Source organism: Onthophagus taurus, chromosome 6 (assembly GCF_036711975.1).
Source record: "Onthophagus taurus isolate NC chromosome 6, IU_Otau_3.0, whole genome shotgun sequence".
Classification (NCBI taxonomy): domain Eukaryota; kingdom Metazoa; phylum Arthropoda; class Insecta; order Coleoptera; family Scarabaeidae; genus Onthophagus; species Onthophagus taurus.
The window spans coordinates 6,753,304-6,984,922 of record NC_091971.1 but is presented as its reverse complement, the minus strand read 5'-3'; the positions used below and the strand labels follow the sequence as shown (position 1 = coordinate 6,984,922).

General features: G+C 32.3%; 40 protein-coding genes, 2 long non-coding RNA genes and 1 other non-coding gene across 67 annotated transcripts; 22 read left to right on the top strand and 21 right to left on the bottom strand.

Moving 5' to 3' along the window:
- Nucleotides 1-1,042: 1,042 nt before the first annotated feature.
- Nucleotides 1,043-20,107, top strand: LOC111428004 (zinc finger protein 629-like). Its single transcript, XM_023063387.2, has 6 exons — nucleotides 1,043-1,388; nucleotides 5,575-5,795; nucleotides 5,852-6,031; nucleotides 6,085-6,320; nucleotides 8,136-8,286; nucleotides 18,123-20,107. Exons 2-6 carry the CDS (start codon nucleotides 5,576-5,578, stop codon nucleotides 18,383-18,385), a joined length of 1,050 nt encoding a protein of 349 aa, XP_022919155.1. The 5' UTR covers nucleotides 1,043-1,388; nucleotide 5,575; the 3' UTR covers nucleotides 18,386-20,107.
- A 24,559-nt stretch (nucleotides 20,108-44,666) lies between these two features.
- On the top strand, nucleotides 44,667-45,683 carry LOC139429967 (histone-lysine N-methyltransferase SETMAR-like). The gene has a single exon (XM_071196472.1). It carries the CDS (start codon nucleotides 44,667-44,669, stop codon nucleotides 45,681-45,683), a length of 1,017 nt encoding a protein of 338 aa, XP_071052573.1.
- A 5,784-nt stretch (nucleotides 45,684-51,467) lies between these two features.
- Nucleotides 51,468-54,766, top strand: LOC111427978 (eEF1A lysine and N-terminal methyltransferase homolog). The gene is made up of 8 exons (XM_023063361.2): nucleotides 51,468-51,610; nucleotides 51,664-51,786; nucleotides 51,842-52,277; nucleotides 52,673-52,935; nucleotides 52,984-53,164; nucleotides 53,745-53,922; nucleotides 53,976-54,284; nucleotides 54,344-54,766. Exons 1-8 carry the CDS (start codon nucleotides 51,519-51,521, stop codon nucleotides 54,748-54,750), a joined length of 1,989 nt encoding a protein of 662 aa, XP_022919129.2. The 5' UTR covers nucleotides 51,468-51,518; the 3' UTR covers nucleotides 54,751-54,766.
- Nucleotides 54,767-55,172: 406 nt separating this feature from the next.
- Nucleotides 55,173-58,071, top strand: LOC111428065 (lethal (3) malignant blood neoplasm). Its single transcript, XM_023063475.2, has 4 exons — nucleotides 55,173-55,549; nucleotides 55,966-56,089; nucleotides 56,143-56,274; nucleotides 56,326-58,071. The coding sequence occupies exons 1-4, from the start codon at nucleotides 55,526-55,528 to the stop codon at nucleotides 57,981-57,983; spliced, it is 1,938 nt and encodes a 645-aa protein (XP_022919243.2). The 5' UTR covers nucleotides 55,173-55,525; the 3' UTR covers nucleotides 57,984-58,071.
- A 2,424-nt stretch (nucleotides 58,072-60,495) lies between these two features.
- Nucleotides 60,496-67,850, top strand: LOC111428003 (uncharacterized). Its single transcript, XM_023063385.2, has 3 exons — nucleotides 60,496-60,657; nucleotides 66,095-66,900; nucleotides 67,095-67,850. The coding sequence occupies exons 1-3, from the start codon at nucleotides 60,592-60,594 to the stop codon at nucleotides 67,291-67,293; spliced, it is 1,071 nt and encodes a 356-aa protein (XP_022919153.1). The 5' UTR covers nucleotides 60,496-60,591; the 3' UTR covers nucleotides 67,294-67,850.
- Nucleotides 67,851-67,930: 80 nt separating this feature from the next.
- Nucleotides 67,931-72,545, top strand: LOC111428002 (uncharacterized). Of its 2 annotated transcripts, none has more exons than XM_071196915.1 (6): nucleotides 67,931-68,279; nucleotides 70,907-71,025; nucleotides 71,078-71,953; nucleotides 72,006-72,107; nucleotides 72,165-72,222; nucleotides 72,292-72,545. In XM_071196915.1, the coding sequence occupies exons 1-6, from the start codon at nucleotides 68,255-68,257 to the stop codon at nucleotides 72,369-72,371; spliced, it is 1,260 nt and encodes a 419-aa protein (XP_071053016.1). In that variant the 5' UTR covers nucleotides 67,931-68,254; the 3' UTR covers nucleotides 72,372-72,545. The 2 variants fall into 2 exon arrangements, with proteins under 2 accessions (XP_071053016.1, XP_071053017.1); XM_071196916.1 differs by having other exon boundaries at nucleotides 72,272-72,347.
- A 38-nt stretch (nucleotides 72,546-72,583) lies between these two features.
- Nucleotides 72,584-73,598, bottom strand: LOC139430229 (uncharacterized). Of its 2 annotated transcripts, none has more exons than XR_011640691.1 (4): nucleotides 73,508-73,598; nucleotides 73,410-73,442; nucleotides 73,222-73,352; nucleotides 72,584-73,174 (listed from the first exon to the last, which is right to left on the bottom strand). It is a non-coding gene; the product is annotated as an uncharacterized lncRNA (long non-coding RNA). The 2 variants fall into 2 exon arrangements; XR_011640690.1 differs by having other exon boundaries at nucleotides 72,584-73,164.
- Nucleotides 73,019-75,046, top strand: LOC111427687 (actin nucleation-promoting factor WASL-like). The gene is made up of 6 exons (XM_071196917.1): nucleotides 73,019-73,152; nucleotides 73,208-73,456; nucleotides 73,519-73,831; nucleotides 73,890-74,117; nucleotides 74,172-74,657; nucleotides 74,716-75,046. Exons 3-6 carry the CDS (start codon nucleotides 73,736-73,738, stop codon nucleotides 74,860-74,862), a joined length of 957 nt encoding a protein of 318 aa, XP_071053018.1. The 5' UTR covers nucleotides 73,019-73,152; nucleotides 73,208-73,456; nucleotides 73,519-73,735; the 3' UTR covers nucleotides 74,863-75,046.
- Nucleotides 75,047-75,150: 104 nt separating this feature from the next.
- LOC111427686 (actin nucleation-promoting factor WASL-like) lies at nucleotides 75,151-77,364 on the top strand. The gene is made up of 6 exons (XM_023062918.2): nucleotides 75,151-75,633; nucleotides 75,683-76,021; nucleotides 76,073-76,264; nucleotides 76,319-76,388; nucleotides 76,442-76,644; nucleotides 76,701-77,364. The coding sequence occupies exons 1-6, from the start codon at nucleotides 75,304-75,306 to the stop codon at nucleotides 76,947-76,949; spliced, it is 1,383 nt and encodes a 460-aa protein (XP_022918686.2). The 5' UTR covers nucleotides 75,151-75,303; the 3' UTR covers nucleotides 76,950-77,364.
- Nucleotides 77,365-77,956: 592 nt separating this feature from the next.
- On the bottom strand, nucleotides 77,957-79,197 carry LOC111427685 (queuosine 5'-phosphate N-glycosylase/hydrolase). The gene is made up of 2 exons (XM_023062917.2): nucleotides 78,936-79,197; nucleotides 77,957-78,883 (listed from the first exon to the last, which is right to left on the bottom strand). The coding sequence occupies exons 1-2, from the start codon at nucleotides 79,029-79,031 to the stop codon at nucleotides 77,978-77,980; spliced, it is 1,002 nt and encodes a 333-aa protein (XP_022918685.2). The 5' UTR covers nucleotides 79,032-79,197; the 3' UTR covers nucleotides 77,957-77,977.
- A 210-nt stretch (nucleotides 79,198-79,407) lies between these two features.
- On the top strand, nucleotides 79,408-81,169 carry LOC111427683 (phosphatidylinositol glycan anchor biosynthesis class V). Its single transcript, XM_023062916.2, has 2 exons — nucleotides 79,408-79,664; nucleotides 79,715-81,169. Exons 1-2 carry the CDS (start codon nucleotides 79,646-79,648, stop codon nucleotides 81,142-81,144), a joined length of 1,449 nt encoding a protein of 482 aa, XP_022918684.2. The 5' UTR covers nucleotides 79,408-79,645; the 3' UTR covers nucleotides 81,145-81,169.
- A 503-nt stretch (nucleotides 81,170-81,672) lies between these two features.
- LOC139430230 (uncharacterized) lies at nucleotides 81,673-83,395 on the bottom strand. The gene is made up of 2 exons (XR_011640692.1): nucleotides 83,277-83,395; nucleotides 81,673-83,197 (listed from the first exon to the last, which is right to left on the bottom strand). It is a non-coding gene; the product is annotated as an uncharacterized lncRNA (long non-coding RNA).
- A 309-nt stretch (nucleotides 83,396-83,704) lies between these two features.
- On the top strand, nucleotides 83,705-86,813 carry LOC111427871 (Cytochrome P450 302a1, mitochondrial). Its single transcript, XM_023063220.2, has 9 exons — nucleotides 83,705-83,974; nucleotides 84,027-84,168; nucleotides 84,222-84,459; nucleotides 84,510-84,694; nucleotides 84,752-84,956; nucleotides 85,010-85,166; nucleotides 85,996-86,244; nucleotides 86,303-86,509; nucleotides 86,571-86,813. Exons 2-9 carry the CDS (start codon nucleotides 84,054-84,056, stop codon nucleotides 86,694-86,696), a joined length of 1,482 nt encoding a protein of 493 aa, XP_022918988.2. The 5' UTR covers nucleotides 83,705-83,974; nucleotides 84,027-84,053; the 3' UTR covers nucleotides 86,697-86,813.
- A 231-nt stretch (nucleotides 86,814-87,044) lies between these two features.
- Nucleotides 87,045-88,390, top strand: LOC111427736 (vesicle trafficking 1). The gene is made up of 3 exons (XM_023062995.2): nucleotides 87,045-87,209; nucleotides 87,259-87,487; nucleotides 87,544-88,390. The coding sequence occupies exons 1-3, from the start codon at nucleotides 87,110-87,112 to the stop codon at nucleotides 88,163-88,165; spliced, it is 951 nt and encodes a 316-aa protein (XP_022918763.1). The 5' UTR covers nucleotides 87,045-87,109; the 3' UTR covers nucleotides 88,166-88,390.
- Nucleotides 88,391-88,544: 154 nt separating this feature from the next.
- On the bottom strand, nucleotides 88,545-91,243 carry LOC111427734 (Painting of fourth). Of its 3 annotated transcripts, none has more exons than XM_023062990.2 (6): nucleotides 91,108-91,232; nucleotides 90,776-91,033; nucleotides 90,647-90,688; nucleotides 88,887-89,992; nucleotides 88,780-88,829; nucleotides 88,545-88,728 (listed from the first exon to the last, which is right to left on the bottom strand). In XM_023062990.2, exons 2-6 carry the CDS (start codon nucleotides 90,979-90,981, stop codon nucleotides 88,657-88,659), a joined length of 1,476 nt encoding a protein of 491 aa, XP_022918758.1. In that variant the 5' UTR covers nucleotides 90,982-91,033; nucleotides 91,108-91,232; the 3' UTR covers nucleotides 88,545-88,656. The 3 variants fall into 3 exon arrangements, with proteins under 3 accessions (XP_022918758.1, XP_022918759.1, XP_022918761.1); XM_023062991.2 differs by having other exon boundaries at nucleotides 91,089-91,219; XM_023062993.2 differs by lacking the exon at nucleotides 90,647-90,688 and having other exon boundaries at nucleotides 91,108-91,243.
- LOC111427895 (uncharacterized) lies at nucleotides 91,108-99,377 on the bottom strand. The gene is made up of 4 exons (XM_023063252.2): nucleotides 95,293-99,377; nucleotides 93,876-95,074; nucleotides 93,505-93,826; nucleotides 91,108-93,456 (listed from the first exon to the last, which is right to left on the bottom strand). The coding sequence occupies exons 1-4, from the start codon at nucleotides 99,292-99,294 to the stop codon at nucleotides 92,890-92,892; spliced, it is 6,090 nt and encodes a 2,029-aa protein (XP_022919020.2). The 5' UTR covers nucleotides 99,295-99,377; the 3' UTR covers nucleotides 91,108-92,889.
- Nucleotides 91,328-92,699, top strand: LOC111427735 (SET and MYND domain containing, class 5). Its single transcript, XM_023062994.2, has one exon. It carries the CDS (start codon nucleotides 91,399-91,401, stop codon nucleotides 92,527-92,529), a length of 1,131 nt encoding a protein of 376 aa, XP_022918762.1. The 5' UTR covers nucleotides 91,328-91,398; the 3' UTR covers nucleotides 92,530-92,699.
- A 201-nt stretch (nucleotides 99,378-99,578) lies between the features above and the next one.
- Nucleotides 99,579-117,527, bottom strand: LOC111427777 (liver carboxylesterase-like). Of its 2 annotated transcripts, XM_071196960.1 has the most exons (12): nucleotides 117,238-117,527; nucleotides 117,087-117,182; nucleotides 113,775-113,915; nucleotides 101,585-101,724; nucleotides 101,397-101,537; nucleotides 101,194-101,347; nucleotides 100,767-101,137; nucleotides 100,434-100,614; nucleotides 100,226-100,380; nucleotides 100,071-100,167; nucleotides 99,895-100,018; nucleotides 99,579-99,845 (listed from the first exon to the last, which is right to left on the bottom strand). In XM_071196960.1, the coding sequence occupies exons 5-12, from the start codon at nucleotides 101,439-101,441 to the stop codon at nucleotides 99,647-99,649; spliced, it is 1,326 nt and encodes a 441-aa protein (XP_071053061.1). In that variant the 5' UTR covers nucleotides 101,442-101,537; nucleotides 101,585-101,724; nucleotides 113,775-113,915; nucleotides 117,087-117,182; nucleotides 117,238-117,527; the 3' UTR covers nucleotides 99,579-99,646. The 2 variants fall into 2 exon arrangements, with proteins under 2 accessions (XP_071053061.1, XP_071053062.1); XM_071196961.1 differs by lacking the exons at nucleotides 101,397-101,537; nucleotides 101,585-101,724; nucleotides 113,775-113,915; nucleotides 117,087-117,182; nucleotides 117,238-117,527 and having other exon boundaries at nucleotides 100,767-101,124; nucleotides 101,194-101,275.
- On the bottom strand, nucleotides 101,731-105,859 carry LOC111427776 (liver carboxylesterase-like). Its single transcript, XM_023063077.2, has 9 exons — nucleotides 104,437-105,859; nucleotides 104,249-104,389; nucleotides 104,046-104,199; nucleotides 103,612-103,985; nucleotides 103,305-103,485; nucleotides 103,093-103,247; nucleotides 102,938-103,034; nucleotides 102,762-102,885; nucleotides 101,731-102,712 (listed from the first exon to the last, which is right to left on the bottom strand). The coding sequence occupies exons 1-9, from the start codon at nucleotides 104,620-104,622 to the stop codon at nucleotides 102,514-102,516; spliced, it is 1,611 nt and encodes a 536-aa protein (XP_022918845.2). The 5' UTR covers nucleotides 104,623-105,859; the 3' UTR covers nucleotides 101,731-102,513.
- On the top strand, nucleotides 105,936-107,975 carry LOC111427898 (juvenile hormone esterase-like). Its single transcript, XM_023063256.2, has 6 exons — nucleotides 105,936-106,072; nucleotides 106,126-107,107; nucleotides 107,159-107,334; nucleotides 107,385-107,502; nucleotides 107,554-107,689; nucleotides 107,746-107,975. Exons 1-6 carry the CDS (start codon nucleotides 105,974-105,976, stop codon nucleotides 107,930-107,932), a joined length of 1,698 nt encoding a protein of 565 aa, XP_022919024.2. The 5' UTR covers nucleotides 105,936-105,973; the 3' UTR covers nucleotides 107,933-107,975.
- On the top strand, nucleotides 108,417-110,669 carry LOC111427897 (venom carboxylesterase-6-like). Its single transcript, XM_071196959.1, has 8 exons — nucleotides 108,417-108,638; nucleotides 108,693-108,833; nucleotides 108,892-109,560; nucleotides 109,612-109,783; nucleotides 109,836-110,005; nucleotides 110,068-110,182; nucleotides 110,234-110,348; nucleotides 110,404-110,669. The coding sequence occupies exons 1-8, from the start codon at nucleotides 108,441-108,443 to the stop codon at nucleotides 110,588-110,590; spliced, it is 1,767 nt and encodes a 588-aa protein (XP_071053060.1). The 5' UTR covers nucleotides 108,417-108,440; the 3' UTR covers nucleotides 110,591-110,669.
- Nucleotides 110,774-113,659, top strand: LOC111427775 (para-nitrobenzyl esterase-like). 2 transcript variants are annotated; one of them, XM_071196958.1, is made up of 9 exons: nucleotides 110,774-111,181; nucleotides 111,238-111,493; nucleotides 111,548-111,688; nucleotides 111,804-112,472; nucleotides 112,525-112,696; nucleotides 112,749-112,894; nucleotides 112,981-113,095; nucleotides 113,146-113,260; nucleotides 113,316-113,659. In XM_071196958.1, the coding sequence occupies exons 1-9, from the start codon at nucleotides 111,105-111,107 to the stop codon at nucleotides 113,500-113,502; spliced, it is 1,878 nt and encodes a 625-aa protein (XP_071053059.1). In that variant the 5' UTR covers nucleotides 110,774-111,104; the 3' UTR covers nucleotides 113,503-113,659. The 2 variants fall into 2 exon arrangements, with proteins under 2 accessions (XP_071053059.1, XP_022918844.2); XM_023063076.2 differs by having other exon boundaries at nucleotides 112,749-112,900.
- On the bottom strand, nucleotides 114,330-116,959 carry LOC111427896 (short transient receptor potential channel 4-like). Its single transcript, XM_023063254.2, has one exon. The coding sequence runs from the start codon at nucleotides 116,872-116,874 to the stop codon at nucleotides 114,391-114,393; it is 2,484 nt and encodes an 827-aa protein (XP_022919022.2). The 5' UTR covers nucleotides 116,875-116,959; the 3' UTR covers nucleotides 114,330-114,390.
- A 475-nt stretch (nucleotides 117,528-118,002) lies between the features above and the next one.
- On the bottom strand, nucleotides 118,003-120,641 carry LOC111427901 (short transient receptor potential channel 4-like). The gene has a single exon (XM_023063258.2). The coding sequence runs from the start codon at nucleotides 120,579-120,581 to the stop codon at nucleotides 118,134-118,136; it is 2,448 nt and encodes an 815-aa protein (XP_022919026.1). The 5' UTR covers nucleotides 120,582-120,641; the 3' UTR covers nucleotides 118,003-118,133.
- An 18-nt stretch (nucleotides 120,642-120,659) lies between these two features.
- LOC111427902 (eukaryotic translation initiation factor 4E-1A-like) lies at nucleotides 120,660-122,670 on the top strand. Of its 2 annotated transcripts, XM_023063259.2 has the most exons (5): nucleotides 120,671-120,745; nucleotides 121,395-121,442; nucleotides 121,555-121,908; nucleotides 121,999-122,086; nucleotides 122,146-122,670. In XM_023063259.2, exons 1-5 carry the CDS (start codon nucleotides 120,740-120,742, stop codon nucleotides 122,307-122,309), a joined length of 660 nt encoding a protein of 219 aa, XP_022919027.1. In that variant the 5' UTR covers nucleotides 120,671-120,739; the 3' UTR covers nucleotides 122,310-122,670. The 2 variants fall into 2 exon arrangements, with proteins under 2 accessions (XP_022919028.1, XP_022919027.1); XM_023063260.2 differs by lacking the exon at nucleotides 121,395-121,442 and having other exon boundaries at nucleotides 120,660-120,745.
- A 1,197-nt stretch (nucleotides 122,671-123,867) lies between these two features.
- LOC111427930 (fas-associated death domain protein) lies at nucleotides 123,868-127,272 on the bottom strand. Its single transcript, XM_071196736.1, has 2 exons — nucleotides 126,618-127,272; nucleotides 123,868-124,296 (listed from the first exon to the last, which is right to left on the bottom strand). The coding sequence occupies exons 1-2, from the start codon at nucleotides 126,892-126,894 to the stop codon at nucleotides 123,998-124,000; spliced, it is 576 nt and encodes a 191-aa protein (XP_071052837.1). The 5' UTR covers nucleotides 126,895-127,272; the 3' UTR covers nucleotides 123,868-123,997.
- A 599-nt stretch (nucleotides 127,273-127,871) lies between these two features.
- On the top strand, nucleotides 127,872-130,175 carry LOC111427673 (myb-like protein X). Its single transcript, XM_023062897.2, has 5 exons — nucleotides 127,872-128,363; nucleotides 128,418-128,596; nucleotides 128,655-128,804; nucleotides 128,854-129,664; nucleotides 129,713-130,175. The coding sequence occupies exons 1-5, from the start codon at nucleotides 128,183-128,185 to the stop codon at nucleotides 129,766-129,768; spliced, it is 1,377 nt and encodes a 458-aa protein (XP_022918665.1). The 5' UTR covers nucleotides 127,872-128,182; the 3' UTR covers nucleotides 129,769-130,175.
- LOC111427672 (Ribosomal RNA Processing 5) lies at nucleotides 130,161-137,649 on the bottom strand. Its single transcript, XM_023062896.2, has 12 exons — nucleotides 137,458-137,649; nucleotides 137,131-137,400; nucleotides 136,553-136,826; nucleotides 135,461-136,497; nucleotides 135,181-135,412; nucleotides 134,762-135,126; nucleotides 133,420-133,615; nucleotides 133,055-133,364; nucleotides 132,386-132,998; nucleotides 132,206-132,334; nucleotides 130,576-130,834; nucleotides 130,161-130,520 (listed from the first exon to the last, which is right to left on the bottom strand). Exons 1-12 carry the CDS (start codon nucleotides 137,542-137,544, stop codon nucleotides 130,192-130,194), a joined length of 4,101 nt encoding a protein of 1,366 aa, XP_022918664.2. The 5' UTR covers nucleotides 137,545-137,649; the 3' UTR covers nucleotides 130,161-130,191.
- A 162-nt stretch (nucleotides 137,650-137,811) lies between these two features.
- LOC111427964 (uncharacterized) lies at nucleotides 137,812-139,188 on the top strand. Its single transcript, XM_023063340.2, has 5 exons — nucleotides 137,812-138,041; nucleotides 138,100-138,217; nucleotides 138,271-138,432; nucleotides 138,485-138,718; nucleotides 138,768-139,188. The coding sequence occupies exons 1-5, from the start codon at nucleotides 137,902-137,904 to the stop codon at nucleotides 139,149-139,151; spliced, it is 1,038 nt and encodes a 345-aa protein (XP_022919108.2). The 5' UTR covers nucleotides 137,812-137,901; the 3' UTR covers nucleotides 139,152-139,188.
- LOC111427962 (nuclear transcription factor, X-box binding stc) lies at nucleotides 139,174-146,205 on the bottom strand. Its single transcript, XM_023063336.2, has 5 exons — nucleotides 145,270-146,205; nucleotides 142,818-143,818; nucleotides 142,360-142,765; nucleotides 139,947-140,298; nucleotides 139,174-139,886 (listed from the first exon to the last, which is right to left on the bottom strand). Exons 1-5 carry the CDS (start codon nucleotides 145,961-145,963, stop codon nucleotides 139,331-139,333), a joined length of 3,009 nt encoding a protein of 1,002 aa, XP_022919104.2. The 5' UTR covers nucleotides 145,964-146,205; the 3' UTR covers nucleotides 139,174-139,330.
- A 342-nt stretch (nucleotides 146,206-146,547) lies between these two features.
- On the top strand, nucleotides 146,548-149,748 carry LOC111427963 (F-box protein 42). Of its 2 annotated transcripts, none has more exons than XM_023063337.2 (5): nucleotides 146,548-146,809; nucleotides 146,911-147,016; nucleotides 147,072-147,262; nucleotides 147,320-148,050; nucleotides 149,004-149,748. In XM_023063337.2, exons 1-5 carry the CDS (start codon nucleotides 146,674-146,676, stop codon nucleotides 149,439-149,441), a joined length of 1,602 nt encoding a protein of 533 aa, XP_022919105.1. In that variant the 5' UTR covers nucleotides 146,548-146,673; the 3' UTR covers nucleotides 149,442-149,748. The 2 variants fall into 2 exon arrangements, with proteins under 2 accessions (XP_022919105.1, XP_022919106.2); XM_023063338.2 differs by having other exon boundaries at nucleotides 146,735-146,809; nucleotides 146,895-147,016.
- LOC111427676 (RNA-binding protein 39-like protein Caper) lies at nucleotides 149,673-155,893 on the bottom strand. Of its 3 annotated transcripts, XM_023062901.2 has the most exons (6): nucleotides 153,439-154,795; nucleotides 152,820-152,881; nucleotides 150,992-151,613; nucleotides 150,666-150,932; nucleotides 149,956-150,599; nucleotides 149,673-149,900 (listed from the first exon to the last, which is right to left on the bottom strand). In XM_023062901.2, the coding sequence occupies exons 1-5, from the start codon at nucleotides 153,520-153,522 to the stop codon at nucleotides 149,958-149,960; spliced, it is 1,677 nt and encodes a 558-aa protein (XP_022918669.1). In that variant the 5' UTR covers nucleotides 153,523-154,795; the 3' UTR covers nucleotides 149,673-149,900; nucleotides 149,956-149,957. The 3 variants fall into 3 exon arrangements, with proteins under 3 accessions (XP_022918669.1, XP_022918671.1, XP_022918668.1); XM_023062903.2 differs by lacking the exon at nucleotides 153,439-154,795 and adding an exon at nucleotides 155,636-155,893 and having other exon boundaries at nucleotides 149,673-150,599; XM_023062900.2 differs by having other exon boundaries at nucleotides 149,673-150,599.
- A 237-nt stretch (nucleotides 155,894-156,130) lies between these two features.
- LOC111428038 (uncharacterized) lies at nucleotides 156,131-157,239 on the top strand. The gene is made up of 4 exons (XM_023063437.2): nucleotides 156,131-156,240; nucleotides 156,290-156,588; nucleotides 156,637-156,748; nucleotides 156,801-157,239. The coding sequence occupies exons 1-4, from the start codon at nucleotides 156,208-156,210 to the stop codon at nucleotides 157,032-157,034; spliced, it is 678 nt and encodes a 225-aa protein (XP_022919205.1). The 5' UTR covers nucleotides 156,131-156,207; the 3' UTR covers nucleotides 157,035-157,239.
- Nucleotides 157,036-160,285, bottom strand: LOC111427910 (neuroguidin). The gene is made up of 2 exons (XM_023063273.2): nucleotides 160,166-160,285; nucleotides 157,036-159,734 (listed from the first exon to the last, which is right to left on the bottom strand). The coding sequence occupies exons 1-2, from the start codon at nucleotides 160,172-160,174 to the stop codon at nucleotides 158,844-158,846; spliced, it is 900 nt and encodes a 299-aa protein (XP_022919041.1). The 5' UTR covers nucleotides 160,175-160,285; the 3' UTR covers nucleotides 157,036-158,843.
- A 168-nt stretch (nucleotides 160,286-160,453) lies between these two features.
- On the bottom strand, nucleotides 160,454-165,579 carry LOC111427751 (CDK5 and ABL1 enzyme substrate 2). 2 transcript variants are annotated; one of them, XM_023063017.2, is made up of 8 exons: nucleotides 164,838-165,579; nucleotides 164,655-164,782; nucleotides 162,877-163,060; nucleotides 162,693-162,816; nucleotides 162,509-162,636; nucleotides 162,364-162,399; nucleotides 161,744-162,037; nucleotides 160,454-161,688 (listed from the first exon to the last, which is right to left on the bottom strand). In XM_023063017.2, exons 1-8 carry the CDS (start codon nucleotides 165,191-165,193, stop codon nucleotides 161,343-161,345), a joined length of 1,596 nt encoding a protein of 531 aa, XP_022918785.1. In that variant the 5' UTR covers nucleotides 165,194-165,579; the 3' UTR covers nucleotides 160,454-161,342. The 2 variants fall into 2 exon arrangements, with proteins under 2 accessions (XP_022918785.1, XP_022918786.1); XM_023063018.2 differs by lacking the exon at nucleotides 162,364-162,399 and having other exon boundaries at nucleotides 164,838-165,578.
- Nucleotides 165,580-165,919: 340 nt separating this feature from the next.
- On the top strand, nucleotides 165,920-187,415 carry LOC111428005 (mitoguardin). Its single transcript, XM_023063388.2, has 5 exons — nucleotides 165,920-166,253; nucleotides 166,321-166,477; nucleotides 167,464-167,670; nucleotides 185,679-185,968; nucleotides 186,355-187,415. Exons 1-5 carry the CDS (start codon nucleotides 166,158-166,160, stop codon nucleotides 187,180-187,182), a joined length of 1,578 nt encoding a protein of 525 aa, XP_022919156.2. The 5' UTR covers nucleotides 165,920-166,157; the 3' UTR covers nucleotides 187,183-187,415.
- Nucleotides 168,088-168,159, bottom strand: TRNAP-AGG (transfer RNA proline (anticodon AGG)). The gene has a single exon. It is a non-coding gene; the product is annotated as a tRNA-Pro (tRNA).
- LOC111428006 (beta-pore-forming protein unzipped) lies at nucleotides 170,829-174,586 on the bottom strand. Its single transcript, XM_023063389.2, has 3 exons — nucleotides 174,197-174,586; nucleotides 172,767-172,966; nucleotides 170,829-172,715 (listed from the first exon to the last, which is right to left on the bottom strand). The coding sequence occupies exons 2-3, from the start codon at nucleotides 172,954-172,956 to the stop codon at nucleotides 171,520-171,522; spliced, it is 1,386 nt and encodes a 461-aa protein (XP_022919157.1). The 5' UTR covers nucleotides 172,957-172,966; nucleotides 174,197-174,586; the 3' UTR covers nucleotides 170,829-171,519.
- A 105-nt stretch (nucleotides 187,416-187,520) lies between the features above and the next one.
- LOC111428007 (ferrochelatase, mitochondrial) lies at nucleotides 187,521-189,153 on the top strand. Its single transcript, XM_023063390.2, has 6 exons — nucleotides 187,521-187,633; nucleotides 187,685-187,856; nucleotides 187,907-188,128; nucleotides 188,182-188,449; nucleotides 188,508-188,780; nucleotides 188,830-189,153. Exons 1-6 carry the CDS (start codon nucleotides 187,615-187,617, stop codon nucleotides 189,022-189,024), a joined length of 1,149 nt encoding a protein of 382 aa, XP_022919158.2. The 5' UTR covers nucleotides 187,521-187,614; the 3' UTR covers nucleotides 189,025-189,153.
- An 859-nt stretch (nucleotides 189,154-190,012) lies between these two features.
- LOC111428008 (alpha-tocopherol transfer protein-like) lies at nucleotides 190,013-194,761 on the bottom strand. 2 transcript variants are annotated; one of them, XM_023063391.2, is made up of 8 exons: nucleotides 194,655-194,761; nucleotides 194,334-194,408; nucleotides 191,728-191,907; nucleotides 191,329-191,423; nucleotides 190,895-191,048; nucleotides 190,649-190,842; nucleotides 190,331-190,592; nucleotides 190,013-190,271 (listed from the first exon to the last, which is right to left on the bottom strand). In XM_023063391.2, exons 2-8 carry the CDS (start codon nucleotides 194,374-194,376, stop codon nucleotides 190,243-190,245), a joined length of 957 nt encoding a protein of 318 aa, XP_022919159.1. In that variant the 5' UTR covers nucleotides 194,377-194,408; nucleotides 194,655-194,761; the 3' UTR covers nucleotides 190,013-190,242. The 2 variants fall into 2 exon arrangements, with proteins under 2 accessions (XP_022919159.1, XP_022919160.1); XM_023063392.2 differs by lacking the exons at nucleotides 194,334-194,408; nucleotides 194,655-194,761 and adding an exon at nucleotides 192,043-192,151.
- Nucleotides 194,762-196,822: 2,061 nt separating this feature from the next.
- On the bottom strand, nucleotides 196,823-219,821 carry LOC111427679 (Rab3 interacting molecule). Of its 11 annotated transcripts, XR_011640796.1 has the most exons (18): nucleotides 219,269-219,820; nucleotides 216,190-216,394; nucleotides 215,350-215,684; nucleotides 214,862-215,073; nucleotides 214,592-214,645; nucleotides 212,299-212,426; nucleotides 207,633-207,849; nucleotides 207,400-207,573; nucleotides 206,640-206,930; nucleotides 206,159-206,586; nucleotides 205,508-206,100; nucleotides 204,288-204,505; nucleotides 204,050-204,214; nucleotides 203,228-203,375; nucleotides 199,959-200,173; nucleotides 199,743-199,882; nucleotides 199,265-199,687; nucleotides 196,823-199,078 (listed from the first exon to the last, which is right to left on the bottom strand). XR_011640796.1 is itself a non-coding variant. In XM_071197128.1 (17 exons), exons 1-17 carry the CDS (start codon nucleotides 219,394-219,396, stop codon nucleotides 199,076-199,078), a joined length of 3,849 nt encoding a protein of 1,282 aa, XP_071053229.1. In that variant the 5' UTR covers nucleotides 219,397-219,801; the 3' UTR covers nucleotides 196,823-199,075. The 11 variants fall into 11 exon arrangements, 3 of the variants coding, with proteins under 3 accessions (XP_071053229.1, XP_022918680.2, XP_022918679.2); XR_011640797.1 differs by lacking the exon at nucleotides 214,592-214,645 and having other exon boundaries at nucleotides 219,269-219,817; XR_002707971.2 differs by lacking the exons at nucleotides 212,299-212,426; nucleotides 214,592-214,645 and adding an exon at nucleotides 211,476-211,717 and having other exon boundaries at nucleotides 219,269-219,813.
- Nucleotides 219,822-220,925: 1,104 nt separating this feature from the next.
- Nucleotides 220,926-224,021, bottom strand: LOC111427986 (sulfiredoxin). 3 transcript variants are annotated; one of them, XM_023063369.2, is made up of 2 exons: nucleotides 221,808-224,021; nucleotides 220,926-221,381 (listed from the first exon to the last, which is right to left on the bottom strand). In XM_023063369.2, the coding sequence occupies exons 1-2, from the start codon at nucleotides 221,851-221,853 to the stop codon at nucleotides 221,044-221,046; spliced, it is 384 nt and encodes a 127-aa protein (XP_022919137.1). In that variant the 5' UTR covers nucleotides 221,854-224,021; the 3' UTR covers nucleotides 220,926-221,043. The 3 variants fall into 3 exon arrangements, with proteins under 3 accessions (XP_022919137.1, XP_071053230.1, XP_071053231.1); XM_071197129.1 differs by having other exon boundaries at nucleotides 222,078-224,021; XM_071197130.1 differs by lacking the exon at nucleotides 221,808-224,021 and adding an exon at nucleotides 221,488-221,801.
- A 79-nt stretch (nucleotides 224,022-224,100) lies between these two features.
- LOC111427682 (karyopherin alpha3) lies at nucleotides 224,101-231,389 on the bottom strand. Its single transcript, XM_023062915.2, has 6 exons — nucleotides 230,947-231,389; nucleotides 229,661-230,359; nucleotides 229,355-229,543; nucleotides 226,265-226,406; nucleotides 225,847-226,208; nucleotides 224,101-225,789 (listed from the first exon to the last, which is right to left on the bottom strand). Exons 1-6 carry the CDS (start codon nucleotides 231,010-231,012, stop codon nucleotides 225,694-225,696), a joined length of 1,554 nt encoding a protein of 517 aa, XP_022918683.1. The 5' UTR covers nucleotides 231,013-231,389; the 3' UTR covers nucleotides 224,101-225,693.
- Between the last annotated feature and the right edge of the window lie 230 nt (nucleotides 231,390-231,619).

The window sequence follows — 231,619 nt, the reverse complement described above, 5'->3', positions numbered from 1 at the left end:
TGGATGGTTTTCACCAGAAACTTATTTCCAGGACTAATGCAAAACTGTTTATCGCCATGGGTTCACCTTTGTCACTGGTAATCACCAATTTCTACATGGAGATATTTGACGAAGAAGCGTTAAGGAAGAGTCCATGTAAACCAAAAATATGGAGATCTGGTAGCATAGAAAAGAGCGTCTCCAGGATCTATATACTCCAGAAGATCGCCTAGTCTATACTATGACGGATATTCATGGAGCCATCAAACGATACAAGGAGAAGAAAGACATGGTAAGTATCATTTTTTGAGGACCGTCATTCGATGCCTCCAAAGTAACATCAAAAGAGCTACTATCTCGCATCTTGAAAGGCATACATTGGTGATTTCCTAATATAACTATATTTTAAAAGGTAATGTATCGATTAAAATATTTCCAAGTAAAATAAATTTTAATAAAATGCAATCCACGTAGAAAGAATTAAAACCAACCCTGTTTAGAGATTCTACAAAAAGTAGCAGAACAAAACCGCCATTCTGTCGATATCTACAAAAAGAGCCTATAAAACGAGTAAAGTAAACGTTCGCAGTTTAATCAAACGAGTAACTACTACAAAACGGAAAAGACGTGCCGTTTAAAAAAACGAACAAATACCGCGGAATTCGATTAAACTCGGGACGAAGAACCAATAAACAAGAGCTTTTAATCGTTCGTTGGTGATCTTATAAAGATCTGGGCGGGAGATAGGAGTTGAAACTCGAGCGGTACTTTACCGACAAATTACGTGAAAGCTCTCCCGGTAAAGCTGCGTCGTAAACCGCCTTCGATGTAGTGCAGCGGTAGCGGTAAAGCTTTAGGTAGCGAAACCAATCCGGACGTTTTACTCTCGAAAAGTACGTCCCTAAGGAAGGAGAACGACCAATCGAGTTGGCTTGCAGGTGAAAAGTAGGTGGACGTCGGATTCACAACCGCGCACGTGCCACGCGTTTACCTGTGTGTGTGTGTGTGTGTGTCTACCTGGGCTACCTGTACTGTGTGCTCTCCAAACTTTAACTTTCCTTGGTGGGGTTTCAGAACCAGCTATGCATATACCTGAACGCGTGTTCTTGCATGGACTCAGTCAGGTGCGACTGCCCTACGTGCTTACATGACTCTGTGGTTGGCCGCGTCCCTACATTTCTTAACGTCTATGAAACTTGATAACTTTCTTTTTGAAGAAAAATAAAATTCTGATATCTTACAATTATTCGCTGTGATGAACTGTGCCTGAAACAAAAACCTATCGCGTTATGTTGTGACCTGTAATTATTTTATAAAGAAGCAAGAAGGACCGCATCGTTATTTTTTTCTTGAGTGCCTTTACCAGTGTTGTGGAAGATCAACTTTGAAGAAGTTCGCCTCCGTAGAAGGTAAGCTATCCCATTGTTTCTCATTTATAGAAATAAAGGAAGGAATGTACTCGGTTTCCGAAAGCACTTTTCGATCAAGGTTGTTACGCGACCATTATTCTCTATTTTCGGGTAATCGGAACGGGACGTGTTATCATATTTGCGTAACTCAGTCAAAAAGTAGGATCGATTTCCATAATATAATGTAGTAGGTATTTATAAAGTATCATTGTATTCATTCACACTCGGTCAAATTGAGGGAGAAGACCGGTAAAATGCTAAATAAACATTGTTTGCATACATGCGGGACCCAGTAAGGTCAATGTTGAAATTTACTTAATTTTGAAGGATTTTTCAGCGTAGACAAGTTATTTTCTATTGTGTGTCTAAGCATTTCATTTGCATACAACACTTTCGATTTCATTCCCACAACATTCTTTTTATAATTTAAACATTAAAGATTAATTATTTATTTTAAATCAACTCAAAGAATCAAAATTTTATTCATTCTGAGATATGCTTCATCATGTTAAGTTTTTGAGATATATCGTTTATAAAAGTGTTATTATCAAATGCAAAATTCTTAAAAATTTTTATACGTTGATATTCTAATTGAAATTTGTGTGATTGAACAAAATCAAATTGGGTTGTGTTTTTCTCTTGTACTTTACTATTACAAGATAATTAATAGCCAGTGCAAAAACGGAAGTAGTTTTCGGGTTATATCTAGATCCAAGTGATGAAAAAATTGTTAAAATACTCTGGAATATATAAATTATGTAAACTTGACTCATAAGCAACTTTTTAAGCACATTTGTTTAATCTACATCGATTATTTTTAAAAAGCACCACCTATAACAAAATTATAATCATAAAATATTTCAATATTTATATTCTAAAGAAAAATACCTTTAATTTAAGTCCAAACTCGATGTGTTTATTTTAAAAACGAACAAAGTGACCGATAAATGTCATTATTGTTAGGCGCCATTTTGAATTTTTATAATATTTATTATAACCTAACTGAGTGAAGTGTCAAATTAAAGGATTTTTAATGGATGTTAAGAAAATATTTAGTGTCATAATATTTATAAATTTCACATCACATACCCTAAATCAATTATTTTTAAGAAACGATATTTTTAATTGAAATGCTATCAAAAAATGACTTTTTATATATATTATGTAAAAAGAGATCTTTAATTTAAGTCCAAACTCGCCGTATTTATCTCAAAAACGAATAAAACAATTGATAAATGTCATTATTGTCAGACGCCATCTTGAATTTTTCCTAAAATCATTATAACCTAACCGAGTGACGTATCAAATTAAAGGATTTTTTATGAATATTATGAAAACAATAACCATTATTTCGAAAAGGGCATACAACAAAACCTAAATCCTTGTAGTTCAAACACATTTTGGAATTTTACCTTTGTTGTTACCGAACCTAATTGCCTAGCAACACCTAGCAACGATAATTTAGAATTTTATCAAATACCATTGGAAAACTTAAATGTAATAAATCAATCAAAATGTCTCAATAAATCTTAAAAAATCGTTATGAACACAATGACTAATAAAATGACTGTGTTAAAAAGCATCACAATGAATTCATTTAAATTGTTAAATAGGTGCGAATAAAATTTGCAATCAAAACTAGAAAAGTAAATGTAATGATTAAGCCACACATAAAGATGTCCACCTTGATTATAATTCTCTAAGGAGAAGGGAAAAAAAGATTTTCTCAACGAGATCTTCATTACCTCAATTAACATGGTGGTGTTCACAAATCTTGTGCCAAAAAGGAATCTGACCGCACTCGTTTTCGCACATGACATTCTTTCTAATAGTCTTTGCTCACCTTGATTTACATTGAATCGCTTTGGCAAGCTCATTGCCGTGCGCGAAAAAGGCAGGATAATCACTTCGCAGCATCTCAGATTGGCCTGATTGCTTCATAACGGTACATTTTATCACCTGCCGTATTCAAATATAGCATAACCATACATTCCACCGTCGCACACGTTTTTTTTTCTTCATTATGGCGCGGTGTTCCATTGAAAAGGTCCAACATCGTTAATCTCGTATTTAAACCGTCGCCGAGGATACATTGAAAAGTCGGATATAGTCGTTTCTTTTTATTTTAACGTCTTTGACATAAATTTATACCAACAAGTAAATTTTTTTATTTTTTTCATTTATTTCGTTTTGTTTGATATCCCGAAAATACTTACAATATTAATGTAATGCATTACCACCCTTAATGGACGTAAAATGATTTCGTCTGCTCGGTTTTGATCGTATACACAGAAAACCACAAAACGTCGCGATCGTTATCGTTTGTGTGGAGACAATCACGGGAATCGATTCACGAAATTGTCGCATGTCCTGAAACCTTTTAGAGGTGGACGTAAACAGCATTAAAAGTCCATCCCGATGGACTGACCATTGATTTCTAATGTACCCTAATGTACCCTACATGTGTACATTAAGATTTTCGTGTACACGAAGTGGGATCTATTGCATTTAAATATAATATTGATACAGAAAAGTACAACAATAACATTTCTTGTTTATGATAACACAATTAAAAAACGTACTTTGTTGGGTTGGATTAAGAAGAGTTCAATTAGGTTGCGTTGGGGTTCTAAAACATGTGTTTTCTACAAATTTTATCATTAACACAATTGTTTTTATATCATATCTTAAAATACCGTCTTTTACCTACAATTTGTGATATAAACTCGTTTCTGAACGCCAAGAAATAAAGTCAAGGCGATTTTTTTAAATATTGACTTTACGAACATAACCTAATTCAACTTAATTCCTTTTGAACAACTTTTCTCTACAAACTTTTATTATTAACACATCAATTTTTGAATCATATCATGAAATATCATCCTTTATCTTCAATTTGTGATATAAATCACTTCTTAATTCCAACAAATCAAGTCAAGGAGATTTTTTTAATTTTAGCATATTCGAGTGTGACTTAACCCAAGTTATTTTAAGAACTTTTTCTATAAATTTTTATTATTAACACAACGATTTTAATACCACATCTTAAAATGTAACGTTTTAACTTCAATTTGTGATATAAATCATTTCTTAACTCCAAAAAATAAAGTTAATACGATTTTTTTTAATTTTGACGTTTTCCAACATAACCTAATTCAAGTTAATTCATTTTGAAGAAGTTTTCTCTACAAACTTTTATTATTAACATATCAATTTTTAAATCATACCATGAAATATCATCCTTTATCTTCAATTTGTGATATAAATCACTTCTTAACTCCAAGAAATAAAGTCAAGGCGATTTTTTTAATTTTGACATGTTCAAGTGTGACTTAACTCAACTTTTTTTTTTAAGTACTTTTTCTATAAATTTTTATTATTAACACAACGATTTTAATACCACATCTTAAAATATAACATTTTAGCTTCAATTTGTGATATAAATCGTTTCTTAAGTCGAAAAAATAAAGTTTATTTTAATGTTTTCGAACATAACCTAAATCAATTCCTTCCTTTTGTGGAAGTTTTTTCCAAAAAATTTTAATATTAACACATCATTTTTTAAATCATATCAAGAAATATCATCTTTTGTGTTCAATTTACGGTGTAATGGATCAATTGCATTTCAATACAATCATACAGAAAAGGTTACATAAAAGTTAAATAACATTTCCTATTTGTGAACAAAAGATTTATTCAAAATCGAGTTTAATAGAGTGTTTCTTTTGAGATATTCGCATTGAGTAATGATGACTTTCACTTAAGTTGAATAAAAATAATGATGAATTATGATGTATAAAGCTTTAGAGTTAAAATCAAACTGACCTAAATGTGGGTTATGATAATTTTTTTTCAATTGAATTTAAATAAGGAAAAAACTGAATATTGAGGTGTAATTTAAAATTCAATAGATCAGCTCTATTGAATTTTAAAAGGAACAAATGAATATAATTAAAAAATTATTTAAAACATTTTTAGTTGTTACAAAGTAGATAAGAGAAACACCATCAAACCATATAAACTGATGTAAAAGCAAATAGTTAAGCAATTAGAAAGACGTTTAATTATTCTCTCTAAAGGCAGTGTAGAATCTTGATGAAAGGTGAAAAGTTTCCGATTAGATTCCCTAAGCAAATAAAATGTTAATTCGTTAGCATAGAAGGCAATGAATTGCTTCCTATTTCAGGATGCCTCGTGTCGCTTTGTTGCCATATTACCGAACTAGAATGGATTCGCCTTCTAGATCGCCCGTTTGCTCGCCGGCTAGCAGTCCAAGAGCTGGAAATTCTTCACGAAGTGCTAGTCCTTTATCGCCAAGATCGCCTATACCGCCTTCGAATAGACACAGCGCGTTCTCACTAGTCTGTCCGAGAGATTTTCATCCCAAGAATTACTGGTCAATGAGAGGTAACAAAATTTAAAATTTAAAATCATTATTTTATCCCCTTTTTTTAACATTTTAGAAATGGGAGCTTTCATGTACGCAAATCCTTTATTACCCCAAACATATCCCCCGTATTTATGGCCCCACATCCCAGGAATATTTCTACCTTACTCCCCAATTCAACGCCCCCCAGAAGCAGCTAGCCCCGAAAGAGTAACTTCAGTGGATCCTGGAGTAACCCCGGAAAAAGCAAAAACAGGTTCATATCTCAACTGAATCAAAATTCAAAATATTAATAATAAATTTTATTAGATGATGAAGGCCCGCTAAATCTCTCGATGAAAGGAAGATCTCGCGCCCACAGCATATGGTCACCAGGTAGTCTTTGCGAGCAAGAAATGAAAATGGAAATAAAACCGGATTCAAGCATAGAGACCGCGGTAAAAATGACCAACTTAATAGAAAATAGATGGAGGTGGGAAAATCAAGAAAAAGACGTCCAAACCAAAGCACCGACGATAGGGCCAAGTGGAGAAAAGACATTTACGGTAAGCTAGTAGTTAATTGTGTGTTGATCTTAAAAAAATAATGCCGTAACGAGTATGTAAAGTAGATAATAACGAGTGCCACGCAATAAAATCATAAAACAAACGTCATTCGGTAAACAAAAAGGCAAGAAATGAAGTTCGATAATTATATGTATTTACCAATTATGATATCGTGTGCCGCAACAGTACGGAAACGACCAAATGTTGACATCTCGTGTTTCCGGCGGCGCAGGAAAAACAGGATAACGAGGCGCGGTGTGGAAAGCAACCAAAGTATGTTTTCCATTAATATTTCAAAAATGATGGCGTGACACTAGGCCTTCTTCTTTAAGTGGGGCTCGGCGAACGTCGTTGTCGCGAAGAAAAACGGAAACGCAAATGAGGCTTTCGTAATTATGGAATAATTAAGCCGCCCTTCTTCCGCCGTACGGAGCACTATCGTCAATAATTCCCTAAAGTAATTAGTTTAAGGCTGGCTTTTCCGATTCGGCGGAAAAACCGAACGCACCGTTAAAGAGTTTTCCTAGTTTCTCCGACGTAAAATATTCAGTTATTAATTAAAAATAACCGCGGCGAACCGATTGTGCGATTTCACACGGGCCAGTTTTCTGTTTTCCACTTCGAACTCAGATCTAAAATTGATTTCGTCAAAACGACCCCTCGTCAAATATTTATTCGTTGAACGTGTACTTACATTAAAAATTTATTATCCGTCTGCTGGTTTCATTGGATTCATTTTGCTGTTTTTCAAATCAGATTTGCAAATTATACTGAAAATTACTTATACATATTTTACGAATCTTTTGTCATATGAATTATGTAGTAGTGTATTAAAACATTTTAGTCACTAGATGTAGAACACAAAAAAAATTATTTATCTCATTTATTTATCAAAAATTGTTTGTGTCGTATAATACAACGTTTTTACTTAGTTCTCATCGTTTTCTGCTTTTCGAAGATATATATCGTCCTTTATCTTCAATTTGTGATATAAATCACTTTTTAATTACAACAAATAAAGTCAAGGCGATTTTTTAAATTTTTGCATGTTCGAATGTGAGTTAACCTAACTTATTTTTTTGGCAATCTTTTTCTACAAATTTTTATTGTTAACACAACTATTTTTATATGAAATCTTAAAATATAATATTTTAGCTTCAATTTGCAATATAAATCGTTCTTTAACTCCAAAAAATAAAGTCAAGGCGATTTTTTAAATTTTTGCATGTTCGAATGTGAGTTAACCTAACTTATTTTTTTGACAATCTTTTTCTACAAATTTTTATTATTAACACAACTATTTTTATATCAAATCTTAAAATATAATATTTTAGCTTCAATTTGTGATATAAATCGTTCTTTAACTCCAAAAAATAAAGTCAAGGCGATTTTTTGAAATTTTGACGTTTTCGAACATAACCTAAATCAACTTAATTCCTTTTTGAAGAACTTTTCTCTGCAAAATTTTATTATTAACGCATCAATTTTTAAATCACATCATGAAATATCGTTCTTTATCTTCAATTTGTGATATAAATCATGTCTTAATTCCAACAAATAAAGTTATGGCGATTTTTTGAATTTTGACATGTTCGAATGTGATTTAACCCAACTTATTCCTTTAAGAACCTTTTTCTACAAATTTTTATTATTAACACAACTATTTTAATATCATATCTTAAAATACCATCTTTTAGCTGCAATTTGTGATATAAACCACTCCTTAACTCTAACTTTTTGTTAAGAAATTGTATTATACTTTAATATTTTGATTCAATGAAAGATTTAAGTTATATTGTGTTATAATAATTTCAGTGTCAACAATGTGGAAAATCATTCAAGCGTTCATCGACATTGTCAACACATCTGCTCATCCATTCGGACACGCGACCATACCCATGCCAGTTTTGCGGTAAAAGGTTCCACCAAAAATCCGATATGAAGAAGCACACGTACATTCACACCGGTAAGTGCCTTTCACACGATCAATATTTAATGCACCCCCAATTCGAGGGGATAGAAACATGCAAACCAAATCAACAACATAAAAAACTTTACGAATTAAAAAAAGAATTAAAATTAAAAAATGATTAAAAGAAAATAAATGTTACAAACAAGTTATGACATTGTACACTACTTCTTAATACAGTACATGATCGGTACGAATCTGGAAGTATGATGTTTTTGAAATAATTAATAATTCATAAGTGTCGTTGCGTGGATCGGACAAACAAGAAAATAATAAAAAAAAGGTACAACTCGGATAAAGTGAACTCGTTAAAATATTTAGAAGTCGGGCGTGAATATTTGATCGGGAGTCAATCAGTATCCTAGGTAAAGTTTCGGATTCAATAATTTATACGTCCAAGACATCATTACCGTAATTTTAACGTGCTTTTTGTTCGTAGGACACGAATTATTGGGCAAAAGTCATTTTGTCAAATCTTTAAAACCTGTACTAAGTACATGAAAACTTTTGTGTAAAGTTGTGTAGCAAAAATAGATTCCTAACGGATATTAGAGTTCCTATAAAGTTTTATTTTCATTAAATATGAACTGGTACAGTACCGCTATAATCATGTTTAAATGTAGGACACTCTGTTGCTTTCTGAATTATATATGGACCAGGGTCATACAAATGTGACCGATACTTGAAAGTCATTGATATCACGCTGTGATATTCAAATCGCTTCCATTAACATTAATAATAATAAATTATTTAATAATTATAGCAATACTAATCATTTTTGAAATTTTCTTTCGTTTAAAATTTTTATTAGAATGAATTAATAAAAAGTTTGTAATAAAAAATGAAATTTATCTTGCGGTCGAGTACAAGGTAGTGGTTAAACCATGGAAAAGTAATGCGTCAAGGGTTTATTATCCCTTGACAAAAAGTGGAAAACGAAATCGAGTAATGGTCGAAACGCGAGATTGAGTATTCGTCAGTTGCGATCGAGTACACGACGCGACTTTGGTCTCTTCGGACAACTTACACGCGATCCCTTATTAGCGAGTTCACCCTTCCTCTATGAAATATTAACCGGACAACCGTGCCTGGTCTACCATTACGTTTGACGCTGATCGACGTTGCTCCCTCAGATTTATGATTCATCGACAATTAGCTCGATTGAGTACCACTTATCCACTACCACTCAGCAATTTTCAACGTTTCTACTCTCTTCCTTACGTACCAAATAAATAAAAACAAGTACCAAGAAACATTTCTTTTCTTACAAAAAAGACTCATTAGAATAATTATTCATCACTACATATTTGTTAATGACCAAATGATTGTCCACGGTTCGCTGAGCAGGAAATATGTTAAACAGTGGGTTGTTGGGAACCGACGGCTTCACCTTCCGGTTTTAGCACGTGCCGAGCACGCCCTTTATACGCGATAAAATACAAGCATTTCCTTACTTTATCATATTAGATAAATATGAGGGATGCCACTACTTTTGATAGGTTGATAGACTAATATTTCCGGTTATTACTATAATTAATATTCTTTCATTAATTTATTTAAGTTGAATTTATTATAAAACAAAAGCATCTTTAAAAAAGTCGTTTATTGGATATTGATGTTGATGTCGATTCTTTCTTTAATAGTTATTTCTTGGAAATTTCAATAATATTATCTTCTAATTTTTATATCAAATCATAAAACAGAATCTATAAGCTTCAATTTAACATAGACATCATACTATAATTCTTAAAAACATAGGTGATATGATTTTTTGAAAATTTCCTTACATTTTTGATTCATAAATTTGGCAATTTCTTTAATAATTTTTTCCTAGAAATTTCAATAATGTTATCATATAATTTTTATATCATATCATAAGCTAGAATCTTTAAGCTTCAATTTAACACATATATCATATCATAATTCTTAAAAATATAGGTAATATGATTTTTTGAAAATGTTGTTACATTTTTGATTCATAAATTTGGTAATTTCTTCTTTAATATTTTTTTCCTCGAAATTTCAATAATATTATCAAATAATTTTTATATCATATCATAAACTAGAAACTTTAAGCTTCAATTTAATACAGACATCATATCATAATTCTAAAAAATACAGACGATATCATTTTTTGAAAATTTCGTTATATTTTTGATTCATAAATTTGGCAATTTCTTTAATAATTTTTTCTTGGAAATTTCAATAATATTGTCATATAATTTTTATACTATATCATAAATTAGAATCTTTAAGCTTCAATTTAACATACATATCATATCATAATTCTTAAAAACACAGTTTTGATTCATAAATTTGGCAATTTCTGAAATCATTTTTTCCTGGAAATTTCAATAATGTTATCTTATAATTTTTATATCATGTCATAAACTAGAATCTTTAAGCTTCAATTTGAGATATATATCATATCATCCCTATTAACAATACAGATGATATGATTTTTTGAAAATTTTAAATTAAATCTTTCCAAGTTAAAATAATAATTTAATATTAAATCTTACTCATTATTAAAATATGCTATCACAAAAAAAGGAATCTTGTTTGTTTATAAAAATACGTTGCTTTGATTAATAATAGTGTACAATTCTTTTTCTAAGAATTTCTTCAATGTCACCGTAAAAGATAATAAGATACAAAAATGATATTTTTTTACCAATAACCTTCAATTCGAATGGTTTTTATAAAACATCTGAGAAGTTTTTGCGTAATATTTTACTGTCAGATACAAAAGACTTCACCTGATATTTAAATGTTTAAAGCAAAAAATATCAACTTCCTCCACAACAATCTCTCACTTAAATTTATTACGAAAAAACGCGTAATTGTACCTTAATTATACGCCACAAGTATCATATGTTAATAAACCTAAACGTGCATACACGGATTCATTTTTACATAAAAAAAGTATATTAAGTATATTAAAAAGCCATTTTCAGCTGTCTGGTAAATGATAAAAAAAACTTGGGAGTGGAAAAAAGAATACGCGGAGCTTTCAAACCAAGTAGTATATGTCCGGCCGCAAAAAGCCTTATGACCGGTATATATCATATCAGGCCATTACAATCTCGCCAGCCGAGTGTTAATAATTGTTTATCCGTCCAGTCGTTTTTTATCTCACGAAATCTGTGGCCAGTCCGAACGGGTTCGATGTTTTGATTTAAATCGCACCAATTAGTACTCAAGAGCAGATGGTTGTGACATCGATTGAGATGTCTCGCCGCTTTCAGTTTAATTGAGACTAGCAACGCGGACGAGAAACTCTCGATTTATTAGAATCGACTTAATTGCCTTTTTAATTTCGGGTTAAAATCAAATTTTTGTTAAATATTTCCAAGTGAACGTCACCAGGAGGTTTCACCTTTAGTGAATGTCCAACGTGCGTTAGAAGTGATTAATAGAGGTCCAAGTTAACTCAAGTTAACTTTCTCCGCTTCCTGTATGCGATAAGAAGAAGGACTAATAAAGATAGACATTTAGAAAAATCACGTTTAATAAACTGCTTTAACTTTCGAATGTGACATTCTAATTTTATAAACATTTTTGTAACATGTAGATAAAGTTTATTTCGATTATACAATGCATTATATGAATTGAAATTTTTATGAGTAATTACTTGAAAACTGGAGACCTGAAGTCGTTTTAATGTTTGCACAGTTATTTTCGTAATCAGTCAGCATTAACAAAAAAAATGATAAAAAAAGAAATCCTTCTTATTGATTCGAGAAATTCTCCTAATGGAACTAGCTGAATAATTGATTATAGTCGGTTGTCTTCGCCGAGCGCGTTGTTTGTTTTACGTCTCTTCGGCTTCTTATTGCCCCGTGTGCAACTCCTAATGAATTAAGACTTGTTATAACCGTATACCACGCGTCCTTACAATCGGAGAAATCGAAATAGCGATTCCGTTAAGTTATTGTCGCTTAACCACAATACTTATCCATCTCTAAACATCATAGGGTATTGAAGTTTCTTTAAACAAAAAAATTTCCCTCGACGTACCCGGAGGCCTCCTCCTCTTCTTTCTTCGTATTGAAATTAATAATGCGTACGTAAAAGCCTTTCAATTGAGCCATAACGTGGGCTCTCGTCATTTGTACCTGTCACGGTCGATGTATAAATTGCCTTCGACTTTTTTTCCGGACGGCGGCGATCCTCTTTTGCGCACATACGAACCGACGTCGTATTAAAAAAATATTCGCCAGTTTCCTGCCGACTACTCGCTGAATTTTCAGCTGGGGATTCAGAGGCGGACATCATCGGCAGCTGCCCGGGGTAGTAGCGCAATTATTGGCAATCATCGAACGGCGGAATTACGAATGGCACGGTAAACATGGCTTATTACCGAAGTGATTTATCGACACTTGTAATGAATGCGCACAGCGAGATGCACACACCGTGTCCAATATGGTTATGGAACGTAAGACCACATTATTTCTTTGGTGACTTTCATCTCTTTGATGATCATGTAAAATTTCACACAATTACCTAAACAAATAGGTACAGTTAAAGTTTTTATTATAAAAAAATATTTTTATACACTATACGCAAACAGAGTTAGCCCTGAAAATAACACGAAATTTTCAAAAAATCTTATTGATGGTATTTTTAAGAATTCTGATATGATATATATCTTAAACTGAAGCTTAAAGATTCTAGTTTGAGAAATAATATAAAAACTATCAGATAATATTATTGAAATTTCCAGGAAAAAATTATTAAAGAAGAAATTGCCAAATTTATCAATCAAAACTAACACATCGACTGTATTTTTAAGAATCATGATGAGATTTGTATGGTGAATTGAAGCTTAAAGATTCTAGTTTATGATATGATATAAAAATTATATGATGATATTATTGAAATTTTCAGGTAAAAATTATTGAAGAAATTGCCAAATTTATAAATCAAAAATTTGAAGCAATTTTCAAAAAATCATATCAGCTGTATTGTTAAGTATTATGATATGATGTTTATGTTAAATTGAAGCTTAAAGATTCTAGTTTATGATATGATATAAAAATTATATGATAATATTAATGAAATTTCCAGGAAAAAAATTATTAAAGAAATTGCCAAATTTATGAATCAAAAATATAATGAAATTTTCAAAAAATCATATCACCCGTATTTTTAAGAATTATGTTATGTTATATATGTTAAATTGAAGCTTGAAGATTCTAGTTTATGATATGATATAAAAATTATAAGATGATATTATTGATATTTCCAGGAAAAAATTATTTAAGAAGAAATTACCAAATTGACTAATTAAAAATGAAACAAAATTTTCAAAAAATCATATCACCTGTATTTTTAAGAATTATGATATGTTATATATGTTAAATTGAAGCTTGAAGACTTTAGTTTATGATATGATATCAAAATTATATGATAATATTATTGAAATTTAAAGGAAAAAATTATTAAAGAAATTGTCAAATTTATGAATCAAAAATATAACGAAATTTTCAAAAAATCATATCACCTGTACTTTTAAGAATTCTGATATGATATATATGTTAAACTGAAGCTTAAAGATTCTAGTTTGTGAAATAATATAAAAACTATAAGATAATATTGTTGAAATTTCCATGAAAAAAATTATTAAATTCTTTAACTTCCTTATTAAATTCCAGTGTGTTGCTTACTTTTTGGGGAACATCGTATATAAATCCATGAATTATTACAACCTTATTATTCACATCTCTTTTAATTGGCATAAAGCAAATGTATTTATAAATTATACAGTCCTACTTAATTCAGGCAATGATTAATGTTAAAGATCTCTAAGATAGTATAAAACAAACTTACTGATTTACATGTAACTAATTCGACAGGTTAGTTTATACGTATAATAAATAATTCGATGATTACTTCATTCGTAATCTCCCCTTATAAGCAATTAAACGTTGTATAACATGGTGTTTATCTTTACACGAACACTAAAATAAACCGAAAAGGATTTAAAAGTTAATAACGTTTCTTTCGGTCTTGTTCGTTAATTTCGTTGCGTTCCAATGTGGAGTGAACGAAAGCAGGTTTTAACTCAGCGTGTGTACAGTTAACCCGACAATTTTCCCATTGCACTTCTAATCTCTTCGCGATTAACGTTAAGGAGTTTAACGATCAAGCCATATAAAAAACCGCCTCGGGGTCCGTTACCTTATTAATTAGACCTTGTTTGGGACGTAATGCGATTAGGTGTTACGTGCAAGGACCGCTTCAAGGTGGGGTGGCGTTTGAAAATTGCATTTCCTGCCTTCCTGTAGCCATCAACACCGTTTTGACGACCGGTGCGAAGACTTAAAAGTTTTCAGAGCCTAGAGCGAAAGGACGATGGTTGGACGACGGATGGGAGGAAACCTGAATACGGACTTAACTCGAATTTAATTGGACTAGGCGTCTATTTATTTAGCCCGGTAGCCGTATAAAAGAGGATAAATAACGTTCTAAACATGGACGACTCATATTTACATAAGATAAAACAACTTTCGGATTACATGTACCATTAAAATGTAAAACGGTTTCATATTGGCGATTATGTAAATAATCCTCGTGAAATTTTCCACATAAATTATAAGGAATTTATTATTATTTGAATCCCACTTTTGACGTCATTGTAATATATCTTTGAATAAAAAATTATTGAGAAACTGGTTGTTAGTTTTAATGATGTACATTTTTTTTTATTTCGTAAATTGAAAAACTTAAAAACAAATAATTAATTCATATGTAAATAATCCTTGATTTATTTCCTAAATCATGTTTCTTACAATGAGTTACAACGCAGTCTTAAAGGTTGACAATCACCATCAATCTTATGAACGAGGTAAATCACACCTCAATTCCAAAACGTAAGAAACTAATAGAAAAATATGCAATAACATCTTACAATGAAGATACAATGATGTCTTTAGCACCTTTAAAGATGGTTCTTACAGTTTATGGCCGCTAATGTTGTAAAATCTCAATGGCAACTATAACCATATTTTAAACGTTTCTATGTATCTAAATTCATGTAGAAACGTTAGATAAATCCTAAAAAATTTGAAAGCAACTCATCTCGAGATAGAGACAAAAACAAGTCAATTTAATTTAACTCGATTTTCTCATTATAATTGATTAATTGGTCAACCTATTATATACACGTATATAATTTGCGTTACGACAATATAACAACACCTCAACCGACTTTTACCTTTTGTCTAATAAGTTTAATGGGATCTTAAACGATAAAATTTACAATGCAGATTTTCCGCTTCGTCAAAACTTTCTCTGGGGTTTAAAAAGCTCGCGTGAAAATCGATTGCACAATTAATAATGAGATTAAGTGACCGGTGCGGCATCACAACCCGAAGAGAGGAACCTTCGAGCGTCAATTTTAACGGATGTTGCAATTAATTTTCTTCCTCGCCGCTAAGCCAGAGGGTGTCCGACACGGCTCGTCTTCAGCCCGCATCATTCGTTTCGATCCGGTGTTGATCGCATCTGCACTCCACGTCCAATAATGTATGATCGATATTGCCTTCTTGTGGATACAAGTTCTTACTCCTAATTGACTGACTATTAAATATCTGACATCGTGTTTTTGGTGCTCGTTATAAATACTATCCATTAATAGATGTAAACGAGACGTTTGCAATCAATATATTTAAAAAAAAGTATTTGTTTTGCAGACATTAATCGTTTGTAAAATGACCAATTACCAGTTAAACCTTGACGAATCGTCAATCCAAATAATTCGAACAATCAAGAATTTGCATATCGCATAATCACCTGGTAACCGTCAATTTTGCAATCTACATCCTTAAACATACATAGTGAGTGTTAATAGCTTAGTAGACAAGCAAAGACTCGTAAAAATCAGAAATTTTCACCATACGTGTTAAATAAAGAGATTTTTTGGGGTTACTAGAAGATTAAAAAGTCATACAATCTTTATTTACAGAGATTTGGTGGTGATTTATATCTCAAATTAAAACTAAAACTATTCATTTTAACATAAACTATTGCACCCTATTACAAAAAACTGATTTTATTACAAACAAGTTAATTTTTCACATTTTGAGTATTATATTGATGAATTATATCCCACATTATAGCTTAAATCATGTATTTTAAGATAAACTACCAGACCCTAGGTACTAAATAATCAGATTTCTTTGAAAACTGATTTTATTGCAACTAATTAATTTTTGACATTTTGAGGTTATCAGAAAATTAAAAAATTCATACAATCTTTATTTATAGGAATTAGGTGATGATTTATAGCTCAAATTAAAGTTGAAACTATCTATTTTACAATAAGTCATCACAACTTATATGTTAATAATCAAATTTCCCAGAAAACGATTTAATTGCAACAAGTTAATTTTTGATATTTTGAGGTTATTAGAAAATGAAAAAATCGTACAACCTTTACTTACAGGAAGTAATTAATGACTTATATCTCAAATTAAAGCCTAAATCCTCTATTTTAAGATAAACTATCAGAACGTAGGTGCTAAATAATGAAATTTTCTAGAAAACTGATTTTATTGCAACTAATTATTTTTTACATTTGAGGTTACCAGAAAATTAAAAAATTCTTACAATCTTTATTTACAGGGATTAGATGGTCACTTATATCTCAAATTAAAGCTAAAACTATCTATTTTAAGATAAACTATCACACACTACTTGTTAAATAGTCACATTTTCCACAAAACTAATTTTATTATAAACAAGTTAATTTTTCACATTTTGAGGTTATTGGAAAATGAAAAAAATCGTACAACCTTTACTTACAAGAATTAATTGATGAATTATATCTCAAATTAAATCTTAAATAATGTATTTTAAGATAAACTACCAGACCTGAGGTATTAAATAATCCGATTTCTTAGAAAACTGATTTTATTGCAACTAATTAATATTTGACATTTTGAGGTTACTAGAAAATTAAAAAATTCGTACAATCTTTATTTATAGGAATTAGGTGATGATTTATAGCTCAAATTAAAGCTGAAACTATCTATTTTACAATAAATCATCACAACTTAGATGTTAATAATCAAATTTCCCAGAAAACTGATTTAATTGTATCTAATTAATTTTTGACATTTTACGATATTATTTATGCGAATTAATTGATGATTTATATCTCAAATTAAAGATAAAAACATGAATTTTAAGATAAACTATCACACCGTAGGTACTAATTAATCAGATTTCCTACGAAACAGATTTTATTGTAACTACTTAATTTTTGACATGTTGAGGTTAATGGAAAATTCGTAAAATTATACATAAATACTTTAGTCCTTAATCCATTAGCAAATGTAAACAAGACGTTTTAAATCAATATATATTTTAAGCATTTTTATCTGTTTCGCAGCCATTAATTGTTTGTAAAACGACCAATTACCAGTTAAACGTTGACGATTCGTCGATCCAAAGATTCGAACAATCAACAATTTACATACGCATAATCGCTTGGTAACCGCCAATTATGTAATCTACACCCATAAACAAACGTAACGAGTGTTAATAGCTTAGTAGACAAGAAAGACTCGTAAAAATCTTGACAATAACTACAGGTATTATCTCATTTTGATTGACACACAGTGGACAAGCAGTTTTTCAAACTTCTAAACCATTATATTTGACACACTTTTTGTTGTTCGTATGATGAATTTACGATCGAAGCTTGAATACGAACCATTACCTAATCTAAACCTTTGTAATTCATCCATCTCCATCATTGCATTCTTATTTTTTATGTTTAAACGACACATACAAATTTATTTATTTATTTATTTTTGTTGTTACAGGTGAGAAGCCACATAAATGTGTGGTTTGTTCGAAGGCATTCAGTCAATCTTCGAATTTAATCACACATATGAGGAAACATACTGGTTACAAGCCTTTCTCGTGCGGACTTTGCGACAAAGCGTTTCAAAGAAAAGTCGATCTAAGACGTCATCGAGAATCTCAGCATCCAACGGCTTCAGATACGGTAATAACAACGCTTTATAATCCGAACGAGTTAAAACATGAGATCGAAATGAAACAGGAGGTAACAAGTAGTAGTTAAGATTATTAAAATAAAAGCTTCTTCAATTCCCGTGTTGAAGTGCCATCGTATCAAAACAAATTGCCATTGTTTTTAACACGTTAATAAAAAAATGACAAAAAAATGTTTGTGCCGTCCATTAAGTGCCTATTATACAGTATCCGTCCAAAAAAAATTATTGAACAAAATTATTGTGTAAAAGAGTGTACAGTAGTCATTTAAACTAGTTAAATTTGTAAAGGTAAAGTCTATTTTGTTATCCCCGCCCGGATTAACTTGTTTAAAAAAAATATTTTATCTGGATCATTGCTAGTGATAATAGTTGTAAATAATAATTGAAACGTTTTTTTTTCTTGGGATAGAGGGCCAGTTCTAGTCTATAAATAAACAGCGTCACTGTTTTTATTTTGTTAAGTTCGTGACACACGTCGAGATGTTACCGAAAAGAAGGTGCAAATAGATATACAAAAAAATCAAAATTTTGTATTTTCGATGTAAATCAAAAAAATTAATTGAAATCTAAATATTATTAGAGTGTTCAAATTATGTTTTTATTGTTACTTGGTTCCTTTTAGTTCTCTGTAAAGCAAACTAAATTATTATTAAGCCAAGGTCGTTTTCGGCCGAGGCGCTACATTGATTTAAGTCAATATAAACCTTGACTATATTGATACAAACACCTGGTGCCAGCACTTTTTGGATCTTCTATCAATCCCATAGATACCTCTGAACCTATTCCATATATTTCAGCAAATTTTTCAATTATTCCAAGAACCGTAAAGTTAGTTTCTAGTCAGAACAACGCCAAAGCTGGTATCCAGTTACCGCTTTCATTTGATTGTAGTATTTTCATGAAGTTCGACATTATAAGATAACTTTCAAGATTTTGAGGTTATTGGAAAATTCAAAAATTCGTATAATCTTTATTTACAGGAATTTATTAATAACTAATATCTCAAATTAAAGATAAAACCTTCAACTTTAAGATAAACTAACACACTCCAAATAAAAATAAACAGATTTCCTAGAAAACTGATTTTATTAGAACCAACTCATTTTTGACGTTTTGAGGTTATTGAAAAATTAAAAAAATCGTATAATCTTCATTTAGAGGAATTAAGTGATGGTTTATATCTCAAATTAAAGGTGAAACTATCTATTTTAAGATATATCATCACTACTCAGATGTTAATAATCAAATTTCCAAGAAAATAAATTTTAAAGTAAATAATTTATTTTTTTGGATTTTTTAAAAATATATATTAATATCTTGAGAACGATTAATAATTTAATCTAACTTATTAAAAATGATTTGTTTTATGGAGAATTAAAATGAAAATATTGAGTAACAAAAATGATATAGAACAGTTTTATTATTGTAAAAAGAAATCTTGCACTGTGTATAAATGTTTGCACTTTTTATTTTCCCCCCGGAGTTTTGTTGAAGAGCTTTCGAGAACGAATCGCACCTCGCGAAAGCTTTTAACAAAACTTTCATGCAGCTTGTAAAACCAAAGATACGTAACTCTAAGTTTTGCTGTTCATTTCGCCATTAGATTAAGTTAATTAAAAAAATCGACGATTGTAAAACTCTAAAAAGAGTTTTATTAAAAAAAAATACGTACTGTTGTAAAAATTTTTGTGGTGAAACCAAAATTTTAAAATATTTGTAACATATTGTACGCTTTTCTTTGAAAATCTATGTTAATAAATGAGTAATAAATAAAAAATCAGTTCTTTTAATTTATGTTTTTGTGGTTTAAATTTTTTTCTTAAATTTCATCCGGGTATAATTGAGGTAAGTGTGTTATTTATTATTGAAACGAAACGTTGTGTATTTATTGTGTGTTAAGGTCATATAAAAGAGTTTTGTTTTTATTGGTTCAATTTAAAATCGATGCGGGTCATTATTAATTTACACACAAAAAACTAACGGTATAATAAATCATTCTCATTTCTTTACATTAAATTTAAAATCAACACATTATATTTCATCGAAACGATTTAAATTTAATCTCAAAGTTTACCTGAATACAATTGAAAAAAATATTAAAAATAACCTGGTCTTAATTAAGTGGTACTTTGGTTGTGGTTCGAGCCACGCGCGACCTTAAAAATAAAATTGCGTCCAAGAGTCGTTAAGGAATTCAATTTGCTCGCAACGCGACGGAAATATTGGTGATTTTTTTTCTTGAGACCCAACCATAATGTATAACTCTTTCGGTGACGGAAAAATTGATTAAAATTTATTTACGCGACGGACTTCGTACGCGTATAAATTTTATACCAGAAGGGCTCTCAACCTCGACCGCATTCATTCGAGTTCCTCCAAGACTTCTTTCTCTCCCGACCGGAATTTATTCGACTTATTTATGTTTCTCAGTTGAGAATTATGGTGCTTTAAAGTGCCATCCATTATTTGGCCGAAACGCGCCGTCAATTTGTTGAGATATCGAATCGAACGTTATCTATTTCGAAATGATTCTTTTTATAAACGGTTAGATGAAAAACTATTGCGTGTAACATCGATTGTTGATTAATGGCAAGACCAAAAGCGGTGTTTCCCCCTGCTGGTAATTATAGCGTCAATCACGTCGAAATTTTTCATCTTCAATTTTTAAAGGTCAACGCGAACGAAAATAGTAATGAGAATATTGTGTCGATAAATTAATATTAAATGGAATATTAAATAGAAAATAAAATAGAACCAAGAAAAGGTCTTGGTCATAAATACATTTTATTGCAAAATCAATGATTACTTAATCTAAGAAAGCAGATTTTTTTTACAATCATGTATAAATGCAAAAGAAACAGTAGTTATTTACAGGGAAAAAAGTTGTGTTAAGAAGCTTCTCCGACCAAATACAGAAAACAATATCATCCATCAAAATCAGACCAACGGGAGACAAAAAGTTGGCCATAATTATAGAAAATTCAGCGGACGTCTTGTCGCGCCGGCAATTCTCTTGACTCAATTTGGGAAAAGTAATAAACCCGACCGAGGACAATTGCGTCTTTTCTTCTCCGTCCGTTTCCGATTGCCGACCGTCTGGCAGAGCGCTGCTTGTTCATCTCAGAATTACTCCTCGTTCTCGTCTTCTTCTCATCTCATCTCATCTCCTTCTTGCGCTTCTTCTGCTTTTGGCACCCAGCACGAGCCCCGTTCCGAACCGCTGCAGAGGACAGGTGCTTCGAACCCGTCGGCTTCCTCTGCATTTCCGAAAGCGGGCACACATTTCTGCAGCGTACGCCGAACGTACACACAAATCTTATCTGGTCAAATTGATTGACCGGACAGATGTTAATTTCTTTGTATGTGTACGGGGAGAGCATTGCGGCGAAATTTTTTCACTGTTTTCACCGAAAAAGATGGACCGGATCACAGCTGAATAAGGCCAAATTGGGAACATTCTTATGTAATCGATTGTAACAGTTTTTCAACGGAGACGATTTAGATACATATTTATCAAGAATAAAATATAATTTAAAGGAATTAATTTCTTCCATCAGTTTTGATATGGTGATGTACAAAAGTATTTTAGCCATAGTTATTTCCATCATTTAACTTTATCCTTAAATGTTTCCAAAAAATATGTAAGTATTTTGTAACGTTTCTTTTTTAATTTGGACGCTTCCCATATGTTTCAATTACCAATACTAATAATTCTTAAACATTTTCTCGGAGGTGGTCAAACTCCTAAGGGAAAATGCTTTAATTTAGTTAAATCTGTTCGAAAAGAAATACACTTGATGTGCTGAATGCAGTGATTACGTGCAAAACGGCACTGAAAACGTTCAAAATTAGGCGGCACCGTCCTGTAATTACAAACGGGTCAGTTGTTTAACGTGGTAAATTTTCATAATCGATTCGAATATAATTGATGCGGTCACGGGCGGATATTTAACGTCAATTTGCATTCTTGCCCGGTTGAAATTTTCGGCGATAATGCTCGGAAAAATATTCCATGGCGATCTTGTATGCGCATAAAATTGACCACCAATCTTTTTTTTTTCTGTAACGAATCGCTTTTTCTTAATAATCATTAATTGGTTACACTTGCCACACGACGTTGTCGTCATGAGCGTAATTACTTAAGTTTTTGCTTCAAGGCAAGCTTAAATAAAATTATGTTTTCGGCAAAAGATAAATCTTTGTAAATTTCCTCGAAAATCGTTAAAGATGGTTCTTTAAATCTTTTTTTATTCTTCATAAATATAAAGAATGCAACATTCACTATTATAAATTTTTATAATTTAATTTAATGAAAGAAAATTACAGTAAGTAGAGCAGTTTGATTGTTGCTTAACCAGATTGTCCTTGATACTAATAGAAACATAGAAGAATTATATAATGCAGATGTAAAAGTAGAAATGGAAGAGTACATATTGCTGACAAAAGGCAAAATACTACTGGCAGAAGACCAAATACTGCTCAGAGAAGATTAGATACTGCTTGCAGAAGACTATATACTGACAAAAATTTTTTACTGCTAATACAGGTTTAGATACTGTTTACAGAAGAGTATATACTTCGGGGAGAAGACTAAATACTACTCGCAGAAGAATAGATACTGCCATTTAAGGACTAGAAACAGGTTTCAGAATACTAGATGCTGATTTTAGAAGACTAGATACTGCTTGCAGAAAACTAGATACTGCTGAAGACTTTCAATTGCTAAAAAAAGTATAAATACTGTTTATAGATACAGCTTTTAGACCCCTAGATACTGTTTGCAGAAGACTATAGAAGTGTAGATATTGCTTATAGAAAGGCTTAATAAATTATAGGTGATTACATTGTAATATTGTTGCTGTAATTTAAAAAAAACTTTGCCTTAATTATTTTTGTATAATATGTAACATCTTTTAAATTTGTACTGTTGAATATATTACCTGAAGAGAAACAGAAACATACATATTGTTAATTAAACGGGTAAATAAATTTGGTTGCCATTCGTACGAAGTCTTCTTCGTTCAGCTATAACTAAATATTGAACGTAGCCTGGAAGTAGCAACCAAATTGCGGTCATTAATTAACTCGGGTGCACGTAAGGGAATAAATTGATATCGAAGTGGGTTTTATCACGCACCGCTGGCATCGTTGAACCGCTGCAATTCGCGCCGAAGACAGTTTTATTAAACGGGGCGAAACGGAGGAGAGTTCCCAAAAGAACACCGTCGCCTTTCTGTGCACTGAATTATTGGGAGAATGTTAACGCACCTTTCCGGACTCCAATTCTTATTTGTCATCTCTTTCATCTTAAAAGCTAAACCAAAAGTAATGTTACATTATGGGCAATTTAAACAAATTTTAATCTTTTTTATTACTATAAGTGTATGTAGAAACGGTTATAAAAGTAATATATTGTTATAAAAAAAAGGTAATTTGTTAATGTTTAGTAAAAACCAGGCGTTTAAGCGGGTTGTTTACAGTTAAATAAGCGACCATTTCTTGCATCCATGCCGGTCATGCGGGGACAAATGCGGCCAATTGTGGTTTGGTTCGACCGTTATGAAGTGTCGGTTAAGGCTATTTTGGCATTACTGTCATTTTAATGCGCTTATTGGAATAATATTTATAAAATACGATTCGATTCGGAAACCGAAGTGCAGGTGCTGGCGGACTTTTGCGATGCCAATTGCGGTCATAGATATTGAAATAAAAACGGTAGCCGTTCGATATTATACCTAATGGGATCTTTTACCAGGTGTTGCGAAGAAGAATCGTTTAAAGTATTCTGTTTTAAAGAGGAAGCTAATTTAATAAATATTTAATCGATATCAAATACATTTCCTTTCTCTTTTCGTTCTTATTGTTAGTGAAATATTTGTTTGGTATAAAAGTGATCCACAAAGATTTTTTTGGATGGACAAAGATAATGAAGTATTCCGTCTGTTTGGAACGTGGACAAAAAGCACCTCTTTTCGGAAAGATTTCAATTAACGGGAAGAGACCGGACAGACATTTTATCGCTCGCCCTTCCGGGAATTTGGTCCTGCGGCGAAATTTTTGGGCCCGGGCCACACATACGTTCAATTGGTATAAATAAATCGCCGAGGTATTGCGAGCACTGGTGGCCTTCCGTGAGCCTATGTCAGAAATGCAGCCCAACCGCCGCCACCACTAAACCCGCCTCCTCCTTTCTTCTTCTTACATCAGTGTCACCGCTACTCGAACCTAACAACAACAAGTAGTCTCCGTCGTGCCGAAGACTCTCGGCACGAGCTTCCAGTGTTCTTCATAATGTGCTAATGAATTATGGGCTCGGTGGGCATTCGACTGCGATTCATCAATCTCACGACATAATGTCTTATACGTGACTTGATGGGTTATTGTCACGAATTTAATCCCTTCATTATAACTTTATAACTTTATCATTTATAACCCAACCAAAACTTGATTTCTTTTTGAATCTAAGTTAAAAGATAAACTTGAAGAAAGTACATCGCCGAAAAGCCTTACGGGGATAAAAGCACGTTAATGTAATAAAATTCGTGGCTCGCGCGCCTATTTCGTTTCGAATTCGCTGGAATCGACGGCCGACGAAGCATTCTCCGCGCTCCGAAGACGTTTCGGCGACAAAAGGTCCTTCGGTGATTAAGTCGCCATACAAGGAAGGACCTTCTGATATTTCCGATTTTGGATGCACGCACACGACGGACCTCTGTTCACGAATTTGGATCAACTGTTGTTCACGAATACATTTACATTATTTGCGTAACGAAAAAAAATAATTTTTTTTTTATACAGAGTAAAACAAAAGTTTCTACTTCTTAAGATTTTATGTAATCAAAAAATCATAAGCACGAAATTTGAAGTATTCAAGAAACGATTTTTAAATTTTAAATTTCATAAAAAATGCTTTTTATCTCATGATGATATCTCAATTTGTCTCTGAGATATAGGTTCTTAAAGATTGATGTCTAAAACCCAAAATTAATTTTTATGGATACGCAGAGTTTAATACAAAAAATTATAACAGCCACAATTTAAAATCTAAAGAAATGATCTTCAACACATTCAAAGCTAATTAAATTTGCTTTGAATTGCTTTCTACTTCACGATGATATCTCAATAAGGTTTTGAGATACAATCTCTTAAAGATTAAGATTTTAATTTAAAATCTGTGTATTGAAAAAAACATAAGCTCAAAATTTGAAGTATTCAAGAAACGATCTTTAACATACTAAATAGTAATTAAATTTCATACAAAATGGTTTTTACCTCATGATCATATCTCAATTTGTTTCTGAGATATCGCTCTTTAAAGATTAATGTCTAAATCCCAAAATTAATTATTATGTTTATGCAGAGTGGAATACAAAAAATTATAACAGTTACAAATTAAAATCTAAAGAAATGATTTTCAACACATTCAGAGTTAATTAAATTTGCTTTAATTTGTTTTGTATTTCATGACGATATCTCATAAGTTTTTGAGATACAATCTCTTAAAGATTGGGATTTTAATTTAACATCTATATGTATTCAAAAAATCATAACTTCAAAATTTGAAGTATCCAAGAAACGATCTTTAACATACTAAATAGTAATTACATTTCATACAAAATGTTTTTTATCTCATGATGATATCTCAATTTGTCTCTGAGATATAGGTTCTTAAAGATTGATGTCTAAAACCCAAAATTAATTTTTATGGATACGCAGAGTTTAATACAAAAAATTATAACAGCCACAATTTAAAATCTAAAGAAATGATCTTCAACACATTCAAAGCTAATTAAATTTGCTTTGAATTGCTTTCTACTTCACGATGATATCTCAATAAGGTTTTGAGATACAATCTCTTAAAGATTAAGATTTTAATTTAAAATCTATGTGTATTGAAAAAACATAAGCTCAAAATTTGAAGTATTCAAGAAACGATCTTTAACATACTAAATAGTAATTAAATTTCATAAAAAATGCTTTTTATCTCATGATGATATATCAATTTGTCTCTGAGATATAGGTTCTTAAAGATTGATGTCTAAAACCCAAAATTAATTTTTATGGATACGCAGAGTTTAATACAAAAAATTATAACAGCCACAATTTAAAATCTAAAGAAATGATCTTCAACACATTCAAAGCTAATTAAATTTGCTTTGAAATGCTTTCTACTTCACGATGATATCTCAATAAGGTTTTGAGATACAATCTCTTAAAGATTAAGATTTTAATTTAAAATCTATGTGTATTGAAAAAAACATAACCTCAAAATTTGAAATATTCAAGAAACGACCTTTAACATACTAAATAGTAATTAAATTTCATACAAAATGGTTTTTACTTCATGATGATATCTCAATTTGTTTCTGAGATATAGCTCCATAAAGATTAATGTCTAAAACCCAAAATTAATTATTATGTTTATGCAGAGTTGAATACAAAAAATTATAACAGTTACAAATTAAAATCTAAAGAAATGATTTTCAACACATTCAGAGTTAATTAAATTTGCTTTGATTTGTTTTGTATTTCATGACGATATCTCAATAAGTTTTTGAGATACAATCTCTTAAATATTGGGATTTTAATTTAACATCTATATGTATTCAAAAAATCATAACTTCAAAATTTGAAGTACCCAAGAAACGATCTTTAACATACTAAATAGTAATTACATTTCATACAAAATGTTTTTTATCTCATGATGATATCTCAATTTGTCTCTGAGATATAGGTTCTTAAAGATTGATGTCTAAAACCCAAAATTAATTTTTATGGATACGCAGAGTTTAATACAAAAAATTATAACAGCCACAATTTAAAATCTAAAGAAATGATCTTCAACACATTCAAAGCTAATTAAATTTGCTTTGAATTGCTTTCTACTTCACGATGATATCTCAATAAGGTTTTGAGATACAATCTCTTAAAGATTAAGATTTTAATTTAAAATCTATGTGTATTGAAAAAAACATAACCTCAAAATTTGAAGTATTCAAGAAACGATCTTTAACATACTAAATAGTAATTAAATTTCATACAAAATGGTTTTTACCTCATGATGATATCTCAATTTGTTTCTGAGATATCGCTCCTGAAAGATTGATGTCTAAAACCCAAAATTATTATTATGGTTGTGCAGAGTTGAATACAAAAAATTATAACAGCTACAAATTAAAATCTAAAGAAGTGATTTTCAAGACATTCAGAGTTAATTAAATTTGCTTTGATTTGTTTTATATTTCATGACGATATCTCAATAAGTTTTTGAGATACAATCTCTTAAAGATTGGGATTTTAATTTAACATCTATATGTATTCAAAAAATCATAACTTCAAAATTTGAAGTATCCAAGAAACGATCTTTAACATACTAAATAGTAATTACATTTCATACAAAATGTTTTTTATCTCATGATGATATCTCAATTTGTCTCTGAGATATGGCTTCTTAAATAGTGATGTCTTTGAACCTAAAATCAATTGTTATGGTTTTGCAGTTTTATAAAGATTTTAATGTAAGGTTTAAATAGTTAGTTGTTATGTTTTACCGTTATGGTACTAACCAACCCAACCCAAGCATAACACTTAAGAATCTTTATCATCTCTTGAAAGGAAATAATTATAGATAATTGGGCAGTGTTGTTGGTGACGATTCTATTGTCTGTCGTGTAAGATTTCTATTCATCCGGGAGCGCCATATAACCGCCGCTCAAAGACATAACTTACGTGGAAGGAGCAATTGAACGAGCCTTATCCTATCGTTTCTTTGCGAGCGTAATTTGTTTGACAATAGACGCGGTATTCTCTTCTCCTTTCGAGTTTTTGCTTTAAGATCTACACGATCAAGCGGCGAGTCGAATAATTAAGTAAAATAGCGTCGTTTTCTCGAAATCGCCGCGTCTACACGTCGATTGGATGATCCCCTATCGTTAATTGCCGCGATGGTTCCCTGGAACTAATGAGCCCGACCCGGCTATGGGTTTAATTAATGTCTGAGATTGTCGCAATGGGCGAGCTGAGCGCCATATATAAACCCGCCGAAGGCAGGAACACGTCTTACGAGGAACAATTAAACGATATCCTGATTAGGCGGCCCGAAGAGAACAACTGAATGCCAGGACGTGTTTATTGTCCTGTGGCCGGTTGAAAAAACGCGACCGCTGAATCGGTGGCCCTTTTGTACGGGCCCTAATTTGCGACATGTGTCGAACGGCGCAAAAAACCCACACGTGATCCCCCACGTTACGCGCCTCTCTCCTTTTCCCTCGTTTTCCGTTCTCACCACTCTTCGGCCCTTCCTTCGTGACCGCACACGAAAACGAAAACGAAATCTAGATGAAGATAGCGGCTACTTGCTCTTTCTGCCTATTTCAGATAAAACGCGTACACAACTCTTTTTTAGATCCCCTTTGGACGCATCAACTCCATTTTCAAACCGGAAAACCTAACACGTTTCATCCTTTAAAAGAGGAATTTATATTCTTGTCGAGATATAGACTATGTACTTTTCGAAACAAGATGTTCTCTTGAGTCTTCTTATGACAAGGCCTTTTTTTTCTATTAGGAATTATATTTATCGGAATTTATTTATAGATCACGTTAATGTCGCAAATTTATTCTCAACGATAAAAATTCGATTTATTTATGTCAATATTTGTGGGTTGGATCGAATTTCCTTTAGTTAATAGTCGACGGACACGATGACTGTCGCAATTAGTAAAATTGATTTGGGACGTTGCGTGTTTCCTTATCGAAGTTCAATTATCGCAAATTGAATATTTGCATCTTTCTTTTCTATTATAATTATAATTAATAAAAGTAATAAAAAATTAGGAATTCAGAATCTCAGAAACAACCCTTCTTACCCATTAATCATCTGAACCCTATACTTACACCGAACCCATTCAACTATAAATTGTTGTCACGCCAATTTTCTTGAGATTGCCCCACAAGTTTTTGACCTTGCCCACTTACACGTTTCTCTCCAACGCCATCGTCGGGCGTTTGACAAAAACTTAGTTTGATTGATGACACCAATTCGCAAATGATTTGACTTTTCAATTAAGCTACCGGCTCCTCTCACTTATTTTACACCATGAAATGATCGATTTTTGGTATAACCCACTTCTCCTGTTTTCTTCTTCTCCTCCTGAAACGTATTCTTTGCTCATCAATCATCGCGGCAATTACGCAAAACAAACAGGCTAAGGAAATCTGTAGCAGGGTATCCCCAAGACGGTTATTATCTTTATTAAAATTTTCGGAGTTGGAACAAAAAACAAATGAATGTCAGAATTGGCCGACGCCTCGAGGTGTTTCTGCACGGGTTCATTTGCCATCACGTCGGGAATATAACAAAGGCAACGAATTAATTGTTCCAAGAGAGCAAAGCGAAACCTTCTTACAACAGCCTATACTTATCTTCGGTGATAATTTTAATCTTGTTTTTATCGTAACGACTTTATTCAAGGGCTACAGATTTAACGATGCAATTCTGAAAGAATCTCGTCAAAAAACTTCTGCAATGTAAGGCTGTAGGTAATGAAGACTTCTTCTTCAAATTGCTTTATTAAGAAAACTACCTTTCACGTTGTTAAATGTATATAAAGTCATTTTTGAAAATTATCTTGCAGAACATTATTTCAGTTTGAGGTGTTTATCTCTCTTCGTGGTGAAAGTATGGGGAAACAGACTCTGAAAAATTCGGGAACAAATATGCAATGATGGACTAGATCATGTTCATGAGCAAATATATAATCTGAGAAGATGCCAATAGATTGAGCGATCTCTGCGAGTATTGCAGAAAATTAAATTTAGAAGATGCAAATATTTGACACGATAATTGAGATAAATTTAATGTAGTAAAACAAAATTAGTTTTTGTTATAAATATTTTCACTTCAGCTAATAAATTTGGTATCATTACAGAATTTAAAAAATTCTCTTTGAAAAGTTTTCGTTTTATTTTCGTAAATGCCACCCATTCATCCAGCCGACACCGAAGAATAAAACATCAATAAAACTCCAGGAATGAATATAAACATTAAGAAGACGAACAAATTGATAGGCCGACAGCCAACAATAAGTCGCAACAAACATGCAATAAATCGGATTTTTCAATCGCATACTGTGTCTTTAATTAGAAAGCTATTTGCTTACGGCCCCTATCGATTTGTAGTGATTACAGACCGAGTCGCCATATGGTGTGTTTCAAACGGAATATTTTACTTGAAATGAAACGCTTTTCTTAATTACTCGCGCGGGGTTAATAATTAGGGGGAAATAGAAGAAGGACCCTTTTTAACGACGAACGGTGTAATTTCTTTTGAATATTTAAGGGGTATTTATTTATTTTGTCGAAGACGTGACGTGCACGGGAGTTTCTTTCAATTATAACCGGACGGGAAGTCAATTGAGACAACGTTATAATTAAGTAATTCTCCTCAAAACGAAGAAAATTTACTTCGATTTGCCCATTTAATTTTTAATTAAGACTGGATTACTTACAGCTGTTTCTCCTTTTTCCAATAAACGTATGTTATGAAAATCTTAGAATATTACATTTTTAATCATCTCAGACATATTTCTTCGTATTTTAATGAAATTACAAAGAAATTTTCTATTAAAAATTAAAATGGTAATAATAGGTTAAAACAAATTGAACTAAAACTAAAACTAACACTGGATCTAGAATTAGAATCATTCGGGTTTAGCCGTCTTAAGAGACGTACGGCTAAACCCAAATGTTTCTAGTTCTAAATCTAGTTTTAGTTCTAGTGATAGTGATAGTGTTAGTTTTAGTTATTAATCAGCGCCAGGTTGTTGCATATTTTTATTGAACTAAAACTAGAACTAACACTAGGCCTAGAACTAGAGAGTTTATGACAGGTTTATCCATCTTAATAGATGCACGGCTAAACCAGAATGTACTTAGGTCTAGTGTTAGTTCTAGTAACAACACTAGTGTTAAATTGGAACTAACATTACACCTAGCACGGGAGCGTATGGTTTATATTTGGGTTTAGCTTTCCAGATTTAGTTTTTGATACATTAAATCTTCAATTTAAATAAAAATCAGTAATTTTAATAAAGTCTTAATCTACCATAATAACATAGTCGCAATTACACTATAAAAGTACGAAGTTGCCGCGTGATTCGTCGTCTCTTGTTGTTCTGTATTTATTGTTGCGACCGTGTATTTATTGCTGAGTGCCTCTCTTATGCGCTCGTATAAACTGCGCTTAATTGTGCAATATCTTTAAACGTTGCGGTAATTTTCTGCTGCGCGAAGACGTAATAGCCGCCGTTATTTTTTAAGTTCACCGAACAATGGGCCTAATTTGTCGCAGACTTATTTTATTATGGTCGCAATTAACGTTACATAATTTAATCGGAAGAGGAACCTCTTAAGTTTTTATCTGACTCTATAAGAAACAAATTATCGAAATAAATTAACTATTAAATTTCAAATTCCTCATTAATTGGATAAAATTAATATGTATGAAAGGAAAAAAATCTTGATCACGTAATTACATTAAAGTAAACATAAATGTGTAATAATTGAATTTCGCAAAAAAAAAGAATAATTTTATGATGATATTAAAATATTAATATCGAATTGATCGTAAAATCAAAGAGGTTCTCATAAATTCTTATTTCTTTCCTTATTGAAGGTTTAACAAAATCGCAATGGGATAATTTGGTTTTTTGGGAAGTCAAAAGATATCGTTAAAAAGATATAAACGCAAAACTGGGAAGTCGACGTTGTCGTTTTCGTCGCCGCTAATAAGCGCCCATTACTTTATGTACCCATTATTTTTTACTTCGCCTCCGAGGACTGTCTTTAATGGGAATACGCAGATACCTTAGCCCCTAAAATTAATGAAAACGACCGAGACCGGGGCGGCCAGCTGCCGTCGCGTCTTCGTCGCCCCGTGTTTGTGGGGGCTCACAGATTCTTATGTATTTGAAAGAAGAAATACGTATAGGGATTTTAGTTAAAAAAAAACGTAGTGGTAAATATTCCGTTGGAGTGTCATGTGCGACGAAATTACATGTGTCGGCGTCGGCGGTCTCTCGTTATGCACGCGCGAACCAGATCGTTACAATCTGTTGCTTCAACGAACCCCCCCTAAGCAAATAAATAAAGTGAAATCCTCTCTCTGTACTTCAACAACACAACAGACGCGCACGAATCGACCCAACAACCGATGGAAAGGCGAAAATAAACGAATTGGATGGATGGATTGGAAAGAGGCAAACGAAACCGACGAAACCTCGCGTAATAGAGCACATGTTTTTTCTTCCCTTATGTGTTGCGGGTGCTCCTCCGGGTCGACACACGCCCATCCCTCCCTTTTTAGATTTTATACCCAGGTTTCGTCCTACCTGAACGCTCACGGAACCCACATGACGCGTGCCCCGCTTCAAAAACCCTTGTGTTTCCTTTCGTTATTTTACGATCTGATCGTAGTCTGGATATCGAAAAATCTCAAGGTTTATTCATATTTTTAAAGATTCAAATATACATAAAATCCAAAGAAGTGTACAAGAAAATAAAATTGCAATGTTACACAAATGATATAAAGTAAGCAAATAGGTGTAATAATAAATAGGTTGACTAAGCAAAACATTACTTTGCTAACTCCGTCTTGCAGATGATCACCTTAACAGCTGAAAATCTAAGTGAGGCAAAAGATATGTTCGAGGAATTGATGTTTTTGCGTCAGATTATAAAAAGGAACTTTATCAAAACCAAGACCAGAACAAGCCTAGTTATGAGTCACCAGGGACTTGTGATTTACACAGAAGGATCAGTCTTGAGTTGTGAAAAGCCGAAACATGCCTTCAAAAATGATGTGAGTCATGAAGCAAAACGCTGACTTTAATGACGGCATCCGCAAAAGACTGAAAGATATTATCTATCAAATAAACATACTGAAATGGAATTGTCACCAGAATGAAGGATGATAGGTGGACAAAAAATATTGATCGAATGGAGACCACACACTAATAAGTGTAAAACGAGGATAAGCGGAAGACTAGAAGCGGAATGGCTAGAAATTGGATTCAGAAAGATCAAAATAGGGATGGTCATGAGGGAGACTTAAGGTTTATAGAGGCGACTATTATAGACTTTGTCTTCAATAGCCTCTAGTTTCGTACAGAACATTTTGATGAATGAAAATTCTTAAAATGTTAAAACAACCAATTCTGAATCTTCCTTTTTACCTACAATCAACTTTCCCCTATGCCAAACAACTTCTAACCTGAACTAGAAACTTTCGATCTTCTTTAAAAAAAGGGGGATGATATTGGAAAGTGAATCCGCTACCGGAACATCTGCCGCGGACATCGTTTCAACGATTAATAATCACCGGGAGGAAGAAGAGAGAACGTGCTGGGATCAAAGAACGACCGAAAAAAAAATAAAATAACCGTACGCACACGCTCGAGATAATCGTGGGGGTCACCACAGGAAACCGTTTCATTAAACGGTTTTCGAGGCCCCAAGATTTTTTTGTTTCCAAAGGAATTAACGGGGGTTGGACTTTTTATGCCGTAAAATCAACCCTTTACGGATCTTTCTCAGTACCGTTTTCTAAAAAAAAAGTTTCTATCATATGGTGACTTTCTCTAAACTCCAAAATAAACTAATTTTAAAGATAACATTGATTGGGTTCTAAATAATTTTAAAGACAGGTGTTTTTACAATTAGTTTTTTCGAATAAACTTTTGCTTATCGGATAATGCATTAATTTGAAATACATGAACTTGACCATAATGACCATAATCGGAGTAACTTAAAGGATTTGCCGCGATAAGCTTTGAAAGAGAATAAGGAATACCGACGACGATAGAGTCAAATCGCTTTTGGGATCAAATCAGTCGCCGTCGTGGATATCAGTACGAAATCGTAATTAAAAGCGCATCGGGAAGACGTAATATCCTATTTTTCAGTGAAATATACGCGAGATTACGGTCAATATATATTCCGCGACTGTATCCGTTAGCGGTGTTTGGCCTGAACCACTTTTTTGAGCGAACCGCCGCGGCTCGACGCGGTCCCCGGAGTGTTCCGCGACGTGTGGTCCAGGCCGTTTTTCGAAGTCTTTTTTCCTGCAGCCGTTTACGGCTTCTCGGACCGTATCTATGTCATATCTCATATATATCCGTTCGGTGTTCGGTATAAAATAAAGTTATTGGCGAACCGGTACGGAATCGGCTATGAAGTTTTTGCAGCCGGACGTGTTCCCGATTTTTCCACGGACCTCATCGGCTTTAAGTTGTTCCAAGCCAAGAAGAACTTCAAGTCTCTTCCACTTTTTTTTCTTTATTTCTTCATAATCCGATAATTTCCATCCGCAAACCTACCAGCGACTTATCATCGATCGGAATTTGTCGTTTCATTTGTGACACACGCATCGCAAACTTCAACAACCGTGATAAATCACGCACGACGTTTTCTTGTAACCTCGACTGATTGAGAGTAATTTTTTTACCAAATGCGGATGGTCTTGAATTTTTCATTATAAATTTATGTACTTCATCAATGACGCCGATTAAATAACTCTATATGGAGTTGGGAAGTTGTTGACCAACATGGATACTACATAAATACATTTTATCATTTATAAATCTATTAAATTAAATTAAATAGGACTAAGAAAGTTAATACTTGTTGTAGCTTAAATTTATGTGGTATTTCGAATCAATTTTAATTTATAAAAATGAATCACACTTAAAAACAACACCGGCGTGTATAATTTACAAATTTCGATACGACCACCAATATTTAGCATACCTCGAATTCTTGTGCTACCTTTTAGGCCTTGAACGCCTGGCGGAAGTGCAGATTAAAACGAATAGGTGCTAATTAAAATTTGGGACCACGCAAAAAGGAAAATAAAATTTAAAGAAAAAGAAACTGTGCAGGAACGAAATGAGAAGAGACCTCGAGAAGGAATCTTCTCGGTTCGCCCGCGTGTCCGCTTTGATTGTAAACGGGCCGTGGTAAGTATTTGCACCTGCCGGTCGACTCTTTCGGCATTCATACAGGTACAGGTGTCGCGGTCCCGTACTCCAGGAGGAGTTACTGCGCCCGGTCCGATTGATGACTTCGGTCTCGTGCTATACATAATACCGCCTGTTGCACGTGCCCTATCTTCATCGAATATGTATGCCAATTTTAACAAATTATTGATTTTTTTTTTCAACAGGATATTCAAAAAGTTCAATTTTAATCCTTACATGGTATCAATTAACAGTTAAAATGTCGGCAGAGCATTAATTCTGCATCATTCAAAGCTTGTTTGAACACCAAGTGTCTTAATTTTGCTTCTTCTTCCACATATTGAAGGCTTTAGACTGTAATTTCCAACTCATCATTTTTTTGGAGATATTGATGTACATGATCCTATCCATATCTTTGGAGGTCTTTTTACCTCGCGCGATTTGTGCTAATCTCTCTTCGGTTCCCCAGCTGATTTTGTCTTCCTCATATAGATTCATGTGTTATATCTGTTTCTGTGTGGGCTGGCTAAACTTGCTTGATCTGTTACTTCCTTTATTCTATTTTGATGTGAGGTGTTTTGTACGCCTAGATAGTCAAGTTACACGATTTGCTCTATTACTTCACTTTCCAAAGAAAGTTTGTACCTCACTGGCTCTTTAGACACAACGAGCTTTTTGATTTGTGTGGTGGATACTTCCATGTTGAAGGCTTTAGCTTTTACATAGAATTAGCAAAAGTCGCTGCAAATCGTCTTCGTTTTCTAATACGTTCATCCTCATAGCAGACAACTTTGATTATACCCATTGTGGTATAATTGGTATCTCGTCCATTATCAAATTGTGAGCTTTCATCCTGTCAGTATCTTTATGGTATTATGACGTCGTTCCATCTTAATTATTCAAGGTATAGCTTAACTTGTCGAGCCAAGCGGTTGTATTCGCTCTTATCTCCAGAATTCAGCACAGACTTCCGCAATCGATTCTTCTCCAGTAGGATGAAGTATCTGATGTCTATGACCTCATTTGTAGCATACCAGTTTCTGTTCAGATGTCATCGGAGAGAGTAATGCAACGTAACCTGTAGAGAACCACAAGATTGTATTAGGGGTGCGTAGGGTTGTAATTTTATGATAAATAATGTAAACAAATCTTCCCACAAGGAACAATATATGAATGTAGATACAACATTACCAATTAAAATATGCTTGCAATTATTAGGTAAATATTTTTTTTATAAAAAATAATTTTTGGTCATCACGTATTTTCAACAATACCATCCATCGAAGTAAACAAGACGTTACACAGCCGTTTCGTCGTCCTCACATAAACCATGGTGGAGTTTAACAAGTACCATTTACCATTGTCCAGCGAACGTCTTTATGCGTTTATGGCCTTTCTCCACGGTAGACTGAGGGACATTCGGAGAGACCGCCGCGCCGTCGAGTTGGTTGCGCGACCGCGGATCGCATAAATTATGCAAATCCTCGCCGAAGGCGGAATCGCGTCCTCCGCCGTTAATGAGCATGTGACGGAAGCGCTCATACCAGTTCGAATTCCATTATCGGGCCATGAAGACGTAAAATTAAGCGGCTCTCTGGCTGCCCGCCGACCTGCCCAAATTACCATGCAACTGGGTTTGTCGAATGGTATTTCGTATCATGTTCCGGGAAGTTAACGAGAAAGAACGCTTCTTCTGTCCGTTTGTACCGGCGAGTTTGGCCCGACTCAAAGGAGAAACGTTCAATTCGCCATCAGCTGCTTCGAGCAGCATTTCAACCTCGAGGGTGGAATCGGAGATCTTTGTGCAGGACAGAAAGATATTTCCTTCGGACAGATTGACACGAGATGGACGAATGACTTCGCCGCTTTAAGACAATTACGGAAGCTCGTTGAATTCATCTTTTCAATTTATTAACAATCGAAGATGACGTTAATTATAATTGACGATAACTGGTTCAATCTGGGTACATAAAAACTTTCCTAATTGCTAATTAAAAGAAAGCACACAAATCAAAGTAATTTTTTAAATATTAAAAAACGAAATAGAAGTAGATAATGATGTTTTCCACTGTATTTCATCTATAATTACACGCACAAATTACACACCTTGCGTACTAATGGTCCCTCATCCGTCTCCCCAATCCGTTTTAGTTCTCTCATGTTTAAGTCATTCCCATTCCCTCTTGTTAGACACCTTTTCAGCGGCGCTTCAGCTTCACGGGGAGGCTATAAACTGCCACAAACTGGTGAACGAATGGGAAGGAGTAAATAATTCTCGAGAAGTAACTCTCGCAGGTGAATTCGTAATTTAGTTAGCGTCGAGCTCCTACTAATTAGAAACAGCACGCGTGGATTATACTTATCTAGCAATTACCGGACGTTTGGCCGCGATCCTCGGCGCTAAATCTCACTAAACGACTGTTAAGGCGGTCTCTACAGGTGTTTATCGCGCATAAATTAACAGCGGGAACGTTTTCTCGGTCTCGGATATTAGCGCATGCTTCATCTCATTCCGATTATTTCAAGCCGCTTGCGCAGTTCCGAATATTTCTTGAATATTTCCTGCACGAGTCGCGTAATGACCGTCGCGCAAAAGCAGGTGATAAAAAGTAATAAAAATCGTTCGGGCGTAAGTGTGACACCGGAACAAGTCAAACCGATATTTTTGCCCAAACGATAAGTGCCGTTAATACGGTTAATACTTGTACACCAGGTTGACAGGGATAAATTAACGAATTAATTTCTTGCTTGAATACAACCAAATAAGGATAATACGACGTTTAACTTTGTTGTTAAAGGAATTTTATGTGCACGAAATTTACTTTAACTTTAATATTATTGTAATGAATGGAGACCGCCCAGAAAGAACCGCCTGGGGCATTAGGCAAACAGATCTCGAGATGACATAACAATGGAGCGAATTTACTTTAGAACTGCGCACGCATCGGTTTGGTTCCTCTTCGCCCACACTCCTGTCTCAATTAACACTACGAACCGGTGAGAAGTGATGTCCTTTTGTCGAGTGCCGAACGCTCAAAAGGGCCGCCTACTCTCAAAAATCAGGTTGGGCCTTTCGTATTTACACCTTCTTTTCGTAATTAGATAGTCAAAGAGAAGATTTTTTTTCTTCTAAAAGTTCTGTTTCGCTGTATCATGGTTGGGATTGAATTTTTTTCTAGATTATTAGGTCACGTTACGGTTGTTTATTTCGTCGAATCGATGATTATAAATGAATGCAACGCTGGATGTTGTTTTGTATTCAACGGAAGGGTTCATTCTCCAGGAAGAGAGATCCGAAAGATAACGGTGTATGCGGGGTTTAAGAGACAATGGGGTCGAAGAATAAGAAACAGAACGTTGTGTACGCGAATCGGTTCGTAAATCACAGGTGTTGGGCGCACATAGCGGCACATGCGAAAGGGTGAAGAAAAGATCGCATGGTGGCGGCCGGAATTGGCGCAGAAGGCAGACGACGACGACAACGACGCGTGCCCGGCAACTGGCCGCCCGCCTAGAAAGAGAAGAAAAATCAACGATCTCATCTTCTTCCTCCGCAGCCACCGGCTGCCACCACCTGTCTGCCCCTCTTCCTGGCCCTTCTTTACTTCGTCCTCCCCCTATCATCCACCAAATCCTTTTCTTCTTCTTCCTCCTTTTCAACAACGCCACAGCTTCTTCTTCTCTCACTTGGGTGTGCCCGCACGTTCCTTCTATACCATTCAAGTTTAATAACCTCACAGAATGACAAACCGAAGACGATTTGGATGTAATCGAAGGAATTAGTAATAGTAGGTATTATAGAGTTACTATCTGGGTGGTTAATGATCGAAAGGAAAGGTGGATGTTGGAATTAATGTTGTTGAATTTTGACTCACAAAATTTCTCCTGTGTAAATCGCAACCTATGCGATGTCTTCAGTGTCATTACACAACGATGACTTAATGGAATTAAGAATTAATTCTTGAATATCGTTTATATTCATTTTTTATTTTATGATAAGAAGAGTTCATGGTCACTAACAACATTGTATAAGTAAGTGCCTAAGTAAAAGAGAATCGTGTTGAATACTGCGGATGTTGTACGCAAATCTATCTTTCAATCTTCTTCATATAGCTGCCGAGATATGGATTATGCCTATTAAGATAATAATACGAACCCTTCACGATGCCCGTATCTTAATTAAATCTTTCAAACCCCTCTGATTTACACGGCAGTGAAAAAATGCAGGAAGCAACGTGCCTTGTGCGTCCGGAGAATTATAGCGGCTGGATGCACATGGCGAAAACGCAGATGCAAGTGGTACCTCTACCTACTCTTGCGGATTTAACCGCCGCCGACGACGACGAAGGATCGCGAACGTGTCGGGCAAAGTAAATGGGGTGAAAGAAACGGAAGAAAACGAAAAAAAGGAAGGAAAGGACGCGCCGTCATCGTCTCTTTAAGGCGCAATTATGCACATTAAATTTATTAAACCGCGAGCCAGGGTTTTTGTTCGGCCCTAAGGCTGACCCACCTATACTCTCGAATCGACGATTATTTATTTTTCGAGTGACGTATAATTTCGATAATTCCAACAAATTTATTGCCCGACCGCCTCGACGGGATCCAGTGTCTAAAACATAATACCAACTCGGCGAGATCTCGGGAAGAGGCGGCTTTCAATCGATTAAATCGCAAGAAAAACCGCCAATATTTCGCCAACGTAATAATCTCGGGCGTGTATTCGTTTGGTTCACAGTAGCGTGAACTGATTAATCTCAACAATTTACTTCAATTTTTGGTTATTTTAACTCGAGATATGCAATTAAGTTGCACGATTTAGATATGAATCGAAAAATAATATTAATCCTAATAAAAAAAAGTTAAATAGTTTTTTATAAAGACAATAATCTGTAATGCGTGCGGGCACATTAAGAACTATTAACACGTTATATTGTTTGCCACATTAGATTCCACATTCTAAGGGTAACCTATCTCATGCATGGTATGCCCGCAGAAAACGTGTTGAAGCTTGTTACCATAAATTTAGATTTAACACGATAAATAAAAATATCGTTCAATTTTTGATTTTCTCCAAATAAATTTCACAAAATAAAAAAATTAAATTCATTATGATTATCCGATACATTGTAACGAATGGATATGGAAAGATCTCTATATAATTGGGTTCGTTCGCTGGAAACGGGTGTAAAAGTGTTGAGGACAATGGATCTCGTACGAATAAAGTGGGATAAGACCGGCTGAAAGTCGAAAATGCGATATTACTATTGCCCGTTATGGGCACGGTCGCGAAGGGGAGAATAAATTATCACGGGCTCAGGTGACCGTAACGTATTGACATGCCCAAAGGAGGTGGGGAGTAATGAGAAGAAGAATTACTTTATATACCCCGTCCGACGTGCCAAGATTGAGACGGGCACAATTGCGCCTTATTACTGTCATTATCTGCTTTTTTGGGCTCGAACACTCGCGAAAAGGATCGCGCCACCTGAAAGGTCGTTATTAATTACCTTTCCACCGAATAAAATCGACGGATGCGAAATAAAGATAATTAAAATTAAAATGGGGGAAGTAATTGATGTAATTATTGGACAATTTTTAAGTATTTTTGATCTTCATTGTCATTCTATCTATTTATTGCCTCTTAAATAAATTAGAAGCTGATCCAAAAGTAGTTCCCAATAGCAAGATATAGAATTATGGAAAACTACTTCTCCAAACTAAACATTCTCATTGAATTGTGACGAAATTCCTTGGAGACCAAACAAAGAAACGAGGTTAGAACCCAACATTCCAGTTCTTAATCTTCCTAGTAATGATGAAGTGAAAAAGTTTAATTTGAAGATCCTGAATCCATGTATCCTATTCGGAAGCTTTCATTTTAAAATCAGCTGTCACGAGAATCATTCCTTTGATTTCTCAAACCGTGTGCTTAAGAAGATCCAATTAGATCTGTTTAATCTAATATGCTTAATTAGATCGATTAGGTGTGCCTTTTTTTGTTTCGTTAAGTTGAAACGATTAATCCTCCTTCCTCGTTGATATTGGGAAAGGAAATCGTCCGCTATGTATTCAGTGATTTGCTTTTTTTGAGTGCGTTCAATGCCAGGGTAAAGTTAGAAGAAACCCCGAATTCTACAGTGTTGTGTATCGGATCTTTTATGGTGTCACAGAAAAGTTTTGAAAAGTTCTTTTACTTTCCGGACATGTTCCATCCAGCCCAGGCTACAGATCTTTATAATGGATTCAACATCAGCCTCTCTGTATGCTGAGTAGAGCTCATGTAATGGGGAAATTAAGAATGAATAAAACAATAAAATAAATAGAATTAAATACATGGAGAGCAGTAATTCTTGATTTTGCTTTCTGGTAAGCATGTTGGCTAGGGTGAAGTGTGTCCAAAATGGTCTTGTCCAAAACATTGAATGAAGCCGGGTTCTTCTCGGTTGACGATATTTAAGTGATGATTATGCAAAGAGATCAAAATACAATTTTATTCTAATTGTCACGACATTGATTTTGTTATGATATCAACGCGTTATGTCTCGAATCACATACATTACATAAACCGTAATTATAATTGTCATGGAAACGCCGTACCGAATCAATTTCAAGAAATATACATGAACATTAATTGTGGCTCTTTTTATTTGCCCATAAAAACAACTCTTTAAGTAGTAGTAGCCAAAGCTTAATTACTTAATTTACGAAATTGCATAATTTTTCTTAGAATTAATTAACTTAAATCAATGTAATTAGTAAATAAAAATATTAATAGCTTCAATTAACATAGCTCATCACCATCATTTTAATATGATTACGAAATAAATATTCATCAATTTAATAATTAAAAGTAAATCATTATTAACTCCGTGGACTTTCGTGCGCGGAGGGAAATCTTTTTTGTTCGCTATATAAATTGAGTATATAAATCTTTTCTGAGAGATTGTAAAGCGTAACCGATACTACAGGTGTTACAATTATCGCGCATAAATTAGCCATAATTTCCAGGTTGGCATTACACTTTTGATTATCTTAAACGTCTCGAATGTATTATACGCGGAAAATTCGGTCCTAACGATCAACGTCGAGAGAACGGCAGGTGATAAAGGCAACTGATGACGCGAAAGAGGAGAGATTAAAATTGTATTATCGCCCGAGATTTACATAGATACATGAATCAGATCACCGTTAACTTCGTAATTCGGGGCGGACGAAACTTATTTTTATGTCACGGCACGAAATGTTCTCAAGATAAATGTACGCAATAAATTCCCGCCTCGTATAAATTAGTCTTTTACGATAAAATGCGTTCGTTAATTAATGGAATCCTCATAGAGAAGCACCTGCCCCTGTGATAATTGTCCAACACATTCAGGTTTCTGATTAAAAACCTTTCTGATTACCTACCTGAGAATAATCATTGACAATGAATTAAAATGAATTCATTTATTAATTTTCTTTTATAATTTCTTATTATTGATTTTAAACAATGTTAAACTCAAAATTAATTTCGCATCTATTACTGACAATGTTAATTTCCGCTTGTAATATCTCAATTTCGCATACAAGACCGCCATCGAGTGTCCTATATAAGGTTGGACACACGATCCGCAATCGACTACAACATAATTACTACAAGAAATCATTTACCGAATGCGCGCTATTAAAGTCGAAATTACACGTCCATCGAATGGACGCGCCGTCGAAGAGCATTCAACGGCACATTTATTAATCATAAAATGAATCGAACGGCGGCGGTCCAAAGCAACAAGGTCGCGCACAAATCATCTGCACCCGGCTTACGGTTCTTTTTAATTTAATTCCACCTCAAGATAGTGGAAACGTCGAAGGGAAAAAAAGGGACGGACGGAGTCATTTGGCACGTGCTGGATTACTCAACCCTTCCTTAGGAAAGAACCGTATTAATCTCAAAGGGCATCTGCAAAAAGTAGGAACTGATTCGGATGGTACCGTAAGGTCGATTTAGGAGAGCACGTAATAACATAATAAGGCGGATACCGGCGGCAGCTCCGCTGAATTTATATTATGGAAGTTCGACAGCAACCAAAAAAATATGCCGAAAAGAGAACGTGCGCGAGACAGTTACGAGGGTTGTTCAACCTGGCGATGGCGCACACACACAGACCTAACGGTATCCGCAGAACTCTCAGCTGGATTTGCCAGCGGATAGAACGACTGGCCCACCCGGTTTTAAGGGCAATTTATTTACAAAAAAAATAATGAAAGGTAATACTAAAAATTTATATAAAATTCATAATAAAAATGTTTATCTATAACAAATTGTATTACATATATATAAAAACCATAGGGCGTACCTACTTACTTTGTTCCACATAAAATGCAACATGTCAATGTAATTTGACATTATAGTAAAACGTCGATATAACGGATCAATACGGGGAACGCAGTGTCCGTTATAGCTCAATCAAAATGTACAACTATCTAGCACTGAATAACAAATAAAACTAGACTAACACTACACCTAGAACTAGAAACAGTTCTAGTTATAGTTATAGTGATTTTGCGAAAAGCCGAATAACCGGTTATCCGGCATATCTATCCGGCCATTATGGTTACAATTTCTGGTGCATTTCTGAAGTGATACCCTTGCCACATTATTGCGATATGTGAATAAAAATGAAATTAATAAGAAAGCAAATAAGATATGTCAACTTATTTGGATTCAAGATACAAAATGAACTTTTTTGATGCTGATTTAACTAACGAAGCAACTCTAAAAAGAGGATACTTTAATTAATAATTGGCGATATTTCCACAAGGATCCTTTCCTTCATTTTGAAAGTTCGTGGAAAGTTGAAAGTTTTGGTTCATTGGAAAGAGGACACTTTTATTAATACTTTGGGAAATTTTCATACTCATATTCCAAGAAATGGATTTTATACGAATTTTTAAAACTTAATCGGTGAAACTTGCAAAATTCGAAAAAATTAACTAAAAGTGATTTTTCAAAATGGTTTGTTGCATTAAAAAGAGGACACTTTAATTAATAATCGAAAGTGATAACAGCGACAGTTCTATTAGTAATGAATGTGATGATGAATTACAAACGAAGAGAAGAAAACTACACGAAACTGCAACAACAGATTTTATACCGATTGGTAACTTTAATTTTAGGAGATACACCCAACACGGACGTACGTATAAGTATACGTGTGTGTGTATATTCGGTGTCGTTAAGTGGGGGATAAACAAGCGTAGGGGTAATGCACAAATTGAATCGTTCATAGATTGTTGAGAGGCGAAGTTGGTCGCATCGCTTTGCAGTTAACCTTAGCAAAAAAAAACTAAGATGTTGTTTACTGTAGCGGAAAAGGTACAGATTATAAAATGGTTTTATGGTGGCAATTCTGTAGCCCAAATAATTAATTTGATTCCTGTGGCCTATGAAAACAGATCAATTCCTAATCGCGGAACAATTTCAAATATTATTAAAAACTTTGAGCGACATGGATGTGTGTCTCCACAGAAACACAAATTACGAAGGGGTAAAAGAGATGAGTTACGTGATACGATGATATGTGCTGATGTTGAACGCAATAAAAATCAGTCAAGCAGACAAGTTGCGGAGACGTTTGCTATCAGCCATGTTGCCGTCCTAAAAACATTAAAGAAACACGGGTACAGGTCGTACAAGGTACAAAAAAGTCAGGAACTCTGTGAGAACGATAATATTACAAGGGCGGAATTTTGCTTTACTATGATGGAAATGGCCAACGGAAATGTTGATTTTATAAAAAACATTTTATTTACCGATGAATCTACATTTCCTTTGCATGGTCGGCATAATCCCAGCGTTGCTCGATATTGGAGTCGTGACAATGAACACAAAGTTTATGCGGCTCGTACACAATATCCCCAAAAATTAAATGTTTGGGCTGGCTTAGTAGGTGACCATATTATCGGTCCTTTTTTCATAGAAGGAAATTTAAATGGTCATAAGTATTTAAACATTTTGCAAAATGACGTAATCCCATCGCTTCAACAATTAGATTCCCACCGGCAAGTTAAAGAGTATCTTAACGCACAATTTCCAAATCGTGTAATATCTATTTGCGGAACGTTAACTTGGCCGCCTAGATCACCAGATTTAGCCCCCAATGATTTTTTTCTATGGGGATATTTAAAATCGAAAATTTATGGTTTTGATGAAGAAAGGACAACCAATCTGGATGACTTACAAACAGGAATTCGCAATTGTATACAGGATATTAGTCCCGATATACTAGCGAATGTAAGGCAAACTTTTTACGATAGATTGGGCTATTGTTTAGCACAGAATGGTGGTTTATTTGAACACCTAATATAAAAAATATTTTATTTTTATAGTTTTTTGTTTTATTTGTTGTTTTACAAAGTTTATTTCAGTTACTTACGAATTGTTTTTATTTTTAGAATTAAGAATTTGCTTTGTCTTATTTGAATTTCATTTATTATATTAGTTATTATTTTTATAATATTTCTTATCATTGAACGATGTCAAACGACTGACTGCTCTCCGATCCACTACTCTTGCGATTCCCCTCCCACAAACATACTCCGCGCGCATATGCACACACACAAGTATACTTATACGTACGTCCATGTTGGGTGTATCTCCTAAAATTAAAGTTACCAATCGGTATATCGTATTGGGATTGTTACAATGCGGTTGCTAATGACAAACCTGATATAAATAAAATTCTATTCAATGCAAAAAGTCCTATTTCGGTTGAACTTGATTATTATCTGCAGTGGCCTAGGTTGCCACAACTGCATAGGTTTTTAATATCCGGCCAAAGCCGGATAGTTGCCGGATATCCGTTCCATGACTAGTGATGGAACGGATATCCGGCAGCCCTAGTTAGCATAAGATATCACTATGTTGCATACTTTTATTGCACTAAAACTAGAACTAACACTAGACCTAGAACTAGAAACATTCAGGTTTAGCCATGCGTCTATAAAGACGACTAAACCCGAATGATTCTAGTTCTAGGTATAGTGTTAGTTCTAGTAACAGTGCTAGTATAAATCTAGAACTAACACTATACCTAGAACTAGAATCATTCGGGTTCAGCCCTACGTCTCCCAAGACGGCTAAACCCGAATGATTCTAGTTCTAGGTCTAGTGTTAGTTCTAGTTTTACACTAGAGCTGTTATTAGAACTAACATTCGGGTTTAGCCCACTTAACTCAACGTTATCATAAGTACGTCACCTTTTCCAAGCAAAACTACCCAATACCTGTACTATTAAGTTATATTGCATTTTATGTGAGACAGTACAAGTAGCATAGTAGTTTCGCAACTATGGTTACTGCATTCAGTATAACTGACAATGAAATAATGTTGGAGTAAAAACATCTGCCTACTAAGATTGTCTCTTTAACATAATGATAATAGATATTTCAAAATAGAATTTCTCTTGAAAATTGCATCGTCGGCGTCGTCATAGGAAGTGTCGACAACTTTGGTTGTTTTTTCAAAAAACCATCCCATAATTCAAAACGCTTAGTCCAATTATCGGTCGTATGAGTTTCCGAGGTGCAAAACTGGCGCTGCCCACGCCATCGCGTATACATAAATACGAACGAAACGAACCCGTGGTCGAATCGTTTGGACGTTGGTGAAGGTCGCGAGAGGAAAGGGGCGGACGACAAAACCGCGGGCAGATGTGATTTATAGCGGGCTCATTATCACTCGTTTAGGGAAAATTAATTGCGGCCCGTCCGCGAGCTGCCCCGAATCCCATTTGCATGCGCAGTTAATTAATGTTTACGAAGATTTACAGGTCCATATCTACCTCTCCATCTCCTACACATAATTTTCTTGGTCTGGCTCGTCCGGAAGTGCATAGGTCGGACAAAGCGATTCGCATTATTAATAATTCACTCAATAAGAGAACTGAATTGATGTCGCAATTTGAATTGAGTGAATAAATAAATAAATCGTTAGTGTTAGTCATTCATATCTAAGATGTGATTCACAAATATACAAAATATGTAAGAATTCTTCTTCTTTTACAATTTTTTTTGGTAGTTAAAGTTGGTTTGAAAGAGACTGGACGTTAAGGTATATTGACTGATCGACAGGGTAATAATTCGAGCTGTCGTCGCATCCGAATAACGGGGATCATTATGCGCCAGAAGAATGTCCCTTATTTTTTCTTAACGGTCGCCGAAGCTCACAAAGATGAAGGCTTAACAAGGCACCGCGAGCCCCTTAATTTAATTTAAAGAAAATCCGCCGGAAGCCACGAAGGAAACGCTTTATAATAAATCGCTGCAACCCAATTAACTATACGCGTACGATCGCAATTATTATAATGAGCCATTTCGCACGTCATATTTTATTATTTTTTATATTCGGAACGACGACGTCCCTCGCTGTCGTCTTCGAAGGGCGTCAATATCGATTTATATGCAACGATGCTTTTCGGTAATATCCAATATAATAAAACAAGGTAACCGACGTTAACGTACACAACTCCGTAATTAATAACTGTCCAATGAACGCGTTGTAATTGAGGGAAGAGTCGCCTTATATGATAAAGTTAAGTGGCCTCGAAGGCCTAATATGTGTGACTTATGCAAATTATGCAATAAAAATCAGAAACGGGATGTGTTCTGCTCCGGTATTTTTAATCCACTTCAGGCGAAAAGAGATATATTATTCATTTTATTACCTTTTTTTTTCCCGATACTCTGATCCAATTTTATGGACGTAGATATATTTTGATCGATTTTGTAATTTTAATCGAATAATAAGTTTTGCCATAACAATCAATAAAGTAATTAAAAATGACCTATTTAAATAATTACATTTTTTCTTCAAAGTACCAGTCAAAGTTGCCGTGGATGGTCTTTGCCAAAAACTCATTCTGGAGGGTTTATCAAAATATATTCTGAAGTAAGAGATGTTTGAAGAAAAAATATGTATTAGAAACCCAAATGTTTTTACTTCCAGTGATAGAGCAAGAGTCGTTTGGGAAACCTCATGGAAGACCAAAACAACTAGGACCTTTGAAACTGACTAAGCGCCATTGCCCTGAATTTATTTCATCAACCAAGAAAAAAGGAAGAGGAAAAAAACCTGGTGTTATTGTAAAATATGTAATAAAGGGTTATGCGTTATACCTCGTTTTATGATATACACAGAAAACAATATAAAGTAAAAATATGAAGTTAAGGGGTTAACTAAGATTATTATAAAATCAAATGGGGTAAAAACATTGAAATAAAATTTTAAACTGTTTATTTTATTGCCGTATAAACCGGGAGTGTCCAAAGATAGGATTCGTTTCATAAATTGCTGCTTAACGTCTTATTGGTCACCTGGTAGGTGATACGGTAACTTGTATAATTTATATCTGTCATTCATTAAGATCTAGAGTAATAAACTTAACTTGAACCCTTTTACGATTCACCCTCTATTAAAACGAAAGACAAAAAAATAACCCCGCCATAATGACCTAAAACAGAAAATGAAAAAAAATAAAAAAACGACAATGAGATGAAGTTCGTTAAAACCGGTATGTAATTACTATTGCTATAAATTATTCACACGTAAGTAATAACACTCGGCTACTATAATATTCGTAGTGAATCGAAACAATTAATCAGTTCGTTTTCACATATTCCCCGAAGCGTGACCACTTCATTTTCATTTTTATTTTTATTTTCCCTATCAATTGATAAAATAATAAAAGCTTACCTCGTTCATTTTCCTAAAGGAATTAAACCTTCGAAGAATATTTAATTCCGTTACGATGTCTAATCGAATAAAGCACCTCCTCCTTTCAAATGCTGTGTTATTAATGACCTAAGTAAGTACGAAATATTCTTTTTCGATATTAAATTGACCCTAATGGGCGCAATATTAATGCCCAATTATGATATTGTCAGGGTATCGCGATTCACGATCTCTAGTTGGATAAAAGAGCTTTTGTGTGAGAGGGAAAACATTTTCTATTATTTATGCAAAGGCAATTCATCAAAAAGCTATATCCATCGTCTAACTAATTGGTTCCTTACAAAACAAAAATATATCAACGTAGATTTGATCTTAAGTCATTTAATAAACATTTATTTATATATTTTGAGAATTAATATTTCTAAAACTAGAAACATTCGGATTTAGTCGCTCATCTCTCAAGACGGCTAAACCCGAATAATTCTAGTTCTCGGTCTAGTGTTAGTTCTAATTTTGCACTAGTACTATCACTGGTACTAACACAAGATATAGAACTAGAAACATTCGGATTTAGCCACACGTCTTTAAGACGGCTAAACCCAAATGATTAGTTCTAGGTTTTGTGTTGGTTCTAGAGATAGTTCTAGTTTTACTTCAACAAAAATATACAACAACCTAACATTGAACAACAACTAAAACTAATACTATCACTAGAACTAACTCTAGACCTAAACCTAGAATCATTCGACTTCTAGTTTTAGTTTGATAAGAATATACAACCCAGTACTGAATAACAACTAAAACTAGAACTAATACTAGACTTACAAAATTTCGTGTTTAGCTGTGCGGCTTCAGATGCACGGGAAACTTGCGTACGCGTGTATTGAAAGGTTAGAGGTATGTTTAAAGAAATGATTGTTTTTCATAGATATTCCTGAGAAATTAGATTGATTTTCTATTATCTACTTGGTTTAAACGATATTTAATGTTAGAAAGGATATTAAGGATAATGATTATTTTGTTTGTGCTCTTGTCAACGTAAAAAAATAGTCGTACCTATAATATTCATTGGATTTAACAGTAATCGTTAATAATTCATAAACTGTTTATTACTAAGTAGTATAGAAAATAAGAGATCAATATTAAAATAATATTTTTTTTATAAAATATCTTCTCTTTATATTATTGAACACAACATACCAACCCTATTCTTCAAAAATTTATCCTAAAATATATTTATTATTAAATAGTTGGAAAGGAAAACAATATTAAATAAATAATTAAAAAAAAATAAAATTTCTAAGTAGCTTTGAAGTTTGGAACTGATACTACCTTAAGGTTAGAAAAATTCCTTTAGACTGATTTACGTTCGATGTCGTTTAGTGTGCAAACTTTCGACAGGGAGCGAATTATAAAATTGATTTATAATAGTGGTATTGGTGGGCAATTATCGTTGGAGAGACGACGAGAATGGCGGAACTGCACGCGCGCTAGCGTTCGGACTTCGTTACTTTTGCAGTAATTGCTTGGCACCTTGAGCATCTGCCGTGTGGACTCCGCGATTGGATTGCAGAATTAAAAAAAATTGATAATCTGATGAAATATATTCATTTTTATGGCAATGAGGTCGAAATTAACTTTATCCGCAACAATCGCCATTAACAATTTTACTAATTGATTGTCATGGTGAATCGTTTGATGTAATGAACCAGTTTATGCCATCTTATCGACAGCAATGTTGAACCCTACACACATAATTAATTAACATACTTTGATATTCTTTGTATGTTAACTCATCCATCACCTGACGCTGAATAATAACTAAAACAAGAACTAACACTAGATCTAATATTGTATCAACCTAAAACTGATCATCATATTGAGAGTTAATTAGATGAAATCTAAGTCTCCTAAATTTCGAGAGAAAAAGACAAATTCGCGGTGCTACAATGTGTTTTAACAATATTGTGTTAAGGAGGAATAAGTTACTATTAGATGTGTTGGATTAAACCGATTTCTGGATTAACCCGATAATGTGTTGATTACATTTGGGTTAAACTAAAGTTAATTATAGCAAAGGCATATAATCTATTAGATTAAATAGCATAAGCACAAGATTTGGAACACCTGAGTGCCATCAGTCCTCCCATACGGGTTTGAAGCATGGACGATGACAGCAAAAACTATAAAAAAGATTAGAATAATTGCAAAAGCTGTATTGCTTTTAGACCATAAAACTAAAACAAGTTTAAAACGGAAATAAAAGATAAAAACATAAAAAAATCTGAATTTAATTGCATGTTTAATTGACATCTTATGAGATGATTTGTTGCGCCATCTAAGAATCAAAGGGAGAATTTCAAATTTAAATAACTTAGCAACCTCCTTTTGACAGCTCGCAATGTTTTTCTGTCAAAAAATCTAACCTCAAAATACAACAATACACGTGAATTAACTATTAATCTTTATAAAATGAATTTATTACCTAAAAATAAAGAAGAATTCACTAAAAAAGAATACTGGGAATCGTTCTTTAAAAAAAGAGGAAATAAAGCGTTCGAATGGTAAGTTTAATTAAAATATCAAAATAAAATTAATAATTTTTTTTGTATTAAAGGTATGGTGAGTACCCCGAATTATGTTCAGATCTTCACAAATACGTTCGTCCGAATAATAAAGTTTTAATTGTTGGGTGTGGTAATTCAACGCTTGGTAATGATTTGTATGATGTTGGATATAAGTAAAATTATCTTAATTTTTTTGTTATAAACGTTTTAAAATAACCAATATTTTAGAACAATTACGAATATTGATATATCTCACACTGTTATAAAGCATATGAAAAAAGCTAATGAACAAAAAAGGCCTGATATGAACTTTATTCAAATGGACGCAACAAATATGTCCTTTGATAATGAATATTTTGATGCAATTATTGATAAAGGAACATTAGATGCTTTAATGCCCAATGATAAAGAATCAACAATCATTGAAATTGATAAATACTTAGAGGAAATAAATAGGGTTTTAAAAAATGGGGGGAAATATCTTTGCATTTCTTTATTACAAGAACATATTTTAATCAAATTAATTGATTTCTTTCATAATAGTTCTTGGTTATTTAAAATAATTAGATGTCACGAAGCTGAAAATAAAGCAGAGGATAATAACGAAAATGTTTTTCCAGTTTTTATGGTTGTTTGTAGTAAAATTCAATCTAAATCAACCATGGTAAATTTAATCAATTTAATTTTTTGTAATTCGCGACGGTAATGAAAGCTATTACAGTACTCAAATGGGTGCTGTAATGAGATTTTAATAACATTTTATGAATTTCTAATTGTCAATTCAAATTTCTATTTTCAAGTGTTACGGTGTTACCAACTGCTACATGCCTATTTCCCTATATTGTCAAAATTTATTTTATTTTTGTTAAAAAAAAAGGATAAAAACGCGAATTACAAAAAATAGCATAAAAAACACGTTTCAAAAGACTTAACGCACTCATTCATTGAAAAAACTTGTGGCTTCGTCACTCGTTTTTAAACTTTAAACGCATTTCAAGCGTGTCTTACAAAACTAGTTTTTTAATATATTATTAAATTAATTTAATAATAATTAAATAGATTGCAGATATTTTCTTAGAACTAAATACACAAGGAACAAAAGCTGAGAAACCAGACAAAGTTAAAGATTTAATTTCAAGTATTCAACAATCATCCTTTTTATGTTCACATTTAAAAAACACCACGATAAAAGACGACGATGTAGTATCATTCGAAATTTTTGAAACAAACAGTTCTTCGCCTAGATACACCGCCTACGTTATTGATATTCCGTTTGAACGAGAAAATTTTAAATATGCAGCGTTTATTGTCCCTCAAGGAAGGTAATAAATTATGATTTTGTTGGGCTAAGTTAATTCTTTTTCGTTTAGAGAAGCCGAATGGTTATTTTCAACCGTAGAAGGAAGAAAACAACTCGCAAAAATGTCCCATCATAATCGTTTAACGGTTATTACGATGCATAGGAATCAAACTTACGGGAGTTTAGATGATATTAAAATTGAATTGAATGATATCATTAAAAAATTAGCACCAGTGGATCCCCCTGCTTTGGTAAATATGATTTTTTTTTCTAAATTTATGTAGCTAAGATCAAAGAATTAACACAAAAAACTTCTAATTAAAGAATTATATGGTAAAATTGGTTATGTAATCTCTAAAAAGAATAAAAAAGATAAAACTGAACATAACCACCAACAGAAATTGTTTAACAAAACCCATATATGTATAATAAAACTAGTTTTTTATATCCTTGAAACTACTTTTTGAAATATGTCTTATAAATACTCTTCTATCTATGTCAGTTTGACTCATGGTCCAAACTTAGCTACCATATTGTACAAGAGCTGATTAGTGTGTGGTATAATTTCAGTTGAGTTGAAGGCGACACCGATTTAGTTGCCAAAAATTTCCTCAGCACTCCTACACTTCTATAATAAAATCCGTTCGACGCTCAGTTTGTTATTTTGTTTACAATTTCGCGATATAGCTTCGAAATAATTCGCGAAATGGATTACATTGTTAATTCTTACTTAGGATTATGCAAAGCAAGTATGATTTACTACAATTTAAATAATTTTCTTGATTAATTATTAAAAGTCTAACAAACATCTAATAAAAAAAAACATTTTAGATACCATTTTTGTCAATAAACTCGGAAGTTGGGGAAAGAATCATTCGATATGAAGGGAATTCGAAATTTTCCGGGGATTATGTTATAGAAGATGTCAAAATTGATGAAGTAAAATATCGTAGATTATATTATTTACAAACGCAATTACTTATTCAATCAGAAGCAAGATTAAAAACCGGTAAAATAAATATATTAAAAAAGAATTAAGTTAATAAGAGAATTTTATTTTAGTAAAACCAAGGAGGGGAAATCCAAAAGAAATTGTTGATCCCCTATATCTTAGTTGTAAACATCACCTTTATATGACCCTATCAATATTATTGGGTAATAAAAAAGAGTCTTTAGCTGTAATTGGGTTAGGAGGAGGTGGATTATGTACGTTTCTACATAAATTTCTTCCTAAAACAAGGATTAAAGTGATTGATATCGATGAAGATATGCTAAAAATAGCGACGGAGTGGTTCGGGTTCGTAAAAAGTGAAGAAGTCGTCGTTGAAATATTGGATGGGTTAATTTTCTTGGAAAACTCCTCGAAAAGTGGTACTTAAATTAAAACTTTCTATTAAAAAAAAAAATTAAAACAAACATTTCCATTTTAGACGAAAAGTATGACGCAATTCTTTTTGACGTGGACAGTAAAGATAGTTCAATAGGAATGAGTTGTCCCCCCAAGCAATTTCTTGAAGATTCCACGATAGATAACGTAATCTCTTCGTTAACTGATACCGGAATTTTTGTATTAAACGCAGTTATTAGGGATAAAAAAATAAGACGGGCGATCATTCAGAGTTTAAAGAAAAAATTTAAATTGATTACTTGTTATAAGTTGGACGAGGATCTTAATGAAATTATCGTTTGTTTTAAGGAGGATGTTTCAACAGAAAATATTTTGAGGAAATATAAAAATTGTTGTGTTGAGTTAAATAAGTTTATAAAAAGTAATGGGTTACCTAGAAGGGAATGGATTAATGTTGGATATTTTATGGAAAAGATTGGTTTTGAATAAAAAAAATCCAATTTAATTTTCTTTCATTTCAATCCTTTACTTAACTTTTCTTAACATACTTCCTAAAAGTTGTTGAAATCGACCATACCTAACATAGTCCTGTGTTAATTGATTCTCTGATATCTATTTACGCAGTGTTATTTCGGGTTGTATTGAATTATTTAATTCCTACTCTCCTAATACAATAGATCATAGAAAATCACAATGTGTATTAGGAAACGATAATCTTAAATGAGGTGAAGGTCTCCTTTAAACAGTTGAGATAAAATTTAACTCCTTATTTTTCTGTAAACCTAATACAAAACTGGATCATATGATTTTCTTGGTTAATGTTAAAAATGATTTTTTTTAAATTGGTTTAAGAAGTCAAAAAAAAAATTTGTGCCAAACTTTTATATCACTTTTATAATTGAAGAAGTGTTAAGTGATTAAATAAATAAAATTTCGAACTTGAAAAAAAACTCCTTCCAATTTCCCATTCGATGGTTCTTAAAGATTAATGGTTTTCTTGTGGTTGGATAGAAAAGAAAAGGAACTTTGAGATTTGAAATTGTAGGTGGGAGTGTGCGTAATAAAAGATGAAAGTAAGGATGGAACGGAGAAGACAAACAAATTTGCTTCGTTACCGCTAAGTAATATTGGGGCCTTATCACCGGTATTTGCCTTTTGATGACCACACTTTTGTGCAAATAAATTTCAAAGTTGAGTGACTCTTTTATGGTCGGCACTTCTACGAACGATTCGGCGATTTACTGCTAGATTTTTATCAAGAAAAATGTTTACAAAAATTAAATTCTTGGTAAGTAAATAATTTAATTAAAAAAAAATTATTTTATTCATCAAATTCAATTTGAAAAAACCTTGAAATCCAAAAATAACTTTTTTCAATTGCTAATTTGAGTTTATATTCAAGAATTTATTAGCCAGCATTTTAATGCATAAGATGATATCAGAATATCACTTCAAGCAATGACTTGAACCCCAAAGAAAATTATATTTTAATAATTAATAGTTGATGCGTGAGTGCGAGACGAATTATTGTACTTATTTATAGTAACTGATTAAAATCCTTGGTGCTCACGAAGACCCTCAATGGTAAAAGTGAAAGCTATTATTTATTATGCAAGGACGGAAAACAATAAATGTTTTTTACAGCGTATTAAATTAATTATAATATCACTTATTTTATTTTTGTCATTTTTATGTGGGTAATAGAGTTTATGGTTGTTTTGCTCATACGTCGTCTTTTGCAAAGAAGATAGCAAAGTCAACGATGAAAATCGACCCTATGAGTTTGGATCTTCCATCGATGGGCAACAACATCGCCATGAAAGAAGAGGTACTCTTTTAAATCAATATATTAATAAATAATAATTAAAACAAATTTTTAAGATGCAAACGGAATCATCCAAGGAGAATTCGGGTTTATAACCGCCGATGGAATTTATCACGTAACGGTGTACGCCACCGATGAAAATGGTCGATTCAAAATTTTGAGTATGAGAAATGTTAGGATTAGCGGGCGTAAGAATTAATAATTAATTATTATTGGAATGACTAAATATTTTTTTTTAGCTCTTGATGGGTCTCAAGCTGGATCTTACACCACAAAGCCGCTTCCGATTGGGGAATCTTTTAGCACATCATCTCCAGCAAATATTAATAAGAATCAAAAAGAAGTTTTTACTTCAACTACCTCAATTCCTAAAGTAACGCAAGTTCAAAATGTACAAATTGCTAATTTAGGTGCGGTAACTAAACGTCCAGAACTTGTTAATCCAAATATTCAGAGTAGTAAGCAACCAATTATGTTTACAACCCAAGCAACTATTAAACCAGCTTGTGCTGGGTGTGGTTATGTCACGAAAAGTTCATCGACTACACCAAAAAGTGTCAATGTACCAAGTGGAGGTATTAATGTTGGTCCAAATCAAAATGTGCCACAAAATCTTAATTATCCATCTGGAGGAACTAATCAAGGTAATCAAATATATCAAACTCAAGGATTACTCTCATCAACTCAAGGTGGAATTGATCAAAATGCACCAAATATCCAAAATACAGGTAGTTTAGGTTCAGCGCCATTTAGTGGTCAAAAACCTATCGTTCAAAATGCACCGCAAACATCGCAAAATCAAGGTTCTTTAGGATTTCACCCATCAAGTGGAGTAACCCAACAAGGTCAAACACCTCAAGCTGTAAATGGCCCACAATTTAATATTCAAGGACCATCAAATCAGAATGTTCCACAAACTTCTCTTCCCGGTGGAATAAATCAAGGTCAAGTTCAAACACCACAAACTCTAAATCCTCAAGGAGTTCAAGGAGCAACAAATCAAAATTATCCTACCGCTGGTATAAATCAAGGTCAAGTTCAAACATCGCAAACTCTAAATGTCCAAGGAGTTCAAGGGGCAACAAATCAAAATTATTCTTCTGTTGGACTAAGTCAAGGTCAAGTTCAAACATCACAAACTTTTAATACCCAAGGAGTTCAAGGAACAACAAATCAAAATTATCCTTCTGGAATAACTCAAGGTCAAAGTCCGATATCTCAAGTTAATGATGGTCAATCAATAAATCTCCAAAAACCTAACAATCAAAATGTACCACAAAATATAAATTATCCTAATACACAAACCCAACCAGGTCAAAACTCTGGTTACAAAGGCAATAAAAATATTTTAGGACTAACAACCGAAAGTGGTTCAATTCAAATAACTCCAACAAAAAATACCCCATCAGAAATCCTTTCTCACGGAATCATGAATCAAAACACTCAAAACCCTATTTCGCCAAATCTTCAAACCACTCAACCTCAATCAGAACCCCACAGTATTGTAGATGATATAAAAATAGAAAATAATTCTATATTGGTACCTAATAATCCGCCGATTCCGATTGAGGATAAATACCCTGGGATGAAAGACGGGCTTCCTGATGGAATATCTACTGGGGATATCTCCGATTTGTTATATAAGTTTAATTATACTATAGGGTTCCATGGGCATTACGAAATGGGGTGGAGAAATGGTACTAAAGTCGGGGGATATTTTGTGAATGGACGTGATGGAATTAGTAGGATTGTGACTTATGTTGCTGATGAATTTGGGTATCGACCGAAAGTGAGGTTAATCAATTTAGGGTATGATTCGATTTTAACCCCGAAGGAAGAAACGGAAAAAAGTTTTGGTTTGCAGAGTTTCGAATTTGTGTGGTATCCGTTGAAATGATATTTTTGTTATTGTTGATTTAAATAGACGAGTTTAATGTTTTATAGTGTTCATTTTATAATAATAAAAGTTTTATATGCAACCCAAATAGCATTTTGGTAATTTAAGACATCTATATACATTTATTTCAAATTTGTTTTCGTTTTCTTTTTGGTATTTTTATCTTATTTAAAATAATTAAATAAATATATAAAGTTTGAAATGAACCTAGTACTGACACAAAATAAATAAACAAATTAGATAGTATTTCAAGTTGTATACCCCTTTAACATAGACAACACAAACATCAAATGTGTTATTGTAACTTTATTGTCATCTTTTTAAATATGTTCTTTATGATGATGTTAAAGTGAAGTAGTTTGTAGTAATAAAATGAAGCATTAATGACATTCACTATTCTTACAAGGCGTTGGTGGTCATCATGCGTTTAGGAATCATTAGGGGATTTGGAATGGTTATTATTTTTTATTGATAAAATAATTATTCTGGAGACGATCTTTTTATAAAAAAGGAATTACTTTATTTTATACTAATATTTCGATCTTCCTCAGAGCATAACTAAAATACAAAAGCAACCAATCCAAAAATAACAATCTTACAATAAAAATTCATTACTAAAATCAATTACTATTCATTACTACAAGTTGTGTTTCTTAAGGAAATAACATAATTAAACCATAAAACGTTCATAACAAAATAATTGGAAAAAAAATAATAATAATAATTAGTATAAAATAAAGTAGTTCTTTTTTATAAAAAGATCATCTCTCAAATAATTATTTTATCAATTAAATCAACTATGATCGATTAATTTCTATTTTTTATGGCTGAGAATGATTCTTCAACCAATTTAAGATCATATCAACTTGAAACTGGTCATCAAATTGTGGCTCCTCTGCCGCAAGCGGCCTCGCAAATACAAAAAGGAATTTTGCTTTTAACAAAATGATTCATCATGTTTTCATTAATTTTCAACAACTTTAATAAACAGATACATTTACTGTTAGCGAATCGTCTATATCATTCCATAAATAATTATTTATCCCACATTGAAGAAAAAAGTGTATTGACTTAATTGTTAATACTTCACCTCTTATTATTATCTTAATTTCAACACAAGCTTTTTTTTTCTTGTATGCATTTTTTGTTGATAACTAAACCGAACTAAATCCTTTATGTTTACGTGTGTTGGTAGGTATTTGCGTAGGTCTATTAATCCCGAATCCTTTTATGTAATAAACGGTGGGTGCAAGGTCAGTTTTATAAACGTGTGTCTTAATTTCTTGTAGTTTGTTCACCCATAATAATTCATCGAACGGAAACAATCAGATTGAATTTTTAATAAACCTATAATAAAGTCTTTGGAATATAATCATAAATAAAATAAATTCATGGTCAAAGGATGTTTATTAAAAAAGTCCATTTTTTCTCAAAATTACCAATTACGTCAAGATAGTAAGCAAACAATTTGTCAGCAATTAACATTTCCTTTTAAAGTGGAGAGATGTGGGAAAGATGTCAGATATTTTCCCATCATTTTAATTCGTCAAAATAAAATCTCCTTATATGAAGACGCCAAATTAATTTGGTTGATTTAAAAATAGCCACATCAAGTCGTGTTATGTAATTAGTTATGGTTTGTTGATTTTTTGTTTAGATAATCAGTTCTTGTATTGTACACCATTTTTTGTAATATTTTTAATTTGGGCATGAGTATTTATGTAGCCTTGGTTTTGGGCGCGGTTCCCGTTTTGTCCAAGAACAACCAAAGATATTATTGCGAAGTTGGTTTGAAGTACGAGCGTAGGCGATCCACGGGTTGTGAAATCTCTTATGGTAATCCCGAAATGGCAGCTCGCGGATTTTTTTATTAAGTGCCGTTTCAAGTTCAAACAACCTACACGATCTACTTTCTTTTAAATCTTGGCGTCTCTCGTATAAATTGTAACATAAAATATTTTTATTTCAAAACACCTTTTAAAAAAAAAGACTATAAATAACATTGCACCTTAAAATGATTTACACGTTCAGCGCCCGTTGAATTCTAATTCGAATTCGTAAACATTAGTTTACGTTACTTTGGGTGGTATTCATACAATTCATTTTCGTGCGCGTCGACACCCGCCCAAATTGATAGTATGTGTACACGTTCAATTCAAAATATACTATTTAAATGGAATTATAAGTCGGAGAATGCTGTATGAATTGAAATGTGGGCATTCACAATGCTATTCCATAACCATTCATGTTATTCATTAGAAATAAAAGGTTTTCGATTATTTAATATTTATGATTTATAAATTGATGATTACCAAAAATAAAAAGAAAAATTTTGAGTAGTTTGGAATCCCCCTAAAATCAATAATGAATAAGAGATTGACTCAATGATTAAAACTAAACAATAAAGAATGTAAATGTTAAACGCATAAATGAAAAAGAGATGGTAAATAAGGAATCGCCGCCCACCAAGATTTCAGAATGATTATTAGCGGCGCTCTGACAACGCCAGTGTTTAGTTGTCGCGGGTTCTCCCTGATAGCAACTCATTCAAGGAAAGCGTTTCGTCGCGATCGCGGTCATCATCAGTGTACGAACAACAGTGCACGGAATGCGTCGAAAAGATCGCGCCAGATTTGGAATGGAACAACAATTTTGGATGGCAATTACCATTCTGGTTTGTTTTTTTAATTTTTCTTCTATGTTATTTAAATTAATATATTTTTGCACATTTTAATTGATTCATTACATTTCATTGCAAAATTCATTAAAATTTTAATCAATTAAGGTAATCTTGGAGGTACAGCAAATGATAAAATTAGTGAAGATGATGACACTTTATTACCAATTTCTCCAATCGTTTTGGATTTCCCAATTAATAACAAACTTGTTGATTATCTAATAATCAAAAGGAAAAGGAAGAACCAGCTTCCACAAAAACAGGCGTGGTCCAGTTTCATGAAGATTTTTTTTATAAGACTTATTGGATCGTTTAAAATGTGAAAGTTACTATACAGAGAACATATACAGGACACCGGTTGTTGCAAAATTCCCTCCTTTGGCGTTGTGGTCCAGATGACCGGTATTTAATTTTTTTCTTATTATGTTATTCAATCGCTCTCACTATAATACAGGGTGTAAATCGAAGAAAATTGCAAAATTCGAACGAATAACACTGTTATTAAGACCTTACAACAAAAAAAAGAGTTATCATTACATTGTAAAGAGAAAGTATTGTAATCCTGCCAAAATTCAACCTTACGATTTTGATGAATCGATTTAAGTGCCCCTAAATTGTAGTACTCAAAAATCACTTGGAAATGTGTAATGAGTAATACTGTTTGAAATTAACAAGAGTTTAGAAAAGACATTAATGAAAGCTTGGGTCTTTGAAAGTGATAAATGAGCAACAAATCAGAGTTAGTCTTATTAGAGGAGTCTGTCTAGGTACGCTGTTAAGAATATTCGCAAGAAACAACACATTATATCTCAATGTGTACTAGATTATTAAAGATTTAATAAAAAACCGTTAAAAAACCGTCACCTAGCCGAGATATTAAAAAATTTTATTAAGAAAAATTGTTCCTTTTTTGATTCTAATCAATTATTATTTGAAACATTTTTCGTTAAAATGTATAATTAATTGTGCACAGTTTAATTATTAATGAAAAACTGGTTTTTCATAGTAGTACACAGCGCAACCTAGCAGAGATATAAAAAAAATTTATTAAGAAAAATTGTTGTTTTTTTGATTCTAATCAATTATTATTTGAAACATTTTGCGTTAAAATTAATTATTAATTGTGCACAGTTTAATTATTAACGAAAAACAGGTTTTTTATAAGAGCACACAGCGCAACCTATCCAAGATATAAAAAAAATTTATTAAGCAAAATTGTTCCTTTTTTGATTCTTATCAATTATTATTTGAAACATTTTTCGCTAAAATTAATACTATAACTGTTAAGTATCTTTTTGATATTACTACTTTACTCCTTATCGTTCCAGTCTCAATCAGTCTTTCCTTCTATTACTGGTCTTTTTCTAGTCAACCGTTACTCTGTTCAGCATCCTTTTTTATATTTATAGTGTCTACAGTCCCTGCTCAGATATATTATAAGAATATGGGCTATTAAATGTACACTTTGCGGAAGCCTAATATTTTCTCTTATTTCTTCAACACTTTTTATTTACTTTTAAACACTCAGTATTTACACAGTAATCACGGAAGTTTAGACATTCACCGCAATCTCATTTAGATGCCAGCACGCGATTTAATAGATAATAATGAAATAGTTTCTAATTGAAAGCTTATTACTTCTTGATTTTTATTCTTTTTTCCTTAAACATAATCAATCTTGTCCGTAACTCTTTATTAACTACGATTTAATTGTTGCAATCACCTTGACACTATGATTAAATGAAAAAAGCTTGACGAGAATTTTAAGAATGATGCACAATTCGGTTTGTTATGAAACGAAATGTGTTGGTACAATAAATAATAAGTAGTAAAAGTAAAGGTTGCGTCGCAAAAATAGATATTAACTCATGGTGTTTGATAAAGAAAAATGCAAAAAGTAAAGAGTAAAAGTTGAATACGGATGTAATTAAGATGTAATAAGAACCACTCCTGAAGAATTGTTTCACAATTCGATCAGCAATTAACGCGTGATTTATTAATTTTAAAATGATCCAATAATTCTTTGAAATTAATGAGATTCGAAGTGAAGTAAAGTGGTTTAAGTAACCTCTTTCGAAATTGGTTCATTGCCAAATCAACAAATCTTTTAGTAGTGATTGGGAAAGTTGAAATCTTATGAACTAGAATAACGAAGAAAATTACCATAACTTATGTTTTGTTTGTTGTATGTACAACTAAAACCATTGTTTGAGAAGATTGTGAAAGATGATTGTTCTCAAGGTACATAAAGAGTGCGTTTATGAGTAAAAACGAAAAAATCTTTTTGTTTATTAAAAGAAAATATCTATTTTGCAGCAAATTAGGATTTATTTATTCTTATTAACACATCATCACCACTTCTTTTATAGCTGACCACATAAACAAAATAATTACATCGACTTATCACCTTATTAGTCATTAAAGAAAGAAACTTTTAGTGCATTGTAAATTAAACCAAGCCCGCAGGAAGAAACATTTCAAACAGTAGGCAACTTTCACTAATCCGGTTACAACGTTTCGAATCTGGAACAACACTACCTTAAAAGACCTACAGAAACCGAATTGAAGAATGTCGTATTGAGTCAGGTCTCCGTAACAAAGCCTCTAGAGAATTCTTTTTATAAAAAAAACGAAAGTGAAATCTAAAAGAAAAAAAATCCTATAAAAATTAAAGTTGTTTTATAAAAAAAAATAATGAATCATCTTATTACACAAAACCTTCAAACAAATTATCGTATTTTAAATTATAGACCAATTCCGCGTACTTGACCATACAATACCGTAATCTACGTTCCTTGACAGGTAATCAGGCGTAAAGACGCCTTCGTTACGGTCTTCTTAACCGTGTTAAATGGTCAGATTTGTCGGTTCAAAACACGCGTTCTAAGTAATGATCCAATTACGAATGAGTTAAAATCGTTTTTTATACACGACGTAAATTCCAAGTTGTTGTTAAGGTTTCAGCAACAATGAAGATGTTATATAACGCGACAATTCCAATAGGTAAATGGAACTCTATTGTCTTTCGACGAGATGATGGGGCCTTCTATTACGTATTCGAATCAGGTGGACATCATTGTTCCGTTAAATGCACTTTTGTAAGTTCACATGATCGAGAAAACTGTGTCAATTAAATGCTAAGGAATAAATTGGTCGAAGAAGATGTCTTGAAATAGCCGAATTTGTTAGAAAAGTAGTTCAGAGAAATTTACAAACAATGTCAACAGTCACCATCAACGCTTCTTGTTTGTTCGGTCGAATTTACAACGGAACGTTTGTGTTCAAAATTCGCATTAGGATGCGCGGCAAGACAGTTTAACAATTGACGAGGTCGCACGTACCAAAATCAAATTGTTCAAATAACCACCATAACGAAGAACGTTGTGAAATCTCTAATTGTCGAATTTGATTGTTTCAATGAACAATTGTGTAATAACAAACCTTTATTGACGTCAATAATTTCTTTTTTTAGACCATAATGTGAATTAAATCGAAATAAAAAATAAATGTTTTTTTAAGATACATTTACAAAAGTTAAATAAAAGGGGTTCGCTCTAAATCCGTGTGTATATTTTATAGCGTGTTCGTAACCTTATTTGGTTACAGTACACTTTTACCATCCTACACACTTCTTGCGCGGATTACTTGAGGCCAACGGATACTGGTTACCGTTCGTAAATATCGCAATACTTCATTAAGATACTAGTTGTCGCAATAAATACTAAATTCTTATCACCATTCATCTCATCCACTATTCATTCTTTATTTACTTTTAATAAAAGTACACATCAAAAAATATAGTGAAATAAATTGTAAATAAACCAATAATACCAAAAATTTATTACAAATTTGTCATAAATCACGACGCCCTAGTATAAAAGGACGAAGCGAACCTAAGAGACTGGTAATCAGTAATTGGTTCCTTGTATATCATGATTAAGATACAAGGTGTTCAATACTTGGTCTTAGAATATTCTCATACGAAAACATTTAATCTCAATCCGCCGAGGTCGCTTACGGGCGAGGCGCTAAATTTGGTACATCAACACAAAATCATCAGTTTTAGAATTCTAGCACCTCTAGGTGAGATTTGAGACGAAATCGTTTCTTACATATCTCATTTTTCCTGTATCCTTCATCCGGTGTATGTGTGTGTTTTGAATTTATTATTTCATATCATAAGAGATTCTCCAGAAGAATGAAAAAGCTCTCTCCATCTCGACAATCGTTCCATCTGTTATAAATTAAGATTAAACCTTTACGTATTCTCATTTTTTATAACGATTAAGCTTCAAATCTTTTAATAACATTTATCGTTGTCTAAGTATGTTACAGGATCGACTGTAATCATAAATCTACAATTACCGATTACATAATAACTTATACCAACCAACTCAGTTCCTTTTCCACGTGTTATTAATAATCTGTGTAAAAAACTCTTATTTGTGAGTCATCACTCAATCTCGTTTACGTTAAAAAAAAACATTTGCAAAACGAAACCGTGTTAAAACACCAAATGAATATCAATTAAACGTGAATCTTCAGAATCGGTATTTATGCTGGTCACCGAAACTAGGTACGGTTCTCATCAGGTGCGCATATTTAAAGTGAAAGGTTAAAACAGGATGATGCTATGATATGCGACGACGACGACAGCACATCATAGACGGTTTTAATCGCGCGTAGAATTTTTAATCGCCAAATGGCGTGCGAGCTTAAAATACAACTTCAGGGGAAAAAGAGCAATTATTATTGTTGTACGTGTTTTCAAAGTTCTAGGAATCTCGGTGCTTTCTCCGTCCGGAAACGATCCATTGTTTGTTTCAACATCTATTTTGTCCTATTGCACTTAAGTCGAAATAATACAAGATGCATTTTGTTGCATCATTTACCTAGTTAATTAATTCCAGATATACACCACTTGACATTGAACTAATTCTATGCTTGTCGTGTGTATTTATAAGCGTTTAAGGCCATTTCATTCAATATTGTCCGTGTGGAATCGGTAATTTAACGTCGTAACAATGCAAAGGTATTAATTATGGTTATACTATAAGAAAAAGCTTATCATGGCATGTAATCAACAAATTAAGTTTGATTAAAATCGTTAATAAATGAAACGATTACGTCATGTTTAACATGTTAGAATATATTATGTAGTTTGTTTACAAGTATGACATCGAATATCGTTTTGTGTACAAGATTGTTAAGATGTGAATCATCTTTTTAGCAATGTTGAGTCAGGTATAAAAGACTTATTAGAAATCAAAAATCGATTTTTTCGTCACTTTCTATCATTATATAACTTATTTCATTAAATATGAATGAGAAAACTCTCTTTTTCTTTATGACTTAAAAAACTTTTACTAATTATACTAACTTTCTTCTACAAAATTAAGATTAAATATATTGATACTATTAATTTTTTTTGCAGACGATTCTTTTAGAATGTATCAAAGCAGAATGGACAGATCCATTAGGGCAATACCACATACAAACTGATGAAGGTCCCGAGAGATACTTTCGATATCAAACACAAAGTGGCCAATATAGAAAAGAAAAGAGATTGGAGGATGGAACCGTTATAGGTACATACGCTTGGATAGATGCTGACGGATTTTTAAGACAAAGAGATTACATCGCGGATAATGAAGGATACAGAATATTAAGAACTAAAAACGTTCAAGTTGGTTTCCACACGCCGATTGAACAAGCTATAAAAGCAGCTAAAAAAGCTCCCGCGGAAAATGGAGTTTTGGTGGAAACAAGCAAATTAGGATATTCAAGTACTTCAAATGCACCTTCAAGCACAACACAAAGACCGTCAAATTCTTATATTCCAAGTTATCCAAATAGCGTATCTAACGTTGATATTCGCCCGAATTCTTATCCTTACGAACTTCCGGCTGGAGTTTCAACGACGATTTCACCACCGATTACTTCAAACGATATTTATAACGATCAAAATTCCATTCATTACACATCAACTCCAATCCCAATTTTAAGCTCAACCCCTTCTTTAAATCAAGAAGTTTCAACAACCCCAGCACCAAACATTGTATATAGTTCTAATCCACAATACGAACATTATTCAAATCCCTATATTAATCATAATGGACCAACTTATCCGATTGATACACACGGACACACATTTAACGGTCAAAATAATAAAATAGGAAATGGTTATGATCCGCAATATCCTGAATACGATGGGGTTTCTGTCACTAACGATGGATTCAGGTAAAAAAAAATATTTATTTAATTAGAAGATTATATTTTTCGTCTAGGATTTGCCGTCGGTTATAAATACAATAAAAAAGCAATTTTGAGTCCGTTTATGGCAACATAAACGACAGCAATTAAGACGTTAATTAATTCGGACAAAAATAACAATCACATTAAAAATGTTTCCTTATTAATACTTTTATTTATAGATATTACATACCGAGGGCTTATCACGAAGAACAACAGTTACCGGGAAATCAAAAAAGTGGAAGTTTCGGTTACGTCGATCCGTTTGGTATTCGAAGGGTAATTTATTACAACGCTTCGCCCGAAGGCGGTTTTCAACATCGAAAGAACAACAGATACGTGGGATTACATGCGACACCTTACGATCCGAGACCTTATTAGAATTCACAACGAAACGAAAAATGAAGAGAAAATCGTTTAATTTATAAATTAATTTAATTTAACTCGATTGTGATTAGTTTTTTTTTTTAATTTATTAACGTCTTGCCGATCCATATACCATTAAAATAGATGTTAAGTCACGAAGATTATTTACAAAAGTTATGGGGAACTTTATTATACAAACGGTGCCATTTACTTTATTATCAAACTGTGTTCTTGCATCTTTTGGTTGATTCTTTTAAGCGCAGTCATACATTCACCTTTATACATTTTAGCAAATGCGCTGTATTATTTGTTAATCATTTAGGGTTCGCTTGCAGCCGATTATCTATTAATCATGCAACGGTTCAGCCGCAAGCGCCCTTTTTTCTCCTTATCTATAGAAAAGATGCAATCTTTTGGTTTATTCTTTTGGTCCCCAGAATTATTGTTTATAAAATATATTCCTTATTTATAAGTATTAATAGGTGAAATGATGTGTTCTTATTATTTTTGTTATAAACTCTAGTTCGAGGACCGATCGATTTATTTTTGTGTAAATAAATTCTTTAATACAACTCAAATGTACATATTTTTTCTGGAATTTACGCTAAAGCATTAAATCTTTCACTAGATCTGATAAGATAATTATTTCTAAATCCAGGGCAACATTTACCTATTTTCATTATTTTGAAACAAATCATTAATTTAAATAAATCAACTTGAATAGAACCTAATTAAATTAAATAAAAGAATTTTTTGGAAATTTGCCAATAAATTAACGTTAAATTGACGTTATACTTAAAATAATGTGATTCACCTGATTAGATAACGAATAATTACAAATTTATTGTACATTTTTAATCAGTAGACAGTCGACATTGTTCCAAGCGATTTCAACAAGATTTATATATAATTATTTCAACTACGAGTACATTCTTAATTCTTGTGCTTTGAAAAATCAAACAGTTTTAATTACTAAATGAGGGAAATACCAAACAGCAACGGTAAGATATTAAATCTAATTCTTAAATCAATCTAAATCTTATAATTACGATTTAAATTGACTTATTATAGCTTTATCAGTAATAATAGTTAATAATAAAATAAAATTGATTCGAATAAAGGGCTACTATATGTTAAATTCGTAATCAATCAAAATTAATTTTTACAAACGTTTTTGCACTGACATTTTCAAAACATATCTATTTCCTTAAAAGAAGTAATCTCATTTGATCTACACCGACCCCACGTTTTATCTTATTAACAATATTCAAAAAGATTATCTTATCAGATGGAGAGCATAGTTGTCATGCATAAAAATAGAATACAATTAAAAATTAAGGGTCATTGATTAAAATGTATTCATTATGAATAAAAATACTCATTGTACATTTTTTTCCTTTCAAAACGCTAAAATTCAAGCATGTATATACTACTATACTCTGTTTTTAAACCCGGAGGAGTAAACGCGAAAGTCAGATTTACACTAGGAAAAATCACCAGAAAATATCACTAGATATTTTGGCGGTAAATTTAAATTAATAATTATTATTATTTACTTATTATTGTATTTATTTTCGTTTGTTATCGTCAACACTAAACATACAAGTTAACATTGAAGTCATGAGTGTATTTATTTCAAAATATAATAAAAAAAATTTACAATAATGACACGAAACTGTTGAATTGTCAATAACCTAACCTTCAAATTCAAAATTGCCTGTGTGTGAACCTTCCTCGCATTCAACCAATCACGTGCAAGGTCAATCTGGTGACAAATTTAAAATACTCCTCCTGGTTTAAAAACAAGTATAATTGCCAAAGAAAACTTCAAGGTATAATTAATGTTTGTAAACAAAACTAACCTTACCTAACATTCCTTCACGCTATAATTGACATTACAAAAGAAAACTTCACGCTATAATTGCCATTACTAATTGCCAAAGAAAACTTCATGGTATAATTAATGTTTGTAAACAAAACTAACCTTACCTCACATTCCTTCACGCTATAATTGACATTATAAAAGAAAACTTCACGCTATAATTGCCATTACTAATTGCCAAAGAAAACTTCATGGTATAATTAATGTTTGTAAACAAAACTAACCTTACCTCACATTCCTTTACGCTATAATTGACATTACAAAAGAAAACTTCACGCTATAATTGCCATTACTAATTGCCAAAGAATACTTCATGGTATAATTAATGTTTGTAAACAAAACTAACCTTACCTCACATTCCTTCCCGCTATAATTGACATTACAAAAGAAAACTTCACGCTATAATTGCCATTACTAATTGCCAAAGAATACTTCATGGTATAATTAATGTTTGTAAACAAAACTAACCTTACCTAACATTCAGCGTCTGAAGACACAGGGCTAAACCCGAAACTTAAAAATATACAACTTAGCGCTGAATAACAATTAAAACTAGAACTAACACTTGCACTAGAACTATACTCTGTTTTTAAACCAGGAGGAGTAAACGCGAAAGTCAGATTTACACTGGAAAAATCACCAGAAAATATCACTAGATATTTTGGCGGTAAATTTAAATTAATAATTATTATTTATTTATTTACTTATTATTGTATTTATTTTCGTTTGTTATCGTCAACACTATACATACAAATTAACATTGAAGTTATGAGTGTATTTATTTCAAAATATAATAAAAAAGGGTTTAAGAACACAAAATATACAATAATGACACGAAACTGTCGAATTATCAATTACCTAACCTTCAAATTCAAAATTGCCTGTGTGTGAACCTTCCTCGCATTCAACCAATCACATGCAAGGTCAATCTGGTGACAAATTTAAAATACTCCTACTGGTTTAAAAACAGAGTATAAAAAAGGGGGTTCTTCACTACAAAAGAAAGATAAAACAGTTGTTGATTAGAGAACATAATAACAATCTCACGGATTTACCTCCGATTATAATTTAAGACTCAGATTTTTTTCAGTAAGATTGTGTTTATTACATGTATATTTGGACACAGTTTTTCTATTTTGCTAATTATATTGTAATGTTACTTGCATTGTTAATGAGGTTTAACAAACGTAAAAATTGTTCGTTTGAGGTTAGATCTGCTTATCTTTTATTTTGACAGTTCAATTAGAAGATACATAACCTTACTTATTTGGTGGAAAGACACAGAGAATAACTAATTAAAGATAAATTCACATTTGAATATATTTTAAATTATTTAAATTAAATTCTTTTCGATTTGATAATAAATTAATTACACTGTTAATAAGTTTTAATACCATTAAAACGTAAACATTATTGAGTTGAGGTTAGATCTGCTTGACTTTTATTTTGACAGTTCAATTAGAAGGTACATAACCTTACTTATTTGGTTGAAATGAGACCGAGAGTTACTAATAGTAATTATAATTAAACATAAATTAGTCACATTTGAATATATTTAAATTATTTCAATTAAATTCTTTTCGATTTGATAATAAATTAATTATAGTTAATTAATGAGTAATTATAAAAAAAAATGTTGAAATTTTTAAGCATATCTAAGTATTATAAAATAGTAGCTGGACGAGCTATTAGCAGGTAACATTACAATTAAGTATTAATACATAATTTTTTTTAACTTCTTTGTAGAATATCCAATTTTGGAAGAACCTCCAGCAATACCCAAACGCCAAAAAACGTTACGAAAAGATTTAAGCGATAACGGACCAAAAGAATTCCGACACATCCCACGACAGGATTCTAAAGAAGTAAATTTTTATTTTATTTTCTTTCGATAAGAAATAAAAAATAAAATTTTAGTTTTTATTAGAAGAAAAACGACAATTTTCTTCGATCCAAAACGTTGATCAAAACATAATCGATAACATCCAACATTATTTCTCAGGGGTCGATTCCAACAATTTAAAGCCGTTAAAATTACCAAGAATAGCTATAACAAGATCGTTAACGAAAAAAGATATAAGTTACCCAGCAAATTTCCTTCACATTGCCCACGTTGATTATCACCAGGTGAGCAGACAACTCGAAGAAATGTCTGATTTTCCAGGAAGAAATTCGTCAAATTCCGAATTTGATTTTGCCCCAAAAGAAAATTTAAGTAGAGATGATATTTCAGAACCAACAGCCTTTAGACATTTAGCCCACATCGGATTAGAAAATAATCAATTAAGAATGGAAACTGAAGACAAAACGATGCGAATCGCCTTGGATAAAGCTGGTACGTCCGAAAAACAACAAAACATTGATTCGAGGCGGAACCTCGCCGAGATCTTACAAAATACTAAAATGAAAAATAAAGAAAATGAAGTGGAAAATTCACAAAAGAAGGTGATAACTAAGGAGGATATTGGGCTTCCGGAAAATTTTCAACACCTCGCGCATGTTGATTTGAATAGTTCGTTAAATATTGAAGAAGCCATCGAGAAATCTTGCCAAAAAAATATTGACAGGAAAGATAAAGAAATACAAAATTTTATATTAGATATAATGGATGATGAACCATCAAATGTAACTGTTAATCCGCCGTTAAGAAACCTTAAAAAACCAATACCAGCACCGCGTAAATTTAAAAAAACAGACATTGAGAATCCACAACATTTCAGACATAACGCTCATGTAAGTTATAATAAAGAAAAACCGATACATGACGTTGTACTTCAAAATTTCTTTAAAAAGGTAAATAAAAAATTTTTGTTTTAATTTAGTCTTAACTACTTTTTAATTTTAGGCTGGTGTAACAGAAGAACACTTAAATGACCAAGAAACTAGAGAGTTTATTTTCGATTTTATCAGGCAATACTCTAAAGTAGATGATGACAGAAACCACCAGGTACAAAAATATGACCAACAATTATTTTATTGCGTACAATTTAAAACGTTATTTTAGACAAAACCGATTCCTAGTACATATACGAGTTTAGCTAAAAATTTGCAAGATGAAGTTGGTAAGAAAATTAATAACTAAATTTATACCTCTTTATTAAATGTATAAAGAGGAACTTTTTCCTTTTTAGAAAGAAGATCACAACAAGAATACAACGATCTTTTATTAGCTTCATATAGATCGCATATTCCATTACCATTTTCTTATTAATTTCAAGTAAAGTTAGCTAAAATTTTTATTATATACTTCAAAGAAGATGAAAAGACATAAATATTATATATAAATGTATACTTTTTATTAATTAGTAAGATTTTCTCCAATTTGTTTTTAATTATGGTGATTAACTCAATTGTTATTTATTGCTGAATAAAACACATTTTTGTATATACTTTATTTATTCTACATTTTATCCACAAATAATAATAACACCAATAGCACAAGCATTAATAACTCAAATGATACCAGAAAACCTTTTTTTTTAGTCAAAAATTGTGTGGAACTCGGAAATGAAACTGTTTGGCAATAAAAACAATACTTTCATTTGAACTCTTTCAAAAATACCTGCAATGTCGCGACATCAAATCTCGATCCAAACGAATTCTTTAATCATAAAATCTGAGATGTTAATGAGAGATTCCCTCAATCGCTTGATGTAATGGATAAAAACACAATAAATTCTATCTAATCGAAATATTTTTAATAGTTCCAAAAATTTCAACAATTTAAATCTCCACTTCACTTTTATTTATAACAGCAATACACATAATATATAAATATTCGATAAGATATTCGTTGTTTTATTGTCAGTTTTACAAATTTCATACATAAATCGAAACAGTAAGTTTGTAGTTTTCAGCATATTGCAATGACATCGCTAGGTAAAAAAGTACACTGTTTTAACAAAGCTGATATTGGGGTTCCCAGAGAATTTAGAAATGTATCGCATTTTGAAATTGATCACAAAACGAGTAATCATGTAGCTTCCAAAAAGGTTTGTTATTAACTAATAATTTCTTTAATTATTCATTTGTATTCATCTATTTAAGTATCCAAAACTTACCAAATTTGATATTGGTGTCCCCAAAGACTTTAAACATGTTTCACATATCAGTCGAAACAAAAATGACAGTTTTGGTGGTAAAGTAGGAGAATTTATTAACAATTTTATTAATAATCATGATGCAAGAAATGCTGTGGAAAGAATAATTGAAAATGAAGAACCTAAAGCTATACATGAAACTGAAATACCTCCAATACCTCCACGAATGCCATTAAAAGCTACTAAAATCAAGAAAGTAAGTAATTAATAATTAAGAAAGGAGGAATAACTTATTGTATATAAATACATTTTCCTTAGAGATTGGCACCGCTTCCTCCTGACGGACTACCATGAAAACATTAATAAATCTTACTGAGAACATGTAGTGTTTAATTTTGTTGATTTTGAAACATTAACAGGAAAATTTTGCTATCGCAATAAAAACAAATTGTTTAATCATTTATTTAAATAAAGATACAGATAAAATCCTACACTATATCATTCATCAACCCAGTATTCATTTAGCAACAACAAAATGAAGAAATTAAAGAAACTCAAAAACGTAGAATCATTGTTATTAAGTAGAGATGAAAATTTAAAAATTTTCGAGCTACTCGGATACGGGTGTGAAGTAAATATTTAATATAAGATCAAGATAAAGTAAATATAAATTATTAATTTGTTTATAGTCCAAATCCACCGCAATCGTCCAATTATTCCAAACGGAACATCCAAAACATGATGAATGGATTAAGCACCATACAGGAATTGTGTGTCTGATTAAAGATTATAACCTAAAAACGTATTTCTTTAGATTATATTGTTTTGATAGTTGCACGTTAATATGGGAATATAAAATTCCACCCGCATTCTCATACGTATTAAGTGCTAAGTTTTTACACACATTTATCGGAGAGGTACTTTCTAAAAAAAAATAGATACACCATAACTATGTATATGTCATTTTTAAGGGCTGCGCTTATGGCTTATCTTTTACTGATGAAATCGAGGCTTCTTCATTCTTCCAAAGCGTTCAAGAAATCGTTAAAAAAATTAAAATCCCAAAACAAACGGGTACCATAAAAAAAATAAAAAGGCAAGACACTACAAAAAAATCTTTTCGAAAAAATCACAGATTCATCATAAGTAACCCAGTGGAATTCAAACACGTCCAACATTATGGGTTTAGTGATTGGAGAGAATTGGATACGAAAATATTAAAATTAAGTGGGAAAAATGAAACATCAAATGGTGATGAATCTAAAGTTATTTCACCAAGAAAAGTGACTTTTGAAGATGAAGTAGAAACTAATATATCCACAACCAAACCTAAAGAAGAATCGCAATTTAATTATTTTGAAGATGAAGTAGAAATTAACATATCCACACCCAAACCTAAGGAAGAACCGCAATTTAATTTTATGGCCCAGTTAAATTCAAAAATTGATAATAAACAAGTAAATGCTTTTTTTTATTTTCACTTTAATTTTTATTTACATCTTATTTTTGTTACAGATAAGAAATGAGGAGAAAAACTTTTCCAATTTCTGTCAGACATTAAAAGTCGACGAAGACAAGGAATTTTTAACACACGCTATTATTAACAGACATCGTAATATATGCGATGATTCATCCGATAGTGATAGCGATAATTGGGATTAACAAGAAATTTTATTTAAATAAACTTTAAATCATCAACTAAACGCTTTAATAATCAACTACTAAATAGTTGTTTTGACAGTTAATTGAAAACGTTCTACAAAAAAATTTTTTAACCTCCATAATTATTTTATTTAATTTTTTATTTTAATTGTATAAATTAATCGAATCAATAAAAGTTAATACTAAAAAAGTTATCACCATTTCATAATAGCTTAAACCATAAAAATTCCTATGTTATAAAACATGAGTATTTTAGAACGTACCCCATCCTTTTTCTGCACCTGACAGTTATCTGTCAGATATGACTAAATAACTTCGTAATTTGGCCTCGGGTTATTCCTCCGCAGCAATACCATTTTAAGCTATTTAAAACTTTGTGATAAGATAGGAATAAACCCATAGGTTAACCGTATTAACTCACTCACCATCGACCGGTTAAACATGCAGCCCCAAGATAAAAAATCCATCGAGAACAAGAGTTCACAAATCCTCAACCACGAGGAAAATCATGAAATTTTTCGAATGTTAGGTCTTCGTTGTAAAACTATCGCTACAGCCGTAGTTCAACTTTACACAACTCACCCCCCATCTCACGACCGGTGGGTAAAGAAAAATGCGGGGGTTTTATGCTTCGTAAGAGATAACACAAAGAGAAATTATTTTTTTCGTTTATACGATTTATACCAAAAAACTATGGTTTGGGAACAAGAATTATATAATGGTATGGAATATATAAGACTGTGCAGTTATTTACATGCTTTTGAAGGAGAGGTAAGTTTTTTAATACAAATTTTATATCTTTTTAAATCTTTTGATATAGAAGAGCGTTTATGGATTCAATTTTGTTTGCGAAAACGAAGCTACCGATATGTTAAGTGTTGTAACAGAGAAAATACAGAGTAAAAAACGTCGTGAAGCTCGAAATTCCGGAGAAGGAAATAATAGAGATTTAAAACCGGCGGCACCCATCTTTACTAATGATGCCTTTAAAAACACTGGGAATGAAAGAAAAGACAAAACTAAACGGAAACGTAATCTCACCAAAGCCGACATTGGAGTTCCTAAAGAATTTAGACATGTTTCGCATATTGGTTGGGACAAAGATAAAGGTTTTGATGTAAATACTAGTGATCAAACATTACAACAATTCTTTAAAAAGGTAAATTTAATTATTTTCAATTATTTATTGTTATAATTTATGATTTAATAGGCTGGCGTATCGGAAAAGCATTTAAAAGACGAAGCTACGAGAGAGTTTATTTACGATTTTATTGAAAAACATGGTGGTCGAGATGCAGTTGAGAAAGTAATCGAAAAGAAAGAATATCCAGCTCCTAAATCTACCCCAGGAACACCCGTTCCTCCGGTACCACCAAGAGTAGCACCCAAAGCTCCTCACACTGTAAGTTAATTAATTATAATTATTACAATAATAGTTTATTTTGTTTCATTTTAGCGAATTGCTCCTCCTCCCCCAACATCATCAGGACAACCACCCCCACGACCTCAATATCAACCAAGAGGAGGTAATAAAAAGAATTATTTTTTTCTTATTAATCTTTTTTTAATAATATTTTAGGTACAATTCCTCCTCCTCCACCAGAAAACGCCCCACCAGCACCACCTCCACTTCCTCCTTTAAACGATATCGCGCCACCTCCACCCCCGTTACCCCCACCAGGTGATTTCAACTCGGATATACAACAACCATCGAATCTAACAACCACTGATGATCCAAGATCGGCTTTATTGGAAAGTATTCGTAATAAAGTAACATTAAAAGTAAGTATCATATCCTATTTTTGAATAAAAATTTATTGTTGTGATTTATTTTGTAGCCGGTTGAAATGGTGGAACAAAAACCGAGTAGCGGCGGTGGAGATAGAGATGATATATTTAAAGAAATTAAAAAGGGGGTTCAATTAAAACCTGTTGAGGAAAGAGAAATTAAACCACCGACTCCAAATAATGAGTGTTTGGATTTGGCGGGTGCTTTAAAGAGAGCTTTGGAAGGTCGAAGACCGGTGATAGATTCTGACGGGTCTGATACAGATTCGAGCTCAAACGATGACGCTTGGGATGCGTAAATTTATTATTACTAACACAAAAATGTTTTAGGCACTTTTTAACTTTCACTTTTCCTTAACACTTCTTTCTATTATTATTCTAAGTACAATAACAGTTTTAGGTTTAAAATAAAAATCAATTTTAAGATTATCAGTATATCATATTAATTGTAGAAGAGTTATAAATTCTTTTAGAGTTGAGGAGGTTTTTATATTTTCGTTTTAAGATTAGCTTATAGTTTTAAACAGCAACAAATTGTATTTAAGATTTAATTAAGTCAATATAGGTGACTAATGTTGTATATAATCAATTTGATTTTCATCTTCCAGGAATTTACATAGACTGGATTGTACAGTTTAGTATTTTTATATACTTAAATAGTTTTAGGGCCATGTTATGATTGTTAATGCAATAATAAAAAAAATAAAAAGTTGAGTTTAATAATTTTTTAATCAATAATAAATACAAAACGTAATTTCCTTCGCATGTTTTCGCCTAATATCCATGATTTTATTAAAAAAATTAATTATAATTAAGAAAAAATACATAGATAATGACAGTTAAAACGTCAAAGTCAAAAAAAGCTTATATAAATTTTAAATAATTTAATTTGTGTATAAATGATTCAGCACATGTTTATTATGTTTTAGAATAAAATTTGGGAGTATTTTTAATTGATAAGTTCATTTTTTGGTTTAAAAATTAATGAAAACATGACACTTAAAATGACAGGTGAAGTGTCATCCCCACGTTATGTCAAAAAGTAACAAAAATTATTAATTTTCAAACTATTCAAGTTAAAAATATTCCATTTCTTTCTCATAAAACATCCAAAAATAACTCGGCAACAACAAACGATTATTTATCATATCACCAAGTTTCAAGTACAGAAATAAGACTTATCCTCTTCAATTATAACCTCACTTTCACATTGATTGTTTATACGCAACACGTTAAGGAAGGTAAATATCCGCTTAGTATAATAACAATAGATAGTAAGTTAATGCAATATTAAAAAAATAAAAAGTTGAGTTTAATAATTTTTTAATCAATAATAAATACAAAACGTTTTATGAAAAGGTAACCCTATTTTTAAAATTTCTTTCGCATGTTTTCGCCTAAAATCCCACAAAAAGTGATCAATTATAATCGAATTAACTTTCTTGGAATCATCTTTCCCAAGTTTTTTAGTAATATATTCTCTCAATAACTCAACAGCATGAATTGAAACTCCCCGTATCTCAACTTCCATCTCATTTCCATTTTCCAAATAATTATTCTTTTTCAACAAATCGTTCAATTCATTACTATATTCAATAACGTTGTAATATAACAAAGATTGCGGCACTCTGTAATCCGCAAACATGGTTATTTCTTCAATGTCTTTAAATTTACCCAATCCTTCTCCTCGATGGCAAGCCCAAATGTCACCAATCAAAATTTGTGCTCTCTTATATAAAGAAACTTCATGTCCTTTATAAGAAGCTTCATCACGGAAACATTTAAAGTTACTAATTATTATATCCAACAACTTCACCGCGCTATTTTCAGCCTTTTTAACACAATTAATAAACGAACCATCAAATTTTTCTAACAATACAGACCCAGCTTCATGTAAACACTTTACACGATCATCCAAAAGAGGAACATCAACTTCATTATCACTTCGTAATATTTCTTTAAGATCATCCCTTGAAATCACCGAATAATATTTTGCATTTAAAATATCGACATTCTCTCGCATAGCTCTGTTTATAGCAACGCAGAGAGCGAAATATCCCGTTTTTCCTTCCACGGTCCATCCTGATTCGTGTTCTTTCGACCAAAAACAATAATTTAAGGCATCCACAACAAATAACCAATCGATAGCCCACCAATTTGTGTATTTTGGGTGAACATCATTTTGACTGAAGCTTTCAATGGATAATTCACCCGAATTTATACTTTTTAATAGCTAAAATTATGATTAAGAAATAAAATTGAGTTGAATTTAAAATAAAACTAACCTCATCTCCGAGTTTTTGAACTCCAAGTTCATTAATTTTAACGTGTTTGGCTAATGAAGATATTAATTTTCCTGAATCTCGCGGATTTAACGGCATTTTTGCAACTTAATCTCTGGCATGTGTAAATGTCGGCGTCGGTTTTTATAGGTTAAGATTATCTTGAGGTTATGTAGTATTGCGAAATAAAATTTTAAATAAAACGAGTTTAAACATGTTTAGGTTGTTTTATTTAAGTAAATTGATATTTATTTTTATTGGTGATTTTATTTAAAAATTATTTTAAGGATAAGATAATAATAATTAAGAAAAAATATATAGATAATGACGGTTAAAACGTCAAAGTCAAAAAGCTTATATAAATTTTAAATAATTTAAATTTGTGTATAAATGATTCAGCACATTATTATTATTTTGTAGAATAAAATTTGGGAGTATTTTTAATTAATAACTTAATTTTTTGGTTTAAAAATTAACGAAAACATGACACTTAAAATGACAGGTGAAGTGTCATCTCCACGTTATGTCAAAATGTAACAAAAATTTTAAATTTTCTAACTATTCAAGTTAAAAATATTCCATTTCTTTCTCATAAAACATCCAAAAATAACTTGGCAACAACAAACGATTATTTATCATATCACCAAGTTTCAAGTACAGAAATAAAACTTATCGTTTGCAATTATAACCTCACTTTCGCATTGATTGTTTATATGCAAGACCTTAAGGAAGGTAAATACCCGCATGGTATAAAAAGAATTTATTTAATAATCATCTTGTAGAGAAAACCATGAAATCTGTCGAAGTAAAGAAAAACATTCAATATAGAATAGTAAAATATGCAATACTAAGTAGAGTGCTTGTAATACTTTTACAATACATGGCAAATTTATTAATAACTGACCATGATGCAAACGTTTTCGTATCACCAAGCGAAGAAACATTCACTACAATCGATAGGGTGATTCACCACCTTTTTGGAGGATTTGCAAGATGGGATGCTCAATATTTTTTACACATCGCCAAGTATGGATATACTTTCGAGAACACCACAGCTTTTTTCCCATTGTATCCTTTAATACTACGTTATATTTCTATAAGTTTATTATATGTGTATAACTTTATGAATTTATCCTCTATGTTATTGTTAACATCTGTTGTATTTAACACAATTATTTTTGTAAAGACTGCATTAATACTGTTTGAGATAACCGCATTTTTCGAGAACCCCAAAATAGTTTACACTGCCATTATGGTGTTTTGCTTTAACCCGGCATCTATTTTCTTTTCCGCTCCGTATTCAGAATGTTTATACGCTTATTTAACTTTTAAATCGATACAATGTTGTTTGAGATACGTTCGAATGTACTCTAGGATACGTTTCACCTATGTTAATTCGTCAAGTTTAAAATGTATTTTTTATATTTCTCTTTCCGCTTGTGCCAGATCAAATGGTGTTTTAAACTTAGGTTTTTTTCTTTATTCTTACGCGTTTCTTGTTGTGCAAAATTTATTTAGACTTAAAAATACTAAATTCGCTAAGTATATTTTTGTGATTATATCATTGCTGTTTTTGATGTTTTATATTTCAGCGATGATCTTGCCATTTGCTTTAATACAAGTGTTTGATTTTATAAATTATTGTAGGACTTTCGAGAGTAATGTCCCAGATTTTTTGAAAGATTTTGCAAAACAAAATGATTTTGTGTTACCGGGAACTTTCTCAATTCACCAACAATCATGGTGTAACGATAACATTCCTTTGGCTTACGCTTACGTTCAAAAACATTATTGGAATGTAGGGTTTTTAAAATATTTCCAATTTAATCAGATCCCAAACTTTTTACTTGCCACGCCCGTTGTTTACATAACGATTAGAAACTCTTTAAAATATTTCAAATTAAACAACCCGTTTTTGATGCATTTAGGATTATTTCGCGATTTAAATCAGATCAAATTAATCGATATGGAGATTAAGCCAAGTCTTAAATTCGCTTGTGTTGTACACGTTTTGTTGTTAACGCTGTTTTGCGTCTTTTGTACTCACGTACAAGTAACAACGAGAATTATATTTTCTGCTTCACCTTGTATATATTGGTTTTGCGCTTCTTATTATGATCATATTCGATCAAAAAATTTGATTTTTCTTTATTGTATGTTCTATTTTGTAACTGGTACAATTATGTTTTCTAATTTTTTACCTTGGACATAATAAATAAAATATTACAAACACTAAATATTTGTTTTTTTTATAAGTTGGGGGTTTTTTCAAAACGCTGACCATCTACAGATCTACACTGATGGATCAAAGAAGGCTGGAAACTTCAGAGCGGGGATTTTCTCGAACGATCTCCAGCTGCACCTTTCCACTTCGCTAGGGTCGTACTGCACGACAGCTCAGGCCGAAATAAATGCATACATACCGGAAGAGACACTACAGGTCACTTAAGTATATGTTCTACATAAAGCTGGCGAACACACCCTTTTGTAGAAAAGGGTGTGAAAATGAAAGACGAGACGGTTGTTTATGACTGTTCCAACCTCGCGTACTTAAGACAATCCACTAATAGTAGGTATTTGTCGATTGACGAACCTCCTCCTGGAACCCAAGGTCAAGGTCACGCTGTGTGACCTTGAGGTCAAATCGACAAATAGATGTAACATGACATTGATCTTGACCTTGATTTTGCGGTTTCAAGAGGAAGTTCGCAAATCGGTAAATAGAGATGATACTCTAATACTCGTACAATAATATTTATTTTAAGTAGTACTTGTTATTACACTTTTAAACCTTTCGTTATTTACTTTATCTCTAAATTCCATGTTTATGTACGGTTTTAAGATACAATCGATACATTTTATTCTATCCTTAAATCTAAGACTATCCAAATACTTCCCAGTTGCTTTTTCGTGATTGTTTATATGCATAAGCCCATGTATACATTGTATGAGTTGTAGTAAAACTCATTAATTATAACTTTAACCATTTAAAATCTATAATCTAACGATACAGTTTAAGTCTATGTCCAACAAAATTTTATCTATACTGTATAATAACACTTCCTTGCTAATGCACACCAGCTCAGAATATGTACTTTAATTTAAGAAAAGTAGGTTGATAACGATAGGAATTACTTAATTTTATTGTGAACAGGTACCTACTCTATATTGCATTGTTGTATCAATAAAATGGTAGTTGCCTAAAACAAGCTTAAACAGATACTATTTGTCTTATCCAATAGTATTTGCCTAGACATATAATGATAAAACTGTAACGAACTACGATTTGCCTAGGCAGACAGTACCTGACTAGGAAAAAGCTATCTACCTGAAATAACCATTTGCCTGCGACATACAGGGTGTGTCAAATGTTTGTATTATTCAAACTTCACTTTGAGTGCATTTTCTATCACCGTACCCATACAGCATTAATATTTGGATTCTTGGTCATTCGCTTAATTGCGCCATATTTGTTTAAGCTGTCAATTTTTTGACATTTAAAGCTGTCAACGGCGCTATTTCGGCGCCTACTTTGATAGTAATTTGCTTATTTATAGTTTTTTTATTTATATAGTAATTTTTTTTCGATTTTTTTTCTTATACTGGGATTTATGTTCTATCAAAATATGCAAAAAAACATATGCATCCCATTTAAAATAACAATGTTGGTTGCCATAGCAACGAAACAAAAAGCAATATAAACAAGCAAATAGCGCGGAAAATGCGCCACAACTTTATTTCAACTTTTATTTGAAACATTTTTCTTTAAAACTACAAATGGCGAAGTTATTGGCACACATTTGACACATCCTGTATACACCCATTCGTTTTATTTTCCGGTATATTCGTTATAGTTTCAATATTATCAACTCTTGCAACCACTTCATTATCATTATTGATGATTTGAGTCATTATGAATGGTCTTAAATCTTGTAATGAACCGTCCCCTTCAACTACCGCTTGTGTGGTACATTGACAATCTATAGATCCATTTTGTACGTTGCTTCCAGTACTTCCATTAAAGCTTGTTTTTGGCTTCTCCTGTTTAAAAAACTTTTCAAGTGCCGGTTGCTCAAGTAATGATATATTTTGTGAACCATTGAAGTTTGTTTTCGACTTTTGCTGTTCCTCAGATATCGATTTCACTGACATTGAAATGATTTGCGGATTAGAAGTAATTCTCGACTTTTTAGCAACATTTTGTGGCTCCATTGCAGAATTCTTCTTAAGATTAGTTGATCTGGAATACTGATGTCTTAATGTCACTAAATATACATTATATTGTTAGTTATGTTGTTACACGTTGTATATATATTATTAAATAGTAATGGGGGGTTGACCTACATTTCTATTTACCGATTGATAAACCCCCTTGTAGAACCTCAAGGTCAAGATAACTTCACATCTGTTTGCCGATTGACGAACCTCCTCTTGGAACCTCAAGGTCAAGGTCACGGTCGCGCAGGTTGACCTTGACCTTGGGTTACAATAGGAGGTTCGTCAATCGGCAAATACCTACTACTTCCACAATCATGGCCCCAAACGTTCATTATAACCTTGTGATGATCTTTTGACCCCTGAATGAACTGTAAATTGTGGGGATGTATAAAGGGCCCGCTGGGGGCTAAATGCTGTGAAAGAATTAATATATATAATATAACTAGGTTGAGGAGTTGATTAAATAACAAAATAAAGTTCAGTTAACACTTTTTTTTTAAATCAAGAAAATTTTAAATAATTTTCTTTTTGCCAACATGAAACTTGAACAGATTAAAAATTCCCTAAAAAGCATTGTGCGATAGAAATGTACGTTGGTGGCAAAAATCAGGTTCATACAAAAAAAACTAGAATGAAAGTGCATAAAATCAATTTAAAATAAAATTTGCAACACCAATAATGCTTAATTAGTTAATTAAAGTTTGGGATTTAACTTTAACTTGTTCTTTTTTTACAAAAAAAGTGATTAAAACTCATCACCTGATGTTAATTCTACAGGTAGTTTATCCCCTCCACCATTTCTTTTCGTTTTAACTTCTGAAGAGGTAAAAATTTAAATTTAAAATCACATCATGAATTATTTAACCGTTATTTCAGTTAGTTTTTCTTAGTTTTCGCCTAAAAATGAAACGAAAATTGTCGACGATTTTAAATTCTCGAATTAAAAGCTTTGAGGAAATTCCTGGACCGTTTTCGATTCCGATTTTGGGTACTTTGTACCAATATTTTCCTGTAATAGGTAAAATTAATTAATAAATTACTTATTGATATAATTTAATTGATTTATTTTAGGCAGATATAAATTTGATCGTTTACAACGAAATGGAATGGAAAAATATCAAAGATATGGACAAATCGTTCGAGAACAAATCATTCCTGGGATAAATCTTGTATGGCTTTTTAATCCGGATGATATTCAAACAATATTTAGGAATGAAGGAAAATATCCACAAAGAAGGAGTCATTTGGCGCTAAAAAAATATAGATTAGATAGACCAATGGTTTATAACACCGGGGGATTATTACCAACGTAATTTAATGAAATTAATTTAATTATTATTAAATTATAAACAATTTTAGTAATGGATCTGATTGGTTACGACTTAGAAGTATTTTTCAAAAAGGATTAAGTAGTCCAAAAGCTGTAGAAAATTTTTTACCAATTTCAAACCAAGTGGTACAAGAATGGGTGTTAATTGTTAAAGATTTATCAAAAAAAGAAAGTTTCGATTATCTCCCCCAAATATCCAGATTATTTTTAGAACGTATTATAATAACAATCATTAATCAAAACAATTTTAATCAATTTATTTAATTTTAAGTAACTGGAGTTGCTGCTTTCGATATTCGCTTGGATAGCTTTTCAAAACAGGAGTTACACCCAAATTCGAGATCATCAAAACTAATAAAAGCTCCCTATACATCAAATAGTTGCATACTAAAGCTTGATAATGGACCTCAATTATGGAAAAAATTCGATACACCTTTATATAAAAAGTTTAAGAAAGCCCAAATTTTTATGGAGGAGTAATAAATTAAACCATTTAATTTACAAGAATATATTTAAATGTTTCTTTTAGAGTAGCCATTGATTTATTATCAATAAAGTTATCGTTATTTCAAGAAAATGGGCCACAAACTAAATCACTTTTAGAAAGCTATTTATCTTCGCCTAATTTAGATTTTAAAGATGTGATTGGATTCGCTTGTGACTTTTTATTAGCTGGTATTGATACGGTAAAAACATATTTTGTTGAAATAAAACTAGAATTAACATTAGAGTTAGAGTTAAACACATTGAGGTTGCTTTTTAAGATGGCTGGTAGGTGGTAGGTAGCGCTAATTAGCATAAAATGTCACTATGTTGCATATTTTTATTGAATTAAAACTAGAACTAACACTAGATCTAGGTCTAGTGTTAGTTCCAGTTTTAAATGTTATGCAGCTCTAGACCAAGAACTAAAATCATTCAGGTTTAGCCGCCTTAAGAGACGCTAAGCTAAACCCAAATGTTTCTAGGTCTAATATTAGTTCTAGTGACAGTGCAAGTGTAAAACTAGAACTAACACTATTACTAGAACTAGAATCATTCGGGTTTAGCCGTCTTTAGACACGTGTGGCTAAACCCAAATGATTCTAGTTCTAGGTCTAGCGTTAGTTCTAGTTTTAAGTGTTAGGCAGCGCTAGACCAGGAACTACAATCATTCGGGTTTAGCCGTCTTAAGAGACGTACGACTAAACCCAAATGTTTCTAGGTCTAATGTTAGTTCTAGTGACAGTGGAAGTGCAAAACTACAACTAACACTATACCTAAAACTAGAATCATTCGGGTTTAGCCGTCTTTAGAGACGTGTGGCTAAACCCAAATGATTCTAGTTGTAGGTATAGTGTTAGTTCTATTTTTACACTAGCACTATCATTAGACCTAACACAAGACCTAGAATCATTCGGGTTTAGCCGTTTTGAGAGACGTACTGCTAAACCCGACTATTTCTAGTTCTGGATCCAGTGTTAATGCTATTTTTCCTTCAGAAATTTTTAATCCCATTTGTACCTAATTTTTTAGAGCACATATACCACATCATTTATTCTATATCATTTAGCAAAAAATCCACAATCGCAACAAAAACTGTACGAAGAATCATTAAAGTTACTCCCAAGCCCCTTTAGCGCGGTTACAAAAGAAATTTTATCTCAAGCGTATTACGCAAAAGCAGTTTTAAAAGAATCTCTTCGATTAAGACCGATTTCAGTTGGTGTGGGGCGAATTTTAGAGAAAGATACCGTTCTTTCGGGATATAATGTTCCAAAAGAGGTGATTTTATAAAAATTTAATCTAATTTCTTGTTGTTGATTATCCTTTCAATTTTTAGACCGTAATAATTACCCAAAACCAAATTGCGTGTCGATTAGAAACAAATTTCCCAAATCCAAACGATTTTATTCCCGAACGGTGGATTAAAGAGCACGAATTTTATAAACCAATCCATCCATTTCTTGTGTTACCTTTTGGACATGGTGCAAGATCGTGTATTGCTCGGAGATTGGCTGAACAAAATATGTTAATTGTGATTATGAAAGTAATTTGGATTTTTTAAGGATTTTATTTATTTTATTAGTACTAATTAATATTTATTACAGTTAATAAGATGTTTTGAAATTGGTTGGAGTGGACCAGATCTTGACACAAAATCTTTACTTATTAATAAACCTGATGGATCAATTACTTTGACCTTTAAATCGAGACAGGGACGTAAAATTGAATAAATCTTATTTTTTCAAGTTAAAACATACATAATTAATTAAAAAACATTAAAAGTAGAGAAAAATTTAATACTGCTATTTGAATTTATAACCTTTTAAATAAATATTTGTTTAATGACATTTGACGTATTTATTAAAAAAGCGCCATCTACAATATTAATAGTTTTAATTTTGGAATAATTTTTCTTTATTATAAATAACAATTTAATAAATAAGCTAATAAAAACTATGAATCCTTTAGTTTTTACAAAAATAATATAAATCATTTTTAATTAAAAAAACAAGGTTAAAATCTTTAAACGTCAATACCAACCTAAATTTACTAAATTAACATTTCCCCCAAAATATGACACATCTTTAACCCTAAAAATAGATTTGTTTTGGTTGTCAATCCGAATTATTTTCATAAAATTATCATGGGTTTTCCTCCTGTTCCACCAGAAGTGCGATCTTTATCGCATTTCTTAAAGGTAGCTGATGATCACGAACAACGTAACATCGTTATAACTTATTGGGGTAAATTTTCTTATTTCACCACAATAAAATGTTTAACTAATTTTTGTAGCTCGTATGTATGCGGTCCAATCCGCAATGAATGCTTTACCTGGAAAAAGACCTCCAGCAGTCACAGAGCTTCTTTTAGCTCTAATGGATTGGTTGGAAAAAACAAAGTCTCAACATCACGATTTGGAAGGAATTACGAGTGAGGTTTGCGCGCAGGCTATGATTGAAGAGCATGCCTTAAAGATGTTTAATTTTGCTGATGAATGTGATAAAAATTCTAAATTTGATAAGTATGGTGATAAGTTAATGATTATGATTGATGTTTAATGATTTTATTTTGATGCAGAAATGTTGTTAAGGCGTTTTATACATCAGGAATTCTTTTTGATACCTTAAACCAGTTTGGGGAGATATCAGAAGATATTGAGCAAAAGCGTAAATATGCTAAATGGAGAGCAGCATACATTCATAATTGTCTTAAAGAAGGTTTAGTTCCAACCCCAGGAAATGTAACAGTAATCCTTTCACCAGAAGATGAAAGATATTCTGGGTTTGTTTCTAAAGAAGAACTTGATAGGATGAAAGGGATTTTACCACCTGATTCAGACGCAAACGGATTTCAACCCCCAGCAAGTTTTTTGTTTGAAGATAGACCACGTCCGTTTGATTCAAACTCCCCAAGCACTAGCGTTCCTGCTACTCCAAGTTCGGACGTAGCCGGGGCTAATGTTCCTTCATTACCGGACGTTCCAAGCGATTCTGTTTTTCCCCAACCCGTTTTTCCAACGGTTGCACCAACGTTACCACCACCAACAAGTGGATCAGTTACTTTGAGTCCTGATAGTATGGAGAAGGCGCAAAGATATTGTAAATTGGCTAATTCCGCTTTAACTTATGATGATGTTAAAACAGCTATTGATAATTTACAAAAAGCTTTGAGTTTATTACAATATGGGGAAGAAAAATAAGTGATATTTATATGATTTAGGTATAAATTAACGTTTAAGGATAATGATGTCTTTTCTTTATTATTTTGCTGTTGATAGTAGTTTAAAAAGTATTTAAAAAAAGTTATTCACGTTATTGCAGTAAATAAGTAAGCGATTTTATATTTTACTAATAGATTTAATTTAAATGCTACATAAAAACTAATCCATTGGATTAATAATAAATAATAAACACATTTGAAACTATTTTTTTTTCTTACTCAGTGTTTCTCAACGCGGGTAATATCTTTAATTGTTTTTAGAGGGCGCCACATAACAGCTTTTTAGACTTTATAAACTTAGAAAAGGAGTTTGATAAGGTGCCTAGAGGGAGGATGTAATTCTTAAAAAGATATATATATAATTTTTTCATGCGTGATGTACTTTAGATTAAATTACATTAATATTACAGAATAAAATTAACAAATACAGATACAACCTAAAACATTCCCATTAATTTTTTGTAAAATATCTTATAAATCAAAAGTCATGTTTCTAAGTAACTCCCTTTGGGCTGCCAAATCTCTTAAGTGTTGACTCGGATCCTACAAAAAATAAAGTATTAATACAAAAATTATTACAAATTTGTATCCTACCAATAATGAATGATCTTGTAAATGATCGTTTTCGCTCCCAGAACTATCATCTGCAATTAAACCATAAATTAATAACTCATTTAACAAAATAAATCAAACAAAAATACATCCACTTCCTGACATATCAGGTTCCTCCTTAATCTCCGCATTAGGTTCTTCAACTTTAACTTTCCAGTCGTCGTGATTTGATGAGTGTCCATTCACATGATCATCAGGTTCGCTATCATCTCCACCTTCGGAGTCGGACATAGGTTCCTCTTTAACATATGTATAACTGGTCGGATCAACATTACTAAAATCTTCGCTGATAACTTCAAGATCATCGGTTGTTGCCGAATCGGCTCGCTTCCGTTTCGTTGAGTTTTGCGGTTTTTTCTCGCCCGGCATACCAACGGTGCTTTGAAACCGTCGAAATCGCACAATAAGGCTTTTAGCTGCCAATTCCATGTAATGAGTCTTTTTAAATGCCTCCAACGCGTCTTTAGCGTTGTGAAATGAAATAAATGCGTATCTTGTGAAGCGCATTTTTCGTGCAAACCCCATATCGACTCGTTTATTACTTGGATAAAGCTCGTCGAGTTTTTGTCTAGGAATACCATGGGCTATGTTACCTATGTACAAACAACATGGGTCTATGTCTTCCGGTTTCGTTTCTTTTTCACTTTCTTGGTCATTTTTTAATTCGGCCGTGATAAAACCTTGACCAAATGGGGTTGTATTTAGGTCTTTAATTACCGCATCTAAATCTACATCCTCTTTTAAATTAACAAAACAAAATCTTGGCGTTGATTTTTGTTGAAAATGGACATTTTCAATCGCTGGGTGCAATTTGGCAACGATTTCTTTGTTCAATTCGGGATCGGGAAACTTCAATATTAAAGATTGATTCTTATATCGTTTGTTATACTGCTTTTCCACTTCTAAAGCGGTTATAGCATCTTCAAGAGTGTAATTTTTTTGATGAACCATGTTTTGGGAGAGCGGTTTTTTTCGTTTTCGATTTTTTCTTTTATCTTCCAAGTCTTCTTCTCGTTCTCTTTCCGAGCGATTTTTATTGGGATAATTTTTTTGTTGGTAATTCCAACTGCATTGAGGATCTAACGTGTAAGGGCTATAATGATTATAGGAATGCATTGGAAGAGGTGGTAAAGGGGGTGGATAATAACGTGGTGGTAATTGGTTGTATTGACCTTGTTGTTTGTACTGAGAGTATCTGGTTAAAATAGAAAAAGATATATTACTATTTTTGTTAATGTTAATAATAAAGTAATAAATGATGAGGTATAAGCTTTTATAATCATAATAAATATTCAGATACAAAATATCAATAAAATTCCCCCCCATTTATTAATTCTGTTAATGGTTTTCCTCATTAAAATTGATAAAAAGTTCCAAATACTCCAAATTAAGGTTTTCTAATTTAACACATAACCTACAAAAAAATTGTTAGTGTCAAAATTAAGTGTCAATGTCAAAATAATTTTTTTAAGTAAACTACAAAAATGTTCTTAATTTCTTCATCATTTCATTCCCTCTTGAAATACGGCCTTTTAAATTTTTAAGAAACTGTAACAATCAAATATGTAATACAATAATTCAAAAGAATTAAACAATTTTGCTAATAGATGGCGCTACTTGAAGTAATAATAATTTGTAAAATGAGAATTTTGCAAAATTAAATCACATTATTTATAACATTTCTCTAAAATAATAACGTATACCTTCAATTTAATACAAACGCTTAAATTTCATATACAAATTCACATATATTCAAATTTTTTATATTCAAAATGAATTATAAGTGTCAAATTTCAAAATGCCAACTTAAAAATATGTATAAATTTAATTTTAATAAATACATACTTACTTTGCTTTACTACCACTGCTATTATTATTATTATTATTGCAGCTTAACAAATAAAACAATAATTTTAGTCTAAATTTATACAAAAACAAAATAAATAAAAAGGATTTCTTAATCGGTAGTAATACTCACCTACTTTGTGATTTTGATGGTGGATAATTCTGTTTGGATCCTGAATAACTGCTGTTATAATCTCTTTGAGATGGTGGTGGAGGTGGTGGCGGTTTGTGGGGCGGAGAATTTGGTGGTAAAGGTGGATTAACATGGCCATATAGTTGACGTCGGGCCCACTGTTGTGATGATTTTTGTAGGTTTAATAAATGTTCTTCCTCATTCATTATAATATCGTTACTTTTCACTTTAAAAGTGTTAAGTTAATTTTGTTTTTGTCTGAAAATCACCATTACTTGTTTACTTATTTTCCTAAAAAACTTTTTGCACTAACATTTTAAAATTAAACTTACTGATAAATACGACCATTTAAATTTGAGTGCTATTTAATCAACGACTCATAAATAAATGCCTTTTTCGAACGCAATACATTAAATTCCTTGATATCGAATGTGTAACGATAACACTCACAAAAAACTATAGGAAATATTTATAGTAATATATAGGGAATTTTATGTTTCTAATCGATATATCTACTATTGGCTGAATTGCTTTTTGACATTTACTGTCACCTTGACAGCTGTCTGTAAACATAACCTTTTATAAAAACCTAACCAAACCACGTGGAAAACATAAAAAACGATATGGAAAACGTTGAAATCCGTTTAGTTAATAATTCAAAAGGACGCGGATTATTCGCAAAAAAATCGTTTAAATCTGGGGATGTTATCTTTGAAGAAACCCCCTTTGTTTGTTGTCAATTCTCTTGGAATTCGGAATATAAATATAAAGCCTGTGATTACTGCTTAAAACCATTAGAAACGGCTCAAGAGAATGCGAGAAGATTAACCGGCCAACCTAATTTAGAATTACCTTTTCCCGATTGTTGCACAACTGATAAAAGTAAAATCGTTTTATGTTTTAATTGCAACGTTGAGTATTGTAGTGAAGAATGTAAAATGAATTCTTGGAATGATTACCATAAAATGTTATGTGTTGGTTTAAACACAACCCATCCTTTAATTAATTTGAATAATGCTTGGAAACAAATTCATTATCCCCCAGAAGAAAGTACAATCATGATTTTACCAAGAATTTTAGCAATGATTGAACAATCAGAAAATCGGGAACAAGTTCTTCTAAAATTGAATCAATTTTGTAATAAAAGTGTTAATGAAGAATTGGAATTAGCACATAAATTTTTGGGAGATAAGTTTATTGGAAGCATAAATCTGTTATATGATTTATTAAAAAACGTTATTTCCCAAAAAGAAATTGACACAATAGAAGGGTTTCATAAATTATTAGCAATATTAGGAACTAATGGACAAGGTGTTGGAACAAGTTCTATAAGCGAATGGGTTAATAAATGCTCTGAATTACCATTAAGTGACTTCGAACGTGAAAAGCTCAATAATTTTATTGATAAACTCTATGTAGACATGGAGAATAACGTTGGATGCTTTTTGAACAATGAAGGAGTTGCTTTATATAGTTTACAAAGTGCTGCAAATCATAGCTGCATCCCAAACGCAGAACCAAGCTTTTTACACAACAACAGCAAATTATCGTTAGTTGCATTAAAAGATATTCAAGATGGAGAAGAAATTTGTATAAGCTACTTAGACGAGTGCAATTTGGGGCGCTCAAGACATTCCAGACATAAACAACTTGCTGAAAATTATTTATTTATTTGTAATTGTGAAAAATGTTTACAAGAAATTAACGAAGCTGATGTTACATCTGAAGAAAGTGATGAAGATATGTCTGATTAAAACAATCAAATTCCTTAATCGAAAGTGAAAATAAATCACATTTGGGTTTTCTAATTAAACACATAACCTATAAAAAATTGTTGATGTCAAATGTCAACATCAAAAAATGTCAATGTCTAAGTTTTTTTTAAGTAAAGGATAAAGATTTAATAAAACTTCATTAAAATGTTGTTTATTTCATCATTGTTTGATTTTTTCTTGAAATATGGATAATTTCTAACAAATTGTAATTAATAATATAATTTAAAAAGGATTAAATTTTTATTAAGGAGTTGCTAATAGATGGCGCTACTTGAAGTAAATTATTAATTATTTTTTTAAATTAATTACTCTATTTATATTTTATTAAATTAATAATAATTATAATTTTTTGGTGTAATAATGAATACCACTTTTTAATTTATATTCGTTAGCTTTAGCCATAATTTCCTCATTAGAAGCAGGAAACCATTCCAATAAATACTCCCAAGAATGTTTTTGTAAGGCCAAAATCGTCGTGGTAGATAAAGCTTTGTACGAAACGGGGAAAGGAATCCCATACATTCCCTGAGCCTCCCCAAAAGCCATTTCTCTTGTTAAAATAAAAGTTAATTCATTCATCCCCGGTTTATCATAAGCACCAACTTCACCATTATGCAAAAAATACATTGTGTGATCAACATCTCCTTTCTCAACAATCACATTTCCTGGTAAATAAATTCTTCTTTCTAACAAAGCGGCGACTTGTCTTAGAAAATCTTTATGAGTTTTTGCAAACAAGAAATGATTTTCTAAATGGTGGCCGTATAAATAGTACATTACGTCTTGTTTTAAATACGGGGGAGCTAGAGCTATTAAATAGGGCATCCATTCACCGTGTTGTAAATTCCAAAGCTCCAAAAAGTATTCCCAAACCTTTTTAAAAATTGCTGGTGATAATTGTCTACCCTAAAAATATTTATATAAAACCTAACTTTTTTAATTTAAAAAATTTACCTTTAAATACAATTTTATGTGATTAATTTTATAATAATATCTATCCATAGTATTGTTTTCAATGATAGTGATGTTGGCGTAACTACTAGTGAGATGAGCAACAATAATATGCGAATAAATAGCTATAATTGCCGTTATAAGAAGTTGTAACGTTGAGGTTGGAATTGAATCCTTTAACCCATTCTTAGTAAATAAATTTATGATGTAAGTGTATCCCAAAATCGTTGATGAAGTAACATCGCTTGCTATAACAGTCCCATTTGGTCTCCCAATAACATTAGAAGTCTCATAACATCTCGGATTAAGACAAGCGACAACAACCCTAAAAAAATCAATTACAACAACTCACAACCAAATGAAACATTTCTCACCAAATACTATGCATAAATTGCAATTTGAATAAAGTAGAATAAACCAAAAATGACCATCTTAAATGCACACTAACCGTTAATTTATTAATGCACGATTGATAATAACGATAAAGGTACAATATCCTTAACGTTCTATTTAAAGTAAACACTTTAATCCAGTTTGGATATAAATTCCAAGAAATAATTTCGAAAGGGAATAAAGAAGCCATGTCAACCACAAAATTTTTTTTCGCGTATCTCTTCGCGATTATCTTCGCGTTTAACACTTTAAACCCAGTTATTAAATCAACAAACGGTAAATGAAATCCAAAAAAAATTTTGATGAAAAATAATAAATCCAACAAATATAATACGATATAAAAAGTGAAATGAGGTGATTTTCCCGCGTCTATAAAAGCGTAAGCTAAAAATCCTACAGAGGATATTGATGCTATATGGACGTTTAAGATGTATACGAAGATCCGAAAAGATTTTGAATCCTCTTCGATGTATTTGCTAACAGTTGCTATGATGGGGTCGTATATGGTTACATCTTCGAAGGGTAAAACTTGTAATTTTTCCCGGGTAAGTAAACGTTGGGTGACTTTTGAGGAAACCTCGATAAATTCAGTATGAATTACTTTAAGTTGTTTTAAAAACGTCTCAATATTTCGATCGTCCCATTCGGACATTAATTCGTGAAATTTAACACTATCGACTGTAAGAACTATCGTATGACTTTTTGCAGTAACATTAATCGTTTGTCTTGTAATACCACCTTTTTGGAAACAACCAAAAATTCCACCCATTTCCATCTCACAAATTTCCGTATTCGCCACTGTAATATTTATGGCTCCCCGATGAACAATAAACATTTTACCTTGAACGTCGTTGCACCGGATGATTTCAGCACCTTTTTTGTAATGTTGTTCTTCGAGCATTGGGAGAAAATGTTGAACAATCGCGTCCGGGGCATTACAGAAAATATTCGTTCTTCTTAGCGTTTCTTCGTAGAGAAAAGAAAAAAATTGAGTACGAAGATATAAATTAAACTTTTTTGAAAGAGCCGTTATGTTTGTACCCAGAGTTTCACGCCAAACATATTCGTAATGGTTTACCATTTCTTCGGTGATATTTTCATCCAAATCAACCGATTTAGCGAATGTTAGAAATTGTCTCATTCGAGCTTGATGATTTGATAAGTTTACATTTCCACCAATCTGCAAAAGAAGAAAATTGTATTCTTAGTACAAAATTTCTTAAGTTGAATGAGAAATGATGCTTAATAAAATTGGAGCTGTTTTTATACCAGGTTTTATCCACTTTTCCTCAATCAAACAAGTTGTTGTAAGGCAAGTGGTTTCTCTAAATTCATTATAATTTCAATAAAAAGTGCTCCGAAATCAATATTTTCTCATCATAAAAAGTATATACTTACCCCTGCACTTGTATAAATAGCCAATAAAATCATTCTAATAATTTGACAAAGCAGTAATAAAATAATGAATTTGGTGATATCATCTTCGTGGGTGTAATAAAATAAATCAATCGTTCTTTGACAATACATTGTCGTAGTGATATAAAGCGTTTGTACGAAAACTTGGGATGGTGAAGTATAACCATTAAATATCGAATGAATTCGAAATGATCCTCCCGTACAGCTAGTTATTCCATTCTCGTGAAATTCACAAGCAACCGACATCAAAGCAATCGAAAAGATTGAAATTATTATTACGATGACCATAATTATTTTGAGTCGTAGAATAAATCCGGACCAAGAATATCTGTGTTGAAGGTACGAAAGACCTTTATAAGGTCGATACAACGATAAACATCGTATCGCCAAAATTATTAATAGTTCGGTTTCGTATTTGTTGTTATGAAAAAAGTCTCGTATATGAATCAGATTCAGCGGTAAATTTGCGGTTAAATCGGTAATAAATGCCGTTGAAAGGTAGTAATAAAGAGTGTGTAATGGATGAGTAACCAAAATTCCTTTTTGGTTATAATACTGACAATGCATCCTAATGTATTGATCGATACATCCAAAAACATGCCCAAAACTAACTAAAATTTGTATCAATGTAACGTTAGTACTAAGAATACTTAACGAGCAGATTATCGTGAAGATGTCAAAAAGTATGAAGCAGCATCGGCACGTTTCATAAATTTTATATTTTAATCCGCTTGGATTTATCGTTGATTTCATTAAAAAGAATCTAATCCATTTCCATCTTCCCAGTAAAAGAAACGGTTTCATGTATTCATCTTTAAGATGCGATTTATGCCTTTTTCCCATGATTACTTTAAAACTAAACGTTTCAACTTTTCCCAAAGCCACACCGGGCGCTCTCATTTCCGGCAATCGACACCCTTTTCGCATCAAAATTGTTTGAAAAGTTTCCATATGTCCGTCCAAAGCATTCTGTAAAATCAAATCTTCAGTTTGAAAACTTTGAAAAATATCAACAAAATTATCGTAAGACACTGAAAGTAATTCAACGGCCGTTACAGTTGTGATTAATCCAAACATTCTTACGCGATGTAACGTTTCTATAACAGCTAACATATCGCCGTGTTTTAAAATGATTTTTGCATTTCGCTCATTGTCTCCGGGAAGTTTCGACATCATTTGGCAATAACCTCGGAGTACCACGTAAATGTTGTGGGACATCACATCGACGTTTTGGATGTAAGTGTCTGGGGGTAAAACGACGACTTCCGCAGCCATTGCTAGTTTAGATAATAAAGTCGGTGGGCAATTTTTAAATAAAGGGACTTTTTGCAAACAATGAATCATGCGATCGCTAATCACATCGGATCGAATTTTCTCCGAAGCTTCCTTCAAAATTCCATTTGCACCAATTATTTCCGCACCCTGATTAAAAACCCAGTGGAATTCCAAAATATTTAACAACCTCATCTTTAATTCTTGCCCAACGTTTCGTTTTTTAACGATTATTTTAAACATGGCTGTTTCATCTTGGTGTTCTAACCCTTCTTTGTAAGACATCCACGCTGATGACGTCATTTCGGCGTACATAAAACTATGTATTGTGTAAGCTATTAAGATAATGATGATGTGGATTATTATTTCATTCACCGTGGCTAAAAGATAATCGGTGACGTGATAATTTAGAACTAAAGATACTGAGAAGAAATAAACAATTTCGAAAAGGATGCTTTCTTTGAATTCGCTTAAAGTTGAACTGATTTTGTACCAACTCTCTTCGACGCACTCCGGGTAATAACAAGCAATCGCATAAAGGATGCAACAAAAAATGTAGGTGAAAATAATCGTCATTGTTGTGTACTTAATCGAATTAACTGTTAGAATATGCAAGAAAAGTTGTTTTTCTAATTTATAAATTTTGGCGTAAATCTTTTTAGCTTTTAAAATCCTGAAGCAGTACGCGATTAAAGCCGTTCTTTTTTCAATCCCAACCAGTAAAAATCCAGCGTGTAGCGGGATCCCCGCTAAGATATCGATGTAAAATCCGACTTGTTTGAATCGATATAAAATGATATCTTTAGATTGCGTTAAAGTGACTTCCGGGGATACTTTAATCGTTGTTGATAATTGTACGAAAATGTCGAAATAATAAATCAAATCAATCGGAACCATTACCACCCAAGTGAAATAAGTGATTTCTCGCCTAAAAAATATGCTATATGGGATAATCAATAACTCGAAAAAAACCGCCAATAAAACTAAGTTTTCAAGAAAATTTCGGAAACTCGATTCTTCCCGCATAATAACCGGGCAAGTATCTTTAATACAAATTTTGTGCTCATCAGATTCTTGGGTATCACAAATCACCAAAGCGTCTAAATGATTCGAAGTAAAACTTTTATCTAATTTTAACCACAATTGTTCTTGGGGTCTTTTACTTTTGTGCATTTTCATCAACAAGTTCCACTGCCGCTTTAATTTAGTTAAAGTCGGCAAATTAATTGGAAGAGTTGTTTTTGTATAATCAACTTTTGGAACATCATCACTTAAGGCCCAACGAGCATAATCAATCCTTTTTAGCTCCTCCTTCGTAAATTTCTCATTCAGTCGCCTATATTCCATCAAAACCGAATAAAACGACCTAATATCCAACGATTGTATCTCACAATACGTATTACACCGGACATTAACTCGACTTTTATGAATCGTTAAGCAGGATAATTCCCCTAAAATCGTCCCACCACAAAGATTTAAAACGGGGGTGTCGTGATCTTCCTCGGAAAGAATTTGAACCGTTCCAGATAAGATATAAATCATTTTGTTTTTAGGTTCCCCCACGCGATATAAATAATCACCAGACAAATAAAATTCGCTTTTCATTTTTAAACTAAGCGATCTCTTAAACGGGGTATCCAATTCGGAGAAAATTTTTGAATGCCGAAACGCCTCCCAATAAATATCCACGGTGATTTCCTTCCTTAAAGAAAATGGTAATAAATTAAAAGCGGAGGGCATTGAGCCGATTCCGCTTCTTCGCTCCCAATAAACTTTGTAATAATCAATCGTTTGTCGTTTAACGTCCCTTTTAACGCGCCAATCGTCTAAAAGGTGAATAATTTTTTTTAATTGTGATGAAAAAGTAAATTTATGGCGTTGCTTTCGAAGAAACGTCGCTAATAATTCTCCGGCTAAAACAACGTGTTGGTAAATAAACCCAATTGACATCATTATAATTATTAAAATTTTTTCGTAATTATTTTCGCCGTAAATAACCCCATTAGAGGATCCAGTAAAAAAGGCTACGTTGGTATGATACCCAATCGCCAACATATGATTAGCTACATTAGGGTCAATATATAAAAACTGCAATCGATCTCTCCAAGTACTCGAGGTATCCCCAGAAAAATTATAACTTATATGCCAAGCACACGTTCCAATCGCCGTTACACAAATCCCAATGAAAATGTGTGTATACAAAACAAAAAATAGATCGTTTTTTCCAACTTGGTTCTTAACCTGGTTAAAATAAACCATAGCATAAATTATTCGTAAACAACACTTAAACCCAATAAATCTCTCCACTGATGGTTCTTTTTCCGTAGACCAAGTAAACGCTGAAATCATGTAATAACCTTCCTGTACCGGAAGAACCGTCAGTAAACAAATTCCAATTAAAAATGAATTTTTCTTCCGATGATGTCTCGTTTTTCGTACCAATGTAAATACTCGATGAAGAACCAAGGCGCAAGTGTTTATAAAAAAGATTATCTCGCAAACGTAATAAAATATCCACCATTTTATTGTTACCCGGATGTCGTAGGTTATGATGAAAATGTTGAACATAAAATTGAGAAGGATCGTAATTGAGACGAAGAGTTCCCATTTTTTATTGAAAGGCAGAAAGATGATGTTTTTTAGTTTACGTTCGTTTACATCTGGAGATTGTTCGGCATCAATAAGAAGTGATCTTCCAGATCTTGAAGTCATTTTAAACTAAAAAGTAAATGTTATTTCTGACTTTGACAATTTAAATAATGTCAAGATGATGGGTGTCTTGATTAAATTTTAAACACCAGTCCTAACGATTTTTTTGTTTAAGCAACCTAACTTCATTTTGATGTGTCAAATTAGAAGCTCTTTTTGATTCATAAAAGTATAATATCTTTTTCAAAGAAAATGAAGATGTAGTTTAAACAGAAAAGCTTAAATCATGGAATTAATTCATTTTTAGCGAATTTTAAAAAAATTGTAATGATTTGTTTTTTTCTTTAAATTTGAGTTTCATGAATTTACACAAAACGTTACATAACCTTATTTTTTTTAACAACAATTTATTTATCTAATAATTATTTTGTATTACTTTTAAATGACCTAATCCACATTTCTTATAAATTTTTTTCCAAAAAGTTAATGTTTCAGAATGGGGGCTCGATGATAAATTGGTTAAACTTAATTTCCGGCTAATATCCATGTAAACGTAATTGTTGTCGTGAGCGCTTTCGGGCCAAGTTAAACTTTTATTTTTTTTTCTTGGATAACTAAAATAAAAAACGTCAAAATATAATTGAAGCGTTTAAGAATGCGAACCCGTATTTTATAAAATGACTCCAAATCTTAACCATTTTCTTAGAAACCAATCGTTCTTTATACGTTATTAATTTGTAAAAGAAATTTGCGAATAGAAAATACAAATCGTCTCCGTGTCCGGCGTCTACAAATATAAACAAATCAATTATTGAAATTTTATTTCATTTCGTTTATACCATTATAGGAGAATCTATAAAAATAAACCTTGTTGCATTTAGAAAACATTTTAACGTATTGAACTGTTGGTTCGACAAAAAATACGTCACCTATAAACTAAAATGAGAACTACATATTTATTATAAACTGCAATAACTTTTTGTTAATTCAATACTTTAGCTGTGTCATTATAAGACGATAATTTATAGTACTTTTTAATTTCTGTTCCCAAATCGGAGCAGTTTGCTAATTTTTGCACATCTTTAGGCAACAAACTCGACGAAAATATAGAATATATATTATTTAAAACTATCGAAAGAAATTTAGTAACTAAAAAAATAAGACGATTAATTTATAAATTTTAACTTAGTTAAAAAAATTACCAATATTATGTTCTGTTATCGTCCTCCCTTCGTTTTTATTAAAACCAATCATTATGGGAACAAAACTCCCATTTTCGCATTTATCTAAAATCTTATAAGTATCATTCAAATGAATCGCTGTTGGGTTCTCTTTTTCTTTAACTGGTGCATATAATAAACCTTGCAGCGGATCTAAAGCGGTCTAAAAAGATTCCTTTAACTCAACTTCCAAGAAAAAAAGAGCTTAATATTAAGTTATTAGAATTATTAATTCCCGGTAAAAAACATCGAATGTTTGTATTTATTAAAAATTAAGATATTTTATAGCGCGCGAATATTGAAACATTAACTTACGTCAAAAGCCATTTTTAAACCAGGTAAAAAAACCGAAAAAAATCCTGAAACTCCATCAGACACCTTATCGACAAACTTAATCAACATCTTATTTAATTTTAACATCATTTTCGTGATGGATGAGGGTTTTCTTGCAATTGCCCACCCTGTTAATGTATTACCACTTTGCATAATGGCTCGTTGAAAAAGCCCTTTACTTAAAGGAGTTTGAATCAAGTAAGAAACGCAAACAGCTCCAGCGCTTTCGCCCATAATCGTTATTTTTTTCGGATCACCACCGAAATATTTAATATTTTTTTTGATCCATTTTAAAGCTATCAATTGGTCTTTAATACCCATATTTCCAAAAATTTTTTTGCTGTGGTAAAAACCTTTAAGTTTTTTTTATTTTTAATCGATTAAAAATGTATAATTTTTTTTTGAGTACCTAAAAATCCTAATCGATAATTCAATTTAATGCTCACGATGTGTTCATCAACGAAATAATCGAGGTTATAACTGGAACTGTGGGAATCCCCGGAAAAAAAGAACCCGCCATGAATCCAAACCATAACAGCCAAATTTGATTCGTTATGATAAAACTTAATGTTAAAATTAGAATTAATAAAGTGAGTGAGTTGGCGAATTTACCGCTGTTGTTAAAATATCTAAAAATAAACAATCTTCTTTACCCATCCACGAAAGAGTTTTTTCCCAACTAAATTGTACACAACTGCTTTTATAATAAGTAGCGTCCCATATCGTGGTAAAATTTTGCACCTTTTGTGGTGGCTAAAATAACAGTTAATTAATAAATTTAATTCAAAAAATTAATTTACTTTAAATCGTCTTGATCCGATGGGAGGTTGAGAATAAGGGATTCCCAAAAACGCGTGATGAGGAGTTCCTTTCGAAATCGTTTCCTCATACTTCCCGTTTATATCACCTACCGATGTGGATACCAGATGACCATTAATTACTGATAGAAGACATAAAAAACTAAAAATGATTACTGAAGTTGACATTAAAATCACATTTATATATACAGAGTTTAACAATTAAGGGCGGAATTGCAGCTGTCAAAACTCATGACAAGTATGCGAATCGTCTATTTAAATGGATAAGGCACAAATCGGTATATTTTTAATATAATGTTTTGTTGGGTGCACAAATATAGTAATCCCACATAAATAAAGATTATTTTATGTTGGATGTTGGGAGAGTAAGCGATCGAAGGAATCAAAGTGACGTTGCCAGATCGGTGGTATCATATACTCCGTATACGACCTATACGACATACAATATAATATTTATCATAGGGTAAAATTCAATCCTGCCATCTACTTCAGAATCGGTGAACTTTTGAAAGTAACTAAATCAACTTATCTATACCAAAAACCTTAAATTTGTTTTCAAAACTCAAACTTCGGTGATTTTGTCGAAAATACAATTTATTTATATTGTTCCTCTCAGTATATTATGTATTATTATACCCATACTGAAGGAAACCATTCAACTAAATTCATAATTAAAGATTTAATTTGGAGTAATATCAATTGAAAGTTTGTAACTAAAAGGTAACTTTTTACCTACTTTCCTATTCTACAAAACAAAGAATGGTTTCTCTTGATTGAAACGATAGAAGTACACAATGCAAATTACGCTAATTAAAATTAGTATATAAAAGAGGAATCACCGAAGTTAATTTTCAAAGTTGGTGGACAGGGCAAAATTCCATCCTTAAGTGATTTAACAACAATTTATTTATCTAATAATTATTTTGTATTACTTTTAAATGACCTAATCCACATTTCTTATAAATTTTTTTCCAAAAAGTTAATGTTTCAGAATGAGGGCTCGATGATAAATTGGTTAAAGTTAATTTTCGGCTAATATCCATGTAAACGTAATTGTTGTCGTGCGTGCTTTCGGGCCAAGTTAAACTATTATTTTTTTTTCTTGGATAACTAAAATAAACAATGTCAAAATATAATTGTAGCGTTTAAGAATGCGAACCCGTATTTTATAAAATGACTCCAAATCTTAATCATTTTCTTAGAAACCAATCGTTCTTTATACGTTTCTAATTTGTAAAAGAAATTTGCGAATAGAAAATGCAAATCGTCTCCATGTCCGGCGTCTAAAAATATAAGCAAATCCATTATTGAAATTTTATTTCATTTTGTTTATACCTTTATAGGAAAATCTATAAAAATAAACCTTGTTGCATTTAGAAAACATTTTAACGTATTGAACTGTTGGTTCCACAAAAAATACGTCACCAATAAACTAAAATGAGAACTACACATTTATTATAAACTGCAATAACTTTTTGTTAATTCAATACTTTAGCTGTGTCATTATAAGACGATAATTTATAGTACTCTTTAATTTCTGTTCCCAAATGGGAACAGTTCGCTAATTTTTTCAGATCTTTAGGCAACAAACTCGACGAAAATAAAGAATATATATTATTTAAAACTATCGAAAGAAATTTAGTAACTAAAAAAATAATAAGACGATTAATTTATAAATTTTAACAAAGTTAAAAGAAATTACCAATATTATGATCAGTTATCGTCCTCCCTTCGTTTTTATTAAAACCAATCATTATCGGAACAAAACTCCCATTTTCGCATTTATCTAAAATCTTATCGGTATCATTCAAATGAATCGCTGTTGGGTTCTCTTTTTCTTTAACTGGAGCATATAATAAACCTTGCAGCGGATCTAAAGCGGTCTAAAAAGATTCCTTTAACTCAACTTCCAAGAAAGAAAGAGCTTAATATTAAGTTATTAGAATTATTAATGCCCGGCAAAAAACATCGAATGTATTCATTAAAACTGTAACGAAACGTGAACTTACGTCAAAAGCCATTTTAAAACCAGGTAAAATCACCGAAAAAAATCCTGAAATTCTATCAGACACGTTATCGAGAAACTTAATCAACATCTTATTTAATTTTAACATAATTTTCGTGATGGATGCAGCTTTTCTTGCAATTGCCCACCCTGTTAATGTATTACCACTTTGCATAATGGCTCGTTGAAAAAGCCCTTTACTCAAAGGAGTTTGAATCAAGTAAGAAACACAAGCAGCTCCTGCGCTTTCGCCCATAATCGTTATTTTTTTCGGATCACCACCGAAATATTTAATATTTTCTTTGATCCATTTTAAAGCCATCAATTGGTCTTTAATACCCATATTTCCAAAAATGTTTTTCTTGCCGTGGTAAAAACCTTTAAGTTTTTATTTATTTTTAATCGATTAAAAATGTATACAACATTTTTTTGGAGTACCCAAAAATCCTAATCGATAATTCAATTTAATGCTCACGATGTGTTCATCAAGGAAATAATCGAGGTTATAACTGGAACTGTGGGAATCCCCACGGAAAAAGAACCCGCCATGAATCCAAACCATAACAGCCAAATTTGATTCGTTATGATAAAACTTAACGTTAAAATTAGAATTAATCAAGTGATTGAGTTGGTGAATTTACCGCTGTTGTTAAAATATCTAAAAATAAACAATCTTCTTCACCCGTCCACGAAAGAGTTTTTTCCCAATGAAATTGTACACAACTACTTTTATAATAAGTAGCGTCCCATATCGTAGTAAAATTTTTCACCTTTCGTGGTGGCTAAAATAACAGTTAATTAATGAATTTAATTTAAAAAATTAATTTACTTTAAATCGTTTTGATCCGATGGGAGGTTGAGAGTAAGGGATTCCCAAAAACGCGTGATGAGGAGTTCCTTTCGAAATCGTTTCCTCATACTTCCCGTTTATATCACCTACCGATGTGGATACCACATAACCATTAATTACTGAGAGAAGACATAAAAAACTAAAAATGATTACTGAAGTAGACATTAAAATCACATTTATATTTACAGAGTTTAACAATTAACGTAAAAACGATAATATGAGACAGAAACAAATTTAAAGTGGTATCGTAAAACCGAATGAACCCATTGTTTATAGAGTTATAATCTACCAACGTAAATTACACCCTAAAATTTATGAATTAAAAACGAAAAAATACTTGAATTTTTTTTATGGTTTTACCACATTTAAAATAGCTTTTGTCTAGACCATCATCAAAAATTACAATGAGACTGATTCATTCGATAGCAAAGAGATATTAGCACCCTATTAAAAGACTATTAATTAGACTGTGTCTAATTAGTCTGTACATCCAAGAATCGTACAAAGAGTGTCTTAGCTGGACACCCCAAAGAGAACCGCTGATTTCAGAAAAGAATCGCCGTCTGGGACTACAATTTGATCCAGGGTTTTGTTTATTGACGAGTCGACGTACAATCTTTTTGGAAGTGATGGTCGGGCAAAAATTTAGAGGAAACGAAACACGGCGATGGAGTTAAAAATTTGGTACCAACTGTAAAGCATGGCTGAGGTAGTGTCATGGTTCGGAGAGCGATAGGAGCATCTGCTGTAAGAAAACTGGCATTCATTGATGGAATTATGGATCGGTATAAATATAAAAGTATTTTAGAACAAAATTTTAACCCATCGGTAGAAAGCTTAGCCTTCGAGGATCGCTGGATATTCCAGCAAGACAATGAACCTAAGCATACCGCAAACCTTATCAAACATTGGTTGCTATATTATGCACCCAGGCAGTTGAATACACCTCTTCAGATGCCGGATTTAAATCCAATCGAATATGTTTGGAAGCCTTTGGAACGTAAGATCCGGCAGCACAACATCACAGATGCGAAAACACTGAAATCTTAGCGTTAGTCGAATCTTGGGATGAAATAACAGCAGAAGCAGAACGCCTGCGTGCTGTTTTAGAACCTCATAATTCAATGCTGTATGTAGACTTTTGTCCGCCACTGTATGTTATCAAAAAATAATCTCTTTGTTGGAAATTAAAGGAAAATTCAATTGATGAATAATGAACAAAATTTATATTTCTAACAAAACCGAGATTTCTTAAGAGTTAGATGAATTAATAAATAAAGAAGAAATTACTTAACGGTTTTAACGAGAATGAAATTCTATATGTTTTTAAGACAAAGCACAATAAATATAATATATATTTCAAAGAAAAAATACTATGTGGAATTTTTTATCACACGTCAATACATCGTCCTATTCACCTTCGGTATTCCCAATGACGCCTTTATCTAGTTTATAGAAAGTTAAAAACCGCTGTCCATTTGTGATATCGCTGCAGTGCAATTTCAAGCTCGCAAATATGTTGGTGTCTCTAACAAAACAAGCTCAAGTTGTAATTTTCTTATTAGCCATTTCAACAATTTCCGATTGTTATGGATATCATCAGCATTCCAAACGGGTTTGTATTTATATATAACACAAAAATAAATTATTATTTATGTTTTTACATAGCAAGAAGAAAGTTTAATCGTTCAAACAACTAAAGGACGCGTGATCGGAAAAAATGATCAAACTGAAACCGGGGTTAAATATTTTTCGTTCCAAGGAATTCCTTATGCAAAACCACCTTTAAATCAATTAAGATTTGAACCCCCTCAAGAATTTTCTTGGAATGATGAACTTTGGAATGCAACTTACGAAAGAAATGAATGCGTGCAAGCTTTCCCCGGGTTTTACATTCCAATTAGTGGGCGTGAAGATTGTCTATATTTGAACGTTTACACCAGATCGAAATCCAATAAAAATTTAAAACCGGTTATGGTGTGGATTCACGGGGGAAGTTACGTCTTCGGAAGTGGAAATAAAAATTATTATAGCCCCGAATATTTCTTAGATAAAGATATGGTTGTTGTCAACATTAACTACAGGTTAGGAGTTTTTGGCTTTTTAAGCACAGGGGATGAAATCATCCCTGGAAATATGGGGCTAAAAGATACGATTTTTGCATTAAAATGGATCAAAGAAAACATTGAATTTTTCGGGGGAAACCCATCTGAAGTTACAATAATGGGAGAAAGTTCTGGGGCTGGATCCGTCGGTTATTTAATCCAATCAAAATCAGCTCAAGGATTATTTAAAAGGGGTATCCTACAAAGTTGGACTCCAATAAACGGGTTAGTTAGGCCAGAAAAAATGAGAAATGCTTTAAAACTTCTCGGGGAATTTTTCGGGGTTAATGGAAATAATCAAGAAATCATCAACAAATTAAAAACGGTCGATTTTTCTTCACTACATCTTTACTCGATCGTTCTTACCGAGAAACTTCGCGCCGATTTATTCGATGAAAGTTTATTTGGGGCCGTCTTAGAAAAGGAAACTTCAAAATTAGGGGTTATAACCCAACCACCATACGAGCAAGTACAAAAATGCAATTTTGAATCCGTTCCGATTATAATCGGGTTTAATTCTGAAGAATCTTTAACTTACGAAGACGGTAAAATTGATTAAAATATAATTTTAATTTTATTCTCGTCTTAATTTTTAGTTTTAGACAATCAAAGATATACATATATAAATTTCGATGTGAATCCTGAGACTTTAGTAGCTAAAGATATGGATGTTAAAGGAAGATGTGACCCGAAAGAAACTGGGAAAAAAATTAAAGATCATTATGCGGGGAGAGATGGAAGCTTCGTTAACGAAAAGCAACCGATTATTCGGGTAAAAATAAAAATTTTGCTTCTATAAATATTAATAAGTTTCATTTTTAGTATGTGAGCGATATTTTATTTATGAAAACAGCCGTTGAGTACTCAAAGTTGTATTCGAAATGTAACCAAAATGTTTATTTATATCGATTTTCTTATGTCAGAAACAAAACTGCTACAGGTAACGTTTTAATCCAACTCGAAAATAAATCTAAAATAACTTTTTGTGTAGGTGCTGGCCATACGGATGAATTAAGATATTTATTCCCAACGTATCCTTTAGTTACAATAAGAGAACCTCTAACAGTTGAGGAACAAAAAGTTTCTAAAAACATCGTTTCTTTATGGAGTAATTTTATGAAAACTGGGTTTGTTAATATTTATCTCCTAAATTTAAATTTTTAATTTAATGTTTGTTTTTCAGAAATCCAACTCCAACACAAAGCGAATTTAACATAAATTGGAATAAAAGCACCGCAAAAAATCAACATGAATATTTAGACATCGACATTGAACTTGCTAAAAATAACTTGAACGGTGCACCATTTAAAAACGACTTCGATTTGTGGGAGAATCTTTATAAAACTTGTGGAAAAGTAAAAGGAATTTAATTCCAGTTCATTTTATATTAATAAATAAATATTTTAATCTTAATTTTCTTTTATTTCCCAACAAATACACATTTTTGTTCAAAATACACCATAAAAATCAATTATTAAATTTAACTATTAAATTTCTTGATATAAAAAGTCATTGAACAAGAGTGAAGGAATGCTAGCAAGGGACTTACGATGACTATTATAATAAAGAAGGTTTCTAAACACAACCAAACATAACTTTAAAACGTAAGGAATTTAAACAATCTTCTTGACCTTATATATTGACAGCAAGCAACAAATCTTCATAAAATGTATAATAAAAACAAGTTTATTTTTACTTTGTACTTCACCCAAAATGTGAAATATTTAAATAATTGCAACGCAAACATCGATAATAAATTGTAAAAGTGAAATATGTTAAAGAAATTCTTTGAGTTCTTAAATTCTTTCATTTCTTAATACGTATATAAACATATTTAACCACATTAATATTATTCAAAGTAATACTTGTAACTACAAAATGAAGATCGTCTTAACTGCGTTATTAATTGCGGCTTTAATATGTTTTGTAGTTTGCGATGAACATCAACATTTAAAGCATAAGAAGAAACATGAATATAATCATAAAGAAAAACATTCTAATAAGAATCATAAAAAACATCATCAAGCAATACTTGGGAGTCATTTTAATAAAAGAGTGAAAAGTAAACGAGTTCAAGTAAATCTTTTTTGTAATTATTATAATTCAGATAAGATGTTTATGAGTTTTTAGGGGACCATTTCAGTTAACTTGGGGGGTAATCGACAAATTGAAGGGGTTATTAATAAGACTAATACTGGAAAAGATACTCGTTATTTCGGGTTTCAAGGAATTCCTTATGCTAAACCACCTGTTGGAGATTTAAGATTTGAGGTAAATAAATTATATTTCAATTATTTATTAGTAATAATTTAATATTTTCTGTTTTTAGCCACCTCAAAAATACGTGTTAGAAGGCAACTACTCGGCAACTAATCAAAGAAACATTTGCACCCAAAACACAGCAGCTCCAGTTGGATTTTCAATAAAGGGCAGCGAAGATTGTCTCTATTTAAACGTTTATAGCCCCAACTTAACATCAAAGCTTGCAGTTTTAGTTTGGATTCATGGTGGTGGATTTTATTTCGGCGATGGAAACTATGAATCTCGCGCCCCCGACAACTTCATCGATCAAAACCTGGTTGTGGTCACCTTAAATTATCGTTTAGGCGTTTTTGGATTTTTATCAACTGGTGATAATGTGGTTCCGGGTAATATGGGATTAAAAGATCAAGCGATGGCTTTAGAATGGGTTCAAGAATACATTGGTTATTTTGGGGGAAATCCAAAAAATGTTACCATTATGGGTGAAAGTGCCGGAGGTGGTTCGGTAGCTTATTTAGTACAATCGCCAGTCACTAAGGGATTGTTTCATCAAGGAATTATGCATAGTGGAAACAGTTTGTGTCCTTGGGCTTTATCAAGAACAGCCCAACAAAATTTTAGGTTATTAGCAGCTAAATTATTATATTTTGGAACTAATAAAACTGAAGCTGTGAGAAGGATGAAACTAGTTACTCCTACTGTTCTGTATTTACTCGGTTCGCTTTCTATGGATGCTGTAATTAAGTTTCTATATGTAACATTGTTGGATTTAATTTTTTTATTTTAGATTTTACTTAATGATCCTTTAAATGGATTAGTTTACGCTCCGGTTATTGAAACATCTAACCCAACAGAATTTTTCTCTTATAAAAGCTACGAGCAACTAGACAGTGGTAATTTCACAAAAGTTCCGATTATTATTGGATATAACTCTGAGGAAGGAGAAGGATTTAACGATGGTTTATTAAAATTATTTCTTAATAAATTTAATATTAAAACTTTTGATTTTAGTTGTTGGATTACTTCGATTCTACCTATTAACATATGATTTAAATCCCGGTAGACTAGTTCCATTGGATATGAACGTAAACAATACCCAGAAGAATAAAGTTGGCAATGAAATTAAACAAACCTATGTAGGAAATGGAACGATAACATTTACAGTTAATGGAACTACCAAAGTAAAATTTTATTTTGGATCTTATAAATGATTTAAATTTGATTGTTTTTAATTTTATTACAGTACATCAGCCATGATCAATTTGTCCGGCCCACAGTGAAATACGTTGAGCTTTACTCGAAATGGACATCACAAGTTTACTTATACAGATTTTCTTATAATGGAAATTCCACTCAAGGTAACAACAAAGTTCCTAATTTCATTCAAGATGTACTAATTATTCTTTTAGGTGTTGGTCACGCCGCAGAATTACCATATTTCTTTTACGACAGTAAATTAACTGCGGCTCAAAAAGCAGTTTCAAATAAAGTCGTTAATTTATGGTCTCAATTTATTAAATACGGGTAATTAATTTTACTATATTTCTTATTTCAACATTTTCTAATCAATGTTTTTTAGAAATCCAACTCCTAATGAATTTAACATTACTTGGACTCCAAGTTTTCATGCAAACGATTATTCATACCTTGACATAGGTGAAGAATTTGTTGTTTACAATCAAAGTGTGAACCCCGAAAAGATGTATTTGGATAAATGGACATATTGGTACAATACTTATGGAAACAGACCTTATGATACTTATTAACAGGTTTTAAATGTATCCTTTAATATATTAAGTTTGGTTAATTTTGAATAAACGTAACATAAAATATGTATTAAAATTAGTGCCGCCATCTATTGTCAATTTTCAGATTTAAATTTTCTTTCCCCGCTTTTTTAATATAAATTAAATTCTAATTGACCTGGACAACGCTAATTGATAGTATCCGTTCATTTTTTAAAATTTTATTAATCTTTTTGATTACTTTACATCAGTTTTTACATCACCAAATAATAAGTGAGGTATTTTAATTTCAATTTTCTTTTATTTCCCAACAAATAAACATTTTTGTTTAAAATACACCATATAAATCAATTATTAATGTAATATCTATTAAAATTGGTTACATGAAAAATCATTGAAAAAGAAGTTAGCGCTTTTAAAAGAAAATTAAATGATAGCAAGACAAGCACGACGACAATTATAATAAAGGTTTATAATTTATAAACACAACCAAACATAACTTTACAAATATAATAACAAAAAGTATGACAAAAACATGTTTATTTTTACTTTGTACTTCCCCCAAAATGTGAAATATTTAAATAATTGCAACGCAAACATCGATAACAAATTGTAAAAATGAAATATTTTAACGAAATTCTTAGAGTTTTTAAATTCTTTTTTTTTAGGTATATAAACATATTTAACTACGTTAACATTATTCAAAGTAATACGTGTAACTACAAAATGAAGAACGTCTTAATTGCGTTATTAATTGCGGTTTTAATATGTTTTGTAATTTGCGATGAACATCAACATTTAAAGCATAAGAAGAAACATGAATATAATCATAAAGAAAAACATTCTAATAAGAATCATAAAAAACATCATCAAGCAATACTTGGGAGTCATTTTAATAAAAGAGTGAAAAGTAAACGAATTCAAGTAAATCTTTTTTGTAATTATTATAATTCAGATAAGATGTTTATGAGTTTTTAGGGGACCATTTCAGTTAACTTGGGGGATAATCGACAAATTGAAGGGGTTATTAATAAGACTAATACTGGAAAAGATACTCGTTATTTCGGGTTTCAAGGAATTCCTTATGCTAAACCACCTGTTGGAGATTTAAGATTTGAGGTAAATAAACTATATTTCAATTAATTTAAATAATGAAAATGCCACCATCTATTGCCAATTTTTAGTATTACCTTTTAAAATATACTACATTAAATTTAATATTTTCTGTTTTTAGCCACCTCAAAAATATGTATTAGAAGGCAACTACTCAGCAACTTATCAAAGAAACATTTGCATCCAAAGCTCGACAGCACCGATTGAATCTTCAACAAAGGGCAACGAAGATTGTCTCTATTTAAACGTTTATAGCCCCAACTTAACATCAAAGCTTGCAGTTTTAGTTTGGATTCATGGTGGTGGATTTTATTACGGCGATGGAAACTATGAATCTCGCGCTCCCGACAACTTCATCGATCAAAACCTGGTTGTGGTCACCTTAAATTATCGTTTAGGCGTTTTTGGATTTTTATCATCTGGTGATGATGTGGTTCCGGGTAATATGGGATTAAAAGATCAAGCGATGGCTTTGGAATGGGTTCAAGAAAACATTGGTTATTTTGGGGGAAATCCAAAAAATGTTACAATTATGGGTGAAAGTACCGGAGGTGCTTCTGTAGCTTATTTAATACAATCGCCAGTTACTAAGGGATTGTTTCATCAAGCTATTATGCATAGTGGAAATAGTTTGTGTCCTTGGGCTTTATCAAGAACTGCCGAACGAAATTTTTGGTTATTAGCATCTGAAATATTATATTTTGGAACTAATAAAACTGAAGCTATGATAAGGATGAAACAAGTTGCTCCTACTCTTCTGTATTCATTCGCTTCGCTTTCTAAGAATTCTGTAATTAAGGTTCTATATGTATCATTGTTGGATTTAATTTTTTTGTTTTTAGATTTTACTTAATGATCCTTTAAATGGATTAGTTTACGCTCCGGTTATTGAAACATCCAATCCAACAGAACTTTTCTCTTATAAAAGTTACGAGCAACTAAACAGCGGTAATTTCACAAAAGTTCCAATTATTATTGGATATAACTCTGAGGAAGGAGAAGGATTTAACGATGGTTTATTAAATTTATTCCTTAAAAAATATAAAATTAAAACTTTTGAATTTAGTTGTTGGATTACCTCCATTCATCCTATTAACATATGATTTCAATCCCGGTAGACTAGTTCCGTTGGATATGAACGTAAACGATACCCAGAAGAATAAAGTTGACAATGAAATACAACAAACTTATGTAGAAAATGGAATGATAACAGTTACAGTTAATGGAACTACCAAAATAAAATTTTATTTTGGATCTTATAAATTATTTAAATTTGATTGTCTTTAATTTTATTACAGTATATTAGCCACGATGAATTTGTTCGACCCATACTGAAATACGTTGAGCTTTACTCGAAATGGACACCACAAGTTTATTTATACAGATTTTCTTATAATGGAAATTCCACTCAAGGTAACAAAAAGTTCATAATTTAATTCAAGATGTACTAAATATTCTTTTAGGTGTTGCTCACACCGGAGAATTACCATATTTCTTTTACGACAGTAAATTAACTGCCGCTCAAAAAGCCGTTTCAAATAAAGTCGTTAATTTATGGTCTCAATTTATTAAATCCGGGTAATTAATTTTACTACATTTTTTATTTCAACATTTTCTAATCAATGTTTTTTAGAAATCCAACTCCTAATGAATTTAACATTACATGGACTCCAAGTTTTCAAGCAAACGATTATTCATACCTTGATATAGGTGAAGAATTTGTTGTTTACAATCAAAGTGTGAACCCCGAAAAGATGTATTTGGATAAATGGACATATTGGTACAATACTTATGGAAACAGACCTTATGATACTTATTAACAGGTTTTAAATGTATCCTTTAATATATTAAGCTTGGTTAATTTTATTAATCTTTTTGATTATTCTACACTAATTTTTAACATCACCAACTAATCAGTGAGGTTATGTACACCCTATTTGAACTGTCAATCTAAAAATTATATGTAACCTCTACCGAGTTATATTTTTATTTTTCAACTTCCAAGTACACATTCGACATTACCGAAAGTCACTTCTTAAAAAAGGCGTGGATCACGATTCAACCATTTCAAAGATGTAAAAAATGTACTTACCGAAGCATTATCTGTACCAATTGAGGGTGAACTAAGTAACACTCCCCATTTTCATACACCAGTTAACCCAGAAGACATAAGTAACTCGAAGCCCGAAAATCCGAAGCGGTTGCAAGATATGAGGAAAAATTGTGTCCATCACTGCAAAAAATTACATAATAAATACTTCTTTGACCTTACATTTCGATTATAAACAAAAAATCGACTGTATAAAAAGCATATATGTCAAATTTGACGTTTTAGAAAAAATTAACCTCACTAATCATCTACTAAATCGTTTTAAAATCGATTATCGATATAAAACCCATTCATTTTTAATTGATATTAAGATATTCGGAGTTTTAAAATGAAAAATAATAAAATATGATTCATTACCACATTTTGAATTAATCCTTCGTTTTTAACAGTAAATTATTTGAACGTAGCCTTACTAACCGTCAAATTTCACAAATTAACCTCAATATTTTTGTACTATTTTTAAAAGACAACATTAAACTCTTTCTTCAAGAGGAATACCAAAGATATCTAATCTACTCACCTCACTCAATAACTTAATATTCTTATGTAAACTTATATATTATAATTAAAAAATACATAAACTATTTTAAAAATCAAATTATTGATCTGGAGGTAAATCCATAGCAAAAGAAGCAAAAGCCTCCTTTAAAAGTCCTTTAATATCAGCAATTTCAGCTCTAATTCCCTCAATTTCCCCCAATTGATTCCCTTCATTAGCGACATCTTTCTCTCTAAAATATCTCTGAACGAGTTGCGTCATCAAAACAGGAAAATCCTTCATCATTTTTGCATCGGGGTGTCTCTCAATGTAGCAACAATTAGTTAAAGTGAATTTCGCGGTTTTCTCGTGGTGGGTTTTTATAAAAACATGAATCCAATCGAGGGTATGAGTAACCCCCGAGGCTGTAGGAATAAGATTTAACGGCGGTGGTAAAACCGTTTGGTGCATAAAGTTTATGTATAATTCCGTTTTACCAAAAGTCCATTCAACGTTAACGTTATCGGTGACTTTTTGAAATGTGGTGGACATAGTCGCAACAAGCATGTTTAATAAAATGATAACGATTAAAATTTCAAAAATTGCGAAAGCGGTATGTCCAACAGCTTCCGTAAAACTATGTTCGTTAACGATGTAGGTGTTTTCAACTTCACCGGGTAAAGTTTCGATAACAACATCTCCCGAAGATAAATCTGACATACAAAAAATTGCCCAAAAATACGTTTTTAATGCTCCGGCGAAATTTACAAAAGAATCTTCTTGGGATTTTTGTATTCCGGTACTTTTATCAGTTTGAACCATCCCTTCGTAGTAATGATACAACCTACAAGTCCCACACGTAAAGGATATAATAATTAAGGCAAAAATTAATAAATATTTTCCAATATCAGCGTTCATTTTTCCCATACAAATTTGTAAAGGTCCCATGTGTTGATGTAATCTCACCAAATTTAGCATTCGAAAAAACGACATAACCACAGCGATCGCAAAAGTTCCTTCAGCTATTAACGTAGGATCCAAATGGTGCCAATATTTGCGTTCTAAATCGGCTTGATCGTTTTGTTGAACATCTATCGATGCTGCCAACCAAAAAATAAAAGTAACAATATACAAAACGTACATAACCAAATCAAACCAATTCCAAAGTTGGGCAAAATGACGCATCGGACCCATTATTAAGCACACACGAAGACTACTCCAAATCAAACTGGCCACAAAAACGATTATAATCGGCTCTAACCCTGAATCTGGGGCTCCCCGCTTCATACTTTTCTTATTCATATTCGACTCTAAGAAGATAATCACCAAAAACACCATATAAGAAGCAGTATGTGTTAACATTTTATTTAGCGGAATCGAATAATGTTTAACCAAACTATGATTTGGCATAATTATACACATAATCGTCACTAAAGGTATCAATAAAAGTCGAAAAAAAGGATAAAATAATTTGACGACGAAAGGTTTAAACTTCCAATCATAAAAATCTCCTTGCCAAGTCATTACAACTATTTGTTGTGTGTTGGGATGAGCTACAAATCGTTTTTGTTTATAATCCATAGCCAATTTTAATCTGGGATAAAGAAATTGTCCCGCCATATGAACCCCAGTTGGATTTTTTAAAATCATATCTACCTCTTCGGTACTTCGACAACAAGCAATTAAATCAACTGCGAAATTTGATATTTCTTCCGATAAATCTATATAAGCCGCTTTAAATTCAGCTACCATTGTAGCACAACTTTTTAATTCCTTAGATAATTCAAAAGCTGTTAATATCGGATCGTGTGTTGAATGACAAATATATGCTGGGTTAGTAACAGCTCGATACAAATTTAATCTTAAAGTCTCGCCATGTAATAAATCACTCAATTCGTAAATTTGAACGCAATCGATACAACGACAATTGGGTAGATGAGGTTTAATAAGTTTATGTCCACGTTCAATTAATAATTCAATAATTTCAAAGTGTCCGCATTGAGCGGCTAAAATCATAGGGGTCACGTAATCCGGAAAATCCGAGCTATTCGTAACACCAACAAATTCTAATCCAGGCGCAATTTCTTGTAACTTATTCAATAATAATTGCAAAATTTTTATGTCATTATCCCGAATTGCGATTAAAACGCAATCGCCGATATCAATATTCGGTTGTTGAAGTAAAAATTCAACCATTTGATCCGCATGGTTTTGCACGGCAATATGAAGCGCTGAAACACCTTGAAAGTTAACACAGTTTATATTAAAAGTTGGATTGTCTAAAAGAAATTCTTTAACGCGTTGAAGTTCGTTTGTTGCGACTAATTCAAAGAAACGTTTTTCGGGTTCTTGTAGATGAGGTAACAGAATACTCGCTCGTTTTTGAAGGTCTGGTTCGACCTCTAATTTTCGATAACCTTTTGCGCTAAAACTATATCTTCCTATACTTAATCCGGTTGGTAAGTGGAACATTCTCGATAATCTTGGTTGAAGAGTTGCACCCGCAGGTTGGTTTTCTCCTCCTTGTTGGCCACCTGCTTCTCTATTTCCAGCTCCCGGTGGTGCAAGTAAGTTTGGATCATATTTGTAATTATCACGGTCCATTTCGATAATTAATAATAAGGGAATTAGTTGGAAATTAGGTGAAATTGATGGTTTTTGTCAAATTTTGATTTTAAGTGACAAATTTTTAAACAGAGCTTACTAAAATGTCCATAAATAAATTACTTGTAGAATACAATTTGTATCAAGACATTCATTTAATATTGGTACACTTAACATCAGATAAGAAATAAATAAAAGAGAATAGACTGTACCTTTTGTTGAAATTGAGCGTTGGCACAACGTTGGAATCCAAATCCATATTACTGCTTCAATAATTGTCTTTTAATTCCCCAATCTGAGAAAAATAACTAAAAATGCTTTTTAGGTTATGTTACTAACTATTAAATTATTTTAGATACTTACTTCAGTAATCGACCCTAATATGATTAACAACTGTAACTTCGTTTTTATTAATACGTTATACAATAAACGATAAATTTAATTAAAATATTAGAAGTAAAAACGTATGTGACCCTTTTAGGTTAGTTTTCTCAAATTGTGCCAAATTTGGCCAAATTGTGCGTCGAATGAATTTGAGACATCAGCGACATCTAACGTGATTTTCATGTAGCCGTCTATGGATTTATTGTAAAATCCAAATACTCTTTTGCCCGTTTTTCATCTTTAATCCCGCTTAATTATTGGCTTTACGCTTAAATCTTATTATTAGGTAATAAATTATTACAAATGGTGTTCTTAATCTCTCAAAATACATAGCTTTTATTTTTATAACTGACTTTTCGTCAACAGATGGCGCTATAATAGATTTTTGTATGGTATTATGGGTATTATTTATTGACACATGATTTAGGTTATGTTTCAAAATGAACAATACAGTTTTGCAATAAAGTGCTTTTATATTAATCTTATTACTATTATTTGTTCAGCTATGCTTTAATCAATATACTTTAAATCAAGCAGAATGATAATTATAGCACATTTGGACCAATAACATCTAAATTAAATGTTTGGAGAGCACAAAATTTATTTGAATAAACAATGTTTAAATTAAAAGAAAAAGTATAGTATAAATGAAAAGTCCTAAAATATGTTAATATCTCCAATTGTTGAGGAAAAAGTGATATTTTACAGCATAATTATAAAACTGTTTTGAAAATAAAAGTGTGGTTAGTTTTGCAGATTTTATCAATTATAATAAAATTAATAATAACAATAATAATATAATAAAGTTGTACAGTATTGATGAAGATTTTGGTTATAAATCCTAATATAGTGTTAAATATTAAATTAAAAAGTAATTATGGCATCCGATCTGGAATTCCTTGACCCGGTGGATTTTCATCATCCCCAGCCAAGTCAACAACTATTACCGGTTGCAAAGATTCCCTTAAAATACTTCTAATTTCATTTAAATCTTGTTTAACCACATCAACATCAGTTGAAATTTTATCAGAAGAAACATCTTTTTCTCTAAAATATCTTTGAATTAATTGCGTCATTAAAATAGGAAAATCCTTCGTTAATTGTTCGTCCATTTCAGTTTCAATAAAGCAACAATTCGTTAAAGTAAATCGAGCTTTTTTCTGTGGGGGCGTTTTCGTTAAAACGTGCAACCACTCAAAAATCGAACCTAATCCTCTTGCAGTAGGAATTAAGTTTAGCGGAGGCGGAAGACAAGTTTGGGCCATGTATTCCATATAAAACTCCGTTTTTCCAAACGCGTATTCAATATCAACATTATCAATAACTCTTTGGTAAGTATTCGACATTGTCGCAATTAACATGTTTAAAAGAACGATGACAATGATTACTTCGAAAAGGGCGAAGGCAATGTAGCCGACAGCTTCAGTAAACTCGTGCGTGTTGTAAATGTAAGTATTTTCTTGTTCTCCGGGTAAAGTTTCGATGATAACATCGCCCGAACTTAAACCAGACATACAAAAAATCGCCCAAAAATAAGTTTTTAAAGCGGCGGCGAAACTTACAAAAGAATCTTCTTGGGACTTTTTCACCCCAGTTTCTTTATCAATTTGAACCATACCTTCGTAATAGTGATATAGGCGACAAGTTCCGCATGTAAAAGCAATTATAATTAATGCAAACATGGTTAGATATCTCGCTATATCAGCACTCATTTTTCCCAAACATATTTGTAACGGACCAAGCATGTAGTTTAAACGCATCAAATTCATCGTACGAAAAAAAGACATCACAACGGCTATTGCAAAAGTTCCTTCTGCAATTAAAGTGTAATCCAAATGATGCCAATACTTCCGTTCTAAATCAACTTGCCCATTATCGCGAACATCAATAGCAGCAAAAACCCAGAAAGAAAACGTTAAAAGATACAAAATATAATTGACCAAATCATACCAATTCCATAATTTTTTGAAATGCCTTGCTGGGCCTCTAATCATACACAAACGAAAACTACTCCAAATCCTACTAATTACAAAAATAATGATAACCGGCTCCAACCCTGAATTTGGAGGCCCTCTTTTAGCTTCTTTTTTATCAATGTTACTCTCCAAAAAAATTATAACCAAAAAAATAAAATAAGCTGCCATGTGACTCAACATTTTATTCACTGGAATCGAATAAAACGTAACTAAATGATGATGTGGCATAACCAAACATAAAATAGCAATAACAGGTATCATTAAAAGTCTGAAAAACGGATATAAAGCTTTAATTAAAATCGATTTGTATTTCCATTCGCGAAATTCTCGATGCCAAGCAGTATCAATCATTTGCCGCGAATTTGGATGCGCAACAAAATGTTTTTGTTTGTAATCAATAGCCAGAAGTAATCGAGGGTACAAAAAATGAGGTGAAACATACAATCCATCAACCTGTTTTAAAACTAAATCCATTTCTTCCGTACTTCTACAACAACCGATTAAATCAACAGCAAATTGGCTTATTTCATTCGCTAATTCTTGATAGGCAGTTTTTAATTGCGGCACAACGTAAGCCGAATCCATTAACTCTTTCGATAGTTGGAAAGCTGTTAAAATTGGGTCATACGTCGAATGGCAAATATAAGATGGATTTGAAACTGCACGATATAAATTTAATCTCAACGTTTCTCCGTGTAATAAATCATCCGCTAAGTATTGAGCTCGACATTCGTGACATTGGCAATCTGGAGGATGTGGTTTAACGATTTTATGTCCTCTTTCGATCAAAAGTTCGATTATTTCAAAGTGACCGCATTGAGCGGCTAAAATTAAAGGCGTGACATACTCTGGAAAATCCGAACTATTAGTTACACCAACAAATTCAAATCCTGGAGCTGTTTGATGGAGTTTATTTAAGAGAATTTTTAAAATTTTGATTTGGTTATCTCGGATTGCATGGAGAACACAATCGCCTATTTCAATATCCGGTTGGCTTATTAACAATTCAACCATATTCTCCGAAACGTTTTGAACTGCGATATGGAGAGCTGATACTCCTTGAAAATTCACACAGTTTATGTTAAAATGAGGATTTTCTTGTAAAAAGTCTCGTACTGCGGCTATATCATTACAAGCTACCATCTCGAAAAATTTTCTTTCTGATTGTTGGAGTTGTGGGAGAATGATACTTCCGCGGGGCTGGAGCTCATCGTCAATCTTTCGATATCCTTTCGTATTAATGCTGTAATGACCAAAGCTTAAATAACTTGGAAGTTGACTTTGTTGCGGAACTGGAAGTGTGGCTGGTTGGGTATAATTCGGGTTTGCAGGATCATCGGGATTCATTTTATTGCAAACCAAATGTAAAATAAATTGATTGACAGGATTATTAAAATAATATTTTTGAAAATATTAAAGTTGGCTGATGAAAATAAAAACTACTCACATATTTGTTTCATTTGTGTTCGTTTTGAATTTTAGTGTATTGTCATATCTCAACAAAAATGTGGGTAAGTTCCTTCTTAAAACACAAATTCATCACCCTCATATTCAAATTACCCGCCTTTCAAACAGCCAAAACAAATTCCATCCAAAAAAAGAAATAAGATTATAATAAAATTTATTAATACAGTCAATAAAATTATATTAAAATTATTATTTACACTAAAATTCGTTATAATAATTAAAATTTAATTCATAATTTGAAATATTCATGCGAAATTAGTTACAAATCGTTTTAACAAAATTCTTTCTCCTTTAGATAATAATGACAAATATGTCAAAATAAATTTTTATACAATAAAAATTAATAAAATGATCATTTTGATCCTAAATATAACAAATATTTATTATTAATCTGTAATAAACCAATAAATTAATAATCATTTGAGTGAAATTAGTCAACTAAACCTTTAATCTGTCAAAAATTAATTTTATCATGTTTACTTTATTTCAATTAACCGTTAATAAACTTAACTATAATAATTTTAAAAACAATAAATTTAATTTGATGAAATGAAGTAAAAATTCATTTTCTTTTATTCTTAAATTTAAATAAACCGCTTAATTGATTGGAGTGAATTTAGGTGCGAAGCCGATAGTGGTCGGCTCGTAACTCAATCAAAAAAAGCAAAAATTAAACTTTCTTTTTGCTAACAGGGCTGTACGTCTTCTGCGAAAATGTCTACGAATTCGTTAGAAAACGAGGTAATAAACCGCTTTTTTATTAGAACATCATCTACCCGAACCTAACCTAAAATATACTCCGCAAGCATATTGACGAGCCTCACGTTTTAATCGACATTTTTTATTTGTTTAGAACGATAAAAACGAGAGGCAGGAACCGGATCAGATGATCGACACGATAGATTATTCGATGAAACACCCTCTGCAAAATTGTTGGACCCTGTGGTACTTTGAGAACGATCGTGCCAACACCTGGGAAAAGAACCAGAAGGAAATCGCGTCGTTTGAAACGGTGGAGGACTTTTGGAGCCTTTACAACCACATAAAGTTGGCTAGCGAGCTTAGGCAAGGTTGCGATTATTCGCTATTTAAGAAGGGCATCAGACCCATGTGGGAGGATGATGCTAATAAAAGGGGCGGCCGTTGGCTTATTAATTTGGATAAGAAACAACGTGGAAATGATCTTGATCGATTTTGGCTAGATGTTGTAAGTTTCGCCTTTCACATTTTTGTGCAATGACTCACTTTTTAGTTATAAATTACAGGGAACTGTAAATTAACTTTATTTTTTAATTAGATTCTTTGCCTAATTGGGGAAGCGTTTGAAAATTCTGAAGATGTATGCGGTGCTGTGGTGAATATAAGGGGAAAAGGTGATAAAATAGGTAAAAATAATTCCGTTTTAATGATTTAAAATTAAATTATAATTATTTTTTGTATGTAGGAATATGGACTGCGGATGCAATGAGGGCTGCAGCTGTTATAGAAATTGGTAGGAAATTAAAAGATAGATTGCGCATCTCGCCGAAGGTGACGATCGGCTACCAAGTCCATAAAGACACCATAGACAAGGCCGGTTCGGTCACCAAGAACTCGTATACCGTATAACGGTGGGTGGGCGTAGCCAGACCTTGTCGTTCTGTCGAGTATAACAACCAATAATTAATTAAATAATGATAATTTCTATCGTCCCACCCCATACTATACTTGCAAAAAAGAAAAATTGCAAAAAAGCAAAACTCCTTATTAAAACATATTTCCCTTTACCTCCTAACCCCCAAAATTCGCCTCCAGCTTAAACCGAAATGATTGATTATTAATAATTTTCTTTGAGATATATTGACAGAATGACACTTGTTTGAGCCCGTTGTTTTGACTTTACTTTGCTCTGTACGAATGTATTGTAATCTTTGTGGTTAACGTACCGCTGTACACTTATTTAAAACTAAAAAAATAATACTTTTTCCCATTTTGGCCGTTGTTTATAGTGTCGTTTGATACTTAGTTTAAAATATGAAGAAATATTTACGTTTTAATACAATCATTCATTTTCTTTTAAGGATTGAATTTGGAATGAATTGGAAGCTATTTTATTTTATTTTTGTGAAGCATAACTTTATTTTCATTATTATATTGTTTCTTTTTTTAGTTGAATGAAGTAATATTTTGAAGATTCTTTTTTTTGTGATAGGATCTTTTTTCTTTTCTATAAATTAAATAAAATTATATTAAGGTTTCTACAATTTAGCACTTATTTTTTTAACCCAACTTAACCAAAAAATCTTATTTATAAGTCTCTTTCATCACTGATACACCATTGTCCAAAAGATTACAGATAAGGGCAATATGTAGGTCCAAAACGATCTAATCCAACATATATTTGTGCATCTAAACGTTGAGTTATTATTAAAAGAAAACTAAATGATCCTGAGAATAATTTGTTAATAACAAATTAAATGAAAAATAATTAAAAACATAACCTTACATGTTCTAGAATGAAATTTTTTATTACAGTATTAAAAATAAAACGTTTATTGTTTCTGTCTAGACACAAATCGTAATAAAGATAAAATTAGTACAAAAACGAGGAAATTAATAAAGAAGGTCCATAATTATAATTAAATTTGTGCCACAAAATGAGGTTATTTTCGTTGCTTTTTGGTGTTCTCCTTTTAAAATTATTAGTTTCAATTCAATCTTTAACCATCGAAAATAATGAAGATAGTTTAATAAACACAGTTAATTTTACTCAATTCACCTACAAGAAGTGTTTTATTTCAAAATCTGGTGATGAAATTGTTGATAAAATAAGTGATGAATCTGGAGATGTCATTTGTAAAGAAGTTTTTGGAAGTGTTAAAGATAAACTTGAAGATATGTTAAATGAAGATGTTGGAAAATAAGTAATTTAATATTAAATTCTCTTAATTAATATTTAATAAAAAAAAACCATTGAAAATTTATTTAGTGCCAAAAAATGAGGTTGTTTGTTGCTTTTTGGTGTTCTCTTGAAATCATTGGTTTCAACTCAATGCTTCAAATTCATTCCCAGTACTAATAATAATAAATAAATGTGTATATAGCAGATGAATTCAATAATGAACCTATTGTTCTATTTGACCTCTTAAATTTATCCTTGGAATATATAAACAAAGAAAAGCCAAAATGGCAGTTTAAATTAATAAAATCTTTATCATTAAACTTTAACACATAAAACAATATCTATAAAAAGGGTTACATCTTAATCAAAATCACAATAAAAATATTAAAAAATACTATCTACGTTTACTTAAAAATTAATTTGTGTCAATAATAAGTTGTACATCCAAAGCGAGATCTTTACGTCTAGCTAAACATAAAGCGTTGTAAATGGAGGAATACAAAAATTGCTTGGGACAGCAATGTTCATGAAATTCAAGTACGTCACGAATACGATCCGATATGTTTTTGTGTCGATCTTCAAGTTCATCGATTTGTCCTTCAAGTATTCCTAGTCCCCGCGCAAAATCTTTCCATTTGTGACCGATTTTTAGAGAAATGACTTGTTCAAGTCTTTTGTAAAGCCCATTTGGTACAACAGGAAGCACCCGAACTTCTAAAACAAAAATTGATTTAAATCGTGTTACAACAAATATGTCTTAAAAAGTATCTATAGAATAAACAGAAGTGTATTTAAGTCAAAGTATCACTTTTTATATTAAAAGCTGTTATTCAAATACCTGACACACATTCGTATTGCCCTGCAGAATGAAGTGATAGCTTCCAAATATATTGGTAGTTCCAACCCATTTATGTTGGAGCCCATACGTGACAAGTAAAAACGAGCTACCCGTGCGGTAAAAAGTACACTCACGGACGGCTTTACATACCTAATTGTTTCCAAGGAGGTTTTGGTCTTTTTTTGTTAAAAGGCCAAAGCGTGTGTATTAACAATATATACATTTAAGTATTTATCTATTTCTTTTCAATACCGCGAAAAGAAACATCTATAAATACTCAACAAAAAAAGTTTTATAAGTATGAAGGCCTTCACGGCCAGAGTTAATTAAACAAAAACTTGAATTAACACTAACACTATCACTACAATTAACACTAAACCTAAAACAAGAAACTTTCGGGTTAAACAAAGCGTATTTTGAAAAAGTGTTTGTCGTTTCAAGATGCCATGTTGCATCTTTTTTCAGATACAAGTTGGAAATGACTTGGAGTGACTTCCAAACCTTCTTCAGAAACAAGTTGAAAGTCAAACACCTTTTTAAAAAACGTTTTTAACTCGAAAGTTTCTAGTTCTAGGTTTAGTGTTAGTTGTAGTGATAGTGCTGGTGTTAGTTCTAGTTTTAGTTTAAAAAAACTTTTACTAAGAAAAGTTTTACCATGCAACAAGATTTACAAAGTTTCTTGGTTAGGTTTTTTTGAAGCATGTTTCACAAATAATTAAACTTACTTGCAGTTTATTTTAATTATAGTAAAACAAGCTTTAATATAAAGTTGCAACCAAGAATTTAACTCGTACATGCATTCAAATATATACAACAACAAACAAATATAATTATACGTTCATAATGATACGCAAGCAACAAGGAAATATGTCAAAGTTTCATATTTTCCACGTTTTTATACGGATCATTTGCAACGGATGATCTACACCACATTGTGATTAACAAGTAAATCATAAGATTTACTGAACAAATCCATAATAAATGGATTAGATTTAACCTTAAGCAGAGCCTGTTTCACCAAAATATAACATATTTATTTATTTTGGCGCACAAAGTCTGCCAACAATTAGGTATGTAAGGTACCATCCGCGAGTAGTACTTCCGCACTAAAAACGTTACCCAATTATCCATTTTATTTAAAAAACAGATTATCGGCACCGAAACCAGCGAGTTAAGTAAACTCAAAACGGTTGATATCTCCTTACTTTATAGTTATAGAAATTCGCTGAATCATAAGTGTATGGACAGCATACTACAAACAATGAAAATCACAATGAAATGATATCTTTATAAACTATTAAACAAATAACATTTTCCCGAACCTAAAAAAATCTTTGGATAACTAATAATAATAATATTAACATAAAATATAAAACTAAGGCCCACTTTTACCACCTCTTGATAAATTTAACCGATTGATAAATTGGAGCTCTTAACCAATGAGAGCGCTTAAAACCGCTGTAACCATGGTAATTATCTATCGGATAAATTTACCAAGAGGTGGTAAAAGTGGGCCTAAATATAATAACAAAAATATTTCATATAGGCAACCCATATCACTTATTAAGATTTAAGGTCATAAAGATTAGTAATTAAATAAACTGTAATTTCAGCTATTTTAAAACAGAAAACAGTAATATTTAAAAACATGATATCTGTTTTTCTTAATAAAAAAAAAAAAAAAATAGATAACATTTATCAGTAATGATTAGAAAACCATTGTTAACCTAACCTAAAAAAAGTTTTTGAGACTTAAAATTAACCTAACCTAAAATAATAATTTTTTTAATTTACCCAAATAATTAAAATTTAAACTTCATCCAACTCCCTATCAATCATTTCAAAAACGTGATTTTCAGCTTCTAGTACGCAAGCCCTATACCAATGAAACACCGAATGAAAATAACAACCCAAATAAGGATACGAAATTCTCAAAAAATTCGTTGTGAGAAAACAAAATTGGAAATAAATTTGTTTTATAACAACAATTAACAAAAAGGGTAGTAAATAAACCAAAAGGTTTATGTCCCTACCGTTTTTTAGTTGCCGTACTTTACGAAAGCATGGCAGCTCAAAATATTTTTTGTAACATTTTTTAACTGTACAAGCTACAATGAGTAGCACGTTCCTACAAGACACGCATGTCTCATTAATTCAGCGAAGATAAATAAGATTATATAATCAAATCGAAATATACCTGGGCTGATTCTTGTTTCTAGATTTCCTTTTTGTTGTGGGTGAGATTCGTTTACATCCCTCAATAAAATGTAAAGATCTTCTAAGATAACATAATTTTCTTCGTTTAGTTCGTCCCTTTTCTCCAATATGTACAAAAAATCAGTAATGTTTTTACAGGCTGCCAATTGCCGATTTGAAGCAATGATATCTTTATATTTAAACTTTATGTCGGATATAACTGCATCTGGCCAGGATGCAGCTCGTACGTAATGATACAAATCCTGATATCGAGTCATTTTCTTACGAAACTTTCAAACTGAAACACTTTTTTGAACATCCTAACGGATGGTTTTAACTTTTCTAACGTTAGTTTGTGGTTGTTTACGGGATGAATGAATCATTCATACTGGAGAGGACATTTTTGTTGTGGATTTGATAAGCTGTGACGTAATCGTTGGGGATGCCCATTAACAATATGTTTTTCTAGAATAATCTAATAATATGATTTTTCTTACAATAGCGTCTTCGACATCCTCTTTGATTCGAATTAATTTGTTGGGTTGGGTTAGGTCAATTTTGTTTGTTATTCTGATGTGGTTAAGTTTCGGAAGAAAATTTTTAACACAATAATCAAGGTTATAACATTTTAGAATGTATGCAATCTTAATGTCAATTAAAGTGTTTTGTAGAATTATAGTTTTTGAGTATTATTAATTATTACATAACATATACATTTTAAATGTTGTTTCGATTTATTGAATTTCAGAGAGTATCTGCGCTTTTTTGTGTGTAAATATTGTGATATTTTATAGATATAAATAAGAATGAACAGATCATAGATAAAGGTATAACAGATAATAAGAAATCTACGTGAGAATATAATTGGTTGCATATCATCTGATTTTAAATTATTTGCATCTTTTTCTAAAATATTGTACTCTTCCCATTTCTTTAGGTATAACCAGATTCCAACTACTCTGATTCTCTATATAAATATAATTCTATATTTTGAAACAGTATGTGTACGTATAAAGTTTCTTTAAAGGAATATTTAATTCATAAACAAGAATATAAATTTTGTTTAGGCAACCATTTTGACAGATTAGATTTAGATGAACCATTAATTTTAGGTCTGAATTATTAATTAATTGTTAATAAAATAATTTATTGTTAAAATATCTAATTATAATTATATTTTGAAAAATAAAAACGATTTTTGTTTACTTTTTGAAATTTTTTTTGGTAGTGCCACCTATCTTTGACATTTAAGATTAATTTACATAACCACACCATTTAATAATCATTTTACAACAACAAAACAAACTTAATTAATTCACACACCGGTTCCTAAAGAAATTTATTTGGCGGGATTTTATAAATAAATTGTAATTGCAAAATAAAAAATTGTAATATCGTATGAATAGAATGTTATAACCTATAACTTTCGCGTCGTTGGATCGAGGCGAAAAAAATTGCCGTTTCACTTCTTACCCGTTGCAGTGAAAGTGACGTTTACGCGAAAATCGAGGTTAACTCCTGTTTAATGTTTGTAAACATCAAAATTTCACAATAAATCAATGTGATATGACCAGCTCACGGATCGTACGTGGTACAAAAACGCGAGTTTTGCTTTATATCGTCGCGGCAGTTGTTCTTACCGGATTTATAGCCTGTTTCAATAGCACCAGAATCGAATTGGATAAAGCAACTAAAAGTAATGAATTGTGTCAGCGAGAACAAGAAAATCTTGCTACTCAATTACAAGGTGCTTCAATTAAAATTATAAATAATAAGGCAATTTGATGATGAGAAATTTTAGTTATTTCAGATTATAAACAGGGATTAGAGAAAAGCTTAAAGAATGAAAAGACCGAGCATCAACAGACCAAATTAGAGTTAGAAAGGAGAGTTGATGAGGAGAAGAAACGCACTGCGAAAAACGCTGGGGAGGCTACAAAACGATTTGATTCTTTACAGCAACAATACAACATTTTAAAAGTAGATTTTAATCGGTTAAAATTAATTAATTAAGTTTAAACAAAGTAAATTTTTATAGACCGGTCATGATGATTTACAAGAAAAATGTGCGAAAGCGCAAAATGATCAATCCGAGCAGATTAATAATTTAAAAGCGAGGGAGAGCGAGTTTAAGGAGCGAATTAAGAAGATTGAAAAGGATAAAGAGAATGCTTTGGAGCATTTAAAAGTATTTTTTGGTGTTTACTTTAAAGCAAAATTTAAATTTTTAATTTTAGAGTCAAATTGAACATTTGCAAAACGATAAAATTAACCTGGAGAATCAATTAAAATCAGATCCCAGCAAAGAGGAACTTCTTCGTCTTCAAAAAGAACTTGAAAAGTACAAAGGAAAATCATTAAAAACATCCGAAAATTTTGTCCCCCCAAATCATTCAGAAAATAAAACTAGTTTCAAAAAACAAATTCCCCTAGATTCAAACGATTACAAAATCACCAATGAAGAATCCCGCCAAATCGACACCAACAACAACGTCGCCGATTTACCAAATTTATTATCAAACGATAACGACACCAACAACGTCAACAAGGATAACATTGATACTCAAAATTTTCTTCAAAAACCCGGTTCAAGTAATGCAAAAACTAGCACTCCAGCGAACTTAAAAGGTTCCAAAGAGTTCAATTTAGCCGCTGCACCTTTAAAAATGCCAACTGTAACTCCCGAAAGTGTTAATAAAAATAAAACGACCGAAACGGTGCGGAAATTACCCGATGGGGTTCCACCTCAACCATTTGCACAACCGGTTCATCAAGAATCCGTTTTGAAATCGCCATCAGATAGCGTTATAGATTTAATTAATAATAGATATAGAAATGTGGCGGAAGTTGAAAAAAATAAAATCGATGAGCGAAATGAAATTGAAAAGGAAAATGGGGCAAATGAAGTTTTAGATTTTCCGGAAGATAACGAGGTTGGGGATGGGAAGGAAGGAAAACATGTTGGGGATAATAATAAAGACCGGGTTTATGAAGAATATGATAAATTTCCGCAAAATGATGATAATTTACAAGAAAATGAAGAGGATGGTGAGTATAAAAAATAATTAACTTTCTCAATTAATTGATTATTTTTAGATGATGTCGACGAATATGCTAATCGCCACCCAGAACGAGAAGCGCAACGCAATTAAAACGATTTTTAAAATAAGAGGGGGCAATAATTAAGTCAGTTGCAATAAAAAATTGAGTATTTTGTATATAAACGTCTTTTAAGACAGTTTTACTTAAGTACTTTTTAAGATAAGTTTAAATACAAAAAAAAATTGTCATTTTATATGTGATTTGTGGATGTATTTTCAAAATTTACAAAAATATGTCTTAAATGTTATGCTTGAAACGCCAGTATCTGAATAAAGTCTCGAATCTTAAGCATTTACTAAGAAAAGGATTATGTTCCTAATTTTTTTATTAAAAATGCATACACAAAAATACAAGACTTATTTTTTATCGCATAAGTTTTTTTTGTACAGAAAATTTTTATTGCAAAAACTTTGTGAGTGTTAGAGAATAAATAATAAAACGATTAAAATTAAAATTATTTTATTAACTTTAAATTATTTCCTTTTAACTGAAGAAAATACGTCGTTAAGGATACCTTCAGCAACATTCCTGCTTTCATCAGTGCCAAATTCCCTTTCAAACGCAACATATTTTTTACACAAACTCGTCATTTTGGCAATTTTTAATTTTTGACCCACCGCGCGTTGTAGAACTCTTCGAGCCAAATCTATTTTATTTTTCTTCACCAATTGATCAACGTAAACGGTCCATACATCAACACGTTGAGGGGCATCTTTTAAAATCGTCTCAAATAAAGTTTCCGCATATTCATCTTCATCATTATCAAATTCTAATTTAGCAAATTGAATTATTAAAGGAATATCTAAAATAAAATTAATTATTATTAACGTCGATTATTATTAATTTGGTTTTATTACGTTTCTTCTTCTCAATAAGCGTTCCTAAAGCTTTACTCCTTAATTTCCTTGCTTCCGCAAATCTTTTTTGTTTATAATAAACCTTAGCTACATCAACGTACATTTTTGGTTCTTGTTTAAATTTTTTTATCATTTTTAAAATTAAATCATCAACATCGTGAGGGTTATGCGAGCTTGATAATGCGGTTATTGCGTGGGTATAAATGGTAAGATCATCGTTGTATTGAACCGCTTCGTTAAAAACTTGGGAAAAAGTTTCCTAAAATCAATCAAAATTAATTATTTTAGACTTCTCATTTTCAAAATAATAATTGTGTAACAAATTTGACAAAAATTGAATGATGTTAATCGATTAAGTTGAGGTTGCTTGCGGTCGAAGCCATAGAATTAATACCATAGCAAAACTACACCGACCTATAAGATCTAGCCCTCCAAAAGTTTAGGACAAATGTAGGTCCATAATAAACCTTAGTATTGCTCCAAGGTCTTGTTCCTTTATGTCGGTAAGTGTCAAAAGAGCTTTACCGAAAATTTTGAGTCTTAGGCGGCTTCTGGCAACGCAATTAGTACATGGTATATGTACAGCCGTTTTTGACTCGTCGTTGCAAAGTCGACAAGTTTGATCCTCAGCTTATCAAATGTGGAAGAGGTGGTATTTTAGGGGCGCATGGCCGGTCAGGAAACCTAAGAGCGTCCTTAGGAAACCTCATTTGCTGAAACAGAAAAGCTCTTTGCTTGTCTGTGACCTGGAAGTCCTTCCAGCGTAAGACTACCTTTGAGGCCACCCAACTTTTGATTACTTGCTTTAGGGGCCTTTTTTGTAATCTACAACCGGGTGGGGGTCCGATAAAGGGCGTTTTCGCTGCCTCTTTAGCCAACTTCTCTGCCTTCTCATTACCCTAAATGTCTCTATGACCTGGAACCCACCATAGAGTAACATCTCTCAGGTTACTGGTACACTCTCTTATCAGTGCGGAGTCACAGATATACGTCTGAATTGCCTTTACGGCGGCCCAACTGTCTATGAAAATGTTTATGGATGCACCTTTCTATCGCGTTTGTAGGTTCAAAGCGGTGTAAAAGTTTATAGCAAGAACTTCTGCTTAAAAAATGGTTATGTCCGAGCTGAGGGGCAATTTAATTTGGTCCACTACAGTATTATACTACTTTACAGTATTTTTCAACTGCACAAACGCCTGCTGTTTTTTGTCAATTGTCAAAATTGTTATTGGAACAAACCTAATATAAACAAATTGACATAATAATTAAATATATTCAAAAAAAAATGTCTTTTTGTCCATGGCTTAGATCACCATTGACCGATTTGGGAGCCCATATGGGAAATCATCAATGGTTTGGTCGTTGTGCAACTATTGAAATGAAAATGATGGATTGTTTGGAAGCATATGGATTAGATAAGGGTAGGATAAAATGTAGGGATATAATGGATGATTTCAGGGAGTGTTCAAATAGACATAAAGAAAAAAGTCGATCGTTTTGGATGCGTTGGGAACGCGATCGGCAATATTGGAGTGGAGAACGATGCAAATCGGATCGATATGCGCCATCTCCCCAATGGGATTCTTTTTGGCCATTTATACCAAGACATTCAAAATAAACGTTATTATACCTTCGTTCCATAAAGATGTTCAAGATTTATAAATGCAGTCCAAACGTTTAAAACATCCACTGTAAGTGTTGGATTAATATTTTGAACGGCTCTTCGAAAAACTGCGCGTGCTTTATCGATTTCAGTATTCTAAAAAAATGTATTTATTACAAAAATAAAAGAAAAATTAATTTTATTTACGCTTATATGAAGTGAAGCATATTGAATCCAAAGTGAGGATGAATTCGGTTCCGCCAATAACCTCCTATCAAATTGATCCGCCGTTTGTGGGATGCTATCTTGGGTCATATCGGCGTAAGAAAGTTCGATTTTCCGTAACTTTTCTTCTTCTTGTTTTAATAAATCGATTTGTTCTTTTTTTGTGAGCTTTTTTTTCTTTTTTGGTCGTTCATTTTCGTCGGTTTCGTTATCAGAATCCGATTCAGAATTGGATCCTTTAATTAAATTTGGTTCAAAAAATGATTTCATGCTTGGAGGTTTAAATTCATCTGTACTTATTGGTATTAAAGGCTTTTCAATAGGCTTTATCGGTTCTTTTAAATCTTCTTTTTCAAGTTTACGTTTTTTTGGTTTAGTTTTCTTCTCTAATTCGTTTAAATCATCATTACAAGATGTATTTTGTTTTATATTAGCATCATCATCTTCACTTTTATTTTCAACATCATCTTCTTTATCATTTTTTGTTTGTTTATTATTATCTTTTTTAACCTCACTTAATTTGCGTTTCTTCTCTTTGAGAATTGATTTTTTAAATAAATCTTTTGGAAACCCGATAAACCCTAATTCATTTTTACTAAAAATAAAATATTAGCTTTAATTCTTATTAACTCATTTCAAATTTAAGTTTACCTTAAAATTGTGAATCGAAACTTATCCTTAATCGCCTTTAAAAATTTTAAATCTGGTTTAAAATCATTTTCGTTTCTTTTAATAGGAATAAACCCAAACGATTTTTTTCCTTTCAATTTTAATGAGCAAATAGCCAAGTTTTCGCGAATTAATAAAATCGTTGCGAATGGTTCTTCATCATTTTTGAAATCGATTTTCTCCAAAATCTTTTGATTCACCACTTTGGGCTTAAAAGTTATCTCAAGTTGGTTATCTATTATGTTTATAAATAAGATTCGTGCTGTATAAATCGATCCAAGCTTCATATTTTCTTCGAAAAAAAATTGTGGTTAACCTTTTTTATTTAATAATTAAAAATAACTCACTTAACATATTTTCTTTTTTTGCAATTCCTTTAATTCCATCATTAGTTTCAACGATACAATCGTTATTTGATAAATTCATTAAGCGTACATTTACTTTTTGACCAACTTTGTAATTTAAAATCGCTTTTGATTCTTTTAAAATATTATTTATTAAATCCATATCGTTAAGTTGCTTTTGCAAATAAATAGATGAACTCTGAAAAGTTCAAACAATTAATTCTACTTTAATTGTGCTTAAAAAAGTAATTTTTTAGATCTGTCAAATTGTTGTAAAGTTGGTGACAGTTGGTATCATTAACAGGGAATTTTAAATCAACTTGTGTCACGCTGACGTTTCAACTTTGTTATTTAAAAACAAAATTTAATTTTTGTTTTATAAATATACATAAATAATTGGAATAAAATAAATGTCAGAAAAAAGAGCAACTTATTGGGAGTTACTAAAAATATTACTCAGAACAACATAAATTTTATAAAGACACCAAGCAATACCAACACAAACCATAAAAATTTGACTTTGACAGGTATTCCAAAAAAATAAATTGTATTTTTGCACTTGTACAAAAATCTAATAGCAATTTTGATAAATATAAACTTTGAACGAAGCTATTAAGTTCGTCTGGTGAAATTAGTTGTGAATTAAATGATTTTCTTTAGTTTTCTTTTGAAACGTCAATTTCCCAGGAAAGAATGTTAAGTAAGGTTAGTTTTTCTTAGAGGATGTGCAGACCAGGTACTGAAGGTGGGTGTTGGGGTTAGCTAGGGAGACTCCAGGATATATGTATAGTCAGGGAAGAAATGAAGGTAGATAAGGTGAGGGTGGAGGCGGATAAGCGAGCAAAGCGTTTTGAGGAGAGGATGGAAGGTAGAGGGCACTGTAAAATTTGCTACAGTCAGATTGAGGCAAGAAAGGGACGTGATAGGCAGCGAGAAAGAGAGGAATACTACAAAAGGTTGGATCAACAAAAGAAGTGAACAGAAAAAGAAAAGAGGACAACCCAAAATATGCCGAAATTGTAGCGGAAAGGCTGACAAAGTACCTGATGATGGAGGGGGGTGAGGAGGGGAAGAGGTTGATAGTCACGTTTAGATGTGGCAATGAAGAAAGGGCCAATAGATATTGGATGAGGAAAGAGGTTGCAGACTATATGGGGAAGGTGGGAGTCTTTGCACCATCTGCTGATGGAGTGCAGTGAGTTGAGGGAAGAGGAGATGGATTGGAGGCAAGTGCTGGGGGAGAGGGCAAAGGGAGACATAAGGTAACAGGGAGAGACTGGTTAAAGAGATAAGCATTATCAAACCTTATGGGAAACAATAAATTATTATTAATTATAAAACTTACTGTTAATCCGCCAAAAACTTCTGAAAATTGTATGGTTCCATTAAATTCATTTTTATTAACTTTAGAAATTAATTTAACTAAAAGTTGTTGTCCAAACTCAAATCTAACTTGATCCAATAAAGATTCATCATCAAAAAAGCTATTTTTAGCAACATTTACTTTCACAACTCCGTTCTTTGTGAAAATATCGACAATTAAATAATTCCCATCAAACTTATCCACAAAACCATGTAAAATAACACCTGCTTTTAACGATTTTTTTGTTGGAATTTTTAAGTTTTGCTTTAACGTAAATAAACAATCTGTTGATGACGAAGATTTTAAACAAATTAATCCGGAAAGTTTTTGGTCCAATTTAAGATTATCTTAAAAGAAAATTATTAAAGTCGGAAATTTTTATGGAATATTTAATTTTTTACCGATAATTATTTTTGAGAGTTTTAAATCTGGATTTAAATAATTAAGGGGGATAAATCCTTGCAAATTATTTTTTGTTGTTGTGATAAAAACGCCGGTGTTGGTTATTTTTGTAATTTTTCCATCAAAATTTTTTCCAATAACATTATCTAAAGGAATATTTTCTTTTTTATCACTCTCTCCAATTGATAATAAAAGATTTTCGTTTTTCTTATGAACCACGCTCACTGTAATCTTAATTAAATAATTAATATTTATATAATAAATAATTTATAAACTTACAACTTCTCCTTGATAAAAAAATCTTTTAAAATCCATCTTTTTCTCCTTATCCAAAACAATTCCTTTAACCTCGTTATAAAACTTGACAATCACCATGTGTTGTTTAATAAAAACAACAACCCCTAAATAACTTTTATTTAATTTAGCATCTTTATACGAACACAAACATTCGTGCTCCTCCAACAAAGCGGGTTTTAACGTTAACTTAACCGAGGTTGGATCCACAGATAACACTCTACCTTTAACATTTTTACCAACTTTAAATTTTAATTTAACGTTTTCGCTATATAAGACATTCGTGAGTTGTTCGTTTGTAACGAAACATTCCACCATTCCAACTTTAACTACGACCCCGCTTCGGTTTATATAAATTATTTTTCCACTGACAATCTCCCCAGGTTTAAAATCAGTTTTTGAAAAATACTTTTCTTTGATTATGTCAGTTTCAAAGGTACAAATATACATTTTATCAATGTATGAATAATCCATGATGCGGCACTCCACCTTTCTTCCTTTAGGATATTTCTCTGTGATTAAACTTTGAATATCAGCGTTATCTTTCACTTTTAACGATTTAATTAAACGTTTAAACGTGATAAATCCTCGATCTCCATTTTTAAACTCAACCAAAACGCCTTTAGCAAAATCATCGATTATCGTTGATTTTGAAACGGTCCCAATGGGATAATTCGGTGGGGGAAGTTTTAAATGAGGTGGTGTTGTTGTAAAATAAGTAAATTTAGTTATCGGATTTTTGTATAAAACGTACGCTTTAAAATTTAAATCATTTTTCGTTGAATCTAAATAAATCTTGTTTATGTAACCAATTAAACCATCGAAAAAGGTTACTTCAATTCCGTTTTTTAATATTTTCGTGCGTTTTACGTCCACACAACTTCCAGGGCATAAAATATCTAAGTTACAAATTGGGGAGTCATAATCGTTTAAAACATCTTTTGATGTCGTCACCATAATTGTCGTTATATTGTTTGAGGATTCTATATTTTTGATTAAAACCCAAAGAGGTTGCCCCTCAACTAAAATAAATAATAATTATAATAAAAATAAAAATTTATGTCCGTTTTAACTTACTATATTCATCATTTTCATCGCAATCTTTTATATTCAATATACAACGCACATTTTGTACTCCTAAATCAATCGAATAAACATGATCTGCTTTTTCTAAAATTGCCCCCCAAACTAACATTCCTTTACGAAACGAATTGCAATTACTTTGATGGTTTATATTCATTGGGTTTGTGGTAGCGATGAGTCGTTTATTTCCTTGATTCGTTTCTTTGTTTTCAAGGATTTGAACGGGGATGCAATCACCGATTTCAAATAAATCTTTTAGATTAAATGACTAAAAAAATGTATTAATATAAAGTAGGGAAAAATTAAAGAATCCGACCCGACGTCATCATTGTAAGTATGCAACCAATATCACAGTATTCATATTGCAATACATGCTTGCATACTTGGTTGCATATGGTTAGCATGGTTGATGACGTCACAAAAAATGACGTCACGTCGAAACTTTAAAGTAATTTTTCAGTAAGTTTTACACTTTTCCGCACTTTTTTTTTATTTGTAATGACTTACTTAAGTGATTTCCCGTCGATAAAAAAAAAAATTAAATAAAATAAAAAATAAATAAAATAACTCACATTATAAAACTCTTCATTTTTAATTAACTCCTTTGTTAATTTATCTGATATAGAATTAACTTGAACATCCGCATATAAGGTACCAGGTAACTGAACTTTAACGGTAACACCCAAAACTTCTTTAACACAGCCTAAAATTATCATCGAAGGTTGGATTTTGTTGTACGCTAATAAATCAACCGAGTTTAAATGTAAATCAGTACTATCTTTTTTTGATTGAATTGATTTAATTATTTTTTTCTTCTTTTGGTGCTCATTAACGCTGAATAACTAAATGAAATTAGGTTAGGTTTAAATTTTTCTCTTTAATTATTTAAAATATCTTACATTTTTTTGTTTGGGTCTTTCATCATCGCGCTTTTTCTTAATGGTAGAACCGCCGCGAGGAAAATTTGCTTCTTCAATTTCGGGCATTTTTCAAAAACAGTTATTCTTAAAAAATAAGCTAGAAAACAAGTATTGAGGTTATGTAGAATTCGATAAAAACGTCAAGCACGTGTTTTGATAGAGGGCGCATGCGTTATTTTATTATAAAAGTTATGTTCGATTAAGAATATTTCAAGACATTTAAAGTTTATGAAGCAAAAAAATAAATGGATTAAATCGTTTATGTATGTTTTTAATAAATAATAAATGCTATAAAGATTTGATTGTTTAATTATGTATTTTTAACATTGAGTGAATCGAACCTCAAAAAATTTTGGTGACCTTCAGACATAGATAAATAAGTTTTATATCAATTTTTACACATTTTCCATATTATTGTTAAAAATGTCTTTGCCAAGTACTTTTGTATCTAACTTTCACGACGAAAACGTCGTAAAAAAGATGAAATATTCTATTTTTGGTGATACCGGTATGCAAGTATCCAAACTTTCTTTAGGGTGTGCAGAATTTTCATCTATTTATGGGTAAATACCCTGTATTTAAATAAAAGCGATAAATAAAAGAATGAATTTAATTTTTTAGAGATTACTCAGAAGATAATTGTAAAGCAACATTAATAAAAAGTTTAAAATCAGGCATAAACTACTTGGATACAGCTTATTGGTATGGACAAAACACCTCACAAGAAGTTTTAGGAAGAGTAATTAAAATGATTTTCAAATTAAACCATTTTCTTTAAATTTAATTTATTAGTGTTTAAAAGATGTTCCTCGTTCATCATATTATTTAGCAACGAAAGTAGGTAGATATGAGCAAGATCCTAAGGAAATGTTTGATTTCTCATCTGAAAAAACTCGTTGGTGTTTGGAGAATAACTTAAAAACTTTAGGTGTTGATTACATCGATGTTATCCAAGTTATTTGACCTTCAAAAATAATTAACAAATTATAAATAAATAACTTTGTAGATTCACGACATTGAATTTGCTCCATCAATTGAATATTTAATCGAAAACACTTTACCTGTACTTGATGAAGCTCGAAAAAAGGGTATTGTCAAGTATATTGGAGTTACAGGATACCCAGTTAGTGCTTTAAAAGAAATTGTTGAAAAATCACCAATTAAAATTGATATGGTTTTGAGTTATTGTCGGTTTAATTTAGTTGATGATACTTTAAAGGATTTTATACCATTTTTTAAGGTAATTCAAATCATTAATTAATTCTAACTAATTAATTTTTTATTTTTAGGAAAAAAAAATGGGGATTGTTAACGCATCCGGTCTTAATATGGGGTTATTATCTAATTCAGGTCCCCAACCTTGGCATCCAGCCCAAGATGAGATTAAAACGGCTTGTAAAAAAGCTAGAGATTTATGTATCGAAAATGGAACTGATTTAGCGAGATTGGCTACTTATTATATTTATAACGATCCTGATATTGACACAAATTTGGTTGGGATGAAGACTTTGGGTCAGTTAGATTCAAATTTGGATGTTTTATTCAATGGGATCACCCAAAAAGAGAAAGAAATTTTAGAAGAGGTCAAAAAAGGATTTGTTGATCTAAAAGTGAAACATTGGGAAGGTGTTGAATTGGAAAAATTTAAAAACTCAACATTAAAATACGATTAGTATTCAATAAAACGTAATTAACTCTCTTGGAGAAAAACAGTTTGTTTAATTCTAAAAATTGCCTTATAAACACGAAATTTAAACAACTTATCAAAAATTAATCCATGTAATATTAATCAATAATAGCATAAAATTCAGAATTACCAAATACAGAAAAAAATTAAATCTTATTCAAAATACTAATATTCATCATAACAATCAACTATTTCCCCAGCTGATCCAGACTGTAAATTAACACTTCCACCAGAACGAGTATTATTAACCCTCAAAGAAACCAGTTCCTTTTTCGGCGCAACTGTACTCCTCAAAATAGGCCCAGGAACTTTTCTTTGTCCATTTTCTCTTTGCAAAAGCTCCAAAATGCTCACACTCGGCAACCAGGATTTATCACGAAAAGCTGTTGCAACAACGTTTCGATTTGGTTCGGCGTCATAAGCGGCACTTTCGCACCCAAAGTGTTCGCAATATTCGTGAACAAACGCCCGTTTATCACGATTCATCGTTTCAAATGAATGCGATCGACTTTTTTGTTTGCTTTGTTTAGCTAATTGAACCAATTCAGATAGTTTATCATGAATGTGCTGACAGAATCTTGGATCTTTTTTCGCCCATGTTCTCATAAAATCGGAATATCTCGGGGTTAATTTTGCGGAAAGATCGGGATTACGAATTTGTAAACCTATTGCTAAACGACGATTACGTTCGACTACGCGACATTCTTCAGTACATTCCAAACTAGAACAAAAAACAATTTAAAATTAAAATAAATATTATTTTAGGCATTTTTTTTATTACGTTTTTGGTGTAACATTTTTCTTTTGCCCCCCGACTATATCACTTAAATCAACCGTTTGCCCCTTTTGGATATCGGCCATTTTAGAGGCGAGTTGTTTCATTGTAATCGATTGATATTCCCCGGCCAAATCCATACAAACTCGAGTACTCGAACGCAACCCACATTCACAAGTAACTTTTACTATTTGTTTGCATGGAGTGTCGGGGCAAGGAGCATCTTTGTGACATGGAGCTGCACAAGGATGGTCGCATCCGACTCTTGGTTTTGTACACGGTTGGGTACAAGGTAATGGACAAGAATTAGTGTGGCAAGGTTGGATGCATTTGTGTTGACCACATGGTAAATCTTTTCCTAAAATATTAAATTAGAAAATAGTATATTAAGAAACTAGTTTCGTAAGACACACTTGCACGAATTCAAGTTTAAAAAGGAGTGGAGATGCCACGAGTTTTTTAATGAATGAGTGCTTTAAGTCTTATGAAACGTGTTTTTATGCCATTTTTTGTAATTCGCGTTTTTATCCTTTTTTTAACAAAAATAAAATAAATTTTGACAATGTAGGGAAATAGGTATGTAGCAGTTGGTAACACCGTGTCACTTGAAAATAGAAATGTCAAAACACAAAATGTATGAAAAAAATTTTTCATGTATAGGGTGGTTCAAATTCGATGTCCAAATAGACTAAAAACATAGCAAAACCAGCAAGTGCAATTATCTTGGTTATTGTTATAACTTATTATAAGTGAAGTATTAGGTATGAGGACTTTATATGGACATTTTTTTACAGACAATTTGATGACGTAGTCAAACAAATTTTTTAGATATTGAAATATGACAATTTTCGTTTTTTTAAACGGAAACAACCACTGATTATTCGCTTATTAAATTCGTTATTTTTTTCTGATTACAAAAATATAGGGTTATATATAGTCGAGCCGTCGAATTTGTGCAGTGGTAAATCACCGTGACAGGTACTTACAAAAAAGGGGTAGTCGGTTCCTTCGTTATGTAACCGCCTACTCCCACCAGAGTCTTTAAGGCGCAGCTACACTATACGAGAATAAACCTTCCTTTACAGTCAGATAAGAAGTTATGAATACCGTTCACAGTGCGTCAGCGGCTTTTATTATTTTTTGTCTCCAGTAACGCGCTCAGTGCGCACCCCCAGAAGGGGTGTGGTCACTTACTTTGACGAATCTGGACAGGGCGACCGACGATGTGAGAAATTTACCTATCTGTCACGGTGATTTATCACTGCACAAATTCGACGGCTCGACTATAGGTCTATTTCTTATTGTTTTAGAATAAAGTAAACTAAACTTAAAAATAAACTTTTTTTAGTGTCGTCAAAGAAATTACAGTTTCCTGTAAATTACGGTATTATAACTAAAAATTATTCTACTAAAAATTTATATAAAATTTACTTTATTTTCTAATATGTTAAACCTTTCGTAATTTTCGTTATCCATCTTAAAAAACAGGATTTTTAATTTGACACTTCAGAAAATTTTTGAATACAAACAAATGTTGTTTATTTGAATTACAAAAAAAAATATATGAGCGCCATCTATCAATTTATTAAGTAATTTAATAATAATATTAAATATTAATAAAAAATGTGAAATAATGCAATCTATTCCAACTTTTGTGTAAAACAAATATAAATTAAATAGTTCAACAAATGTATTTGTTTCAAATATCAGAAATATGTTTTTTTAATTTTTAGTTATAATTTACAGGAAACTGTAAATTTAGTTTTTTTGATGACACTAAAAAAAAAGTTTATTTTTGCTTTATTCTAAAACAATAAGAAATAGACCTGTCAAACCCTATATTTTTGTAATCAGAAAAAAATAACGAATGTAATAAGCGAATAATCAGTGGTTGTTTCCATTTAAAAAAACGGAAATTGTCATGATATCTCAATATCTAAAACCGAAAAAATTTTTTTGACTACGTCATGATATTCTCTGTAAAAAAGTGTCCATATAATGTCTTAGTTATAATACTCCACCTATAATAATAACCAAGATAATTGCACTTGTTGGTTTTACGATATTTTCAATTTTGGCCGCTAGGGGAAAAACCAAAGACGATAGCGCTTCGTTCACGAATTAATTGATTTTCGCAAATTTAAATGTATTTTGCATTGAACAAAACTTACTTCCTAAATTTATTAATAATTTTCAATTTTACAAGGTATAAATTCCAATTCAAATTGTCACTTTGACAACTAGAAAAATTAATGACCCAATATCACCAACTTAAATTGCTTCCATAAAATGTTACTAAAATCTCATTACAGCATCGGATCCTATAAGGAGACTCATTACAGCATCCGTTTAAGTATTGTAATAGCTTTCATTACCGTCGCGAATTACAAAAAAATTATTTAAATTAATATAATCTTACCACACGGTAATCCACAACTAAATTCATCTTGATAACACAATATCGTTGATCTCTGTTCATGTTTACCATGACACCATCGTTTACATAAAACAGTACATGGGGGGCATGGGCCAATATGGCATTTATGACCGGGATCATGTCCACATTCTCTTCGCCTCGAACATGGTTGGTTACAATCTGGGGGGCGAGTACCACAAGCTATCGGGGGGTAAGTAACGCAGGCACCGCATTCGCAAAAGAGCTCTTCAAAACTCATCCGGGGACACGGCAAGCAACGACCACGATGACACTCTTGTTCGCAGCGGTGGATTCCGCAAGATAAAGCTCGATTACAAATTAACGAGCAGCGATGTTCAATTTCTATACAACAAAATTGGTTGCATTTGTGTTTACAACAAAGACGCATCTATAAAAAAATTTTTTTTAAGTAAAACGTTTATTAAATTAATTAATATTACTTTTGTGCATTTCTTTTGGCATCTAGCATCATCAGCTTTAGTAGTTAACTCAGAACAAGCAATTTCCTTATCCATATAACCACATCTACATCGAACCATTGTAGTTAGAGAACAATCTGGGCATTCACCTTTGTGACACTTTTCTTGGCAACGATGCGGTTGTGAAGGTTGGCCACACTTCAAAATTTTATTGCAAATCTTTTCGCACGATGGAATGGGATCGAAGCATGATTCTCGGACGACCGCCAATTTTGTTTGTCCGCAATAACAAGTTGTAACCACATCTGGACTTGTTTCGCACGGTGGGCAACTTCCCGAATGACAAATCAACATACATTTATGATTCCCACACGCTAACATTTTCCCACAAACATCGTCGCATTCGTATTTATCGACATTTTTAACTTCTTCGGTACAAATTACGGTTCTTCCCACTTTTCCGCAGTAACATTCTTGTTTTACATACTTGGTACAAGGGGAGCAATCGCCCGCGTGACAATTTTTCTCGCATTTATGCAGTCCACAGTTTAATAATTTCTCACATTTACTTTGACAAGTAACGGGAGTATCAGCGTTACACGCAACCGTCGCTTTTGTACGTCCACACCCGCACGGTTTTGCAACGGAAACGGTGCATTCGGGGCAAGGTCCCGGATGACACAATAACGTACAAGCGTGCTCGCAAAAACGACCTTTTCTTTGACAAATTTCCCCGCAACTGTGAGGCGTCATTCCTGGTTCGTATTTTGGGTTAAGTATTTTTTCGCAGTAACAGTAATATTCTTCGGGAATCGTTGGATATATGTTTTGACAAGCGGGGCATCTCCAACCAGATTCTAGTTTGGAGGTGTTCGCCCATTGTTTTATACATTTTAAGTGGAGGACGTTGTAACATTGTTTGCAGGACCAAACGGGATCTGTATTTCGTAAGCGTTCGCAACAGACCATACATTCTAATTGATTACGTTCTAATTGATCTTGGAGACGTTCACGTTGATTTGCTGAAATTGAAAATGAAACCATTACAACAACTCAACAGGTTATGGAGCCAGAGTGTGCAAAATCGGTTAAAAACACAAGTGTTTACGGTAAGAAACACTAACACAACGTTGTCGTGTGTCAATGAACTTCTTCGAATTAAGAACTGGAAAGTTTGAGAAGAATCCATGAACATGCTGTTTCGTACGACTCGTTTATTCGACGTCGTGGTACACGTAAAGTACCAGAGACGGTAGTAATCGTGTGTGTCGTTTCAGAAAATCGCTATATGGGCTGAAACAAGCTCCATGCTGTTGGAAAAGTTGCTTTAAAGAATTTCTGTTCGCGCACGGTTTTCGCGAAAGTAGTGCCGATCCGTGCTTGTTCGTGCACGTTCGCCGCGATAAGAAACTATTTCTAGCCATCCACATAGATGACGGACTAGTTGCCGGAAATGATGTTAATGGAATAAATAAACTTGTTTTTGATTTGCAGTCAGGTCAAAACCATGGAAAAACCTTTGAACTTTTTTCTAGGTATTCGAGTATAGTACATAGATGAAGGAATTTTTATTAGCCAGGCGCTTATACCAGAAAAGTGATTAAAAAATTTGGACTAGGAATTGCCAAGCCGATCGCAATACCCAGTATGGCTTTTGAAAAACATGAAAAAAGCGTAGACATAACTGGAAGTACTCCATATCGTGAAGCTGTGGTTTGTCTAATGTATTTGGCAGTTGCTACTAGTCCTGACATAGCATTTGCAGTTAGAGTAGCAGCACAAGCGGTCTCAAAACCAAGTCTACCTGACTGGCAGCGAGTAAAGAGGATAATTCAATATCTAAAAAGATCTTTGGTATTTTATATAAAGTGATGAAGGAGTCTTTGTCACTTACAGTGATGCTGATCATGGAGGCGATTGGGAGCCAGCAAAATCAACTACAGGGTTAGTTAGTCTAGATGCTAGAGGAGCTGTACTATGGTCCAGTGGACAACAAAGATTGGTAGCGCTTTCATCAACGGCGGCGGAGTGAAGCAATAAAGAATATAATATGGCTTAGAAAGTTATTTGATGACTTTGTTGATTGTAAGGACTGTCCAACACTGCTTTGTGACAATCAGAGTTAAATTGCTTTGGGGAAAAATCCAGTTTTCAACAAGAGAACAAAACAAATAATGTTTTAATAAAAAGTTACTGCAACTCAACAGCTACAAAATCCAGCTTGGCCCTAAAAGGATTAAAAGAAACGTCTTATAGTAGAAGTAGCACAAGTGATGCTAAAACAGAAAGCTTTATTGATATAGTTATCAGACAAATATGTAAAGGTATACATTTGTTGCATATCAAAACATGACAGAAAGATGTACAACATTTATGTCAATATCATATCATCTCCAGCGCCTTGCCCACAAGCAATCTCTATTTTAAGTCAAAAATGATGCTACATTAAAAAAAAAATCAAAAAAATACTTACATTGTACGTTTTGATATTTTTGTCCCCTCTTTTCTTTTGGGTCTTTATTGAAATCCTTTTTCTCCCTCCAATTAACTTCTGAACTATTATCATTTCTTTTATTAAATTTGCTATTATTATAATTATTCCTACCACCCCATTTTTTCTTATAATCACTCCTATTATTATCACTACCACCCTTATTATCATACCAATTATTACTTCGATTTTGATACCCTTTATAATATTTATCGTTTCTATCTCGACCACTGAAATTCTCCTCCTTAACGTCTCTACCATCTACGCTTTGTGCTTCTCCTTTATTTTCAGATCCCCCATTTTCGTAGTCATCATCTCCTCCTCTCCTATACCCGTTATTGTAATAATTCTTTTTATTATTCCTATATTTTTGAGGTTTCTTAACAGTCCCAGAAGTACTCTGAACATTTTGTGTGTTCTGAACACTCTGTACACCATCTGGATTGTGGTATTGTCTAGGTTTGAATTCGGCAGCGGTGGGATGTAAATTGGATCGTAAAACGTCGATTTGGGAACCGCCCGGGGCGCTCATAGCTTGAGCTGGTGGAACGTAATTTCCGGCAGAATAAGAATTGTTGTAGCTTGGTTGTTCTGGGGTGTTGTTATAAAAACGGTTGTGGTATGTGTTCCCTGGGTAATTCTGGTTCGCGTAGTAATCTTGGTTCCAATTAGACATCGTTTTGTAACGGAAAGTCGTTCAATATTGTGAAATTAGAAAAACAGGAGGGCGATCGAGGTCTGACGAACGGGTTTCAACGCGCGAGAAAACTTAAAATACGAAACGCGCGCGAGTAAGGAAACTTAAACCTAAGACGAATTTACTCTTAACGATCCGAAAAGGAAAAATAATTTAGGAGGAAATTTTGAAAACTAAACCATCACTCACCCAAAAATCGCAAGTGTCAAATTCGTTCTGTCGGGTGAAGTTGGTTGCATATAATTTGACTAAAAAATTTTTTCCATTTTTCGGTCAAATGAACTTATTCACTTATGATCTAATCTTTTTATTTTATTCACTTATTGATTAGATAAAAGAATGACTTATTATTTAAATAAACAAATATGCCAAATTTAGATTTAAATTTATTTAATTTTTATTAAATTAAAATAAAGATTGTAGGAGTGCGTAACTGCCAATATTATATGAAACGATTGTCAGGCAAAAGATGGCGCTACTGCAAAAATTAAGTATTTAAATTACGCGTACTGACAGTCAATGCGCATGTATTGAAAGGTTAAATACCAACCAAAAATGTTTTTAAGCAGTGTTACCACCATCCCACAAAAAAACATAAATAAGAAACGTCAAATTCACTTGCTCTTTAATCGAAAATGTGTCTAGACGTGAGTTAAGATCGTATAAATTATTTGTACGCGACTGTAATAATGGAATCAAAGAAAGATTACACCATCCAAGACCTTCCGGATGAAGTTTTAGAGTTCATTTTGAGCCTAATTCCACCTTACAAGGACATACACGATTGCATGCTGGTTTGCAAGAGGTGGAGGAACTGCATTTCCAGTAAGTACACCCACAAACCCTCTTTGTTGGTTTATTCTAAATTTAGAATAACATTCAAAATAAGCCCTTTGTCTTTAACACTAAGTACTCTTTATGTGGAGATGTGATAAAAATAAAACGCCGAAACCTGAACAAAGCAATAGAAGACTTCAACATATCATGGAACACGATTACTCCCGCCCCTATGGCCCCTACCATCACAAAAAGGTATAAACAAAATAATGATTTAAACGTTTTTTTTTATTTTATTATTTTGGTGAAGGTATTCTCATGCGGCTGCTGTTCATGGAAATTCCATGTATGTTTTTGGAGGTTGCACTTGCTCAATGACTACATTTAACGATTTATGGAGGTTGGATTTATCTAAAAGAAAATGGGTTAGACCTTTAACAATGGGGACTTATCCTTCGCCAAAAGCTTGTGGAACTATGGCTTGTTATAAAGATTTATTAAGTATGGAATATAAATTACTGTTTTTGTTAATTTTAATTCGATTTTTTTATGATTAAGTATTATTTGGTGGTTGGACTTACCCCCCATCTTATCCATTACACCAAACATGGCATTTATTCAATGAACTTCACACTTATGATATCGCAGGGAATTGTTGGACGTGTATTAACACAGATATAACCCCACCCCCAACAGCCGGTCATTCAGCATCAATCCACCACAATTTTATGGTGGTTTTCGGCGGCTTACAAAGAGCTAAAACGGCGGTGCATTCAACAAAAACCAACGACGTGTGGAAATTAGACTTAGACAATTGGATGTGGGAGAAAAAAGATGTTTTAGGCAACATGGGCCCCGTCGAACGATACGGGCATTCTCAAACGGCTTTAGATGATGAAAACATTTTTATTTTGGGCGGTTCCGGGGGCCCATCTTTTTATTATAACGACGCGTGGGTGTTAAACATGAAAGGTGACATTTGGAGGTGGATTCCTGTTGAGGTTAGAAACACCGTGGATGCCCCATCGAATTTATGGTGCAATCCCGTTTGTAAAGTAGATGATAAAATAATCGTACTAAATAGAGGTAGGCAAAGTTCTTCATCGCCGTTGATGTATTTTTCGAAAGGGGTTTGGGCCCCTCCTAGATTAGATGGTGATCCGGACGCTCAAAGGCGAAATTCACAACGATCTATTGATACTGATGAAAATGTTAATGGAAGGAGGGGTGTTTTAAAAGGATTGAAACGAAATAATCCTGATGCTGATGAGTTACACCAAAGACATGTGGTAAATTAACTAAATTAATTCAATGGGGCCGTTACTCTCAATCAAAAAATCGATAAACTATGTGAAAATAGAAGGATTGGTAACATTTTCAGATCCTAAAATTGTTTAATTTTTGCAATAAGTAATAATAAAATTTAAAATCCTCAAGGTCCATCGCAATGACGTCATTGGAGGAATTGACATTTCTACATTTTTATTTATATACGTAAACCAATGTAAACTCTCTATTTCTTGATTTTAATAACACTTGGTTAGCGCATAAATAATTATTATTACAAATATTATTATATTTATATCTAAAATTACGATAAAAATGTTTTAATTGTACTAATAATTGTTTGTTTAGAAAATAGATGGCGGCACGATACATTATTTTTATCGAATTTTCTTGAAGTAAACACTTTAAGACAGTACTCGTTGCGAGAGTTAAAACATCTTCGTTAAATTGACTATTAACGATGGTACAAATTATTTATAATATGGCCCTTCACGACCTAACAATAATACTATACTATATTATATTTTTCCTCCAATGACGTCACGTTTTCCACCTCACCCCGCCAATGTCAATTTGTTCGGGCTTATAAGCACTACTCAACGGACCTCAAAATCCCCTCTATAAAAGCTTTGGTGACGTTTACGAAGTTTTCGCGTAAGATCTAGAAGACAGAAACGTGCATCGTTCGGATCTCTTCTTCTAGCGCTTAAGATTCTCGTGGCATCTCACTCATGCACCTTTTTTTTCAACCAACCCCGTACGAAACGACTGTGACGTCTCCAAAGTTTTTCCACATTTTTATTATTTTTTCTTGGAAATACTAGAGCCCAGTTTGAAAAATAAAAAATTATAGAACTCTTCAATTTTGCTAAACTATCGAATAAGCCAATAAAAAAAAAATTTGTAACGGCCCCATTAAAGATTGGGGTAATTAAATAATTAATTTTCTTTGTAGCCAAAGTTACCGTTAAGAGATCTACCTTTAGCGGCGTTTAATAATCCTGACGATCAACAACCGTCCACTTCAAAAGAAGAACGACGAATGGAAAATTTGCGCAGAGTTGAAGAGAAATGGAAAGGGATTCAAAAACAAAAAGAAAAAGCTGCCGAATTAAAAACGAAGCACAAACGTAATTTATTAGAAATGTACGTTTTGGATATATCGCACGCTCTCGATGATCGACCATATGTAACTTGGTTACCACCGAAAAGTAGTGGTCTTTCTAATGGACCGGAAGAAACGATTTTGTATACTTTAGTTGAGGGTAAAGCCGAATTGGTTATGTTTGGTGGAATTCAAAAGGACCCCACTTCTTTTGCGTGCGACACCAATTTAAGTAAACAAGTTTCGAATTCTTTGCATTTTATAACTGCCCCTAAGTATGTAATTTAAATGATGAGAAAAATTGCTTGGTTGCCTCTTTTGTACGATTAATGGAAAGGATTAAAAGCGAATGAGAATAAATGTGTAGTTGTTTAAGTTTTTATGTTGATTTAAATTAATAAAAAAAAAATCACATTGGAAGTATTAGATTACTGTAATAATAATAATTAGATTTAATCTTCAATAACATTAAAAAAAATTATTTTGTAATAAATCAAAATGTCATAAAAAATAACCCAGTTCAAAAATAAGTAAAAATTTATTTCGTTAAAGAAAAAACGAACATTACGCTAATAAAAAAAAAATTAAAAGATAATTATGTTTCTTATTACCTTTTTATCATCAATTATATTATCTACAAATTACTTATCAGCTATATGTAGTACTTAAAATATACACAAATTATTACAACTCATTTTTAATTGTTATAGTGTTAATCTAAACACACAATTTAAATTCTACTTCTTCCTAACAAAAAAAAAATAACGTAAAGAAAATATATCTTCAAATCCACAATCCTTACTTTTACTTCCTTGTTGATGGCAACAATAATTGTTGGGCGGACATAGCATCAGGAAACAACGCGTGATAATTCATCAAAGGTACATAAGCGGCCGTAATAACTCTTCCAGCAAACCAACGCCCATGAAGCGAATTAACCGAAGCCACCGCAGTCGCAATCGACGGACATTTTACGTAAACGTTTCCTTGGGGGGAACCTTTATCCACAAAAACGTGCAAAACTCCACCGTGTTTATTACACTCCTCAATTACATCATCTCGTATCTCTGTATCCCAACTTTGTTGATTTTCCGACGTCGGATCAAACATATTACTTAACATAAAACATTGAGTCGCTATCGGAGGGGTGCTGTTAGTTTGGACTTGAGGTACAACTGGTTGGCCGGTTGCCATGCTTAACGCGTTAGCCGCCGCTTGTGGTACTTGCATTCCAGCACCTTCAGCTAATTTAAACATGAGCTGAAGACGTCCAGTTGCACCTAAATCGATTCCCGATCGATCTAATTCATCGGAATCTAAAATTGAAGGACCTTGTTGTTGCAAATCAAGACGTTCGGTTACATTTCCGACTTTCATCGGACGACCAGCTAATTCAAAACCATTTAGTTGTTCCAAAGCTTTTTTTGCATCATCACAATTATGGAACTAAAAAATAAAGAAAATAAGGAATCTTAGATTTGGGTTAAAATAAAATATAATTTTTTTTTTTACTGTAATAAATCCGTATCCTTTAGATCTCCCAGTTTCCGGGTCCATAATTAATTGGATGTTATCGATTTTTCCGTAAGGTTCGAAAATTCCTCGCAACATATCTTCGGTGATGTTAAAATGTAGAGATCCAACGTATAATCTCATAGGGCCGGTCATTCCTTTGGGCATAAGGTTTGGCATTGAATTTCCCATTCTGTTTTTTTCCGCTTGGGTGTGTTGTACGATAATTGGGACCCCCAAAAGTTTTTGTCCTGATAAGCCCAAAGCCTAAAATATAAAATTAAATTAATAAAGATTTTATTTATTAATAAAGGTAAAGAATTTACCAAAGCTACACTTTCAGGGTCTCTAAACTCGATATAAGCAATCCCTTTAAACCTTCTCGTTTTATTACAAGTAATCAACCTAACATCCCGCACTTTTCCAACTGAACTAAAAAATTCCTCCAAATCCCTCGCTCGAATCCTTTGAGATAATTGCATAACAAAAACGGTTCTAGCATCCCTCTCCTCTGGGCTAAGATCTTCCGGAGGGGACGTTCCTCTATTGTAACCCAACCCGATTGGGGAACGTCCTTTTTTCGGGAAAGGAAGTCGTACGGAAGGAGGGGAAGGTGTATGTCTAGCTCCGGCGCCTCCACCACTACTTGCATTTCCTCCGGTAGCGGTTACAGCTCCAGCTTTATCTCTTGGTCGCCGCTCTCTGCTGCGACTACGCCTATCGTTTCGTCGCTTATTATCTGAGGAGCGTTTATTTACATCCCTGGAACGGCTGCGTTTTTTGGATCGTGAGCGAGAACGGCGTTCTCGCGACCTATTACGATCTTTTGAGCGGCGTCTTTCTCGGCTACGACTTCGTCTGCGATCACGGCTGGTACGGCGACGATCTTTCGAACGGGATCGGGAACGTCTTCGGCTATTACTTCTACTACGACGTCTACCGTTTCTTCTAAAAATAATTATTAATAAATAATATTTGAATTAAAACTAAAATTAACATCACAACTATCAATAGAACAGTAGATTTAAAAATAGAAATATTCGGAAATGATTCTAGTTGTGGATCTAACATTACTTCTAGTGGTCGTGTTAGTTTTAGTTTTACACAACTAGAACTAACACTATACATAGAACTAGAATCATTCGTGCGAATCAGCTGCGCATATTTAAAGACGGCCAAACCCGAATGTTTCTAGTGATAGTGCTAGTGTTAGTTGTTAATCAGCGCCAGCTTGTTGCATATTTTTATGGAACTAATACTAGAACTACCACTAGATCTTGAAGTAGAAAGTATCTATATGGGTCTAGCGTCTTTAGACGCACGATACTTTCTAGTTCTAGTGTTAGTTCTAGTTTTACACTAACTAGACTAGTGGTCTTGAAAGACGTGCGGCTAAATCCGAATGATTCTAGTTCTAGGTATAGTGTTAGTTCTAGATTTACGCTAACACTGTTACTAGACCTAACACAAGACCTAGAACTAGAATCATTCGGGTTTAGCCGTCTTGAGAGACGTGCGGCTAAATCCGAATGATTCTAGTTCTAGGTCTAGTGTTAGTTCTAGTTTTACACTAGCACCATCACTAGAACTAGAATCATTCGGGTTTAGCCGCACGTCTCTCAAGACGGCTAAATCCGAATGATTCTAGGTCTGATGTTAGGTCTAGTAACAGTGTTAGCGTAAAACTAGAACTAACATTACACCTAGAACTAGAAAGTTTCGGGTTTAGCCGTGTTAAACTAAAAATTTAGCTGTTATTCAGTACTAGACCGTTGTTTATCTTTATTGAACTAACAGTAGAACTAACACTAGTCCTAGAACTAGAATCATTCGGGTTTAGACACACGTCTCTCAAGACGGCTAAACCCAAATAATTCTAGTTCTAGGTCTTGTGTTACTTCTAGTTTTACACTAGCACTATCACTAGAACTAACACAAGACCTAGAACTAGAATCATTCGGGTTTAGCCGCACGTCTCTCAAGACGGCTAAATCCGAATGATTCTAGTTCTACCTCTAGTGTTAGTTCTAGTTGTTATTCTGCACTAAATTGTTGTGTATTGAAAAGTGTTAGTTCTAATTTTAATTCAATTAAAACTTTCCGTAAAAACCTTTATACTTAAATAAATAATATTAATTAAATAAATTAACTTACTCGGATGATCTGTATTTGTTGCTTGAATCTCCATTTTCTTTGATTTTTCCGTTGATTTCCTCCTACGAACAGCAACAGCAATGTGAAGGGGCGCCGCAAGGAAATGGCGGAAACAGAGAGCGCATTAATCAAGTGTCAAATTACACAACTTAAACTCTACTCGGCGATCGATTTACAAAAAAGAACGATCGTCGAATTTAATTAAATTTTTTTTTAATTAAATAAAAAAAAAGAAAAATTTACCATACGAGATAATAAGATAAGACATAATAATAGAAAAATCGTGATTTTCTGCCAAAAGAATCGCGACTTTTCTTTGAAAACGTTTCAAATCATTCAATTCGCTTTTTTTTACATCAATAAACATATCTTCTTGTTGGGATTTGGATGGAAGGATGATGGAAGAAAAAATGTTTGTTGGTGTAAGTAATCGTAATAAAATAGCAAAACGTTCTTCGACGGAGATGACGTCGTGTCTCGTATAAGACGCAGTCAAACGAGAAGAAATCCTAATAGGACACATCGCCTCTGTCTCTTTCTGTGTCAATTTTTAATTTTACTTTTTGATGTCGATGTAGGGGGGCTGAAAAACGCGTCGTCTAGTCGGGACTAGACTTACCGTCTGTGCAGAATTACAAACGAACACTTGCTGGCTAAACTTGTTTGTGATCCAGATCAATACTTCTGAAAAAATACACTGCATAAGACCATCAGTGTCTTATTGTGAAATACAAAAATATAGATGTATAACGAAATTTAATTTGATCTCTTTGATTAATTTATTTCAATTTTTTTTTGTAAAATAACAAACAGGCTTCAATTAGATTTAGAATTTTCTTGTTTCACACCATAATCTTCTCATCTTTCTTTTTGATAGTTTAATGATCTTTAACATAAAATGAGAACGACACAAATTTGCTGGAGAATGTTTTATTGGATGAACGCCTCTGAATTGTGACGAAATTTAATTTTTCTGTATTTAAATAAAATTTATAAATCTCCTAAACATAATCAATTGGATTTAAATCTGAGCTCTGAGACAGCTCATAATATAAGAAACAATCAAAGTTTACCAATGTGTGCTTGGAGTCGTTGTCTTGCTAGAAAATAAATATATAATAAAAATTATACCAATTAAAATAACAAAGTTGTAGCCGTTTGAAAATTTAAAATATGTACACTTCGTTTTTTTTTTCTATAATACCTGTCAAATTGTTGTAAAGTTGGTAAAATTAACAGGGAGTTTTGTTTTATCATGTTTTGAAATAAATATGTCACACTGACGTTTATTTGATCCTCCATTCATCATAAACCTCAAAAACTCTTATTTGGAAGGTAATAAACATGAATATGATGCATAAAAAACATTTTGGGGTGTTTATTTCCCATTTGTTTACCTAGAAAAGGTGTTTTGTACTATTTCAATAATTTGTAGCACGTTTTTACATTAAATATGTACTTCGTTAAAATCGTATTTATCAAAAATGTATTATATAGTATTTTAACCTCAAGTATTTAGTTACTGCAAATGTTACTAGAAATCAGGAAAACACCGTAAATTTTATAAGGGATAATACCAACAGAAACCCTAAAAAATTTACCTTGACAAATATCAGTATTATAGAAAAAAAATCAACATGTTTTTCAGCAAAAATCTAATTAGATTATAACGATTTTATAATCCAAACAGAATTTTACAAGATTTTCGTCACATTTAAACTAATAATTAAGTCTTAATTGAAAATTTGACACTTAAAAAATGTAACCTAACCTCACTTCATTAAAAAGTGAGGTTAGGTGAGCAAATTATGGTGTAAACTAAGAAATTATTTATAAAAAAAGGGAAACATTATTTACCAACGTATCCTGTTTGTCATTTTAAATACTTATGCAATGTGCGTAAAAAAAGAATTGTTTTGATTTTGGTACCTATATAACAGAATATTTTAAATTAAAAAAATAATAATAATAATGTCCCGTACTTGATCTTTTTTTGTTTCAAATTGATATACAATTAATAAAGTTAATTGCAACTGATAGACTCTGTTAATATATTCCACCTTAAGAGAGATTGAGTTGTTTCACCGACTCGGGTGAATAGGTGTAGACACGGGCCATTGCAACACCAGAGGGGGTCACGATCGTCCACTGCAACCCTATGATGAGAAATTCACCGATCAGCTTTACCAATATACAAATTAACAAAAATAATAAATATACAAAAAATACTAATGTATGTACTTGAAAATTTGTTCTTTTAAGTTATTTTGCTTTTATTCTAAATTTTAAACATATTTTTAGGAGGATTTATATAAACGATACCTCGGTTAATTTTTACAATGAAAAAGGGGGAAGAAAAAAAGAAAAATGTACATGTACAGTGTGTTGTAAACAAAAAAAAATGATTATTTTTCCTATATTAAAGATATTGATAAAGATATATATATGTAAATAGTTTAAAACTTATTAAAAGTATGGATTCAGTACCTGTTCGTTACACTTGAAGCCGACGCAAGACCGAAATAAACCTCATAAGTCTAAAATTAAAATTAGGAAAGTGATGTAAAAATAATAATCCAAACAATTAAATATATTATTAAAAATTATTAATTATAAACTAAAAAAAAACATTTAAAAAACTAAAACACTCATACAAGGAAAATGTCAAGTACGAACATGTTTATCTTGTCTCGTAGCTTTTTTTACATTTTCCGACCATCGTACTTGCCATTTAAGTTCATAAACTGGCGTTCTATATTATATATTTTTACGTAAAATAAACTAATCGTAATATCTAATTTGAATCGGACACTGACCTCTTTTTTGTACGGGGCTTCTAGCATAGCTTCAACGTCAATATCTTCCGCCATGTTCGCCTGAACGGGATTCGGACAACGGGCTTCGAGCAGGAAAATCCTTCCGGGCCAAGAAAATTATTAATTCGACGACCTACGGATGAAGCAACACAAATTCACAAGTTAGGTAATGATTTCGGCGAGACGCGATCCAAAAAAACTTGACGAAAACTCGAGATGCACCACCGATTAGAGATAAGTTTAGTAGAAAATGGCTGACAAGTGACAACATAAAGTAATCAATTGTCGTCTTGATTAAAGTTACTATTCGATTATAGATGGCACTACTTATAAATTCATATTTATTTATATATAAATTTGATATGATAACCAAGGACCTTATGGTACATCGTTCTTGATTATAACATAAAAATTTATTAAAAATTAGCCCTTAAAAACTTACTCCTTCTCGTCTTATTTTATTATTGAAAACAATTTAGGTTGGTATCATTTTCTGTCAAAACAATCTTCAATTTCAAATTTCAATCAACACCTCAACTCTGCTTTTCTTGTACTCATTTTAAAAAAAGAAAATGCCCCGATCGATAATTTGCCCGGAATTTCGAGTAAATTTTATTAAAATTATCACAACTTTTCAATTAAACTTTTTTTTAGTTAGACTTGACTGTTCCTCGAGATGAAGTGATAAAAAATGTGTTGTTCACGAAACGCACGTATAGTTTACCAGTAAAAGTAGAAGATTGGGATCAATTTAGAGACACTCTTCCTTTTGATGAAGATCCGTATTGCCCGGGGAGTATTAATTTGTTTAAATCGCATTATAAACATCTCGGTTTTGATGAACAACCACCGTACATCACCGAAACTATGGATATGTTGAGTCAACGATATAAACCTTCCAGGTTTACCCCATCAAATCGGAAACATATGATGACTTATATGAGTTATAAAGAGTATCTAATATAACTTTTTTTTAAATTTTTATTAATTTTATTTTTTAGTTTGCTTCCGTGTGGGTCTCACAATGAATTTTGTCTCAGTACAACTTTTAATGATTATGGAACAACAATGCAAACGAGTTATACACCTCCGTTTCCTTATGCTATGGAAAGGGTGATTGTTAAAAATTTATTTTAAATTAGTTATGAATAATGTTTATATTTAGTTATCAACGCCGAAACTTCCTCATTTAAAAAATAGGATATTTAAGTATGATAATCCCGAATTTTCCGAGCATACATTTTACGATGAAGGTTTTCATGAAAAATCTCAGGAACTCCAAAGGATTAAATCGGATAGATCGAGATCGTACAATTTTTGCAAAGGGGTTTATAGCGATGGAAAAGAATTGGCGGTGAAAAGGACTCGGTGTTATCCTTTGGAATATGGAGAGACATAAATTTTTACAAAGAAAATATTTATTTAAAAAAAATTATAAATATACAGATTTTTCCTTTAAAATCAAAGAAAAAAATTAAAGCTATCAGAAAATTATAAGTTTTAAACAACAATAATTTATAAATGTTGTTTATACATATTTTTTAGAAAAATTTTGAGCCTTCTTTTTTGAAATCAGTAGCGTTATTAAATTGTACCTAAAGTGACTACCAAATACTTGTTTTTTTATGTTTTTTTGTTATATAACAGTGAGCTACTGAATATATCTTTTTATATACAACTAATTTACTATAAAATTCCCAAAAAATCAGAAATAATAATGTAATTACATATCAATAATAATAATAATAAAAAAAAGAAATAAAACTTTCACATTTATTCAAATATCAACAAATTACTTTTTATTAAACCAAAAAGAAAAATTAATCCTATTTTTATGATTAACACTTTGTACTTTTATTGTATTGTTAGCAAAAAAAGCAAAATAACACCTCCCCAAATACCGTTTTACAATTTATTTAGATTGTCGTGTAAAAAATAACTCCCATAAACTCTTAAATAAACCAACGGTACTCGCGGAAATGTTTTGAGAAAAAACTTTTATTGCTATATCAAAAAATAAAAATCATTTAATGGTTTTGTACTGCTCTGTATTTATTCATTTGTAATGTGAAAGCTTTTCTAATAAAAAATTGGGTTAAAACTTGTTTAAAAAAAACGATCAATAATAATAGATTAATAATAATAATAGGGGAACAATAAACGAATAAGTTGTGGTTAACAAACCGACACGAAACCCGTTCGACCAACTATAAACAATTTTTTAAATAACACCGTTTAGACGAACGAGGTATCGACGTCAAAGGAAAAAATATTAAACAATTAAATTAATAAAAAATGGTCTTTTTATTTTAGTCTAAATTTTAGAAAGAAGAGGTTGTATTAAAATAATATCATGACATCATAGTAATAATATCAAGTAATATCATGATTTTTACTATGATTCGCCTTTAGTTGTTGATTAAACTAACAACTTTCTAGTTCTAGTATTAATTTTAGTTTTGTTATTCAGTAGCATTGTATTTTTAAAATTTAGACCAAATTAAAAAGCTTACGAAAAAATATTTCGTAAAAACTATCGATCATCATTAACTCGTAGAAATGTGCGTTCTAAAAGTCCATTTCTTACGATCTAAAAATATTCGTAAAATGAAGTTTATTCTTATTATTTTTTTTTTAAGATTCGATATAACAGTAATATTATATTGTAAAAATATCTTCAGTCTATTAGACGAATACTTCTCACAGATAATAATGAACCACATTTATTTTTTTTTAATTCTTATTTTAAAAACATAAAAAAATTTGGTTCTTCAACAACCATTTCTTTTTATGTTTCTCAAAAGACTCAAAAAAGAAAGCGAATTCAATGAAATAAACGGAAAGAACAACAGAAAGGTGACTAAAAAATTGTTTTTTCCAAAACTTGTCCCAAAAACTTTCCAAAGAGAATATCATTATTTCGAAAGTTAAATACACGAAAGAAATTAATTTACACCGAAAACCAACCACTACATGTTACAATTAATTTTACACGAAACAGCCGCAGCTATAATTTTTTTTTTAAGATAATTTCGATAAAAACGCCAATTTTGAATTTTTTTGTATTAATTTTTTAAAATTTTCAAACTAAATGAAATTATAAGGTCACCATAGGCAACTGGGGTTTTAAGCTCTTGATTTTCCTCTTTTTATTTCACTTTTTTTACACATTTTATATTCTCAAAAAACCCAACGTAATAAAAATAAATCAATGAAACCTCTTTCGTTTAAAATTTTTCTTCCCCTTACTCTTACCCTTTTTATTACTGGAAGAACTCTTTCGTCGTTTCTTTGCCGGGCCCCCAAAGTCCGTTATTTCATCACCCAAAGTACCCAACGTACTCAATTTACGCCTTGCGTGTTTCTCAGATTTATTAACCGGCAAACGAGTCAAATACTCCTCTTCATACGCCTCTCGTTCTTGTTGTTGCTTATTCACGATTTGTTGAGCCCGACTACTTTGCGAGATTTCAATGGGAACATCCAAATATTCTTCGCGTAAATCTTGCATAATCGAGGAAGATAATAATTGTTTTTTATTGCGTTCTTGAAGACGTTTATTTCGTTCGTGCGAGTTTTCTTCTGTGTAATGAACAGCCGCTAATTTTGGGGGAACATAAACGTTTTTACTTCTATCTTCATCGACATTTTCCGAATCGTCTTCTTCTGAACTTTCATCGTTTTTGCCAATTAAATTTTCGGGGTTCGCTTTAAAAGCGGTAGGATCGTTGGCAGTTGTGCCCGTAACAGCAGTCTTAACTAATTTATCGATTTGATATTTAAGTTTGTGATCAATTGGTCTTATTTTTTCTAAAACCGTTCGTATTTCAATTAATCGATCGATACACGGATCGTCTTCGATTTTTTCTCCAGAACATTTTCTTAAAACAACGTACGTTAAATTAATTAAGTAACTTAAAAGCATGTTGTATTTCATTTCGAGAAAACTTAATCCTTGATCTGTCGTTAATTCACCATTTCTTACACGTTGCAACATGTTGTCTACTAATGTTGCTACATGTTGGGCGCTTACATTCATTTCAGAGAGGAGTACTAAGGCTTGGGGAAGATCGGAGTGATCCATCTCTATATCAGGTGCCTAAATAAAAAAAATAAGTAAATTAATTAAAATTAAATGTCAAATTTATTGTAATAAAACAACAACATAACCTCACAATTTTATTTTAATAAATAATAAAACATTTCGAAATTTTTCGCAAAAAATCAATCAATACATCTAATTATGATAATTAAATAATAAAATCAAATTAATTTTTATGTTAATAAACTTTAATAAATTAAAAATAAACACATGGTATTAATTAAGAATTAATTTGAGGTTAGAAAACTTAGGTAACTTGAGATGTTGATTAAGAAACAATAGAAGTTCAATCGGACGTTTGGTAGAAAAATTTGTTCGCCATGTTTTTTCGCGACCCCGTCAGAAAAAATAGGGGTAGTTTTTCGCGGATTTTAACTATAACCAGTAAATTCCGCGTGCTTTTTTGCAAGAATTTAGTTGCAACGTACCTGTACCATGATTTCCGTTAGTTTAAAGCGCTCACAAATCCATAACAATTAATAAATTTAATAAAAACAACACACGACACGTGCCACACTTTTATATCAAAGCCTTTTTTGATCTGATATTAGAAAAAGTGGTGGGGATCGACGGCGATTGCCTATGTAGAGGGGTAGAAAAATTTACCCGGGAAATTTAAAATCTTAAAAAGAAAGTTTTTAACCTTTTTAAATTTGAACTTGGTTTAAACTTTTAGCGTTAAATGTTACTAGGGCGGGAATTACGAAATAAAATAATTTTTGTAATATAATTTTATGTTTTACTGTATTTTAGGGTTACATTACCAAGTAAATAACTGTGACATAAATACTCGAAAAAGGAACAATAATATTAGTTAACACACAGGACGACAAAAGTAATCGGAAAATCATAAAATAGGAAATAACAACAAAAGTTGGCCTTATTTACAAGAGAAAAAATCTTAAACTTTAAGTACATTACCTTATAAAATATCACTCCGTAAATATCATTAATTTGTATTAACTCGTATATCTACAAAGTAAAAAGAGTACATTTATTTCCAGAGTTCAATCACTACATCCTGGAAGATTAAAATTTTCTTCTAAATGAGGTAATGATCAAACGAAAATAAACTAACTATATTTAATTCGATGCTTTCTTAGAACATTAAAAAATGTATCAAAGATTACGTTTTGTGTTGTACATTTTTATGTTTCAAATTTGAGATACGATAAGTACTGCGTTTGATTCTTAAGTTATTACATTACACAAGTTTTAAAGGTGTTAACGCATATATTTTTACACATTTTTAATAAAAAATTCATAACTTCAAAGTTAAGTCAATGTCAAATAATATAACAACGTTATATCACGTTAATGATATTATTTCATGCAAAAATTTTAAGAACTAATACTAAATAGGTCCAATTTAAAGATTCATAATTTCATAAACGTTCCAAAAATTCTAAGAAGTGTTCTTTTAATTTTTTTACTATCACAGTACCTATTACAGATAATTTTTCATAAACTCATTATAACTTCATCTTTTATTTGTTATGTTATCTTTCAGTTTAAAATAAAACTCGCATCATCGCAAATACACGATCCATAATTATTGATCCAACCAAAATTATTTGGAGATCTATTGAACACGGTTAACCATGGTCAGGATTCGTACAATAAACGCTGATAATGCGGGTGTACCTCCCACGTGGGCACATGTAGTCCAAATTCGAGGGCGACAAGGACCGCAAATTCCGCGTTAACCAACTCTTTACGGTTTACACGAAAAACAGCTTCAATTCGATCCAATAATCCCCTTAAAATGTCACCTTTAACATCGTTGAGTTTTGCTGAAAGTAATAAACTCGCAGCTGCGCACAATTTTCGGTTTTGTTTGTTGATTAAGCCGCGTAAGATGAGTTTTTCAAAGTAAACATATGCTTGGGCTACCGATAATAAATCAATTCCTGGTTCTAATTTGGCTATTTTACGCATTTCTTTTTTTAAACTGCAAAAATAAATGAATTAATTTAATCAACTAATTAAAGAATTAATTTATTTACCTTCTTAATTTACTTAGAGTTAATTGTACGTGAGGGAATTTTTCTTTAAATTTGTCGTTAATTTCCTTCTTTAAATCGGAAGGTCGGACATAATCGATGATGGATGTCATATAAGAAGTGAAAGTTAATAAAGTTCGGTGTTTCCCAGCGATTAATTCAGGATCGTCGAGAAGATTTGGGTGATAAATTAATGTTGAGAATGTTACATCGTCTTCCTTTTTAATGTCGCTTGGTGGGGATGTTGCCAAAACGTGAGCCGTTGCTTTTTGGGCAGATTGATCGTACGAGAAACACCTTTTAAGAAAAAAGAGATATAAATAAATAATTGTTTTAAGCTTCATTTTAATTTAGTTTGAAAATAGTAAATTTGTTATAAGTACGAAGGCTTTCACAGCCGGTATTAAACTAAAACTAGAACTAACATTACCAGTATCACTAGAAATAACACTAGCACTACAAATAACACACAGGTATAGTGATAGTGTTAGTTCTAGTGATAAAGTTGTTAGTTTTAATTCAATTAAATTTGTTAATAAAAAGTAAAAGCTAAAAAAGGGGATGCATTAAAAAAATATCTACAAAAATTTTTCATTTTAAGCTTTTTGAAAATAATTTATTACCATTTATAATCAGGCTGCCACGTTATTACTTTTGTCCTGGAAAGATTTCGAAAATTATTTAACAAAATATTATTAATAATATTTCTAAGAAAAAAAGTGGCTGAAAATTAAACGAAAAATGGGATAAATGGGAAGTTTTAAGCACCTTGCTATTGCTTGATGTGGCAATTTCCCGTTTTTTCTTAATTGCACCTCATCCGTCGAGTTGCACTTCCTATCTCGGAAATCCTTAACTGCTCGAGACGGGACTAATAATTCTCCGTAAGAAACTTCCTAAAAATATTTAATAAAATCAATATTACACAACATTTTTATTTTTTATTAGTTACTTGTCCATCTAAATTTTTTCTAATCCCAAAAGCATCGAATGGATCTGCAAGTTCTCCAACAACCGAAAGAGGTCGAGTACCCGAAGTATTTCGTTTCCGGTTAATTTCCCTTCTTATTTCCGGTCTAAACATTACAATAAAATGTAATTATTTATTAATTTTAATTTTTTTATTATTTTTTTACCGTGAAGTACGTAGATTTTTCACATAAGGAATTATTGAGCAGACATAAAACGGTAGATATTTCGAAGAAACCATCACGATCCTTTCGTTATTAAATTTATAACGTTTTGGATCGACGAATTTCGTTTCTGAGGTGATAATATCTTCAGGAATAGCTGCTGGGGCCGAACCAGGTTTTGTACGTACTAATTAATAAAAAGAAACACAAAAAAAAATTAAATTCGCTCTTTCTCTTATTATAAATAAGCGATTAGGATCGTTATCGAAAATAAAACAATTATTTTAAACGCGTCATCGTGCCAAATTTTTGTTTTATATTCTAAGTAGATTTGAATCAGTGGGATTTTGATTGAATGGTTATTAAGTGTTAGAATTTTATTGCTTAATCATAACCAGTTAAAACCGATTATTAATATTTATTTTAAGTGAATAAAATGACTCAATTTATTGAATAATATTAGGCAATAAATATTATTTAGTCATTTCTTTAAAAAAAAACTTTCACCAACCTTGACATAGCTACAAAAAATATTTTAATAAATACAAATTTGTTTAAATGTTTGTAAATATATAATAAATAAGGTAAGACTTCTGTAATTACACTGGACAAGTTCTAAATTGCAAGAAGAACTCTAGAATTACACTGACCAAGTTCTAGATCACAAGAAAATGTTTGGAATTACACTGTCCAAGTTCTAAATTGTAAGAAAAACTCTGAAGTTAGACTGGCGAAGTTCTAAATTGAAAGAATTAGTTTGGAATTACACTGGGTAATTTCCAAAATGCAGGTAGCAGTCTGAAATTGCACTGGTCAAGTTCTAAATTGCAAAGAGAAGTCTGGAATTACACTAAGTTATCTTCAAATCACAAGAAAATATTTGGAATTACACTGGCCAAGTTCTAACTTAGAAGAAGAACTGCAATAAAATACTTGAAATTGCATTGACCAAGCTTTAAACTACAAGATAAATTCAGGAATTATACTGGTAGTATTCTAAATTACAAGAGAATTTCTGGACTTTCACTGAAAAAACATTAAACTGTAAGAAAACGTTTGGAATTACTCTGGCTAAATTCTAAACTGCAAGAAAATGCATATTCCAATAGTTCAAATACAGATCTTCCAAGAATGGTTCACTTTTATCATGCTTTTCTCTGAGCTTTAGATGCTGAATAACAATTTTGTTGCAAAATCAAATTTTTATTAAGTGATTTCAAATCATGATAATAAAACAAAGCGAAAAATAACTATTTTCTTATTTTTTTTTATATCATAAAAATTATAATCCATTGTTCTCAAGACAATAACATTTATTATTTTTAAAAAACCACATAAATAACAATGCAAAAACACATAGTGCGTTTATTGCATAAGAAAATTTATTGTTCTGCTTTGTTTTGAATCTTCAAACGCTTTGTTTACTTCTTTACATTGTCAATTTTTAACGATTTTACACTTTCACAAGCTATTTATGTAGTTGTTGGTTATTTTTATATTTTTAATGAGACCCATTTAACAACTCTTTATGCTTTGTTTATAGTTAAAAGCCCAAATTAGCTCATCTTGATTTTGTATTTATAAATACATGTAGATCTTGTCATGTTTTTGAGAATTTAAAAGGATCTTATCCAGATAAGATGATTAACGTAAATTTTAATCTTGTCAGATGTAATTATAAAAAGATTTTAAAAAACAACAAAAATAAAAATAGACAACAATAGCATTTTTTTTTGTTCTTATCTTTAAAGATAATACTTAAAGATAAGTAAATACAGTACCATTTAGAAGCGTCAAGCTTTCTGTACTGCTAGCATGATGTCTATCGTTATCGTTACCCAAAGATACTTGCGGTCCACCAATTTTACGTCTTAAACTGACTTTTTTCTCTTGTACAGGCTCGGAATATCTAGAAACAAAATTTTTTTTGGCTATTGCGATTAAAATTTATGTTTTTGTCGTACCTATCTTTACTAGGTGTACTTTTTGGTACATTTTCGTCTTGATTACTTTTAACTGGAGTAACAACACTTTCAGAATCGGAACTTAAGGAAACCGCATCTGAACTATAAGCTTTAGATTTAAACTTTTTCTTTGCATATTCCCGTGGTTTGCCATAGTTTGGTTCGCAATCGCTAAAACCATCGTCTGATTCTTCAATAAGAACCTCGTTAAATTGATCTGGTTTTGTGATTGCTCCGTTTCTTGGTAAAAGGGATAGACGTGTATCACGATAGCTACCGTCCAAAGAGATGTTCGATAGGAACGTTATTGCTGCAAGGCGTCTTCGACTGCTGTTCCTTTTAAGAGAAGTTGCCATTTATTGTATACAAAATGGTTTAAAAATTTTTTGTGGTTATAATTTGATTAATTTCCGTTTTAGTCCTAGTGTTATTTGGTGTGGGTCCTTCTTCTATTTCGTTTTCTTGAAAGTATTATGTCACAGATTACAAAAAATAGTCCCTTTTAAACGAGTTGATATCGAAATAGTCATAGTTTTTCCGCACTGGGATCCGACCCCACACTTATTTAAGAACGAAGGGAGCATTTTTAATCAAACGCTCTAAAACTAATCAATTACACAATCCGATTTTATTAACACGACTGAATCAAAAAGTTTTTTAGGTGAGAGTTATTTAAGTGGGAGTTCTAAATTAGTGAACTTCGAGGTCCTAAGACTTATATAAAAATATTTACGTTTTTAGCGACAACTAGCGGAGAGTTCCGTAAACACCCATCTTCTCGAGGTTATCAATAAATTCAAAAACGTTTATGATTATAATTATAAATAACGATATAAATAGCAATATAAACTTTGTTATCCTCGTGTCCTATTTTCGGGTATGATAACAACATTATTACCATAACATTGTCTTCAACAATAAATTTTAACACATTAAAATTAAAATCGTTAATTAATACATTTCTTTAAAATCCTTATTTAATATAAATTATAAATTTTTTTAATTTATAATCAATAATTATTAATAACATTTTTAATAACATTATCTTAAAAAACTAACTTCACATCATTATTACTAACCTCCTCACTCATGTCGATAAAATAGTTAACCTTAAACTCAAGCAGAGTATAACCGCGATTTTTAATTTAACGTCACAATCGAAATGATTCCTATAAGAACCTCACCGTTTATCAAATAAGTGCAAACAGTTCGCGTTCAAGTTCAGTTTATTCCACCAAGTTGATGTTAATCACGTTAAGTTTAGTCCTAACCTAAAAGCCGCGATACACCATTCACATTAACACTTAACTAATAAGCACAATGTCTTTACTTGCACATTTAAATCTCGTTGTTGAACATTTAAAGCAAGCCAAAAGGTTGTTACCGGATAGGTATACGCTTACAACGACCCAAAAGGTAAAAATGATGTTGTGTTTGTTTATGGTATGGTTGTAATTTAATGCTTTTGTGTATTCGATTACAGGTTGTTGTTGTTTCTGTTACAACCGGTGTTGCTTTATTAGGGGTTTTAGCTCGGTATATGCGAAGAAAGAAGCAAATTGTTGACCCAGCAAGATATAGGAGAAGTGTTTTTGTAAAGAGAAACACTCGAAATTCTGGCGTCAGGAGTCCAAACGGAGGTAATCAAGATTAATTATTAACATAAAAAGATCGATTAATTATTTTAAGAAGGCATTTTCTTCTCATTATATTTTAATATTCCCCCATGACCTTTGATTGTTACAATTTCTGTTGTTTGTATCATAATTTTGTTACTTCTCCATTTCACCTTGAGATGTCACCATTGAGTTTGGATAACTGTTTGTGTTGTTGTGTGTATTCGGTTGACTATACGGCAGGAGAAAAAAAATTTAATTCAAAAAAAGTTGGTAAATAAGATTATTTAATAAATTATATCTCCGGGGATAGAATTGCTTGTCAAGGTTGAAACGGGTTGTTTCATTGAGTTGTTATTTAATATATCACACGTCCTTGCGAAGTTTATGCGACGCATTTTTATATTTAGAAATGATAATACTAAGTTTAATGATAAAATTTAAGATTGTGTTATACTTAAGATTATGGAAGATTTGGTTTATTTTAAGAAAAAAATTTAAAAAATGTCTTGTTTATTTATGTATAAGAGTTTATACATTTTTCGATGTAATGGTGCTTTAATTTCGTTTGAGATGACAAATTATATATATTTTTTTTCAGATATAAATAAATTTATTCCATATCATTATTAGTAATAATGATATTAAAAATGTATTGACCCAAAAATATGTAATTTAAAAAAGCTAGGTTAACAACTGTCAAATTAATTGAAGTATGTCACTTGTCAAATCGTAACTGTCAAATTGAAATGGAACTTTTTAGAACGTTAAGGAATATGATGCTTTAGAAGGTTCAAAACATTAAAGTTTCATGCTACCTTTACAAACAATTTCTAATGTTTTATAATTTACAAACTTAAAGATAACCAAACAAGAATGTTTGTTATTATTTGATATAAAAAGCAATTTGGTACAACAACTCTTCTATTTCTTTATAGATAAAAAAAGTTTATTATTATAACCATAAGAATCGCATTAAGATAATATTGTGATTATAATTTCTTTTTTAGATGTATTTAGTCAAGCAAGTAGTGGACGAAGAAGCGTCGGTTATAGTGGATATAGTGATCGAGTAACAGTTAGACAAAGTTCAATAATAAGTGAAAAAACTTCTTTGGCGTCGGCTAGTTTAGCAAGTGGCGGTTTGGGTCAGCTGCAAGAGATTGGCGGAGGAGGAGATGGTGCTCATTTAACGCCGCAACAATTAGGAGTGATGGGTGAGTGTTTATTCTCTTCTAAACCAAACACATATGTATTTACCAAGCGTTAAAAGGATGGCATAAAGTATAATATTATGTACACACAAACATAGACTAAAAGGAATTCGTTTCTTAAAGGAATTATCTTTAAAGATATGAATTATGATTAATTCTATGTTTGTAGCTGATCTCATTCCCCAGAAAGTTAAGCGTCGCGGACGTTTTACTTTTATTATTTTGTTCCCACAGTTGGCGCCGTTATACATTACCACAATGGGATTGATTTAAAATTCTTAGTAGAAAGATGTGACCTACATTATTATAACAGAGGCTTTATTTTATATGCTTTTATTTAGTAAATTTTTTTTATTATTATTTTAATTATTAATAATAATTTATAAATAAATTTAAAGAGATTAAAAAAAAAAAAATTGTGGGCTCGTCCGGGATTTGAACCCGGGACCTCTCGCACCCTAAGCGAAAATCATACCCCTAGACCAACGAGCCAGATAATAGTTGTTTCGTTTTCTAAAAATATCTCCATTTTAAATTGCAAAGAAATAAATTCTTTAATTAATTGCTTTTAATGCAGGATGCATTCGTTCTTGCTTAATTTTATATGCATTATCTAATTCTAAACGTACCATTCGAGTAACATTGTTGACATTGAAACGTGCAGGTTAGAAACAATTGAGCGAGAGGCATTGTCAAGGCCCACTTCGTACTTTTTTATTAGGCCCAATTTGACATTTTAAGCACGTCTATATTTAGATTAAAAAAAACGCCGATTATAGTTACGTTTTACTTAAATTGTATATATAAATGTGGAATTACTATTAGTAATAATATATATAATAATATATTATAACTATAAATAGTAAGTGTACCACGGAAATTATACATCTCTTTAATTACGTTCATTCGCCGCATTCGTTTCTATAGATCTTCGATTGCAATAATTATTTAGATCGAATAATTACGGAGATAGTGGACGAGACCGAGTTTCCGCTTCGTTTAATTACAAAAGAAGCTGCCTTCCTGTCACTTCGTGCTCATTTTTTCATCTTTACTTTAATTCTTCCCACGGGATTTAACGATTTGATTGGGCGCGTTTCTCTTATTTAATTGATTTCGTATTAAATTGATCGTTTAACTTTAATAATGGAAAAGTTAAAATTACCGGAAAATGCAATTTTATTATTTTCAAATTAATTTTTTACACCTTTTTTAAACCGATTATCTTATAATTGTCGGTGAGCTCTGTCATGGTCTGCGGATTTCATGGCATCCCTAATAATTAATTGCCGCCGCTATGTTGCTCGGTGACCGGAAGTGGCGATGAACGATGAGACCTCATATCCGGTGTTTCCGTTTTCCATCCTTCACATTACATAAATCTTCCTTATTTTACTGAGTATTATTGAGCATCAGGTGTTATTTTAGACTTTATTTTTTTTGTATGTGAATAATTCGTTATTGCATTATTGTATTATAAAGTTTAGAATGGGGCTTTGGGGGGTGGATGATTATTGTAGTCACGTTATTGCATGGTTTCCGTGAGTGTAGGCCAACGGTTAAGGGCGGGACGGGAAGACGGGACAAGGCTATAGACACGGCGGCGGCACCGCGGCGTCGGTGAGGGCGTCGTCAAAGCCAACACACCCTCGCCTCCCCATCAACCCTCTCCTGTACGTCCTCTGGTCGGCAACAACTCCAGCGCAAAATCGATACTCTGGAATGTAGACCACGCGGACATTCGGATGGTTAAATGAACCGAAACGGTATTTTTAGATACCTTAATGCTTAATCGAAACTGAATGAATGTTTGCGTCAATAAGAACCTTAACAAAAAATAAATAAGTTATTTGAAATAATGTGAAATTCTCGTTTAGCTTTATAATCTTTAAAACACCAAGTTTTACAAATTGTTTTTGCAACTTTTTTACTATGATGATTTTGAGTGTTCAGCTGGATATCATTGTTTCCAAACTTGTTGATACAAATAGGGGTGGTGAATTGATTACAAGAAGCTGCGAGAGATGGAGACGTGGTACCGAACCTAAAGAATACAGATCCATCCAGGAAATAGCACGACGATTCTCGAGAACGAAGAAAATGACTCTACAACAGCCCTGCACGATTGATCATCAGCACAACCCAACCAAGAATCCAACCCAACCCAAGTTCGTACAAATGATCTCGAAATCAACGTTGTTGGGAGAAGCAAATGGGATTCTATTTTCTTGGATGACACGAGTTGGTTTGGTTATTGTCCTCCGAGTAGGACGGGCGAACCAACTTACCGGAAACCCGGACTAATTAGCTAATTTAGCGTATAAACTCCGTCAAAACGAAGAGGTTAATGGTCCAAAAAGGGCACTCAATATACAAATGCGTGGAAGGGAACTTGTAGGAAAACCCCGGAAACGTTGTAAGACGCAATAAGCGGACATGCATGAGATCTTCTGGGTGTTTAGGGTCGGAGAGGGAAGTGGAGGCAAAGATTAAGGGAAGCCCAACATGAGATGTAGAGGCTTAAAAGAAAAAAAAATTGTTATACATATCTATGATTAGTGCTAGATGATAATCTATATAATCTACTCGCCACTAGATGACGACAGTTTATAGTTTTTTTTACAATTTTCAATTATTTGAATTATTTCATTAACAATTTTTGTTCTACTTTTTGTTATTTATGTTATTGTTGATTTTAAAATTGTCAATAGACATTTCAAATTTTCTTATTAATATTATCGTAAAATATAGATTTAATTAAAAAGTACTTTATTATCGAATCAATTTTGACGTAAAATTAAATTAAGTTTGGTTGAAAAGTACGATTATAATGTCAACGATAACTACAAGTAACGAAGACGGATTGTATCGTTACTCATGTCCCTGTAAAACTTAATTGAAGTTAAAATGACGCGAGGACGAGTTGCATATCTAATTAAGGTACGATGACATCTCGTCGCGGTCAATTAAGGGGAAGAACGTTGCCTCCTTTGACACTAATAAGAGGGATTGGTGATAATACCGTACGTAATAAATTTCACTTTTAAGTGTAATTGATATGAATGGTGAGTTAACGTGTTATTATTTATCATTACTTACCTGTAATGTATTTTTCGGACTTAAATTTTTTGATTGAGAGGAAGGAAAAGGAAACGCAGAAATAATTTGATTTAATTTATTTTTAAGTAGTATTTGTCGGAATAATATCTACAATAAACAATTTACATAGTACCTAACTAAACTTTGCGGAAAATAATCAGTCAGTCGGTGTAATTCAACGAAATTGTACTTGACAAACCTCTACGCGGTCCCTTTTGAAATTTTTTCCATCATCGTCAAAATACGAAAAATTTTTTAAATTTTCGCCTTCATCGTGAAAACGGTTCCGTCATAGAGAAACGGACATCTAACGATCGAGGATGATACAACAACGGACGGAACTTTAGATGTCCACACCTCCGGTTTCCTACTACATTTAGAAATACTGTTCTACACGTAATTTTTTTGAAAAAATATCATCATCTTATCGTTCGTCTTTTTTGCTATGGCCTAAATCTTTGCGACTAAACGCGCATTATTAAATATTTTTTAAAAACATATTATATCACTTCTGACACTTCTTCGCAGCGCTATAATATTTACAAACACGTACAGATTCTTTTTTTCTTTATAATATATACAAATATAGAGTGTAAGAAGAAGTAGAATAAGAATAAGAGAAGAAGGGTGACTATGTAGTAAGAGAGAGATAATCAAAAAAAAAACGAAGCGATATATGTACATCAAACTATAGGACTATCACATCAAAGCTGCCAGCAGCGAGATATTTACTTTCATTTTTAAACCTGGCGTTTACGTCACCCTCAACAAATGAACCGATATGGCTATAAATGTAAGCATATTCACGGTCACGCTCGATGCGGATGATTCTTTTTTCTTCAAAGATAAAGCGCCGCCATCATCAGACTGCATACTACTATTTTCTTGTTTTCTCCCTTCGGTATCGTGAGTTTTCTTTGGTTTAACGGTTTCTTGGATTTCGGGTATTTCGATGGGAAGAGGTTCAGTGACCATTGTGGTGCGTCTAGTTGTTGTAGTTGTGGTTGTAGTTGTCGTCGTGGTTGTTGTGGTGGTTGTTGGAACAAAACTATTGTTATGAAGGAAATAAACGGGGCCAAATTCCGGGGTGACGCTTAACATTGTCGATTCTCTTTTGCTATCTCGAATGGTTCTTTCGCGCTTTTCGCCATCTTTATAGTATGAAATAACAGTTCCGGTGTAGGGTAAGTCGGCTTCGACGTAGATTCCCTTTAAAGTGACGTTCACCGCGGTGCCTGGTATTAAAAAGTACTCGATACTTTCAATCTTAACCTCTATTCTTTGTTCGGGAATCGACCACTTGTTCTTGCGGATATCCTTTTCGTCGTGAACGTCAAAAGGTAACCCGGAAAGTAATCCATGTCCGTGTCCCCAATATAATTTATAAGTGTAGTTATAACCGATTACGGTTTCAACTCTTGCTGTGTCCCCATCTAGGTTGGCGTTTTTTAAGACGACGTTTCCTAAAATTCGTTCTTCGCGCGGTTGGCCTTTTCGAACGTTTTCGTATTTAACATCGATCATTTCGTATTTGATCGGTTCGGTTTCAACTAATAATTCGCCCTCGTCTGAAATCGCTTCTTTATTATCCTCGACGAAGGTGATTATTCCAAATTCTCGGTTGGGATCTAGGTTACCTAAGAGGTGGGTTAAACTTGGGTTGTTTTCTAATGGTTTTCTAGCGACGTAATTCTTGTAGGGATCTTCTCCGCCGACTACGACACCCGCAGGATCTGTACTGAATTTATCTCTTTTCACCCAGCTTAATCTCGCGGAATTCTCGGTGTTGATCAAAAGCTCGTAACGCTCTACTTCGTGTACGATTCCGTGAACGCTCATTAAACATTTTCTATCGTAAGGTCTTAAATGACCTGCCACCCAGAAAGTATTTTGTTTCGCTCTGCAGACGTAAATCGGGTTTTTGATTGAGTTATCTTCAGTGCTATCATCTAAATGAAACGAGATTAAAATAAAAAAAATTAAAAATGTTTATTAAGTACCTAATTGTGACTCATAAGCTCCAATAACGGCGTTTTCGTAATCTGGCTTGGATTTGGAGCTAGCTGATACCCAAGAAAGGGTTGTTGATGTTACAAGTTGCTCGAGATTTTCTGCGAGGAGGTGTACGCTGTTGTAAGAGGAAGATTGATGGATTATTAGGAGGAAAATTGTGAATAGTGACACTTTCATTTTTGGATTTCTGGAAAATAAAAAAAAAATTGTGGTGTTAATTGTGTTGTTTATCTTTAATGATGGTTTAACTTTTTCTTTGTTGTTAAGAACATTCCAGTTCTTCAATTAAACATAGAAAAAGCGACAAGTTCCATTCCCAAGCTCTCTGAATCCGATAAATTCAAGCGTAGCCGCATAGTTAGTGGAAATTGTCGGTTTGTTTATGTTTATGACTTCTTTGTAATTGTGTGTGCAGGATTCTCGAGCGGCAAAAATTTTTGAATTACACAAATAAATCCCTGTCTAAACCGGTAAAGTAGGAATTTCTTTTCTACTTTAATTCCCCACTTTAATATATTACTTGGGAGAATGGGGGAAAACATACGCCGAGGTGAGTTTACTTAGAAGCAACAACTTCACATCTAATGGACTTAGTAATTGAGTTTTAAGCAAACGAGGTTTAAAATTTAGATCGACATCGATCGCGAACTTGTTTTATTAGCTGAGGCGCCCCGTCCTTGCTTCTCTTTTTATACTCGACTTCACTCGCTTAGTTTATTAAGTCATTCGGGAACAGGTTCATTATGTTTGTGTAACTACCATATATAGATTATGCAATTTTTTTTAATTCTTGAGAAAATTCCTAATCATATTACGTCGCTTAAATGTCAGGAACTATTTATGTATCATGAATGTATTAAATAATCGAGATGTTTGAGGAAACCCAAAGAAATTTTAAATGCGTTTCAATACCCAAAAAAAGAAAGAAAAGAGGGTAAATCCTCCCCTATCAAATAGATTTTTACCTGGGTTTAACCGTTGAATAAATTATTATAAAGGTTCCCCTCAATTGTAAACATTTTAAAGTACAGTTTTTTCAAAAATTAAATAAATTAGGATTTTTGAATATCCCACGACATAATCAATAACTATCCACCCAGCAACTAAATTATTGTGCGACATAGAAAGCAAAAATCAGCAAAACATAATGTGTTGTTTCTATAGAAACCACAATTTTAATGAATTCGAGTTTTTATGATTAAACGACTTTGTTGATTTCATCGATGTTAATTTTCTCATGATTAACTTTGTTGACTTTTTCGTAAATTCTTCAGATAAAGGTCGCTTATTATCAAGGATTTCTCAAAAGGTCGAACACACGCTAAAAAAACCGCGATAAAACTTACTTAACATTTTGTTCAAATTACTCAACATGTTGACGTAGTTAATAATTAAACATTTTAATTGCAATACTTACATTTTTTTAAATATTTCAATAAGAAAATGTTATCATATCACGAATAATATGGTTTGGAAAGGATTTAAAAAAAGATGAAAAACACTATGTATTTCACTTGGAAAAAAACTTAACGGTGAATATAGCACGGAAAATCCTGTTTGGCCTCTATTGATTTTCGTTTCGTTTAGCCGGGAAATGCACTTTTCGAGACGACGCTGATTCGACTGCGACGTACGTCCAGAAACGTGTTGTCGGAAGGACTGGTTCTAAACCGTCGTCGTCGTCGTCAGTTGGCGCGTTGCGGCGTCGGCTCCGAGTTGCCCCGTTCGCGCTTTTTAGGTGGGGACCTTCGATGAAACCTCCAAAACCCCCTTTTCGATCCGGTACCCACACCGTCTTTTTCGAGGGGGAAATTCTATTGATAAGGAGAGAGATAAAGGAAACTCAAATCTCCCCAATCTTACCTTTACCATAAAATGCAAAATGATATCTTGACATCATTCCTTTTTTAAGTTTTGTATGGTATTATTTCATTATAGCATTGTTGTTGGTTTCGGATACAAAAAAAGCATTCAAAATAAGTCGGTTTTGTTGTTCGATTTTCGGTCGACTGGTTTCTTCGTCGGCCGAAGGATTTGGAATTTCACATTGGGTCGTGCCATAACGACATAGAACCTTTTTTTCCCGCCACATCGAATTTTTTTTATTACATTTCTAATCAAAAACATGCAAATGCATGCCAAGGTTAAAACGCGATTCCGAACTTTGAAACGACTAGCAAAAAAATTCAAGTTGCGCGCACTTTCATAACAAACAAGATAATCACAGAGTTCGTTAATTTTATGTAATGAAGACGAGTCGTTAAGTCTCTACGATCCGTTTCGTCTGCTGGATTGCATTTTTAGGCACGACTGCAAAAATATAGAGCTTCGGCGGCATAGAAACGATTTGTTTAAGGCTTATTTAAGAGAAACGAGGCTGGTATGAAAAGTGTCGCGTAATGGAAATGACGGGGAAATATGTTGGGAATTTGTTGATTGGTGTTTTTTTGCCTTACTTTTCCAACTCAACGATTCGTATTTATGATAAATACTTAATGATGGAGGGGAAATTAAAAATAAATTATTGTTTCTGCTTAAAACCTAAGTTTATTATGAAATTCTTTAATAACTATGAATAACAAATAAGAAAATGAAATTTTAATGTTTACGACGAAAACCATTTTCAACTAAAAAAATTAAGAATTAAAAGCAACTTACTTTTAGATATCATATCAATGGTTACTGGTATAGTAAGGTATGGGATTGAATTGGATTGGGTCTAAAATAAAGGTCGCTTGCAGACGAAGCTTAGTGATTAAGATTATATCAACCTGAAGTTGGTCATCATATTATAGCACCTCGGCATTACCAAGTGAACTTGCAGATCTTTTGACTAATTAAACCGAGGTCGCTTGTGGCTGAGACTCAGTGATTACCAGTAACAACAACGTTTGAAGATAAATCTTATATACATGCGAAAATGCCATGTTTAAATGGTGTGAATTTTGCTAAATATTTTCATATGATGTTTTTATTGCAATAGTAAACATCAAAAATTATTTTGTGATGTTTATTCACTCTAAATTTTTTTCGATAATGTTATCGGCGTTGCTTCTGTAAATATTAAAATTGCCCATATCATCATCATGTTTTTGAAAGATTTTATTTAAATAAATTGAGCTCCAATGGAGATTTTCCTTTACATTTAATCATTACTTCCTCCATTACAGTTTCTAATAAATGGCTTGGTAAATTGCTCTAAAAGCGTTAAAAATTTCAGAGATAGTTGATGTTTAATTCATTCTGCTGTTTATATAGCATTATTAAATCTAAAAGAGGACAGAATTACAGCGAATCGATTTATATTAATCACAGTTCTAAAAATCTCATAAATAAGGTATAAAAGTTATCAAACAAAACGTTTTTATACTTAATTGTTATGAATAATATTGAATGAATCGTATTTTTAGTGGTTTTGTGGTGAATTTGTCACCATTTTTATAAAATACTTCAAGTTCTAAAAATTTGCATTTTAAAAATGTATTTCCCAGCTTAATTTTTAATCCCACTTCAACATACAGCTTAGTATTAGTCAAACATTATAAACTATTCACACCGTCTTTGTTCGACAATTTCTCACGTGGTCGCCGTAAATAAGAACGACGACATCACCGGCAGCATAAGCGAGACTATTCCTTTCAATTAAAAGCTGATTGCATAGAGAGTCCTTAATGGCCACAGGAAGCCGTGCCGAAGAAGTGACATTCATTAGCCAGCGTAACGCGGTAGAGCTTCTATAATCGGCACTTTCGCGTTAGATAAGACTTAAGGCTTACCGCCTTTAACGGATCTTGTATCCATTATATTAACTATCTTTCTCGATACCCAGGTGACTCATCCAGATCATCAGTTTAAGGCTAATTGGATATGACAAGGCGAGTTATAATTTAGTAGTGTGTAAAATGTTCTTTTTTTTTTGTTGGAACATAAAAGCTTTTTGAACTTTCGGTGAGATCTTGTCCTCTTAAAGTTTTACAAGATTTCTTGCGCAACAATAATAACGGTACCGTAGAAACTGAAATTCCTAAACGGCGCCGCTAAAACACCAACTTTTCTCGCCGTTCACTTTGTGGACTATCTTGTAATTATTAAACGTTTAGTTTTTGAGAGCGTGAAAGTGCCTTTTTTTTTATTAAAAAATTTAAAGAAATGCAGGTGTTTAAATTTTCTATTCACGATGTTTGTTCTCTTGGATATATCATTGCTTATTCTGGTGGTGTATTGTAATTGAATTGAGAGCGGTTTTTATGTTGATGCTTTCAAGCATACTAATTTCTTCCTTCAATGGAACTTCCTCTTTTAAGAGGAATTTTTTCAAGACAGACAAAGTAGGTTTAATTAACCGTTATGTTAGTTATGAGTGATGAGGTTAAATTCCTTTGTTGTAAGTGCGAGAAACAATACAAGTGAAAAATTATTAAATTTTACTATCTATGTCAAAGTAGTCTTGTGGTTGGGAAGCTATCAGAGAAAACCGTTTCAATATACAGTAGAATCCCGGTTAAAAACTCGACGACTTTCCAAAATAAATAATTCAGGCCTTTTTATAAAACTGGTGCAAACTTGTTATATATCATTTTAAAAAAGATTTATTTCGACGTGAAAAAGATGACTTCTTGATATAAAATTGTTTTTCAAATGATTTCAGCTTTCATTCCGTCATATATTTGTGTTCTTGCGTTATTGATATCTATTGATTGGAGTAGAAGGTCGATTAATTAATGTTGACGTGATTTAAATAGAATTCTTTCAGTCGAAGTCGCTGAAATGATTTGTCATAATCTATTTGAGCAAATTTGGGTCGCGAATCTGAACGTATTTTTATTATCGATCCCTCTCTTTGCACGAAGAGGAGGGTAATTACACTACTGTCGGGCGCCTCTTCAATTAACATTCCGTTCGTATAGGAAATCGTTGCCGCTCGGGTTTAATTAGGGCTGAATTTTGTTACGGTCCAGGTGATCCTAGTTATTCGGATTATAGCGGCAAACAAATCTAACCGCGAATCCAACAGATTTATAGAAAACCGTTCAATTATAATCCATTACAAGCAATAAGATGATAAATTGAAAACTTTTTCTTTATTTTTGGGTATTATTATAATAAATCTTGTCTCAAGTCTCAAGTCAACATTTTTTATTTACAAAAAACGTGGTCTTGTTTAGAAGATGTCTTCCCACGTTTTGCTGCACGTTTCGATCTCAATCGACTAGCTCGTTTCGCCGTTTATTGTTTTGCAAACAAAGCGCATCTGTCGCCCCCACAAATCATCGTCATCGCGAACCGATATCTCCGATGGTGCCCACGCGGTCCAACTACGTTCCGTGAACTTCCTGGTCCTTCTAATGGACAAGTTCATGGGGTCGATGGTCTCGGTTCAATTTCAATTTGTGTTACATCTCTTCTTGTTCATCTTATTCATCTTCTTCGTCTTTTTCATCTTCTTCATCGTCTTCGTCATCGTACTAAAATTTCCTTCGGCGAACAATAGACTATGTGGGACGGTGATAATTCAGACTCTGGGGCTGCGACCGAAAAATGACTCGATTCCCCTCGCCAAATATGTACATGAGAAGATACTTCGAATCACTATTAATTAAATTGACGTATTTAAAATATTAAATAAGATTTAAAGAGGTCGGATGTTGTTGTGAGTTGACGATGATAAATCAACTTCATCAAGCGTAGAGGAGCCAATTAGACCTGATCCGGAATTGAAATTTCCTTTATTGCTTTTTGACAGGTAATGGGTGAAATAATTGAACATTTCCTGTACATCTCGCAATCAAAAAGAGAGTTTTCAGGTGAAGATTATTTCAAATATAAATCTTGTTTTGTTATAACATCTCCAGTACGGTGTCATATAGTACCAAAGAGGAGTCAGATTCAATTAAGATATTAAAGACTCCCGTGCCTAACACAGCAGGACTTGCAGCTGCCGATGGCGTTGTTCACTCGCAGACCATCTGCCATTTCGCACAATTGGCTACGAGATACACTGATTGACGCTAAAGTGGGTCCAAGTTCCACCATTAAATAGTACACAACTCCTATTTCCACGTTTAATAGCGTCGTATTTTAGATTCATATTTAACGAAGAACTTGAACTTGAAACGACACTTATGGGGTTTGAACTGCGGAAGGTAATAACATTAACTTTATTAGATTAAATTGTTGCAAAATCGTTTTGAGGAGAACGCGCGTGTGTGTCCTCGCCTTTGATGGGAAAAAGAAAATAGGGTAACCGTTATCGTAGACGTTCTGACGGTGTTTTTGCTATGAGATTACCGGACGATGGTAATAAGCGCCGCACCGCTGCGTCGGAGCATAACTGAGCGCACACATTCATCAAGACAACACCGTTCTATATGTACATGTGCATATGGAAACTTTATGAATCATTAATTTTTAACATAAACTATTGCATAATCATGAATTATATTAAATTTATTGGTTTAAATAAAAATATTTTAGAAAGTAATTTATCTATATGTATATAAAAAATATGATGGTTACATCTACAACTTTTTGTACTACGGTCTTAGCTAGAAATTCTTAAATATTGTTTTAGAGTTTGGTTTGGATTGAAGTCTTAACTTCTCGTTTAATCTAAACATTGGCATCAAGTTCTAAATCCACTGCAGTTTACTGGAATCGATATTCAAATGCAATGTTGATTTGGATAGTTTGAAATGATGAGGTGTATGATGCAGGATGAGGAGAAGTAAAAACCAATGAGAAGAAACAACAACCAATCTCGGTTCTTGGTTTAGGAAGTTGTTGGAAATCCTTGAGGTTTTATAATAACTGCAGAGTTAGCCTCAAAGAGACTTAATTTTCTCAATTTCTCGTATTTACTTGATGCTTATGGGATGAAAGGCTCATTATAAATACAACAACCAACAACTGAATACTAGAATCATCCATAGAATGCCGACATTATTCCTAGAATTCTGGAATTATCTGCTAGATAGAGAAATCTGTTACTGAATAGTGGAATTAAGTATTGATACTTAGAGTATACAATAATCATTTGTTGTTTTGGCTGAAATTGCGTAGCAATAACTGATTTATTCCGGAAATATGAAAATGGCTTTTTAAGAATTTCTGTAAAATAATTCCATTTGTACTTGAGATTTCCATTGAAGAAAAAAAAAACGAGGACAATCAACTATACTACCATCATAAGATAGACAATTTGCTTTAATTAAACCTATTTAGCGTTTCCGCTGCGAGAACACACTTCCATTCTTCTTGTAATGTGTTAACATTCTAGGTCACGCCCAAACGAACTTCTCACACTTGATCTTATTACGTCAGGTCGCATCAAATTATATCATCAAGTTTACCTATATACGCTCAATAAACTCAAAAATTAATGTGACGTCGAATAATGTTATGTAGTCGAATTGAAACGAAGTTGTAGGTACATGAAGCGGCGATTACAAGCGTCGTGTTTGAGAGTTCGCCGGTTGGCTGGTTTTCCAACAAGACTTAACGGCTAATTGTAGAGGCGGCTTCCTGGAGTGACTGCTGGAAAATGTTAATTATATCGCGCCCGTGTTACTCTGAAACAGGAAAGTTTTTCAACAAACAAAAAGAAGGGGGAAAAGGAAACAAGGCGTTAATGGCTCTTCAGCGAATTTGTCTTTTCGGGGGAATGTTACGGAGTGTGACTCATCGGATTCCCTTGAGCATGAAGATGAGGTCAGAGAGATTTTATTATAACCTCACGTTTCGTGTTTCATTTAAATGGAATTGTAAAGAGATAATGAATTTTTGCTATGTTAAAGATGTTGATTGACTTGACATTTTTTTATTTTATTGATGAGGTGTGTCTTTATTGAATTTGTAATTCCGTTAAATTGATTTACCCATCAATTAACGTGATTCTCTAGTCGCAGAGTTCAAAGGTCTCTTTTATAGAACCCGTGGGTATCTATGTGGATACGAAGAGATGGAGATACTTCCCGCGCATGCAATTAACGGGGCTCCGGTACCGTCATTATTAGATTCCGCTACACGCGTGGTCTCCTTTTGCCCTCTTCGTTCCCCCATTTTTAAACCCCCCACGAGTGCTCCCATTATACAGGCTCGAGAACGTTGAAGACAAAGACCGAAAATCTATTGTTTATTTATCTAGAGATTGTTCCAATTAAAATTTTGATTCTACAAGTAGGATGCAGAATGGGATGATTAGATTTAAATTGATGTTAATATTAAATAGGAAGATTCGTCGAGTGTACTTGAAGAAGATCCCCAACTGGATGGCAATTGGGAAAGGTCATGGAACTTATTTATACAAAGATAAACGCGACTCCGATTCTCATCCCGATGAGCAAACACCGGCTGCAAACCGTAACTTCTTCGTCTTCGTCGAACTGTGAATGTCGTTACGGTATCCAAACTCGGAACCATTGTTCGAAAGTTTGTTTGAAGAAGCGATCCTCCGGGTATCTGGTGTCATAATGCTCGCTTTTTGAATTAGAACAATACAAAACGTTTTGTGTATTTCAAGACTCACTTTAACCAACAACATTTTTATTATTACACTTATTAAAAGACGTTTATGGTAATTTTTTTCTTTTTATTTGTAATAAACACGTGAGAAATCGTTAGTATCTTACACAACATGATGACAACACGACGCCGATTCTTATGCAATGCGTCTAAAACGAATCTGATACACACAGCAACATCGAGTACAGGAACGGATTAGAATTTATCGACGGCGGATTCGAAAGGCATAAATACGACAACTACACGAGTGGATTTAACCTTGTTTGGAACAATGAAGGAAAAAGCGCGAGATACGTTCATTAGGCGTTATAAAACGTTTTGACCGCTCGTATAACGCTTTAAAGCACTGTACGCCAACGATTTTAAACTTTATCTTCGTTTAATTGTTTTTGCGTCTAGCGAGAAACAATTTACAGATAATCAGCATTACGGACGCCAAGAGAATAATTTTTTTAAGCGTTTTAATTGATTGATTAGGTTTATGTTTTTGCTTCGGTATTAATTGCTTTGTATACATGTTGTGTTAATTGAACATGAGATTATTTATAGATTTTATAGTTTTATTTTACAATTTTTATTTATCTTGTAGCGGAAATATTAAAAAAAATATATTTAGTTGAAACCCATTGTTTAAGTCACGTACAATCTTAACAATCAAAGCTACTTTATGAGTCTGTGTAAGACGAGGTCTGCACACGCAAACTCTTTGAGGTCACGTTTAGATGTGTTAGTCAATTTAATATTATAGAGTTGCCATTGAAAATATGGTGTACAGTGTTGGTCAAAAAGTCATAAACACCTTGCTTTTCTTTTTTTTTTAGTTCCATTGCACCTAAAATTTTGTTTATATGGATGGGACGTTTGCGGCCGAGGTTCAGTGTTAAATATTATGAATGAAATTATCATATTGTGATTTTGTGTTGCTGATTTTTTGATGGATTCTGTACATTAAAATTAAAAGTAACACAAAATTTGATACATTGAAAAAGCTGTTTTTAAACTTGCGGTTTTTATTTATGAAATCAAACACCATTTTTTAACTCATTAAATTTAGTTATAAATTGTAATACAACCTTAACCTTATTTTTAAACCAACTTCCGCACAAATCTATAATTATTCCAAACGATTAAGTCTGTCCTCAATTTTCATTACACACTGTGTATTTACTCATATTTCTTGTATCCGATTAAATACCGGTTGCAAACAAATTCGCAAATAGCTACCTACGCTTATTCACATAGTAATAGTAATAAGAGGCTCATTGAGCGGTCATTGTAGCTCGATATATAAGCAAGGTGTAGTATCATTTGCATCCGATTGTGACCAATTAGCCATGCTTAATTTATCGCCAATTAATTGTAATACGGTCTTCGTTTAAAAGGCGCTGCGGTACAACCGTTTATAAGAGTTATGAACCGTCAGATTCGAAACGCGATGACTAATAAGATTTATCTCGTTGTAGTGCGGTTAGTTCTTTAAAGAGACGTTGTTTGTTAGTCATCTTTATACGGTTAGCCAATATACACGAGATTTACAGTTATAAGAAACTATTACGATTGAATCATTGAACGTTTAAAGAGTGAATTATTACAAAGTAGTTTATAGATTGTGTATAACATTTTTCACGTGTCAATTTATTGTTTTCAAGATTTGCTTGTTGAGCTTCTGAGGTTGTATGATTTGGGGTAGTCTGTGGTAAAATCTCGAGGGAGTTTCAATTCAAGTTCGAACATGTTCGGGGGCGTATGTTTACGGTTGCATCCGAGGGGGTTGCTATAGAAACCGTAGGCTCAGTCGGGGGCCCCAAATGATTCTCGTACAAAATTGCTATTGAAACGAACGAAATTCATTGCAATTGCTTGCTCAGGTGTAAATAAAGGCAATGATTAAAAACGTCCAATTTCAAGCATTTCCTTTCGATTCATCAATTTAATAAGCGAGTAATTTTTAACGTTTATTTCTAACCAGTCGTTTTAAAATATTATTGTAATTTGCTATTACTACGAAATTACTTAATCAAATTATGTTGCTATATGTTAAAGGCATTTAATATATTACTATACTCAGTTTCGTTACTCGTTGTTACCCTTTGAACAGGAAAATTTTTGCTTCTTGAACAGAAAAGTGTATTACGTTGACTTTTTTGTCGACTTCGAGGTAAATAATCACTCGCGTATGCATTTCAGAACTACGTTTGTTTATGGCCACTTTTTCCAGATTCATCGTTCCAGGAATAAAGATTGTAATTAAATGCATTTCTACAATCAAATTCATGATCAAGATATCGTCTGGGACATTGCTGAAAAATATGTGATTGCAGCTGATTAAACCACGGTCGCTTGCGACCGAGGCTTTACAATTAATACCGTAACAACCCAAAATTGGCAAATAAATCGTACATCTCGGCTAATATGATACAAAGGATGATTATAATTATAGGCGATAATATTGTATCCTTGTTGAACCGTTTTATTAATTTAGGCCCACTTTTACCACTTCTTGATAAATTTATCCGATAGATAAATCCAGCTCTTAGCCAATGAAGGCGCTTAAAACCGCCGTAACCATGGCAACTATCCTCTAGATAGTTTATCAGGAGGATGGTAAAAGTGGGCCTTATAAAAATAAATTTATAAATTATGGATAAATTTTTTTTACATAAGTGTTTATGAACTGTTAAGGTGATTTGATGATTCTAAAACATTGTCGATAGGGGTAGGTACACACTGTCTGTGTGTGTGGGTAATAAATTATTCAACGGGCAATTTATGCGCGAGACACACAAGCGGAAAACGATTTCTTTATGGGGTTTTGAACGCTGCCCACATTTAGTAGGTCGAGAAACTCTCGCGACGTTTAAAAAAGTTGGAGAGTGAAATTTATGGAGTTGAACTCGTAAATTTTACACCAAAAACAATTTGCAGACATATAATATTACAAAACAATCCGAATCTAACCATATTTTTAAGTTTTCGACCATTTTTAAGTTTATAAAACATTCAAAACACTCTTTGTCTGCGAATTTATGGTAAGAACAGAATTTTCAATATATTCCCAAAGCGTTCCCAAGGCGCATATTTTCACGTCCTTTTAAACTGGAAGATAGGAGGTTAATACATAAATTTTCCCATATAAGCACAATCTTAAGTTCGAGAGTATAGTTCCTGGTGAACTTTTCATTATGGTATTTAGAAAGTTGATTTGTGAATAAATTTCATCATCGATTTATAAATATCTTCTTCTGTTAAATGCAAAACTATTCCTTTCAACATGAATTACTTTTTAGAAGTATTATTTATTAGTAAGGATAGATACGATCACATTTCCGCGGCACTTTTACAAACATGCAAATTTCCATTTGTTTACAAACTGAAGCCCACATATTATGTAAATTAGTCATTAGAGTTTCATCGTCACGCGCCGTATCGACATCAACGACGGCGCTTAGATAATGGATTTCTACGCACGTTCTTTCTTCTTTACATTGATTACTTATCCGCTCGATTTTTAATTAGATAAGGAAAAAGAGAGACAAACTTCTCGAACTACAAACGACCTAGAGCGTACATTAACTATTTCCCGTGTGGAAAGTTGCACATTATTCAAATTAAATTCTCGCACCGTGCATCAACTGGTAATAACAGGATATATCGAGAAAGATCTCCTTGATTTGGTTTTATTTTCTAGCATTACGCTCAATTATCATTAAATTACACGAAGTAATATAAAACAAAATAAGTACCTAGTTATTAAATTTTTAGTCAAGTTTTATTTTGTTGATTTCTTTTAGTTAACCTCGGGAGTCGTGAATAAAAAAAAATGTCGAAAATAGGACATATCAGATAAGCGCGGTTACGTCACTCAAACTGGAATAAATTTGTGTTTATACACAGTTGCAAAAGTCACGTGCGTTCTTTATGCGTAAATTTTGTTAAAATGTTAAATTGCCAATTTTGTTTCAATAATAAATCACAAACGGGCGACGTTTTTACCATTTTATTATGAAGGAATGAAATAACCGAGTTTGCTCATGTCGCTGACGAATGCCTTCAACCTCGATTTATTCACAACTTTTTACAACCTTTAAACGTACTCGATTGCTAAGAATTTTACCGAGTTGAATGACTCATTTTATATTTTAAGCGTATTACGATAATAATTTCCATATTCAATGAGACTTAAATGGTTTTTATATCGATATAAAAAATTCCATTCTAAATAAGTCAAACAGTGTTGGTGAATTATGTTGATTATATCCTCATTTGGTATTGATTATAAAAATATTTTAGGAAGCTTATTGGAAACGAAACCTATTTTTTGCTGCGTGGTACTTCTTGAACTTTAAAGTCCACTCATATTTGTTTAATTTCTTTTCTAGGTATGGAAGCTTTAGAAACAAGTATAAACTATTGGGAGGATGCTTTAGCAGCTTATACCCGATCATCAGAATCTGGAGGTCCCTTAGCAGTTTTAGGTCCTGAAGAAGCAGGATTTTGTAGGGATCTTCAACAATTACTCGACTCCGCTTTGGAACTTCAAGAACGCTCAGAAATGTTGTTTTTAGACGAACGATCCGTTTTATTTCAAACTGGAAGTGCTACTTTACACGGGGACGACGAATTGGGGGAAATGTCTGGTGCTGAAAGTTTTGCGTCAGCTCAAGATCAGGTGAAAAATAAAATTTTAATTTTGTCGTTGTCGTATTGTTGGTTGACATCTATAAAAATGAAATTGTCAAATTTGACAATGTATGTTGCCATGTGTCAAATGGTGTTTCGTCCCAAAACGTTGATAAATTTTCGTGATTAGTGACGAAAAAAATACTGTTAAAAAAAAGCTAACAATATGTGACCAAAATCGTCTTGTAATTCTTTTATAAAGATTGAGTAAAAAAGTTATACTTAAAAAAAATAAAGTAAAAAAATGTAATAAGGTAATAAAGAAGAAATGAAAGTAAAAAGACAAGTAAAAAGACGAGCTAAGGTATTAGTAAATTTAAAAATGATAAAAATAATAAAATTAAAATTTAATTAAGCCTTTAAATTTGTTTTTAGGTAGCAGATTTAAGGGAATTTGAAGAATTTACCGAAATATTCCCCGACTTAGAATCGTTACCGTTATATCAAGCTGCTCTTCGCCAACTGGAAAACGGTGGTATTCCATGCAGAACTTTAAGAACAGACGTTGTAAAGTGCGGTTCAGATTGCGAATATTTAGCAAAACTTCATTGCGTCCGATTAGGTTTTCAACATCTCCTCAGAGAACCCTCAAATTACGCCTATTTCGTAGACGCAGGAAGACAAATCTTAGCAGACCTCCTCCTTTACGCCGATAAAGATCCAAAAGATTTTTTAATCGGTTACGAGGCGATGTTAAAATATTTACAAGATGGTAAAAATTGGCGGGAAATAGAGGAAGAATTAAGTTCTAAAGGTGTCAAAGCATTAACATTTTACGATGTCGTTATGGATTATATTTTAATGGACGCATTTGAAGATTTGGAATCTCCTCCATCCTCGGTAACAGCGGTTGTACAAAATAGGTGGTTATCGAACGGGTTTAAAGAAGGGGCCTTGACTACGGCTGTTTGGTCGGTTTTAAAGACGAAGAGGAGGATGTTAAAGTTTCCGACTGGGTTTATGGCTCATTTTTATACAATTTCTGAACAATTATCTCCACTGTTAGCGTGGGGGTTCTTAGGACCCGAAGAAACGCTTCGCGAGACTTGCATGTATTTTAAGGAACAAGTTATGGGTTTCTTAGCGGACATTTTCAACTTTCAAAAGTCGAAATTTGTTACGGTGGAAGCGTTAGCGAACGATATCATGATCAATCTTAAAGTTAGGGTCGATAATATTTGTCAGCGATTCTCACCACAATAGTAAAATTACGAACGGTGACGATTTGATTTGTTAAACCCACGTTTATTTTATTTATTAACCTTTTAAGGATTTTGTATCAAAAGTATTGGTAATTTTGATCAAGATTCGTTAAAAGTAAGGTGGATTATTAAGCATTTTTTAACTAAAACCAAAAAAACTAAATTAATGCATTCCTTATGGATTTGTATATTTTATTTATAAGAATAAATAGCAAATTGATATTTAGATATCCATTTTTAGTTTAATTTAGTTTTTAAAATTACAGAAACCTGTAATTGAAACGTTAAATGTCAAATTTAAAACATAACCTATATCTCAAAAATAACACTCATTATCATTAATTAACTTATTTAGTAAAGAAATTTATCTATCATATTCTTGTGTATTAATCTTAATTTTCTACATTTCATTGAACTTTTAAAGTACAAAATAATGACTCTCTACAATTTAGGTAACCTTTATTTAACTATTATAACCTAAAAAAGCACTTATTTACATTTAGGTAAAACTTGCTTAAAATTTGCAAGTACCTCCTCATTTTCAACAAAGGTAAATCCAAAAACTGCTATTGTTATGATAAATATGGGTGGGCCAGATACAACGGACAAAGTACATGATTATTTGTTAAGAATTATGACCGATCGCGATATGATTCAACTTCCGGTCATGCAAGAGTAAGTATTTTAGGATAAAAAACTAATTAATCAGGAATAATATTTCGTAGTAAATTAGGTGCATGGATTGCAAATAGAAGAACTCCCGAAGTACAAAAAAAGTATGAAGAAATTGGTGGCGGCTCGCCGATTACAAAATGGACTAAATTACAAGGAAAATTACTTTGTGAAGAATTAGATAAAGTTTGTCCAGAAACAGCGCCTCATAAATCTTACATTGCTTTTCGTTATGTTGATCCATTTACAGAAACAGCTTTAGAAGAAGTTGAAAAGTAAATCAATTCTATTTAAATGATTAAAATAATTAAGCTAAGTTTGCTTTTAGAGATGGAGTAGAACGCGCTATTTTATTTTCGCAATATCCTCAATATAGTTGTGCAACAACTGGATCTAGTTTAAACACAATTTATAAATTTTACAAAAAGCGAACGTTCCCAAAAAATTTAAAATTAAGCTTAATCGATCGTTGGCCTACAAATCAATTTTTGGTTAAAACTTTCGCCGATTTAATTCAAAAGGAACTGAAACATTTCCCAGAAAATATCCGGAATGATGTGGTCATTTTATTTTCAGCACATTCTTTACCATTAAAGGCAAATATTTTTAAATATATCTTATCTAATAAAATAATTTAATAAAAATACAACATAGGCTGTTAGCAGAGGAGATTCATATCCTTCCGAGGTTGCTGCAACAGCTTTAGCAGTTATGCAAGAATTAAATTATTCAAACCCACATCAAGTTTGTTGGCAATCAAAAGTTGGTCCTTTACCTTGGTTGGGACCTTTCACCGATGAAGCTTTAAAAGATTTTGTTAAACAAGGTGTTAAAAACTTTGTTATGGTACCAATTGCGTTCGTTAACGAACATATTGAAACGTTACACGAAATGGATATTGAGTATTGCCATGATTTAGCAAAAGAAGTAAGTTAATTAATTGATTATTACAGTTTTTGTAATAATTCATTTTTAGATCGGTGTTGAACAAATCCGTAGAGTTCCAGCTCCAAATGATCATCCATTATTTATCAAAGCTTTAGCAGATGTTGTTAAACCTTATTTGAATGGTGGGAAAAAGTTGAGTAAAAAGTTTTTGATGAGATGTCCTCATTGTGTTAATACAAATTGTTTACATAGTAAAAAATGGTATGCTAATGTTTGTCAATAAATTGATTTCTTTTTTGTGGGGTTTGTGGTAAAAATTTATATTAAAATGGTTTAAAAAATTATATTTTTAAACTAAAATCGTATTTTTAGGTTATATCACTTTTTAGGTATAAATAAAACTTTTGGGTTATGTCAGGCGTTTAGTTTTTTCTTAAACGTATTTTATATCTTGTCTATGGTCCATTTATCTTGATTTCCACTCATTTTCACTGGAAAATATTAATTATTCTTAAAAATCAAAATGATATAACCTCAATTTTATGATGGAAGTTGTTAATTCAATAGTACCAATTTAAAAAAAAATAAAGCAACTAAATCTGGAAAATATCTAAGTTTTGAGATAAAGTTGCAACGAAATTAACACAGAAATAAATAAATAACAATTAAAAACAAGAAATGAAGATAATAGTAGTATATAGTGTAATTAATATAAATTAAAATTGTTTAAAAAATTTATTTAAACTTAGTGACATTTAATCATTTCCATTACCAACCTTACGATTGCAAGGTAGTCTTCTGATTTTCTCAAATACTTTATTTCGGCATATTTCGTTGTAAGAAACCAATAATTTTCTTTAATAAGCAAACAAAGCGTCTTAAAAGATACAAAATAAGAAACTTTGATCTTTTCTGAACAAAATAAGACGAAACACCTCGTTTTTTAGCGAATAGAAAAGTTTTGGCGACCACTTTGAAAATTGACATGAACTTTTTATGAAAAATTTTCCATTAAAAAATAATTTAACTCATTTCGAGTTTCAAGGTTGGTAGTAACGACAGAAATTTCCTGTTAAATTAGTTGTCAAAAAAAAGTTGTTTAACCTTAACATTTATTTATTTAAATATTAATATTTATAAAAATAATTGGAAATAAGTAATTGACAAACAAGATTAATTAAATAAATTTAATTTATTAATCGTCTGAAAAACGAAGTTTTGGGGTTAATGGTTACCTCAAAAATAGAAGACAATTTTAATAAAAAAATATAAACCTTCATTTTATTTATTACTATTTCTTCACCAAAAAATTCTAATTCTAACAAAATTAATAATAACAAATTATACAAAATGAGTTCTTCAATTTCATCAAGGATAAAAAAACAATTTCTACACATAAAAACTAATAAATAAATCATTAAGAAAAATAATAATCCTTTTTGTTTTTATGGCGATTGAGCTTCAATTAATTATATAATACATTCGCGTTACAAGTTTTTTATTACTTTTTGTATCCGTATGAATTAATCACTAAAAATAAGTAAAAAAAAGTTATTGGTATTTCACTCATAATTATTTCATAATTATACCTTTATATTCCTCTTCACAAATACACAATAAATTCCACCAGTCCGGTCCGGTAATTCGCGGAATTTCTAAATTTCCACCGTATTGCTGTGGCAAACAATCCGGAGATAAATATTGGTGCAAACTCTTTCTATCCGTGCCATGAAACACGATTCGTTTTTTTAATTTTTCATTCAAAAACGGCTTGAATAGTGCAAATACTACTTTAAATAGTGATGGTTCATTGATTACGTGGAGACCTTTTAATCTACATGGGATGCAATCCTAAAAATGAAAAAGAAGATTAATAAGGAAAATAATTAAGATTAATGTAGCAGTACTTGAATTAAATGAACTATTCTTTTCGCAAATGATGGCGTAAATTGCCAAGTTTGAGGCAAACTTAAACCATCCATATCAAAAATAACCACAGCTCCAGCCACTTGAGTTGCTGGTTCTAATAAGGCCGCTTCTAAATAAAGAACGCATCCTTTGAAAATTTCATCTAACGTGCATTTATTGTATTTCCAACGTTCTTAAAAAGAAATATTTTAATTAATTTATACATGCAGAAATTAAGTGCTTACTTCCAAGTTCTATAACTAATACTCTTCGTCCGTGTTGATCTCTCTTCGGTAGAACCGTTAAGATATCGTGATCAAAAACGTTTTTTTCTTTCGAAGGGATCAAATTGTTGTAGTATTGGTGGTTATCTAATTTAAATTGGTAATATCTTTGTATCTGGAGAAGTAATTAAAATAAATAATTAAAAATTAAAATGTAAATTGTGTGAACTGTGTGTTTTGAGATACAGCTAAACCTGAATGTTTCTAATTCTTGGTTTAGAGAACTAACACTAGACCTAGAAGTCCTAGAGGTCTAGTGTTAGTTCTAGTATTAGTTAATATGCAACAACCTAGCCGTCTTGAGAGACGCATGGCTAAAGAATTAATTCTAGATCCAGAACTAATACTAGAGTTAGAACTAGAAACTTGGAACTTATTTCTAAACAAATACTTACAAGTTTTAAAGCACTTTCTGGATAATATTTGCATGGCCTTAAAAATCTAATGAGCCAAGTATTACTATGATATGGTGTTTTTAAGTCTGGAAGATCTAAACAAAATAAAACGAATTAATTAAACCAATAAATAAAATCAATGCCAACAAAGATGTCACAATAATAAAGCATTGACGCTCAATAATAGAATAATTTAGTAATTAATACGCGAAGCTTCTTCAACCTTTCGATTATGATCGATTATTAATAACTGATAAAAACAGGTTTGATTTTTATTTCGTGTGGCATTGAAATTCTTTTTGTTTCGAAATTTCATTTTTCGCTTACGAAATCGATTGCAAAATAATAAATAAATTCAGAATGTACATTACATAACCGAATTTTTTAAGTAAAATTTACCTTTAAGCATCTCCCTCAAGCGATCTATAGCTTCCGTTTGGACGTCTTTAGATTCGCGTAACTCATCTTTGGCGACGTCTTCAAGGGTTGGTGGTAAATCCCCCACTTCTAATTCCAAAGAAAAATTGCCGATTTGTAATTTGGGGAGACTTTTCAAGTCTGATAACATCGTGTCGGCAACTGAAAATGAAATAATGCGAATTAATAAATCGAATATTAAAGGATGTGACGAAATTTAGAATTGAATAAATCATGAATTTCATTTTTTTTTAATTAAATTAGATTTTTTTTGAAAAATGAAGATAAAATGCATACCAGGCATGGTTCTTTTTTATTATAAATTTAATTGTTGATTTTCTACTTGTTATAAAAGAGGACGGAAATGTAATGTTTACGGCACAAAAACTTCTTTAGATGCCCACAGAGAACTGTTAAGTTGAGTTGATGGTAGTGGGTCTTAAGTACTTTTTTTTTACTTTACTCTACCATGAAACACGATCATGCGCAGTTACAAAACTTTTTAAATTGAGGTGATGACCATCGAATTCTCTCAATACTTTTAGAAAACACTCCCAAAACAATTTGCAATAATAATAATAAACAACGAAAATAACGTTGAATTACAGGAAAATTTATTAAAGAGTTAAAAGTTAAAAATATTACGTTGTCATTTCTATTCACGGTTTCTTGGAAATTTTAAGTGGTGTGTAAATAAGAATTGTAAACATCCTAATTAAATAATGCTTTTTTATTTACAGGTAAGAATAACATTAAATGCACCATTTTTGAAAAAAAAAATTAAATCTCACCTCTTTATTTATTATATAAAGATAATTGTTGATAATTTATATTATTAAATTAATAACAATGTTAACTTTACTCGTATTTACAAAGTACTAAATTAATGGCCATCATAAATGGTTGCTTTTATACGTTCATTTAATAACGATTATTTTTTTCCTTTTTTATTTTCCTCGTTACAATTCATTGAAAACTCGTTAACCCTTAATCGTGGGAATGACAACGTGTTTATAACGACGTGATTATTAAATTCGTAAAACTGGTAGAAATATAAACAGAGTTTTTTGTTGTTGGATAGTACAAAGGTTAACGTTAATTGATTAGTTTGTGTTAAAATTTCCGTAAATTATTAAATATGTGAAAATTACTCCAAGGTTATTTATGTACATTTTAATAAAACGTTAAAAAACAAAGTTACAGAAAAAAAAACGTTGACAACTTCATCTTTTTTATTTTTATCATCTAACGCGCTCTCTTAAAATCTATTACAATTAAATGCACTTTCTCAATGTTGTGGATTTTGTGTAATCTATCAACAAATAAATAACAAAAAGAACCTTCCTTCTAGTTAAAAGTTAATTTTTTGCCCGACAGACTTTGTTGATCTTGGTAATCTCTGGTGCGATAAGTACAATGCCAATTCTAACAATGCATGTTCTGCTTGGCCTATCTCCTTTGTATGTGCATATGGAGGTAGTGGCTAGAACTACCATTTACAGATTTAAGCAATATGCTCAAAACTGTTTCAACATGTCATACCAATGAGCTGCGGAAGACACTATAACCACTGATATTGTGCTATCAATGCCGTTAGATTTGATGGGATCACTGTCAGCGATTAAAGCTTGATACCAGATTCACGCAGATATTTGCATGTTCACAGATGGATCAAAAACGCCGGAAGGGGTCGGGGCAGGAGTATACTGCAAGACACTGTACTGTATTCCAGGTGGAAGTATTTGCTATTGGCATGGGTGCTAAAATCCTTCTTGAGAGAGGAATCAAAAATATGACAGTACGATTTTTCTTAGACGGTCAAGCCGCTCTCCAGGCGCTGCAGACCGTAAAAGCGGTGTCTCTGGTTAATGACTATAAAAGAACTTCAAACAAACTGAGTTGTGGTAACAGTATTCTTTGATCTGGGTCCTAAGTCACTCTGGGGTTGCTGGAAATGACGAGCAAGCATTTGGTATATTATTTGCGATGGTCAAACATAGGATTGGACTGTGAGCTGAAGAGAGACTTCGCCTACTGTGGACTAGTTCTCCTGGAATGAGACACGCTGGTTGTTTATCAACATCGCCACTGTCAGATCCGGAAACATTTTAGGACTTGCTCGTAGCAGCATTAAAGTTCTAATGGGTGTCTTTACTGAGCACTGCCGACTAAAGACGGCATATTAATGTGAGGAGAACGAGGACACGGAGCATGTTGTATTCCACAGCCATGCTGCCAAAGGATCTGAATGACCTTTCATCGAGTAAGGTATTAATATATTCATTAAGAGTATTGGACTGCCCAATAAACTCTACAATAAATCCTTAGGGACTAATTTCTTTAAATATAAAACTTTAAATAACATTTAAACAAGCTTTTTTCGCGCTAAAATATGACATCTCAATTATTATTATTTATTCTTTCCTAACCATAACGGTGGTGTGGATAGTAACTAACGGTAACCACACGTTACCTAGCAACGCATGACAGGTCCACTGACGTACGTTTTGACTTTTAACTTGTCAAATAAAATTAACCAAGATTATTTCATATAATGATTTCTAAAAAAGAATAAAATTAAAACTTACCTTCAGCATCTAATTCATATAAAGTCACGGTAATCGGAGGCATGATGATAAATGTCTTCTTATGTGTTTGTTAACCTTAAAAAGTAAAGTTATAAATTGAATATTAAGCAATTAGTAGTTTACGTTAAGAGTTTAAATTATAAACTAAGCGATACTGTATGTATTATATTACTTAAATAATATTTATGACTAATGTGGTTTATAGACAAAACGTTAAACAAAGCGTATGATTTCATAAGGTCAAAGATTAAAACTGAAATCAAATCATTTCAGGAAGTGAGTGATAATCAACAAGGAATAAAGCAATCACTAAAAACTTACGTTTATTCTTTCAACACTTTAAAATTAGTCTGCTTGAAATCGCCGAGATGAAGGAAAATGGCAAGATGCTGGGGTACCTTTTTAAGACGACCGCCAGAACTCGTTTAAAATCAATCAAGGTCGACAATTCTTTTAAACCGAAAAAAAAATAATCGATTCACTTATACGTCTTTAAAAGTTCTTTGAAATTCAATAAACGTCAATAAAAATTAGTTACGATTAAAATAGTGAATTATGTGACACGTTATTTTTTTTTAATTCAACTTTTCGTGTTAAAGTTTCATTTCGAACTGTTACCGTTTCATAATTCATACCGCATTTCGATATTTTTCAAGTTATTGTCGACACCATCGTTCACCTTCGTAGATTAAAATTGAATTGAACGGTATCGGCATTAGATTAATTAGGTTAGTGTTGCGTTAAAGTTTAAATAAACATTGGATTATACGCAATCAATTGATATAATTTATAGTGTGATTAGAGTATTTTAAGTGCAATTTTATATGATTAAAGTGCATGTGCATTAATAATAATGATGTTTAAAAACTAATACTTTAACACGTTTATTAAGTTGTAATAATTGTTTTAAATTTTAAATGAGGCGAAGGTTAAAAGGTTAATGTTTTAAAAAGAAATGCAAGTTGGTAAATATCTATTAAGAGTTTTAATTTACGTAATAAGGTCGATCGTTGTTTAAATAAAAAATGTTTAAAAAGAAAAATTGGTACGACATAAGATTAAGTTGTAAATAAATAAAAAAAAGTTATTATGGTGGTTTTGAAGGTTATGAAGTTTCTTGGGTATTAAGGTAGAACATTAAAAAAACCAGTTATGACGACAATCAAATTTTTTTCTTTTATTATTTATGCGTAACTTTCCATTTCTTTTTGTTATTCAATGACGATGTTGTTTATTCTTGGTGGATCTGAAAAATGGGTTGTATAGCTTAAAGGAATTATTAGAAGAGTTAATAAGATTTATTGGAAAACGCTGATAATCATCGAATGAATAAAAATAATTTTAATGAATTATTTATGAACAAAATAATTTTGTGGTTTGATTCCAGAGAAAATGGAAATTTACGTTTAAATATATTATTATTTACAACGTAACAATGTAAAGTACTTTGGTTTTTTTGATGAAACACTTTTGATTCATTAAAATATAAATTAATTTTAAACAAATTTTTAAATAACAAATATTAGCGCCCTCTACGGGTAATAACAATTAAATTACAGGAATCTTCAAATATTTTATCAAATAAATTGGCGCACATCCACGACCTAATGCTTAAACGAAGTGGTGAACATTTCATTTAATAGTCACGTAAGATAGGAAGAGATTTAGTACTCCTAAAAATACGGTTTAGTACATATAAAGATGTTTATTTCAAAAAATGTGGAATTTTGACACATATTTAATCGATGTTAAAAGATTTTACAACATCCCGCTAGATGGCGCTACCAATAATGACATTTCAAAAAATAATATAACGTTTTTGAATAAAAAGCTTTGTAGCTCAAAAATTATAAATTCTAGGAAAATATGTTGTAGTTGAATTTTGTTTATAACGAACCAACACAACATTATTTACAAATAATTATAACCCAATTATGATTATAACCAACTTAACAGATTTTAAGTTTGAGACAACTCAAATTTCTTACTTATTTATTATTTATCAATCCATAATCTGGCTGTTACACACATGCTTTTACCTGGACACGCTTTTTTCTAATTATCCTTTGGCACTACCTATTTGGGCTACCTCTCTTAATGCTTAGTTATTAGCTACGTTGCTGTAATGACCCTCTGGTTTCATTAACCAATTTGGGCGTATTATCTATATTTATAGATGGTGTTTACTAAACTCAATGCCACCCATGTGAAGAATGTTGGCTAAGCTTATTAACGTTTTGCGTTATACTACGTAGATTTATAAGATGATATGGTTATTACCTTATTAAACAAGTTTATCAAGATCTACCTAATCATGTCAGTGGATAATCTAATTTGTACTATAATTTCGTAACATTTTACAACATAGTTATCCGATATTCTATATTTATGAGGCGGCGTTAAAGTTTTAAAATTCTGTATGTCTCTATACTGATTTTAGATATTATTTTTCTTAAAGATTTATTAAAATGGTGAAATAACACAAACAATTTCATAGATCATTTATTTATTGTCATGCCCATGGGCTGGGTAAAATGGATACATCAGTCAAAGTGAATGTGTCAGACGGACATAAATGTGGACTATTTCCTCTCGACACCTCCCATTATGATATGCTGTCGTCGTACGGTCAATTTTACAAAGCATACAAGTCATATAAGCGAAAAGGGATGGGGAAATAATGAAGTGCCGCTCTTGCCCAATAACTTACTTTATCAATTTATCTCATTTTCTTAATTAAAAAAAAAAATTAACACTTCATTTCCAACCAGCCCTTTACTTTACAGCGACACATCGTTTTTTTTTATAGTTTCTTTTAATAATTTAACATTTTACCTCGAATTTTGCTGACGAATTTTTGTTTAGGTGTTAATCGTAGAGTAATAATAATAATAATAATTTAATCATAATGATAATTAATAACGAAACGACGGGTTCGTACACGTTTTTATTTTTATTCTTTTTTTTTCAAGGGGTCTTCTTTTATAATGTATTTACACGTGTGATGTTATACTTAAATACTTTTTTTAATTTAATTTTTATTTCTCCACGTTTTCTTTTTTTATTATTTAATTTATTTTTAATAATAATATAGTTATTTCGCGTACAAAATCTAAACTATTGTTTCTTCTTTTTTTTTTTTTTAATGGTAGTCGTAACCTTAGGATTACGAACTCAACTCTGAACTGTATGTTTTCAAGCAAACCCAGGATTTATTCTTTTTTATATTATTTACAGAATTATTTTAATATTTAAAAGGGACGAAATGGCACCGAGCTGATGTCTGAAAAAACTGTCTGATAGAGAGGTTTATACTGGTATCTACACGAATTCGAAAAGTAACTTTCAAATTTTTAACAACTTTTTGTAAGGAAGGATTTTTTTTATATAAATAAAAAGAATTTTTTAAAAAATTTTAAAAATTAAAGTAAATCCTTCATAAAAATAGTTGTTTATACATGAGTACCTAAATTATCTCACCATAATATGTAATTTAGATCGATAACATGAAAAATGAAAGAATGATATATAAGCGAAATAGAAAGATATAAACTAAGCATCACTGCTCTGTAAGAGGTGAGGTGAACAATACCAGATATATTGGAGATAAGGAACCAACTGTATTGTATAATTGTGACCCAATAAAACATGCATTAAGATTTTTATAGATATACTGCGACATATACAGGATGTTACAGAATAACTAATTTTCAGAAATGATTGAGGACACTTAAATAAACATTTTTTATTGATAAATTGTCCTGAACTCAAAGAGGGTTGTCGGGTCATTGATGATGATGAATTAAAATTCAAAAGTATTCATTTTCTCATTATATGGTGAGATAATTTAGTGACACATCACGATTCGTAACTATTTTATTTTCACCTTTCAGTTAAATATTACGCTTTAAGCGAGAAAATGATGGGAAAAAGAGCACGGCCATATCGTAACACCGGTTTTCTTTTTTTATATCACATGCAATTTAACAACTAATATTAATTCATCTCAAATTAGTATTTTTATATGTTACAACAAACGTTCATCATATACATTTTCTTGTTTGAATTTTTTTTGTTGTTCCTGTGGGCCTAAGTACAATACATATAATACAAGTTTCTTTTAGTTCTTTTTTTAATCGTTATTTTCATTAACTTTCGTTTCCATATTTTGTTCTATCTATCTAATGTTTAGATTTATTTTATAGATGGTTTTTTTTCGTTTTTGAAATTTTATTATTTTATTTCAAGTAAAAAAGCGGTTATCAATTCCATTATAAAGCCATTATACGGAAGCAAGTAAAAGTTATCCTCATCCTTTTAAATATTCAGCGATTATTTTTACACACTTCCGTACATACAACGTATTTCATTATAATTTAATAATGGATATGATTCAGTTATGTCTTTATGTGTGCGCATATATCCTAGACGATTTCCTCCTCATTTTATATAATATTTATATTAAGTATTTTTAGCCTCTTATTGAACTAGATTCACACTATCCCATGTTTTTTAACGTCTACAAGTCATAATCTATAATTCTTAAGTACGCACCATTTTGCGATCATTGAAATACTTCGTTTATTTATTTATTTAGCTGTTTCATTCTGGGATATAATCATAAGTATATGGTTCATATTCTAGCTTTTTACAAATGATGATGTAGTTTATGTAACAACCGATGCGATTTCTCCGCTTCAGTCTTTCGTCGTTCTCCTTTTGGACGACCTTTTCTTCATAGTTCACTACAAAAAAAGAATTAATTAATGAACATTGAAATTTAATTAAAACATCTTAAAGAAATCACCAAGATAATTATTATTAGTATCAAATTTAAAAGGATCAAATACGATTATGAAAGATTCGGGATTAAATCATGCGAAAAAAATCACACTGATAAAGCAAAAAAAAATAAAGATACACCGGCGTACCTAAACGACACGGCGGTCAGCGTTCGAAGTCTGCAATATAAGAAATCAGATGATGACAAGTAGCTGAGGGGTGAATAAGGAACCATTTATAACGAAACAAGGCACAAAGAGGGAGTGTGAAAGCGGATTTCGGTTACTTTTTCAAAGCGTTTCACATGACGTTTCTATAAAAAGCTACAATGAGGTGAGATCGTTATCGTAACGGGATAAATCCGGTTATAGTTTAAGGGAATCTAGGCTAGCCATTGAACTCCTGCGTGAAAGGCTGATCGAGGAAGGTCCACTAACCAAGGACGTCGTCCCGAAGAGCTTGTACCATCCGATGACGATGTTGCTTAAGTTTAAATCGTCCAACATAATCTGGGCTACACCCATGAACACTTTTTTACCTTCTATTCGACCGTAATCGCCCCATACTGTCACCTATAAAAAAAATTAATTAAAAAACAACTCCAATAAACACATTTTGGGAAAAAACCTGTAATACACAGCCTTGAAATGGTTCCTTAAATGCTAATTGCTGCTGATAGAGAGGATCTAAAGTACGTCTTGCCATCGATGTTTTCGCTTTTGCTATACACTTTTTTCCATTTACCAAATAAACTTTTACGTAAGGTGCTAAAAATGATAAAAATCGTTATTTATCAAGAAACAATTAATACATAAACATAAAAAATATGAATAATAAATTTACCTGGTAATACTTTAGATCCAGGTCTAGCTTGAAGTCCTCTAGCTCTTATAACTTCAACCTCTAAAAATCCTTTTTGATAGCACAACGACAATTGGATATCTCCTAAAGCAGGAGCACCAAGGACTTGTCTTCCTACCAATTGCCCAGGTCCCAAACCATCGATGAATTCTGCCAATTGACCCCCTTCCCCTGCCAATCTTAATAAGGGAGACCACCTAATTAGTGAATAAGGTATTTAAATCCTTGAGTGAGCTTGAATGTACGAGAACATGTCTGAGAGTTTTTTTTAATTGGATATCATTATTTTCTGATGAAGAATTTAATTGATTAAAACCCCGAATCGTTTAACTACGTTAATTTTAACTTACTCATTCCTTCAAGTATAGAGACTACAACAATGTGAGAAAACTAACAAGAATAGAGTATTTGAAATAATAAACAGAAAATAGTGATATACCACAACATTTAATATCAAAAGGGATCATGTTTTTAATCGAATGAATAGTAATAATAATAATAAATCGGAAATGTATAAGTATACATCGAATGTTACTGAAAAATGAGCGTAGAGCAGACACAGGTACGTACATAGAGAGAAATAGAATAACCGGGCCAATAGCTACTGCTAGGAAATTCCCAAGGTGATCTTACAGAGTTAAGTAAAAAAAATAAAAATAAATTTTAACAAAAAATCGTGTGGAAAAGTGTCACTGAACCGTGTTCATCAACGGTAGTCAAAAACCATGCTTAACAATGGTGATTGTGCGAAAAGCATGCTATTCTTACACATAAATTAGACACACCTTTAAACCTAATTTTATATCATTTTTTTTTAACTTCGAAATCATATTATATCGTAAAAAGGCAAATTATATTTACATCATGCTTAGAGCTATATTTTAATATAAATCATACCAAAAAAAGACTACACACAACACATGTGTATATTAAATTATACCATAAAATAAAAATAGATACATACCAAGATTTTATACGGTCACCATTTGCGTACAAGCCGATATGCAAATAGATTTACCCCAGATATCGGATAAACAACCCAATATCATGTTCAATTTTTAGGAGCGCAACAAAATGTGATTTTCCCAGTCACTTATCTGGCTCGAATATAAGTTATCAAATTTTGCTGCTGCAAAGTGAGATATACCACAAATTTTTATTACGAAATAAATAAAATTTGTGGTCGGTTGTGGCAAGCACTCACTTTAATATACAAAAATAAAACAATACTCACGTAAAAAACACACAATCTTTATAATTAATGTACAGGGCTTTCAGAAATGATTGTAATCCATATACGTAAAAGAAACGCTTTGTAAAACGGCGTCAAGTTGTAGGTAGTGTGATGCCAACCCAACTCTGATACCGACCCTGGTCAATTTTTCAGAGTTTGTTGGAACTTTGCTTAGATTATGTGGTCATTAAATTAGAGACACCTGCTTTCTAAGAAGACATTGATTTGCCTCACCATTAAATGACCAAATTTATCAAGCCTATCAAAATGTATAACTGACCCTATGAGGATGGTATGAAAGGCGATGTCTTAGAAAGAACTTGTCCGCAAGAGAGTGTGCACCCTTACATATATCTAATAGATGGTAATGATTGAGAGATTGGATGCTTTGATCTCAATAAGATTCTGTTCAGATCAGGAATGTGCAGAAAGTGTCTCTTTTTGTTCTTACAGGAAAATCAAGGAGCGTGAAGTGATGTGATTTTGAAAACAACGCGTCTAAATACTGATTAAAATCTAATTCTGTTGTCTTGTTAAGGTTAATTTATTTTAATTCTCATTAAAATGGTGAAGAATTTATTTCTAACTCGATTTACATAAGCAAAAAAAGAAATGTTTTATAATATATTAAGTGAGGAAATCACGCGGGGTTTAATCATTTCTGAAAACATTGCACAAAATTTTCGTACAATGACAGCATGTACAACTAGAGAGAATAAATATAACCAAAATACCATCAATAAAACAAAAAGAAATCAGATTGATTTAATGCAACACGACAGCCAGAGAGCAAGAGAAGAGCACACTTTTCGAAAGATAGGATCAAGATTAAACACAACCAAGTGGATAAAGTATATTATTTTTGTATTATTTTTGAATTGAATTTTGGTTTCGGTTGCGCCCTTTTTTGCAAGTAAATACTTACGATGATCCCTCCGAGCTAGAGATCGAGTTCAAACTTGAAGCTCTTTGACTGGTATCCGAAGATCTCGCAGGAACCACTTCCTGGGACCGTTGAATGTTTGAGGCCGATCTTTTTCTAGTACTGTATCCGCTGTCTAAAGAGTTACAAAACACGTTTTTCACTCGTCAGAAACATTCCGAATATTTTTTTAAAAAATATCTTTTCGTTATCAAAAGAAAATAAATAATAATTTGTACACTGCGTTATTATTTGTTTTGATTTTTTTTTGGAAACCTGTAAATTCCTTTGGTCATCGTGAGAGACATCGTGTTCACTAAAATGCAGCTCTGCCTAAGAACCTAAATCGCAAGAAGCGATCTATATTAATAATAATAATGTTGGTAACAATAATATTAGCTGGTCAATAGTTAATAGTAACAATAATAGCAAGCATAGCCGCTACTAAGAACATAATAAAATAATAATTTACGAAAAGAAAACTACTTTACTTGCCATTAATAAAAATGTATTATAGAAATAATACTAAAAGAAAATCATCTCAGTATAATATGTAATAATTACAAGTAACAGTAAGAACAGCGAAAATAATCGTGTGAAACTGAAAATGTTTCAACTAAAATCGTTGGACATGCAACTTTGTCCCAAAAGAAAATTAATATAAAGGGGTAAAAACTATTTTAGAAGAGCTCTACTGTACCTAATGTACTCTAACTAAGCTCTTAACTGCTTTCATCGAACATTAGATTTCGATAATAATACTTTTGATGAATTTTTCCAACAGAAGAACTTCATATCAACTAAATAACAGAATATATTGTTATATATTATTTCTTATTTTTCCATTTTATTATTTTTTACTAACAATTAAAGCTTATTGTGCAAATATCACATAAAATAGCAGCAATTTATCCTATTTCTTAATTTCATTTTCATCCTATTTTTAATTCTCAAAATTTTTTTGTTACTTATTATTTTTGTGCTCTCTCTATGTACGATATGTGCAGTTGCTCTCTGGATTGGATAAAGGAAATAAGAATTATGGAGATAACTGATGTAATCATGATGTTAAAAATCGTTATAAAATCTTCCAACCTGTCGCCATCAGCAGATAAATCTCCTTCGCTAGATGCTGAAGATCCCTGTTTTGAGAGCCTTACATCTCCCGGTATCACTTCTTCAGATCTATGGACGGTAAACGAAGTTTTTCCTCTCTTTCCGAAACCCATCCGCCTCTTTCGACCTACAGTTTAATTTTAAATGGAGGTAGGATAAATGTGTTCAAAAAGGATTGAGAGCCGCACTTCTTAGTATTTTATTAAATGTGTTTAAATCTGAATAATGAATCAATTTTGTATCGCGATTATCTAACACTACTAAAAAATCACACGAGAGGTAAAATTAGTATACAAAAAATATATAAAGTGTGTCCATAAAGTTATGATGCATTTTTGACCGGTCACAAAAGTAACAAAGCAGGATGGAAGTGTGAAATCTTCACTCTTCAAGTTTCATACTTGTTCAGCTCTGGCCTCCATTTGTTACCCTACACACATCTAAACGATAATCGTTCCACACACAATAAAAATATACAACAACCTAGCGCTGAATTACAACCAAAACTAGAACTAACACTAGACCTAAAACTAGAAACATTCGGGTTTAGCCGTCTTGAAAGACGCACGGCTAAACCCGAATGTTTCTTGTTCTAGGTCTAGTGTTAGTTTTAGTGATAGTACTAGTATATGAAACTAAGAGAGTTTTCCTTTTATTTGGTGGAGATTTCACATTTCTATCTTGCTTTGTTACTTTCCTCTGACCGACCAAAATTGCACCATGACTTTACACACTATATTTATACAAATACATAGAAAGAAAATTTGAGATTAAAACCTGAACCCAAATTTTTCTTCTTACCTGTTGCCGACAGTTGACTTGTAGAACTGCTTTTTTTATTGAGTCCACCAAATTGAATTTGTCTATCTCTATCGCGTTCACGGTGACTATCTTTTCTAGTTGGTTCTTTTTGAGGCACCTCCAATCCGTGCAATTGACCAACGGCTGTATCACTCAAACTACCGTCTAAATACGAGAAATGATTATTAAATTTAATTTAATAAATACAAAAAAAAAAATAAACATCATAATATTTTACCTGCTTTTTCATCAGCTGGAGTTTCATTATTGGACAAACTCCTGGTAAATTGGCCCCTTTTAACACTTCCATCTCTATGTTGTCTATGATACTGATGATGATCCATTTGTTCAGGTTCATGATCTCGCTCCCGTTCTCGTTCCCTATCTCTACTTCTCGTCGATGGATGTCTGTGCGTGGCGTAAGGATATCTATCACTTCCGGTCCCATAATCAGCGCTGTCGATATCAGAAGCGTTTTTACAACTAGCCGAAGAACTAGTAGCGATCGAACTACCAGAATTACTTAACTTAATTCTACCTAATTCTTGAGGGTCATCTTTATTGTTACAATTACTTCGAGACATATACTCATTTCTATCAACGACAGTTTCAATGGAACTTCTTTTTTCTAACAAATTTAAATTACTGGATTTTCTGCGAATATTATTAGGTACATCTGCTTCAACAGGAACTTCAAAACTATTTTGTCTATTTAATAAATAACTATTTGAAAGTCTCCTATTTGAGATGAGATCAGTTTTTACTTTATTAATTATACCTTTAATTACGTTAGGATACCACGGTTCAGAATCATCTTCGAAACTAGAACTACCGTTATGCTTAATTTTGTTAAATTGATTCGATTTTTGACTACAACTAAAGCACTTAGGATTTATAACAGAAATATCACCTTTTGCATTACAAGGTGGTGATGGGTGATTAATAGCAAAAGGAAAAACTAAGTTACATTGATCCAAAATGGAATTTCTTTTGCATTTAAGTTTATAAGAATAAGCGTTATCTATGGGATTACTAAAGTCATTCTTCATTGGATCTTTATATGAATTAGTTCCTTTGATGGCCTTATACAAACTGTGAAAAATAATGTTTTAAAAAATACAAGGTTATTTATCTGTGTCTCAATAAATCGAGGCTGAGTACATAACATTTTTTTTTGAGCTATCCGTTGTAACGTAAACATGTTAACGTTTGGGTTGGATGTTTAGGTACTGCAAATAGAAATAGACACCAATGGCAGAAGAGCAGATACTGCTGGAAATAGTAAATACTGCTGGTTGAAGACTAGACACTAATGGCAAAAGACTAGGAACTGCTGGCAAAAGAGTATATACTGCAGTACCTCCCACAAGTATTTGCAACCGCTAACATGTTAAATAATTGATTTGACTTAATTGAGTAAAAAGATTAATAGTTGTCCAAAAAATGTTTTGTCCTTACCTGACTATTCTTGTATTTCCTCTTGGTCGCTCCGATTGTGTCGAAAAAGCACTGCTCGTCACCGACGCAACCGATTCCATATCACTATCAAAATCAACGAGTGCAGAGGGATCCCTATCGCCTCGATCCGGCGACAGGGCCCTCCTAGTTCTCGAATGAGTTGCCAAATCACTGTCACTAAGCCCACTTAGACGTCTCTCCCAACCTGTTCCGGTCATCCGATACGTTGGCACGTGATATCGTACGCGATGTCGTCCACCTCCGTGGCCACTGTGTCCTCCTCCGTGATGCGAAGGACGTTCGTCGAAGTCTTGTTGCGAAACCCGATCTTGTATAGCACGTGCCAAAGCGTGTGGTACTTGGGGAAGATGACGCTTTTTTGGAGAACCTGTAGGTGTTGCCGTTGCCGATCGCGATTGGAATCTAGTTGAGTAGGAAGAAGAAGGTGGGTATTCTATCCGGACGTCTGGAGGTGATAGAGATCGATGATCCGTTGCTGATCTTCTAGGAGATTTTGAACGTGATCTAGACATGTGCATACTTGGGGATTCACATGGAGCCGCCGAATGAGATCTTTGATTCGCCATTCCACTCTAAAAATCAAAAATAAAAATCATTATAAAATAATCTCTAAGTAATCTTAAATTAAACCTTTCTATAAGCTGTTTGTGAATAACTCGACATAGTTTCCTGGTCCCTTCTAGATCTCCTATCAGATTCTCTTGGTGGACTAGTAGAACTACCAACACTACTCACACTAGCGCCATCAGCTCCTCTTCGCTCTCTTCCACCATCAATTTCGCATTCAGATGGAGTATCAGAATCGGAAAATCTCGAACCGGTGCTTGGAGGAGAAAGATGTTCGCTTGGCGTTAAAGCAACTTCTTCATGTGCACCTAATTGTTTCCACATAGGAACATCTTCAAAAGACCATAATTCCACGACGGTTTCACCGAGGAAATCATTTGGTCCATATCTTTCATAGTCCCAAACGGTTATTTCCAAAGCTCTTTGTTTTAAATCGGCCCGTCTAAGACCTGAGTAAACGAAGGTTTGGTTCCACATTGGTTCAGTTGTACCTAGATTTAAAAGAGTTTAAAAAAAATTTAAAAATGATTTTTTAATTAGTTACCAGCGAGCGTTCTCGTTCTTCTTTTAGATTTTTCCGATCGATCCGGTAAGAGGAATAGTTTGCAATAAGGATTCCGTTGTTGATGTGGCGATCTTGGCATAAGGCCAGATGCGCAAATTATCGTCACTAGCAGTTGTAATGTGGTTGGTTCGAAGACTATTCGTAATTGGACGCGTCCCCCGACACTTGGAGGCATCGTTGGACCGGGTCTTGGTCGTTCAGGACTTCCTGGTGATGTAACTAGAACGTGTGGTCGTTCATAACCTTCCGATTCTACCCATTGGGCTTGACCTAAATAAATATTAAAAAAAATTTTAATACAAATTTTTAACAAAATTCATATTAATTTTGAAGACTTGACTTCTATTTATAAATTTATAAAAGACATAATACAAGGAAGAGTTGTGATTTTACATATTTTTACAAATCATCGTCTCTACACATAAACACTAAAACACTCGGATGATAAAAACAGTTTCGATTAAAATAAAAAAAAAACAGTTGTTGCTCCCAGTATTACACAACGAATCACTGTACATGTAAGTGTTTACAAAAACGTCATCTTAACATCCACACTGCTTACACTCAATACGTATGATGGTCAAGTTCCCGTAGGATTCGTGTAGTGAAGGTGTCGTGCTTTAGTGTTTATGAAAAAGAGAAAACGGTGCTGTGCGTTAATAAAAACGAATATGAACAAGAAAAGATTGTCTTACCAAAGATTGAACTGTTTATTCTTTTTTATTTATTTTTGTCGTACCTCTATGAGCCACAGACTGTCTCCAACTGGCCTGAGCAGCTCTTCTACTTCCCATACTTCTAGATACTATTAATTCGACATTAGCTTCTTGTTTACTTTCGGCAATGATTTCAGCTACCTCTTGGTATCTTTTTCCTTGTAATGACCTACCATTCCATTCAATAACTTCATCGCCTTAAATAAAAAACAAATCAATCTCACAAATTTTATCATATTAAAAAATAATAACTGACCTGCTTTTAGTTGGCCTTCAACATCCGCTATGCTGCCTTTTTTCACTTTTTCAATAATAGCTCCTTTGTAACCATGTTCTAATATTTTACCACCAACTACTTTTAAACCTAGCAGAACAGCACTAGAACCGGTCGCTTCTCTAGATGTACCTTTTCTTAGAATCATATGACCGATCATTCGGGTCCCATCCGCGGATACTTGCCAAGATAACGGATGCTAATTCAAAAAGAGAGATATTACTTAAAATAATATTGGAAAAATATCGTCGAGATGACACTACGAAGGTGATATTGATCAATTAACGTCTCTATTTAATAAACTTAGCTTTAACCATTAAGTAATTCTTGGAAAAATGATTCATTACGAAAACAATCGAATCGTTGGACTGATTTGTGATAAATCACAAACGTGCTTGAAAACATGGGTTATTATTATTCAACGAGTTGAAATTTCAAGGGATTAGTTGTCACGTGAATTATTTCGAGTTATAAACGTGCCAATAATTGTTGTAATTGTAAGTTTATCACGCTATATTAATTTTTATACCATATTGCTAGTTCCAATAAATGTTTCTTATTGTTTGTGTAATAACCTGATTGAGCACCCAACTACCGATGCACTGTTGTGGACAATTTTTACACGAACGTCATGGGATTACGAAGAGCACACCCTAAACACTACTTTGGCCACTTGGAGAAAGAGGTCAGTGGTGAAATGGAGAGATGCTCAAACCCAGAAATTGACCGAATCCTTTCCGACAAACTAGAGGATGCTGTCAAAGAACAACATGCTGGAAGCTAATGACCCTGAAAACGCTGGTTTATAATTCCGATCCTGGGGTTTTTAGCTTGCCCGGGATTCCCTTGATAAATGGGCCAAGGGGAGTTAAACGCAGAGGATTACGCTTTGCTAATATTGCACTTCTCCGATGACGCAGAATGTTAAGTATGTTTAGAGAATGAAGAGAGCATGTTTTATGCTTCCAGTAATCGTGTCAGTTATTCTCAACATTTAATCATTTAGTAGATTTATAATTGTCAAAACATTTTGAATTGAACTTTAACAATAAGCTAAAAGCTCTTATTGCAATAACAAAGAAAACTCACCACCATTTTTAGTTGTAATATCCAACAACATTGAACTACTCTAAAAGCACTCTCTTTGAAAACTAATAAATTATACCTATCCAAAAAATATTCGCGTATAACGTGAGTCAGAAGGCAACTTGCGCACGCACTAACGATCGAGTTACTGGAAATTGCAGATAACATAAATTATTTAAATTAATATTAATATTTGGAGTATTTTAGAATAAACCAATAAAAAAAAGATCGAAACGAAAAACTTGGAATACAAGTTGGAATTAATAAAAAAAAATTAACGGCGGGGTGTAAATTACAAGAGTTAAACTCATGATGTATAACGAAAACAAACCGTGAGCTCGTTTAGTATTTCACTAACTTGCAAACACTATATTTTCAAGTTTAGACAGACGCCGTCGGGTCGTATCTAACCATTTAGCCACAAAAAAAATAAAGCAAAAAGAAAATCTCGAAATGCACCTTCGAAACTGGTTGGGAATCGGATTTACGGTAATAATTTCAAGTTATGTTTTCTGGGACCCACAGCTTGTTCGTCTTATTCGGAAATAATTTTACCGTTGTTTGACTGCAGTAATAAATTACGGGGCGCCACATCGCATCGGCAAGTCGCAACTGCCAAAACGGCGCTACGCCCCTCTTGGGAATCGGCCAAATGGCATGTGTACGAGATACATTGTCTACAAGAAAAATCAACACAAAAACGTTTGTGCCTCTTTGGCTGCCCTATTTATACCGCCTCGCATTTTCTACAATGGACAAGATACGATGAGATGAACCGGCCAAGAATTAACGCCGCAGAAACGATTGTTTTGTTCCTTTTGATTTCTTTCGATTTCAATGCGGGGAAATCCAACCGATTTTTTTCACGAAATTTTCCAGTTGTGATATATTACAAGACGTTAACCCACCAATCATAGCTCTGCGAACATGATTTTTTACAAGATAAATGAAAGGAATGCACGCAACCGATTAAGAAAAGATCAACACAAAACGCTTTTTTAAAAAATGTGCTAAGCCATGCTTATGCATTAATACTTTAAGCAATAGATATAATAAATAGAAAGATGCACATAAAAACATGCAAATTATTTATAATTAGATCAATTTTAAAACTAAATACAATTTTACTTTTGTACGAATTAAGTTTATGATAAAATGAAGTAAAATTGTATAAAAACTAATTATAGGTATATAATTACTCTTCTTATATCTACCGAAAATAAAATTATCCCTTTTAAAATGTTATTGGCTTTATAAAATCAAAGAAAGTAAGGGATAATTTGTTCAAAATGTCTTGGGAGTTTCTTAAAAAAAAATACAGAAACTTCAAGCGCTCTAATCCAATTAGTACATTTAAGAAACTTTTATGAACGGTAATTCGTTTATTAGCCATGACAGATCAATGTGAAAATAAAGCTATTTCTTCTAAAAGTTTTTCTATAAAGTATTTCAAAAGTGGTGTACCAATAAAGATCGTATACTGAAAATTTTATTTTAAAAGCTGAAGGTTTAGGATCATCGCTTCCATTAGAGTTCGTCGACCGCAAGGCAAACTATGGTCAATACGCTCCTTATACAATTATATTTGTGGTACGATGAGATTCCATGATAGTGCCAACTCTCCATAATTCTGATTCGGATGCTTGATCTCCTAGCACGCTATCGAAACAAGCCGAAAATCTTAGAAAATCACTGTATTCTGATAACGATTAACGAGGCTCATCTTAATAATATGTATATGTTATATACACACATATAATATATATTAATAATATATATAATGAACCTCGGCTCTTTGCAAAGATGTAAAAGGAACAATATCGCCCCACATCGCCGAGGTCGATTGCGGGCGAGGCGCTGGATTTGATATGTCAACATAAAATCGTTAGCTTTGGAGGATTCTAGCACCTCGTTCGTCAGCGACCTCAGCAATTTGAGGTCAAGTGTTTACTTTGTATTTTTATCAAAATGTATAAGAAACGATTTCTCCTCACATCGCCGAGGTCGCTTGCGGGCGAGGCGCTAGATTTGATGTATTAACACGAAATACGCAGTTCTGGGGGATTGTAGCGCCTCGCTCGGATTATATTTAGGAGTATCAGTTAATAACGTAGCTATTGAGTCAATCAATCTGGCTGCTTCTAAACACATTTTAACTAATTCGGTAAAGAACATAATAGATGAACATTTATGAATTCACTGCCTAATTTCTCGAAAAGTCTATATGACAAAAAAAAAATAAGTTATGAGTAAGTGAAAGGAAAATATTCCAGAAAGGTTTTAGTGTAAAATCAGTTATTCTATTCAGAATCGTTTGGCACACTACTTTTGATATATCCCATATACTTTTTCTTCTTCTTAAAAAAATATAAATTTTAATTCTAAACGATATCTAAAGCTAATATTCACAATGGGAATGGATTCACTACTCTATTAATCGACATTTTGGAATTTACTCTTCTATTTTTCTTAACCCTTTAACGCACTTTTTTTATGAATTTGTTAAGAAATAATAATTTGGTGCAATAAGTACGTTAAAGAGTTACGTTGTTTTACACCAAAAATCTTTTATGTCTTGCTTGATTTTATTAATATAAAGATTTTATTAATTATAACATAGAATTTTCTAATATAAAACAACGTTTATCATCTATACAATTAGTTATTAATTTTTGTAACTAATTGTATAAAAAAGTTAATTTCTTTATCAAAATGACTCTAAATTCACTTCTTTGACACCTTTGGCATGTCGCCTCGTGTCGAATCCTCGCTAGACGTGAAAGTAGAAGATGTATCAATTCCAGAATCCCGATGACTATCCTGCGAACCCTGTCTATCCCATGCCTCGTGTTGATCGAAACGAACCGTTTTCTTTCTTCTCTCGGTGAAACATCGGTTGTCAGCTGTAACATCTTGTAGGGGACGATGTTGTTGAGGTGCCATGATGTAATGGCTCAACGGTGGCCAATCTCCATTACCCCCTAAACATTTTTCGTTATCTTACGTGTAATCTGAACTTACCAGTAGTATTTATAATTTTAATTAAGTAATAATTACTTTTTTTTATTTTTAATTTTCTACTCGATTTTTGACCCATTTGATTTAATTTCACTGAAAAGGAATTCTTTTAAATATTATGAGATGAATAATACAATGAAATTAAATTGATGAATGATGAACAAAAATGAGAAAGAACTTTATAGACCAGAAAACACACAAAAATAATTAAAATTAATAACTTGAAAGAAACGTTTTGTATGTTCAATAAAATGATTTTATCTTATTTTTGGTTAAATTTATTACGTTTTTATTGAACACACTAGATCTAGCACAAAAAGTAACAAAAACGAATGATAGATAGAGAGAGAGACCATCGTAGCAACAACGAGTTCCGATCATCTCTGCTGGTAGACGATAGCGAGTCTCTTCGCAAGATACGAATGTAATGCAAGAGGAAAACTTGTGTGCAAGCCGCGTGTAAATTCACCATGCAGACAACATAGACCAATTCTGCAAAAAAAGGTAGAGAGAGAGAAAAGGGGATCTCTGGACGTGCGCTCACCGCAAGAAATTTTTTGATTTTCTCATCTAAAATCGCCTGCCTGGTTAGTCTCTCTGACAGTTTCTTGTTTTCTTTTTCGTAAGCAACGTCCGCTTCCGTGGTAGGTCCACACGTTACTCTACTTACGTCTGTGTGGCCGCAACATCGTGTCAAATACATAAGAAATGATGTTAGTTTATCACTTTTGTAACAGACATACGCGAGGTATTTTTAAAATCTTTTTACCAACATAAATAAGATGTTAAAACCGAAACTATTTTTTAAGATGATTTCGTTCAAATTTAACCGACAAAGGATTTATAATAATAATGGTGTTGGATTACATCTATAATACCATTTGTTTCGATTTATTTGAAAAATATACGGCTTCAATCTTCAATAAGATACCGCAACACCAAGAAATATTTTTTGTATCTAAACTATATCATTCTCAATCAAAATATACATACATACATATGAGAGATTCTTCATTCATTAATGAGAGATTCTTAAAAGAAGGCCAAAGCTGTAACATCGCAGTCTTGATATATAAATAACTATTATCCTCATATTATAATCCTTTAACTATTATCTAAAAGAAGAGATTGTAACACTTCTGCCTCAGCCGCAAGCGACCCAAAAATACGGATTTTAATGGTAATGATATGATATATATGTTAAATTGTTGCTTGAAGATTGTAGTTTATGATATGATATAAAAATTATATATTAATATTAATAAAATTTCTAAAAAAAAATTATTAAAGAAGATGCTGTCAAATTTACGAATATAAAATGTTCGAAAAAGCATATCATCTGTATTTTTAATGTTAATGATTTGATATATATGTTAAATTGAAGCTTGAAGTTTGTAAATTATGATATGATATAAAAACTATATGATGATATTAATAAAATTGCGAGATAATAATTATTAAAGAAAATGCTGTAAAATTTGCAAATATAAAATTATATAAAAATTTCAAAAAATCATATCCGTATTTTTAATGGTAATGATATGATATATGTGTTAAATTGAAGCTTAAAGATTTTAGTTTATGACATGATATAAAAACGATATGATGATATTAATAAAATTTCCAGATAATGATTACTAAAGAAAATGCTGTAAAATTTACAAATATAAAATAACATCAAATTTCAAAAAATCATATTATCTGTATTTTTAATTATTGTCATATGATATATATGTTAAATTAAAGCTTAAATACTCTAGTTTATGATGCGATATAAAAACTATATCATAATATTAATAAAATTTCCAGAAAAAAGATATTAAAGAAAACACTTCCAAATTTGCAAATATAAAATGACTTCAAATTTTTAAAAAATTATATCATCTGTATTTTTAATGATAATGATATGATGTATATGTTAAATTGGAGCTTAAAGATTGTAGTTTATGACATGATATAATAACTATACGATAATATTAATAAAATTTCCAGACAAAAATGATTAAAGAGGAAACTGTAAAATTTATGAATATGACATATTAAATTTTCAAAAAATCATATCATCTGTATTTTTAAAGGTAATGATATGATTTTTATGTTAAATTGAAGCTTAAAGATTCTAGTTTATGACATGATTTGTTACAACATCGCGGATTTAGTATATAAACAACTATTATCGTTAAATATACGAACATATTATTAATGAGAGATTCAGACTTACAAGAAGACAATGTAGTACTTCTGCCTCGGCCGCAAGCGACTTCGGCTAAAAGATACAACATCGCGGTCTTGGTATATAAATACTTATTATTGTCAAATATATATAACGAATAAGTGGTTTAGACCTAAAAGAAGAAATTGATTGCGATGAAATCGATTGCGGCCGAGGCAGAAGAAATACTTCTACCTCGGCCACAATCGACCTCGGCTAAAAGCTACAACATTGCAGATTTGGTATATAAATAACTACCAAAGAAGTTTCTGGGTAATTAATTTTTACTTGAAAATAAACCAACATTATCCCTTCATAAAAAAAGCTGACGCGTAACAATTTTCGTAACGACCATCAAACGGCCTTCACCTAACAAGTTCTTTTATCCCGTCGACACTCGTGACATAGATGTTTGCTCAGTACTTTTGTATCTCCATCTCCCTACAGTCTACGCATTGTGCAACCCTCGGACTCATCTAAATAATAAATTACCACCCCATTTCCCAGCGATTTTCGTTTAACATCCCCAAGGTTACCAAAATAAAAATCAACACTTTTTTATTAATATAAAACCAAATGCGAGATCAATTAATTTCGGTTTTAACATCTTTATTGATAAAAATACCGTCGGAAATCAAAGAGATTTTTGAGAGACAGACACACACACTTAATTTTTTCCCTGCAAAAAAATAATAGGTGAATAAAGGAATGATGAACGGAATGAACATGGGAGCAACAACGTTTCGTTATTACGATAGAGAACGCGTATCATCTTCGCGACGGCGACGGTGGTATCGGCGACGAAAGCTCACCGGAAACTGAGCAGACGACGACGACGTCGCTTCGGAAATACGTATGTTTGAACGCATCACACCTTAACTCTCTACGGACTCACCCTTTTCGCTGTCTCTCTCGTCGCTGCCGTATTCGGGCGTCGATTTTAGATCCTCCTCCGACGATGAAAAGGATGCTTGCAGTTGGGGATGAGATGGGTGGTGATGTTTTTTTGCTGACGCGATCCTTTTCTTTTTATTGGCACTACCCATACTGGATACACCTCTTTGAGGTATATCCATTGGTGAGGGTTCTGGTTCAGGATCTGGATATCTAAAATTATTAATAAAAAAAATATCATAGACATAGGAAATTAATCAAAAAGATTTAATTTTATATTGATTAAGACGCAAGGCTAAACCTAAAACTTTCTAGTAGAGCGTATGGTGTTGAATAACAACTAAAACTAAAACTAACAGTTGCACTATCATTACAACTAACACTAGAGATAGAAACATGTTAAAACATGTAGAAACACTGATTAACATATTAATGTTTCTTGTTTGATTAATAATGAATATTATTATATAAATTGATTTTATTTTTTACCTTCTAGGTACGAGATGTGGATGAGTTCGCATAAGACCCTCAATCTCGCCCTGATAAAATCTTGGATCATCTTCGTTGTACCCGCACGGAGGATTAGCCGATTCTTGCTCCGAATATTGCCTTCTAAGGGCACTTCCGGAGCGCTGAAGAGGTTGGTTTTCCTTTTCGGCCGCCGAATGCGCCCTTTCCAGTTTCGGTCGTTTATCAAATGGTGGAATCTGTTGCGGTTGTTGAGGTATTTCCGTTTCGACCAAATTTATTCCACCGCTCATCCATTGACCGGTTTTACTCAACAATTCTTGTTTTTTTCGACAAAGAATACAAACCCACACAACCTATAATCAAAAAAAATCGGTAGGTTTTTAGGTTTGTTAAAACCCCGGCGCCTCCACCTTTTTTTAATTGAAATAAAAGTATGATTAAAATATCTATAGGTTTGAAAGAATTCGTATACAGCCTAAAGGCTTTTCTGTAGGTGAATTTAAAGTGTAAATTTCGGCCGAGGGCGCTGATGCCGTTACAGAATCGATATGGTGCGTCACATCCGGTTCCGTGACGTCAGAACTCCCACGCTTCACTCTACCACGGCGCCAACAATGGGCCGCCCACGTTACCATCTAGACCCGAACGTAGTCAATGGTTTGCCTCCGAGAATGATCCCGTGACTACATAAGAATAGTTTCCGGAATGTACTAGAACATCTTTTAGGAATTAGAATCCTCCCAGATTCTCAAACCATTATTGATTACAAGATTACAATTAATTAAAAATGTTTGAATTGAAAAACAAAATTTAAAACAACTTCAAATTTAAAATCCTATTTGAAATAGTTTCACATACCTTATTGGACCTAAGCGTGACCTTTCCACCGCACCTGGCACAGCATCGAATCGAACAGTAGTTGCATATGTGTCCGATTCCATCCGCGAACTTCGTCTTGAGACATATGTGGCACGTGGCGTCCAGTTCGATGCCGGCCTTCTTGTGCTGCTCGCTCCTAGACCTTATCGTGTCTTCCAGTATCTGAACTTCGTCGGCCTTTCGTCTGAAACAAAGACCATATTGTCCGTTAACGACACGGAGGAGGACGTTTAATTTTGGATGGTCTAAGTAGAGAATCGTGACTCCCAACTCCTTCCTTCGTCTTCACCACTCCTTATCGGGATCGCCCCATTATCGCCTCTAGCAAATGACGTACGACGCTTTGATCTCTCTTCGGCGATAACTCACGGCGATTGTCATGAATAATGGCGTGAATGGCGAAAAGAGCCCTTTTAGGAAAACGACCCTTGAATCGCTAATAGGGATTATCAAAATCTCTCAATTTAAATCTCCCCAACAAAAAGAAAAAAAAAAAGAAATGCTTATATTTCTACTTGGAATGTTTAATTATTTTAAAACTGATTTGTAATACAGAAAGTCGTAGGCGTACCGTTTTAATTAAATGGAAATTTATTAAGCGAAAATTGTTTGTGGAGTCACCCACGCGTGTATCCCGGGAAAATAGGCACGGGTCTTCCGATGGGAACATACCTGCTGCAGAATCGATGAATCGCATCGTGGACAAAGGGCAAAGATCAACGGCTTCACGGTTTTCGAGAAATGGCCACTGGTTGATGGATACGATAAATGAAAGTTTTCCCGGAAATAGGAATATAAATTTTCCTTTACACGTTTATTCATGTTCAGAAACCACGCATAAATTAAAAATAGAATCGTGATAAATACAATACTGGGTGGAACTTAATACACATAATTAAATTAACAATATCCCTAATTTAAATGTAATTTTACACTTGTCAAATTGTTGTAAGTTGGTAACCATTGGTAAGATTAACAGGAAATTTAATTATAATAAATCATGTTTTCAAATCAACTTTTCGATTCTAAAATTACACTTATATAATTTTAATTTGGTATCAAATTGTTTATTTTCATTAATTTGTATTCAATTCAAATTTCAGTAATTTGTAGTAAAAATCAGAAAAGTACATAAATAACACCAACCGAAACCCTAAAAATTTGACTTTGACAGGAATAGAAAAAAAAATAACCTCTAAAAGTTGATATTCTTTTTAAATTAAATAAGAGGGAATTAAACTAAAATTAGTTTAAGTAGTTACGTACCAGGTACGGTTATACGAAGAAACTTCAAACTGACTTGGTCCATACACAAAGGGCTATTTAATGTAAATAGATTAAGTAATGTTTCAAAAGACATTAGAGCAAACGCTTCAGGGACTCGAGGATGTTGCAAATTATGTTGTTGATATAATTATTGCGGGTAGTATAAGAGAAAAACGATTTTACGAGTGAAGCAGAAAGTACACGAAGATTACACAGCATCATTTAGAATGGCGAAAACAGATTATAACTTTTCAAGATGCAAACATAAACGCTTATATTTATAAAGTTTGATGTTATAACAGAGAAGAATGTACGATTTCCGCTGGTCCAGGTAGCTGAAGTTGTAGTCTCACGATAATGAAGATACTTTTACTCTGAATCAAGAGATTGGTTTTGTCTTCCTTGCTCCTTAACCCAATCTTACTTCTTGTGGTTTCGTGCTTTGCAAAAGTTTCCTTGACTTTCAAGGATGTTAAAGTCATCTGCATATTCCAACATTTGGACGGATTTGTTCATCAAGGTTGCATTTAGATGGACTCCGGTTCTTCTTATAATATATTCCAGCGTATTCCAGTAACTCGGCATGTGCTGTGTAATATTGTGTATTTGAGCAGCCTCACTAATTTAGATGGTGCATTGACGCTGTAGTAAGCTTGTTTGAAGTCTATAAATAGCTGATGGATATTAAACTCTCAGAACTTTTAGTATAGTTGTCTGGTGATAAAGAACATAACAGTGTCTTGGAACGAGTAGCTCCAATATGACAAATTTGATCCTTGATGTTATTACTTAATTGAATGCTTTTGGCGGACAACATGGTAATACATAGCAAAATGACAATGATATAGTCTTCCTTTAATTAGCTGCTTCATTCACTAAACACTGCGGCTGTTGGTCTAATCGCCTACAACATGAAAATATCCACGTGGCATGGAATTAAGCAGAAACTTTAATTAGAGTATGAATCGCACCAATAATGTCAGAAACAAATAATTGTTAGCCGAAACGATATGAATCGAAATATCACCTATTCATTCATAGATACGATTCTTTAAGTATCATAAGGAGAATTTAATAGCAATTACAAAGACTATTATACAACACTAATTTAAATAAGAGATGGGATTATTAATTGATGTGTCAAAGCTTAATTGATATGATTGTGCGTACTCAATATATATCTTAAACATGATATTACAGAAATCTAACTTTTAATGTAACTACATAAACGTTGTTGTTATCGCATCTATTTGTGAATATATAAGATGATGGGTCTATATCAAGAATCCTTAAATTTTTAGAGATGCGCTTGATACATTCAATATGTGAAGCTATAATTTAGAATCAATTGGAGTCGGTGTTATCAAAAAATATGTTGGTTAATTTATCAAGTTGGTTCTTTTTGAGTCTCCTACTATCTGCAATGTTCATAACAAATCAAAATATGGATTACTTATTGTATATTTAATAGAATCTTTTTTATTAAGTCTAAATCGATCAATATGGGTAGAAGGATTTAAAAATATATGAAAGACCGTCCAATACTCAATTCTCATCTAATTGAAACCGACACTGACATTATCCGCGACCAGCACACTAACGGCGACCGTACCATATCGATTTCGCATCTGTAAACCTCCGTCTAAAAATAAACAGAATTTGACCGAGTAAAGACGACGAGGAACAGTCGACATTTCAGATGGAAATATTGTTTAATACGGAAAAAATAATTTATATTCTCAATTTAAATTTTTTAAATATTTAAACATAAAACAAGAACTTTGTATTTTACCTCATAATTTCCTGTTCTCGTTCCTCCTCCTGTCGTTGACGCATCATCACCGATTCAATGATGGCCCTCTCCTCAGGAGTAAGGTGAGACAGATCGGGCCCCTCCTCCATTTTGTCCAGCAACAACATCGGCAACTCTTAAAAGAAAAATTTTCGCAACCGACGACTTATTCTACGTATCGCAACACCTCGGCATCCGCCACCACCGGATGAGGATCTCGTCCATCTTTGGAATCCCGAATCAGTTCCACTTTTCGCGATACGAGACGAGAAAAAAAATCAGTCTCAATCCCCCGGATTCGCGAACTAAATCTTAAAACGACCAGTTTCTTGGACGCGGTTTTCCGTTCGTTCGTTCGCGTTTAGTTCTTGCGGTGGACGCCGAACGTCGGCCAAATATCACAGTTTGCCGTATTCCATTCATACGCTGTTAATAAATAATAGGATGAGTCGAGATCGGCCAATCGGAGTCGTGGTACTCCGGTTGCGTCACGGAACGTCAAGTATTGATCTCAAAAGCTTTTCCGGGCAAGCGCTTCATGAGTTGGACTTTAATATGCAGCGCCATCTTTGCGGCGACGCTGTTGTACTAAGGAAGGACGCCCACACTTTTTTATCTTTCTCGTAGGGTATACAGAAATCCGGGGATATAACCTTTAACACCCACGTGGGTAACACCTATGATAAATAAACACCTACAGAGCTTTGATAAATAATTAATATTCAAACAAGAAATTAATTATGTTTTCTTTATGAAATTTTTTTTAAATATATTGAAGTTTATTTTGAAACATTTTCATTCATTATTTTAAAGATTTAAATTATTATTTGAAGAGAAAAAACAAAGAAAGCTGTTTATCACTGATATAGATTGTCTCACGATACACAAACCTCCTGAAGCATAACACAACTAAATACATCGACCAGAGGAGTTTGGTTACAGATGATCAAAAATAGTCTGCAATACCGATGAATATAACACCAGTGGCAATGAATGGGGGAAAGTGCAAAAGAATATATTTACCTAGAACACACCATACCATGAGGATGGGTAAAGAAAATCAGACAGCTGAGATAATGTGCAGAATACAAGTGACATAGGCAAAAAATAGTACATACTGAGAAAAGGAGACTGATAACTTATGCCTACTACCAGAGAGGAAAAAATCATGGTAACATATGAAAGCGTTTTTCATCTAGAAGCTGCTGGCTGAAGAGCGAGATATAAGCAAATTCTACATCAGTGTGCTATAGAATGCGGCTATGGGGCTGCGACAGAGAGTCCAACATCCAAGTAATCCAACGTTTCCAGAACAAAGTTCTAAGGTTAAATAAATATGATTTTGTATATAGCTTTTATTTAAGATTGAGACCAGATTACATTGTATTCTCAAATGTATGCTTGCCCATATAAAAAATACACCGGTAGTCGTCAATAAAAATAAAACAAACGTTTTTCGTTGGCGAAGTTTCGCCAAAACCTGCTACGCGAACGTGCATTATTAAGATTGTGCCAAAGTGCACGGACTCCCCGCGGTCTACTTCAATGTTATTCGTTGCACTTTCTGTAAGAATTTCTGCATATTTTAGTGATCGCGTGAAATTTCTTTTTAAATTTATAAAGACAATCTTAATTAGGTATCAAGAAAAAAGTTAAATTTCTTACTGCAAAATATTTTTTTATTTCAACACAAAGTTTATAAAACTTAAAAAAAAAGTCAAAGCATTCCCATTAACCAGAATATGACCAGAATGTTTTCTTAATACATCTTATTATTAACGTAAATCTGGAGTACTCGCACCTAAATAACATCTAAGATCGCTAATATTAGATTTTATTAGTTTAGCTCGAATCGTTTCTGTATTTAAGCGTTTATGAGCAATATATCTATGACATCCACCAAAACTGTAATAATAATTCCCTCCTTCTTTCCCAACAATCCATAAAACATCGATTGGAGTTACTTGATCGATCGTTTCCGGGTTCGAAATTGCTTCCATTAAAGATTTCACTTTTTCTTCGTTTACTTCCGGCGGAAACGGCCGAATTAATGCGCTTAAAGGAACGTCGTATATCTCGTTTATATTTGCGGCGTGAATACTCGTCATTGTTCCTACAAAAAAACACAAAAAATTGATATGGTGTAAACGATTTGTGTTAATTTAAAAATGTTGGTGCATAAACAAAAAATGTGCGCAAAATAATCTCATTGAACCAACCTGTTAATCCAAGAATGCTTGAATAAAAAAATTTTTTTTTATACCAATGGACAGTGTGCAATTGAAACGAGACTTGCACTATAATCAATGTGTCAATAGTTATTTAAAGAAATCTCTAATGCATTCAGCTCTCGACAAGACCTAATTCCGTAAATGGCAATGCCTTGTCAATAAAAGAACGTTATCGGTTTTACAACACGAACTCTTTTTGTTATATCACCAAAATCACAGATTTAACTCAAATAAATTTAAAAAAAATACATGTATAAATAAAAAAAAAATTGTGCATAAAAATTAGAATTCGTGGTGTCAGCTCTTACTTGAAACAATCTTGAGATAGTTCTTCGTTAAGATCACGGAGATCATTCAAGTGGAGTGTTCACGATCACAATACAAAATAAAAAGTGAGTCGAGTGGCTTAGAGCTACTTGACGTAGCCCCCACTTTTTTTTGTTTGTTATAAAGTATACACAGATAACCAAGCAGTCAATAAACGTATCCTTCGGGAGTTTGCCGATTAATAATGCACGACAACCTCGGGTTTGCATCAACGAGAAATAGTTCATTAAAATATTTAAGAAATAACTCACGATTTTACTATTCTCCAATCACATTTACGTCGGGCGTGGAATATAGTCACGATGCGATCAACCAAGGTTATTATTAGCACCAAATAATGAGAGTCATGACTCAACAAAATTAAAACGATTTATTAAAAAATTTAAGTTTATGATTTTCGTGTAATTATATTTTGTTAAATAAAAAAATTTTAATATTTGATTAAAAGAACATATTCAAGGTTGAATTCTTTGTGAATTGGGAGATAACTTAGGGTTTATATGTTATTTTTAGAACTTCTCATAATCTTTATTGAGCGAATCTAAACATTTTAATAAATTTAAAAGCAGAATACGTATGTTTGAAATCTTCAAGATATAATGAATCTCCAAAAATACCGCCTCGACCGTAAGAGACCTCTGCGATTAATACATCTCGAAACCACGAAGTTTTATCTTTCTTCTTTATCTATCATCTCAGCCACAAGCGGTTTTCGCTGCTCCACGACTCAAAGTTGTGATGTTTTATCACTTTCGAGTGTGATATATAGCAGCCGAATATGTCTTTGCTTAAAATCTTTAAGATATGGCTGTGAGCAGTTTCTGCTGCAACACATCCCAATACTGTGAAGTTTTCTTCTTTGATAAACGTGATCAAGACATGATAGGTGGAACGAGTCTGAAATATACCTGCTCATTAATGCGGATGTGTCTTGCCATTTTCTTTAATCAGGTTTTTACAACAAACCAATTCGTTGGATATGGCACGGAGGTTATTAGCCCAATAGAATAAAGTGTTCCTTTCATCATCGAATTTCGCAAGAATCGTTTGATCTCCAAGATATCGATTAACCTTATACTAGTGCTACTGCCAAGAAGGTTTCAACCTAAGACCTGAATAGATTAGCAACAATTAATTCAAAATGCCTTATTAGTGCTTGTGTCGTTATCGCGATTATTTCATTCTGGTGAGTTAGGTTGGTTTGACAATCGATTTCTTCAGGGTGGCCCAAGTCGTGTCTTTGACTCCAGGATATCCTACAATTGACACGTCGTAGTACGCATGCAAGACGTATGTGACAACCTAAGACAATAGCCTCGTGAGTTGCGATTAACGAATTACGGGTGTTAAGATTTCGGCGGTAACTATTTGTTACGGCGTTAAATGATGATCTTGAAGATCATTTGTGACAATTTCATTCAAATCACACTGCCTTATTTCCTGGTTCCGGCTTTTCAAAGGAATTCAATTCTCTAGGATTAACACTGAATCATATCCTATCGTAAAATATTTGCAAACAATTGTATACAAGGTAAGACAATTATTGAGTGGGTTTGTAAAGGTTTATGGATAAAATTAGGGATTACATACAAATTTGTAGTCACAGAAAAGTGCAACTCATGATCATGTAAAATTCAAGTATTTGTTGTAGACTCTATCCAAAGAGGCTAGCGATATGATATATAATTTGCTATTGTATAAATTGTTTCACATCATTAGTATCATTAGTAGAAATTAGTAACACAAGCTATAAAAGCAGTTAATACTACGCAAATTCAAAACATGCAATTATTTTTTATTGTACATTTTTTTCTTCTTAAACAGGCTGAGTCAAAGTATCAATGTAGTATTTGTGATGTTAGAGTGATACTAATTATAAAAACTTACCAGAAGTGAAATAAGTTATGGATGGCATGATTAAAAAATTAATTTGACACCTTTCAATGTTTTTATTTCAATTCATTGTTATCTAGATTCCGATTAATACTTTGATTCACCCTGTATAATCTACCCCAACGCATCAATTTTACCTGTAAATCTTTTAAATACAAGAAAATCACATTTTTGGTAAAAATCTACATCTCAAGACTACCGACCGCACTCGAAATGCTTCCTTGCTTTTGAAAGATTTTTATTTGTTGTTCAATGTAAGTATCAACGTAAATTATTATATAATTTCTCTAAAAATATTCATGCAATCAATTAATAATTAGTATTTGTTAGTTTACTATTTAGAATTAATCTAATAAAGATATTTAAATAAAATTTCATCAATTCTGTGATTTGAAAATGATTTATTCATTATAAATGTACATACATAATAAGGGAATTATGTATTATTTCGCAGAATAAAAGGGGATGATGTTAAATTAAGCCTACAAGGACACAAACTTTGTAATAAGAATTCTTTACGGTTAAAAAAAGTAAAAACAGCCTCTTAACGTACCTTTTTCATAATGCATTATTTATTATTCTTTCTTTTTTAAATATCTTAAACAGAAAAATAAAGATGGTATGTCAAAGAAACAAGTTTTAACAAGTTTTTGTTAGCAATTACTTACTTTAAATTTTTTCATTGTACCTCAAACGCAAAGTTACAATAAAACCATATGTTACAATTTTGTATAGAAATTAATCTCGACTCTTTAATATAGTAATAGGAAAAAAGGGAATTAAAAAAAACGATTTCTTTCTTCTATTCTTATTTATGAGTACGCATAATAAACGTCAATTTTCAATTTATCTATTTAGGACAAGATTATTATTAATTTTAATTAAATGAAAATGACCAGCAGCCTAAAAAATTTGTCCGAAACAAAAATTATTAATAAAATTAATAAACGTTACGCGTTTTAATTAATACGAGGAAATTAATAACTTTTCAACACTAGTTTTTCGTTTTAATTGCCAACAACCCGGCGTTATTATTTAAACAGCAAACAAAATGTACTTTTTATTTATTTACGCATAATGTTTATTACCTAAATAATTACACCAATCCCCAAAACTACAACAAACAAAAAATATTAAGAAAAATAATAAGAAAAATAAAGAAATAAATAGCACAAACCAGTATTGAAAAATATGAAAAAGAAGAATATACCCCATAAACAAATTTAATACATTATGGGCGACTGGTAAATTTCATAAATAATTCGATAAATACCTACATTGACATTTATTATCGTCTTTTGGTGAAGTAAAAGATCTGCACGCGATATACGCCTTATTATTTTTATTTTAAATATATATTTTTTACATAAATATAGTCTTTAATAAAAAAATTTTTTAAAAACAAATTTATTAGCTTGATTCCTATAAACAAATTCTTTCTTTTATAAGAAAAAAAATTTCTCTTACGTGCAAAAAAATTATTTAAAAAAAACCAATCGGGTTCAGATCTTTTCCGTATGCTCGATCATTTTAGTAATCATCATTTCCCGACGTTTCCGTTTCCATCGAATCTTTCAGTCGCAATGTGTCTCATCGTAGCGCGCCCCTCGTTAATTATTAATTTTATTTATTTTTGCAACAAAACTAAATAACGAATACTGAGAGAACGTTTTAGTAATTTTTTTTTAAGAATTTACATCGGTATAAAAATTCTCTATATACAAACATATATATGGAGCAACCCGGACGGACACTCAAACAAAAAAAAATTATAACTATGAAAAGAAAAATTATTAACCGAGTAATAAACGGTTTATACTATTTATTTATACGACGGGATAACGCGTTGGTAAAATGATCGGACATGGTTTCCCCTATTCATTAATTTTTTTTAATAGTCACTTATGTTTCTTTCTTTTTTTAAAATAAATGGAAGCGTTTTCGAGTGAAATATGTTTCATACGAACGTAAGGATCAGAATTTAAAACCTTCATTCGGCACGTTCGTCGCAGTACCAAATTCGAAATCAGCAACACCAGGTGATGGCACTATTGAAGGATCATCATCAATCTAAAATCATTTTCATTAATTAAATTCAATTCTTTTTTTTAATTTTAATCCACTTACATCGCCATTAAAGTAATTTTCAATGATATCATACGCCAATTTATAAATTTCGATATTGTCATGATTCTGTAGGTTCTCAATTTTATCCAAGCCGTTGCACTCCTCGATCATCGCGCACAATTGTTCTACGTCCGGTCCGGCCATTTTTAACATATTTATGATACCATCAAGTACAACTTGAATAACTTGGGCGTCTTTACATGTCAGTAAGTCGCAGAACGGTGGAATAACACCCGCTCTAATTAATTTTGCAACTTGCTCTCTACTACCTCCTATTGTCAAATTACTAATTGCCCAAGCGGCTTCTTTTTGCGTTTGAAATTCACCTTTACTCAAATTCAAAATAATTGCTGGTAACAAATCTATAACAAAAAAAATATTAAGAAGTCTAGAATTAATGGATTAAAAATAAATTCACCAGCATCAATGACAGCTTGAACTTGAGATTGATTTCCAGCTGTAATATTTGACAAGAACCATACAGCTTCTTTGCATATTTTATCTTTTGAATGATTTAATAGGCTTGGCAAATAAGATAACACCTCGCAGTTTAACACAACCTTAATTAATGCAAATTAATAAAATATTCATTTTTAGGTTATGTACAGGGTGGGTTAATTTAGGTGTTATTATAGATGGGCTATCTCAGAAACTATAAGAGGTCTATCTTGTTTTGTTTTTAAATTGTATGTATGTAAGACACTTTTTTGAGTAGAATATACTGCTGTTGAAAAATTTTAAACATAGCTGATAATTTTTGAGATACAACATATATATAAATTACATATACATAGAATACATTGGAGTCCACTTTGAAGATGATACAGTCTTCATATCCCCATTGAAACGCTCCCAGTTTATGATCCCTAATCTTCCTGTATCTCACCCAATTTCAAAAGAAAAGGTTGCTAATACCCAAAAACTTCAAAATTTGATGTTTGGGGAGAACTGGGAAAATACACGTGCCTGCACCAAAACGGTGGTCCTAGCGATCGGCATTCGGTATGTGTTGCTACTTTTGATACCAGGTCTAGGTACAATGAATCCAATTCGAGCAAGAAATGAAGGTGAATAAATAGTACAATTGACGATGTTCGATAAAAATTTTCTACTAGCATCTTCTCTACAATTACACATTACAACACATTACAATCAAGGTGTCGTAATAGATCATTCAGATAAATATTGAAAAGAAGGAGACCCAGGTTGGAACCCTATGGAACACCAGTGCCAGCAGTGAACGTATCAGATTTAAAACTCATATAGCAAAGTCTATTGAAGACATAAAATCCAAGAATGCAGAGTTTAGAAAGAAGTATTCCATAATCTAATCTATTAAATGTCTTTGTAAAATTTGTGTAAATTATATCAACTTGTAGCCGTTTATCCATGTGCTCGCTGATAAACTGCGTTACCTCTGCTAAATTAGTCATAGTTGAACGACCAGTCATAAATTCGTGCTGATGATCAGATATACAGGGTGTATCAGGTATGAGTAGAAAAAGATTGAGGGATTATAGGTCCCTTTTTATGAATAAAAAATTCTTATAACACAATGTTGCGTTGCAAGGGTTTGAAAGTTTAAGTACTGCTGTATAAAGAATTATACTAAGCAGGCTTTGCTTATGTATATAGCTTTAATTTGACACATATAAGTCATTTTTCAGTCATTTCATAAATTTATCACTCTTTAATGTGAAAATTTACAAAAATTTAGGTTTTAATAAATAAACTTGCTATTAAAAACAACAAAATTACAAAACTAGAAACAAATTAGAAATTGCAAAGCAAAGCCTGCTTGGTATAATTCATTAACCAGTAGTACTCAAACTTCTGAACCCTTAACTTTATTGTATCATATCTTAAGAAGGACAAAGAATGGGACATTGTGTTATAAGAATTTTTTATTCAGAAAGAGGAGACCTATAACCCCTCAAATTTTTTCTACTCATACCTGATACACCCTGTATATGGGCGAACGCAGTAGCCCATTCTGGAGTATAGCAACATCTTTGTTGCATCATCAAGACCTTTGAGCAATTGTTCAAAATGCTAATAGGTCAGAAATTTTCAATACTAAATCTATCTCCCTTTTTAAAAACTGGCGTTATCCGAGTTTTTTTTCCATATCGCAGGAAAAGCTTTTGTTTTTAAGCATAAATTAAATATAAAGGTTAAAGGTCTGCTGAGGAAGGGTGCCCAATCTTTAATAATAAAACTTGAGAGACCGTCGACGCCAGCAGTAAACACATTTTTCAATCGTATACAGATCTCTACTTCCTCGTCAGAAAATGGAGTAATGTAGAAGGATCCAGGACAGTTGATTTGCTGGTTACAGTTATTGATAGTTGTAGGTCCAGGAAGGCTTCAGAAAACAAGACAGAGAAGGATTGCACTATTCCCAGGAGATCAGAGATTTCGGCACAAGCAAAGGTTATACAGCCTGGAATACGCGACTTACCATGTTTCTGATTCATGTAACGCCAGAACTTTTTGGAGTCGGTGGATATACAATTTTCACAATTTTAATTATTCATTAATTAATACGTTTTTTGTAGTTTTAATAAACAAACTTTACTTACTAACCATTTCTTATTGGTGAACAAAGTCAGGGATAAGGCGCTGAGAAATTTAAATTAACTATTCAAAGCTTTTATTTGTTGGTACAAAACCAACTTTATCCTGCATAATGGCGCAAAACCAACTTTATTCTGTCATATTTGTGCAAAACCATATAGCAACTATGTAGTATTTACTGTCCAAACCCGCCTGCTATAATCAAAATTTTGAACATTAGCGCTAAAAATATATAATCACAACTCTTTTCAGTAACATCATAATCAACTATATTTTGTATTACAAAAAAAACTTTGTATTATATCCCATGGCCCCTCTTCACTATGGCTCATACTGGGCCACTAGAATGGTCGCCATGATGGCCACCATTGATGATGGCTAGCATGTTTGCTTCCACACAGTGGTATAGTCTAGAGTCTAGATGGCCCACTGTGTGAACATGCCACTGCGCAGTTAGCTGCGCATGATGGCGCCCTTTGATGTGTAGTGTCCGACCGCTCCCAGCCATCCTTTGCCATTACCAGGCCCCTCTACACAATGGCGATGGCTCGCAGTGGTCCATGATAAGATAAGCCATAGTGAAGAGAGGCCATCAAAAATCACTATGTATGTCTAAAATTTTTCAACAGCAGTATATTCTACTTAAAAAAGTGTCTTAAGAACGTATCAACCCCATTTCTCAAACTTCAAAAATAAACAAAATATGAGCATTTTTCACTCATCACGAAAATTTCACTTTTTGGCTATAACTTTTTAAGTTAAAGATTGATGTTATCAAAAGTAGATAGAGGTTTAGTGTTTGTGAGATTGGATTAGTCTCAAAAAAAAGAGACTAGGACATGGCGCCTACTTTTTTCGTATCTCTTATAGTTTTTGAGATAGCCTATAATAACACCCAAATTTGCCCACCTGTACAAATAAAAAAACTTACTTGTGTTTGTTCATCAGTACCGGTTACAATATTTCCCACCGCCCTTAATGCAGCCGTCTGCACTTTAACATCTTTATGAGAAAGTAAAGGTATTAATTTGGGTACTACACCGCTATCTATCACCATTTGAATCTGTTCATTTCCACCATCCGTTAAATAACTTAATGCCCAAACTGTATCTATTAAAATCTATAATAAAAATTAAAATATTACAAACCATTGATTTTATTATTATAATACAGTATAACCTCGATATAACTGATCACATATTAATCAAGGTTTTACCATATTATTTAAACTACTTACATTTACATCTACGTGATGTATTAACGCATTCAAAGCGGGCAGTAATTTTTTAATCGTATGAATGGGCGGTGCAGGATCTTTGTTTCTACACAAATTAACAATAACCCAAGTAACGTTCCTTAAGAACGTTATGGGTATTTCCGGTTTGAGAAACGACAATAAAGGATCGACGATACCCAACTCAATGACATAATCCCTAAGACATGGTCCATCCCCGATAATATTACCCAAAGCCCATACGGATTGTTCGCAAACGTTCGTTTGCGGCGATTTTAACAATTCCAAAAATAATGGTACCGCTCCGGCTTGCACCACTCGATTGGTTTGGGCCGAATTTCCAGACGCAATGTTCGTTAGCGCCCATGCTGCTTCGAATTGTAACGCGGGGTTCGTGTGTTCCTTTAAGCATCGGACGAGTATTGGGAGGATGTTGCTGGCGATGAGAGCGTCGATCGGGGGATTCCGATCGGATGAGAGTAATTTTCGGGCTGATTGGACAGCTGAAAGCTGGATTTGTGGGTTTGAGAAGTCGGACGCTTGGGCGACGAGATCTTCGAGTTTGATGTTGACGAGACTCTTATCGGCGTCGTCTTCGTCTGTTGAATCTGTTATTGGGACGTTTCGTCGTTTTTGTAACGTTTCCTCTCGTTTATTTTTTCTAAGTTCAACAGTTACTTCGTTACGTCTCCTTCGCATCTCCTAGAGATAATCATTTTTATATAAAATTCTATATTTATTTGTTTAAATATATTAAGAGTTATGAAACAAATCTAATTGTAAGTAGTTATTTTAAGAAAATCAGTCAAAACAAAGTTATAATTCCAAAAATATACACAACAGAAAGTTTGGTTTTAAGGTGTTAGAGGATGACGTGGTTAAAAAAAAACAATTTTTAAAAACACGAGATAATGAAGTTATTTCTTATCACAAAGAATCGTATATTTTCAAGTGTCTAATCATAATAGGACAATGTGCAACTAAACTATTATGAACGCTCTAGAAAGTGAGGTTATGTTTAAAAAGTAATAAATAAAAACTTAATTCCTAAGAATTTCCACATAACTCAATCAATCCCAAATGGAAATATTTAAGGAAAATTACTAACGATTGGATAAACGTAAAAATAAGGCCACATTTGACATGTGTAAGAAAAAAAATGACCTTTACATTTTTCATTTCCACGTTACACCCCCCCAAATGAAATCAATTAATCCAAACCTCTCACCTCGTTAATTTCTTAATTACAATAAAAAGAACCCCACGAATTGATAAAAAATAGTACTTACATCTTGATCCTTGCCTTTGTTCTTGAACACTTGCATTCGATTCTTGAAGTGCGATTCGGACGCCATTTTCGACGTAATTTGACAATGTGATAACCGTTCACTAAAAATGCCGGCTAAACTGGGTATAGTATGTATAGATATTTTGGGTTGTTCGCGACGCAAAGAGAGAGAGTCTGTCGTCGTTGCGCTCGATCGTGTTTCGGTACCACTCTATATACAAAAGTTTCAATGGTACATAATCCGGCCTCTATCTTATTGCTTCGCTTCGTAGCTCGGTTTCGATGACGGATGAATTATTTTTTTTTACAACAACTCGCTTTCTCAGTTCATCTCGAAACAGCAACGACGACGTGTTATTTCGTTTTCGCTTGTTCCTTTTTTTTAATAAATCGCGAATGTCAAACGCGGCACATGTCAAATGGAAACCGAGCACAGTGCTGCCGTCTTTTACGTTTACGGCCAATATGGCGAAATTCAATTTCCTTTTAAGTCTTGTTTACACGATCGGTCATTATAACGAATCATTTTATTACAAATTAGAATTTAGTTTGTTTATATTTATTATTTTTAATGTTGTTTTAAGATAGTAACAAAGTCAATATTTCTTTTAATACAAAAATTGGTTCATTTTATAATTATTAAGATAAAATTAATTTGACGTGTAAATGTGACT

Coding starts and splice junctions, on each gene's coding strand:
- LOC111428004 (XM_023063387.2), top strand. CDS start 5,576: ATGCCTCGTGTCGCTTTGTTGCCATATTACCGAACTAGAATGGATTCG. Junction 6,032..6,084: donor CCCGGAAAAAGCAAAAACAG/GTTCATATCTCA, acceptor AAATTTTATTAG/ATGATGAAGGCCCGCTAAAT. Junction 6,321..8,135: donor GTGGAGAAAAGACATTTACG/GTAAGCTAGTAG, acceptor TAATAATTTCAG/TGTCAACAATGTGGAAAATC.
- LOC139429967 (XM_071196472.1), top strand. CDS start 44,667: ATGTTGTTTACTGTAGCGGAAAAGGTACAGATTATAAAATGGTTTTAT.
- LOC111427978 (XM_023063361.2), top strand. CDS start 51,519: ATGAATTTATTACCTAAAAATAAAGAAGAATTCACTAAAAAAGAATAC. Junction 52,936..52,983: donor TTTATTGTCCCTCAAGGAAG/GTAATAAATTAT, acceptor TTTTTCGTTTAG/AGAAGCCGAATGGTTATTTT. Junction 54,285..54,343: donor GGAAAACTCCTCGAAAAGTG/GTACTTAAATTA, acceptor TTTCCATTTTAG/ACGAAAAGTATGACGCAATT.
- LOC111428065 (XM_023063475.2), top strand. CDS start 55,526: ATGTTTACAAAAATTAAATTCTTG. Junction 55,550..55,965: donor TTACAAAAATTAAATTCTTG/GTAAGTAAATAA, acceptor TGTGGGTAATAG/AGTTTATGGTTGTTTTGCTC. Junction 56,090..56,142: donor ACATCGCCATGAAAGAAGAG/GTACTCTTTTAA, acceptor CAAATTTTTAAG/ATGCAAACGGAATCATCCAA.
- LOC111428003 (XM_023063385.2), top strand. CDS start 60,592: ATGCGTCGAAAAGATCGCGCCAGATTTGGAATGGAACAACAATTTTGG. Junction 60,658..66,094: donor GGATGGCAATTACCATTCTG/GTTTGTTTTTTT, acceptor TTTTTTTTGCAG/ACGATTCTTTTAGAATGTAT. Junction 66,901..67,094: donor GTCACTAACGATGGATTCAG/GTAAAAAAAAAT, acceptor TTTTATTTATAG/ATATTACATACCGAGGGCTT.
- LOC111428002 (XM_071196915.1), top strand. CDS start 68,255: ATGAGGGAAATACCAAACAGCAACG. Junction 72,108..72,164: donor ATGATGACAGAAACCACCAG/GTACAAAAATAT, acceptor ACGTTATTTTAG/ACAAAACCGATTCCTAGTAC. Junction 72,223..72,291: donor AAATTTGCAAGATGAAGTTG/GTAAGAAAATTA, acceptor TTTCCTTTTTAG/AAAGAAGATCACAACAAGAA.
- LOC111427687 (XM_071196917.1), top strand. CDS start 73,736: ATGAAGAAATTAAAGAAACTCAAAAACGTAGAATCATTGTTATTAAGT. Junction 73,832..73,889: donor TACTCGGATACGGGTGTGAA/GTAAATATTTAA, acceptor ATTTGTTTATAG/TCCAAATCCACCGCAATCGT. Junction 74,118..74,171: donor TACACACATTTATCGGAGAG/GTACTTTCTAAA, acceptor GTCATTTTTAAG/GGCTGCGCTTATGGCTTATC.
- LOC111427686 (XM_023062918.2), top strand. CDS start 75,304: ATGCAGCCCCAAGATAAAAAATCCATCGAGAACAAGAGTTCACAAATC. Junction 76,022..76,072: donor TACAACAATTCTTTAAAAAG/GTAAATTTAATT, acceptor ATGATTTAATAG/GCTGGCGTATCGGAAAAGCA. Junction 76,389..76,441: donor TCAATATCAACCAAGAGGAG/GTAATAAAAAGA, acceptor ATAATATTTTAG/GTACAATTCCTCCTCCTCCA.
- LOC111427685 (XM_023062917.2), bottom strand. CDS start 79,031: ATGCCGTTAAATCCGCGAGATTCAGGAAAATTAATATCTTCATTAGCC. Junction 78,884..78,935: donor TTCAAAAACTCGGAGATGAG/GTTAGTTTTATT, acceptor TCATAATTTTAG/CTATTAAAAAGTATAAATTC.
- LOC111427871 (XM_023063220.2), top strand. CDS start 84,054: ATGAAACGAAAATTGTCGACGATTTTAAATTCTCGAATTAAAAGCTTT. Junction 84,957..85,009: donor GCCCAAATTTTTATGGAGGA/GTAATAAATTAA, acceptor TGTTTCTTTTAG/AGTAGCCATTGATTTATTAT. Junction 86,245..86,302: donor GATATAATGTTCCAAAAGAG/GTGATTTTATAA, acceptor TTCAATTTTTAG/ACCGTAATAATTACCCAAAA.
- LOC111427736 (XM_023062995.2), top strand. CDS start 87,110: ATGGGTTTTCCTCCTGTTCCACCAGAAGTGCGATCTTTATCGCATTTC. Junction 87,210..87,258: donor CATCGTTATAACTTATTGGG/GTAAATTTTCTT, acceptor TAATTTTTGTAG/CTCGTATGTATGCGGTCCAA. Junction 87,488..87,543: donor AAAAATTCTAAATTTGATAA/GTATGGTGATAA, acceptor ATTTTGATGCAG/AAATGTTGTTAAGGCGTTTT.
- LOC111427734 (XM_023062990.2), bottom strand. CDS start 90,981: ATGAATGAGGAAGAACATTTATTAAACCTACAAAAATCATCACAACAG. Junction 90,689..90,775: donor CCATCAAAATCACAAAGTAG/GTGAGTATTACT, acceptor TTATTTGTTAAG/CTGCAATAATAATAATAATA. Junction 88,830..88,886: donor TGATATGTCAGGAAGTGGAT/GTATTTTTGTTT, acceptor GTTTAATTGCAG/ATGATAGTTCTGGGAGCGAA.
- LOC111427735 (XM_023062994.2), top strand. CDS start 91,399: ATGGAAAACGTTGAAATCCGTTTAGTTAATAATTCAAAAGGACGCGGA.
- LOC111427895 (XM_023063252.2), bottom strand. CDS start 99,294: ATGACTTCAAGATCTGGAAGATCACTTCTTATTGATGCCGAACAATCT. Junction 95,075..95,292: donor CTATTTATACAAGTGCAGGG/GTAAGTATATAC, acceptor CTTCTTTTGCAG/ATTGGTGGAAATGTAAACTT. Junction 93,457..93,504: donor ACATAAAATTGTATTTAAAG/GTAAATTTTTTA, acceptor AAATATTTTTAG/GGTAGACAATTATCACCAGC.
- LOC111427777 (XM_071196960.1), bottom strand. CDS start 101,441: ATGGGTAAAGAAGATTGTTTATTTTTAGATATTTTAACAACAGCG. Junction 101,348..101,396: donor TAGATATTTTAACAACAGCG/GTAAATTCGCCA, acceptor TTTAACATTAAG/TTTTATCATAACGAATCAAA. Junction 100,381..100,433: donor GATAACAGAACATAATATTG/GTAATTTTTTTA, acceptor TTATTTTTTTAG/TTACTAAATTTCTTTCGATA.
- LOC111427776 (XM_023063077.2), bottom strand. CDS start 104,622: ATGTCTACTTCAGTAATCATTTTTAGTTTTTTATGTCTTCTCTCAGTA. Junction 104,200..104,248: donor TAGATATTTTAACAACAGCG/GTAAATTCACCA, acceptor TTTAACGTTAAG/TTTTATCATAACGAATCAAA. Junction 103,986..104,045: donor TTATCGATTAGGATTTTTGG/GTACTCCAAAAA, acceptor AAAAACTTAAAG/GTTTTTACCACGGCAAGAAA.
- LOC111427898 (XM_023063256.2), top strand. CDS start 105,974: ATGTTGGTGTCTCTAACAAAACAAGCTCAAGTTGTAATTTTCTTATTA. Junction 107,108..107,158: donor ATCTTTAACTTACGAAGACG/GTAAAATTGATT, acceptor CTTAATTTTTAG/TTTTAGACAATCAAAGATAT. Junction 107,503..107,553: donor CAGAAACAAAACTGCTACAG/GTAACGTTTTAA, acceptor CTTTTTGTGTAG/GTGCTGGCCATACGGATGAA.
- LOC111427897 (XM_071196959.1), top strand. CDS start 108,441: ATGAAGATCGTCTTAACTGCGTTATTAATTGCGGCTTTAATATGTTTT. Junction 109,784..109,835: donor AGGAGAAGGATTTAACGATG/GTTTATTAAAAT, acceptor TTTTGATTTTAG/TTGTTGGATTACTTCGATTC. Junction 110,349..110,403: donor TCTCAATTTATTAAATACGG/GTAATTAATTTT, acceptor AATGTTTTTTAG/AAATCCAACTCCTAATGAAT.
- LOC111427775 (XM_023063076.2), top strand. CDS start 111,105: ATGTTTATTTTTACTTTGTACTTCCCCCAAAATGTGAAATATTTAAAT. Junction 111,689..111,803: donor TTGGAGATTTAAGATTTGAG/GTAAATAAACTA, acceptor TTCTGTTTTTAG/CCACCTCAAAAATATGTATT. Junction 113,261..113,315: donor TCTCAATTTATTAAATCCGG/GTAATTAATTTT, acceptor AATGTTTTTTAG/AAATCCAACTCCTAATGAAT.
- LOC111427896 (XM_023063254.2), bottom strand. CDS start 116,874: ATGGACCGTGATAATTACAAATATGATCCAAACTTACTTGCACCACCG.
- LOC111427901 (XM_023063258.2), bottom strand. CDS start 120,581: ATGAATCCCGATGATCCTGCAAACCCGAATTATACCCAACCAGCCACA.
- LOC111427902 (XM_023063259.2), top strand. Junction 121,909..121,998: donor ATCGATTTTGGCTAGATGTT/GTAAGTTTCGCC, acceptor TTTTTTAATTAG/ATTCTTTGCCTAATTGGGGA. Junction 122,087..122,145: donor GGGAAAAGGTGATAAAATAG/GTAAAAATAATT, acceptor TTTTGTATGTAG/GAATATGGACTGCGGATGCA.
- LOC111427930 (XM_071196736.1), bottom strand. CDS start 126,894: ATGACTCGATATCAGGATTTGTATCATTACGTACGAGCTGCATCCTGG. Junction 124,297..126,617: donor AGAAACAAGAATCAGCCCAG/GTATATTTCGAT, acceptor TTTTTGTTTTAG/AAGTTCGGGTGCTTCCTGTT.
- LOC111427673 (XM_023062897.2), top strand. CDS start 128,183: ATGACCAGCTCACGGATCGTACGTGGTACAAAAACGCGAGTTTTGCTT. Junction 128,597..128,654: donor AACAATACAACATTTTAAAA/GTAGATTTTAAT, acceptor AAATTTTTATAG/ACCGGTCATGATGATTTACA. Junction 128,805..128,853: donor ATGCTTTGGAGCATTTAAAA/GTATTTTTTGGT, acceptor TTTTAATTTTAG/AGTCAAATTGAACATTTGCA.
- LOC111427672 (XM_023062896.2), bottom strand. CDS start 137,544: ATGCCCGAAATTGAAGAAGCAAATTTTCCTCGCGGCGGTTCTACCATT. Junction 135,413..135,460: donor TTTTTTATCAAGGAGAAGTT/GTAAGTTTATAA, acceptor TATTTAATTAAG/ATTACAGTGAGCGTGGTTCA. Junction 133,616..134,761: donor AAGTTTTTGGCGGATTAACA/GTAAGTTTTATA, acceptor TGAACTTTTCAG/AGTTCATCTATTTATTTGCA.
- LOC111427964 (XM_023063340.2), top strand. CDS start 137,902: ATGTCTTTGCCAAGTACTTTTGTATCTAACTTTCACGACGAAAACGTC. Junction 138,433..138,484: donor ATTACATCGATGTTATCCAA/GTTATTTGACCT, acceptor ATAACTTTGTAG/ATTCACGACATTGAATTTGC. Junction 138,719..138,767: donor ATTTTATACCATTTTTTAAG/GTAATTCAAATC, acceptor TTTTATTTTTAG/GAAAAAAAAATGGGGATTGT.
- LOC111427962 (XM_023063336.2), bottom strand. CDS start 145,963: ATGTCTAATTGGAACCAAGATTACTACGCGAACCAGAATTACCCAGGG. Junction 143,819..145,269: donor AAAATATCAAAACGTACAAT/GTAAGTATTTTT, acceptor TTTCAATTTCAG/CAAATCAACGTGAACGTCTC. Junction 142,766..142,817: donor GCCAAAAGAAATGCACAAAA/GTAATATTAATT, acceptor ATTTTTTTATAG/ATGCGTCTTTGTTGTAAACA.
- LOC111427963 (XM_023063337.2), top strand. CDS start 146,674: ATGGAATCAAAGAAAGATTACACCATCCAAGACCTTCCGGATGAAGTT. Junction 147,017..147,071: donor GCCCCTACCATCACAAAAAG/GTATAAACAAAA, acceptor ATTTTGGTGAAG/GTATTCTCATGCGGCTGCTG. Junction 147,263..147,319: donor TTGTTATAAAGATTTATTAA/GTATGGAATATA, acceptor TTTATGATTAAG/TATTATTTGGTGGTTGGACT.
- LOC111427676 (XM_023062900.2), bottom strand. CDS start 153,522: ATGCAGTGTATTTTTTCAGAAGTATTGATCTGGATCACAAACAAGTTT. Junction 150,933..150,991: donor ACCCTGAAAGTGTAGCTTTG/GTAAATTCTTTA, acceptor TTTATATTTTAG/GCTTTGGGCTTATCAGGACA. Junction 150,600..150,665: donor AAGGATACGGATTTATTACA/GTAAAAAAAAAA, acceptor TTTATTTTTTAG/TTCCATAATTGTGATGATGC.
- LOC111428038 (XM_023063437.2), top strand. CDS start 156,208: ATGCCCCGATCGATAATTTGCCCGGAATTTCGA. Junction 156,241..156,289: donor TAATTTGCCCGGAATTTCGA/GTAAATTTTATT, acceptor ACTTTTTTTTAG/TTAGACTTGACTGTTCCTCG. Junction 156,749..156,800: donor TTCCTTATGCTATGGAAAGG/GTGATTGTTAAA, acceptor GTTTATATTTAG/TTATCAACGCCGAAACTTCC.
- LOC111427751 (XM_023063017.2), bottom strand. CDS start 165,193: ATGGCAACTTCTCTTAAAAGGAACAGCAGTCGAAGACGCCTTGCAGCA. Junction 164,783..164,837: donor AGTACACCTAGTAAAGATAG/GTACGACAAAAA, acceptor TTTTGTTTCTAG/ATATTCCGAGCCTGTACAAG. Junction 162,637..162,692: donor GAAAAAATTTAGATGGACAA/GTAACTAATAAA, acceptor AAATATTTTTAG/GAAGTTTCTTACGGAGAATT.
- LOC111428005 (XM_023063388.2), top strand. CDS start 166,158: ATGTCTTTACTTGCACATTTAAATCTCGTTGTTGAACATTTAAAGCAA. Junction 167,671..185,678: donor GCAACAATTAGGAGTGATGG/GTGAGTGTTTAT, acceptor TTTCTTTTCTAG/GTATGGAAGCTTTAGAAACA. Junction 185,969..186,354: donor TTGCGTCAGCTCAAGATCAG/GTGAAAAATAAA, acceptor ATTTGTTTTTAG/GTAGCAGATTTAAGGGAATT.
- LOC111428006 (XM_023063389.2), bottom strand. CDS start 172,956: ATGAAAGTGTCACTATTCACAATTTTCCTCCTAATAATCCATCAATCT. Junction 172,716..172,766: donor AGCTTATGAGTCACAATTAG/GTACTTAATAAA, acceptor CGTTTCATTTAG/ATGATAGCACTGAAGATAAC.
- LOC111428007 (XM_023063390.2), top strand. Junction 188,129..188,181: donor GCTTTAGAAGAAGTTGAAAA/GTAAATCAATTC, acceptor GTTTGCTTTTAG/AGATGGAGTAGAACGCGCTA. Junction 188,450..188,507: donor CACATTCTTTACCATTAAAG/GCAAATATTTTT, acceptor AATACAACATAG/GCTGTTAGCAGAGGAGATTC.
- LOC111428008 (XM_023063391.2), bottom strand. CDS start 194,376: ATGCCTCCGATTACCGTGACTTTATATGAATTAGATGCTGAAG. Junction 191,049..191,328: donor CAGAAAGTGCTTTAAAACTT/GTAAGTATTTGT, acceptor TTACTTCTCCAG/ATACAAAGATATTACCAATT. Junction 190,843..190,894: donor ATTAGTTATAGAACTTGGAA/GTAAGCACTTAA, acceptor TTTCTTTTTAAG/AACGTTGGAAATACAATAAA.
- LOC111427679 (XM_071197128.1), bottom strand. CDS start 219,396: ATGTTGTTGCTGGACAAAATGGAGGAGGGGCCCGATCTGTCTCACCTT. Junction 207,574..207,632: donor TGAAGGCCAACTAAAAGCAG/GTCAGTTATTAT, acceptor TTTTTATTTAAG/GCGATGAAGTTATTGAATGG. Junction 206,931..207,399: donor ACAGTCTGTGGCTCATAGAG/GTACGACAAAAA, acceptor ATATTTATTTAG/GTCAAGCCCAATGGGTAGAA.
- LOC111427986 (XM_023063369.2), bottom strand. CDS start 221,853: ATGATCTCCGTGATCTTAACGAAGAACTATCTCAAGATTGTTTCAA. Junction 221,382..221,807: donor CTATCTCAAGATTGTTTCAA/GTAAGAGCTGAC, acceptor GTTTTTTTGTAG/GAACAATGACGAGTATTCAC.
- LOC111427682 (XM_023062915.2), bottom strand. CDS start 231,012: ATGGCGTCCGAATCGCACTTCAAGAATCGAATGCAAGTGTTCAAGAAC. Junction 229,544..229,660: donor TACATCACGTAGATGTAAAT/GTAAGTAGTTTA, acceptor TTTTTATTATAG/ATTTTAATAGATACAGTTTG. Junction 226,209..226,264: donor TCAAGCTGTCATTGATGCTG/GTGAATTTATTT, acceptor TTTTTGTTATAG/ATTTGTTACCAGCAATTATT.